At 39.0% G+C, this 288,358-nt stretch overlaps 3 protein-coding genes, 1 long non-coding RNA gene and 1 pseudogene across 5 annotated transcripts; 4 read left to right on the top strand and 1 right to left on the bottom strand.

Moving 5' to 3' along the window:
- Positions 1-62,362: 62,362 nt before the first annotated feature.
- APC (APC regulator of WNT signaling pathway) lies at positions 62,363-199,732 on the top strand. Its single transcript, XM_080803914.1, has 15 exons — positions 62,363-62,602; positions 123,429-123,513; positions 124,568-124,769; positions 135,951-136,059; positions 138,637-138,750; positions 151,301-151,384; positions 160,495-160,599; positions 173,313-173,411; positions 175,872-176,250; positions 178,178-178,273; positions 183,298-183,437; positions 184,391-184,468; positions 184,758-184,874; positions 189,615-189,829; positions 192,137-199,732. Exons 1-15 carry the CDS (start codon positions 62,444-62,446, stop codon positions 198,708-198,710), a joined length of 8,556 nt encoding a protein of 2,851 aa, XP_080660040.1. The 5' UTR covers positions 62,363-62,443; the 3' UTR covers positions 198,711-199,732.
- LOC308343060 (26S proteasome regulatory subunit 10B-like) lies at positions 146,540-147,776 on the top strand (annotated as a pseudogene). The gene has a single exon. The product of its transcript is annotated as a 26S proteasome regulatory subunit 10B-like (transcript).
- A 9,840-nt stretch (positions 199,733-209,572) lies between the features above and the next one.
- On the top strand, positions 209,573-216,775 carry SRP19 (signal recognition particle 19). Its single transcript, XM_080803669.1, has 5 exons — positions 209,573-209,761; positions 210,589-210,664; positions 214,023-214,094; positions 214,195-214,306; positions 216,280-216,775. The coding sequence occupies exons 1-5, from the start codon at positions 209,721-209,723 to the stop codon at positions 216,411-216,413; spliced, it is 435 nt and encodes a 144-aa protein (XP_080659795.1). The 5' UTR covers positions 209,573-209,720; the 3' UTR covers positions 216,414-216,775.
- Positions 216,776-224,597: 7,822 nt separating this feature from the next.
- Positions 224,598-261,326, bottom strand: REEP5 (receptor accessory protein 5). Its single transcript, XM_080804536.1, has 5 exons — positions 261,047-261,326; positions 260,255-260,348; positions 241,780-241,918; positions 230,386-230,554; positions 224,598-224,789 (listed from the first exon to the last, which is right to left on the bottom strand). Exons 1-5 carry the CDS (start codon positions 261,162-261,164, stop codon positions 224,740-224,742), a joined length of 570 nt encoding a protein of 189 aa, XP_080660662.1. The 5' UTR covers positions 261,165-261,326; the 3' UTR covers positions 224,598-224,739.
- Positions 261,327-261,352: 26 nt separating this feature from the next.
- Positions 261,353-268,752, top strand: LOC308343495. The gene is made up of 3 exons (XR_013966877.1): positions 261,353-261,483; positions 262,366-262,957; positions 268,561-268,752. It is a non-coding gene; the product is annotated as an uncharacterized lncRNA (long non-coding RNA).
- The last annotated feature ends 19,606 nt before the right edge of the window (positions 268,753-288,358 follow it).

Below are 288,358 nucleotides of genomic sequence, written 5' to 3'. Positions count from 1 at the left end.
CAAGAGTCTGATTCCCACTGTGGAATCAGTGTGGAGAAGTTTCCAGAGGGGATAGATCATATGTTCACAGGCCCTGGGTAGGGAGACATTTGAGATAAGAAATAAAGTATCTAGTGCTAATGGAGTAAGAGTCATTAAAACCCGGAATGAAGATCAGAGAAAGACACAAATCATAAAACACAGATATTCATACTTGTAAGAATGAAATGGAAAAAAAATGAAGATTGGAAGACAAGGGATGTAGGTTTCGGTTTAGATGGGTTCCAGAAATTTCGATACGAAAATACTTGCATTTCTAAAGATGGAGATTTTGGCCCTTGTAGGAGGAGGTCAGGTCACGGGATGAAATGGAACCTAAGACACTGAGCCACAGACAAAAGGCCTCACCTCTCCCAAAGACGCCAAGCCAGAGGTTAGCAATGCCACAACCAAGACTACTCCAGCCACTCCCCGAGCCTGCCATTCCAGACCCATCCTGACTTCCCCCTGCCCAGACCTTCACTCTTGTCTCATTCACACTGCAGTGCACCCAGACTGTTTCAGTCAGGTTTCCACTGAGACTGATAACAGATCTGAGTTTAGAACCTTGTTACTCAAAGTGTGGTCCCTGGACCAGCAGCACTAATGTCATCTGGAGGCTTGTTAGGAATGCAGAATCTCAGGTCCCACCCCAGACCTTCTGAATCAGAACCTGCATTTTAATAAGATCCTTAGCTATGTAATTAGCTTCTCTCAATGATGATTCCGGACTCAAGGCCCTGGCAGTCTTTGGAAAAACATCATTCAATTTCTTCAATCCAGACCTCGGGTCCCCCCTTTCCCCGGTGTCCTGTGACAATGTTCACCAAACCACTTTACAGAACACTCATGCTGGGGAAAAAGCAATGAACGAAACAGACAGCATCCCTTACCCTCACGGAGCTTACATTCTGGAGGCCAGAGATAGACTGATCAAAATATATAACTAAGAAATGAAAAACAAACAACAAACAAACAAAAAAACCTGGTTTTCTGTACTCACCTCTACTCAGACACCAAGGTCAGGGCTGGGGTGCTCTGTATAGACATCTACTATGTCTGGCCTGACATGCACCCCCACCCCCTCTCTGTCTGCCGATGAAGGAGAAGGGCCTTGTTGACCCCCATGCTGAGCGCTGGCATAAACAATCAGTGTCCAACAGTTCCCTGGGCAGATGGAAACAGTTTGACATTGCCCTGCAACTGGCCCTTCTCCAAATGTAGTTCCTCCTGGAGATAGTCATGGTTTTAAAGTTACCCACATGCACATCTGTCATCTCACCTGTAGTGCTTGTTATGTTATTTAATGAGTGGGGCGTAACAGATCAGAGTTTTATAGAGAGACCCAATAAAGCAGGCCTACTGATTTTTTCCAGTCATAAGACTGCTCCACAGGCTCCTTTGCTACTTTCCCTTAGGTCATTTCCACACTCACAAGAGCCACAAGTGCAGGAGACAGAGGGAGGCCTTCATTTCTTAGGAGCCAAAGTGACAGCAGGCTCAGCTCCTGGTCGGTCTGATTTTAAAATTGGGGCTGACCACAGTTCGTTTTGGAGAAGTTTTATCATCGTTATTTTTGTTTAGGCAAAACACTCAACCATAAATTAATTTGAAGATTTTTCTATCAAGAGAGAAGAAAAGCAGACTACCAGCAAAATGGGACCAAGCAGAAAAGCGAAAGAAGGGGAGGGAGTTATTTCTTCACCAGCACAAGGGAAGTCTTAACTCAGAAGCCTGCTTCAGCCAGAATCAAAGAACAGTCTCTTTTTCTCTCTCCTTCATAACCCTGGCCCAATTTGCTTTTAAAAATTCTGCAGCCGGTATGTTTACAGAAATCCACTCAGGCATACATAGTTCCATTTCTTTCTTCCAGAAAGATTTTGATTTTACGGTTTCAAAAAATACACCTATCATGTCAGGCCTGAATGAAATAACTATTTACATTCCTTTAGTTCTCCCAATCTTTACCCACACACACACATACTTTTTTTTTTTTAACATGTTTCTTATCATTGAATATGCACAGTTTTGCTTTCCACATTTTTGTGTTTCTACTGGCGATTTTTTTTTTTTTACAAGTCATCAAGTATGACTTGAGAGCCTGTTCTCTAATTCTTGTGCTTCAAATGGAAGAATTCTATCTTAAAGGGATTAAGTTGTAAAAACTGAGTTGCAAGAGTTGCTTCAAGTGAAATATCTGCTTTATTTAGTTTCTGGCTTAAGAGATGCTACTTAAGCTTCACGGAGTCATCTCCCTGGTCGTCTGACTCTGTCCTTTGCTCTATGTCCTTCACGTGGTATTCCTAAAAATGAAATGCCAATGTAAACTTTATAGGAGAAAAAGCTTTCCTAATAGATTTCAAACAGAGAAAGTTGAAACTATAACCCTGATGATACAGAAGAATCAGCTAGAACCAGAAGGAAAGACAGACGGTGGTGTTGGTGACTATGGGATTTAACAATCCAGAGAATCCGAGAAAATTTTAGAAGCACATGGAAAAAAAACAAAGGGGTTCCTCAAGACAGCCTCAAAGCCTTCTTTTGTCTAGAACTTGTTAAAGTACCTCTATCAATTCAAAGCATTAATCTCTCTACATTGTTCTCTTTATAGACAAAATGTGAAGGGAAAGGATATTACTGAACAAATTACTCTTCACTGTTGTCCAAGAAATTATGACAGATGATGCCCTAGGTCTCCCAGGGCTTATACATAATAGAAAGGAGTAAAGAGCAAAATTTTACATCTTAGGCCATGTTTAAGACAAGAAAATACCAAATTTGGTAAATTTGGTAATGGTAAATTAAATGGTAAATTAAAACTTTTTCTACTCCCCTACCAGTGCTTCCTGGGATCATTTAAAAAGGAGAGCAAAAATAGCATAAAAGCCAGCCCCAAATTTACCAAAAGAGGACTAAATTAGGAAGTGGAAAACACTAATGCTATTGTATTGCTGTCTACTGTGCTTAACAAGTTACGCCAAAACTCCGTGATTTAAAACAACATTGATGTCCATGGTTTTTCCGAGTCAAGAACCTGAGAGCAGTTTACCTGGGTAGTCTGGTTCAGGGCTTTCCATCTGAAGACTGGACTGGGCCTGGAGGATCCTCTTCCAAACTTGCTCATTAGACTCATGGCCATTGTCTAGTTCCTCATTGGCTGTTTGCAGAATCGTCAAGCGGATCTCTCTATCAGGCTACTCCGTCTCCTCATGATGAAGAGCTTGGCTTCCTTCAGAGTAAATGATTTGAGAGAGAGAGAGAGAGTAAGAAGAAAAATAGGATGCCTTTCACAACCTAGACAAATATCTTCACTTCCACCATATTGTATTTGTTAGAAGACAGTCACTGAGTCCAGGTCACACTCAAAGTGAGAGGAATTTGCCTCTACCTTTTAGGAGGAGGATGTTAAAGATTTTGTGGATATATTTTCAAACCACAGTACAATAAGCTTTTTTTTAAGCCACAAGGAGTTGGCGGTGTGGGGGGTTGAGGGAAGGGTACCATCTTCTAGAACAGTAGAGAAGTTAGATACACAAGAAAGCCCAGCCCCCAATGTCATTGCCACCCCCAGAAACTAGAGAAGGCCATCAACAAAACCCTGAGAGTTCTCACCAGTACTCCCAAATCTAGAGAGAGGTCTGTACATATGTATGTATCTCTCCTTCATCTTCCGAATGAAGAATAATAGGGATGGATATGGATAGAGAAAGAGACAGAATGGAGAAAAAAGCAACATTACTGACTCTCTCTGGAAAGTGTGAAAGACTCCAGGGTTCCAGGCTGAATTGGAGAAACAACCCAAAACCCAAGTGTACCTTGGGGCTGCACTCACACCCCCATCAGCATTCACAATTACTTTGTTTGCTTTTCAGACTTCCAATTCCAAGCACCTCCAACTCTCTGGGGACTTTTCTGACCAGCAACCTCCTGGAGGGCAGGCAGGAAGTACTGGGGCATTAATGCCTCCTCCTAGCAAAACTCAACCAGTGACTTGACAATAGCTGGGATAAATATCCCTTCCCTCCGCTCCTCATGATGCTCACTCTGACATCTGTTCTGTATGGTTACCAGAGTTCTCTGGTGGGATCAAGCTCCCGTTAGCCACACAAGTGCCCTACTCCATAGCATGCCCTCTCTGTTCTTCCTCCCTCTACTGGCTTCCTTCCCTTCCTCACTTTTCCACTCCCCAACCAGTGCTTCCTGGGATCATTTCCCAAAGAAACCACTTTTGCTCATTACCTTGCCTTGTTCTGAGCTTCTGTGGAAACCCAACCTACAAGCCCTGAGCCACTGAAGAGAGTAGAATAAACACCCGCCTGAGAAGTACAAGTTCTAGCACAATCCTGGAAGGGTGCGTAGAACCCAAGTAGTGTCAAAGAGAACATACTCATCATTATCATAATCATAGTATGATTTCATTTTTATAAAGATATTTTTCTCTTGCTCCCCATCCAGACAACCAGCCAGCTACCATCCATCTCTTGTTCACCTATGTATAGACACCAGAGAAAGGGGTCTAAAATCACGCTTTTCTAATGTTAGGTCTAAAGATCTCTAGATGGTGCAACCTAAGGTGTTTTAAACCCTTATACTCTCCTTTTCTACACCTGTACACATTCTTTATAATAAGCATGTGCCATTTTTATGAAAACAATAATGATTTTTTTCCTTAAAGAAACAAAGACTGCAGACAAATATGCCAAGAGGTGTACAAGAGTATTTCATTTTGTATACATTTTTTCTTATGACTTTTTATGTTTTTAGTGAGAAACAATTTTCTCCTTATTTCTACCAAATCACTAATGAGGTTTGCTTTTTTTTTTTTTTTTAAAGATTTTATTTATTTGACAGCATGAGAGGGAACACAAGCAGGGGGAGTGGGAGAGGGAAAAGCAGACTCCCCACTGAGCAGGGAGCCCGACACAGGGCTCGATCCCAGGACCCTGGGACCACGACCTGTGCCGAAGGCACACGCTTAACAACTGAGCCACCCAGATGCCCCAGTAATGAGTTTTTAACCTGAAAATACACAGTGCTGACAAAAGGCAGCAAAATAGGTAGTTTTATATATTACAAAACAGGGAGGAGGATTCTTGAAGGCTGTGAATTGGTAAGCTGGTAAAACCTTCCAGGAAGGTAAATTAACAATATAAACCAGAGGCTTTAAAAATATCTATGCTTTTGATCCAGTAATTCTGCTTCTGTGTATTTAGCCTAAGGCAGTGTTTCCCAAAGCTTGGTCCCACCATCAGAATCACATGGGCCCTTCCAGAGATATTTGAATCGATATCTTGGATTCAGACTGAGACCTAGGAATTTCGCTATAACAAGGTCTCCTGATAATTCTTATATACATTAAAGCTTGAGCCCTACTGGCCTGAGCAAATGAGATTCATTCATTAATGCTTCCTGAGTCCCTACTAAGAATCAGGCTCTATTCTGTGCACTGGGGACACAGCTATAAATCTGCAAATAACACAGAAAAAGTCCCTGTGCTCATGGAGCTTGTTTTTTTAACTCAAAAATTTTGTAACAATATATTCATTATAGTATTATTCATGACAAAATGTAGGAAGTACAGGAAATGGTCAATGATATTTCAAAGAATGGCACAGAACAGTGTTCACCATGTGTTGTCAGAGGAAAATATCTGTGATCCCTTTTTAAAAATATACAAATGCGTCGATAAAAAGAGTAAGATATATATACAAAATATAAGAGGGAGATATATATACAAAAATACTAACCTTTATGGGGCGCCTGCCTGGCTCAGTCCTGGAACATGAAACTTCTTAATCTCAGGGTCGTGAGTTCAAGCCCAATGCTGAGCAGGTACCTACTTAAAAGTATATAAACGTTAATCTTTATTATCTCTGAAAAACATGATTATAGATTATTATTATAATCTATATATTTTTCTTTATATTTTTTGGTAATTTCTAAATTTCTGGAATAAACATGAATTACTGACATAATCAGAAGAAAATACAATGTTTTGTAAAGTTGATTGTGGGGCACCTGGGTAACTCAGTGGGTTAGGCCTGTGCCTTCGGCTTAAGTCATGGATCTCAGTCCTGGGATCGAACCCCGAACCCCACATTGGGCTCTCTGCTCAGTGGGGAGCCTGCTTCCCCTTCTCTCTCTGCCTGCCTCTCTGCCTACTTGTGATCTCTCTGTGTCAAGTAAATAAATAAATAAAATCTTTTTTTTTTTTTAAGTTGATTGTAACACCAGGGGAAATGAGAAATATCCCTATGCTAAAATATGTTCTGATTTAACAATATCAATACAGTTACTTTCACTTATGAACTGAACCCTAGAACTTTTGATTCCATTTTGGGAGCTGTTCATTTTCAATTTCAGTTTTAAGGAGATGAGCTTTCAAGTGTTTTCTGTGTTTGGCTAACAGATGAACCCTAAGTACTTTCCAGCTCTAACAAATGGAGAGTTCAGGAAGATTCTTTTTTCTTAAATTTTAAATCTTTGTTGCTTTTTCTGGATTTCAAAAGTAATGCATAATTGTCATGTAAAAATATTAAGAGAAATGTAGAACACAGAAAGGGAAAATCAGCCACTCCCCCACCCCCAAGAAAACCATCTTAAAGGATTGGATTGGATTCTTTTGGATTATATTCCCATGCAAGAGATACGTGCTGTTTTGGATCTCGCGGTTTCCTGCTTCCAGATACCACAGTTATCTTTCCGTGTCCTCTTATAGAGACTCACTTCATCTTGGGAATGGCTGTATAAATTAGAATGGATGGACATATGTTGGTTTATTTAAAGAATTCTTCTCATTTAATCTTTCTTATATTTTATAACTGATTATTGCTGATTTTGTAAGAAACCTACTGATTTGGTATGCTCACAGTTATATCTGGCTTCCTTACTCCCACCTCTTATTAGACCTAATTGCTTTTCCTTTGATTCCCTTAACATTTCTAGGAAGGCAATCATATCATTTAGAGATCATGACACTTTTGTCTCTTCTCGATACTTCTCATCCTTTTTCTTTCTATTTTCTTATGCTTTGGATAAGACCTCCATAAGAATGATAAATCTTGGGGTGCCTGGGTGGCTCAGTGGGTTGGGGCCTCTGCCTTTGGCTTGGGTATGATCTCAGGGTCCTGGGATCAAGCCCCATGTCGGGCTTTCTGCTTGGCGGGGAGCCTGCTTCCTCCTCTCTCTCTCTCTCTCTCTGCCTACTTGTGATCTCTGTCTATCAAATAAATAAATAAAATCTTTTTAAAAAAACGGTAAATCTCATTGAGCAGGGCCAGCAATGTAAAAAAGTTGATCTTTTGGGTTCTAGAATGATTTAGAAAGCTAGTCATCTTTTTTTTTTTTTCCATAATACCCACCACCAGGCTCACTCAATACCCCACCCACCTCCCCTCCAAAACCCTCAGTTTGTTTCTCAGAGTCCACAGTCTCTCATGGTTTGTCTCCCCCTCCGATTTCCCCCACTCACATCTCTTCTCCATCTCCCAATGTCCTCCATGTTATTCCTTATGCTCCACAAGTAAGTGAAACCATATGGTAATTGACTCTCTCTGCTTGACTTATTTCACTCAGCATAATCTCTTCCAGTCCCATCCATGTTGATATTGATACAAAAGTTGGGTATTCATCCTTTCTGATGGAGGCATAATACTCCATTGTATATATGGACCATTAACCTATGTGGACCTGGCCTGAGTGGACTTGTTCTCAAACACCACCTTGCTTCCTCTTAACCTGATGATGTACCCTAGGGGTGGAGAGTTCAAGGTGGACGTTTTTCATTGCAGGCATCAGAGGCAGAATGAGGAGGTACTGGACCCATGGGGGTAGATGGTACTAATTTGCAGTTTCCATCTTTAGGCAGAATCTTGTTCTATTTCCAATTTCCTATTTCTTCCACCTTCTATCCCAAGAGAAGGAAAAGAAAGGACCCCCCCCCCTCCCAGTCTGCTTTCTTCACCTGTTTTATCCCCAGGCAACTCTGCTCCCAGCTGGACAGTGGTCATTTCAGAAGGTAGAGCTGCTACAGCAAGTAGTAAAGAACTTCCTGGGCTAGCCAGTGGCTCTCCAAGTCGTCATGGGAAGGATAACCGAACCTAAAGACTTCGGTAGAATTCCTGATGGGATTTAAGCTGATCTAGAAAGTTGCTCTAAACTGAGTGGGGGGTGGTTAATTTTTAAAAATTATTTCCACTTAACCTAAAAATCAGGCTAGAAAATGGGAATTATGATGGCTTCAGGGAGGAAAAAAAGCAAAGACTGTTTGAGGTCAGCACAATGCTGTCAATACCCAAGTTGGAAAAGTTGGAAAGCTATGCTGTTTTTACTTCGTCTCATCTTGTTCTCAGTAATTGCTTCCTTTCAACCATAAAGTTGTTTAGTGGAGGAGAGCTATTCCAAGGCTTCTCTTTATATTCACTGCTGCAAGATCCCATTTTAGCATAATTACAGTCTTGGAGTTGCAGAGACAGGCTCACTCTATCTAGCGATGCAGCTGGCTTTCTCCAATGACAATAGGACGCTCACCCGCTTAGCAACGTCCAAAGCTGTAAGCCAGGGGGAGGCCCTCATGCTGAAATTTTGCCCTTGCTTTGTCGTTACATCCTCTGTGAGAATGGGGAAATGGTTTAGAATATTAAAAAGCACAAAGTTCTTCTTTTATTCTTTTTTGGCTTTTAAAGAGACATGCTGAGCTTCAAATGTGGATTTTAGTATCCCAAATCAGAGATTATTCATCTTTTTTTTTTTTAGAATTTTTTTTAAGATTTTATTTATTTATTTGACAGACAGAGATCACAAGTAGGCTGAGAGGCAGGCAGAGAGAGAGAGGAAAGCTGGCTCCCCGCTGAGCAGAGAGCCCGATGTGGGGCTCGATCCCAGGACCCTGGGATCATGACCTGAGCCGAAGGCAGAGGCTTTAACCACGGAGCCATCCAGGCGCCCAGAGATTATCCATCTTTACATCTCCAACCAATATTACTGAGCAAAAACACCGCCAACAAAGGAAAACCAATTTTGCACTACTTTTCTGTCCTCCTTGACCTTCTTCTTACATTTCTCTTTTCTTTTTGTGAGAAGACTCAAGAAAGCCTAAATCTGCCTGCCTCCTTTACCTGCAGGGTAATTACGCATCAGCTTGACTCTTTGCTATAGAAATTCTTTTCATGATTTGAAATAATTAATAACTGTTCACACTCAATCTTCAGTTACTTGGAGGCTTCTGCTTATGTCTACACTGATTTCCCTGTGTCTCTATAAGACCAGGGCTGCACCTTTCTTCTACCCAACTCACCAAATGTATTATCCCCATCCCTGAGTTTTATTTATTCTTCCTTCACACAAATTTTTATATCTCTCCCCTTTCTATTCCACTAATCACAACCTTAGTTCAAGTCTTTATATCTCTTTCTCAAATTATTACAAAGATTTCCTAAATGGTCCATCTACTTCTGTAATTTCCCTAGCCAAACTCTTTCAAAAGTTTCAGATCAACTTTGTTACAGCAACATTCCGAAGGAATGAACAAGGGGCACCTGGGCAGCTCAGTGGGTTAAGCATCTGCCTTTACCTCAGGTCATGATCTCAGGGTCCTGGGATGGAGCCCCGTGTTGGGCTATCTGCTCAGTGGGGAGTCTGCTTCTCCCTCTCCCTCTATACTTCTCCCACCCTGTGCTTGTGCTCTTCCTCTCTCTCTCTCCAGTAGATAAATAAACTCTTAAAGGAAGGGTGGGTGGGGGATGAACAAAAAGACTTACAAACTATCCATTATGTGTCAGGTACCAACAGACATTGCAAAACTTGGATGAAAGATACTCTCATGACTGGACATTCTACTCTAGTCAAACTGGTGTCTTTCTTGGCTCAGGGACAAGTTCCATATATCAATGCTTCTCAAAGTGGGGACATGTGAAATTTTGGGAGATTTTTTTTTTTTTTTTTAAGATTTATTTGGAGGGGAGGGGCAGAGAGAGAGAGTCTCAAGCAGACTCCTCACTGAGCTTGGAACACAAGACAGGGCTTGATCTCACGACCCTAAGATCATGACCTGAGCCCAAATCAAGAGTCAGGTGCTTTAACCAACTGAGCCATCCAGGCACCCCGACTGTCCCAGCTGGGGAGGATAGGGAGTTACTAATCTAGTGTAGATAGGCCAGGTATGCTGCTAAACATCCTACAATGTACAGGACAGCTCTTGACAACAAAGATAGTATAGGACAAAATGTCAATGGTGCCAAGGGTGAGAAAAAATGCACATGTTCGTGGTTGACTCATGAGTTGCCCCATCAGTTCAGTGCCTCCCATCTACATTTTATCAGATCCTACCCATTCTCCAAAGCTTCTTCAACTCTACCTCTCCTACTTGAATTCTTAATGCACTTTGGGTCTGTACCACTCCCAGGAGGTGTATCAAGTGTCATTTTCCTTTGGAGATGGTGCTCTGTGTCCCCTGTGCCCTATCTTGTCAGGGTATTGCTGAAAGTCACTGGGCCCATATTCTGCTTTATTGTCCATAGCAACAAATACTGGGCCCTCCATGTGTTACCTAGTTAGTAAATACTAGTAACTCAAAAGATAAGCCCATTAGCAAAGAATTTGAGAGTTGAAGTGGTCAGAGGTTGTGAAGTTGATAGATGGGGCAATTTAGTTGCAACAATTTCATTAAAAACAAGGCTAAGAGAAATGGTAATATAGAAAAAGATGGGATGCCTGGGTGGCTTAGAGGGTTAAACCTCTGCCTTCAGCTCAGGTCATGGTCTCAGGGTTCTGGGATCAAGCCCCGCATGGGGCTCTCTGCTCAGCAGGGAGTCTGCTTCCCCCTCCCTCTCTCTGCCTGCCTCTCTGCCTACTTGTCATCTCTCTCTCTGTGTCAAATAAATAAATAAAATACTTTTAAAAAAAGAAAAGAAAAAGAAAGGGACAGGACCCCAGGAGGTACTGCCTAGGATGAGAGAGTTAGGATGTGCACTTAATCAGACTTTTTTTTATTGTGGTAAAGCATCCATAACAAAATTGATCATTTGAACTATTTTTTTTAAAGATTTTTTAAAGTAATCTCTACACCCAACATCACATATTCTAGAGGCTCATACTCTACTGAATGAACCAGCTAGGCACCCCTCATTTTAACTATTTTAAAGTATACTGCTCAGTGATATTAAGTACATTCAATTTGTTGAGCAACCATCACCACAATCCATCTCCAAAACTTCTCATCTTGTAAAACTGAAACTCTACACCCATTTAACAAGAACTCCCCATTTTCCCCTTTGCCAACTCCTGGAAAAAACCATTCTATTTTCCAGCTCTATAAACTTGACTATTCTAAGAACCTCATATAAGAAGAATCATACAGTGTGATGACTTTTGTGACTGGGTTATTTTACTTAGCATAATGTCTTCACCGTTCATCCATGTTGTAGCCTGTGTCATAATTTCCTTCCTTTTTAAGGCTGAATAATATTCCTTTGTATGTACGTACCAAATTTGGTTTATCCATTTATTGTCAGTGGACATTTGAGTTGCTCCTACCTTTGGTTATTTTGAACAATGCCTCTATGAACATAGGTGTGTAGATGACTGTTTGAATCCCTGCTTTTACTTCTTTTAGTTATGTACCCAGAAGTGGATTTGCTGGATCATTTGGTAATTCAATTTTCAATGTTTTTTAAAGATTTTATTTATTTATTTATTTATTTGAGAGAGAGAGAGCACAAGTGGGAAGAGGGGCAAAGGGAGAGGGAGAAACAGATTCCCTGCTGAGCAGGGAGCCCAATGCAGAGCACGATTGAGGACCCCAATATCATATCTTGAGCCAAAGGCAGACACTTAAGCTACTGAGCCACCCAGGCATCCCTAATTTTCAATTTTTTAAAAAAATTTTTAATAAACATATAATGTATTTTTATCCCCAGGGGTACAGGTCTATGAATCGCCAGGTTTACACACTTCACAGCACTCATCATAGCACATACCCTCCCCACTGTCCACAACCCCACCACCCTCTCCCATCCCCCCTCCCCCCAGTAACCCTCAGTCTGTTTTTTGAGATTGAGTCTTTTCTGGTTTGTCTCCCTCCTGATCCCATCTTCTTTCATTTTTTCTTTTCCTACCCCCCAAAGCCCCTCCATTGCATCTCCACTTCCTTATATCAGGGAGATCATATGATAGTTGTCTTTGTCCGATTGACTTATTTCACTAAGCATGATACCCTCTAGTTCCATCCACATTGTCACAAATGGCAAGATTTCATTTCTTTTGATGGCTGCATAGTATTCCATTGTATATATATACCACATCTTCTTTATCCATTCATCTGTTGATGGACATCTAGGTTCTTTCCATACTTTGGCTATTGTGGACATTGCTACGATAAACATTCGGGTGCACGTGCCCCTTCGGAGCACCACATTTGTATCTTTAGGATATATACGCAGTAGTGCAATCGCTGGATCATAGGGTAGCTCTATTTTCAGTTTTTTGAGGAACCTCTACACTGTTTTCCAGAGTGGTTGCACCAGCTTGCATTCCCACCAACAGTGTAGGAGGGTTCCCCTCTCTCCGCATCCTTGCCAGTATCTGTCATTTCTTGACTTAATTTTAGCCATTCTGACTGGTGTGAGGTGGTATCTCATTGTGGTTTTGATTTGTATTTCCCTGATGCCGAGTGATGTGGAGCATTTTTTCATATGTCTGTTGGCCATCTGGATGTCTTCTTTGCAGAAATGTCTGTTCATGTCCTCTGCCCATTTCTTGATTGGATTATTTGTTCTTTGGGTGTTGAGTTTGCTAAGCTCTTTATAGATTTTGGATACTAGCCCTTCATCTGATTTGTCATTTGCAAATATCTTCTCCCATTCTGTCAGTTGTCTTTTGGTTTTGTTAACTGTTTCCTTTGCTGTGCAAAAGCTTTTGATATTGATGAAATCCCAATAGTTCATTTTTGCCCTTGCTTCTGTTGCCTTTGGTGATGTTCCTAGAAGTTGCTGTGGTTGAGGTCAAAGAGGTTGCTGCTTGTGTTCTCCTCAAGGATTTTGATGGATTCCTTTCTCACATTGAGGTCCTTCATCCATTTTGAGTCTATTTTTGTGTGTGGTGTAAGGAAATAGTCCAATTTCATTTTTCTGCATGTGGCTGTCCAATTTTCCCAGCACCATTTATTGAAGAGGCTGTCTTTTTCCCATTGGACATTCCTTCCTCCTTTGTTGAAGATTAGTTGACCATAGAGTTGAGGGTCTATTTCTGGGCTCTCTATTCTGTTCCATTGATCTATGTGTCTGTTTTTGTGCCAGTACCATCCTGGCTTGATGATGACAGCTTTGCAATAGAGCTTGAAGTCTGGAATTGTGATGCCACCGACTTTGACTTTCTTTTTCAATATTCCTTTGGCTATTCGAGGTCTTTTCTGGTTCCATATAAATTTTAGGATTATTTGTTCTATTTCTTTGGAAAAGATGGATGGGATTTTGATAGGGATTGCATTAAATGTGTAGATTGCTTTAGGTAAAATAGACATTTTCACAATATTTATTCTTCCAATCCAGGAGCATGGAACAGTTTTCCATTTCTTTGTGTCTTCCTCAATTTCCTTCATGAGTACTTTATAGTTTTCTGAGTATAGATTCTTTGCCTCTTTGGTTAGGTTTATTCCTAGGTATCTTGTGGTTTTGGGTGCAATTGTAAATGGGATTGACTCCTTAATTTCTCTTTCTTCTGTCTTGTTGTTAGTGTAAAGAAATGCAACTGATTTCTGTGCATTGACTTTATATCCTGACACTTTACTGAATTCCTGTACAAGTTCTAGCAGTTTTGGAGTGGAGCCTTTTGGGTTTTCCACATATAGTATCATATCATCTGCAAAGAGTGATAGTTTGACTTCTTCTTTGCCCATTTAGATTCCTTTAATTTCTTTCTGTTGTCTGATTGCTGAGGCTTGGACTTCTGGTACTATGTTGAATAGCAGTGGTGATAACGGACATCCCTGCCATGTTCCTGACCTTAGCGGAAAAGCTTTCAGTTTTTCTCCATTGAGAATGATATTTGCAGTGGGTTTTTCATAGATGGCTTTGATAATATTGAGGTATGTGTACTCTATCCCTACACTTTGAAGAGTTTTAATCAGGAAGGGATGCTGCACTTTGTCAAATGCTTTTTCAGCATCTATTGAGAGTATCATATGGCTCTTATTCTTTCTTTTATTAATGTATTGTATCACATTGATGGATTTGCAGATGTTGAACCAACCTTGCAGCCCTGGAATAAATCCCACTTGGTTGTGGTGAATAATCCTTTTAATGTACTGCTGGATCCTATTGGCCAGTATTTTGGTGAGAATTTTCGTATCTGTGTTCATCAAGGATATTGGTCTGTAATTCTCTTTTTTGATGGGATCCTTGTCTGGTTTTGGGATCAAGGTGATGCTGGGCTCATAAAATGAGTTTGGAAGTTTTCCTTCCATTTCTATTTTTTGGAACAGTTTCAGGAGAGTAGAAATTAATTCTTCTTTAAATTTTTGGTAGAATTCCCCTGGGAAGCTGTCTGGCCCTGGATTTTTGTTTGTTTGGAGATTTTTAATGACTGTTTCAATCTCCTTACTGGTTATGGGCCTGTTCAGGTTTTCTATTTCTTCCTGGTTCAGTTGTGGTAGTTTATACGTCTCTAGAAATGTATCCATTTCTTCCAGATTGTCAAATTTGTTGGCGTAGAGTTGCTCATAGTATGTTCTTATAATTGTTTGTATTTCTTTGGTGTTGGTTGTGATCTCTCCTCTTTCATTCATGATTTTATTTATTTGGGTCCTTTCTCTTTTCTTTTTGATAAGTCTGGCCAGGGGTTTGTCAATCTTATTAATTCTCTCAAAGAACCAGCTCCTAGTTTTGTTGATTTGTTCTATTGTTTTTTTGGTTTCTATTTCATTGATTTCTGCTCTGATCTTTATGATTTCTCTCTCCTGCTGGGTTTAGGCTTTCTTTGTTGTTCTTTCTCCAGCTCCTTTAGGTGTAGGGTTAGGTTGTGTATTTGAGACCTTTCTTGTTTCCTGAGAAAGGCTTGTACCACTATATATTTTCCTCTCAGGACTGCCTTTGTTGTGTCCCACAGATTTTGAACCGTTGTGTTTTCATTATCATTTGTTTCCATGAATTTTTTCAATTCTTTAATTTCCTGGTTGACCCATTCATTTTTTAGAAGGATGCTGTTTAGTCTCCATGTATTTGCGTTCTTTCCAAATTTCCTCTTGTGACTGAGTTCTAGCTTCTGAGCATTGTGGTCTGAAAATATGCAGGGAATGATCCCAATCTTTTGATACCAGTTGAGACCTGATTTATGACCCAGGATGTGGTCTATTCTGGAGAATGTTCCATGTGCACTAGAGGAGAATGTGTATTCTGTTATTTTGGGATGGAATGTTCTGAATATATTTGTGATGTCTATCTGGTCCAGTGTGTCATTTAAGGCCTTTATTTCCTTGTTGACCTTTTGCTTAGATGATCTGTCCATTTCAGTGAGGAGAGTGTTAAAGTCCCCTACTATTATTGTATTATTGTCGATGTATTTCTTTGATTTTGTTATTAATTGGTTTATATAGTTGGCTGCTCACATGTTAGGGGCATAGATATTTAAAATTGTAAGGTCTTCTTGTTGGACAGACCCTTTGAGTATGATATAGTGTCCTTCCTCATCTCTTATAGTCTTTGGCTTAAAATCTAATTGATCTGATACAAGGATTGCCACCCCAGCTTTCTTCTGATGTCCATTAGCATGGTACATTGTTTTCCACCCCCTCACTTTAAATCTGGAGGTGTCTTCGGGTCTAAAATGAGTTTCTTGTAGGCAGCATATTGATGGGTTTGGGTTTTTTATCCATTCTGATACCCTGTGTCTTTTGATTGGGGCATTTAGCCCATTAACATTAAGGGTAACTATTGAGAGATATGAATTTAGTGCCATTGTATTGCCTGTAAGGTGACTGTTACTGTATATGGTCTCTGTTTCTTTCTGATCTATTACTTTTAGGGTCTCTCTTTGCTTAGAGGACCCCTTTCAATATTTCCTGTAGAGCTGGTTTGGTGTTTGCAAATTCTTTCAGTTTTTGTTTGTCCTGGAAGCTTTTTATCTCTCCTTCTATTTTCAATGATAGCCTAGCTGGATATAGTATTCATGGCTGCATGTTTTTCTCATTTAGTGCTCTGAATATATCATGCCAGTTCTTTCTGGCCTGCCAGGTCTCTGTGGATAAGTCCGCTGCCAAGCTAATGTTTTTACCCTTGTATGTTACAGACTTCTTTTCCCGGGCTGCTTTCAGGATTTTCTCTTTGTCGCTAAGACTTGTAAATTTTACTATCAGGTGACAGGGTGTGGACCTATTTTTATTGATTTTGAGGGGCGTTCTTTGCATCTCCTGGATTTTGATGTTTGTTCCCTTTGCCATATTAGGGAAATTCTCTACAATAATTCTCTCCAATATACCTTCTGCTCCCCTCTCTCTTTCTTCTTCTTCTGGAATCCCAATTATTCTAATGTTGTGTCATCTTATGGTGTTGCTTATCTCTTGAATTCTCTCCTCGTGGTCCACTCTTTGTTTGTCTCTCTTTTGCTCAGCTTCTTTATTCTCTGTCATTTGGTCTTCTATGTCACTAATTCCTTCTTCTGCCTCATTTATCCTAGCAGTAAGAGCTTCCATTTTTGATTGCACCTCATTAATAGCTTTTTTGATTTCAACTTGGTTAGATTTTAGTTCTTTTATTTCTCCAGAAAGGGCTTTTATCTCTCTGAAGAGGGTTTCTCTAATATCATCCATACCTTTTTCGAGCCCGGCTAGAACCTTGAGAATCGTCATTCTGAACTCTAGATCTGTCATATTACCAATGTCCGTATTGATTAGGTCCCCAGCCTTCGGTACTGCCTCTTGTTCTTTTTTTTTTGTGGTGAGTTTTTCCACCTTGTCATTTTGTCCAGATAAGATTTGCTTTCTCCTCCTCTGGAATTCCGCTGTTCTCCTTGGTGAGTAAAGTTGGTCTTGGCTGGGTTTCTTGTTGATCTTCTGGGGAAGGGGCCTGTTGTAGTGATTCTCAAGTGTCTTTGTTGGAGGCGGAATTGCACCGCCCTTACCAGGGGCCGGGCTAAGTAATCCACTCAGGTTTGCTTTTGGGAGCTTTTGTTCCCTGAGTGCTTTCCATAGAGTTCTGGAGGATGGGAATGATAATGGCGGCCTCCCAATCTCCGGCCCGGAGGAGCCAAGAGCTTAGAGTCCCGCTCCTCAGTGCGCCCTCAGAGAAAAGCGCCCAATCGCTCCCGTCTCCCTGGCCTCTGGTCACGCTTGGAGAAAAGAGCTCAATCACTCGTGCTTGGAGAAAAGCGCTTGGTCACTTCTGCCTCCCTGGCCTCTGGTCGCGCTCGGAGAAGCACTCAGTCACTTGCACTTGGAGAAAAGCTCTCAGTCGCTTCCGTCTCCCTGGCCTCCAGCCGCGCGCTTGGAGACAAGTGCTCAGTCACTCCATCTCCCTGGCCTCCATCTGCGCTCCGAGCTCACCCAGCCTGCGCCCGGTTCAACGTAACCCCGAGCTGAGAGCTCACTCCTTGGCTTTGTCACTGTAGCCGGCTTCTCCGCTCTAATACCTGCGAGCTCTGTGACACTCAGACACCCCCAGTCCTTCTGTGACCATGCAGGACCTGGGGTTACGCTGACCCCGCATGGGCTTCCCCCGGTTTAGCCTCTGGAGCGATGTCCCTCAGTGGAGCAGACTTTTAAAAGTCCTGATTTTGTGCTCCGTTGCTCCGCCACTTGCCGGGAGCTGGCCCCTCCCCCTGCGGTCTATCTTCCCATTGCTTTGGATTCACTTTTCCACATGTCCTACCTTTCAGAAAGGGATCGATTTTCTGTTTCTAGAATTGTTGCTCTTCTTCTCTTCGATTTCCTGTTGGATTTGTAGGTGTTTGCAATGGTTAGATAAGCTATCTAGCTGATCTCCTGCTACCTGATGTCATCTCAGCCTGCTACTTCTCTGCCATCTTGACTCCTCAAGTCCTAATTTTCAATTTCTTTAAAGATTTTTATTTGCTTATTTGAGAGAGAGAGCACAAGTAGAGAAAGGGCAGAGGGAGAGGGAGAAGACTCCCTGCTAAGCAGAGATCCCAATGCAGGGCTGGATCCCAGAACCCTGAGATCATGACCTAAGCCACAGGCAGATGCTTAACCCACTGACCCCCTCAGGCACCCCTCAATTTTCAATTTTTTTTAGAGATTGCCATCCTGTCAAATGGTTGTACCATTTGACATTCCTACCAACCATGAACAAGGGTTCTATTTTCTCCACATCCTTGATAACGTATTTTGTTTTCTGTTTTTTTTTTTGTTTGTTTGATTAACAGCTATCCTAATGATTGTGAACTGGTATCCTATTGTGCTTTGACTTGCCCTTCTCGAATGACTCATGATGTTGACCATCTTTGTATGTGCTTATTGGCCATTTGTGTTTCTTCTTTGGAGAAGTGTCTATTTAAGTCCTTTACCCATTTTTTTTAGTTAGGTTGTTTATTTTGTTGTTGTTGAGTTTAGGAGTTCTTTACACATTGTAGATATCAATCTTTTATCAGATACATGATTTGCAAATATTTTCTCACACTCCTTGGGTTACCACTTCACTCCGTTAATAGTGTCCTTTGGTGTACACATTTTAATTTTGATGTAGTACAACTGACATATTTTTTCTTTTATTGCTTGTGTTTTAGGGTCACATCCAAAAATTTTTTGCCAAATCCAACATCGTAAATATTTTCCTCTATATTTTCTTCCAGTAGTTTGTGGTTTTATCTCTCAGCTCTTAGATTTAGGTTTTTGATCCATACTGAGTGAATTTTTTGCATATGGAATAAAGTTAGGGCCTGAATTCATTCTTTTGCATATGAATATCCAGTTTTCTCAACAACATTAATTAAGACTGTCCTTCCTTCATTCATTGGTCTTAGCCTCCTTGCTGAAAATCATTTGGTCTTATATGAGAGGGTTTATTTCTGAGCTCCCTTTTCTATTCCATTGGTTTACATGTCTGTCTTTATGCCAGTGCCACACTGTTTTGATTACTGTCGTTTTGTAGTAAGTTTTGAAATCATAAAGTATGAGAAAGTATGAGACCTTCTTCTTTTCCAAGATTGTTTAGCTGTTTGGGGGTCCCTTGAGATTCCACATGATTTTTAGAATGGATTTTTCTATTTATGCAAATAACGTTGTTGGAATTTTGATAGCGGTTGCCTTGAATCTAAAGATTGCCTTGGATTGTACTGACATCTTAATAATATTTCATCTTTCCATCCACCAACACTGGATTTCTTTTCATTAATTTCTTTTTCTTTTATTTATTTGTTTATTTATTTGATAGAGACACAGCGAGAGTGGGAACACAAACAGGGGCAGTGGGAGAGGGAGAAGCAGGCTTCCTGCTGAGCAGGGAGCCCAATGCAGGGCTCGATCTCAGGACCCTGGGATCATGACCTGAGCTGAAAGCAGACACTTAACCACTGAGCCACACAGGTGCCCTTAATTTGTTTTTCTTTAATTTATTTCAACAAGGTTTTATAGTTTTCAGTCTACAAGTCAATCAGATTTTTTTAAGGAAGTTATTTTACAAACAATATAATAACAACAGTATTGCAAATTTGAAAATAGAAGTTATTAAAAAAAATAGAAGTTATTCATCCTAAACTTTGCTTCCCAACAGATCATTTGACCTCACTTTTCCTATGTCTTCTTCTAGTCTTACCTGCACTTATGTATAATTTCAACATAATTGCAACCATTGCATGAATCCAATTTTGAACCTTGATTTCTACACTTGCTATTATATTCTACTCATTTTCCATGTTGTCACATAGTCACTTCAACAGATGCTGAGGGCCCTGTACCAAAAGTTGATTCTCTCAGGAGGAGGAAGTGGCCTGAGCTTTGGGGTAGGAATAGAAATGGAAATCCTCTTTTTTTTTCCTTGTAATTTTCACAAAGTGCTCAAAATAAATACTTATAAAGCAGAACAAAAACAAGAGTTTTAAAGATTGCTCTAGAAACCCTGTTTCTGTGCTTGAATGAGAATAGTCACAATTCAAGAAAATACATTGGCTGACTTTCCTGGTGCCTCCTCTGAATATTTTCTAACCCTAATAATTCTAACATGTAGCATTTACATTTGGAATCCATCTTGAAAGACAAGAGTCTCAAAGCATCAGAAACATTTATTTGCTACACTTACCACGGCAGATGATTGAAATATATATGTCCATCTGTAACTTCTAGTTACTCAATTTTCAATAGCTATTCAAGGATTCCATGAAATGGGATAAAACGCAATTAAGTTTTTATATGAAGAACAATTTTAGTGATATTCGATTTTATCACCTTTCTTGGAATGAAAAATTAAGTTGATGGCGTTGAGTGTTGAACTGGGAGGTATGAATTGGTTAAGACAGGTATGGGAAGCTTTGCCATGCCAAAGTTTATAATCAGAGTATGAACATGCCCCTACAGTAAGAAGCCGTCTGTCTCCTAGAATTATCTCTCCTCAAGTAGTTAGAAGGAGTCTGTACATACTTGACTGTACCGATGAAAACCCACAACTTCACCTTTTCTTTTACAAGTTTATGCCATTTCTTGGATGAATTTGAGGACTGATGAAATGAATCCAAGCATAGGTCCTGGGTTCTTCCTTTTTCCAGCTGCCTACTGCCCACCCCCCCTTTTTTTCTTAATTTCTAGCCAAAAGATATTATGGACAAAAAATCCTACTAGGTATCATCCTCCTCCTCCTCCTCCTCCTCCTCCTCCTCCTCCATTTCTTCCTCCTCTTCTTTCTTTTTCTCCTCCTTCTTCTGAGATTATTATGCCAGTTTTAAAGCTCTTTATATTTATTAAGTTTAAAAATAAGAAGTCACACTTTTCTCCTGTGACCACTTTCTCCAGGTTCAGGAACCGAAACATTGGCAAAGCACTTATAGTGTTCTTTTTAATTAACTTCTAATGTTTGTTTCCTACTCAGTTTAAAATGAAGTACTTTTTAAAACCAGAATATATTTTTGCAGTCTTGGATTAAAACTTTTTTTTAAGTTTTTTTTGAAGACCAGCCCTGAAAGATCTAAGACCTTACTTAAGAGGTTAAAATAACAAATACCCTTGTGAATAGCTACTGGAGAACTGGTTAGTTTAACATCTTAGGCCAGGTGCCCAAGGTGGGCTGCTTCCATCTGTAGTGCACACACACCTTATTGTAGAGTGTAGAAAGCACACATTTTAGCCAGCCACTTTCAACATACACCAGAGAAGTAGATAGCTCCATTAGGCAACGTCAGAGAAGATAAATGTGTCCAAATTACTTGCCAAAAATGCTTAGTGAACATCAGAGAGATGGGTTCTGCTTTTCAAATTATTAAGCAGGCTATTCAGAAGTACTGAAACATTCATTTTTCATTGCAGATTGTTGACTAGAAGCCAGAGACAGCTGTCTTCCTGTGATGCCCATGGTGACGCCCACAGGAACTTTCTCCCTTTGGTATTCAACCCGCTAAAAGGTGTGAAAGGATATGCATCATTTAGCAGCCCTGACATCTAGGATTTGACTGAAGAATTTCATTCACAGAAACCTATGGATCCTGGAAGGTCAGTTGTCTACTTTTAGATGATTTTGTTTCAATAATATCAACTTGTCTGGTTTTCTCTGCACAAAAATCCTGAAATGGATTATCACAGTCTGTACATGTATGTATGCATATGTGTATCATAGTCTGTATGTAAACAGCTTTCTGGAAGGCATGGCCTGGATCTAAGCCATGATATACTTAAAATGTAGCATTTTGCTTTGATTCTATATGAAATAGAATGGAGACATCAACTATCTCTCATGAACTGTTTTGAAAATGAGGTCCTGGAACACCTGGGTGGCTCAGTCAGTTGGGCGGCTGCCTTCAGCTCAGGTCATGATCCTGGAGTCCTGGAATCGAGTCCCACATTGGGCTTCTTGCTCAGCAGAGAGCCTGCTTCTCCCTCTGCCTGCCTCTCCCCCTGCTTGTGTTCTCTATCTCTGTCTTTCTTTCTGACAAATAAATAAATAAAAAGAAAGAAAAGAAAAGAAAATGAGGTAGGTCCTAGGACTATCTGCATCAGAATCATCTAGCTTTTAAGAAAAATTCAGATTTCAGGGTCTCATTCCGTGTAGAGCCTGGGAACCTACATTTTGGCAAACACCCCAGGAGATTCTGATGCTGGTGACTCCATTATCTCTCAACTGAGGAACACTGCCTGGGAAGATAGCAGAGAAGCCCTCAGAGTCCTCCTTAGAAGATCTGAGCTCTCTTCTCCTCCTTGGTGTCCTTGGTGAAGGACAGAATTGAGCTCCAACACTGATGCAGTATTTTATGCAGAAGTACTCATAAAAAAAAGAATTAAGTGCAGTTAGTTGCATTATTTTGACCTCTGTCAACTTAGTCCTCTTCTTTTCTCATCCTGGTATTTCTTCAAATTTTTTCCACAATGAAATGAAGCCTTGTGCTCCAACCGTAGACATGTTACCCTCTTTTATTTTTCATTGAAGACTGGAGAACTCTCTACCATGGCCACTATGTTTAGGAAATGATTCAATTATCATCTGATTATTCCTTTATTAGTAACTAATAGTAAGGGACTAGGCCTAGAACTCCAGCCAGCTTTTGCCTTCTGACCACTGAAAACTTTGAAAAGAAAGCATACATACAATAGGAGATATAGGAGAATATAGGAGGTATAGGAGTGTTCTCTGTTTGAAAACACATCTTAGGAAACTTGGATAAATAGGTGGAGTTCCTCTTCAGTACTTTTCTTATTGCTTTGAAACTCCCCACCTTCTCATCGATTTCTTTGCTGGGCAAATGTTAAGTGTTGCCTCTGTTAGCTGTCACCCAGGTGCCCTTCATCTCCGCTAAGGAGCCTCCAGCTAAAATTTTTCTCCTCCCTCCTATACACCGGCATTTGTTCTCTTGTAAAGCTTTGCCTGTTCATGTATCAATATAAATGCAGAAATCATATATAAAATATTATCAAACAGAATCCAGCATAAATAAAAAAATAAGAAATCAAAGAAATAACACGCCAAGGCCAAGTAGTCTTCATTCCAGAGATGCAAAGGTGAATCAATTTTAGGAACTCTATTAACTTAGTTCATAATAGATCCAAAGGAAAAAGCCATCTAAGATCATCTCTACTGACGCTGAAAAAACTCTTGAAAAAAACATCTGTTCTTCAGAAAAACTCTCAATCCTTGACTTGATTCTGTAGATCTATCTTAGATGCAAAACCATTATCATATTTAATGGGGAGCCACCAGAAACATTTCCACCAAAGTCAGATAAACAAAGGATATTTATTTACTCTTATTTCTCTTAAGAGGCATTGTAGGAAAATGATAAACTTTATGGACTTTGGTATTCAACCACAAGTTTCAAATCCCAACTGCCACCTAGGACCCATGTGACTGTGGGCAATTTGCTTAGTATTTCTGTGCTGAGTTTCCCTTTCCATAAATGTAGATAATGGTGAGACTTACTTCTTAAGGCTGTTTGCTATGAAATGTAAATAGCTTTATAGGTATAAAGTACTTATATACTACAAGACATGTAAATACTCAATAACTTTCTACTATCATTACTATTATTTAACATTATTTTTTTGAGGTACAAGTCAAGGTGACAAACCAAACAGATAGGAGAAAGGAATTAATTTTTTTTAAAAGATTTTATTTATTTATTTGACAGACAGAGATCACAAGTAGGCAGAAAGGCAGGCAGAGAGAGAGGAGGAAGCAGGCTCCCCGCTGAGCAGAGAGCCCGATGTGGGGCTCGATCCCAAGACCCTGAGATCATGACCTGAGCTGAAGGCAGAGGTCTTAACCCACTGAGCCACCCAGGCGCCCCAAGGAATTAAAAGTTTTAAAGGGGGAGACAAAATTACCTACATTTTCCATTACTGTAATTATAAAACTGGGAAATCCAAGAGGATCTATTGGGAAAACTACCAAAAACTAAGAAGAAAATTCTATTAATAGTAAGTATAAAATTCACATTTAGAAATGAATAGATGTCATATATATGAAGATGCCTTGAATTTTTAAAAAGGCATAGCATGTTCTTAAATAAGACGATTCAGCATCATAAAGATGTTAATCCTCCCTGTGTTAATTTATAAGTCTGACACTACCATTAATAAAATGCAAGGGATTTTTTTAAATGAATAAGCTGATTCTAAATTTCACATGCAAATAATCATTCAGGAAGTTCCACAGAAATTCTGGAAAAGAAGAGAGTAAGTGACCATTTGTTCCATCAGATATTAAACATTATAAACCCTCAGTTTTTTATTTTTTTAAAAGATTTCATTTAGGGGCGCCTGGGTGGCTCAGTGGGTTGAGCCTCTGCCTTCGGCTCAGGTCATGATCCCGGCGTCCTGGGATCGAGCCCCACATCGGGCGCTCTGCTCGGCAGGGAGCCTGCTTCCCCCTCTCTCTCTGCCAGCCTCTCTGCCTACTTGGGATCTCTCTCTCTCTCTGTCAAACAAACAAACAAACAAAAAAGATTTCATTTATTTATTTGACAGAGAGACACAAAGAGAGGGAACACAAGCACGGGGACTAGGAAGGGGAAAGCAGGCTTCCCGCCGAGGAGGGAGCCCAATGCAGGGCTCAATCCCAGGACATTGGGATCATGACTGAGCCGAAGGCAGACACTTAACCAATGAGCCACCCAGGTGTCCCCGCCTCAGTTTTCTTAAAGTATATACTAGCTCCTCCCTCAGACCAGGATCCCTGAAGGCAGAACTGTGTCTCCTCCCTCAGATTGGGCTCCCTGAGGCAGGGCTGTGTCTCCCTCTCAGACTGGAGCTTCCTGAGGGCAGGACTGTGTCTCCCCATTCAGAATGGGGCTCCCTGAGGACAGGGCTATATTTCCCCCAAGACTGGGGCTGCCTGAGGGTAGAACTGTGTCTCCCCCCTCAGACTGGGGCTCCCTAAGGACAGGGCTATAACTCCACTCAGACTGGAGCCCCCTGAGAATCAGCTTTTTCCTCAGATTAGAGATCTTCTAAGGTATAGGGCTATTTCTCTCCCTTGGTCTGGTCTTCCCAAGGGCAGATGGTGAAGGGCTCCTATTTCATGACTCTGTTCCCTTTTCTCTCTTCCTTTACCACAATTCCCAGGGTGTATGGCCCCAGGGGGCTTTGGCCCAAATGTACACCCTCGGGTCAGCGCTGTCCATTAGAGCCACTAAACTGCCTTTACCTACCCTTACTGAGTGGCAGCACCAGCCAGTGGGACCACATGATGACTTTTCTGGGCCATAAGCACTTTTGCCATTGTGGGCCCCTTCCTCCACAAATACCAAAATTATGTTTTATAACTGTGTTGGAATAAAGATAAATGTATTCATATTATATATGAAAACATTTTATTGGACTTAAAAATTACTTTTTCCTTTCCATTTTAAAATAAATTAAAACATTAGGGTGCCTGGGTGGCTCAGTAGGTTAAGCATCTGACTTGGTTTCAGCTCATGATCTCAGGGTCATGATCTCAGGGTCAAGAGATTAAGCCCCATGTTGGGCTCTTGGCTCAGTATGGAGTCTGCTTGAAATTCTCTCTTTCCCTCTGCCCCTTTCCCTGCTCTAACTCACATGTGCTCTCTCTCTCTCTCAAGATAAATAAATAAAATCTTTAAAAAAAAAAAAAAGGACATTTTTATGGACCCCTAAAAAACTTTTTTTAATTGAAAAAATTAAAAGTATATACTAGCACACACATAGACAGATTAGTGAAGTAGAATATAAGCCTAGAAATGAGCCTACACACATACAAAAATTTAGTGTATAACAAAGTTGTCATCTAGAATCACTTGGGAAAGGTGGAACTGTTGATTTTTTTTTTTAAATGGTGATGTAGTTATAATGTAGCCATCTGGAAAAAAAAAGAAATAAATCCTGTCAAGAACTATAACAAGCCAGAGATTTTACCCTGCTTGCAAGCCAACAAGTTAGCCTGCTAGGGTTTCAGATGCTCTCAGAAGACAGGAGACTCCTGGGTCAAAGACAAAAGAAGCATGAGCTCCAAAACTGCATCAGTTCCCCTTGCTCCCTAAGTCCCTGAGAGTGATGCAGAGATTCATCCAGGGGCATGCTACACACCACAGTGTCCCAGCTAAGGAACTCTGAGCTGAGGAAACCCTCCATCTCATACGGGGACTGCTAGCAAACCTAACCTAGAGAGAAACATCTTTATTATCTGGGATAGCAAACAAATGTGCCATTTGACCTGTATGGAGATGCTATTCCCATCTCCTGAGGCCAATCACTAAAAAAAATTCCTAAAAAGAGAGTTCAGAAGAAAAGCTATCTGGCATAAGATGCACAGAAACATGAGAGCTCCATGAACAATTGACTCCCAACAGATATGCACCTTTCCCCAACTACCAAGATAAATTCCAAATGGATCAAAAAATTAAATGTTTACCAAAAAAGGAGGGTGCCTGGCTGACTCAGTCAATAGAGCATGTGATTCTTGATCTCAGGGTTGTGAGTTCAAGCCCCACATTGGGTGTAGAGATTACTTAAAAATTAAATCTTAAAAAAAAAAAAGGAAGCAATTGAAGAACCAGAAAAAGAATCAAAAAGAGAAAAAGAATTTAAAAAAAGAGAGAAAGAAAAAGAATCTTCAGAATGGCAGAGACCTTTCTAAACTATGACACACAAAAAATTTTAACATAATTTTAATGCATGCTAAAATCACAAAAGGAAGTCAAGAAACAAACTTGGAAAGAGAATTTACAGCTCATATCATGAACACGGAGCTAATTAAACTAATACAACTGTTATAAATAAAATGCTAACTGAAAAACCAAAACCTGGTAGAAAAATGGACAAAAGAGGAAAAACTGTTCACCAGAAAAGAAAATACAAAGTGTTCTTAAACATATGAAAAGATTTTCAATTTTACCCATAGTAAAAGGGAGAACAGCCAACTAAAATTACAACGACAATATTTTTCACCTATTTAATTGGAAAAAAATGTAAAAATATTATAATACACTACAGTGTTGGCATGGAGAAATAGACATTCTCAGACATTGCCGGGAGAAGTTGAATTGGGACAATCTCTCTGAAGAGAAATTTGGCAATACTATGAAAATTAGGAAGGTGCATATTCCTTGCAATTCCATTTCTAGAAATTTACTCTGTAGCTATACCAGTACACATGCAAGTGTATACAAATGATATTCATTGCAATGTTGTCAGTAATAGAAAACTATTGGAAGAAAAATCAAGACGGCAGAGGAGCAGGAGACCTAGTTCCTTAGTTCCCAGGAACTCAGCTAGATAGCTATCAAATCATTCTGAACACCTGTGAACTCAACCGGAGATCTAAGAAAAGAAGAGCTGCAACTCTACAAATAGAAAAGCGACCACTTTCTGCAAGGTAGAAGATGTGAGGAAGTGAATCCAAGGTGATATATGGGAAGATAAAACCGTAGGGGAAGGGAGCCTCTGTCAGTCGGCTACTGGAAAGTGGCAGAGCAGCAGACCACAAAATTGGAACTTTTAGAAGACTGTCCAGGTGAGGGACATCCCTGCATGAAAAGAGCTCAGGTGGTGAGGTGGGGTGAAATCCTAGGTGGGACAATGTGGTCACAGGACCCTCAGGGTCACAGGAAGACCAGGAGTGCCTGAGTGGGGCAGAGTTCCCAGGCATCAGAGTGGGGAAGCCAGATGCAATCAGCAAGCCCAGGAGTGGGCTCTCCGCTTGGGGTTGCCATGAACCAGGAACCATAGCAGGGTCAACCGACTGCTTTCTGAGCAAGGGCCTAAAAAGCAGCAGAACCAGCAAGTTTCCCGTTCCTCCCCGGGGAGAAGTGGCATAGCAGTGTGCCTCCATAGGAGTCTGCAGGATTTGGAGACCTGAGACAGCGTTGTCGTGTGCTTGAGATGGAAATGCCTTGGTCACAGGCCAGGTGGGCGTGAAGTACAGACGTGAGAGCAGGGAGACAGGAATGATTGACTGCTTTTCCCTGAGGGCTCACTACGGAGTGCAGCCCTGAGTTTTCAGCCCTGGGACCAGAGATTGGGATGCTGCCATTTTCATTCTCATTCTCTAAAGCTGCACGGAAAGCAGTCAGGGAACAAAAGCCACATGGAGCAATCCCCCCCGAGCAGATTACTTAGCTTGGCCCCTGGCAAGGGTGGTGCAATTCCACCTCGGGCAAAGACACTTGAGACTCAAAGCAACATGCCCCTCCCCTAAAAGACCAGCAAGAACGTCCAACTAAGACCAAGTTTGCCAATCAATGAGAACTGCAAAACTTCAGCACTAGGGGACTATAACACATAGAATTTATGGATTTTTTTCCCCATGATTCTCTAGTCTTTCAATTTTAATTTTTTTCTCTTTCCTTTTTCAACCAATATCTTATTTTATCAACTCTTTTTTAAGTCTTTTTAAATTTTCATTTTATAGTTACATTCTATTCCTTCATTATATTTAATTTTATTTTTGTATATATGTAAGTTTTTCTTTCTTTACAATTTTGGGATGCAGTTTCTTCTAACAGACCAAAAATACACCCAGAACCTAGTGTGTGGCACTCTTCTCTTCACCTGTCTGATCATATTCTCTTTTTGTTTTGTTTTTCTTCCTTTTTTTGTTTTGTTAAATTTTTTAAAAAATTTTTATCTTTAAAGTTAGAGTCTATCCTTTCAACTTATTTAATTTCATTTTTGTATATATATATAAATTCTTCTTTCTTTACAATTTTGAGATGTAGTTTCTTCAACAAACTGACCAAAATACACTCAGGATATACTGCATTGGTCTATTCTGTTCACCTGTCTGTTTATATTCCTTCCTTTTATTGTTGTTGTTGTTGGTTTCCTCTTTTGTTTTTCTTGTCTTTTAATTTTTATTTTTACAGTTACATTCGATCCTTTCATTATATTTAATTTTATTTTTGTGCATACACAAGTTTTCCTTTCTTTATAATTTTGGGATCTAGTTTTCTAGCAAATGGACCAAAATCCACACAGGATCCAGTGTATTACTCTATTCTGTACACCTGTCTGTTTATATTCTCTTTTTTTCTTCATATATATATATTTATATTCATATTTGGTTTCAGTCTCTTCTGATTTGTTTAGTGTATATTTCTCTGGGGTCTTGTTGCCATTTTAATATTCTGTTCTCTCATTCATCTATTCTCTGGACAGAATGACAAGAGGGAAAAACTCACTTTCAAAAAGAGAACAAGAGGCTGTGCTGACTGACAGGGACCTAATCAGTATGGACATGAGTATGTCAGAACTAGGGTTCGGAATTACAAGGATACTAGCTGTGCTTAAGAAAAGTATAGAAGACTCTAGAGAATCCCTTTCTGGAGAAATAAAAGAACTAAAGTCTAATCAAATCAAAATAAAAAATAAATAAAAAAAGAGATGCAATAAAAAAAATGGAGGCTCTAACTGCTAAGATAAATGAGGCCAAAGAGAGAATTAGTGATATAGAAGACAAAATGATGGAGAATAAGGAAGCTGAGAAAAAGACAGATAACTACTGGATCATAAGGGGAGAATTTGAAAGATAAACGATACCATAAGGCAAAACAATGTTAGAGTAATTGGGATCCAAAAAGAAGAGGAAAGAGAGAGGGAGCAGAAAGTTTACTATAAAAAAATTAAAGCTGAGAACTTCCCTAACATAGGGAAGGGAACAGGCATTCAAGTCCAGGAGGCACAAAGAACCCCCCTCAAAATCAAGAAAAATAAGTCAACACATATAATAGTGAAGCTTGCAAATCTCGAGAGACAATGAGAAAACCCTGAAAGCAGTGCAGGACAAGAGGTCTGTCTTTTCTACAAGGGTAGCAACATTAGATTGGCAGCGGACCTATGCACAAAGACCTGGCAGGCCAGAAAGGACTGGCATGATATATTCAGGGTGCTAAAAGAGAAAAACCTGCAGCCAAGAATATTTTATCCAGCTAGGATGTCATTCAATGTAGGAGTAGTAAAAATGCTTTCAGGACAAACAGAAACTAAAAGAATCTGTGATCACTAAACAAGCCCTGCAAGAAATATTAAAAGGGATCCTTTAAGTGAAATGAGAGCCCAAAAGTAAAATAGACTAGAAAGGACCAAAGACAATATACAGGAACAGTGACTTTACAGGTAATACAATGGCACTAAATTCATATCTTTCTATAGTTACTCTGAATGTAAAGGGGCTAATTGCCCCCAGTCAAAAGACACAGGACATCAGATTGGATAAAAAGGCAAAACCCATCAATATTCTGTCTTCAAGAGACTCATTTTAGATCAAAGGACACCTCCAAATTTAAAGTGAGGGAGTGGAAAACAATTTATCATGCTAATGGACATCAAAAGAAAGCTGGGCCTGTCATCCTTATTTCAGATAAATTAAATTTTAAACCAAAGACTGTAAAAAGAGATGAGGAAGGACACTATATTATAATTAAATGATCTGTCCAACAAGAAGATCTAACAATTGTAAATATGTATGCCCCAACATAGGAGCAGCCAGTTATATAAGCCAATTAAAAATAAAATTAAAGAAACACATCAACAATAATACAATAATAGTAGGGGACTTTAACACCCTCCTTGCTGCAATGGACAAATCATCTAACCACAAGATGAACAAGGAAAATAGGGCTTTGAATGACACACTGGACCAGATGGACTTCACAGATATATTCAGAACATTCTGTCCTAAAGCAACAGAATACAAATTCTTCTCTAGTGCACATGGAACATTCTCCAGAATAGATCACATCCTGGGTCACAAATCAGGTCTCAACTGGTACCAAAAGATTGGGATCATTCCCTGCATATTTTCAGACCACAATGCTTTGAAACTGGAACTCAATCACAAGAGGAAATTTGGAAAGAACTCAAATACATGGAGGCTAAAAAGCATCCTACTACAGAATGAATGGGTCAACCAGAAAATTAAAGAGGAATTCAAAAAACTCATGGAAATAAATGAAAATGAAAACACAACCATTCAAAATCTTTGGGATGCAGCAAAGGTGGTCCCAAGAGGGGAGTATATAAGCAATACAAGCCTTTCTCAAGAAACAAAGAAAGGTCTCAAATACACAGCCTAACCTTACACTTAAGGAGCTGGAGAAAGAACAGCAAATAAAGCCTAAACCCAGCAGGAGAAGAAAATTAATAAAAATTAGAGCAGAAATCAATGAAATAGAAACCAAAAGAACAGTAGAACAGATCAGCGAAACTGGGAGCTGATTCTTTGAAAGAATTAATAAGATTGATAAATCCTTGGCTAGACTTATCAAAAAAGAAAAGAGAAAGGACCCAAATAAATAAAAACATGAATGAAAGAGGAGAGATCATAACCAACACCAAAGAAATACAAATGATTATAAGAACATATTATGGGCAATCTATATGCCAACACATTAAGCAATATGGAAGAAATGGATGCATTCCTAGAGAGGTATAAGCTATGAAAACTGGAACTGGAAGAAATAGAAAAACTGAACAGACCCATAACCAGCAAGGAAATTGAAGCAGTCATCAAAAATCTCCCAAAAAACAAGACCCCAGGGCCAAACGGCTTCCCAGGGGAATTCTACCAAACATTTAAAGAAGAATTGATACCTATTTTTCTGAAGTTGTTTGAAAAAATAGAAATGAAAGGAAAACTTCCAAACTCTATCACATTACCTTGATCTGAAAACCAGACAAAAACCCCACCAAAAAGAAGAATTACAGACCGATATCCCTGATGAACATGAATGCAAAAATTCTCACCAAGATACTAGCCAATAGGATCCAACAGTACACTGAAAGGATTATTCACCACAACCAAGTGGGATTTATTCCTGGGACACAAGGTTGGTTCAACATCCGCAAATCAGTTAATGTGATACACTACATAAATAAAAGAAAGGACAAGAACTATATGATCCTCTCAGTAGATGCAGAAAAAGCATTGGACAAAATATAGCAAACTTTCTTGATCAAAACTCTTCACAGTGTAAGGATAGAGGGTACATACGTCAATATTATAAAAACCATATACAAAAAGCCCATAGCGCATATCATTCTCAATGGGGGAAAAACTGAGAGCTTTTCCCCTAAGGTCAGGAACATGGCAGGGACGCCCACTTTCACCATTGCTTTCCACATAATACTAGAAGTCCTAGCCTCAGCAATCAGACAGCAAAAATAAATAAAAGGCATCAGAATTGGCAAAGAAGTCAAACTTTCACTCTTTGCAGATGACATGATACTCTATGTCTAAAACCCAAAAGATTCCACTGCAAAATTGCTTGAACTAATACGGGAATTCAGCAAAGTGACAGGATATAAAATCAATGCACAGATCAGTTGCATTTCTATCCACTAACAATGAGACAGAAAAAAGAGAAATTAAGGAGTTGATCTCATTTACAATTGCAACCAAAACCATAAAATATCCAGGAATAAACCTAAACAAAGAGGCAAAGGATCTGTACTCAGGAAACTATAGACTACTCAAGAAAGAAATTGAGGAAGACACAAAGAAATGGAAAAATGTCCCATGCTCATGGATTAAAGAACAAATATTGTGAAAATATCTAGGCTACCTAGAAATCTACACATTCATTGCAATCCCTATCAAAATACCATCAACTTTTTTCAAAGAAATGGAACAAATAATCCTAAAATTTTTATGGAACCAGAAAAGACCCCAAATAGCCAAAGGAATATTGAAAAAGAAAACCACAGCAGGGGACATCACAATTCCAGACTTCAAGCTCTATTACAAAGTTGTGATCATCGGGGCGCCTGGGTGGCTCAGTGGGTTAAAGCCTCTGCCTTCGGCTCGGGTCATGATCCCAGGGTCCTGGGATCGAGCCCTGCATCGGGCTCTCTGCTCAGCGGGGAGCCTGCTTGCCTTCCTCTCTCTCTGCCTGCCTCTCTGCCTACCTCTCTGCCTACTTGTGATCTCTGTCTGTCAAATGAATAAATAAAATCTTTAAAAAAAAAAAAGTTGTGATCATCAAGACAGTATGGTACTGGCACAAAAACAAACACATAGATCAATGGAACAGAACAGAGAACCCAGAAATGCATCCCCAACTCCATGGTCAACTAATCTTTGACAAAGCAGGAAAGAACATCCAATGGAAAAAAGACAGTCTCTTCAACAAATGGTGTTGGGAAAATCGGACAGCCACATGCAGAAGAATGAAACTGGACCATTTCCTTACACTAAACACAAAAATAGACTCAAAATGGACAAAAGACATCAATGTGAGAAAGGAATCCATCATGATCTTGGCCACAGCAACTTTTTGCTAGACAGATCTTCAAAGGCAAGGGAAGCAAGGGCAAAAATGAACTACTGGCAATTCAAGATAAAAAACTTTTGCACCGCAAAGGAAATAGTCAACAAAACCAAACCGACAGAATGGGAAAAGATTGTTTGCAAATGAGATATCAGATAAAGTGCTAGTATCCAAAATCTATAAAGAACTTATCAAACTCAACACCCAAAGAACAAATATTCCAATCAAGAAATAGGCAAAAGACATGCACAGACATTTCTGCGAAGAAGACATCTGAATGGCCAAGAGACACATGAAAAAATGCTCCACATCACTCAGCATCAGAGAAATCCAAATCAAAACCACAATGAGATACCACCTCACACCAGTCAGAATGGCTAAATTTAACAAGTCAGGAAATGACAGATGGTAGCAAAAATGTGGAGAAAGGGGAACCCTCCTACACTGTTGGTGAGAATGCAGGCTGGTACAGCCACTCTGGAAAACAGAATGGAGGTTCCTCAAAAAAGTTGCAAATAGAGCTACTCTATGACCCAGCAATCGCACTTCTGGGTATTTACCCCAAATATACAAATGTAGTAATCGAAAGGGGCATGTGCACCCTAGTGTTTATAGCAGCAATGTCCACAATAGCCAAAGGATGGAAAGTGCCCAGATGTCCATTGACAGATGAATGGATAAAGAAAATGTGGTACATATACAATGGAATACTACACAGTCATTTAAAAAAATGAAATCTTGCTATTTACAATGATGTGGATGGAACTAAAGGATATTATGCTAAGTGAAAAGTCAGTCAGAGAAAGACAGCTATCATATGATTCACTGATATGTGGAATTTAAGAAACAAAACAGATGATGATAGGGGAAAAGAGGAAAAAAATAAAACAAGACTAAAGTCAGAGAGGGAGACAAACCTTAAGAGACTCTTAATCACAGGAAACAAACTGAGGGTTCTTGGAGGGGAGGAAAGTAGGGGGATGGTGTAAGTGGGTAACAGATGTTAAGGAGGGCATGTAATGTAATGAGCACTGGGAATTATATAAGACTGATGAATCACTGACCTCTACCTCTGAAACTAACAGTACAGTATATGTTAATTAATTGAATTTAAATTTTTAAAATGGAAATAAATAAATCTTGGGGCACCTGGGTGGCTCAGTTGTTACGTGTCTGCCTTTGGCTCAGGTCATGATCACAGGGTCCTGGGATCGAGCCCTGCATCAGGCTCCCTGCTCGGTGGGAATCCTGCTTCTCCCTCTCCCACCCACCCTGCTTGTGTTCTCTCTCTCACTGTGTCTTTCTCTGTCAAATAAATTTTAAAAATCCTTAAAAATAAATAAACTAATTATTAAAAACAAATAAATCTTTAAAATATTTAAAAAGAAGACTATTGGAATTTACAAATTTCCACCAATAAGGGATTTGTTAAATAAATTATGGTTCATCCATATACATAAGGCAATACTCTGCAAGTATAAAAGAGAATTAGGAAACTCTATGTGCAGATATGGGAAAGACTTCTGATATACAATTTTTTAAGTTCATGCAGAAGACTATGTGCTATATATTACAATTCCTGTTTTTTAAAAAGGGGAGGACAGGGACGCCTGGGTGGCTAAGTCAGTTAAGCTTCTGCCTTTGGCTCAGGTCATGATCCCAGCGTCCTGGAATCAAGTCCCACATCAGGCTCTCTGTTCAGTGGGGAGTCTGCTTGTCCCTCTGCTCCTCCCTCTGCTTCCCTGCCACTCCTCCTGCTTGTGTGCTTGCGCGCTCTCTCTCTCTCTCTCTCTCTGACAAATAAATGAATAAAATCTTTTAAAAAGGGGGGTAGGACAAATTTATATTTTATTATATTTATATAAAATATACCTAGAAAGATTCATGAGAAAATAACAGTGACTGCCTTTGGAAAGGGGAACAGGGTGGCTGGGAAAGGATGTCTTTCCACTGTGTATCTCAGTCTGTCAGTATTCAGTTGCAAGTAATAGAAACCCTCTGGCTAGTTTTTTTTCTTAAGATTTCATTTATTCATTTGAGAGACAGTGAGAGAGAGCATGAGCGAGGAGAAGGTCAGAGAGAGAAGCAGACTCCCCGTGGAGCTGGGAGCCCAGTGCGGGACTCGATCCCAGGACTCCGGGATCATGACCTGAGCCGAAGGCAGTCGTCCAACCAACTGAGCCACCCAGGCGTCCCGTCCTCTGGCTAGTTTTAACAGAAGTGCCTCTAAGACAAAAATTTATGTTCTTACAAAACCCACTGTTAGTGCTAGAAGAGCAGACTCTAGCATAGGCCCCCTGAAAAAGCTCCCAGATAAACACCAAATGCTCAAGGAAACTGCCAGCTCTCCCACTATCAGAAAACTGGGGTGAGGGCAGCGAGGGAGAGAAATTGATGGACTTGACTCCTGGTTCCAGGTTCATCCCGTTTAGTTTCATACCATAAATCAGAAGCCAGAGTCAGAGCCAGCACTGCTGGCCTGAGGAAAACTGGCTTAGCTGCAGTTGAGGAATCCACGGACGCCATCCTCATCAGTAAAATGGGTGACTTCCATGCCATTTCTTTCTGCACATAACTTATTTCCAAATTCAAAATTTAGAAAAGTCTATTTGATCGGTATATCTAATTCATATCTGCAACTCTAGTTTCAAGGATCCATTTAACTATAGTTTTCACTTTTCAGCCTCTAGCTCTAACAAGCCCATCTGTTGGACTGACTACAATACGACTTCTTATATCTTTAAGCCACAAAAATGTATTAGCTGTTTTTAAAAACTACATTAAAAATTAAAAGCTTACTAAGTCCGGCTAATAAAACGTATTCATAACCACAAAAATAAAAACAACCCAGATGTCCATGCATTCGTCTGCTCAGGCTGCTATAATATAACAAAATACCTCAGACGAGGTGGCTGAAACAACAGAAATTTATTTTTTCATAGTTTTGGTATCTAGAAAGTCCAAGGTCAATGTACCAGCCAATTCAGTTTCTGGTGAGGACTCTCTTCTTGTTTTGCAGGTGGCTGCCTGCTCTCTGTGCGCTCACATGGCTTTTCCTCAGTGCCTGTGCTCAGAGAGAGAGCGCGAGCTCTGCTGTCTCTTCCTCTTCTTATAAAGGCACCAGCCCTACCAGATTAGGGGCCCACCCTTATGACATTATGTAGTCTTAATGACCTCCTGAAGGCTCTAGGTCCAAATACTGTTACATTGGGGGTTAGGGTTTCAACATACAAATTTTGGAAAGAACAATTCAGTCCATAGCAGTCCTTTAACTAGGGAATAAGTACACAAAATCTGTTGTATCCATACAATGGGATACTACTCAACAATAAAAAGGGACGAATTACTGAAACATAAAACAACATGGATGAATTTTAAATGCATTATGCTAAGTGACGAAAGCCAGATTCGAAAGGTTATATGTACTATATGAGCCCATTTATACAATGTTCTCGAAAAGCCAACATATAGGAACAGAGAAGATATCAGTGATCGTTAAGGAATGGAGAAAGGTTTGACACAAAGGGTTATGAAGGAATTTTTTGGTGTGATGGAATTACTTTTATATCTTGATTGTTGTGGTAGTTACATGACTGCATTTGTCAACACAGAACTGTACACTAAAAGGGATGAAATTATAAATTATATTTGATTTTTAAGACAAAGAAAAAAACCCCTATTCTGTGTCCTATACCCTATCAACTCATCATCATATTATAAGGTAAGAATGTCTTATATTGATATAAAATAGTTCCTCCCTACCAAGTGTTTCTTATTTTTGCTTTTTGAATTTAACAGAATCTTCTAGAAGACAATGACAACTACAGAGTAAATCTCAATAAAAGTTTAGGGAAAGATGTTTTGTTTGTTTGTTAGGATGTCCTTTGTGACTGAATCCCATTAATAGAAAGTCACTTACATGGTGCTCAAGCCCATGAACTAATAATAAAGTAAGATTCTGTATAAACAGTCCTGAGCTTTGTTCTTCGGAGCCAGTTTTTAAAAGAATGAACAAAGGCATTGAAGGGTTTCAGAGAATATGAACCCAACGTCCTGTGTTCTATAGCAACACCTGCTCAGAAGGGAACTAGGTTTCCATTTCTCGGTTGATCTCCTCCCTTCCCTTCCCTCCATTTGCCCGCCATCTGCCCAGTGTCCACATGGCAACCAATTATCATTTCTACCATGTTTTACCACCAATAAAAAAAAAAAAAAACTGGTGAGCAAAACCTCTGTTATAGCAACATTAGAAAAATTTTTAAACCTCACCAAGCAGGAAATAACAGATGAAAACCATTGTCTCTAATGGAACTTCTCTTAGAGAAAATAAGTAGCGCAGCATTGATAGCCTATCAGCCTGACGATGGGGAAAACATGCAGGCAAATTTCCGGCACGTGATTCCCTAGAGAGTTTCTCCATTTATTTGATATGCAGTGAAATTTATTTAAAATATTTTGAGGGTATCATCAGACTAAAAATCATCCAACTAGAAAGGTCAACCTGTCCAGTTTGAAAACGAAACTGCTTTGCTCCCAAATAAAATCATCCACCCTGCTCCTGTCCACTTAGATTTCTCTCATTAATTCCCTGAGAGTCAGATTTGCACACTCTAGAAGGATTAGTATGAGTCTCTTATCCAAACTTTTGATGAGCTAGAGAATTAGTTTGAAAAGTAGGTGGGAGTGGGGCTGTGCAAATGGGCAGTTCCTAGAGAGACTGTGGACCTTTGTCCTTCCCCTCAAGGACTAAGCCTTGAGCCCTTACTGTGAGTCCAGGGGCTGTACGTACGTAGTGACCCACGTGGGTCCTGAGCTTTAGCGACTAGGACCCTTTTCTCTGGAACCTCAGAGTGACTTGGGTCACTGCCAGGAATAGCTCTGCAAGATGGCTGGGATTTAGACATGGCTGCCATGCTTGTTGTTTGATTTCTGTAGCTGCACAAAACAACTCTGCATTGCTTTGGTCAGGCCTGGGCTGCCCAGTGAGACCCATAGAAGCATTCACTCCTCCCCACTGCTCTCAGCTACTCACTCATCCCTTGTTGTAGGATTCCTTAGCTGCTAAGGAACCTGTTATTCCACAGTTCATATTTTGCACTCCTGTTTCCATCACCAGACTTAAGACCCCCTTCCCTCCTTTCCCGCGGATATACGCCGCAGTATTATGTCTGCACAGTCTTCCTCCAGGTGTATGCCCTATCATCCTGGTGAGTTCTCCAGGGACTGGAAAAGTGCATTCATCAGGATCTGCTCTGTGCTGCACAACTCTTGGATTCAAGAGGTTCTTCCTACTCTAAATCCCTTCTAATGAACTTGAACCCTATTCCTGGCCTTCTATTTACACCAGAGATGAGTACTAGCTCATCAACACTCTGTTTCATTTTACTTAATTAGAAACAAGAAATGCATGGCATATTTAAGAAATCAATTATCTGCTTTTGAAAAAGCCATAGGGCAAGAGAGCTGCTCCCCCCTCAACCTCCCCCCTCCATGGTCTGGTATGGGAGGAGAATTTATTTTTTAAGTTCCTGTGCCTAAGAAATTCTGCCATTTTTGTTGTAAATCACAGAAGCTGTGTGTGTTACTGTTGTAAATGTTATAATATAACCGAGTGGGGGAAATCTCTGCTTTTTTCAACTTAGGATCATTTTTAATCATGCAGTCTTGGCAGCTCCAGTTCTCAGCCATCCCTCCCTCTTACTAACAGCTTGTTCCTATTCCTAGCTTGGTGGGAATGTTGGTCTATGTGATGTATTTTGGGAAAATCAGCTAGAGTCATTGAATGTACAAATGAAGCCCATTTTATGGAAATTTAAATTAAGATAATGCTAACCTTAAAAAAACTACCCAATCTTCCATATGTATGGAATATATATTATTTCCAAAATAAAAACCATTTTTAGGCATACCCTATTTATTATGAACATCTTTCTCTGGTGAAAAGAGATTCTGTTTTTGTTTTACCATGAGAACTTGACAATAACCAGTTCTACGGTGAGCTTTCAACAAAGATCAAGGTACTTTCAAGCTAGACAGTGTGGGTTCTAGATTCACTGATACAGGCTCTGCTTGTGAGCTTCTGTGGCTGCTGGTATGTTCCACTGAAGAATTTGTCCTTGGTGGAGCCTGAAGCGGACATTCTTTGGGGGCAGGCACTTCATTTTCTTGCCGACTATTTGAGGCTTTCTCTGCTCAGTGCAAAGCTCCTATCACTCCAGTACTTAATGGTTTGACAAGGTGGGAATGTGGTTAATTGGCCTTAGCAAGGGCTCCAGAGGCCCATGAGTTCTAAACTCTTTTGAAACGGATTAGATTACACCTTGTTTGACGTTAGCTTTAAACCAAATAAACCAAGATAGGAAACTCAAGAAAAATATGATGTGATTCTGGATAGGATAGAGGCACCGACTGGCTCAAAGAGCCAACTTTTTATCCAGGATATTACATGCTTTCTAACAACCCAGTGGAGTAAGTCACTATTACGACTATTACCCTTGAGATTAAGGTATGTGCACATTTCACACTTCACTCTACAATTTTACCATCAGAAACTGTCTTTTGGGCATTGTCATTTGCTCTTAGTAAATGCTATGGTTAAATGTATTTCCAGCAGCTTCATCCATATGAATATCCTTTCCAAAGGAACTATTTTAACTCTCATCTGTACCTATAAAATGATGGAATGATGGTTATTGTTGTCAGAGATAAGCCAGAAAGACCACTTTTGCTTCAACCAGCTGTATGTCTGAGCAAAAAATACAATTTTGATAGAACTATTTAGACCGTTTCCCTCAATTTTCAGAAACACTTGGATCCAGCTGATGCTTTGGTAGTTTTAGCCAAATGTAGCGCTGGACGATCCCACCCACGTGGTTCTCCCCGCACCTGGAATCCGGAGGAAAAGCTTGCCGCCGAGGAGCTAGTAACAGAGATGAAATCCACGCCACGCTGCTGTCCTCCATGGCGCCCCATCTGAAGGCTGGCTCCTCTCCTTTGTTTCAGAAAGCACAGGGAAACTCTGTGCCTTTCCTAAATTCCTAGCGTCAGGATTTGGTGGTTCTACGGCACGTAGCCCTGACCCTATCTTTCGCTCCGCTGCTGCTTTTCTCCTTCCGCCAGCAGCAGGCAAATGGTGGGCATCGCATTTCTCCAAACTCAGCCCCAAATAAATTAAATTCTGGTACCCGAAGCAGCCATTTGGTCCCCTTGCTGAAGGCAAGTCCAGCATCTTCTTTACTTACCACCTGAAAAGACCATTTGTAATAGGGATCCGCGAGTAATAGAGAAACAGTACATGCGAATAGTTCCTTATCGGGAGATTTTTGCCAAAAAGTTCTACGTCATTCTTCTAATAACTTCTGTGAGCTAATTTGTGAAATAAGAGTTGGGTTCTAGGCACAATTCTTGGAAGTGAGGACAAAATTTAGGTAAATATTATGCAGTTTACTTTGAAGCTTACTACTTGGTATTCCCTTCACTATCAGTTTTAAAAACTGTTTTAAAAATATCGTGTTTTGAAGGGAGCTTTGTTTTTCTCAGCTCTTTCTCCCATCTGCTACATTTTGTAACAAAGCCATAATCGGGTGTTTATGATATTAGTTGCTGTGGAAATTAATTTAATGCTATGCTATTCCTGTCTTACAGAGACAGCATGGGTCAGCGAAGGAGTTTGAAACACAAGTATTCAACTACAGTAGGCATTTGAAAAAAGTAAAACATTTAATAAATAGAATCAATTTTAGAATTAATAGGCACTCACCTTTGTACTCACATTATTGCTTAGTTGCAGGGACAATTTTAAAGGATTAGACCAAAGCAAATTCTATTTGAAAAGACCCATTACTTGAAAAATGAAATTGCAGATGAAGAGATGAAGCTATTGTATTTTAAAGTGACCTCCATCTCATGTCCCAGCAGCAAGTATTTTTGCAAAGATAACCACCCTCTCCCTCAGAATAGTAGATTAGTCTCTCTAGGTTGGGGGGAGGGTGACTAAGCATTTAATGCAGGGGACATGACAGAGCCCTGTGATAGAAGACACTTCTACCTTAAAAAATCATTTTCTTAAAGCCTATTATTCCTTCCACTACAGTGAAAGGAAATAATGTCTGTCTTTCTTAGCACCTAGTAGTCTTCTCATTCACTCACCTAGCCCCTCCTCACCCCCACCCTCCCTTCAGGCCTTAGGCCACATTGACACGGCCCTACATCTGCAGTTTCCTCTCCTGGACAGCTTTTGACCAATTGGACTTTCCCACAGGTCGGACGAGACTAGAATCAGAGGAGACTTCTCATTGGCAACACTGTGAATTTGGCTCATGGTAAAGAAGGAGACCAGACTGAGAAGGAAAGTCAGACCTGCAGCTTGCGAGGGCGGATGTTTATACAGTCTTTCTCCATCTTGCAGTTATGACCTTTCAGCTTTGACGCCTCCAACTTCACTCATTGCCTCATTCCTGTCCCTGACTTGGCACCCTGCCCCTTGGCCACCCTTTGTCACTTTGTCCTCTTAGTGGCTGAAGGAGAGGGGAAAGCAATTTGCTATTTGAGAGGTTTGGCTTGGACTGTTTAGCAAATGTTTTTATTAGGATGTATTTGCAGGTCTGACGTCTTATCTCCTTGTTTTCCCCAGTGAGCTTCTCAAAATAAGTTCCTATCTTCCAACATATCATTTACAGGCTGGCACTTAGCATGCTATAAGTGCATAATAAATATTGTTTTTTTAATCCTATAAAGATAATTAGTGGGCTGTATAATGTGTCCTAGCCTCTGAAGAAGCTAGGTCATCATTGGGCTACTGTCAACTGGGACAAGTTGAAAAGTTCTGGAGCCTCTGAGCCAGATATTCAGATGGGTGAAATGTGCCCTAGGCCTCTAAGTGTGGACTGCAGGACCCACAGACACTGCTCATACTGTTCTAGTGAGCTCACATCTGAGTCATATACCTGTCCACACCAGGTACATGACTTAAGACTTCAAAGGGAGAATACAATAGTGTAATGGAGTTAAAATTCACAATCAACAAACAACTCAACTCAAGTTAGCTTATTTCTCTATAATTGAATTCATTTTAACTCTAAAACCCCCGTTTTCAATGATGGGGAGAGACTCGGTCTTGTCACTCTCATTGCAGTTTCAAAGTTAGTCTCTTGGAGTAAATATTTAGTCAAATTAAAGACTTAAGCTCAGTCCATTCGGAGCTCACATTCAACATTACGGCTGTTCTCCACTTGCAAAGATTCTCCTCTTCTCCTCCCCCTCTGGGTGCAGGGGAAGAACAGCGAGGAAGGGTCTGGTTGTGCCCCACATGCCTCCGTCCTCTCTCTAGGTGACAGTTTTGCTGCTGCATAATTTGTAGTCTGGTGTCTTAATAGAATAAAGTCTACCACCCGCACCCTCCTCAGCTCTTCCTGGCTCTAGTGAAGAAGCTTGGAGATGGGGCCTCACCTTGGTCCTTTGGGCTGCCCTCCCAAGATCCCAAGGGTGCTGTAGGGGCACCCTGCTCCAAGGCAAGATGACCCCTGTCTCGACTGCTGCTGGAAACCATAGGAGGGCTCCCTGTTCAGGCTCTGAGCATTGTCTCCAGCCTTCTCTCTGCTTCACTTACCACACTGCCGTCTCCACTCTGGGATCCAAAAAACCAAAGGTCAAGCCCTCTGCTCTAGGGTTTCCAAGCTTATCGAGAAGTCTACCTCTTACAGGGAAAAGGGAGAGGTGTCTGAAGCTTGGTGGGAGAAGGCAGAAAGAAAGCCTGGAGCAGTGTAAATAGTCTCAGCTAAACTCTCCTGCCCTCTTCTTTCCAGACTTCTTTTCTTGACTCTTTTCTATGACTTGGAGATTTTTAAAAGGCATCCCTTAGCCCAACCTGCTCTTTATTTCAAAATCAAGTAACTTTGTAACTACTCCTTTGAACACAGGCAGCAGATGGGTTGTAGAGCAACCTTATAAATAAAACAAATAATCTAATTGCTATTGGGTACCATATTTTAAAATACTATTATTATTCTTAGAAATAATAGCTAAGGGTGGCTCAGTTGGTTAAGCGTCTGCTTTCAGCTCTGGTCATGATCCCAGGGTCCTGGGATTGAGTCCCGTATCAGGCTTCCTGCTCAGTGGAGAGCCTGCTTCTCCCTCTGCCTGCTACTGTACCTACTTGTATTCTCTATCTCTCTGTCAAATAAATAAGTAAAATCTTAAAGAAAAGAAAAGAAATAATAGCTAAAATCTAAATTCTAAAATTATTCCTAGAGAAATCTAGTATTTTTTTCATTGAGCTTGCAGATTTCTTCAAAGATTCAAATTCTGTCGTTTTCACCGTATCTGATGACTCATGCAGCGATTGGTTCTTGCTGATCTCAGCTTCTTTTCTATGGGTGAAAGGGCAGCAATAGACATGTCTTTGATTATTAATAATTTCAGCACCTCTAACCCATCAGTTCCCAAGTAATTTCTTCCCAGGGTACTTCTGGAATAGAAAGCTATGATCTGGAAACTCGTCCTGAGTACTTCTGGTATGTGGGGATAGAGGCTAGTAGGGAGTATTTGAGGTCCGGAGGATACCCTTTGCTCAACAGTGAATAAGCTAGGTTGGCTGGGGAAATACACAGGCTGTGGTTTGGAAGACCCTCAAGTATCACCGGGAGCTTTGTTTCCTGGGAGTGGTATCCTGGGAGCCTACACCCACTCACTGGCAATTCTGTGGGGACCTCATGAAGTATCTTTGGTCTCCACAGCTGGAGGCACAGAACACTTGGGTCTTCTTCCCCCCTTCTCCACTGTCCACTCCCTCCCCCCAGCACTAGCAGCGTCATGCAGGTGACCGGTGATAGCAATGACACCAGCCTTACCACTGGTCTGCTTATCTGCACAGTATCCCAGGACTTCACTGTCAAATCTGTGGGGTTTGGTAACACTGGACATGCCCGAGAGAAAGAATTACTGCAAGGATAGGCAGGAACCACTACATGTGACCCCAGTGACTCTCACCTGAGTAGCTCAAGCGTGAAACTTTCAACATCCACCTGGCTGACTGGATTCATTGCATACAAAGAAGAACTAGACGTGGCCCCCTACCTCTATGCAGATATAAAGGCCTTTGTCTGCAAATGGCAACAGAATGCACACCAGCTCCCAAGCTCTGCCAAGAACACAGCATCTAGTGATGCTACTGCTGCTCCAGGAAAAACGACTGTAGATGAGAATGAACAGAAGGAAGCCTGAACTTTTCAGGCATGAGGTACCGTGCTAGTTATCATTTTTTTTTCTAAAGATTTTATTCATTTATTTGACAGACAGAGATCACAAGTAGGCAGAGAGGCAGGCAGAGAGAGGAGGGGAAGCAGGCTCTCCGCCGAGCAGAGAGCCCGATGCGGAGCTCGATCCCAGGACCCTGGGATCATGACCCAAGCTGAAGGCAGAGGCTTTAACCCACTGAGCCACTCAGGCACCCCTGTGCTAGTTATCATTTTATCCACTCTCAGCTCTGAATTCACCTTTCATTGACTGCTCTGTGGTATTAAAGATGGACTGTAAATATTTCTCTTCTGCCAGCTAGCATGATGTTTAGTTTGTCTGTGGAGGGGCTCATCATCTAAGAGCTTGTGATCTAGTGGGGAACTCACAGGCATACACGCACGCACATGCACACATACACACACATACAGACATGCTTCCTAGAAGACACAGGGGAGATGGGACAGGGCATGAATCTGGACAGGAGGCACTGGGCGGGGTGGGGTGGGGTGGGGAGCAATATCAGCCCAGCTGTACAAAAAAAGTGATTTTCCAAAGGGGAATAGGAAGGACTTCAGAAGGCATAGTGGATTGAGGCCGGGTGGCCGAGGGGGTGGGGGTGGCGGGGTAGCTTTTCTGGTTCTCTTCAGACACATGAACAGAGGTACTAAGTTGCCTTCTGTGGAGACATAAGCAAAGAGGTCCACACTCATTGCTTTCCATTTCATAAGGCTATCTGAAGGTCTCCAAGTCAGAGGACAGAAATTAAAGCTGCAGACTTACAAATAAGCCATCAAAATATAAGCCCCTGGACCAGTTCTACTGGTAGGCGATATCGGTGAGACTCTTAATTCTGAATCCAGCTTGCTTCATCAGGCAAGGGGCAAAGCCTCCAAGAACCCCAGGCTGTCCTTATCACCCTATAGCCAAGGATGCTTCACCTTCCTCCTAGAGCTCGTACTCGTGCCCCATGAGGATATTCCTGGGAGGTGACTCAACCCCATTTATCAATCTCTGTTCCTCAGTTCCCTATTTGCACAATCCCTACACTGTGAGTCTCAGGGGTTTTAGTGCCTTACTTTTCTGGCCTTTTGACCGCCTTCCTGCCTGAAAGAGGCACAATAAAATTCCTAGATATATTTTCTTAAAAAAGAAAGCCACTGTAAATAATTATGAGGTAGAACTCACAAATGCATGAGTGCAGAATGAATAAAAATGTCAACTACTGTAATGTTATGCAAATAGGTCCTTGTGGCTTGTGATAAAAATTGCTGAAGACAGCTTCATGCAGAGATGCAAATAGTACTGTATTTCAAACAACATAGAGGTGCCAGTGTGCTCTGAAGAAACTAGGTTAGATGACACAAGAAGTAGTTCTAGTATTGGCATAGGTTCTGATAAATAGACATGTGCAAAACTTAAGTAAAACTATGTCATGATAGGGGCGCCTGGGCGGCTCAGTGGGTTAAGCCTCTGCCTTCGGCTCAGGTCATGAACTCAGGGTCCTGGGATCGAGCCCCGCATCGGGCTCTCTGCTTGGCAGGGAGCCTGCTTCCTCCTCTCTCTTTCTCTCTCTGCCTTCTTCTCTGCCTACTTGTGATCTCTCTCTGTCAAATAAATAAATAAATTCTTTAAAAAAAAAAAAAACTATGTCATGATAAACAAAGGTAAAAAAATAAAGTAACATTCCTAAATGTATATATCATATTATATAATATGGAATTTTTATATATAATTGCTAATTATAACAAAGTTTTAAAAAGGAGATATTTGACTGTTTGTCTTTTTTCTGTATCCCTAGGAGTATATATTACTTTCAAGTTGACCTAAAAACACCTTTAAAATTATTTTATTGGAAAAAAAATGGAGGGTTTCCTTATATCCAGGATTGTCTTGTATTCAGACATAGAAGATATACAATTAGCAGGGTAGTTAGTAATCAGTCAAAAACTTGTCTCCTCTAGTTCATGGTAAAGCAAACCCAGACCTGAGCCTCCCTCCAACCTTCCTGCTTCAAGAATTTACTAAACCCTGAGAAGGTGAAGATAGTATCTGTGGCCCTCCGAGTTACCCCTTTTTTCCAGAAAACAGTCATTCATAGTCGCTGACAAAGAAGGTCTTATTTAAAAATTCTAGCATAACCTATAAACATACATGTAGTCAACTGATTTTTCAACAAAGAAGCAAAGACAATTCAATAGTCTTCAAAAAATGATGCTAGAGCAATTGGACATACATATGCAAAAAGAAAGAAAGAAAGAAAAAGAAAGAACCACTACTTTATTTTGTATCACATGCAAAAATAGATCATAGGCAGAAATATAAAACCTGAAACTGTAAAACTTCTAGAAGATATCGTAGAAGAATTGTGTGACCTTGGGTTAGGCAAGATTTCTTCAATACAACACTGAATGGAATTATTCATCATCACTCCAAACTAAGAGCAACCCAAATGTTCTTCAGCCCATGAATGAGAAACAAACTGGGGCATTGTACATTGCAGTCTGATACAACAATAAAAAGAAATGAATTACTGATACGCACAGCAAAAAGATGTGCTCCAGCAAACCATTATATAGTATCTCCACTATACAGATGAAATAGACGGAAACACACCAGGAACATACATAGGTAATAACAAAATGTACTAAAATGTTGAAAAAGTGATGAGTTTTGAGTGTTTATTACCTTTGTTTTCAATGTAATTTAATTGTAAGTTTATATCATTTAATTCTTAGTAATGACTGTGTTTAATAACCAGCTCAGGAAATTCCTGAAACTTAACATTTACACCTCTAGCACTTCTTTGAGCTGGCTCCAGCCCAAAAAGGATCTGGGTGCGTCTATGAACCCCTCCTCCACCACCAATTCCAGGGCAGCAGTAGCAACATGAAGGGAGAGTGGGTGCAAACATATGTTGTTTCCCTGAGCCCCACAACTCTCAAAATGCTGCCGGAACTGCTTCAACCATATGGGGTATTTCCCTGAGCTATTCAGATCAGTTGTCAGAGCTGAAATATCAAGGTCAACAGCTACACCATCAATCGTATGATGAAATGGATGTGGATTTCAGTAGAATAAACGTTTTGGTGTTCTTCAGTAAATTTCATCCATTAAAACACCCTGTAGGGTTTTTTTAAATGAGGATTTGTTGTGAGGGAGAAAAACTGTTTTTCCAAAATGCCTTTTATTTTTGTAGTCAAATCTGGAAAGATAGTCATCAAAATGTTCACAGTGATCTTGGATGATGATTTTTTTTTCTTCTTGTGATTTTCTGTAGTTTCCAAATTTTCTGCAACAAATATGTAACACTATGGTAACACAAAAAAATTTGAGACAAATCTTTGGTAACTTGATATTTAAAATTGCAGTGGTGCTCTCATTTTAAAGACAAGAAGAATAAATAGCATTTTCGGTAAAAGAATGCCCTGGGAAACAGACATTACTATGTTCAGTTTCATTTAAGAGCCAGATGTCCAGGAATTGGCTATGGCTAATTATCAATTTTCACCCAGATGGAGTGTTTTCTTTTCTTTTCTTTTCTTTTTTCTCTGTCATTAGACGGAAAAGCACAGCATCTCTGGCCACTTACTTCATTACATTCAGTTACTTTAGTTGGAAAGCTTTAAGGATAGGTGGAGCTTAGAAAAGGGGCATTTTATTCTATTATGAATGAAAAGTTGAAGCAGGTACAAGACACAGAAGAAGAAGAATGAAATTGTGTGATTGGTTATGCGATGAAAGATTTTCAAGCCTGCTCTTTGCCCAATTCCAGTAGTGTTAGAAATGGAATTCATACTGTCTTGTATCTGTCTTCTCATAGAAAGCAAATGCTGTATAACAGATCATCATAAGACGTAGCAGCTTGAAACAAAAAACAGCTCTTACTTCACAGTTTCCATAGGTCAAAGAGTTGAGCATGATTTATGTGGCTGCCTGTGGCCCGGGATCTCCCACGAAGCTGTTAGCTGCCAAGGCTGGGGTATTCTCTAAAGGCTTGACTCGGGAGGGTCTGTTTCTGGGCTGCCTCACGTGAGTGGTGGCAGAATTGCATTCCTGGAGAACCAGTGGAATGAGGACCTCAGTACCTGACTGGCTGTTGGCCTGAGACCTTCTCAGTTCCCTGCCACATGGGCTTCTCAAGAGAGCAATTCACAACCTGGAAACTGGCTGCTTCTGAGGGAACAAGCAAGAGAAACATCTAAGACATTCATTCCCTGCCTCTTGGAGCTCATGTTCTTTATTGCCAGGTGCCCAAGGCCTCAAAAACATTGCTTCACATAATTGTGTCCAGTTTGGGGGTTATTTAAAGCATGGGATGTATGTGGTACTTGTTACTCCATCTTAACCGGAAGTAAAAGCGTCGGAAAATCTCTTAATAATCTTATCATACTTCTCTGCTAGAAACAAATTTAGTCTATTGTATTTTTGTGACCAAAAGGCAATATATTAAAAAATTTATTCTCATTGATTAAAGAAAAATTATTAGCACGAAAAGTAAAATGTATTAGAAATCAGTGTCTTAATTTGCATAATGAGATGGACGAGGGGACATTTATAAGGCACTGGTTAATGTTAAACTATTCCTTTGCTTGGGATCCAGGGTGATAAATCACTGAAGAATGCTTTTCTTGGTGATGTGGTGGAAAGCTATTGGGACACGAGAGATGAGAAAGGAGAATCACTTTGACTCAGGAAAGCTGCTTTGGGCAATTCAGTTTTAGAGTCAGGCCATATGGAATTTGGGAGTCTGAAAGTCATTTCCTTAAAACAGTTCCTTGACACATATTCTTATTTTCCATGTGTGCCATGACATGAAAACGGTTAGGGAACCCCAGTGTTGACAACACTCCATATCCCATTCCTGTTTCCCTACCTGACTTGCTAACCCCAGTCTTTACTGGACTTCTCCAAGAAGCACTAGCAGCCACTTCTGCTGCGAAGATGGTCTTCCTCAATTTCCATTCTGGAGTGGAGTGTCTCCTCCACCTTATTTCTTCCATCACTTTCTGCCTTCTAGATATTTGTCAAAATCTCTCCTCAATTCATGGAACACTCTCCTATTCTCAATGTTCATGGATGTATTCCCTTCTATGAGCATTTTTTGGCATGGCAGAAGATGCAGGTTTTGTCATGAGTAGGTGTGGGGTTTGGGTCTTTTCAAATGCTTTTCTGCATCAGTTGATACGATCATATGATTTTGCTTCTTTAGACTATTGACATGTAAATTATAATATAGATTTATATGAATTGATTTTTGAATGTTGAACCCGCCATGCATACCTGGAACAAATCCTGCTTGGTCATGCATTATTTTTAATATAAAATTTATTTAAAAATCCAAATAAAAATGTAATTAAAAGGTATTTTTTAATTGTTGGATTTGATTTGCTAATATTTTGTTGATGATATTTGCATCTACATTTATGAGAGATGTTGATCTGTAGTTTTCTTTATTGTACCGTCTTTTTCTAGTTTTCGTATCAGAGTAATGCTGGCCTTACAGAGTTAACTAGAGAAATATTTCCTCCTCTTCTGTTCTCTGCAAGAGATTGTATAGAATTGGTGTTAATGCTTCTCAAATGATTTTATAGAATTCTCCATTTCTTTTTTCCAGGGAATTTTAATGACAAATTCAATTTCACTAATGGCTATAGAATGAGTCTATTTCCTCTTCTCTGAGCTTTGGTTGCTTGTAGTTTTTGAAGAGTTGGTCCATTCCTTCTAAGTTGTTGAATTCGTAAGTTTAAAGGTCTCTGTTTTCCCTTATTATTCCTTTAAAGGTTGTGGTACTGTGATGATATACCATTTCGTTACTGATATTGTTCATTTGTTTCTTTCTGTCAGTCTTGCTAGAAGCTATTAGCTAGCTTTTTGTGGTTTTTTAAAAAATGTTTTCCTTTCCAATTTCATTTATTTCTGCTCTTATCTGTATCATTTCCTTCATTCTACTTGCTTTGGGTTTCTTTTGCTCTTATTTTCTCTGGTTTCTTGACGTTACAGACTTGAGACTTTTTCTAACATGATCTTTCCCTCTTTCCTGAGGTAATCACATAATGCATAAATTTCCTTCCTGACACTACTTTAGCTACAAGCCACAAATTTTGGTATTTTAATTTTACTCGGTTCTGTATGTTTGTTTTTTTTTTTTTAAGATTTTATTTATGTATTTGAGAGAGAGAGCACAAGTTGGGGGAGGAGCAGAGGGACAAGCAAATTCTCCACTGAGCAGGGAGCCTGATGTGGGGTTCAATCCCAGAACCCTAAGACTGTGACCTGAGCCGAAGGCAGATACTTAATCAACTGAGCCACCCAGGCACCCAAGTTCTGTGTGTTTTTAAATTTCCTTTGAGACTTCCTCTTTGACCAGGTATGATTTTAAAGTGTGTTGTTTGTTTAATTTTCCTGTGGCCTTTCTCTCATTGATTTCTAACTTGATTTCATAATGGTCTATAAACCTACTTTGTATGATTTCAGTTCTTTTAAATTTGTTAACGTTTGCTTTCTGGCCCAGCATGTGGTCCATTTTTTTTAATAAGTTTTTTTTTTAAGATTTTATTTATTTATTTGACAGAGAGAGAGATCACAAGTAGGCAGAGAGGCAGGCAGAGAGAGAGGGGGAAGCAGGATTCCTGCTGAGCAGAGAGCCGATGCGGGGCTCAGTCCCAGGACCCTGAGATCATGACCTGAGCCGAAGGCAGAGGCTTAACCCACTGAGTCACCCAGGCACCCCTGCATGTGGTCTATTAACCAACACTCAAAAAAGAAATTCTGCCCTTGTGGATGGAGTGTTCTATAAATGTCAATTAGATCCCGTTGGTTGGTTGTGTTGGTTCAGGTCTTCTATATCTTCACTCATTTTCTAACTCTTAGTTAGAAAATGTAACAATGTAGCAATGTAACAATCTAACAATGTAACAAAAATCTAACAATGTCAAAGTGCATGATTATGATATCAGAGATCCATGTTTTATGAAAGATCCATTTTGGAGCCATGTTTAGGAGAAAAAATATAAAATTTGAAAACAGACTTAGGTAAGAAAAATGAATATTTATTAGAATGAGGAAATAAATCACAACAAATTACAAGTCTTGGAATGCTGATACAAAATCCATAAGCATTACAAAATCAAAGAACAATATAATGTATTTATTATTCTATTGCTCAACATACTTTTTTTTTTAAGTGGGTTCCATGCAGGACTTGAACTAACCACCCTGAGATCAAGACCTGAACTGAAATCAAGAGTCAGATGCTCAACAGACTGAGCTACCCAGGCTCCCCCTCCCCCACCTGACAATTTTTTTTTATTGTAGTTGATACACAATGTTATATTAGTTTCAGGTGTTCAGCATAGTGATTCAACAACTCTGTACACTGTGCTATGTTCCCTACAAGTGTAGCTACCATCTGTAACCATATAATGCTATTAAAATACTAATGTCTATACCATACACACACACATACATACACAGAGTTTATGCCTACTATACTAATATACTTTTCCTCTGCATTTTGGGTTTTTTTGGTCTGGCTTTTCATATGATAATGATTTTATTCTATCAAATTTATATAGATTGAACAGAAAGATAATTCAGTCTTTCTTCAAGCATCATTGATCAAAAAAATTGTTATTACTGATGGGTTGGTTTTTTTTTTCAGCTTGACAACTTGTCATTAGTAATAGCTTGTAATTCGAACAAATTGTATCTGAAATTCAACTTCTCCTTAGCTGGATCCCAAAAATGACTACAGCCACTCTAATGCTACCTGACACAAGGAAAACTGTGCCAGAGTGGAAATCAGAAGAGACAATGACCTTAACCAATACAATTGAAATATATTGCTTCTGCAGATTTTAGAAAAACTTACAAATATGTGAACATATTGCTAAGGCACCTTCTGGGACCTTGAAAAAGACCTGTGCAAGCGGGGGCCCTTGAAGTTTAACCTCCACTAGTTTCATAGAAAATTAAGCCCTACTGCGGGCATTTTAGTGGGATACAGAAAGAAATAAGCTTGTTCCACTGTCTTAAAGCAGAAATTTCTTGGATTTTTAAAAAACTTTTTATAATGAGAATTTCCAAACAAACCTAAAAGTAATGAGAATAGTAATAATGAGTATTCATAGTACCCATTATCCAATTTCTAAAATTATCAAATTTCTGTCTGGCTCAGTTGGTGGAATATGTGTGACTCTTGATCTCAAGGTTGTGGGTTCGAGCCCTATGTTGGGTGTAGAGATTACTTAAAAATAAAATCTTAAAGAAAAGTACCAAATTTTTCTGATCTTGTCTGTTTGGATGCTTCCAGGTCAAGAAAATATGGGGGGAGATATACAAAGATGAATGAGGGGCACCTGGGTGGCTCAGTCACTTAAGTATCAGGTTCTTGATTTCAGCTTAGGTCATGATCTCAGGGACGTAGGATCCAGCCCTACATCAGGCTCCATACTCAGCGGAGAATCTGCTTGAGATTCTATCTCTCCCTCTCCCTCTGCCACTCCCCCCACTCTCTCTCTCAAATAAGCAAATACACCTTAAAAAAAAAAAAAACAAAAACACAAAGATGAATGAGATGTGGCCTCTGCCCTCATGTATGTACCCTATGAAGAGGCTGAGGCATGAGTCCAACAATCTGTTTGTCATATTACCCAAAGGAGAACTCTGGACCATAGAAGGAGAGACTGCCCCTAGCCAGAAATGGCCAGTAATGGCTATAAGGAAGAAATGGGCTACTGAGGAAACAAGTACATATTTTTATTTAAGTTCTTAATTTTCATTCAGTATCGTTAACATATGGTGCTAAGTTACTTTAGGTGTCCAATGTAGTGATTCAGCAATTCTGTACATGACTCAGTGCTCATCATGGTTAAGTGTACTCTTAATCCCCTTAACCTATTTCACCCATCCCCCTACTGACCTCCCCTCTGATAACCATCAGTTTATTCTCCAGAGTTAAAAGTCTGTTTCTTAGTTTGTCTCTTTTTTTTCTTTTGTTCGTTGAAACAAGTACATATTTTAACTGGTCCAAACTGAGGCAGAATTGAAATATCTGAAATACATATTTCTAGCTTTTATTCTAGAGTATTCCTCTTGGCTTTGGGGAAATAGTTCAACCTCCTTACTGTTTATCTAAATCTCCAACTAGATATTCAGATTCATTCAGATTCAAGTAATATTTATTGAGTGCTTGCTAGCTGTTGTGCATTTCACATACATTATTTCACTGAATCCTCACAAGCCTGAGAGATAGATATCATCATCCCCATTTCTGAATGTGAGAAGATTCATAGAGGCAGCTTGCCTAAGACTTCACAGATAGAAAGTGTAACTAAGGGGCACCTGGGTGGCTCAGTGGGTTAAGGCCACTGCTTCGGCTCAGGTCATGATCTCAGGGGCCTGGGATCAAGACCCGCATCGGGCTCTCTGCTCAGCGGGGAGCCTGCTTCCTCCTCTCTCTCTCTCTCTCTCTCTCTCCCCACCTGCCTCTTTAAAAAAAAAAAAAAAAAAAGCGTAACTAAAATCTGGGACTCCTAATTCCAATTCTAGTGTCCTTTTTTTTTTTTAGATTTTATTTATTTATTTATTTGTCAGAGGGAGAGAGAGAGAGCGCACGCACACAAGCAGGCAGAGTGGCGGGCAGAGGGGCAGGCAGAGGCAGAAAGAGAAGCAGGCTCCCTGCCAAGCAAGGAGCCCCATGCGGGACTAGATTCCAGGACCCTGGGATCATGACCTGAGCCAAAGGCAGTGGCTTAACCGACTGAGCCACCCAGGCATCCCCAATTCTAGTGTTCTTAAAGTTACATCTACATCTGTGTGGTAACTTTCTTAAACTTTTCTTTCTTTTTTCTTTTTTAAAAGATTTTATTTATTCATTTGACAGACAGAGATCTCAAGTAGGGGGAGAGGCAAGCAGAGAGAGAGAGAGAGAGGAGGAAGCAGGCTCCCTGCTGAGCAGAGAGCCCGATGCGGGGCTCAGTTCCAGGACCCTGGAATCATGACCTGAGCTGAAGGCAGAGGCTTTAACCTACTGAGCCACCCAGGAGCCCCTCTTAAACTTTTCAAAGTACTTCCCCAGTTCAGAAACCATCAGTGGCTCCCAGTCACTACACATTAAAATTGAGTCCTTCATTTTTTCCCTATAATCCAGTCTTGGTTTTCATTCAAGTGTATCTTTCATCCACAAGATTGCCCCTGAACCCCCTTCCTGTGTTAGGGAAATGGCCTTCCTTCTGAAGCAGAACCCACGTCTCACTGTGGAAATCACAAGTCCGAACACTTATTTTGCTGGGCTCCCTATTAAAGCTATACTATCAAATATGATAGCCACTGGCCACATAGCTATTGAACCCTTGAAATGCAACTAGTGTCACATGTTGAAATGATAATATTTTAGATATATTGGGTTCAATAAAACATATTATTAAAATAATTTCATTTCTTTCTATGATTTTATTGATGCGGCTACTAGGAAATTTAGGATTATATATGAGGCTTGCATTACATTTCTATTTCTGTATTTCTACATTTCAACAGCATCGAGCTAGACTGTTAACATATGACTGGGCTGTGTCAATCATTTGCCCCTAGGCTTGGGACTGAAAGCAAGTGTGGTTAAGTCACAGTGACCCTTCTTGTTCTGTTGAGAGTAGTGGCAACAATAGAGACTATATCTAGTTTCCAGGTGGGAATGGCATCAGCCAGTGTCAAGGGCAAATGCTGTTGGTGGTTCTGTACCTCACAGTGGCTGCAGGGGTGGTTTCTTGGGACTACTTCTGGGCATAATGTCCAGTATTGTTCCGGAACACCCTGCAGATATCCAGTATTCTTCTAATCAATCCCTTTTTGGCTAAGGTCCTTTATGAAGGCTTTCTTCTCTACCCCAGTCCACAGCGATCCTTCCTCCTTTTGATATCAATAGGGAATCAGGTCCAAAGCACACACTTGGCCCTTGGCCTGTGCTGGTTATCTTATATAGGAAAGGATCTTTCAGCCAGAGTGTGAAATTCCCCATGGCAGTCGCACTGTCTCTTACATTGTTGGTTCTCCATAGCTGTCAGGCCAACTTTGTCATAGCATCTCTGGTGGAAGACTTGGTAGTTATCACTGCAGATCTCTGAGGTAGACTCAGCAGTTGTGATTATCCCTGTTCACACGGATGAGGAAGCTTGCTCAGTGGGGTGGAGTGACTAGCCTCAGGTCTTGCTGCTGGTCTGCTGCCAAATTGGGACAGTAGCCCAGACCTCACTGCCCCTCCCACCCCTTCCTTGTATTTGGGGCCCCCGCCATATACATAAGATAATGTATTCATTTCTAGCGCTGCTTTAACAAAGTGCCATGAACCCGGTGGCTTAAAACAGTGGAAGTTAATTGTCACAGGGCTGGAGGCCATTAGTCTGAAGTCAAGGCGCAGGGCCACCCTCCCTCTGAAACTTGTAGGGAAATTCTTTTTTTTTTTTTTTTCCTTGAAGATTTTTGTCATTTATTCCGGAGGAGAGAGCACAAGCAGGTAGAGTGACAAACAGAGGGAGAAGCAGGTTCCCCACTGAACAGGAAGCCTTACGTGGGGCTCGATCCCGGGACTCCGGGATCATGGCCTTAGCTGAAGGTAGATGTTTAACCGACTGAGCCACCCAGGCACCCCATCCTGTAGGGAAATTCTTGCTGGCCTTTTCCTAAATTCTGGTGGTTTGCCAGCTAGCTGTCCAGTTCCACCTTTGTCACCACACAACTTTCTCCCTGTGCGTCTCTTCCTTCATATGGCAATCTTCTTATGAGGACACTAGCTATTGGGTTTGGGGTCCATTCTATTCTATTATTACCTCATTTTAACTTAATTAATAACATATGCAATGACCCTATTCCCAAATAAGTTCATATTCTTTAATACTGGAGGTTAGGACTTCAACATATCCTTTTTTTTGTGGGGTTGGGGAGAGCATGTTCAACCCATAGCAGATGGTCACCATAAGAGGAGAGAATACCACAGAAACTGAAGACATCGTCTTGTTTCTGGGATTTACTCCAAGGAAGAACTACACTACAGCGAGGTGGATGGTGAGAGAGTCTTTTCAGGTATGTATTCCCACCTACTACTGGGCTTGCATATGGACCTGCTGGGTTCAGTTGACAAGTGTCTATTGTCATGAGTTATAGTCTATTACTTCCCTCATACGAGGACTGAATGGCCCCAGATGTAAGATAGCAACGCCATCCTTTCCTGTAGTTCTCCCCAGCTCTCCTGAGGCAGCTATCCTGTTTAGAGGAAAATGATGGTGTATAATTCTGATGAGTAAATGGGATAAGTGATTGTTGGGGTGAGCCTGTCATTCTTTGCCAGAGAACTGTCTTTGATGTCTAAAGTATTACTTGGGACCTAGAAGAGAGAGATAGCCGTACAGAAACAAGCCTAACCAAGGGGATGCAGCTAGCAGTTAGGATATGCACCCATTTTTCTGGTATCTCTCTCTCTCTCTTTTTCCTTTGATGAAACATATAGAGCTTATTAATAAAAAGAAAAATAAATCTCTAAAAAAACATGAAAAGGAAATGGTAAAATGAGCTCTGCTCCAGTCGAAAAGAAAATAATGACAGCAATTTCCAATCAGGCCCTTTGTGGAGAACCTACGAGAATAGCAATATTACCAGGATTTGTAAATGGCAGTAGCTGCCGTCTCTGAGGAAAGCATGCTAATGATAGAGGCAAATCACCAGATAGTTTCAGCTCCAAATCCAATTTCTCTAGATGGCCAGAGCATGGGCTTTAGGGTCAGTACTCTCTCTTAATATGTGACTTTGGGCAAGTGACTTAATCTCTGGGTTTTTCTATTTATCAAAATGAGGGTTGCTACCTAGCAGGGCTGTGGTGAGGATTAAGTACCCAGCATAGTGCACAGCACATAAAATAGGCACTCCATTAAATTGAAGCCTTCCTTTCCCCAGTCCTGCAAACATATGCAGTACAATCTGCCCACTGCCCCACCATCACTTACTCTTCTCCATCTTATTCTTTCTCCCCCACCCCTTAAAGTTCCTATCTGTAAATCTAGTCGAGGAGACATAGAAATAGGAAATGACTTGCGTTTCATTTTAAAAACCGCCAAGTGAAAAGCAATGTTGAATGCCACTGACTACCTAAGTGCTAACAAACTTTCATCAATTCAGCGGACATTTATTAATTTTTTAAAATATTTTATTTATTTATTTGACAGAGAGATAGAGATTACAAGTATGCAGACAGAGGGAGAGGGAGAAGCAGGCTCCCCGCTGAGCAAGGAGCCTGATGTGGGGCTCGATCCCAGGACCCCGAGAGCACGACCGGAGCAGAAGGCAGAGGCCCAACCCACTGAGCCACCCAGGTGCCCTACAGCGGACATTTATTGAGTGACCACCCATGCCAGGCGTGGTGCTAGGCCCAGGGAGTTCATGGGTAAACAGAACATTGTCACGCCTCATGGAGTTCACACTTTAGTGGGACAGTGAATATATAATTTAACAATATGTTGAATAGAAGTGGTGAGAGTGGACATCTTTGTCTTATTCCTGATTTTGGAGGAAAAGCTCTCAGCTTTTCACCATCGAGGAGATGTTAGCTGTGGGTTTTTCATATATGGCCTTTATTATATTGAGGTATGTTCCCTCTAGACCTACTCTAATGAGGATTTGTATCATGAATGAATCGTGTATTTTTTCAAATGCTTTTTTTTGCCTTTGTTGAGATGATCACATGGCTTTTAGCTTTTCTCTTGTAAATATGATATATCACACTGATTGATTTGTGAGTATTGAACCATCCTTACATCTTGGAATAAATCCCACTTGATCATGATGAATGATTTTTTCTTTTTAATGTATTGTTGGATTTGGTTTGCTAATATTTTGTTGAGGATTTTTTGCATCTATGTTCATCAGAGATATTGGTCTGTAGTTTTGTGGGTTTTTTTGTAGTGTCTATCTGATTTTGGTATCAGAGTAATGCTAGCCTTTTAGAATGAATTTGGAAGCTTTCCTTCCTTCTCTATTTTTCGGAATAGTTTGAGAAGAATAGGTATTAATTCTTCTTTAAATGTTTGATAGAATTTACCTGTGAAGCCATCTGGTCCTGGACTTTTGTTTTTTGGGAGATTTTTCATTATTGATTCAATTTCATTGCTGGTAATTGATCTGTTCAAGTTTTCTATTTCTTCCTGATTCAGTTCTGGAAGGCTGTATGTTTCAAGGAGTAAACTCTCACTACTTCTATTCAACACAGTCCTGGAAGTCCTAGCAATAGCACTCAGGAAACAACAACAAAAATAAAAGACATCCACATTGGTAGGGAAGAAGTAAAACTTTCACTATGTGCAGATGACATAATACTACATACAGAAAACCCTGAAGATTCCACCTAAAACCTCCTAGAGTTGATAAATGAATTCAGTAAAGTCACAGGATGCAAAATTAATATACAGGTATCTGTCACATTTCTATACACTATTAATGAAGTAGCAGAAAGAGAAATTAAGAACACAATCACTTTACAATTATACCCAAAATAATAGAATACTTAGGAATAAACTTATCAAGGAGGTAAAAGACTCATACTCCAAACACAATAAAAAACTGAGAAAAGAAACTGAAGATGATACAAACATATGGAAAGATTTTCCATGCTCATTGGTTGGAAGAACAAGTATTGTTAAAATGTCCATACTATCCAGAGCAATCTACATATTTCATGCAATCCTTATCAAAATACCAACAACATTCGTCACAGAACTAGAATAAATAATACTAAAATATGTATGGAACCACTAAAGACCCTGTATACCCAAAGCAATTTTGAGAAAGAACAACAAGTTGGAGGTATCACAATTCCAGATTTCAAGTTATACTACAAAGCTGTAGTAATCAAAACAGTAAGGTACTGGCACCAAAACAACGGACACATAGATCAATGAAACAGAAGTGAGAGAGAAATAAACCCAAAAATGGTCAATTAGTCTACATCAAAGGGGACAAGAATATACAACAGGGAAAAAAGATAGGCTCTTCAACAAATGGTGCTGGGAAAACTGGAGAGCTACATGCAAAAGAATGAAACTGGACCACCTTTTTACACTATCCACAAAAATAAACTCAAAACGGATTGAAGACTTAAATGTGAGACCTGAAACCATAAAAATCCTAGAAGGAAACCTAGACAGTGATTTCTTTAACATCAGCTGTAAAAACATTTTTCTAGATATGTCTTCTCAGGCAAGGGAAACAAAGACAAATTAAGCTATATCAAAAGAAAGGGCTTGTCACAGTGAAGGGAACCACCAACAAAATGAGAAAGCAACCTACTGAATGAGAGAAGATATTTGCAAATGATATATCCAATAAGGGGCTAATATTAAAAATATATAAAGAACTTAAGCACTTCAAAAGCAAAAACCCACAAATAATCCATATAAAAAATGAGGAGAGGACCTGAATACACATTTTTTCCCAACACAAACATACAGATGCCCAACAGACACATGAAAAGATGGTCAACATCACTAATCATCAGGGAAATGCAAATCCAAACCATAATGGTATAGCACTTCATACCTGTCAGAATGACTAAAATCAAAAGGACAAGAGATAAGAAGTGTTGTCAAGGATGTGGAGATATAGGAAACCCTTGCACTATTGGTGGTAATGCAAACTGGTGCAGCCACTGTGAAAATAGCATAGAGGTTCCTCAAAAAATTAAAAATAGAATTACCACCATGTGACCCAGTAATTCCACTACTGGGTATTTACCTCAAGAAAGCAAAAATGCTATTTTGAAAAAATATATGCACCCTTATGTTTATTGCAGCATTATTTACAATAGCCAAGATATGGAAGCAGCCCAAATGTTCCTCCATAGAGTGAATAGCTAAAGGTGTGAGATATATATAAAATGGAATATAATTCAGCTATTAAAAAAAAAAAGAATGAGATCTTGCCCTTTGCAACAACATGGATGGACCTGGTAAGGAAGTTAGAGACAAATACCACATGATTTCACTCATGTAGAATTTAAGAAACAAAACAGTTAAACAAAGAAAAAAAGAGACAAACTAAAAAAAAACAAAAACAAAAACAAAAACAAAAAAAAACAGATTTTTTTTTCTTTTAGAGAGAGAAAGATAGCGAGCCTGCTCATGAGCAGAGAAGGAGAGGAAGCAAGATAATTTTAAGCAGGCTCCACACTGAGCACAGAGCGTGATATGGGACTCAGTTGGGGCTTGATCCCACCACCCTGAGATCATGACCTGAGCCGAAATCAAGAGTTGGATGCTTAACGGATGAAGCCACCCAGGCACCTCCCAAACCCAGATTCTTAAATACAGAAAACAAACTAGGTTGCCAGAGAGGTGGGTGGGGATGGGTGAAATAGCAAAACAAAAATGTGGAGTGCCATGGAAGAAATGATCAGGTGCAATATTGGAAACTAATTGGAGAGCAGGAGTGAGAGGTAGTTTAGGAGGATATGGCCTTTCTGAGCTGACAGTTACACTGAAACCTGAAAGATGACAAGCTAGACGTTTAAAGAACAACAGTAAGGATCTTCAAGACTGTGGGATCAACACATGCAAAGCATAGGCAGTCAGGAAGTTATTAGTATTTGGAAAGCAGTTGTGACAGTGTCAACAAGGTAGACAGGGCCCTTGTGGTAAAATCCAACTCCTACCATGGCTTCAATGCCCTACCTAATTTGACCCCTGACCTCATCTCCTCCCACTGTCCATGCCACCTATTCTCTTTGTCCCTCTTACCTCCTGGTCTCATTCCCATCTCAGGACACTGCTTTTGCTCTTTCTTCTGCCTGGATGTCTCTGACCCAGATCTTCTCTTGGCTCCTGGCCCCTGTGGTCAGCCTCAGATCAGATGTCATCTCCAGAGAGAGACTGCCAATTACCGCCCTTCACTCTCCTTCATCTTTTGGTGGTTCGCTCTCTTCCCATCCCTTATCACTGTCAAACGTTAATTCTGTGATTTGTCTTCTATTGTCCATTCTTTCCCACTAGAATGTAAGTTCCATGAATTTATATTTCTTACTACTGGAGCCTAGGACAATAGAAACTCAAATATTATTTGTTGAATTAATGTAGAATGGAATTAAGCTAGAGAGGTAATTAAAGGTAAAGAACAGGTAAAACTGTGTGAGACAAACGAGGACTTCCCAGAATGGGTATGCTTTGAATTAAAATGGGGGTAGGTGAGAGAGAGGAGGTGGTACGTAGCTACAAAACAAGAATGAGAATTACTCGTTCATCTTCGTCTTTTTCGCTAGATTATGAGCTCCGTTAGGGCTGGAACCAGGTTTTATCAATCCATCATCAGCGCATAGCCTAGAACGCTTCACACTGTAGGCGCTAGATAGGTGTTTGCTGAATAACTGTGGGTGTGTAGAAGGGTTTTATTAATTGGGCCGCTAACCAGTCAAAGAAAGGCGAGTAGGTCTGGCGACCGAGATTCCGCATCCCAAGTACCAAGCCCGCAAGGGCCAGGACCACGAAGAACCTAGGGATCTGAGCGCTGCGGCAAAGCGACTGCGCATCCCAGCCCCTCCTTGCGGGGCTGGAGGACGCCGGCGATCCCCACGCACGCATGCGCGCTGCATTCTTCCCGCCTCCAACAAGATGGCGGAGGCCAAGTAGCAAGGGGGCGGAGTGTGGCCGCCGGAAACCCGGCCGCTGCTGGGGGGAGCTGCGGGCGAAGGCCCGGGAGCAGCGGGCCGAGGCTGGCACGATGCTGTTCCCGGGAGGCGTTGTTAGTTACTGCTGAGGAAGGTGGAGCACCGAGTTGCCTTCCCGGACCCCCGGCGCTCCCTATGTACGCCTCTCTGGGCTCGGGTCCGGTCGGCGCTTTGCCTGCTTCTGCACCACCCTCTACTCTCGGGTCCTGGAGCTCCGGCAGCGGCTGTGTCCCGCAGGAGAGGAAGCGCCCAGGCGGCGTCCGTACTTCTGGCCGCGGGGCGAGCGTCTGGCAGGTGAGTGAAGCGCAAGCTTTGGTGTCTTTGCCTCGCCGTTGCTCCAGACCCTAGTGGTGCTCGGCCGGATTCTGCAGCTCTCTTGTCTCCACGTCCCACCCTCTCCCCGCCCTGTGCCGCCTTTCAGGCCTCCAGTTGGACCCTGGCTTTGCAGGCTCTCCATTCTCACACAGTGGGTGGGGGTCGCGACGCCTGCTGCCCTCCACACCTTTCCTGGCTCCTGGTGAAGCTTCACCCCTCCAAGCGGTCTCTCCTTTGCTTTAGGTGGGTGGGTCGTTGCCCCTCCTATTTTAGTCGCCTCCCCATCTTCCTGGTTTTGACCCTCTTGCTTCCTTTAAAAGTTTGATTGGGAAGAATACCCGGTAGCCTCGTATGTAGACTTACAAAGAAAAAGCTTCACCTTGATGAGGGAATCAAGTCCCCAGGAAACGGGTGGTTTGAAGAGTTGGAGACTCCTTGGCCCATTGAACTCTTGCAAAGTAGAGAATGGTGCCTGTGATGCAAATGATTGTTCATGAAAATTAATCTCTAACTGTAGTAAATCTTTGGCCTCCAACCTTTAAAGGCGGGGGCTTACGTTTTCTAGATCTAGTGAAAGAATTGGGAAGTGTTCGTTTTAAAAAAGAAGGCTTTGTGATTGTAAGATATGTAATAGCACAGGAAAGGTTAAATGATTTATTCTTTTATTCAGTGTTCGCTTAAATTGCCCAGCGTAGCTTTAGAAACCCGTATTGCACAAGCTCTTTGTTTTATTTAGGAAGAACTAAAATGGAGAAAAGCTTTTTAAACTAAAAACTTCTCAAATTTCTTGGATTCTCGATTGTTTCTACTACTTAACAGTCGCTGTAGGACTTGGTGTTTTCTGCAAAATTTAGGCTGTGCCAGTCTCAGTTCTCCCTCCTTCATTACTGGGGCAAGGGTACTCAAAATTAATGGTGTAAGAAACTGTCCTAAATAACCGGGTATCTTGCCAGAGTTTATAAGGGCAAACTGCAGGATTGAAATGGTAGTGGAGGAAGTTGCCATGGCTGTTTTTCCCATATTTTCTGTCTTTCTGCAGTTACCTGAACTCTGTCCTTCTGTTTGGGCTTCATGCTAGGACTAGCTTCCCTCCTAGTAAAAAGATGGCTATCAGGAACGTTCATGTGATAGCCTTTGTCATTTACTTCCAAAGGGAGAGAGAAGTAGTTCGATAATTTCTCAAGAACCCCAAAATTGTAAAAATGAGATTATAGATATAATTGATAGCTTCTCCTTTGAGATTGCAAATGGGTGGACTATTTTATTAACATTAAATTGAGTAGTACCATTTTGTTGAAGCTATGCTAGGTGCCCTCCCAAGTTACTAAACACAGACTATCCTTGCCCTATTGGAATTCCGTACTAACAATCTTTAATATGTGGGTTGTATAATTGGCCTGACAGATTTGTTTACTTTTTATTCTGCCTCCTGACACATAATCTCTTTCCCTTTGCTGTAGACTTAGACCTCTTAATGAATTTCCTTCTTTAAAAATTTTTTTAATTTCTTAAATTTAGAGATAAAATTGTTTAGTTAAAAAAAATGGGAGATATTTTTATGTTTGATTCCTGTATGGGCTAGTTCATGCGTTTGTTTTTAGCCTTCATTTTTCTACAATCAAGGGCTGTACGTTTTTAGAGGGGGTTATCTCAGTTCTGTGCTTTTGGCTGAAGGGATAGTAGAACTGCTGAGCTCCAGTCAATGGCTCTCTACCTCTGGCAAAATAATTTGAAGGATTGTGTCAAAACACATCCCTGATTACAAACTGTTATTAAAATCTCTTACTCTTCCTCTCTTAGGGAACCTGTTTTCTCCTTCTCACACACTGTCTTTATGAATCCCTCTTTGTCTCTCTGTTCATCTAACCCATTAGCCTACTGCTGATTTCATTTGCCTCTCTAAACCAGGATCCCACAGTCATCAGTTTTTACTAATGATGCCCCAGCATGCTTTCTTTTCTGTAGATATACCTTTCTAGTCCCCAATCCAGAATGAGCCTCATCACTAGCTCTTTCATTTTGACCCCTGAGCCCCTGAAGGCTACAAGAGACAAGTTGTGTGTGGATATTGGTTGGTTTTCATACCAGTTGGTGCTCTGCTCTCTGCTGGGTCTTTAGTGCTGATTGTGTTCCTTACTGTCTCATTTCCTGAAGGTTTTTATAGCAAATAACTTGATCTCTTCCTTTCCTGAGAAAAATGTCAACTGTCTGAGGTATATTCTTTTCTATCCTCAGTATAATTTTCTTATTTACTCCTGTCTCAGAGGAAGAAATGTCCTTCCCCTTTTTCAAGAGTAGTCCCCTCCATGGATGTGAGGGCGATCTGGCTGTGACATCTGTCACCCCATTGATCGCCAGGGTTGATTCGGCTGATCTGGCTGGCTAGGCAGGTGTCCCCTTCTTCCCTCACCACTCCACGTGCCTCCCTCCCGAAGCTGCACGCTCGGTCGAAGAGGACGACCTTCCCGGATAGAGGAGAGGACTGTTCTTCGGTCAAGGGTATACGAGTAGCTGTGCTCCCCTGCTAGAACCTCCAAACAAGCTATCAAGAGTAGTCCCCTCCAGATGTGTCCACAATCATCCCTCCCTGTCTTTCTGTAGAACTGTCCTTTATCACTCCTTCAGTCTCTCCCTCTCTAGCCTATACATATGCTTCTGTGTCAAGGCTGCCAAATACAGTACTGTGTGCAACTCAGTGAAGCCAGTCTGAATTTTGAGCCTGCTGTGCCATTGTATTTTTATTCTTTAATTCCAGAAGCCTGGTGTAGTAGGAAAAACATTGACTTTTGAGCCAGATAAATCTGGGTTTGAAGTCTATTAAAACCACTTAGTGGCTATGTGGCTGTGGGCAAGTTACTACTCACTCTATTCTTTATCTATAAAACAGAATGTTAAACTTGCTTACAGAGTCATAATTGAAGGAGTTTAACACATGTTAAATGTCCACCCAAGTGTTTGGTACATTATGGAGTTCCTAATAAATATTAATTATTCTTTCTTTGCACTCTGTAGTCAGAGTACTACTTTAAAAGTCACCTATGACTTCCTAATCACCAAATCTAATGGTCTTTCCTCAGTTATCCTTGGTTTCCTAAGATCATTTGTGAAATATACTATACAGGAATAAGATTATCTGATTTCTTGGTTCTTCTACATTGTATCCTGATTCTCTTATGTCTCTGAAAATTTTTTCACATTTCCTGCACTACTTCCCTCAAAACATAGCAGTTCCTGCATTAGTTAAGATGCAAACTGAATTTATTTATTTATTTATTTATTTTTTTTTTTAAAGATTTTATTTATTCACTTGACAGAGATCACAAGTAGACAGAGAGGCAGGCAGAGAGAGAGGAGAAAGCAGGCTCTCCACGGAGCGGAGAGCCCGATGCGGGGCTCGATCCCAGGACCCCGGGATCATGACCCGAGCTGAAGGCAGAGGCTTTAACCCACTGAGCCACCCAGGTGCCCCGCAAACTGAATTTAAAAGCAAAAAGAATGTATTGACTTATATAATTGGCATGTGCACAGATAGAATTGGTTTCAAGAATAGGCTTATGTCATTGGGGCTGAAGTTCCATTTTTCTGCTACTATGTCAACTTTGTCCTCCTGGTTGTGTTTTATGCTCAGACTGTCTTCCCTCCTAGTAAGAAAAAAAAAATGGCTATCACCAATGTTCGTGTGATAGCCTTCTTTATTTCCAAAGGGAGAGAGAAGGATTCTCTTCTAGCCTTTTCCCAAAAGTCCTAACCTCTATTCTGATTGAACAAATGGAGAAGGTCTTGCTGCCAAGTTGGTCATAGTATCTTTGTCAAGAGGAGTGGAATTACTCTACTTGGCCTAACCAGTGGATGAACCTCATCTAAAATGATAGGAGGTAACCAGTGTACTCAAGGATCTCTGTGCTTTTCACTGTGTTCTCTTGGTGGTTGTATCCTGTTTTTAATGATATTAATCGTCATTTTTGTGTGGATGTTTCTCCATTCTGTAACTTGACTTCCCACATTGCTTGCTGTATATCTCTATCTTAGATGTGCTATCATAAGCTTACCTCATACCAAACAGAATCACATGGGATTTGATTTTAATGCACCTACCCTCACCTTGTGTGTTTACATGTGCATGTGTGTATATGTTTCTCTTCCTTCTAATTTCTCTTTTGTGAACACCTTTCTCCCAGCCAGCCACTCTAACCCTGCAGTCATCTTGGTTTTCCCACTTTCAGCAGCTGTCAGATCTTGAATATATCTTATATTTGTTTGGCCTCAGGTTACATAACACTGACCAACAGTAAACAGTATTTCACATAAAAAGAAGCCCAGAGTTGGGAGATTGCTGGTCAGTCAGTGACAATGACCTTATATCAAGGGTTGAGGTGCTCTTCATCCTTATCCTTAGTGTGCTGATCTTTGCGCTTAGGTTCATCCTCCTACTGCTGCACATTACTCTTTTTGCTCCAGACATCACAGTTTAACATAGCCACCAAAGATTGTAGGAAGTTTGCCCTCCAGTCTCTTGATTAGGCAAATAAACCTTTCATAGAAGCCCTATGTCAGATGTCATGCTGGCATGTTCATGTCCTACTATCAAGGGGGCTGGAAAAACCATTATCTGGCATTTCAGTGTAGGAGGAAGTTAGGTGAATGGCTCAGGGGAAGGTGACCAATAATATCAGTGACATGTCTCTACAGTATTTTGTGGAGAAGTAAGTTTAAATAAATAAGAATTTTCCAATAGTAGGAGCAAACTTACAGCACTGCTTACCCCAACAGTTGATAATAAGCTATGTATAGGATTTTGGCCAAACACTGAGGTAGTCGTAAATCACTGATTAAAATTGGATTATGTAAAATTAAGACATTTCAGTGATACATCCCTGTTCTTCTAAGGTTGATGTTTTTCTTTTCTTTTTTTAAAAAATAAATTCAGGGAGCGCCTGGGTGGCTCAGTGGGTTAAAGCCTCTGCCTTCGGCTCAGGTCATGATCCCAGGGTCCTGGGATCGAGCCCCTGATCTCTGCTCAGCAGAGAGCCTTCTCTCTCTGCCTGCCTCTCTGCCTGCTTGTGATCTCTATCTGTCAAATAAATAAATAAAAATCCTTTAAAAAAATTAAATTCAATTAATTAACATATATTATTAGTTTCAGAGGTAGAGTTCAATGATACATCAGTCTTTATTTATTTATCTATTTGACAGAGAGAGACGCATTGAGAGAGGGAACACAAGCAGGGGGAGTGGTAGAGGGAGTAGCAGGCTCCCCACTGAGCAGGGACCCTGATGTGGAGCTTGATCCCAGGACCCTGGGATCATGACTGAAGCTGAAGGCAGAAGCTTAACGACTGAGCCACCCAGGCGCCCTAATTCATCAGTCTTATGTAATACCCAGCACTCATTACATCACATGCCCTCCTTATTGTCCATCACCCAGTTACTCCTAAGGATGATGTTAAGTACATTTATGTGTACCTAGTGGAACCACTGAGAGAAATGGGCACATATAAAACCATTAGGAGATAGATTTGTTTTTTCCCTTAGGCACTTGGAAAATATATAGGGACATTTTTGGTTGTCACACTGGTTGTAAGGGCCTACTGAGAATTAGTGGGTCGAAATCCCATAAACTAAAAGTCCTGTGATGTCTCCCACAAAACAAGATTCATCCCTTCAGAAATGCCAGTGGTGGCCCTACATCTTGAAATAAGCAAATGCTTTGCTTTTTGAAAGAATTCCTAGACATTCATTTGTGTTCTTATTTTGCAAGTGACAGAAAACCAAATTCAGACTGCTTAAACAATAGAGGGAGTGATTAGATCTTGTAGCTGAACTTTATCTAAGGCTTTATCTAGCCTGAAATCATCAAGGACTTGGCTCAGTTTCTCTGTGATCTGTTCAGCTCTGTCATTCCCCTTGTTTTGGTTTCATTCTGAGGCTAGCTTATCTCATGGTAGCAAATTACTGTAGCACTTTAAGACTTAAAACCCTAATTTCACATGTAAAGTAAACTGAAGAATACCTTCTGTTACTTGATTTTGTGAGTATTTGTTGAGTATCATCACTACTAAAACTTTCCCTAAACCCTACCCCTAAAATGTCAGTTACTTCCCCTGTTGTGCTACAATTTTATAATCTATATTTTTATCTCTAGTATATGTCATATTCTGTAAGTATTATTTTTATATGTCTCAAGGCATTACCTTGTCTTAATTATTTTTGTATTCTTAATGTCTAGAATACTCTGGCTAAGAGGTACACAGTAACCATTTATGGAAAGAATTAATGAATGACATAGGAAGGATGTGGGAAGGGATAGAGAATTGTAAGAGGGCCCCATTCCTTAGTTGTTATTGAACCCTGAATTACATACATTGTACTCCTTCTACCACCAAAGCATATATAATGCTTTTGTGATTAATAGAGTGTAAACTCATTTGAAAGCCTTACTGAATTCTAGTATTGTATTTTTCATTATTTTCTCAACAAAATTAAAAGCAATTGCCATCATTCATCCAATAAATATTCTTGAGGGTCTCCTGTGTGCACATAATGTGGCAATAATGGTGAACAAAACCGAGCCTGTGCTCTCTCTGAGCGTAAATATTGGTTAGGGAATACGACAATAAACATCCATATGAACACACACACACATACACACACACACACACAGAGTAGTTAATAGGCTTTGACATAAATAAAAGAGATTCAATGGATAAGGAGTAACAGGACGCTACTTTATTTATTTATTTAAGATTTTATTTATTTACTTGACAGACAGGGATCACAAGTAGGCTGTGAGGCAGGCAGAGAGAAAGGAGGAAGCAGGTTCCCTGCTGAGCAGAGAGCCTGATGCGGGGCTGGATCCCAACACCCTGGGATCATGACCTGAGCCAAAGGCAGAGGCTTTAACCCACTGAGCCACCCAGGTGCCCCAGGATGCTACTTTAGATAGATTGGTGAGGAAAGGGCTTTTTGAGAGGCCCTTTGAACTGAGAGACCTGAAGGAAGTGATGGGAGTAAGCTAAGAGCTATCTGAGGGAAAATGTTCAGGTAGAGGGAGCAGCATCTTCTGAAATGGAAGTGTTTTGGCATGTTGGAAGAACAACAGGGAGGCTAGTGTGGCTGATGCAGAGTGAGTGAAGGGGAGAGTGTGGTAGGACAGTTGGTAGGATAGGCAGAGGCTAGATCAAATAGGGCCTTGAAGGTCATTTAAAGATTCCATTTTACTCTGAGTGAAATGGAAATCATTATAGTGTTTTAAGCATGGTAATATCCAGATTTGACCTGGTTTTTGGTTTGGTTTTGTTTTGGAGGATTACTCCGACTCATGTTGAAAATTAAAGGCAGGAATGGAAGCAGGAAAACCAGTTAGGAAAATCTTACAATAATCTGGGTTGGAAATGTGCTGCTTGGAGAAGGTAGTAGTGATCGGGGAGCAAAGAAGTTGTCAGATTTGTGATATACTTAGGAAGTAGAAAGGCACCTGACTGGCTCAGTCAGGTCATGATCTCAGTTTCATGAGATCAAACCCCATGTCGGGCTCCACACTCAGCCTGGAGTCTGCTTGAGATTCTCTCCCTATGCCCCTCCCTCACTTGCACTCGCACTCTCCCTCGCTCTCTCTCTCAAAATAAAAAAATAAAATCTTTAAAGACCTTGAATAGGCGTATCTATTAGGAGTTCAAGGGAGAGGTGAAGCTGGAGGTATATGTTTGGAAGTTATCAGTGTGTAGATGGAATTTAGGGCTATGGGACCAGATGAGATCATCTGAGGAGTGAGAATAAGATTCGTGAAACATCTTGATATTAAAAATGGTTTCTTACATTAAAGGTTGGAAGTCACCGTGTTAGATAGTAGTTACAGCATTCAGAATATGGCGAGGATAATGAGTAATTCTTTGAGAAAGAAGTGGGACTCAACCCGGGCTTCAAAAAATAGAAAAGTCCTTTCTAATTCCAAGCACAGTGCCTAGCATGTAGTGAGCGTTCTACAGGTGCTGGTGAATGAACAAAAAGCACTTAGGCTGGGGAGCAGCTTGAGCAGAGGTTTGGCAGGAGGGAAGGCTAGAATATTTTAAAAGAACATCAGAGAACTAGGGGGAAAAAGTTTGTGCTGACAAGTAGTGAAAAGTAGGATTGGGTTAGTCTATTAAAAGCTTTAAATTGTAAAATGACAGTTATGCTTAACCCTGTAACTAAATAATAGTTTTCAGTTCTGTTTCTGTTGTTTGCACAGTGCCTGGCCTCAAATAGATGCTCAGAAAGTATTGAATAAGTGAATGTGGAATTCCCAAGATGTAAGATTTACCTCTACTGTATTCTTTTCCTCTCATTAAAGTGTACTAGAATGCAAACTATCTTAAGTCCTATAGGGATGATCTTACGTTTGCTTCAGTTTATTATTATTTCTAATGATAAGCATTAAACACATCTATACTTTATGATTGATAACAGATTACTTAAGACATACCTCATAACTGGTCAGAAAATACCAGAATACTGGCAAAACTGAGGTTGAAAATGGTTGCACCAGAAAGTGAGGAGCCATAATAATCTTTTGTTGAGAGACTGACAGGTATTTTGCTTTTACAAATACAAAATTTATGTCATAAATAAATTTATGTCAAAGCAGAAATGATTGCTTGAAACCTGTTTATAGATCATTTTCTCTTTTAGCTGTTAAGGAGCAAACTGGTTTAGAATCTTAGCCAGAAAACTGGAGATGAAATATCTTTGGAGATTGAATTTTTACTATTTTTATGGTTATATGATTTAGAACACTAAGTATAATTAGAAATTATTATAAATAATTAGCAAATTATAGACTTATACAGTTTAACCATTAGAAAATAGTTTACCTGAATAAAATCATAGTGAGATAAAAATTGAGATTTTAGTTATATTTTGAAGTAATTAATATAAGATACCTAGGTTTGTGATTATTTTCTTCAGTTTTTTTTTTTTTTAAGATTTTATTTATTCATTTGACAGACAGAGATCACAAGTAGGCAGAGAAGCAGGCAGAGAGAAAAGAAAGCAGGCTCCCTGCTGAGCAGAGAGCCTGATGTGGGGCTCAATCCCAGGACCCTGGGATCATGACCTGAGCCGAAGGCAGAGGCCTTAACCCACTGAGCCACCCAGGCGCCCCTTCTTCAGTTCTTATATGCCCCATTATTAAAGCTTTATATAGTCATTATAGGAAATTCAAGAAATAATATAAGAAGTACAGATAATATGCAAAAGCTCATCATATAAGAAAACCAGTATAGCTTTTGTCTCCCCCAACCCCTCTCTCCCTCCGTCTCATTTTGTCTTTTTTCCGTGCCTAAGACATATCCCCCGTTAGTTGTAGTATGCATGTTTGTGTGTGTATATTTCCAATTTAAAAAAACATTAGGTTATGTACATTTCTTAGACTCCTTTGTAAATCTTACTTTTATTGACTGTATAATAATCCTATTGTAAGAATTATTTTTCTTTTCTTTTCTTTTAATTCATTAATTAATTTAAGATTTTATTTATTTGACAGACAGAGATAACAAGTAGGCAAAGAGGCAGGCAGAGAGAGAGGAGGAAGCAGGCTCCCTGGTGAGCAGAGAGCCCGATGCAGGGCTCAATCCCAGGACCCTGAGATCATGACCTGGGCTGAAGGCAGAGACTTTAACCCACTGAGCCACCCAGGCACCCCAAGAATTATTTTTCTTAACTACTCTCTGTAGTTGGTTATTTAGTTGTTTTCCATTTTATTTTCATGTGTGATGAACATCTTAGCACATTATGGATTTCTTTTTATCTTGGCCTTTTTCCTTAAGATGGGTTCACAGATAATGAAGTCACTGGATGATAGGCTGTAACATCTTTAAGGTTAATAATTCATGTTGCCAGGTAGGCCCAATAAATATTAATTGGTTTGAAATTAATCATAATGGGGGAAAAATTAGGACCTACAGACTTGCTGAGCTTTAGTGATAGTCTTAATCAGCCTTTTGTTCATTTCCAAGTATTTCTTTTTTTCTATAACACGTATTCTAGATTGTACATAAAATGAGGAAGTCAATATGTTATTGTAAAGTTAATATGTTACATATGTATTCATATGTAAACATATGAATTTATTACCCAGGTCAAGAAATAGAATGCTGCATCATCCCAGGGCTGCCCTCCCTGTCTTGTTCCTGATCTCAAAGAGAAAACTTTTAACATTTCACTCCCAAGTACGTTTGCTGAAGGTTTGTTTTCTGTTTTGTTTTTTGTTAAAAACTTTAATACATTAAAAAAGTTCCCTGCTCAAAATCAATCTACAGAAATCTGTTGCATTTCTTTGTACCATAATGTAGCAGCAGAAAGAGAAATTAAGAAAACCATCACATTTAAAATTGCACCAAAAATAGTAAGACACCTAGAAATAAACCTAACCAAAGAGGTCAAAGACCTGTTGAAGACAACACAAAGAAATGGAAGGACATTCCACGCTCATGGATTGGAAGAACAAATATTGTTAAAATGTCTCTACTACCCAAAGCAGTCTACACATTTAATGCAATCCCTATCCAAATACCAATGGCATTTTTCACAAAAATGGAACAAACAATCCTAAAATTTGTGTGGAACCACAAAAGACTTGAATAGCCAAAGCAGTCTTGAAAAGCAAAAGCAAAGCTGGAGGCGTCACAATTCCAGACATCAAGTTATATTACAAAGCTATAGCAATCAAAACAGTATGATATTGGCACAAAAATAGACATATGGATTTACGGAACACAGTAGAAAATCCAGAAATAAACCCACAATTGTATGGTCAATTAATCTTCAACAAAGCAGAAAAGACTATGCAACGGGAAAAAGACAATCTCTTCAACAAATGGTGTTGGGAAAATTGGACAGTCACATGCAGAAGAATGAAACTGGACCATTTCCTTACACCACACACAAAAATAGACTCAAAATGGATGAAAGATCTAAATATGAGACCAGAAACGATAAAAATCCTAGAAGACAGCACAGGCAGTAATTTCTCTGACACTGAGTGCAGCAACTTTTTTTCTAGATAGGTCCCCTTGCCTCAAAAGCAAAAGTAAACTATTGGGACTCCATCAAAATAAAAAGCTTCTGCACAGCAAAGGAAATAATCAACAAAACTAAAAAGCAGCCTACTGAATGGGAGAAGATACTTGCAAATGACATGTCCGATAGAGGGTTAGTATCTGAAATATATAAAGAACTTCCACAACTCAACACCCAAAACCCAATAATACAATGGAAAAAATGGGCAGAAGATATAAACAGACATTTCTTCAAAGAAGACATACAGATGAGTGACAGATACTTGAAAAAATGCTCATAATCACTTACCATCAGGGAAATGCAAATCAAAACTTAACATCTGTCAGAATGGCTAAACTCAAGAACACAAGAAACAACAGGTGTTGGTGAGGTTGTGGAGAAAAAGGAACCCTTGTGCACTGTTGGTAGGAATGCAGACTGATGCGGTCAGTGGAAAACAGTATGGAGTTTCCTCAAAAAGTTAAAAATAGAGAACTACCTTACAGTCCAGTCACCCGGTCACACTACTGGGTATTTACCCAAAGAATACTAAAATGAATTCAAAGGGATACATGCACACCTATGTTTATTGCAGCATTATTTACAGTAGCCAAGATATGGAAGCAGCCCAAGTGTCCCTCCATTGATGAAAGGTTAAAGGTTAAAGAAGTGGTGTATATATATACACACATATATATACATGTCATTACAAGTGGCAAGATTCAATTCTTTTTAATGGCTGAATAATAGTTCATCATATATATATATGATGAACTATTATATATAATATATATTATATATTGATGAACTATAATTCATCATATATAGTTCATATATATATGATGAACTATTATGTATAATATATATATTCATCATATATATGATCATCATATATATATGTTCATCACATATATATGTTCATGATATATATGATGAAATATTATGTATAATATATATATTATATATTGATGAACTATAATAATAGTTCATCATATATATATGATGAACTATTATTCAGCCATTAAAAAGAATTGAATCTTGCCACTTGTAATGACATGGATGGAGCTAGAGAGTATAATGCTAGCAAAATAAGACTGAGAAAGACAAGTACCGCATGATTTCACTCATATGTAGAATTTAAGAAACAAAACAAATGAGCAAAGGGAAAGAAGAGAGACAAACCAAGAAACAGACTCTTGACTATAGAGAACAAACTGAGGGGAGGTGTGTGGGAGGATGGGTGAAAAATTGATGGGGATTAAGGAGTGTGCTCATCATAATGAGCACCAGGTAATTAAAATAAAAACTAAAAAAGAAAGTTCCCTGCTGTATCTCATTTACTAACAATTTTGAGTTTTGTTCTGTTTGAATTTAATGCTTTCCTTTTTTTTTTTTTTGCAACTTTTCATTGCTGTATGAATTTTCTCTTACTGTGTTAATATATTGTATTTTATTTAACTGTTAAATCTAATCTGATTTCTGGGATACATCTAATTTGGTTTTACTGTATTATCTTCTAAAATTATTCCTGGGTTCAGTTTATTAATATTTTACCCAAGAGTTTGTTTTGCATCAGTGTTCATAAATGAGGTGGCCTATATTGTTCTTGTCAAGAAATCAATGTTATGCTAGTTTCATAAGGTAAACTGACACTTATTTTCTGTTCTGGAAAAGTTTGTGTATGATTAGAATTTCTGTTCCTCAAATTTTTGCTGCAGTCTGGCAGGGAAGCCGTCTGTGCTGGGAATTTTTTTTGTGGAAAGGCTTTTAATTAATTGAATTTCTCCTTTCTAAGCCTATTCAGGTTTTCTGTCTCTTAATTATTTTGGTAATTTTTCCTCGAAGAGGTTGTCTTTCTCATCCACACTTTTTAATTTACCTTTACCAAATTATATACTATTTGTTTCAGGAAAGAATTCTCTTCTTGTCTCTGATACAGGTTATTAGAACCTTCTCTTTTTCCTTTATTGGCCTCAGCAGAGATTTTATAGTCTTTCAAAAGAACTATATTTTTGAATCTTGCTGATCCTTTTTATTGCATGTTTGTGTTCTAGTGTGCTGATTTCTGCTTTATTTCTTTCCTTCTATTTTTTGGGGGGGTTAATTTCTTACAATTTTTTTGTTACTTTCTTACAGTTCTCTACTTTTCAGCATTTCTTCCTTTTAATTGCATGCATTTAAGGCCAAATATTTCCTCTTAAGCACTGTTTTAGCCAGCTATATTACTCAAATTATGATATATAGTATTTTTATAATTCGCTTAAAACATTTTCTAATTTTTATTTATATAAAATGTTGACTTTTAGATTAATTGGAAGTATTATATTTCTTTATTTCTAAACACATGGAGATATTCTAGTTATTTTTTAATTTGTTTTTGATTTCTAACAACTGTACAAGATAATTAGAGAATACATTCTGTTTCAAGGGTCTGTGATTTCACACTTTTGAAACTTGAGATCTGCATTATGGCCCAGTATATTGTCTTTTCCCTCTGCAGTTGAGTGCAGTGTTCCAGATGTTTTCATTGCGTCATGTTTGTTAATCTTGTATTTTATATCTTTAGCATCATTAATTATCTTTTTTTTTTTTTTTTTTGCTTGTCTCAATTATAAAGAAGGGTATGTTAAAATATCCCATTCCGATTGTGGAGTTGATTTTATTTCCTCTTGTAGTTCTCTCAGTTTTTGTTTAATGTATTTGACACTGTGCTCGTAGATGCATGGAATTGCATAGTAGTCATATCTCCTTAGTGACTTACTATTATGAAGTGTTCCTCATTTATTTGGGTAGTGGGTTTTTTTGTTTGTTTGTTTGTTTGTTTTTTGCATTAAAGTTTAGTTTGTCTGAGATTGCTATAACAACACCAGCTTTTTCTTCATTATTGCTTGTGTGGTATATTCGTTTTCTATTCTTTTACCTCCAACCTTTTTGCATTCTTCTTTTTGGTGTGTCTCTTATGTGACAAGGTTGGATTTAACTCTCCCATCTTACTGTGTACTTTACCTTTGCCCTATTTATTAGTTCCCTTTTCCTGTCTTTCTTGCCATTTAGACAAGTTGACTGTTTTTTCATTTCAGATTTTTTTTCTTACTATTTGGAAGTTACAATCTCTTTTTTGCCTCTTATACTAGTTACTAGAATTTTTATTTGATTCTTTTTCATATCTTCTGTGTTACTTTGTATAGTTTTCAGTTCCATGCAAAAATAGTTAAGCTTAACTTTTATCCCCTTGAATGTAGTATTTTTCAGTCTGTGTCTTGTAATTCCAACATGTCAACTCTCTGTGGGTCTGATTCTATTGTCTGTTGCAGAAATAATTTGATATATAAGATAAAGTTAATTTTTCTCTAGAGGTTTTCATTTGCCATTGCCAAGTGCCTTGGAGTGTGAGACTATTTTAATCCAATTTCAAATCTTTAACTTTTCTGCGCCACCTTCTGGTTCCTTCTTTCTTGTCTTAGGATGCCTCCCTGTGGAGTCCAAGCCCAAAGCCAGTGGTGTTTTTATTACAGTCTTTACCTTTGGTGGGTCCCAGATTCTGATCTTTGTTCCGCAGTCCTGGAAGTCAGACACAAATCAGAGTTTGGACTCTTAAATATTTTTGTTGACAAACCCACGGAAGACAAAAGTTGAGCTCACCTTTCTGGGTTTCAACTTTTGGTGGATTTGGGCTGGTTATTCATTCTTCACTATGTTGGTAGTTATTCGATGCTTTTAAGACGATAATTTTAATATTTCGTCTGGCTTTTTAAATTGACTTCAAAAGGATAACTGTTTACATTGCATAGTCTGCTATTCCCACAATCAGAAGTCCAAATATTTCTTTGACTAACTTGTTCAAGGAGGACTTGACATTTCTACAGTAGTCATTTCTTTGTGTTCAGGCCCTTTTTATGTTACAAATGAGATATCTGGAAAGGGTAAACATTAAAGTATGGTTGCCTTTTAATACTTTAGCATTGTTTATCATATTATTCCATTACTTTGCAAAGCCCCAAGGGAAGGAGGCAGAGGATATTTTCTTTGGCTGGAGAAGTCAGAAATGTGTAACAAGGTAGTACATTGGGATAAGTATTGTCCTTTCCATGAGCGAAGAGATAAAATGAGAATATTTTTTTGAAGTGGACCTATATGAAGAGGGAAGGAGAATGCACTGAGCTGAAGCAGGACTGCAAACGTTTGTCCTTTATTATTTTTGTTGGAAGTAGGGTTCATTTCCAGTAATTGTGACAGCTTTCTTTATGCCATATGGTTGTTGTGATTTCTATTTTTATTTTCCTAAATATTTTTGGTGTATCTCAGGGACTGAATGTGATTTTTGAACCTTTAAGCCCACATCTCTTAAAAGTATTATATGTATAATTTGCATTTGATTTCAGAAATTGAATCGATTAAATAGGCTAAACACACAAGTTAGAAATTTTACTAGGCAAACTAAACTGTAATAGTCTTTGGAAGTTGACATTCTGTGGTTGGAGGGGTGTTGAAAATTTTGTGTAACATACCAATATATTTTTATTTTAAAGACATTTAACCTGATATTAATCACAGCTGTTCCCATGAAATGCCGTCTGTCACTTTGTGATTACTTAATAACAAAATATAAAAGCAGTTCTTTTTTAAGGAAACCTAGAATTCTTGTATTTGTTTACTTGGTTCTTTTTTCTCTCTGCTAAAAGAAAATACTAAGTTTCTTGTTAATTATAGTTCCCTTCACTTCCCTGCTATGTCAGATTTAAACAGCTTCCTTGTTTTAGATTTGCTCACTTCCGTTCAGTGAACTGAAGAATGAAGTGACAGAGAGTTTTAGAACTGGAAGAGATTCTAGACAGCGAGTCTTTCATGTGCCCTTTGTTCCTGCCCCTCTCCCATTTTAAACATGTTAAAACAGAGGCCCAAGGAAGTCTGGGTGACTTGATTAGGGTTCCCTAAAGTTATACTGACCTAATGTCCATATCTCTTCCTGTTTATAGTTTCTTGAGGTTCTTTTCAACCATATGATACTATAGCTATACCAGACACAGCTATGATGATGATTTATCACCAACTATTAAGATCTGATAAAATATTAATGCATCTTGAATATCTATATACTTACTACAAATACAATTAATTTTATACTTTCTAAATTTAATTTGTGGAGTCTGGTGTTTAATGCCTTAGTTTACTGGCTATGACTAAATTCAGATATGAATTGGTCTCAGCCATTCAGTCTCAATATTTGTTAATGTCTGTGCTGTTCCTAAATTGGACTTTCATATATGTTTTCTCAAGATTTTTATTTCAATAATATAAAAAAGCAGCTCTTATGTTAGAATTAGTACCTCCAGACAATGATGAAAGATACCATTCTACCATAATAATATTTAACATACTTAGCAGTGTGCTTATTAACTCTTGTTTCCAAAATCTTGCAGTGCTTCCATGCGACTATAACACACATTTCCCCTGTTATATTCTTTTATGTTCATTAGAGTTGGATTTTATTGCATCTATTTAATTAGGCCTGTGACATTCTACTCTTCTTATTCTAGTCTTTCTTTAATTTGTTGTCTTTTTCTTTGTTATAGTTTCATTTCAGAGACTCTATCTTTTCTGATATTTCAGTAGTATTTCTTTGATAGCTCCTTAATTCTAACACCAAAGTTCTTCCCGTTTTCTCTAACATCAGTTTACACATTAGCATCACTGAAAGGTGATACTAGCTATCAGTTAAGATAATAAACTTGGGAAAAAAGGTCACACTGGACAAAACGTACAAATGTATTTCTTTTTTTTTTTAATTTTTTTTTTAAGATTTTATTTATTTATTTGACAGAGACAGAGATCACAAGTAGGCAGAGAGGCAGGCAGAGAGAGGAAGGGAAGCAGGCTCCCTGCTGAGCAGAGAGCCCAATGCGGGGCTCGATCCCAGGACCCTGCGATCATGACCTGAGCTGAAGGCAGAGGCTTAACCCACTGAGCCACCCAGGCGCCCCACAAATGTATTTCAATTATTGTGCTCATTTGGTTGAACACTCATATCACATATATCCTAATGAATTACAGAGTGGCCCGAGTTGAAACAAGTTACAAATTTTCACAGGAAGTTAATGCTTACTCAAAAAACACTGAGAAAAATCTGTTCTGTTATACCAATATAATGTATTATGCCAGCTTTAAAATCCAGTTATTGCTTCACTTTCATACAGAATTTATATACTGTCTTTTGGAGGTATGTGTTGGTAGGATTTTATATAATGCTATGATTTTATATAATGAGATTTTTGATTTAGTGTAGAATTAGGTCTTTGACAAAAGTTTAGTATCTAAATTCAGATGACTGCCTGCTAATTAAATATTATTATTAGCACCATGAAGTCGGACTTAAACCGTGACAGTTTTCTTGCCAAAATGTTAAATATAAAGAACTGAAAAGAGTAACTGAATGGGGAAAAAAAAAGTTCTCATTTTCTGTGACCACTGTTTGGTATACTGCTTTATACGCCTCAAAAAGCAGATTATTATATGGGGGAGGGGGTAATTCTATTCCTAATGTATCTCATATTACTGAGTTGCGAATTAAAATCTTTCATTTGTTTTTATTGGATGTTGATGAAGTTGTTGAAGGCCCTCTGTAAACCTAGTAGTGAAGGCTTCTGGTTTTATTGTGTTACCTATGTTCATCATTTAATTACCCTAATTTAAATAGGGTATTTTACATGATTTTTACCTAGCACTTATATCCTCATTATATTTGTCCAATTTTTATTGAAATTAAGGCCCAACCAGTGGTATAGGACAATATTTCTCTGTTAAAGATAAACAGATTTCTAAATCAGAAATAACTGACTTTGGTTCAGTGGAGAATGAAACCTGGAGTCAAATATTTGGCACTGTCTTTAGCTAGATCAGGACAAATCACTTAACCTTCTTGTAATTTAACTTATGTGTCTACAGAATGAGGGCATTCTATGTTTTAACTATGTTTTTGTTCCAAATATTTTTCCAAAGTGGTATAAGGAGCAACCATCTCAGGCAGCTTTTCTAAAGCTGATCTACATGTGAAATTTAAAAAATCATATGGTGTTTTTATGTTGTCAAAGCCAGATTGTTTCTTGTCATATCATTTTGGTTGTTTCCAGAGTCGTAAAAAGGCAACTTGTTTCTAGGTCTCAAACTTAAATGTAGGCATTAAGATACCCAGATAATGTCTTACTTAGCAGACTTTGAAAGAAAGGTAATGAGCATGGTTTTGAATAAATACTAAAGTTCTTTCAGGTGTCTCTCATTTTAAACAAAAAATATAGCTTCGTTAGGAAAAGAGACTTTTTATTATCTTTGAGCAGTATTATCTTGGAGTAGATATTACATGCATATAGCACACATTTTAAAAAGTGCAAGAGAGTATGTAGGAAATGAAAATAAATCTTGCCCTGTCCTTCAGCTACCTGCATCCTCTCTGCAGAGGCAAACACCGTTAACATTTTTTGTTTAGTCTTTCAGATTATAGTCCACAGAAACCCATAATTTCACAAACACTATCTGTGGATGTTCTTTAAGAAGACAAATATATATGCTAATATGGTAGAGTGATTTCTGTTTTCATCAAAAATTAACATTCTGGAACGTAATACACTTAAGAATTTTAAATCATAATAACTCTTACTGAGCGCCAGAAGGATTTTTTACTTTAAAAGGTACTTTAAAAGTACTTTTAAGGTACTTTAAAAAGGTACTTTAAAGCTACTTTTTTACTTTAAAAGCAGATACTTTAAGAGGATAAACAACTTTCTTTTAAAATCTGATTATCTGATATTTCAGTGTGAAAATCCTACTGGTTTGGAGTTTAACAAAAGTGGTCCCAAGATTAAAAGTTAATTTGGGAAAATCTGACTAGAATAGCTCATTTGCTAACCACACAGAAAGGTGGTTGTTGGGAATTTCCATTGTGGATTACAATTAGATGAGAGAATCTGTATATTCTGCTTATTCCCTCTCCACATGAGCAACATTTGTTGACTTCACTGGGGCTAGAGGATCTGCTTCCAAGGTCACGCACTCATTTGCCTGGCAAGTTGGTGCTGCTTTGGGCCCCAGGTTGGCCTTTCCATAGGGTTACCTGAGTATCCTCATAGCATGGTGGCTGGCTTCAAAGTGAGCAGTCCAGGAGATCAGGTGGAACCTGCAATGTCTTTTGTGACCTAGCCTCAGAAATCACTTCTACGGTATCTTATTCATGTATAGGTCAGATCTATTAAGCATGGGACAGCAGGTTCCAAAGGCTTGAAGACCAGCATTTTAAAGATTATTGGGGATAATTTTGGAACGGATCGAAGTACTTCCCAACCATAACACCTCACCCCCATTTAAATAAGGATTGGATCAGCACTCTTACATTTGATGTTTGTGGTAATCTCAAGGTGAATTTATACAAAAGAGCCTAAGGCTTTCAGAATGCCATACCCCTTTCTATTATTTATGTGTTGTTCAGGAAAATGCATGTTTGTTTGCCAAGCTTTTTGCAGTGATTTATTTTTTATTATGTTTGATGTTTGATGAGAAGGAAAATCACGTAAAATGGGACTATCTAAAGATACTAACACTAGCTTCCTCTTAGAAATTATAGGATATATCCTTTACCTTTAACATATTGCTGAAATCTTTGCTGCAACATCTGTAGATGTAAGTGCTTTCATCTAGCCTTTGAATCCAAGTGTTGTCTGAAAATTGGAGTGGATATAGGGCATCTTGCACTCATAAAATAATGAAGTCTGACTATAAAATGCAGAAATTTAAGGTTTTGGCATATTTATGCCACTGGAATGGTATGAAGAGTAAGGCTGCTACTATAAGATAAAACAGAAGAAAATTCGCCTGTGTGTAATGTTAGAGGAGTGAGAATTTGAAGATTTAAGTGTGGCGGGGTGGGGGCAGCAGGTGGGTGGCAGGGAGATTTGTGGATCAAGTGTCTGTTTAGTTTAAATATCTCGGATGGGCACCTGGGTGGCTCAGTTGGTTAATAAGCATCTGCCTTCGGCTCAGGTCACGATCCCACGGTCCTGGGATCAAGCCCCATATTGGGCTCCCTGCTCAGTGGGGAATCTGCCTCTTCCTTTCCTCTGCCCCTCCCCTGCTTGTGAGTTTGTGTGTGCTCTCTCTCTCTTTTATGAATAAATAAGTAAAATCTTTCTAAAAATTAAAAAAAAATGTCTCAGACATCCAAATGACATATGAGATAGTTGGATATTCAGAGGAGAGGATTAGGATAGAGTTATAAATTTGAGATTTAGCATCATATGGATGTTAGTTAAAACCTTGGGACTAGGTGAGAAAACAACAAAGAGAAGGTAGCCCTAAAATACTTGCTGAGGCATTCCATTTTTTAGAAGACTAGTGAAAAGCAGAACCATTAAAGGAAATTAGAGGAAGGAGAAGCAGGAGACTGTCATACAGACCAGAAGACATTATTTCAGGTAGAAGAGAGAGATCAAGTTTGTCTCCTGTTACTAAGAGATTGTACTAACAATGGAATTTGGCTATATGGTGGTCATTGGTGACCTTGACAGTTGAGCTTCAGGAAATTTTTTAAGATTAGGGAGGGTTAAAGAGTGAATTAGAGTGAGAAAATAGAGACAGGAAATGACGGTCACTACATCAGGAAGTTTCCTGTGAGTAGAAAAGAAAAAGGGGCCATATCCAGTGTATGTGTGGTGGGCTAAGGTCAAGAGAGAGGTTTTAAAGATAAGTGATACTAGAGCATGTTTGTGTGTTCATTAGAATGATCAAGTAGAAGAGGAGAAACTGGTTATGCAGGAGAGAGAGGGGTTACTCAAAGGCTACTTCTTGGAAACACAAGAGTAGTTGGAATCCATTGCCCAAGTGAGGGTATTGGTCTTTGATAGAAACAGGAGTGCTTTATCCATTTTAATAGGAGGGAAACAGTGTAGACTTGGTAAGGAAATATGAGAGAATTTCTCTCTAATGGAGTGAAGTAGGTCTTCAACTGAAAGTGGCCTGGGTTGGAAAATTTGTGTGTTACAGGTTTAAGAAGAGAAAAAAAGCTTTGAAGAGTTAACTCAGAGTGGGAAAGCAGGCTTTCTAGGAAACCCAGTAATCCTGCCAGGCAGTGTTGAGTATCTTAGCTTGTTTAGAGTTGTAAATGTATGTATCGCTTCTCGGCCTTTTGGCTAAGATCAAGTGTAGAGTTGTAAATGTAACGTGAAATGAGCCAGCTCCATTATCCCACCACCATCACCCCCAAACCACCACCACCCCCCCAGGCCCCACCACCCCACCACCTCAACCCACCCCCACCTAAGGGGATATAGAGAGGAAGGAATCTCCCCTTGAGAAAGTAGCAAAGAAAGTGGTGTCATCAGATTTAAACTAAGATAATAAACTAAAATAAATGGGTTAAGATGTGCACTGAAAGGCTTGAGGTTTAGGGAAGTTATTTGGTTAATTTGTTCATATATTTTCAACATAGTAGTATTAAAATATACTGTTAGATTATGTGAGTTAACAAATTTCTGTGCTGTTATTAAATATGTTAAACACTATATCAAACCTGCTCTGATGAGATTAAGATTTTCTTTTGTCAGAGGAGGGGTAGGGGGGAAAATATTAAGAGAAGAATATCTAGTATTCAAAAATCTAAACCTCCAGTATGGACCCACAGAAATAGTGTTGGTTGTTATGGTTATGTTCCAGCTCTGCACATCATGATTTTATTTTTATTTTTATTTTTTAAAGATTTTATTTACTTATTTGACAGAGAGAGATCACAAGTAGGCAGAGAGGCAGACAGAGAGAGAGGAAGGGAAGCAGGCTTCCCGCCGAGCAGAGAGCCCGATGTGGGGCTCAATCCCAGGATGCTGGAATCCTGACCTGAGCTGAAGGCCCACTGAGCCACCCAGGAGCCCCATGCACATGACTATTTAATCCATAAGCAGTGTTAACTAGCATAACTACCATGGATAACAGTGAATACCACTATTTCTATAGGAAAATGCCTTCAGCATTTCAATTTGGCATGCCAGCAACACCCTTACATTTTGTTGCCTTGGGGAAAGTTTCTCTCCTTCACTTACCATTCTCACCCCTTCCCCAAGTCTTTGCAAGGCATTTAAAGTGGGACTTTTAGTGGCTGCCTATCCCTAATCATAAGCAAGTGCAAAATGTTTTTAGAGCTTTGTGGTGTCTTATTATCATAAATATGGAGAAATAAATAAAAAATGAGCAGGTCGGGGCACCTGGCTGGCTTATTTGGTTAAGTGTCTGCCTTTGACTCAGGTCTTCTGAGTGGGGAGTCTGCTTCTCCCTTTGCCACTCATCCCGTTTGTACTCGCTCTCTCTCTCTCTCTCTCTCTCTCTCAAATAAATAATTTTTTTTTAAAAAATGAGCAAGCTATCCTATGCTTGTTATTTTTTCACTTGTACTTTTAAGGAATATTCATTTCATTCACTCAACACACATTTGATTTCTGCTAGATACCTGAGACAATGCTTGTATAGTTAGGAAAATGAAAACAGAGATTGTTGTTCAGAAGCTCATGGTCTAATGGGGGAAATAGATCTAATTTAAGTTGACAATTGATTTAAGTTCTACAGGAGTTTAGAGGGAAGAGCATCTGATTATTTGGAATAAAGATAGCTTCACAGAATTGGATCTTGACATATGAGAGGTAGTTTACTCATATTCCACAAACATTTGAGTAACTACTTTGGACCAGGCTACTGGATATTGAGAACACGTTTTGAAATACAAGATGAGAGTCTTTTCTTGAAGGAGTTAGATCAGTAAATAAATAATCCCAAGTGTATGGTAAATGAAATAGCTGGTAAACTCAAGAACCTCTGGAAGCATATTGGGGAAGAGGGAATTCGACTCTGACACGAGAAGTTAGAGAAGGCTTTTGAGAGGTGCCATCTACACTGAGTCCTAAAAATGGGTTAGCATTAGGTAGGTGAAAAAGTGGGGGTGAGAACCTTCCAGAAGATAAAAATTATGAGTTGGTCATAAGTGCCTAGGAGTATTGCTGGTTGGAGAGTAGTTGGGTGCCCTGGAGTGGTATGAAGGGCTCAGATGATAAGGGCCTTACACATATGTTGCTAATAAGCTTGAATTTTTATTTTGCCACCAGTTGAATGCTATAAAACGTGGAAAATAATAATCTTGAAAGGTCTTTACAGAAGCTAACAATTATGGATTTTTTTTGTTGTTAAGTGTAGCTTAATGCTTTTTTTGTTTGTTCATGTAGAAGTAGTACAGATCACTATTTTTTTTTATTTTTTATTTTTTAAAGATTTTATTTATTTATTTGACAGACAGAGATCACAAGTAGGCAGAGAGGCAGGCAGAGAGAGAGGAGGGAAGCAGGCTCCCTGCTGAGCAGAGAGCCCGATGTGGGGCTCTATCCCAGGACCCTGGGATCATGACCCTAGCCGAAGGCAGAGGCTTTAACCCACTGAGCCACCCAGACGCCCCAGTACAGATCACTATTAAAAATTTAAGCAGTAAAGAAGGTGCTAGGCCAGCTCAGTTGGTAGAGCATGTGAGTCTTGATCTTGGAGTTCAAGCCCCATATTAAGTGTAGAGCTTACTTAAAAGAAAAAAAAATTAATCTGTAAAAATGAAAGCACCACTCAGTTTGACTCCCCAGGGGAACCACTGTTAAGTTTCTTGAGTAGTTTTTAAAACATTTCAAGCAGGATAGTGTTCTTAATACTAGAGTAGTATTAGATGAAAAAAACCAAAAAACCAAAAAACCGTTTCAAAAGAAGTGTCCAGGGACTGTAGGAAGAGGGTGAGAATCAACTGTCGAAGCTTCCAGGCAAAGAATATTTTATGTAGACTGTTTGCATAAAATAAATGGTTGATAAATCCAGCCAAGATGTCTTATCACCGCGTAGGAAACTTTTTGTAAAGAATTTTGTATTCTTTTTGTAAAAGAGTGAATATCAGAAAGATCTCTTTTCTCTGAATGTCCGCAGTGTTTTATTGAGCAGATCTAACTGTTTGAATTAAATTGCAGACCTTCTTCCGGGAAAAGATAAAGAAAATGCCTTTTCCATATTGTATTAGGTACACACTGGTTTAGGGTCAAGATGCTTATTGATTAATGATGATGTCTACTGAGAGAGGTAGTGGAATGTGAAATGAAATTTGGTCCAGTTCTTAAGAAATCTTACTTTTTGCTTCCATAAAAGCTATATGACACTTCAAATAATTCTACTCAATCTTGGAGGACTTGGCAAAGAAAGTTTTAAAAGACTTAACAGAGTGAGTGCCTGGGTGGCTCAGTGGGTTAAAGCCTCTCTGCCTTCTGCTCAGGTCATGATCTCAGGGTCCTGGGATCAAGTCCCGCATTGGGCTCTCTGCTCAGCATGGAGCCTGCTTCCCTCTCTCTCTCTGCCTGCCTCTCTGCCTACTTGTGATCTCTCTCTGTGTGTCAAATAAATAAATAAATAAATCTTAAAAAAAAAAAAAAAAAGACTTCCAAAGTAAATGTGAAGTTCTAGTTTTAAAAACATCATATTGAAGGAGGGAATTACATTTATTCATTTGCCCTGGTTTTCTTTTCTCTCTTTCTTCTTTTTTTATTAGATTTTTTTTATTTGTTTATTTGACAGAGATCACCAGTAGACAGAAAGGCAGGCAGAGAGAGAGAGAGAAGAGGAAGCAGGCTCCCTACGGAGCACAGAGCCTGATGCGGGCTCTATCCCAGGACCCTGAGATCATGACCTGAGCTGAAGGCAGAGGCTTTAACCCACTGAGCCACCCAGGTGCCCATTTTCTCTCTTTCCTCTTAAAATGTAATATTAGGTATTTATTTTGAGTTCTTTTATTAGGTGATTCATTATCCTAAATCTTAAAATGAATCTATATGTTAGGTACTATTGGAGGTAGTTTAGGTGACCAGAGATTTCTGACTTGACTGACAGTCCAGTAATTCTTGGACAATTTTTTTTCCGCTTTACTTAATAATAATATGTTTGGGTTATTTAACCTATAATAGCAAATATTTATCCTCAGGTATCCAGAAGTAAAATAATTTTGTAGTCTATATTTGGCTTTACATGTTTAAAATTCAGCATAAAGCAAGAGGAAGGGAATATTTTCAAAAAGGAAGCAAATGATTTAAAACTAGGTGATACTAAATGCAGTTGGTATATAGGGTGTTGAAAAGTGATTATTTCTTTATCTAAGGTAAGGATTTGGGGATATTTGTATGAGAATAAAAATCTTGACTCAAGGATTTGGTTTAAGGTTGTAATAAAAGAAGTAAGTGCCATTATTAGGCTGTAATTTATTCTTTTATGTACATCAAATTTTCTTTTTAACATCAATAAAAATTGGGTTTTTCCTTATTGATTCTGATGTATTTCAAGGTCCACTGTGTATGTTACAAATTGATAAATGATCCATCAACTAATCTAGGTATTTTATGATAATTTAAATGTTAAAGCGATATTAATTTTTAATTATGTTACCCTTGGAGAAAGTCTATTTTATTTATTTATTTTAAAGATTTTTATTTATTCATTTGAAAGAGAGCAAGAGATCAGAGGAGAGGCAGAATCAGACTTGCCACTGAGCAGAGAGCCAGATGTGGTGCTGTATGCTGGGACGCTGAGATCATGACCTGAGCCAAAGGCAGACACTTAACTGACTGAACCACCCAGGTGCCCTGAGATTTTTTTTTTTTTTTTTTAAGATTTTATTTGATAGAGAAAGCATGAGCAGGGAGAGGGGCAAAGGGAGAGAAGCTCAAGCAGACTCCCCACTGAGTACAAAGCCTGCTGGAGGGATAATCTTACAACTTTGAGATCATGACCTGAGCCAAAATCAGGAGTCTGATGCTTAACTGATTGAGCCACACAGGCACCCTAAAGATTTTTTTTTTTTTTTTTTTTTAAGTAATCTCTGCATCCAACATGGGGCTTGAACTCATGACACCAAGATCAAAAGTCACATGCTTCACTGACTGATCCTGCAGGCACCTCATGAAAAGGACTATTTTAAAAAACTCATTCTGTGTGCTTCTTTTTCTTGAATTCACAGTGATAACCATAAACATTTGGTGCTGTTTTGGTAACTGAAGCCCCTGAGGTGTTAGTGTTAAAATGTTACCTTTCTGAATAGGGTTTATAAGTTTGTATTTTAAGTTGTATATTGGGGAGCAATCTTACAGTTATTTTTGGTTTTTGGTAAAGATCCAAGTTAACAACATTAAAGAAGACATACTTTTTTAAGGGGAAAAAAAAGAGAAAACATGAAGTCTTATTTTAAACAATCAGTCTTAAAAAATTGATCAGAATTTTTTTTCTAAGGGGATAGTTTAAAACATTGGATGCCCTAAACCTGGAACTTTACCTGATTAGGTCATGTTAAGAATTTAGAAAATGGGGTACCTGGGTGTCTCAGTCGGTTGAGTATCTGAACCTTGGGTTACAGCTCAGCTAGTGATCTCGGGGTTGTGGGATCGAGCTCCCTGTTGGGCTATGTTGGGTGAGGAGTCTGCTTGGGATTCTCTCTCTCCCTCTCTGTCCTACCCCCAACCCCAGCCCCACACATGCTGTCTCTCTCTCTAAAATAATAGATAAATAAATCTTACAAAGAATTTAGAAAACAAAATATCCCCCACTTATAGCAGATATTTCAGTTTGTATTAGTTGGATAAAATGGTTGCTAAAGATGACTTTGTGGTTTTTGTTGTTCTGTTAACAACATAAAATTAATAAATAACAGTGTTGTCAAAATTGCTAAAATAATACCAAAAAAGCAAAATTAAATTTCTTGTAGACTATAAAATTTAATGTTTTTCCCTGCCATTATATTTTCCAATTGAAAAAGTCTTCGGTCATTAAATTGAACTGTAAGTTAGTAGATATATACATATATACATATATATAAAATTTCTGATTATCCTCTTGAGTAAGAACTAAAAACTAGTCTTCTTAATTTTTGTGCCTCTTGCCTCTCATCATATATCGTAATTTATTTGAAACACCTATATTTTTAATTGCCCATAAAGTCAAGTCTAAATTTTTTAACCTAACAGACAAAATAAAAATCTTTGCCCTGAAGAATTCCTAAACACCATTCAAAGCTAGTTCTCTTGCTTTCTGTTTGAAATCTTTCTTGATCACCTAGCCAGAAATCATCTAATCTCTCATCCTTTGATACACTTTGCCTTGTATTAAAACTTTTGTTGTAGGGGCGCCTGGGTGGCTCAGTGGGTTAAGCCTCTGCCTTCTGTTCAGGTCATGATCTCAGGGTCCTGGGCGCGAGCCCCGCATCGGGCTCTCTGCTCAGCAGGGAGCCTGCTTCCCCCACCTCTTTCTCTGCCTGCCTCTCTGCCTACTTGTGATCTCTCTGTCAAATAAATAAATAAAATCTTTAAAAAAACACAAACTTTTGTTGTAAATGCTTCAGGTCCCCTACTTGATTCTAAATTGATGTCCCACTCATCTTCATATCATCTACATTAATACACTCAACAGTATGTATTGAATGTGTACTGTGCACCAAATACTGTTCTAGGTGTGAAGGAAACAGCAGTGCACAAGAATCTAGGTTCCTGTGCTCATGGAATTTATATTCCAGTTTGGCAAGCAATGAGGGAGATGGAAAAAATACATAGATACATGGATAGAACCTTTCAGATCTTAAATGATTTGAGGACAAAACAACATGCTGTGGTGGAAAATTTCAGTTCAGTACCAATGTTGATAAGGTAATCATGGAAGGTCTCTTTGAAGATAGGACATTTATGCTAAGATCTGAATGATATGATGGAGCAGTCATTTGAAGATTTGGGAACAGAGTTCTTGAGGTTGAAAGAAAGGCCACACAAAAGCATAAGACAAAACAACAAGAGGATGATGTAGGGGAGAAGAGTGGGAATGGAAGCAGAAGCTAAGTTACATGATTTTATAAACCAAGGTAAGGAATTTGAAATTTATTTGAATTTCATTGGGAAGTCATTAACTGCTTTGGGGCTTTTGAGGACCCATTTGATTACATTGGACCTACTCAGGATCATCTTTTTAAGTTTGTTTGTTTGTTTGTTTGTTTGTTTGTTTTTAAGATTTTATTTATTTATTTGACAGAGATCACAAGTAGGCAGAGAGGCAGGCAGAGAGAGAGGAGGAAGCCGGTTTCCGGTCGAGCAGAGAGCCCGATGCAGGGCCAGATCCTAGGACCCTGAGATTATGACCTGAGCTAAACGCACAGGCTCTAACCCACTGAGCCACCCAGGCACCCCATCTTTTAAGTTTTTATTTTAATTTTTTTAAAAGGGATCTCTATACCCAACGCGGGGCTCAAACTCACTAATCCCAAGATCAAGAGTTGCATACTGTACTGACAGCCAGCCAGGTGCCCCTATGTGTCTGTTTTTATGCCAATACCATACTGTTTTGATTACTATAGCTTTATAATGTTGTTTGAAATCAGGAAGTGTGGTGCCTCCAGCTTTGTTCTTTTTCAAGATCACTTTGGCTATTCAGGGTCTTTTGTGGATTCATACAAATATATTAGCATTGTTTATTCTATTTCTGTGTAAAATTATGTTGGAATTTTGATGGGGATTTCAATAAATCTATAGATTGCTTTGGGTTGATAGACATTTTAACAATATCCTTCCAGTCTGTAATCATGGAATGTCTTTGTATTTGTGTTCTTTAATTTCTTTCATCAGTGTCTTATAGTTTTCAGTGTACAGATCTTTCATCTGTTCAGTTAAATTTATTCCGAAGTATTTTATGCTTTTTAATGCAATTGTATATCTGACATAATTTTAATCCTCTTTAAGTGTACCACAAGTATAACTAACCTAGTTGTCATTATCAATCATTGAGGTTGTTTCTAACATTTCAGTAGTGTAAACAATACTAAGTATCTTTGAATATAACTCTTTGTGCATGTGTGTAATTCTATGTAGGATAATTTGTTTTAACTGGACTTTAGTATAAGCATTTTAAACATTTTAAGGACCTTTGAAATTACTGCCTATTTTCATGTATCCTCACTGACCCACAGTATTATTTTAATTTAAATTTCACCTTTAAAAAAAAGAAAAACTTTTTCTCCTGTAAGCAGATGTCTCAGGCTGTATAGCACTCTAAATTAAAAGGCATTTCAAAAATGGCCTCCCTCCCATCATGCAGTAAGAACTTTGGCAGCAAAAGCTAAAGTAGTGCTTGCTATTTCTCAGTCTTGGTGGCACATACTAATGCCTGGACCTCATTTTTTAGAGATTCTGACTTAATGGTGTTTTAAATTCTTCCAGCTCCTAAAGTGATTCTACTGTGCAGTCACCTAACCTTAGAAACTTAGTCCCAGGGCTACATCACATTTTTTCCACCAACAGCGCTCAGGGTTTTTTATTTAAAGTATTCTGTTTCCGCTGTAGAAAGTTATATTTTGCAGTAGTATTCATTATTCAACATTTGCTCTGCTTTTATTCCATGAGAATGGCTGTACTGATGCCTTTTGGAGATTAATTTAAATCTTTCCTTATACTAATATTTAGTGAATACCTATAATGCACAAAATATTGTGGTACACACCATGAGACATACAAGATAAAATCCAGTGTGACACTTCCCTCAAGATTGTTATAGTCAGGAATGGGAAAGGAGATGTGCACACAAAGGTACAAAATGTGCCACAAAAGAGATGGTATCAATGGAGGAAGAGGAGGTGAGCTGATTCTAGATGGGATGGTAGGTTACTTCATGGAAATATATATTTAAGCTGAACTTTGATTTGGACCATAGAACAATAATAATCCTTTACTTTAAAGTATTTTATAGTTTATAACATTTGTTCATAATTACACATTTGATCCTTAAACAGCTCTATATAATAAGCCAAACAGTTATTCTTCATTTTATAGATGAAAAAGTAGCCAAACTTTAGAATAGTTAAATGACTTATCCAAAGTCGTAGAGCTACAAAATGAAAGATTCAGGACTTTGAGCCTTAGTCTTCAGTCTCTATGTACTGGAACCTTCTACTGTATCAGATTAGAATAAAGGCAAAAGTCCTACATTTAAGGTGACAGTATTTAGTTTGATTGGACTATTATTAGGATGCAAGTTCTGAAATAGTTAAAGATTAAGCTGTAGTGTGGTAGACGGAATAATGGATCCCCAAAGATGTCCACCTCTTAATCCCCAGAATTTGTAAATATGTTAGATTATATAACAAAGAGGAATTAAGTTTGCAGATGGAATAGAGTCACTAAAGAGGTAACCAGAAAATAGGGAGATTGTCCTGGATTGTTGAGGTGGACCAGTGTAAGAGTCCTTGAAGTGAGTCTTTAAAAATGTAAGAGAGAAGTAGAATAAGAGCCAAAGAAAAAAATGACAGCAGCAAGATCAGAGTGCTACAAATTGAAGACTCGATCCACTGTTGCTAGCTTTGAAGATGGAGGAAGGAGGCCTTGAACCAAGGAATGTATTTGGTCTCTGAAAGCTGGAAAGGGCAAGAAAACAGATTCTGCCGCAGGCCTCCAGCAAGGAGGACAGCCCTGCAGATACCTTGATTTTAGTTTAGAGTGAGACCCATTTTGGACTTCTGAACTGCAAAAGTGTGAGATAACACATTTGGTTGTTTTAAGCCATGGACTTTGTGGTAATTTGTTATGGCAGCCATAAGAAACAATACAGGTAGGAAGCCTTTTAGTGTAGGAAGTATAGGAAGACTAATTAATTAATGTGCCATTCAGGGCACTCCACAATTAAACTCCAAGCTGTTTCAATGCCACTCTTAGCAGTGGAAAGCCATGAAATGTTTTTTGGGTGTAAAAAACTATTTTGGTATTTGCAGATTAGAAAGGAGAAAGATTAGAGGGAGAAAAACTTCTTAAGCTTTAAATATTGGTGCTAGGAAAATTTATTTTGAGAAATTTTTCTCTTGAGGTGACAGAATATACAGATAAGTAGAAGATTTACTCTTATCTCCCGCTTAGTTTATACATCACTAAAAATTCCATTGCCATTGTAACAGTTCAGCTTCTTCCCACATCCTGTGAAAAATATAGAAAAGATGGGAGAACTGGTCTTCATAACCTATTAGGCCTTTGAAATCTCATGTTATTCTCTTCTTTTTTTTTTTTTTTTTAAGATTTTATTTATTTGGGGCGCCTGGGTGGCTCAGTGTGTTAAAGCCTCTGCCTTTGGCTCGGGTCGTGGTCTCAGGGTCCTGGGATCGAGCTCCGCATCGGGCTCTCTGCTCAGCGGGGAGCCTGCTTCCCTTCCTCTCTCTCTCTGCCTGCCTCTCTGCCTACTTGTGATCTCTGTCAAATAAATAAAATCTTAAAAAAAAAAAAGATTTTATTTATTTATTTGACAGAGAGAGATCACAAGTAAGCAGAGAGGCAGGCAGAGAGAGCCCGGGAAGCAGGCTCCCTGATGAGCAGAGAGCCGGATGCAGGCCTGGATCCCAGGACTCTGGGATCATGACCTGAGCCGAAGCAGAGGCGTAACCCACTGAGCCACCCAGGCACCCTCATTTTATTCTCTTCTGCTTTTTCATTTTACTACAAACCAGTATAACTCTAAAGACCTGAGATTTCTAAATGAATCTGAGCTTTATCTGATTACTTAGTACCTGGAGAACTTAGATTTACACTTTTGTGTGCTTTTTCAATACATAGTTATTATTTTTAAAGGAAAAAAAAACTTGTATTGATATCTGCATAGGCATAAATCTGGTCTATTTCACTATACCTGAGGTCTCCAGTAAAGAGAAAGAGTTAAATATTGATAAAGCACAAGAGTGGATTAAGATAACAGGAAGGAGCACAAATTTTAAATCTTTTACACTAGTTAATAATGTTGCCCATATTATTCTTGTCAGTTTCTGAAATCACAAGTCTTAAAATTAGGCCAAATGTGTCTGTTAAAATGGAGTGCAAGATTTAAGACATTAAGAATCCTATTCATTTATTTAATCATTAATTTTTTTAAGCTGCAGAAGATTTTCTTTAAGATGAACCCATGTGTTCATATTTATAACATTTACAAAAACAGTCACATCTGATCATAAATGAACAGATATTTGAAATCAAAGACATGTTTATCAGTGCATTCTTGCCATAGCCTTCACATACATTTATTTCTGTAGTATTTCACTTTAATCGGTAAATATTTTTAGTGCATACATATATATGTAGTCTTAATGCTAACATTTTTATTTGAATAGGGATGGCAGGAGCTGTGTTCTGAGATACATACAAACAAACTTGGAACACCAATTAATGTTTTAACGATCTTCATTGTGTTCAGACTTGGCCCAATACCTTTTGATTGTATATGTTTTTAACTGATTGTTTTTAAAATAGCTAAATACAGTTTAAAAATAAAATTCAAATCAGGGGCATCTGGCTGTCACAGACGGTTAAGCATCTGTCTTCCACTCAGGTCATAATCCCAGGATCCTGGGATTGAGTCCCACATCTGGCTCCTTGCTCATCTGCTCATTGGGGAGCTTGCTTCTCCCTCTGCCTGCCACTCCCCCTGATTGTGCTTGCTTTCTTTCTCTCTCTTACAAATAAATAAATAAAATCTTAAAAAAATAAAATTCAAATCAAAGTTTTGTGGAATACTTAAAGAGAAAAGCTTACTGAATAATTCAGTTGGCAATAGTGTAAATGTGAAGTTTTTAGATTGGCTTGCTTTTAGATTTGAATTATCATGATTAATAGACATGTAATGGTCAGAGTTTTCTTTAAAATTTTGTCATTTGAATCACTGATTGACTTGAGCAATACGTAACAGTAAAAGTTTAGACAAATATTTTAGCTACAAACTGGTTTACTAAATAGCAGCTTGAATCATAGTCTGAGTCAAGAGTAATAGAATTGTTTCTTAGGATACTAAGAAGTTATTTTTAGGAGCTTCTAAAGTATATTCTTTGTTTTGAAGGGTACTTTTTCTTTCCAGAAGTTTAGGCCTTATGAGGAATTATCTATTCTGAATTTGTCACAAATGGTCAGTGACTATATAAATAATTAAGTCTTGTTCAGTGAATCATGCACTTTCAGTAAGAGACTCTTGAAAGCCTTTTGTAAAACTAAGTCATCCTGACGAAAGGGCCATTTGAGATAGAGTCAAACTGATTCACATTTCCTTTCTTTCAAATATGAGGGAAATTATTTCTAAATATATTTAAACTTTTAATATATAATTTTTTCTAATTACTAGTAATATGTGGTCAGTGTTTGCTCATGTGTTCAACAAATACTTGGAAGTTATTTGCTATATATACGATAGCAGGAAATCAAGATACACAATCAGGCATTATAAGATAGACACAAAGAAAAACTATTGAAAAGCACAAAGGAAAAAGAGAAAACTCGAAAATTCCAATTTCCAAGGATGACCACTGAGCACTGGTTATGCACACATCTATGAGCGTTTTGCTATGTCTATTACTAATTCATACATTTTTTAATAAAATGGAATTACTCCAAATAGGCTGTTTAATAGCTTGCTTCTTTTCATGCTATTAATTTTAATAAATGAGAAAAGGTTATCATAAATAACATTTCCTTTAAAAACCTGAAGTTAAATATAATTTTAAATTTGAAATAGACCATGGACACACTGGTCTTCCCCCATTTAAACCAAAATTGAAATCTACTTTAAATTCTTGGCAGTTTGAATTTGCCCTTCCAACTTACAAATATTAGTAATTTAAGCTTCACTTGGTTTTATTTAAATGAAATGTAGAATTTGCACTAAGAAGTTTCAAGTTGGCAGTAGCTGACAACACTTAACTGTGTCAGGGACTGCTCTGAATACTGCATCATTTATATTAACTCCTTTATTCCATATATCTCCCATTTTGTAGAGGAAATTGAAGCACTGAGCCTTTAAGTGACTAAAGTCTACACAACTACTAAGTGGCAGGAGCAAACTGTGTGACTCTATGATTCTGATCTTAGCCACTGTATGCTTTTGTGGTGACTGTATTTTTCAAACATAGTTCAAGTGATTTACCGAACAAATCAGTGACTTGTAATGTAGATTTATTTGTTATAATGCATTTAATAGAATTTTTTTCTCTCTGTGCTGCAAACATGTTAACCTCAACAAATGAGATATAATTTATTAGTCACCCACCGACCTCCAGCATCTCATGCTAAGCTTTCTGCCCTGTAGACCTCCCCCACCCCACCCTATTATACTAGTCAGCTTCCTTGGCTTCTGTGGGTTGCCTAGGGACCTGGGCAGTGAGGGCGCACCCACCAGCAGTAGATGCGGGCTAGGGTTCGACTGCTGTGCAGTGGGGCGGGGCTTGGTGCTCTATTGCGGAGTGCGGGTCGGGAAGCCGAGCGTGAAGCAGCTGTGTAATCCGCTGGATGCGGACCAGGGCGCTCCCCATTCCCGTCGGGGACCCGCCGATTGGCTGGACGCAGGCACACGTGACTGACATGTGGCTGTATTGGCGCAGCCCGCCTGGGTGTCACTGGAGACGGAATGGAGGTGCTGCTGGGCTCGGAAATGGGGTAGGTGCTGGAGCCACGATGGCCCGGCTTGCTGCCGGGAGGCCGGGGGGTGGGAGGCGATTTTCCCTCGCACCGTCTGAAACCGGTGGCCTTTCCTTGGCACAGGGTCTGTTGCCACAAGCCAAGCCAGGAGGCAGGGGCGTCTCCCCCCTCCCCGCCTAATGCAGCACAGGAGATGGATTTCCTGTGCTTCTGATCCAGGGTTTTTGACAGAAGAGGAAGAAGGGGGGAGGGGTAGGAGTGTTAAGGGGAGTCTGGTGAGAAAGAGCTGTTTTTGAAGCTAGAAGGAGGTTTTGTTTTTATAATGCCCGTTGACAGAGTGCAATAACAGTATCTAAGGAAACGGGTAGAGGACAACAAAGAATGGAGCATATTCATGGCGAGGAGCAAAAGCTGTAGCCCATTGAAAGGCTTTTTTTCCTCCCTGGCCACAAGGACATATGCATTGGTAGCCAAGAGAGGATACAAAGCTGCTGCTGATATCTTATGTGAACCTAGTGGACAGGGCTTCTTGGGAGAGGAGGAAGAGGAGGAGGCAGGTACTGCAGAGCTTGAGTGGTGGTTTTGGTTGATTGGAGAAATTTTGGTTACCAAAGTGCCTGCTTTTGCAGCACATCTAAATGAACTGTCTCTGAATAGGGTGGCAAAAAAATTTTACCAGTGTCTTTGTTAGTTACAAGTCGAAATGGTAGTGGCTTTTTGTAGATGACTGCAGCAGTGCTCTTCTCCCTCTGTGAGGCTGAAAAGACAACTGCAGAGGAATAAGAAACCTTGCAGCAATGCTGGTGGTAGAAGTCCATTTACAAGAAGCCATCGTGTATAACTGCAACCTAGTAGGAGAAAAAAAAAACATTTAATTTTTCAAAGTAGGAAAAATACCAGGCTGAAGTGTTTTGACAGTGGAATGTATGGGACACTTTGATTCTGCATCACTAAAGAGATGTTAAGATTCTTTGCTTTAACATAAATCCTATAGGAAATGTTAATAAATTATGTATGAAGCAGTGTGACTCTTTTCCTTTGTTAGTGTAGCTTTATGCCATTTATTAGGTTATTCAGGAGTAAATCACCATAATGTAAGTTACTTTATGAAAAATTAAAAATTATAGTGACAGATTTTTCGTAGGCCTAATATTTAAGATCTATATTAAGTAATTTTATATTGCTCTTTAGTTACTTTTAGATATTATTGAATAAACTCTAAAGGCAAATATTTTAAATTAAAGCACTAAGGTTTCTTTTTTTAGATACATTTCGGTTTAGTAAATACTCATAAGATATACTCTTGATACAGTGTTTTCATTGCATTTATTTTTTCTTTTTCTTAAATGTCTAAAGATGTATGTTTTCAGATTAAACATGGTTTTAAATACTTTATATTTATGCTTATTATGGTAGCCAGCCTGCCACACCTCCCTACTCCCTGAACAGGATGACAGTGGCTTTATAAAGCCCTCCAGGATCAGTGACAGTGTCTCTTAAATTGTGCTTATATAGTGGAAAGTCTTTAGAGAACCTGGAATTTTGTTTCAGTAATTTTTTTCAACATAATAAGGAATTGATCTTGAATAAGTTAGGCTGTATAGTGTTTCCACTGATAATTTTATTCTTTATTTAAACAATTATTTCTGCTTTAAGAATTACTTGATCATGGGTATCAGGGTTAATAGTCCTTAAGATCTTTTTTTAAAATCTGATAGAAACTGTAGCTAGAATTAAAGGTGTCACATTAAAATTGCAAATGAAGTTTAATAGCTAATACCATTTAGTTCTTTGAACCTCAAGTTAGGATAGTCTTTGAGAGTTTATGATTATCTTCTTTTACTGTCTAAATAGCTAAGTGTAGCATTATTTTCATTTTAAATGTTAAGAGTATTATTATGTTGTGACTTTATCCAAGGTCATGTATCGCATAAGGATGTAAAGAACATAGGTCTATAAAACTATTTCATAATATATCTCATTACATAATGTACAAAATAGCACATAATAGAAATTATTTGAAAAGCAGTATAAGTCATCAACAAATTATTAATTAAATGAAAAATAAATCTTACTTGGTATTGAGTTTTTAACCATGATATAAGAATGCTTTGTAAAATACCTGATAGCAAGCAATTGGAGAGACAGCAGTTTTCATAGTGACATTTATAACATACTTTTTTAAAGATCATCTTATTAATTATATGCACACTTCTAAATAGAATAACCCTAGATTGGGGTATTTTCTGGAATTAACTAAGAAATAACTAAAATAAGAAAAGTTGATTTCTTTCCCCTTGTGGTATGAAATACCTAAAAGGAGACTGAACTGTTGGCTCTTATGGTCTTGGAAATTGAACTATTAAGGAATTCAGAAGTTAAATATTCATAAGTGTGCCTATGAACTGAAAGCTATTTATTGATGCTCTGTGGATTTTTGACCATTTTTCTCTGTTTTTTTGCTGTCATTAATTACACATAATTTAGCCAGCCTTTTTATATTAAATGTTCTCCTTAATTTCTTAATTTTGACCTTCCCTCTCTCCTTTTTTTCCCTTTATTTCTCTCTCTCACTCTTTCTCTCTTTTTTGGTATTACGATCTGAGTGAAACATTACATAGTACACAAGATGATAAAGGGCATTTTGGTATAGTACCTGAGGCTGTACATTCACTGTGTATTTGAGTACTTACTAATGCCAGACCTGTAAAATGTTCTGGAGAGTCAAATAAGACATGGAAACTTACCTCTAAGAAACATAATAGAACTAAGTGAAATGTTATTGCTAGTTAAACACTGATTGCTTTGGCTACTCCTAGGATCTTTAAAGGTTTGTATCATATAAAATATCTTCTAATTTAGAGGAATGTAGTAGTTTGCTATCTGAAACATGGTGCTTTGTAAAAATCTGCTTAGAATCACAGATAATTCTGAAAAGCAAATTATCTTGAAGGGTCTCGAATGTAAAATGAGAAGATTAGGTGAAGTGGTTTCTAGATCTTCTAGTGCTCATAGTCAGTTACCTGTGGTTCTTGATTTCTGCAGGGTCAACTTCTAGAAGGAATGTTATACTAGCTCTTTTTTTGGTATTAGTGGCATCTCTCATATTATGTATTAGATATGTTCTTGAAGATTGTTTTTTGTAAATCAAATCATGACATCATCAGTTCATGTAGGGCAAGCCTTATCTCCTTTATTCTCACACCATACTCCCACTCCCTTTTTTGGCACTCATTCAAATGTATTCTTAAATATGAATCAGTTCTGGGGCATCTGGGTGGCTCAGTCAGTTAAGTGTCTGCCTTCAGCTCAGGTCATGATCCCAGGGTCCTGGGATCCAGGTCCATGTTGGGCTCCTTGCTCAGCGAGGAGTCTGCTTCTCCCTCTCCCCTCTGCTCATGCTTTCTCTCCCTATCTCTCTGTGTCTCTCTCAAATAAATAAAATCTTTAAAAAATGTATGCATCAGTTCTTATGAAATATTTAGCATCATTTTGTTTGCCTATTTTTTCTGTTAATGAGGATTTTTATTGTGGTAAAATACACAGACGTAAAATATACCATCTTAACCTTTTTTGAATATGTAATAGTTTTGTGGCATTAAGTACATTAATATTGTTGTGAGTGTACCACAATCAATCTCCAGAACTTTTTCATACTCCCCAGCTGAAACTGCAGTCATTAAACATCCGCTCCCCATTTTCCCCTGTCTACAACCCTGGCAACCACCATTTTTCTTCCACTTTCTATAAATTTGACTTCCTAGGAACTTCATATAAGGGGAATCATACAGTATTTGTCCCTCTGTGACTGGCTTATTTCACTTAGCATGTCTTCAGGGTTTATCCGTGTTGTAGCATGTGTCACAACACCCTTTTTAATGCTGAAAATGTATACCACATTTCATTTATCTGTTCATCTGTGCATGGAATCTTGGGTCACTTCCACCTTTGGCTGTTGTGAATAATGCTGCTGTGAATGTGGGTGTACAGATAATCTCTATAAGTCCCTGCTTTCATTTCTTTGGGAAATGTATCCAAATTTGGCTTTTCTTTTGGGGGGGGGCAGGGGGAGAGAGAGAATCTCAAGCAGGCACCACAACCCTGTGATCATGACCTGAACAGAAATCAAGAGACAGATGCCTAACTGAGTAAGCCACCCAGGTGCCCCATCCTAAGTTTTTAAAATTTACATAATTTTAGAACATTTATGACTCAATATTATTTTTAAGCTCCGTGTGTTTTACTTTATATCTGTCTAGTTTTTGGTACTAACTCTTCTGTATAGTATTATGTGATATCTGTGACTGTTCCTCTAGTGAAGGTCCTAGATTTTTTCCAGACCTCTTTTTACCACAAAGGATAAGGAATACATCCTTCTACGTGACTTTTTTTAGACTATGCTAGTTACAAATCCACGTAACAAATTACCTGAAGTCTTAGTGACTCAAAGAACAAATATCTATTATGTTAAAGTTTCTGTGGAGCAGAAATTCAAGAATGTTTTAGTCGTGTGGTCTGGCTCAGAATCTCTGATGAAGTCAACATGTCAGCCAGGGCCGCAGTCATCTAAAGGCTTGACTAAACTGGAGGATCCGCTTCCAAGATGGCTCACTCATGTAGTCTCTTTCCCTTGACTGTTGGCAAGAGGCCTCAGCGCTTTGCCATAGGCCTCTCTGTGGAGCTGCTTGAATATCTTCATGACAGGGCCGCTGGCTTCTTCCCCTGATCTCAGAAAGAACAAGAAGGAAGCCATCTATGACATAGTCTCAAAAGCCACACTGCTACCATATTTTCTTTATTAGAAGTGAGTCATTATTAAGTCCAGCCCACAAGAAAGGAGATAAATTAAGCTCTACCTTTTGAAGGAATAGAGTCAAAGAAATTGTGGGTATATTTTAAGATCACTACATGGCCAGTAAGAAGTTTCGGTGGAATTTTTTCCTAGGAAAGAATCACTGGATCATAGAGCATTTTTTCCCATTGCTGTTGTAACAAATTACTACAGATTTGGTGGTTTAACACAGCACAAGTTTATTTTCTTATAGCTCTAGAGGTCAGAAGTCTGAAATGGTTTTCAGTGGCCTGAAATCAAAATAGCAGCAGTGCTACACTTCCTCCAGAGGCTATAGGGGAGAACCTATTTCCTTTTTCTAGCTTCTAGAGGCCACCTGTACTGGCTTGTGGTCCCTTCCTCGGTCTTCAGTGCTAGCAGCATACTAGATCTCTCTCTGACCCTTTGCTTCTGGTTGTTACATATGCTTCTGTGACTCTGACCCTTCCATCTCCTTAGAAGAGCCCTTGTGATTACCTTAGGTCCAGCTATATAATTAAGGAGAATCTCCCCATGTTAAGACCCTTAACTTAATCACATCTGTGAAGTCTCTTTAACCAGGTAAAGTAACACATTTAGGGGCTTCAGGGATTAGGATGTGGACATCTTCATGGGGTCATTACTCTGTCTACTATAGGTGTATATATACACAGTTCTTTTTTTTTTAGGCTGAAGTTCTTGAGTTTTGGTTTTGGTTTGGTTTTTTGTTTTGGTTTTTGAGTTAGTTATACTGTGGTGAATAATGTTACTATTTTTTTTTTTTAAGATTTTATTTATCTACTTGACAGAGACCACAAGTAGGCAGAGAAGCAGACAGAGAGAGACGGGGAACAGGCTCCCCGCCGAGCAGAGAGCCCGATGCGGGGCTCGATCCCAGGACCCCGGGATCACGACCTGAGCCGAAGGCAGAGACCCTAACCCACTGAGCCACCTAGGTGCCCCGAATAGTGATACTTTTTTAGGAAAATTCACATTTTCATTTATCAGACTTTTTAAAATTATAGTATATAATGTCACTCACATGGTAAATAAATAGAACATTGAAGAATATTAAAATATATTTCCACTGGCTGTTTTTAGATTCTTGGTTTTATTATCACTTAATCTGTGTCAGTATATTAACTACTTCTGAGATAGTTTATAATAGAAAGTGAAAAACTTTAAAGCAACATGGCCTTATACCTTTTAGGCTTGTTATCATACTATTTCTCTAGCTACTCTATCCAGACCTCCTCTTCTTTACATTGTGAAATCACCTAGCCACAATATGGTTTCAGTCCATATTTATGCTCTTGCCCCTCCATATTTTCCCTGATTCCTCTGTACTGAATTTCAGCTAAATTAAACTGCCATCTATTCCCCCAAATGTCATTTTTCCAAACTCTGAACTTTGATTTTGCTGTTTCCTGAAATACTATCCTCACATTTATGTTTATTTGCATTTATGCCATCTTTCAAGTCCCTTCTTAAATGCTTTTACATTCTTAATGCTTTCGCTAATTTTCTCAGGAAGGTGTAACTCCCACAGCATTCTCTCAGATGTTTTTAAATACAGATTTGCCTTTGAGTTATAGGTAATTTGTATCTTAGCCTGTGTCCCCTGTAAGTCAGAATCTTGAGACAAGGCTTTGGGTGAAATACTGTCTTTGGAAAGTGATCTAGGAGTAGAGGACTGGAAGGAATTAAGCAGAGAAGAGGGACAGCCAGCATAAGCATATGTCCTCAAGTTGGTCATCACTTTGGACAGCTGTGGCTTCATCTGTCAGGACTTTTTTTTTTTTTTTTTTTTTTAAGATTTTTATTTATTTATTTGACAGAGAGAAAGATCACAAGTAGGCAGAGAGGCAGGCAGAGAGGGGGTGGGGAATCAGGCTCCCTGCCAAGCAGAGAGCCCGATGCGGGGCTCGATCCCAGGACCCTGAGATCATGACCTGAGCCGAAGGCAGAGGCTTAACCCACTGAGCCACCCAGGTGCCCCTGTCAGGACTTTTTGAGGAACCATATAGAATTGTCCAACTATAGGAAAGAATTAGATATACTAGCTTCCATTTCCTTTTAGTCAAGGATTGCCCCATCAAATGTTCATTCTTTTATAGGTTGTGCATGCATGAATGTTGAGGACCCATACTGGGGTATCTTTAGGACAAAATGCAAAAGATACTTGGTGCAGCTAATGTGCCGCTAGTTTACATCTGCAGTGAGCTGATTGATGCACCAATGACTAGCTAGAGTTAAAGGAAGCTGAGAGAATGTTAGGTGGGACACAAACATCTGATATATTTGTATACTGACCCAATGTACTCTTGCTACTGGAATATTACTCCTTTGCTAAATAATAAGATACTTGAGAATAAGGAATGTATCAACTTATCTTTCCCCCTAGTCTTGTAAGTCTCTTGTGGTAGAGTCCCTGGTGGCTTAAAGCTATGGAAATCTAGTTCTGAAGGCTAAAAGTTCTGGAGGCTAAAAGCCCAAAATCAAGATGTCCTTAAGGTTGGTTCCTTCTGGAAACACTGAGGGAGAATCTGTTCCATGCCTCTCTCCTGAGCTCTTGGAGGTTGCTGGCAATCTTTGGCATTCCTTTGCTTGCAGCTCTCACACTCCGGTCTTTGTCTCCATTGTCACATGGTGTTTTCCCTAGGTCTCTGTGTCCATTTCTTTACGTAGCCTTCCTTTAAGGATACCAGTCATTGGATTTAGGGCCCACCCTAATCCAGTAAGACCTTATCTTAACTTGATTACATGTATAAAGCTCCTGTTTGCAAATAAGGTCACTTTTCAGAGATACTAGCTACCTGTGACTCAACATACCTTTTGGGGGAACACAATTCATGCTATAGAGTCTCCTTATATGCGTATGATGTCTTGTGAATAGTAAGTTCTGAAATGTTTACTGATTTGAATTGTATAGCCACAGAGAGAAATCCATCATCTTACTATTTTAAGGGGAAAGTCATCTTAGACATTCTTTGAATTTGTACCCTCATTTTCTCTCCTTTGCCCCCTGTGGCTGATAAAGCACTGCTTCAGTTTATTCTTGCATGTATTTGTCATTTTGTGGCTGTCACAGAATAAAGCATTTTGGGAATTACAAAAGCTAAGAATTCAATAATAAACCTTGTCTTAAAGGTGGAGAAACAAAACTCACTAAAGTAAAATGGAATAATTAGAGAATAGGTTAGCCAAGTTTTGTAGTATTTACTGTATAGTCAGCAGGAAGGCTCATTATTGGCTGGAGGGGACAGAAAGGTTTTATGTAAGGCAACAGAACTGGGCCTTAAAGGATGGAGATACATTGGCAAAGCAAAGGGGAAAAGGATGGGGTATTAAAAAGGATGAATTGTGAACAAAAGTACAGAATAGTCTGTACAGAATAGTGATGAGGGACTTGAGGAGGTACTTTATATCGAGACCTAATAGAAATTAAGTTTGGAAGGTAGACTCTTATCAGGTATAACAGGTCATGAAAGCCACATAAAGGTAGTGTTATGTTATATGGTCTTTACAAGCAGGAGCATTAGAAACATATAGGAGTTTGAATTCTGGCTTAGTAATTTGATTCGTGTTTTGTTTTGTTTTTTTAAGATTTTATTTATTTATTTGACAGAGTGAGAGAGCACAAACAGGCAGAGAGCAGAGGGAGAGAGAGAAGCAGACTCCCCACTGAGCAGGGAGCCCGATGCAGGGCTCACCTGAGCCGAAGGCAGAGGCTTTAACCCACTGAGCCACCCAGGCGCCCCTTGATTCGTGTTCTCAGGAAAGTTATTTAGCATTTTGAAATCTCATCTTCCTTAACTTTAAAATGGTAAGTGATACCTGCCTCACACTTTTTTTTTTTTTTTTAAGATTTTATTTATTTGACAGACAGAGATCACAAGTAGGCAGAGAGGCAGGCAGAGAGAGAGAGGGAAGGAAGCAGGCTCCCCGCTGAGGAGAGAGCCTGACTCAGGGCTTGATCCTAGGACCCTAGGATCATGACTTGAGCCGATGGCAGAGGCTTTGACCCACTGAGCCACCCAGGTGTCCCACTGCCTCACACTTTTAAAGAATAAATAAGAGATATATATATATATATGACATATATGTGGGACACTTATACTACATAGCATATTGTAAGTATGCAATAAATGGTAGGCTTTCTAAGTTTCACATACCAAATACACAGAAAAGCACATGTATAGAGGATTTAAATGATAAAACTTTTTACACTTTTTCCTTTTTTTAAATTCCAGTGGGATATTTATTGAAAATTAATCATGTTCTTGGCTACAAGACAAACCTTAAAAAATTTTTCCAGATAATAGCAGTTTTGCAGGCAGCAGTTGCCAGCCTAATAAATAAGAAATTAGTAGCAATAAAAAAAATGACTCAGAAGTCATCTTATATACCTAATAATTAAGAAGGATCATCCATGTACCCCCAGACCAAAGAGGAAATCTATTGAAATTATAAATTATCAAGAAATAAAGAGAAAAATACTTCTATGTAAAATGTGAAAAATGAACAAACTAGTAAAATCCTAAAACGTGAACAAGTATGGTTTATTGCAAGAACAGAGGAGGATGGGTCAAAATGAGAAAATCTTATAATTGACAGCAACAAATTAAAAGAAAAAACTGCATAATTCTGTGTTATATCAAAAGGTGTTGTAAAAGCATTTAGAAACTACTCCTAATAAAAACTTAAAGGAAGGGGCCCTTGAATGGCTCAGGTAGTTAAGCCTCTGCCTTCAGCTTGGGTGTGATCCCAGAGTTCAGCTCCCTGCTCAGTGGGGAGTCTGTTTCCTCCTGTCCTTCTGCTCGTCCCCCTGCTCATGCTCTGTTTCTCAATCTTTCTCTCAAGTAAATAAAATCTTCAAAAAAAACCCCACAACTTTGGGGCGCCTGGGTGACTCAGTGGGTTGGGCCTCTCTGCCTTCAGCTCGGGTCATGATCTCAGGATCCTGGGATCAAGTCCTGCATCAGGCTTTCTGCTCCTCAGGGAGCCTGCTTTCCACAGCCGCCACCCCCCACCCGCCTGCCTCTCTGCCTCCTTGTGATTTCTCTCTGTCAAATAAATAAATAAATAAATAATAAATCTTAAAAAACAAAACGAAACCAAACCAAAACAAAACTTAAAGGAAAATACCTAAAAAATATTTACAGAAATCTTGAGTAAGACTATAAAATGGTGTAACACTAAGCCATTCCTATTAAAATCAGGGAGAAGATCACTACTCAACATTATTTTTGAAGTTTCCAGCAAACAATTAAGAAAAAGAAATGAGGTATAAATACTGGGAAAGAAAAGACAAAATATAATTTAATTATAAATTACATGATTGTACTCAGAAAATCCACAAGAAAAACTATTAGAATTCATGGGATAATTTGAAAAGGTGGGTACATAAGGAATATGTATTAAATAAAATCAGTAGCTTTTGTCTGTACTTATCAATATCTGGCATGAATGGTGGTATTTATTCACAATTTTAAAAACCCAGGAATAAATTTGATAAGAAAAGACATAGAACCTTCTCTTGAAAAAAAGCTGGAAAATTTGATTGAAGGACCTGAATTATTTATGACACAGCTAAGATTTAGTATCATAGAAATGTAATCTGTCTCAAATTAATATTAAATGTATACAGTGACAGTTTTAAGTATATATGAGAATATAGCATATAATAAGAATACATTTCTAGGGTGCCTGGGTGGCTCAGGCAGTTAAGCGTTTGCCTTTGGCTCTGGTCATGATCCCAGGGTCCTGGGATCGAGTCCCGCATCAGGCTCTGTGCTCCGCAGGGAGCCTGTTTCTCTATCTCTCTCTCTCTCATAAATAAATAAAATCTTCAAAAAAAAAAAAGATTTCTCTATCTCTCTCTCTCATAAATAAAATCTTCAAAAAAAAAGAATACATTTCTGTTCAATGGAAAAGAAATGTTTTGTTTAATAAATAGTGCTGGTGTAATTGGTTATCCATATGAGAGACAATAAAGTTAAAGTACTATACTCATACCATATATAAAAATAGAAATTCTATATGAATTAAAGATCTTAATGTAAAAATAGAATTTCTGATGCCAGCTAGTATACTAACCACTTGTATTTATCACCTCTTTCTCCTAAGACCCCGTTTAACTAGTGGTAAAAAAAAAAATTTTAAAGATACGTACTTATAATGTCATAGAGTGAGAGGGAGCCAAATAGAGATTTGCAACAAATTTCTGAAAGATGAAGAAATCATGGAAATTAAAAATGATTGCTGAAAATTAGTCAAAGACCTAAGACTTCCTAGTTCTCTGTTCTGTCAGCATAGCAGGTTACTTCCTGTTCTTTAAAAGTGAAATACTAATCTTGAAAAATTTTAATAGCCTTTGAAATTGTCTTACCTGTGGGGAGCCAGAATTGGGAATTCATGCTCTGGGCCAGGGGTCAGCAAACCATCGCTGTTTTTGGAAACTAAGTTTTGTTGGAACGTGGTCATGCCCATTTTTTAAAAAGATTTTATTTATTTATTGAGAGAATGAGAGAGCATGTACTTGAGTAAGGAGAGGGGCAGAGAGAGAGGGAGAAGCTTTCTCCCTGCTAAGCAGGGAGCCCAAGACAGGCCTCCATCCCAGGACCCCAGCATCATGACCTGAGCCCTTTTCTTTAGGATTTTAACGTAGTGAATGACACATAAATGATCTAATGTTAAACTATCCTTGCATTCATAGAATAAACTCAGCCTGCTTCTACTGTAGTTTTTTTACTGTATACTAATATATGCTGTTTCCTGATAGTTTGTTCATGATTTTTATGGCAATATTCATGATAATATTAGCCCTTAATTATTTTCACACTACCTTTAACTTTCACATCTTGATTACATTGGCCTCATTGAATGCATTAGGGAGTGTTTCCTATTTAATTCTGTTCTATTTAATTCTATTCTAATAATTTCCTATTTAATTCTAGGGAAAGTTTTTTAAGGTCGGAATGATTTGTTTCTTAAATGTATGCGTTTTTGTGTGTTGGGAGAAGGGAGAAAATATTTAACTATGTTCTAATTTTTCAACAGTTACAGAATTATTAAGATTTTCTATTTCTTTTTAAATTAGCCTCCCCACCCCCCACATTTTGTTCAAGTTCTTTGGTCTCTTCTCTCTGTGTGATCATATTTAGCCTTTTCCAAGAACCAACTTTTTGCTTTGATCTTCAAACTACTAAAGAGTAATCAATAAAAAGGAAGGCTGCTTCTCAACAGACCTCAAACCTTTTATTTCTAGAGGCAGTGACTATATTTTTGCATATCTTTTCAATGACATTTTTTATCCTTATATAGTTCTTTTATTTTAATATAACAGGATGGAGCATATGAGATGTAGTGACCTACACAGCATGCATGGTTGTATCCTACTTATTTAAAAGTTGTTATGCTTTTGGTTTTTTGTTGTTTTTTTTTTTAAAGATTTTACTTATTTATTTGACAGTGAGAGAGATCACAAGTTGGCAGAGAGGCAGGCAGAGGGGGTGGGGGAAGCAGGCTCCCTGTTGAGCAAAGAGCCCAATGTGAGTGCTCGATCCCATAACCTGAGCTGAAGGCGAGGCTTAACCCACTGAGCCACACAGGCACCCCAAAAGTTGCTATGCTTTTATACCAAGTGAAAACCTTCCCATTTGCTTCAAGTAACCTGTTATAGTAACAGACATTACTTCAGAGAACTCCTTGAAAGAGAGGGTATATTCCATTTAAATATCTTAAATTAAAAAACAAAACCGTTTTCATAATTTAAATGCCATGTAGTGTTCTTAAACATTTAACTCTCTTTTCCTTTTGCAATTTAACTTAGTATGTAGCGTGAGGAGTAGATGTAATTTTATCCTGTTTCTTATGGCTGCCCTTTTCCCTAATGCCGTTAATTTAAAGTCCATCTTTTCACATGTATTTGCGATGCTACCTTCATTATGATTAAATTTACATATATTTATTTCTGGATTTGTGTGTGTGCAAGTGTGTGTTCCTATGGTTGATCTATTTATATGACAATATCATAGGTTTTAAAAACTTTTGTATTTTTGAAATAACTTTGGACTTAAAAAAGAGTTAGAAAAATAGAACAGTAAGTTTCTTTATATCCTTCACTAAGCTTCCTGGCTTCCCCTAATATTAACTTCTTACATACCCACAGTGCAAGTATCAGGACTAAGAAATTAATTTATTGGTACAATGCAGTTAACTATATACTGTTCTATTTATAAAGGCTTTGTACAGTATTTTAGTAAGTGATAGGTCTGTTCCTTCTCTTTTCCTACTTTGCCTTTTTTGCTTATTTTTCCAAATGTCTAGCTGCAGAAAACAAATAAAAACAAATCTTACATATCACATTTATTGGGACCGCATAAGATTTATAAATTAACTTGGCGAAATGACATCTTCATGATACTAAATCTTTAGGTACACGAACAAGATATGTTTATAGTTTTCCTCATATATGTTTTGGACTCTTTTTGTTCAGTTTATGCCTAAGTGTTTTATACTTCTAAAAATTATAAATAGGACCCGTCCTTCCATTTCATCTTCTATCTGATATCTCCTTGCATATAAAGGAAAGATTTCTGTATATTTTGGACTTTGCTAAATTACTCAATTATCTTATTATAGTAATATTTAGTTAATTCTTTTGGATAGTCTAGGTATATAATTCCTTTCTAACTTCATTCTTTAATTGTGCTGATTAGTATAGAGTAATAGTGGTAAAAATGGACTTCCCTTGACCTTAGGAAAAGATCTACCGTTTTCACATGTATGGCACTTGCTTTCCAGCTGATATGGATCATATTAAAGAAGAGTCCTTTTAAATTCAGTATTCTCAATAAGAGTGGGCATTGACTCTGTAGAACGTCTTTTCACCATCTTTGGCATAATCATTTTTTTTTCTGTGTAGATCTATTAGCATGTTGAATGATGTCAATTTTCTAATAGTGATTTTTATTGGAAATTTTGGATTTCCTCTATCTGTGGGGTTTTGATAAATTACATTTTCTAGAAAATTTTTACATTTTCAAATTTATTTGCATGCAGTAGAACAAAGTAGTCTTGTGATTCTTTTGCTTCTCTTTCTGTTGATATTTTCCTCTTATTGCCGTCTAAAAGTGCTAGCAAATACATATTTTTTAATCAAAACAAAACAATAAAAGCAGTTACACTAAGTTAAAAAAAAAGATCCCAAACTTCTTACATTATTGATAATAATGATTACTTCCAAATTTAATTCTAACTGAATATTCTCTTGCCAGCCTAAAACTTTTTTTCCTACTTGCATTAATTTCTTAGGATACTTGTAAATTTGCTTTTCAGTGAACATTTGAATAAAGGTCTAAATAAGAGTCCCTTTGCTTTCTTCTCCCCTGCCCTACTCTTATGGGGTGAGGGTCTCTTTAGTGGACACCTTGACCCTACAGAAAAACAAATTGGGATGTTTCCATACTCTTATTAAAAAGTGAAAGATTCAGGATCGGCCAGTTAGCTCAGGTGGTTAGAGCGTGGTGCTAATAAAGTGAAAAGATTCATGTTTTCCCCATTTCATGAGTTAAATTTTGATTTTTTTAATGTTGAGTGACTTTCATGAAATTCTAATGATTGCATAAAAGGTTAACGTAAATTTATGATTTCTTGAATTTTGCATAAAGCAGTTTTGAGTTAGGGAAGGGTGGTTGCAGCATCTTTAAAGCATACAAGGAAGTATTACTCCATGAAACATCTTCATTTTCCCATCAAATTATATGAAATACCTTGCTTTCTAGAGCAGAAATGACTTAATGCTTGTGATTCTGGAGGCGGGGGGAGAAAAAATGTTCAAATGTTTTAATTGTCAATTTGAAGGGTTGGGGTTTTCCCCCTCAATAAAGAGTACTTTGTCTATGCTCATTTTGCCCATCTGTGATTGTGTAAGGTAATAACCTACATATCTTAACATACCTGCGTTTATCTCTTTCTCTGGTTATTACCTTTTATATTGTCTTACTGTTTTAGTGTAAAAATTGCCTGTTAAAATTTTACTTAAAGTAAAGAATTTCAGGGCTTGGGGCACCTGAGTGGCTTAGTCTTCAAGCCTAACCATCTGCCTTCGGCTCAGGTCGTCCTGGGATGGAGCCCTGAATCAGGCTCCCTGCTCGCCGGAAAGCCTGCTTCTCCTTCTCCCACTCCCCCTGCTTGTGTTCCCTCTCTCGCTCTGTCTCTTTCTGTCACATAAATAAATAAAATCTAAAATTAAAAAAAAATTCAGGACTTTTCATTATTAAATTCTGTCAGATTCCCCACTTCTGTTACATAGCTTATAATGTGCTGTGTATTTTCAGAACTGCTTGTTAATGGAATGACTTAAAGAGGATAAAAGATCATACTTATGAATTTCACCTTCATTTTTGAGATGTCTCTGTCCTTCTCAAGTAGCTGAATTACTACTTCTTTACCTCTTGTGCCTTGGTCAGAGGGCAGAAACTTCTAACAATAGATTGACATTAGGTCTTACTAAGGAAGATATGTTACATGTGTATTTTTATAACATAATTTATATTTACATAGCACTTTTCAGCCTGCCTTTTCTTCTTAGTTCTAACGGTATGAAATTCTGTAAATTATATTTGTGCAGGTAGCAGATAACCATTTTACAAAAGGTGAAATGAATTAAAATGAAGGGAGAAAGTAAACCATGACCAACCCTGATTTTAAGACCCAATCTAGTTTAAGTACAAATCTAGTTCTCATTGTTTTCAATCATAAAGACTTTTGTGAGTGATTGCCCACCTCCCAGGACTCACTTTCTTCCTCAGATGATAGTGGGTTGCATCAGATTTACCATTAACTCATTGGAGAAGTAGCTAGACCTGAGTCCTTTGGTTTTCCCCTGTTAAAAGTTCTTCCAGGGGCACCTGGGTGGCTCAGTGGGTTAAGCCTCTGCCTTCGGCTCAGGTCATGATCTCAGGGTCCTGGGATCGAACCCCGCATGGGGCTCTCTGCTCAGCAGAGAGCCTGCTTCCCCCTCTCTCTCTGCCTGCCTGTCTCCCTACTTGTGATCTCTCTTTCTCTGTCAAATAAATAAATAAAATATTTTCTTAAAAAAGTTCTTCCAGTTGCTAAGCTCCTATACTGCCAGTAGTGCTAGACCTGTCTGCCTTATTTTGTGTAGTGGATTTTATTACAGAAGCGTTTTCTTATGTCAAGATCTTTAAGTATTATTTATAAAAAAAACTTTTGTAATGCTTTTTAGTATTTATTCCAAGTTGAGTTTGGGATTAAACTAAAAAGAGAATCTGGGTCTTCTGAAATTGGTTAGTTTTAATCTAACTATTAGCATTCTCTAATTCATTCTAAGGACCTCTTACTACCTGGCTATCTTCTCTTTCTTTTCTCCCCTCTTCTTTCACAGTGATGTAATTAATTGCCAGACTCTGCCTCACATCTCTTTGATAATTTCTACTTCTAAACTCATCCATTTTCTTTAAGACTCTTCTGGCCTCAGTTCTGAGCACAGTGGGTCCCAAGACCACATATGCTATAGCATGGCCTATTATATTCATCTTTTTGAATAACTGTAATAGAACTTTATATTAGTAATTCTTATCATCTTCCTATCAAAAAGATTGAAGTCTCAAGTTAATGCTCTCCTTTGTATCCATTTTGTTAAAGGATGCATTTTTAATGAGGCCTTCTTGGAAGTTCAGAACTACTTTACCATGGGTGATATTTAAGACTAGCCTTCTAGCAAAGTGATAGAATGTAATACCCAATCTCATTAATTCATTCTGGCTTTAAAATTGAGCAAAATCCATAAGTAATATTACCAATATGAGCTTCTTATCAATGATTACATTTCATTACATAAGTTTTACCTATAAGACCAGTTAAAGTATCTTTAAAAACTTGAAAAAAATTCTAGCCTAACAGAAATCTCATGCACCTGTGAAGAAGCAAATGTAGTCAAGCATGACTGAGGTTCTCTTCTATTTTAGTTCTCCTTGTCTTCAGCTAAGACTCTAGTGTTTCATCCTCTTAGAAGGACAATGCTGCTTGAACAATGTTGTTATTAAATGTCTCCAGGGTTTTGTTTCTTTATCCCTTTCTTTGTAAACAAGCAGCCAGGATATTTTTAGTAGTGAATTTCAAAATCCTTTTTAACCTTATAGGTCCAAGGGTAGCCAAGGATGGCTGCAGCTTCATATGATCAGTTGTTAAAGCAAGTTGAGGCACTGAAGATGGAGAACTCAAATCTTCGACAAGAGCTAGAAGATAATTCCAATCATCTTACAAAACTGGAAACTGAGGCATCTAATATGAAGGTATCAAGACTGTGACTTTTAATTGTAGTTTTTCATTTTTATTCAGTATTCCCTCCTGTAAAGTTGGGATTAGATACTTTGCTTACTTAAAAGTGTATTTTAAGTTAAGCAGCAATATGTAAACTCTTGCAAAGTTAGCATGTATATTTTGAACAAAATGTATTAAATTAATCCAGTGAATCATAGAAAGAAAATAATTATAAAAACCCAATGGCTAGTTAATTTGTTCTTAGTTATTTTTAAGCTTAAAAATAAGAGACCAACTTTAGTATCACTGTACTGAGACTGGGTGTTCTGCATAGTTCATAGAAACTAGTTTCACAACTTTAGAATATATCTGTTATTAAATATAGCCTTCCTCCCAACTCTCCCAAATCTTGTCTCCACTTAAGTGCAGCAGTGATAAATGATCAAGAAAAACAGAATGCCCTACTGGGAATAGTCCAGAACTGAAAGTCAGTACCTGGTTCTATTCCTTGTTTTGCCACAAGCCGAGCTGTATCACCTCTGAGTACCCTTTTGGACTTAAGGTGCCTTATTTGGAAAATATAAGCGTCACACAAGCCTAGATGATTTCCGTGGCTCTGTCCTGAAATTAGTTTGCCAAATAGCATTGAAAAGTTGTGATAACCTCCAAGAAAAGTTACAAAATACTCAGTCTGCAGTGGGGAAGATATGTTCTAATTTCAGAATAATTGAGGTTAAAATTTTTGCTGTTTTAATTTCCAGTTAATTAGGCAGATTCCCTTCTCACTGAACTTAACAACTTTATAGATTTGGAGATCATCGACAAAACTGTTAACCTCTTAAAAATTCTTCCTGCTTTGTGTTGTTCTGCCCCTTGGCTGTTTAGCATCTGGGTGCCTGATGCTGTTTTTGCTGTCTGTTCACTACTCTTATTCCTTTTTCATTGCTATTTTCTTCTTGTTCTTTTTCTATGCATTTTGAGGTCTCTCTTATTCTTCAAGCTTCTGTACATCACTGAGCTATTTTTGCTCTCCTTTTACTCTTTGTTGTCAATATCATAACAGTTCAATCTTTTACTCATATGTACTATTCTTTCTTTCCATAAAGATTTCCATAAATCTTTTCTACTCTAATTGCCGACTTCTGTGGTTAAAAACTGTCCTCAGTGAGGACAGATCTCCAAGAGATACCTATCTCCAGTCCTTTCGGAAATAAGGTAGACTTTAAGCAAACATGTTTTCTCACCACAACTGTGGGTGACCTTAAAAACAGACAAATCAGTTATCTAATATTAAAAAAGAATAGTTTGCTATTTTAACAGTGACCAACACAGTATATCTAAAATTATTGTACATGGCATGTGGTTTTAAAAGTTTAAAGATACAAAATGTGTAATTCCCAACAGGACTACTCTTTCGTCAACTTTGAGAGGTATATTTTGCAAAGAATTCCTCTTGGTGGGCCTATCTGGATGTTTCATAGTGCATGATTTTGAGATCCCTTTTTAATTTTTGCTTAACTACTTGAGCAAATTCAAAATTTATTTTTGGGAGACATTTTTAACCTACCTTAGACCCATCTCCATGCTGGATAGGAATGTCTTGGAGTAAAAATACAAGTCAGACCCTAAAATTTCTACAGTGGAATGTCAGGTTGACCACTTATATGTGGTGTATCATATTGTACATCATGAATATTGGCACTTAAGATATGTCTGAATTCAACCATGAATTGATAATTACTCAGCAAGTGCTTCTGCAGACATCCTTGAAAAGCCATCCACTTATTTCTTTAGGATTGGACATACGGTATCATAGCAGTTACACCTTAATGAAATTTTTTGTGTATCTCTCCTAAGAGGATTTAAGCTGTTCAAAAGCGGGAACCAGACCATTTGTTTTGTCTTAGAATATTGATTTGGAAAAGATACTTGGAAACATTGGAAGTTCCCACGTTGGATTAAAGTTAATCCGAACCAGTGGTTATTTATGCAAAATCACTTATTATTCTTTGGAATACATTATATAATCTTAAATCCTATTTCCTGCTCATTAACCTGTTTACCCCAAAGAAAGGCAAGGAGGGTCCCCTTCCACTGGGTAATTTAAGGATTTCTGAAATTTATGCAGTAGTACCATCTAGTGGCAAAAAAGAATACTGTTTTGCTGTTGATTACAAGGCATTGATAAAAATAAACTATAAAATATTTTGTGTGTGTGACAGGGAAATATGTGTACAACTAATTAGGGAAATATGTACCCTGGCTATGTATTTGAAAACATAAAGGAAATGTTAATTTTTTAGGTATAGTGATGGCATTGCAGTTATGGTTAGAAAGAATCCCTGTTTAAATATATATCTGAATTCTTTATGGATGAAGTAATACGATGTCTGAGATTTATTCCCAAATGAATTTGAGTCAGGGAAGAGAATAGAGGAAGTGGGTATGAATATAGATGAAACAAGATCATGAGTTGATCATTACTATAGGATGTGAGAATACATGGAAGATTGCTATAATATTCTCTATACTTATGTTTATATTTGACATTTTCTGTGGTAAAACTGTAGTAAAATAAAATAGAGATTTAATGGGAATTAAATGACCCGGAATTAGATAAATGCAGAAACTGTAGCTAAATCTAAAAGGAATTACATACTGTACTTTCAATTCGGGGCTAAAACTCAACTTGATTTACTTTAAAATGCTGAGCATAGCAACAAGATAAATATGGTCATGTATAGATGTTAATCATTTAAACTGAAAGATTGTGGTATTTAAAAAAATTATCTGTAGATAAATTATTAATGAACCACTTATGCCTTTGTTGTATTTTTGACAGTGAAATTTTATAAATTGTTCCATAACTGCAAAATCATATACATATAGAATATCTTATTTTTAGAGTGTAAGAAGAAAATAGAAATAAAAACTCAGATTGACACATTTCATGATTTATTTTGAGGATTTAATTATCAAATATACTTGTATTTGGTAATGAAAAGAATCTATAACTGATGTAATGACAAAAACAGAAGTGGATCAAGTAGCAGCCTCCTTGAAATGAGACAGGTGCTCACTGATATTTTCTTTTCACTGATATCTCCACAGAACATTTCATCTCTAATAAATAATCCTTTAATATTTCTAGACTCTTAAAATATTTTAAGAAACAATGTGTAGTTATATAATATAAATAATTTCTAAAATCCAAACTTCCAGGTTGTATAAATACAAGTGAATATGTCTCCTTCAAAATTTCATATTAATGTTAAAAGCTGCTGTTTCTCTAAGCATTTTTAAAAATATTTTATTTGGAATTACTTTGCAGTTGTGTTGCATTTTTTTTTAAAAAATTCTTTGAAATTAAGATCTACTTCTTTTAGATTGTATGCAATACTCAGCCCCAGGCAATCATTCCTACTGCAGCAACTAAAAAACATTGGATAAAATACAAAAATCATACTGAAAAAGACCTTGGAGAACAGAACTGTGGAGTCATCAAGGACTGTATTAACTAAAATTCATAAGAGGAACGAGCCCTTTCTAGAATAACTGACACTGTGGGTGATTTTCTTCCCCAGGGATATTTATTAATTCTAAGCACAGGCTGCTGTTCATTGCTGGCACAAGCAGGACTCCACTGGAGGAAGGAAACCATTGCAGGTTTCAAACATGCAGGTTGACAAACATGTGGCCAGATGTGAAGTATTGACATTTAGAGAAGCTCCAAATGCATGGCTAGTTTTTCCATGGAACGTTGGTTGAGTCTTGTGAAGGATGCTAGCGACAGAACTGGGAAAGCTAAATGTTACAAGGCAAAGTCCTGCCATGGGAAAGACCCATTACTTTCACACAAGAGGTCTCCTCGAGATATTTGCCAAATTTTTAACCTTGTGGAGCAGGAAGTTAAAAACCCAAGCCCTCTACCTCCACAGGACAGAACTTTTAGCGTCTAAGGAGTCAGGCACCACCTGAGAATAAGGCCGAGTGAAAACATTCTATAGTCTTGCAGTGCTTGAGAGACATGGACCAGAGGGAAGGGGCCTGTTTTTCCTTTCAAGATAAATACCAGATTTGAGGGATGTATAGGGTAGTAGGTTAAGGGCTGAGGAGACAGAAACCTGTATTATTTTCAGTCTAAATTTAGAGGAGAGACACATTCATGGAACTTGGCAAGTCAAATCAAATGTGAATTTTGCTTGAACTACACCTGCAGGCCATTTTTAGTTCCTGATTGGTTGGAGGACGTTAAGACCCCAGTGGTGGAAAGGGCAAACTCTAAAGGAAAATATGTCTTTAAGTCTGTCTCGTTCTGTATACATAATGATTGGCATACAGCTGAAATTTTCAAGAAATGCAAGAAACAGGAAAATGAGCGATCATTAGGAAAACAGATAGTTAATAGAAGCAAATCCAAGGGCAATCCAGATATTGGAATTAGCAAAAATTTTAACATAGTTATTATAAATGTCTTGTAAAAAGAAAAGATATGAATAAAATGGATGAAAATCCAGAAAAGGTAGGCAAAGAATTATAGCCTATAATAGTCTAAAACTGATGAATAGTTTTACTAATAACTTATTAGATGGACTTGTAAACACAGAATTAATAAACTAGTGACAAGATAAAAATTAGTGAACATGTAAAAAAGTCTATAGAAAATATCCAAACTGAAGCAAAGAAAGATAAAAAATGGGAATGAAAACAGTATGGGGCACCTGAGTAGCTTAGTTAAGGGTCTGACTTTTGATTTCTTTTTGGCTCAGTCATGATCTCAGGGTCATGAGATGGAGCCTTGCACTCAGTGGAAAGTCTGCTTGACATTCTCCCTCTCCCTCTGCCCCTCCCCACTGCTTGTGTGGGGTGGGTGTGTGTGAGCATGTGTGCTTTCTCTCTCTGGCTCTAAAATAAGTATTATTTACAAACAGCATGTAAGAGTTATGGGGGACACAGGCAAATAGGGCAAATCTGAAGTGTCAGAAGGAACAGGGGAAGAAAATGGAGCAAAAGTAATATTTAAAGAGATAGTGGCTGTAATAATAGATTGGACTAGTCAACTAGCAGAAATAGAGTGGAGAAAAGCTGCACCTAGTTGGTTAGTTGATTTATGACCAAGGCATCCCTGCATTTCGGTGGGGAAAGGGTAGTCTTTTCAGTAAATGGTACAGGGGCAGTTAAATATTTGCATAAAGAAAAAGAAAAAAAGGAGCTCGGAGCCCTACCTCATAATATATGCAAAAATTAATTCAAGATGGATTATAGACATAAGTGTGAAAGACAAAATAGTGGCTTCCAGAAGGAAACAGGGAACAGCTTCATGTTTTTAGAGTAGGCAAAAATTTCTTAAACAGAATGACAAAGTACTAAACATAAAAGAAAAAATTGATACATTAAAACCAAGATCTTTTGTAATGCTTTTAAAAGAAGATACAAGATAACATCTTTGTGACCTTGGGGTAGGCAAGATTTCTTAGGACACAAATAGGACTAAACATAAAAGAAAAAAGATATAAAATGGGCTTCATCAAATTAAAAACTAAATTTAAATTAAAATCTTTTCAAAGGACTTCATTATGAAAATGAAAAAGCAAGTCATAGACTGGAAGAAAATATTTACAATACATATATCCAACAAAGAACTCAATACAGAATATATAAAGAATTTTTGTAAACCAATAACCAGAGAAGGTCCAGTTTTTAAAATATGGCCCAAAGCTTGTAAAGACAATTCAAAAAGGGAGACAAATGGCCAGTAAACACGTAAAAGGGATTCTACATCCTTCAACATCAGGGAAATACAAATGATATTTCTGTTTACTCAAATCACTAAAATTTAAAAGACTGATGATGTCAGCTGTGGAACATCAGGATGCTCATACATTGCTGGTAGGAGTGTAAAATAGTACAGTCATGCTGGAAAACAGGCAGTTTTCTTTTAGAGTTGAATCCTTGACTTAGCATTCGAACTCCCAGGTATGTACTCAAGAGAAGTGAATACATAGGTTTACTAAAAGATATGTGCAAGAACGTACATACTAGCATTCTTCATAATAGCCTCTAACATCTGACAACCAAAATGCCCATCAAGTGGATAAAGGATAAATCAGTTGAGGCATATTCATACAATGGACTACTACACAGCATTAAAAACAATTAACTAATAACATTTGGTAGCCTGGATGTATCTCATATTTGGTGAGCAAAAAACTTGGGACACAAAAGACTATATGTTATGTTTTCCCATTTATATGAAATTCACAAACATGCCAAACTAACGGAAAGTCTTAAAAATTTTTTTTAAACCTTAAATTTCAATAATTTTATTTGCCGTTATGGTTACAACTTTTATCAGTAGATTTCTAACAATATGTATAGAAACTTTTTTTAAAAACCCTTATTACAAGTTGTACATATTTAATATTTTTAAAAATTGGGAAATAGGGACAAATAAAAAGATACCAAATCACCCATTAAAAATTCTTTTTTTAAATTCTTTTTAAATCAGAGGTAACCTGTGACAATGTACATATTTTTCTCTCTGCCCATTCTGTGCAGGCATGCATTTGATGGGATTTAGAAATTTAATATATTGTCATAATCTTTTCATATCATTAAGTATTTGGTGATATTACAGCTGCATAGTATTCCATTGTATGGCCAATGCTATAAGTTTAATTGATTTTTATTATTGGGTGTCCAAGTTTACATGGCCTTTTAATTTGGTTTTGATGTTATTTTTTTTTAAATTATTTTTAGTTTTGAAAAATTAGGTATATGTCAAGGATATGCCAAGGATTTCCTTTTGTTGTTTTTGAACTTATACATCTTTGTACCTTTTCTAAAAACAGTATTTTTTGTAATACCCATTGTTGAAAAATTATAAAACAAAACAAAAAAAATTTCTTGTAACCTCACCTTCTTAGAATACTACTGTTAACATTTTGATGATTGTTTTCAGCATCAGTGCCATTTGGGAATTTGTTGAAAATGCAGTTTTTCAGTCTCCATCCCATACTTAGTGAATGAACAGTCTCCAGTGTAACTAGCACTTCAGGTGATTCTGATCCATACTGAAATTTCAAACCCACCCTTGTAGACTTTGGAGAAGAATCTTGTATGGAAACTTGATCAGAGCTATGCTTTAAAGGCTTTACTGTAAAAATAATAATAAAAATAAATAAAGTAAAATAAAATAAAAGTCTTACTCTGAACACAGAAGTCCAATGCAAGGTAGAAACATACAATAAGATTATTTTAGTAGTTTGGAAGATTAATAACCAGTATGGTGGCAGTAAGAATAGAAAAGAGATGGTTCTAAGAGAAACACTAGAGGTTGAATACAGAATTTGAAAACTGATTGGTGATAGGAAGGAGTTCATGCTAAGGATTTGCGTGTCTGGGGAAGAAAAGGCTTATTTATATTTAACTGACAAGATACAAGGCAAAGAACATATTGTAATGGCACAAAATGATAGTTCTGGACATTTACATAGGAAGTGCATATCATCCAGATGTAAAGCATGTATCAGTGAAATTGGGAAATTGAATCTGAAGTTTGCAAGTGAGGTTAGGATTAGAGACATATAATTTGAAGTTATCTGTGGAAGGGTTGTTGTTGAATTCAAGGCTGGAGAGTATAATTATAGAAATAGGGATAAGATTAAATGATCATTGAAGGACTATAAGTAGTAACAGTGGATGGATGGATGGAAGGAGAATTGGGATCCTGAAAAACAGATAGCTTAGAAGGATAGTTCTCGAACTTTACTGAAGCACTGGTGTCCTGAAGTTTGTAGTAGATGTCATTCAAAGATGGCATCCTGTATAAATTTGTTTCCTGTCCCAGGAAACAATGTGAAATGTGATACATTTCAGCCATAATAATCTGAATATGAGTATTAGTCACCTCCATGTTCCTGTATCTATTTACCGAAGCCTTTCAACCTCCAACACGGTCTATTATTTGAAGGTCAGATCTTAAGACCACAGGCTAACATAGGCATTTTTTTTTTTTTAAGATTTTTATCTATTTATTTGACAGAGATCACAAGTAGGCAGAGTGGCAGGCGGGGAGGGGGGGAGGAAGCAGACTCTCCGCTGAGCAGAGAACCTGATGCAGGGCTCGATCCCAGGACCCCTGGATCACGACCCAAGCTGAAGGCAGAGGCCCAGTCCACTGAGCCACCCAGGCGCACCAAGACATTCTTTTTTTTAATGCTGATCACGTCACTGTCAAGATAAACCAGTAAAGTTGTCTTTGCTGCATTCACTCACTTTTTGACAGATTTCCTTTTCAATCTGTTTTTGGTCATTTTTCATTTTGGAGAATACTGCCCATAGTTACAGGTCATAAATGTTCAAGAACATTGTTTTGCATTTGGAAACTTAATTGGCCAATAAGGACTTTGCTGGAAATTTGAATGGAATGCCCCAGGATATGAAAGCTATAACATAAATTATTATTAAGGAACATGCAAAAAAACTGTTAGAAAATGATATGAAAGCTATAACATAAATTATTATTAAGGAACATGCAAAAAAACTGTTAGAAAATGACAGTTTCTAGCACTCTTTGAGGAAAATTGATCAAGAGAAGGATTTCGATGGGAAAGGAAATAATGGCATCAGAAGTCAGGAGGCAGTGAGCATAATTATTTCAATATCTGCTGAATATAAATCAGTATGCTAATAGTATATACTTACATATGGTATATAAAAGCTTGAATATGTATTAGGGTGTTAAATAAAACAGCATATTATAATTGTTAATTTGGTTTTTTTCATGGTCATGGTGGTGCAAGCTTCAGAGACATGGATTCTAAACACATATCTAGCTTTTACAGCTTCTATAGGGCTTTGAGTCTTGATTGACCCATATGAAAAATGAGAATAATTCACCTTATTGTATGTTTTAAAAGTTAGGGATAATGTATCTTATGGAAACTCCCCATAATCTCTATTATCACAAAATATCACTGTTGTTGGGATGTAATTCATTACTCATAATTAATAATAGATAATATATATAAAGTGCTTTACAGATTCAGATATATTTTCAGATTGATCTGAAACTTTTTTCCCCAGCACACCTAAATATCAAGAAACTTAGAATCATTCTATCTAGAATAATTACGTAGAATTTTGTCACGGTAATATATTGTGTTCTTTTTTGCAGGAAGTACTTAAACAACTACAAGGAAGTATTGAAGATGAAGCTATGGCTTCCTCTGGACAGATTGATTTATTAGAGCGTCTCAAAGGTAGATTTTTAAAAGGTGTTTTAAAATAATTTTTAAGCTCCTGTTGTCAGCTTTAGGTGTGCATATCCAAGTACAGGTTCTCTTGATTTGAATGTTACTTTCAGTTTTCTTGGTATAACAGCCTTATCTCTTAGGATTTAGTTGTTAAAATACAGATATGTAAAATCTGTATTTACTTGTCATTCCTTCAGTTAAACATTTAACTGGCTTTAAATCAACTACTTTAAATTCCTTATTTGATCATTTTCAGCTCTTTTTAAAGCTCATTGCTATTCTGCCAGTCACTAAATAGGCCTTTAGGAAGCTGTATGCCATACACTGGGCCTCTTGCCTTTCTTGAAGGAATAGTGTCCTTCTCTGTTCCATCCAAGGTAGAATTACTTTTTCTTTCCAGTTACATAAGCTGATTATATGCAATTTTTGGTATAATTTTGAAAAAATAACTTTCTCACTTTATTGCTTAAAAATTCAAATACTGAAAAAACAGGGAAAGTGCTTGATTATTATAGTTGGAACTAGACTGAGAAATTATCTTTGAGTCCTCAAATATATTATTTTTTAGCAGGAATCTAAGGAAAGATATTTTGTCTGATTTTCCTTTAACATACTCATTTTCCCCCTGACTCAAGCTACATTGGAGGGAAAGTTTAGTCATTCTCTTCCTAAATAAGTGTTTGTTCAATCATGTGTATTTGTGGCTTCTTCTGTTAGAAATTCAAGTTGCGGTGAACATTTTTTTTTAATGATTAGATATTTGTATTTATTGCAATTCTACCTGGAACCAGGAGTCAGTGAAAATCTCACAGCCTTAGCATTTGTGATAAGGATTCTCTGTTCCCTACATAAATTTGCTGCTCTATAGCTGCCATAATTTAGTACTTCCACCAGCTTTATATAATATATATAATGTATATTAAATTATAAAATGAGTTCAAATTTAGAAGACTAAAATGTGAATCTGATATTTTATTTTTAAGACAATATAATTGCCTTAGCAATATTTTAGACCACATAAAGCAACTGTTATATAAAAACTTGTCTCTCTTTTATTTAGAACTTAACTTAGATAGCAGTAATTTCCCTGGAGTGAAACTGCGGTCAAAAATGTCCCTCCGTTCTTATGGGAGCCGTGAAGGATCTGTATCTAGTCGTTCAGGAGAGTGCAGTCCTGTTCCTATGGGTTCGTTTCCAAGAAGAGGGTTTGTAAACGGAAGCAGAGAAAATACCGGTTATTTAGAAGAACTTGAGAAAGAGAGGTAACTTTTCTTCATTAACTTGTAAACTCCCATGTTTACTATCATTTTGTCATTTTAAAGCATGTGTGGCAAATAATCAGTAAGAGCGAATTTTGTATTTATTTATTCAAAGATAGTAGGTTACTGATCATACTTATATTAAATCTAAACATGTAAAGAGGCAGTATTAAATATGCAAATGTAAAGTAGGATTTAGTTGTTAAAATACAGATATGTAAAATCTGTATTTACTTGTCATTCCTTCAGTTAAACATTTAACTGGCTTTAAATCAACTACTTTAAATTCCTTATTTGATCATTGATCAAAAAAAAATTCTTGGGCTTCTAAGAGACTTGTACTTTGTTACTTAAATACTTCAAATGCCCTGTACATTGAGTAAGTAAGCATGTGATCACAATAGTTATGTCACATTAAACACAAACTGATTTTTTTTTAAGATTTTATTTATTTATTTGTCAGAGAGAGAGAGAGAGCACACACAAGCAGGCAGAGTGGTAGGCAGAGGCAGCGAGAGAGGCAGGCTCCCCACAGAGCAAGAAGCCCGATGCAGGACTCGATGCCAGGACCCTGGGATCATGACCTGAGCTGAAGGCAGCGGCTTAACCAACTGAGCCACCCAGGTTTCCCCATGTAACTGATTTTTAATTGAGCTTCTTGTTACCTTTTGGAATAAATTCAGTAATTAGGGAGCCAGTATGAGGTAACTGTTTCCATTAGGGAAAGCCTATTACAAGTGGCCACAAATATAACATTTCTTAATTTATCACTTTCAGTATCTTAAAAAACATTGCTTAATATATATTATCTGGTTTCTCGCAGCTTATTTATTAATTCTTCTCTTACTGAAGTTAAAATGATCTCACTACAAATACCAGAATATGTATCATTTTCAAGAACTTTGTCAAGTGTTGTGTAAAAGATTATGAATTCCTTAATGCGTGAATAATGTTTTTTAATACTCCTAAAATTCTATTAAACATTCAAGAATATTAAAATGTACAAACATTACATATTCGCTTTGGGACCTTGGTCATGTCATTAAATTTTCTGTCATGTTCTTCTATAAAATAGGGATATGGCTCTACCTTGCCCAGTTGTACAAAGTGGTTATTAGTATAAAAATGTCCAGCATATCTAAGTAAAAGGCAAAAGACCTTTTACTGCTTTCTCTCTGGTTTTAGGTGTGTCCATCTGTAAAAATAGGGTAATCTTCTGGACCAGAAGTAATGTAAAGCTTTCTTTCATCTTGAGTTTACTGAGTCTCTGTATCATACCTTGAAGCAGGATTGTTTCTGTCTGACAATATAGGAAACACTATTGTGAATAATAAGAAGCTAACTGGGGTCTACAGTCCATCTCTGTCCTCTTTGAGCTCTATGAAGACACAAAGGATATGTGAGGGTACCCCCTTTCCTAGGAACTTGCTTTGCTTCGTGTAGATAAAGTCCCAAGTTTATTAGCAGAGAGAGAGAAGAGAGTGTGTGTGTGTATAGTTCTGATATATCTTGGTACCTCTTGGTTCTCACTGTGTTGGAGGGAGGTAAGTTGAGTCCTTGCATATACAACAGAATCGCTACTTTGCTCTCATGCTCAATTGATATTTTAGATAGGTCTAGGCTCAAACTCATTTTCCTTCTTCATTGTCAATGTCTTTGATGAGAAATTTAATACCAATCTGATTCTCATTCCTTTGAAGGTTGCCATTTCTCTTAGAAGCCTTTAGAATGCCTCAGTATATGAGTTTTCTTCATTTATTGTACTGGGTACTCACTGTGTCCTTTTAATCTGAAAGTTTATTTTCTTCAGCTTTTGAAAATTCTGTTAGTTATTTCTTTGACGATTTTCTCCTCTGTTTTTTCACTCTTTCTTTCCCTCTCTTAAGTCATAGATACACACTCTCTCTCTCTCTCTCTCTCTCTTTTTTTTTTCTTGTTATCTATATTGCCCGAGATAAGTGTTAGGAAGTAGTCAAGCCAGGGTTCAAACCCAGCTGCACAGCTTTATAACCATTTTGAACCTCAGTTTTCCAGTCCAAAGAGTGAGCCTAAGAATAACTACCTCAAAGGATGTAGTGAAGATTAAATTAGGTTTTTAAAAAATACTCAGCAGTATGTCTAGTACTTAGAACATTCAATAAATGTAAGCTATTATCATGTTAGCTATTTGCTCATTTAACAAGTATTTATTAAATGCTTAGTACATATGTGCCATGCTCTTTTAGGTGACCCTAAGTTAGCTAGAGGACTAAGACAACACAAAACTTACATTTTAAAGAAGACTCTGAACAATCACTAAAAAAGTCTAAACCCTAAAGACCTACCTGCCTCGTGATTTAGACCTGTTTTCATTTCTGAGCCTTAAACACTGTGATCAACCACTATCATTTAACCACTTGTTAACATTATGTCTCAAAACACTGTAACCTTGACTTCCCCAGAGCGTTTTACCATAGTTCCACTTTAAACGTGACAGTAACAGTTTGTCCCTGTTCTCAGCAGCCTCCCTATCACTCTACAACCACCACTAACATTGGCCTATCAGTTTAAGCACTTATGACACCCAGCTCTTACTTAATGAGCCTATTTATTGGAGAATAATCAGAGGAAATAGTAGCATCACCATTTGTTCCCCACCTAAGTCCTGGTAGGTCCTGCAGGTTCTTACCAGGGAGCGCTGAAAAATAGAATCAGAGCACATCTTTGTGCCAGCTTCTGAAAGGGTTTAGGCATTCTGCAGTGCTTTCTCCTGCTTCTGTTGTCAGAAATGGGAGAGAAGAGGCAGCTTCCCATTGGTCTGCACTCCCCCCAAGGTTGCTATATCATAAGCAGGGGCTTACTGTCTTCCCATGGATTCCCTCACTGCTGAAGTTGCCACAACAAAAATGAAGGCTTCTTTCTTTCTTTCTTTCTTTTTTTTTTTTTGTTGTTTCTCAGTAAAGGAAAGGGAATTTTAGCAAGACCATAACCTTCCACATACTCACATGCATGCATATTTTGCAAAACAGTAAGATCAAACAGAATTTTAAAGTAACAGTATTAGAGTGGGGATCATCTTTGTAAATGAGCAAGCTCCAGAAGCAGTAGTAGAAAATATCCACAAATTTGCCTACAAAAAAAAAATCAAAATTTTTTACATGACAGAAACATTATAAACAAAATTAAAAGACAAGTGATAAACAAAAAATATATTTGCAATGCATATAACCAACAAAGTAGAATCTTTTTTGTTTTTTTTTTTAAGTGAAAATTTAGGGCCTTGCTCTTTTTTTTTTTTTAAGTGTTTTATGTTATCTTAATCACCATAGAGTACATCATTAGTTTTTGATGTAGTGTTCCATGATTCATTGTTTGCATGTAACACCCAGTGCTCCATGCAATATGTGCCGTCCTTAATACCCTTCACCGGGCTCACCCATCCCTCCATCCCCCTCCCCTCTAAAACCTTCAGTTTGTTTCTCAGAGTCCACGGTCTCTCATGGTTTCTCTCCCCTTCTGATCCCCACTGGCTTCATTTTTCCCTTCCTTCTCCTAATTTTCTCCATGTTATTATGTTCTACAAATAAGTGAAACCATATGATAACTGGCTTTCACTTTTTGACTGATTTCACTTAGCATGATCTCCTCCAGTCCCATCCATGTTGATGCAAATGTTGGGTATTCATCCTTTCCGATGGCTGAGTAGTATTCCATTGTATATAGGGACCACATCTTCTTTATCCATTTGTCTATTGAGGGGCATCTTGGCTTCTTCCACAGTTTGGCTACTGTGGACATTGCTGCTATGAACACTGGGGTGCATATGGCCCTACATCTGTATCTTTGGGGTAAATACCCAGTAGTGCAATTGCTGGGTTATAGGGTAGCTCTATTTTTAACTTTTTGAGGAAACTTCACGTTGTTTTCCAAAGTGGCTGTACCAACCTGCTTTCTCACCAATAGTGTAAGAGGGTTCCCCTTCTGCACAACCTCTCCAACATTTGTTGTTTCTTGTCTTGTCAATTTTTGCCATTCTAACTGGTGTAAGGTGGTATCTCAGTGTGGTTTTGATTTTAATTTCCCTGATGGCTAATGATGTTCAACATTTTTTCATGTGTCTGTTAGCCATCTGTATGTCTTATATGGAGAAGTGTCTGTTCATGTGTTTTGCCCATTTTTGAGTTGATTATCTGTTTTGTGTGTGTTGAGTTTGAGAAGTTCTTTATAGATCTTGGATTCCAGCCCTTTATCTGTAGAGTCATTTGCAAATATCTTCTCCCATTCCATGGGTTGCCTCTTTGTTTCGTTGACTGTTTTCTTTGCTATGCAGAAGCTTTTTATCTTGAAGTCCCAAAAGTTCATTTTCGCTTTTGTTTCCCTTGCCTTTGGAGATATATATATATATATTTTTTTTTTTTAAGATTTTATTTATTTATTTATTTATTTTTTAAGATTTTATTTATTTATTTATTTATTTATTATTATTATAAGATTTTTTTTAAGATTTTATTTTTTTTTAAGATTTTATTTATTTATCCAACAGAGAGAGATCACAGGTAGGCAGAGAGGCAGGCAGAGAGAGAGAGAGAGGGAAGCAGGCTCCCTGCTGAGCAGAAAGCTCGATGCGGGACTCGATCCCAGGACCCTGAGACCATGACCCGAGCTGAAGGCAGCGGCTTAACCCACTGAGCCACCCAGGCGCCCTGGAGATATATTTTAAAAGAAGTTGCTGTTGCTGATGTCGAAGAGGTTACTCCCTATGTTTTTCTCTAGGATTTTGATGCTTTCCTGTCTCACATTGAAGTCTTTTATCTATTTAGAGTTTATCTTTGTGTGTGCTGTAAGAGAATGGTCATGTTTCATTCTTCTGTATACAGCTGTCCAATATTCCCAGCAGCATTGATTGAAGAGACTGTCTTTTTGCCATTGGATAATTTTTCCTGCTTTGTCGAAGATTAGTTGACCCTAGAGTTGAGAGTCCATATCTGGGCTCTCTGTTGTGTTCCATTGATCAATGAGTCTGTTTCTGTGCCAGTACCATGCTGTCTTGGTGATCACAGCTTTGTAATATAGCTTGAAATAAGGCAACCTGATGCCCCCAGCTTTGTTTTTCTTTTTCATCATTTCCTTGGTGATTTGGAGTCTTTTCTGGTTCCATACAAATTTTAGGATTGTTTGTTCCAGCACTTTGAAAAATGCCATTGGTATTTTGATCAGGATGGCATTGAAAGTGTAGATTGCTCTGGGAAGCATAGACATTGTAACAGTGTTTTCTCATCTTTTTGTGTCTTCAACTTCCTTCATAAGTGTTCTGTAGTTTGTAAAGTATGGATCCTTTACTTCTTCGGTTAGGTTTATTCTAAGGTGTCTTAAAGTTTTTGGTTCTATTTTAAATAGAACCCATTCTCTAATTTCTCTGTCTACAGTTACATTGTTAGTGTGTGTATAGGAAAGCAACTGATTTCTGTGCATTGATTTTGTATCCTGCCACATTACTGAATTGCTATATGAGTTCTAGTAATTTAGGGATGGAGTCTTTTGGGTTTTCCACATAAAGTATCATGTCATCTGTGAAGAGAGAGTTTACTTCTTCTTTGCCAATTTGAATACCTTTTATTTCTTTTTGTTGTCTGATTGCTGTTGCCAGGATTCCCAGTACTACGTTGAACAGTAGTGGCGAGAGGGGGCATCCTTGTCCTGTTTCTGATCTTAAGGGAAAGGCTCTCAGCTTTTCTTCATTGAGAATGATACTCATTGTGTGTGTTTGGGTTTTTTTTTTTTTTAAGATTTTATTTATTTATTTGACAGAGAGAGATCATAAGTAGGCAGAGAGGCAGACAGAGAGAGAGGAGGAAGCAGACTCCCCGCCGAGCAGAGAGCCTGATGTGGGGCTCGATCCCAGGACCCTGAGATCATGACCTGAGCCGAAGGCAGAGGCTTCAACCCACTGAGCCACCCAGGCGCCCCTCATTGTGTGTTTTTTATAGATGATTTTTATGAAATTGAAGAATCTTGCCTCTCTCCCTACACTCTGAAGAGTTTTAATCAGGAAAGGATGCTGTATTTTATCAGATGCTTTTTCTGCATCAATTGAGAGGACCATGTGGTTCTTTTCTTTTCTCTTATTTATGTGTTCTGTCACATTGATTTACAAATGTTGAACCACCCTTACATCCCAGGGATAAATCCCACCTGGTCCTGATGGATAATCCTTTTAATGTACTGTTGGATCCTATTAGCTAGGATCTTGTTGAGAATTTTGGCACCCGTATTCATCTGGGATATTGGTCTGTAATTCTCCTTTTTGATGGGGTCTTTGCCTGGTTTTGGGATCAAGGTAATGCTGGCCTCATAGAATGAGTTTGGAAGTTTTCCTTCTGTTTCTATTTTTTGAAACAACTTCAGGAGAATGGGTATTATTTCTTTGAATGTTTGGTAGAATTCCCCAGGGAATCCATCAGGCCGTGGGCTCTTGTTTTTTGGGAGGTTTTTGATCACTGCTTCAATCTCATTACTGGTTATTGGTCTATTTAGGTTGTCAGTTTCTTCCTTATTCAGTCTTGGTAGTTTATAGGTTTCCAGGAAGGCATCCATTTCTTCCAGGTTGCTTAATTTATTGGCATTAGTTGTTGATAATAATTTCTCATAATTGTTTCTGTTTCCTTGGTGTTAGTCATAATCTCTTCCCTTTCATTCATAATTTCACCAGTTTGGTCCTTTCTCTTCTTTTGGATAAGTCTGACTAGTGGTTTATCACTCTTACTAATTCTTTCAAAGAACCAGCTTCTGGTTTTGTTGATCTGCTCTACTGTATTTCTGGTTTCTAATTCATTGATCTCTGCTCTAATCTCAACTATTTCTCTTCTTATGCATGACTTGGGCTTTATTTGTTGTTCTTTCTCCAGTTCTTTAAGGTGTAAAGTTAATTTGTATATTTTGGATTTTTCTATTTTTTTGAACGAGGCTTGGATGGCTATGTATTTCCCCCTTAGGAGCTGCCTTTGCAGTCTTGGATCAGTGTGTTTTCATTCTCAGTGGTTTCCATGAATTGTTTAAGTTCTTTGATTTCCTGGTTGACCCAAACATTCTTTTTTTTTTTCTTTAAGACTAGTCAAGTGCAGTAGTGAGAAGTGGGGAAAGAGTAGAACAAGGAGTTCAATCTGTAACTGACTGTGAACAATCAATTGAGATAACTCACTACCTTCGGACCAGCCTGACCCAAACATTCTTAAGCAGGATGGTATTTAGCTTCCATGGGTTTGAATTTCTTTCAAATTTTCTTGTGATTGAGTTCTAGTTTCAAAGCGTTGTGGTCTGAGAATATGCAGGGAATAATCTCAGTCTTTTGGTATCAGTTGAGACCTGATTTGTGACCCAGTATGGGGTCTGTTCTGCAGAAAGTTCCATGTGCATTCGAGAAGAATGAGTATTCTGTTATTTAGGGTGGAATGTTCTGATATATCTATGACGTCCATCTGGTCCAGTTTGTCATTCAAAGCTCTTGTTTCTTTGTTGATTTTCTGCTTAGATGATCTGTCTGTTGCTGAGAGTGGAGTGTTGAGGTCTCCTACTATTAGCATATTTTTGTCATATGTCATATTAGCATATAATATGTCATATGTCATATTAGCATATTTTTGTAAATATGTCTTTATTTTGGTTGAGTTGGCTTATGTAGTTGGCTGCTCCCATGTTGGGGGCATAGATATTTACAATTGTTAGATCCTCCTGTTGGATAGACCCTTTAAGCATGATATAGTGTCCTTCTGTATCTCTAACTACAGTCTTTAGCTTAAAATCTAATTTGTCTGTTTGGGGATTGCTACCCCAGCTTTCTTTTGAGGTCCGTTGGCATGAAAGATGGTTCTCCATCCCTTCACTTTCAGTCTGGACATATCTTTGGGTTCAATATTCATCTCTTGTAGACAAATATGGATGGGTCATGTCTTTTTATCCATTCTGCAACCCTGTACCATTTCATGGGAGCATTTAGGCCATTCATGCTGAGAGTGATTCTTGAAAGATACGATTTTGTTGTCATCATGTTGCCTGTGACGTCCTTGTTTCTATAGGTTGTCTCAGTAAATTTCAGTTCTTTATCACTCTTGGGGTCTTTCTCCTTTTATAGAACTCCCCCTTAGTATTTCTTGCAGGGCCAGCTTGAGGGTCACATATTCCAAGATCAAATTTATCTTACGGAGGGAGGAGCATCAGAATAATGTCAACCTATCCTAATAATGCCAGAGACCTGGCAAGCCAGAAAGGTCTGGCAAGACATATTCAGGATACTAAATGAGAAGAGCATGCAGCCAGGGATACTTTATCCAGCAAGCCTGTCATTCAGAATGGATGGAGAGACCAGGAGCTTCCAAAACCAACAGAAACTGAAAGAATATGTGACCACCAAGCCAGCCCTGCAAGAAATATTAGGGGGGTTCTTCTAGTGTATCATTATCCATGGCATTTTACTCCCAATATAATAGTGCATCACCTTATATGCTCTTATTTTCAAATGACTTATATATTTATATACACTTGAGCTTTAAACCACATGAGGGTTAGGGACACCAATTCCCCCTGCCCCCTTCATACCTCAGGACCAACTGCTGGAGATACTCTCTCTGTAGAGATCCAGATATATCTTCTTACATCTCAGGCTGATTTTGTGGGTGTTCGGAATGGTCTCGTAGATATCCAGCTCAATTTAGGGGACTAGTTGAAATAGGGTCTCCTACTCCTCCACCATCTTTTCTCCTCCAGTACAGTCATTCTTAATATAGTTGAGGTTCTATAAATAAGTAAGAAAAAATTATAGACAAGGAACACAAATGACGTTTAAAGTTGAAAAAAAATGCTTAACCTTACACTAAAAGAAATAAAATTAAAACCATATGATATACTGTTTTAAAAAACTGGATATGCAAAAATAAATTGATGGAACATTTATATTGGTGAAAGTGGTAGGGGCATAAATTGGTACAATATCTAATAAGAGCAATAAGTTAAAAATGTACATACCCTAGGAGTTTATCTTACATACATGCTTGCACATTTGTGAAATGGGCTTATGTATAAGCAGATGCAGTGCAGCATTGTTGATAATAACAAAGGATTAGAAAGACCCTAAATGCCCTCTAAAATGAAACTAGTCATAGTGTATCCTATTATGGATTCATGCGCACTGTACAGGTATCAAAAATATGTAGGGGGGGTGCCTGGGTGGCTCAGTGGGTTAGGCCTCTGCCTTCGGCTCAGGTCATGATCCCAGGGTTCTGGGATCGAGGCCCACAACAGGCTCTCTGCTCAGCGGGAAGCCTGCTTTCCTTCCTCTCTCTCTGCCTGCCTCTCTGCCTACTTGTGATCTCTGTCTGTCAAATAAATAAATAAAATCTTAAAAAAAAAAATATGTAGGACCTTTTTATGTTCTGGCACAGAATAATCTCCCAAGATAGACTTTTTAAGTGAAAAACAAAATTTAATAGGATAATACATGGAGTAATAGGCTACTCTTCCTGTTTAAAAATGTACATGTAAGTATACACATAGATCTTTGCCATTTTAATAGAATCTCTCTGGAATATACCAATAAAATGATAATGGGGTCACTTTGGGAAAGAACCACATGATAGGAAATCATAGACTTTTTGTACCTACCGAGTCGTATCCCATGAACACCTTTATTTTGCATTTATGTTTAAAATGGTAAGATATAGAGTAACTTGATAAAGAATGTTATTGAGGACATTGACTGGGTTGTGTAGGAGTTACATAGCAAATCCATCTTCAAATTACAAACTAAGAAAAAATTTCTCTCTCTCAGAATAACTTCTTACTAGTACACAGTGACAATACATTTTTTAAAGTTTCTGCATCTAATCTTTTTTTAAAAATTCTAATATAGTTAACATACAGTGTTATGTTAGTTTCAGGTATACAATATATAGTGATTTGCCAATTCTGTACATTAGTCAGTGCTCATCAGGATAGATGTGCTCGTAATCTCCTTCACCTATTCCACCCATCCCCCTACCAGCTTTCCCTCTGGTAACCATCAGTTAATTCGCTACTATTTGTTTGATTTCTGTCTTTGTATGTTGTGTTCCTTAAATTCCACATGAGTGAAATCATATGGTATTTTTCTTTTTTGATCAACTTATTTCACTTAGCATTAGATCCAGCCATGTTGTTGCAAGTGGCAAAGTTTCATTCCTTTTTATAGCTGAGTAATATTCCATAATAGTCATATATATGTGTCTGTGTGTGTGTGTGTGTGTGTGTGTGTGTGTGTGTGTGTGTGTGTATTTGGGTATGCTTTTATGTATCTATAAAGAAGGTGTGGGTATACATACATATATATCTATTCTTCTTTATCCATTCATCTATTGATGGACACATGGATTGCTTCCATGATTTGGCTATCATAAATAATGCTGCAGTAAACATAGAAGTGCATATATCTTTTTAAATTAGTGTTTTCATATTCTTAACTTTTTGAGGAAACTCCATACTGTTTTCCACAATGGCTGTACGATTTTGCATTCCCCCCAGCAGTGTACAAGGATTTCTTTTTCTCCCCATCCTCACCAACACTTGTTTCTTGTGTTTTTGACTTTAGCCATTCTGACACATGTGAGGTGATATCTTACTGTAGTTTTGATTTGCATTCCCTTGATGATGAGTGATGTTGAGCATCTTTTCATGTGTCTCTTGGCCATCTGGATATCTTCTTTGAAGAAGTGCACAGTGACAAAGTATTTTTTATTATTTTGGCTCTGAGAAGTTGAAAGCCACATCTGTGTCCAGTGCAGTAATACCCTATACTCTAGGTTTATTTTTTGTGTAATTACTGCTTTTCCTTACTCCTCTATTACATTTTTTATTCTTGTATTAATTTTGTGTTTTGTTATGTCTGTACTTTTTTCTGTAAACCATCATCATATTTTTAGACTGCAAATACAGTGAAGAAAGCCTTTGGTTGAAATGTAAATATTCTAGTAAGGATATTGAATATCTTAGGTAAAAAAGTAAAAACTTTTTGATATTCAAATTTTATTGATTATAATATTCTAAGTAGTACCTTCAAAAATCAACTTATTTATTATTAATACTTTGGTTTAAATAGAGAACATGACAATTACAACTGTTAAGAATTATGTTATATACTCTATTAGCATTGCATATACTTACCTTTTTTTTAAAAAACAGATCATTACTTCTTGCTGATCTTGACAAAGAAGAAAAGGAAAAAGACTGGTATTATGCTCAACTTCAGAATCTCACCAAAAGAATAGATAGTCTCCCTTTAACCGAAAATGTAAGTAACTTAGCATTATGACCTATTTTAGGCTTTAATAACTTCAGTCTTTTAAAAGTATCTGTGTTACTCATTTAAAAAATTCAGGATAATTACATTTTTTACTTATTTGTAAACTCTAATATGCTTTATCTTTATCTTAACTTTAAACTCAAATATATAATAATTAATGAATTTTTGTTTGTAAAGGTGATAAAACTTCATTATGCTCAAGCAAATATTTATTTTAAGCCCCCAATTAAGAAAATCTGTTAAGATTGAATTCTGTAGGACTCAGGATTCAATGAGGCAACTGGTTTTTTATTCTGTCTGTTGAAGTACCAAACATACTCTGTAGAAATGTTTATTACCATCTATCTTTTTAACTGCATTATATGCCATATAGTTTTTGCAATAAAAGCATCTTTGAGGATAATTTGAGTGCTGTTCTAGTTATTATAAATGACAAGATCTTTTGGCAAGGGTCTTAGGACTTTTTGTAAGTACTAAAATGTGTTTGTTTTGCTAATATAACTATGTGAAAAAGAATTTAATCTTGGCAGCCTTTCCTTCCCCACCCAAACTCTCATGTCAGCCATTTTATTCGTGGGGTGACACATGTAAGAACATTTCTGAATGTTCTGGGATACATTAATAATTTTAAACACAATTGTATTTTAACTGTTGTTGATAAATATTTCTTAAAAATTTTAAAAAGAGAAAAAAATAGGGTAATTAAAATATATTGTCCTCTGTAAGATTTTTCATTTTCTAATAACACTTTTGAGAGGACATAATAAATGAAAAACAAAAGTAGAAAGAAGGAACACTTTGAAAACATGTACTTAGCCAGATTTCCTGAGTGGGCATTGTCTGGCAGAACTAGAACCAGAAGCTTATATGCATAGTCTCCTAGAACAATCAGACAAGGTTTTGAGAGGAAGAGAAAGGATCCCTTTTCCTGACAATGCCCTTGACATCTTCCTGGGAGTTAAAGAGACCCAGATAGTGAAAGAACAGTTAATGAAGAGTTCTTGGATTAGGAACATATAAAGATTAGTAACTCAAGAAGGTTTGGTGGGATTTATACTCTTAAATTTAAAAAATAGTTAAGCATAGTTTTGCTCCCATTCACATTGATAACTAGAATATACAAAATTTAGAGTTAATTGTCTGCATGCAATCAGGTTTAGAAAAGAGCTCAGATGTATGTGATAGCTTGAGAGCAGTTGGTTAATAATTTGAAACAAAGATCAGTTGTCAAATAAATTGTTCCCATATTTATTACATAATTACATTTCTTTAATAGGATATATAAGACATTATAGACCATTTGGCAACATTACCAAGTATAAACTGTTGTGTGTCATAAATATTTTTTAATTTCATGAATTTTGCATTTATATTGGGAAGCAAGTTTCCATATGGAGATATTATCAAGATATTAGACATTACTTTTAAAACATCAGATCTAAACCACATTATTACAATATACTTTGTCATGTTCAACTTTTTTTTTTGCAGGGGTTTTGGGAAGTGAAGGATAAGTAAGTGGAGTTAAAGCTGGCTCACTGGGAATTAGAAATAACATACAGACTATTTCATCTGTGTTGCAACCATAATTTGGGTATGCCTATAGAAATACATTATCTGCAGAATGTCATCTGCATTATTGCAAGGGGAAAGGGTTAGAGCCCCCCTGACTTAACTGACAGTGCAGTTTGGAATCCTTGGACCTACAGTGTTACTCTGAGTCAGACACATGTCTCACACAGCTGAGTATATAGAGCATAAAAAATCTATTGATTGCACTTTCTCATTTCCTTCATGGCCCATTATAATTTAATCAGACTTTTAGGTATTATTACCTCTTGGTGCATGTGTTTATAAGTTTCATTACCTTGTCCTTTTTATCCTTTTGTATGCCTAGTGGTTATCTCAGTGCCTGGAATTTTAATTAGAGGGTTAATTGATTTTTGAATGAATTAACACCCCCTGCAGGAAGAAGTACTTCTCTTTATTTCAGCTTTGTTTCACTTTTGGATTTTTACCAAAAAGTTTGTGTTGTTCTGCAATTTATGATTACCTGTATTAAATAAAAGCTTTTCCTTATCCCATTTTCGTCATCTTACAAATGGAGAGGTTTTCTCTGTTTAGTCTGCACGTTTATAACAACCCTTAAACTGAGTTATAAACTTAAGGATAATGGATTGTTTCTTCATTTTTCTATGTTGCCCACATTAATGTGCTAATTTTTAATAAAGTAGTACCTCTTCAGTGCAGAAGATGGGAACTGAAGAAGGCTTACCCTAACTGGACCAATTGTATATTTTAAGTGTATCAGTACAATTTAAATGTATTTGTGAGTATGGGGCAATAAAAGTGTTTCAGCTCAGCATTTCACATCAGGGACCCAGACTGAGCCCAACACCTATCATCAAATTTTAGGACTTCTTGAAGCAAAAAATAATCTTGTTATGCTCAATAACTTACATATTTGATATTCATTTTCTTTATTGGTATTTATATGGTTTTTTGCTTTTGCTGATAAATACATAACATGAGGTATTAACATTTCAATTTAATTTGTGGTTTTAGTTTTCCTTACAAACAGATATGACCAGAAGACAATTAGAATATGAAGCAAGGCAAATCAGAGTTGCAATGGAAGAACAACTAGGTACTTGCCAGGATATGGAAAAAAGAGCACAGGTAAATTATTTATCATTAAACTATAAAACAGCACAGGCTAGAGAAGATCTATTAAGAATGTAATGAATTATAGCTCTGTTAACATTGATTAAATTTTATTATTAAAGATAAAAGTCTACCTTCACTTTGGCACTATTTCAAAATAATGATTTATCCTGGCTTCTGGGCAACATAACCAATGTTCACATAATTCTGCCTCTACTGTATTTCATTTCCCTGATACTGTTCTGCTCTGCAATGGAATTGTAAGAGAGGAAAAGGGTTAGATACTGGTCATCTGGTAGCTGATAGCTAACTTCACTTCTCCTTGAGATTTTTACTTCTTAAAATTTAAGTATGTGTAGTAACATTCAGAATATTTCACTGCTCTTTAAGTTGTACACAAAAAAGGGAAGTCTTTATTTAAGGAAAGTAGAAAGGGAACATAGAGAATAGTGGGAAAGGTGAAATGAGTTGGATGGAGAACATTCCTGTATTTCTCCCCTCAGCTGATGTCAAGAAAGAATATTAAATAGCTTTGGTATTTGCTAAGCATTTTCATACATTATTGAATTTTACACTTTGTATTTACATAAGTATATTACTTGCTGATATTTTTAAGCCCTGAGGAGGCTTTGCTGTTTACCTTGTCTATTTCAGAGCAAGTGTAAGCATTAAAAAAAAAAAAAAAAAAAAAAAGGAAAACTTTAGGACAAATTGGTAAGAAAACATTATTTGGAAGATTTTATCTAAGGGAATGGTAAATAAAAGGGACTACATACATTTCATCTGTATGCTATAAATATATTTTTGTGTTATAAAAAGTTTTTCATAGTTTTAAAATTACTAATACAAGACATTTTTATCCCCAAAGTATAGTCTTCACCTTTTATATGGTAGCTTCCTAAACATCATGTATATTCATTTTATGCTATAGTATGTTGGTAGACTAAGGAGACACTTAAACACAGGTACCATGGTACCTTTTATAGTCCATATCTGTTAGTTTCATGGTGGAGCTAGAGTCTCAAATAATATATCAATGTTAGTTAGTTATGTTATAATTCGTATATATAGTATACATTTTGTTAATATCCTCTCACCCCCATTCCATTCATATTAATGTCTTAAATGCCAAAAGTAAAACTTTAAAAACAAACCTTTTGGGGGGCCTGGGCAGTTCAGTTGGTTAAGTGTCCTGCTCTTGGTTTCAGCTCAGGTCATGATCTCAGGGTCTTGGGATAGAACCACATCATGCTCCATGCTCAGCAGGGAGTTTGCTTGAGGTTCTTTCTCCCCATCTCCCTCTGCTCCTCTCCTACACCCACTCCTCTTTTTCTCTAAAATAAATAAATCTTCAAAAAAAATAAGCCTTTCAATAGAAGATATACATGAGTATCTTTCTAATATTAGGGTAAAAAGAGATTTCTTAAACAAGTCATAAAACACTTTTTTTAAAGAAAAGACTGATAAATTGCACTGTGTGAGAATTCAGGATTTATCTTTATCACGTACCTTAAAAATATGTGAATTTGGGGAAGAATGGTAAATAATTCAGTAAATACATAGGTACAACTAGCAACCTATTTGGGGGAAATTAAATTAGATCCCTAATTCATACCTTGTATAAGAAAAATTACAAATGGATTAAATATCTAAATGTGAAAAATAAACCTAAAATTAATGGAAGAAAATATAGGACAACAAATGTAAATTGTCATAAAATTTTAAAACATTCTGCAGAAGATAAACCAAGGGGAAAAAAATTTTAAGATTTTATTTATTTATTTGAGAGAGAAGATAAGGTGGGGGGAGGGGCAGAGACAAAGGGAGAAGCAGACTCTCCACTGAGCAGGGAGCCCAATGGGGAGCTCCATCCCTGGACCCTGGGATCATGACCTAAGCCAAAGGCAGACGCTTATCTGACTAAGCCACCCAGGTGTGCCTACGGAAAAAATTTTTAATGCATAGAAGGAAAAAGGTTACTATCCCTATAATGTAAGAATTCCTACAACTAATAAGAAAAACACAATTTTCTTTAATGGGTAGAGGTTGTAATCTATTGTAATCATTGAAAAAAAATACAGATGATTAATAAACACATACAAATGACTGGTAAACAATTTAGGGAAATTCAAAATAAAATCCTTTCTTACCCATCCCTGTGTGAGATTTTCCATCTCCAGCTACTTTTGCTAACAGTTTGTTTATTGATTTATTTTTTTATTTGTTCAGCACATATTTGGGCATCTAGTATGGTGGCCCCTAGTTTCCTGTATACATGCAAGCAAAGGCAGGAAAATGTACACCAAGTTGTTAATAGAGCTTACTTTTGGGGACTGGGGATTTGTAAGGTGAAATTTCCTTACACTTCCACTTTACCATAATTTTTTGTAATTATATGGATAATAGAGTTTATATGTTTCCTAGTTGATGGACTTTTAGGTTGTTGGTAATTTTTCACTGTTAAAACAACTGATAAACATACTTATTCATATCTTGTAAATATGTGTAAACAGCTTTTTCGGTTAAGAGTCACAATCTTTTTATTAAGGAGTTATAAAAAAATATATATATTATTCTTTGTGGGCCATATGGTCTCCGTCTCAGCCACTCAACTCTGCCTATGTAGCAAGAAAGCAACCGTAGATCATATGTAAGCAAATCGGCATGGTTGTGTTTCAATAAGACTTAATTCACAAAACAGATGGCTAATAGGCCCTAATCTGCCGACTTCAGCTCCAGGGTATATACCTAAAAGCATCATTGCTGGCCATAAGGTATGAGTGTTTTTAACTAGTGTTGGCCAAATTGCACTCAAAATGATTTTACCGATTTACATTTCTACTAGTAGTATGTGAGAATCCTATTTCTTCTGTATGTCTCCAGCCCTTGTGAGTCAGACTTCATAATTAACAGTTGGTGGGCAGTGAAACATTAGCTTGTGATTTAATTTATATTTTCTTGAATATTACTGAAGTTGAATATTCTTTCATGTATTTATTAGACTTTTGGACTTTCTGTTATTTGTTCATCTTTTTCCCGTTTTCTATTATGTTAAATGTCTTACTCTTAAATATTTGAGAAATGTATTAATATCCTCTTGATACCACTGTGTTATAGATAATACATATCACAACTCCTCCCTGCAAAATCCATTACCTATTTTAGCTTTGTGTTAACAAAAATTGAGTTTTTGTTATAAGGCTAAATTAAGTATATTGCCATAAGTTGTGCTTTCTATGAATTACTTATATATCTTTTCCTATGTTACAATGTTTTATTTTTACAATTAGGTCTTTCAGTCTTCTCTAACATGCCATTATGTATGTTTTGGAGGTAGGGATCTAATTTTACATAGACACACACAAGTGTATGTGATTTTTATATGTATGTATATGTAATTATTTAATATATGACATATTTTAAATAATATGTTGGTTTTTATTAATATATGATCAATTGTCTGTAATAACATATACACAGATATGTGCATATTTATGTTTTTAACTAAATTGCTTGTTATCTTTATTTGATACTCCACTATTTCCCCATTGATTAGTAATGCCATCTCTGGCATATGGGAAGTTCATATTTGCTGGATATTTATAGATTCTATTCCACTAGTTTTTTTAAGTTTCTCTGTGCCTACACTGATACCACACTTGTTTTATTTGCAGTAGTTTTCTAAATCTTGGTACCTGATAGAGTGTGTTCTCCTATTTTTATTTGTAAAATTGTGGTTATATTCTGTCTCATTACTCTTTAGTTTGTTTCTCTAATTCAAAGAAAAGCCTGATACATTTTTTATTAGAATCACATTGAATTTATAAATTAATTTGAAGAGAATTCCTATCTTTGCAATATAAAGATTGGTTCTTGGTTGAAGGATGGACTCTGGAGCCAGACCTCCTGAGTTCTAATTCCAGACCTGCTATTTATCAGCACTGGTTTTGGGGAAATTTTCTGCCTCAGTTTTCTCATTGGTAAAATATAATGCTAAACTGAAATGTGAGGATTAAATGAGTTAATACATGTAAAAGCACTTAGAATCTGACACATAGTAAACACTCAATATATATTAGGTGTTATTAATTTTATATCTCCATTCATTTAGGGGTAATATGATGTCCCTTAATAAACTTTTATAGTATCCTCTATAAAGATTTTATATATCTTTTTTTTATTAATCCTAGGTACATAATTTTTGTTACTATTATGAATAAGATTTACTATGATTACTAAATTACATTTAAGCAGTAAGTCTCTAGTGACCTTCCAGAACACTTTTATTAAATCATCTCAGTAGTTTTTTTCTTGCATTTTTCTTGCATTTTCCATATAAACTGTCAAATGGTAATTTTTTTGGCCTTTACAATTTTTCATTTTTCTCTTTATATTACATAAGAACTCAAATTTATCTTTGAATAAGAAGCAGTGATACTGGTCTTCTCTCTTACTATGACTAAAGGGATGACTCCTAAAATTTCACTGTTAAGTGTGTTGTTTACTCAGTTTTTGATAGATACTGTTCCTTAGTAACAACTGTTAAGCACTTGTTACTAAGCATAGTTTTGCCAATATTCAATGTTATCATGTAGAAAAAGGAAAGAAATGTTACTAGCTTCTTCCATTTTCTTTCTTTTTTTAATTTTTAATATTTTATTTATTTATTTGACAGATAGGCAGTGAGAAAGGGAACACAAGCAGGGGGAGTGGGAAAGGGAGAAGCAGGCTTCCTGCAGAGCAGGGAGCCCGATGCGGGGCTTGATCCCAGGATCCTGGGATCATGACCTGAGCCGAAGGCAGATACTTAACCAACTGAGCCACCCAGGCGCCCCAAGGCTTCTTCCATTTTCATTTTGAGAAACAGAAGCACAAAGGTAGTGTTGTTAGAAATCCTCTACCACAGTGGGTATCAAAACATAGAATGACTTCAAGATTTAGTGACATATTGGCAATACAGAAACCAAGAGGAATATTAAATACAGTTCCTATTTTCATATTTTTTTAAAGATTTTATTTATTTGTTTGGCAGAGAGATCACAAATAGGCAGAGAGACAGGCAGAGAGAGAGGGGGAAGCAGGCTTCCTGCTGAGCGGAGAGCCGAATGTGGGGCTCGATCCCAGGACCCTGAGATCATGACCTGAGTTGAAGGCAGAGGCTTAACCCACTGAGCCACCCAGGAACCCCCTTACTTTCATATTTTAAATATTAAAATTTTTAATGTAAGATTTTATTGGTGGACCCCCACCCCCAACCCCCGGCTCCTGGGCTGTGCTTCTAAGGAACCCATCAGGCAGCTTTAGTCCCAGCGCTCTAGGGCCCCTCCCATAGAAGACTAGGACACAAAAAGCTTGCTGGTGCTGCTCCCTAGTTCTGCGCTATGGGGACACCTGCCCTCTCCAGTACTCTCTTAGCCAGAGCCCATATGAGGCAGTGCCAGAGGACTGATTGTGTGCAGGCAGTCCCTACAGTGGCCAGCACTACTCCACAGTGACTCCTATCCCAGAGAAAGGGAAAGATAACCACACATAAAAGTCAGAGGAAGCCCCAGCAGTGGACTAGAAGCAGGCAGGTAGTTTAACTGCAGGTCCCGCCCACCAACAGAAGCTTCTCCAGACAACACAGAGGAAGGACACAGCAGTCTGGTGCTACTGCATCTCTAGCAAATACCTGGTCTGACAACTCAAGTCCAAGGCATCCCCAGACTGGCCCAGTACCACTACAGAAACCAGACTCTGCCTACAACAACCGGTAGAGAGCCATTGCAGATGGCTGGACTGAAGGAAAAAGCAGCTCAGCCACAACAGCAGGGTAAACGCATCTCACATAGGAGATACCCCTAAAGTACCAGGTTCTGGTGAACAGGGGACACAGTGGAGCACTGCAGGACCTCTTCTTCATAAGACCATTTAGTTTCAGGTGCAGGAAACAGGGCTGTCTTTCCTAACACAGAGAAACAGATACAGAGAGTAAGACAAAATTAGATAGAAGAATATGTCCTAAATGAAACAATAGGATAAAAATCACAGCTAGAGACCTAAGCAAAACAGAGATACATAATATGCCTGAGAATTCAAAGAAATTATCATTAATATACTCACCGTACTTGATGAGAAAAGAGTGGAGGACATCAGTGAGACCCTTAACAAGGAGATAAAAAAAGAACCAGTCAGAGATGAAGAACACATTAAATGAAATAAAAATACCCTAGATGGAATACATAGTAGAAGCAGAAGAATGAATCAGTGACTTGCAGGACAGAGTAGTGGAAAGTAATCAAGCTGAGCAGATGAGAGAAAAAATTACGCAAAATGAGAATAGACTTAGGGAACTGATTGATACCATCAAGTATAATAACATTTGCATTATGGAGATCCCAGAAGGAGAAGAGAGAGAAAAGGGGGGGGGGGGCAGAAAATTTATTTCAAGAAAAAATAGCTGAAAACTAACTGAGTCTGAGGAAGGAAACAAATCTACATCCAGCAGGCACAGAGATCCTCCAACTAAATCAGCCCAGCAAGGTCCACACCAAGACACATAGTAAGTAAGTTGGCAAAGAGTAGTGATGAAGAGAGACTTTTAAAAGCAGCAAGAGAGAAGAAACCAGTTACATACAAGAGAAACCCTATAAAGCTATCAGTGACTTTTTCAGCAGAATTTTTTAGGCCAGAGAGTAGCAGCATGATATATTCAAAGTAGCGGAAAAAAAAAAAAATCCTGCAACCAAGAATATCCAGCAAAGCTATCACTCAGAATAGAAGGAGAAATAATTTCCCAGACAAACAAAAGTAAAGAAATTCATTACCACTAAACCAGCTATACAAGAAAAGTTTAAAGGGGACTTTGCAAGTGGAATGGAAAGACCAAGCAGAAAGGAAAAAGTAAGGAAAGTAGGAAGCACAAAAGTAGTAAAAATAAGTATATCTGTCAGTCAAAAGGGGATGCCTGAGTGGCTTAGTTGGTTAAGCATCTGCCTTTGGCTTAGGTCTGGATCCCAGGGTCCTGGGGTGGAGTTCCGCATCGGGCTCCTTGATTCGCAGGGAGCCTTCTCCCTCTGCCTGCTGTTCCCCCTGCTTGTGTGTCTTCTCTCTCTCTCTCTCTCTCTCTCTCTGGTGAATAAATCTTTTTTAAAAAAATCAGTCAAAGGACTCACAAAATAAAAGGATATAAAGTATGATATCATATACCTAAAATATAGAAAAGAGAGGAGTAAAGAATGGGTCCAGCCTTAAGTGACCATCATCTTACTATAGACTTCTCTGTATATGAGATGATGCATACAAACCAAATGGTAACTACCAATCAAAAACCAATAATATACAAAAATAAAGAGAAAGGAATCCAAGTATATTACTCAAAAAAGTCAACTAGTTTTAAGAAGAGAACAAGACAAGAAAGGAATGGAGAAAAACTATACACACAACCATAAAACAAGTAACAAAATGGCAATAAATACATACCTATCAATAATTACTTGGAATGTAAATGGACTAAATGCTCCAAAAATAAGACAGGGTGACAGAATGGATTAAAAAAAAAAAAAAAAAAACAAGACCCATCTATATGCTGCCTACAAGAGACTCATTTCAGACCTAAAGACATAACGCAGATTGAAAGTGAAGGGCTAGAGAAGCATTCATCATGTAAATGGACGTGAAAGGGAAGCTGATGAGATAGCAATACTTCTATCTAACAAAATAGACTTTGAAATAAAGACTGTAACAAAAGACAGAGAAGGACACTATATAATCATTAAGTAGATAATCCAGCAGGGAAATCTAACAATTGTAAATATTTATGGATCCAATATGGGAGCACCCAAGTATTTAAAGGAGTTAAAAACAAACATAAAGAAAGTGATAGATAGGGCTTCTCATCATGGCGGACCCTAGAGATAAGGCGCTTCAGGACTACCGCAAGAAGCTACTGGAGCACAAGGAGATCAACGGCCGTCTCAAGGAGTATTGTGGGTGAAGTACTTAAGCAACTAACGGAGGAAAAATTCATTGTTAAAGCTACAAATGGACCAAGATATGTTGTGGGTTGTCGTCGACAGCTTGACAAAAGTAAGCTGAAGCCAGGAACAAGAGTTGCTTTGGATATGACTACACTAACAATCATGAGATATTTGCCAAGAGAGGTGGATCCATTGGTCTACAACATGTCTCATGAGGACCCTGGGAATGTTTCTTATTCTGAAATTGGAGGACTATCAGAACAGATTCGGGAATTAAGAGAGGTGATAGAATTGCCTCTTACAAACCCAGAATTATTCCAACGTGTAGGAATAATACCTCCAAAAGGCTGTTTGCTATATGGACCACCAGGCACAGGAAAAACACTCTTGGCACGAGCTGTTGCTAGCCAGCTGGACTGCAATTTCTTAAAGGTTGTATCTAGTTCTATTGTAGACAAGTACATTGGTGAAAGTGCACGTTTGATCAGAGAAATGTTTAATTATGCCAGGGAGCATCAACCATGCATTATTTTTATGGATGAAATAGATTCCATTGGTGGTCGTCGGTTTTCTGAGGGTACTTCAGCTGATAGAGAGATTCAGAGAACTTTGATGGAGTTACTGAATCAAATGGATGGATTTGATACTCTACATAGAGTTAAAATGATCATGGCTACAAACAGACCAGATACACTGGATCCTGCTTTGCTTCGTCTTGGAAGATTAGGTGGAAAAATACATATTGACTTACCAAACGAACAAGCAAGATTAGACATATTGAAAATCCATGCAGGTCCCATTACAAAGCATGGTGAAATAGATTATGAAGCAATTGTGAAGCTTTCAGATGGCTTTAATGGAGCAGACCTGAGAAATGTTTGTACTGAAGCAGGTATGTTTTGTAGTACAGGAAGACTTCATGAAAGCAGTCAGAAAAGTGGCTGATTCTAAGAAGCTAGAGTCTAAATTGGATTACAAACCTGTGTAATTTACTGGAAGGTTTTTGATGACTGCATGACAGATACTGGCTTAATGTAAAAATAAAGTTAAGGAAAATAATGTATGTATTGGCAATGATCTAATTAAAACATATGAATAAAAGTAAGTATGAATAACATTGTAAAAATTAGTAATTCAGTAATTCTACTTTTAAGATTGGTACAGAAGAAATTTGTATGTTTGTTAATGTTGCATTTATTGCAGCAAAAGTTATAAGACTATGTTAAAGCTTTTTGTATTTGCTATGTGAGCATTTTGTAAAACATTGAGAGTAGTTTGAAATAGTACGAGAACATCTCTTATGACTTATTTTATATCATTTGTTTTCCTCATCCTGAAAAGTTGAGTAAAATCTGTTTGATTCAGTTCTCCTACAAAAAAAAAAAAAAAAGTGATAGATAGTAATGCAGTAATAGTAAGGGATTTTGAAACCTCACTTATATTCAATGGGCAGATCATCCAAACAGAAAATCAAGAAGAAACAGAGGCTTTGAATGACACATTGGACTCGGAGGATTCAACAGATATATTCAGAACATTCCATCCTAAAACAGCAAAACATGCATTCTTCTCAAGTATAGATGGAACATTCTCCAGAATAGATCACATATTAGGCTACAAAAAAGTTTCAGCAAAGTCAAAAAGATCAAAGTCAATCCATGCAACATTTCTGACCACAACACTATGAACGTGGAAATGAACCACAAGAAAAAATCTGGAAGGACCACAAATACATAGAGGCTAAATAACATGCTACTAAACAATGAATGGGGTCCACTAAGAAATCAAAGAGAAAACCAAAAAATTCATGAAAACAAATAAAAATGAAAAAATGATGGTCCAAAATCTTTGGGATGCAGCAAAAACTATTCTAAAAGGGAAGTTTATAGCAATACAGGCCTACCTCAAGATGCATGAAAAATCTTTAAAAAACCTGACCTTACACTTAAGAAGATAAAACAGAAGAACAAACAAAACTCAGTGTCAGTAGAAGGAAGGAAACAACAAAAATTAGAGTAGAAATAAACAAAATAGAAACTTAAACAAGCAGTAGAACAGATTGATGAAACCAGGAGCTGGTTCTTTGAAAATATCAACAAAATGCATAAACCTTAAGCTAGACTCATTAAAGAAAGAGAGAGAGGTGATTCAAATAAAATCAGAAATGAAAGAGGAGAGATAACAGCTGACACCACAGAAATACAAAGGATTATAAGAATGTTATGAAAAATTATATGCCAACAAGTTGGACAACCTAAAAGAAATGGGTAAATTCCTAGAAATATAGTTTTCCAAAATGGAATCAGGAAGAAATAGAAAATTGGAACAGATTGGTTACCAGCAATGAAATTGAATTAGTAATCAAAAGACTCCCAGCAAACAAGTCCAGACGAGATGGCTTCATAGCAAAATTCTACCAAATATTTAAAGAAAATTTAATGCCTCTTCTCAAACTATTCCAAAAAACAGAAAAGGAAGGAAAACTTCTAAATTTATTCTACAAGGAATGCATTACCCTGATACCAAAACCAGATAGAGACACTAGAGAAAGAGAACTACAGGCCGGTAACTGTGGTGAACATAGATACAGAATTCCCCAACATAATATTAGCAAGTTGAATTCAAGTTTAAAAAAATTCACCACTATCAAGTGGGATTTATTTCCAGGATGCAAAGGTGGTTGGATATTCATAAATCAATCAATGTGATGCATCACATTAATAAGATTAAGGATAAAAACCATTTCAATAGATTTAAAAACAAAAAAAGCATTTGACAAAGTACAACATCCATTCATGATAAAAACCCTCCACAAAGTAGATCTAGGGGGAACATACCTCAACATAATAAAGGCCTTATATGAAAAATCCAGAGTTAACCTCATTCTCAATGGGGAAAAACTGAAGAGTTTTTCCCCTAAGATCAAGAACAAGACAAGGATATCCACTCGCACTTTTATTAACATAATACTGGAAGTCCTAGCCATAGCAATGGAACAAGAAAAAGGGATGAAAGGCATTTAGATTGTTAAGGAAGAAGTAAAACTTTCAGTGTTTGCAGGTGACATGATACTGAATATAGAAGACCCTAAAGACTCTACCAAAAAACTGCTAGAATTAATAAACGAATTCAGAAAGGTCCCAGGATACAAAATCACTGTATAGAAATTAGTTGCATTTCTATACACTAATAATGAAGCAACAGAAAGAGAAATTAAGAAAGCAATCCCATTACATTTGCAGCAAGGATAATAAAATACCTAGGAATAAACTTAACTTATAAACTCACCTTAAGGAGGTGAAAGACCTGTACTCTGAAAACTATAGAACATTGATGAAAGAAACTGAAGATGACACAAAAAATGGAAAGACATTCCATGCTTGTGGATTGAGAGGACAAATATTGTTAAGATATCCATACTACCCAAAGTGATGTACACATTTAATGCAATCCCTATCCAAATACCAATAGCATTTTTCACAGAACTAGAACAAACAGTCCTAAAATGTGTATGGAACTGCAAAAGACCTGAATAGCCAAAACGATCTTGGAAAAAAAAAAAAAACTGGAAGTATCACAATTCCAGATTTCAAGTTATACTACAAAGCTGTAGTAATCAGAACAGTAGGGCACTGGCACAAAAAAAGACATATAAATCGATGGAACAGGATAGAAAGCCCAGAAACAAATCCACAATTATATGGTCAATTAATTTTCAACAAAAGAGGCAAGAATATGCAATGGGAAAAAGACAGTCCCTTCAACAAATGGTATTGGGAAAACTGGACCACTTTTTTACACCATACACAAAACTGAATTCAAAATGGATTAAAGACTTAAATGTGAGACTCATAACCATAAAAATCCTAGAAAGAGAGCATAGGCAGTAATTTCTCTGACTGACTGTAGCAACTTTTTTTTAAAATTAAAGATACTATTTATTTATTTAACAGAGCAAGAGATACTTTCTCACTTCCACTTACCGTTCATGAAATTAAAGCAAAATCTTGGTTTTAACATCATTGTGATCCCAGGTTTGGGAATAAAAATAATGTTTAGCTGCAGAAGGTATTTGGGAGAGGTACAGCTGAAAGGTACTAATGTCTTGTAATAGGAATAATTCTTGAACAGGCTAATGCTACTGTTTAAACCCCAATATCTACTAAAACAAATCAGATGCTCCTCCCCTTTACGCATATGCTTCCATGTGTACATGTATCTACACATTACCATGCTTTCTATAAATCTGTTACATTATACTGGCATCTGGATTAGGATAAAGATCAAGTTTAGGTGTAATTTTCAATTTCTTGAACTGTTTTTTGAGAATAACTTAAATACGAATTTTTTTTACCATCTGCATCATACAATTTGATGTATGACTTATATGTTTACCATTTCCCTAAACAAATCTATCATATAAAATTAGACTTATTAAAAAATTGAACTGCCACAATATGTCACCAGTGTATGAATAAATGTACAAACTTCTTTTATAAGAATGATTTAGCATAACCCTGAGCTGTTAAATGATAGCCATAGTATGACTGTTTATACTAATGTTTTTAATAAAATTAGATCTGATTTGGTCACTTACTTTCTTTTAGCGAAGAGTAACCAGAATTCAACAAATAGAGAAGGATATACTTCGTATACGACAACTTTTACAGTCCCAAGCAACAGAAGCAGAGGTTAGTAAACTGGTTTTTGTTTGTTTGTTTGTTTGTTTATAGATATAAATATAGTTGTTCTAAGATAATAAAATGTCTAATTAATGTGGCATCATTGAAATATAGATGTTCTAGAGAATTGAGACACTTCATAAGGTTATTCATGAAATTAAGTGAATTATCAAAAACCTTGACTATGTTGATCTTTTAATAACTCCTACCCAGTTAAAATCTATAGAGCCATAAATACAAATGCTTTACTTAAGTCATCAGATTACATATAATCAGATAACTAACTAACTTTGGCTATTATCAACTAGTAAATAAGCTATTACCTCTCTGTAATTCATGATTAAAATTGATCATACAAATTTATTTATGCTTGCTCTACAATTCTCATTAAAATTACAATAAAAGGATAAAATGAAAAAGACATAAAGACAGGGAAGGTAACCATAAAGTTGGGGGAGCTGGAAAGCAGGTAAATAAATGCACAATTGTAGTATATGGTAGTAAATTAAACCCCTAAGTCAGCAGTAGGGGGTCTTGAAGCAACTTGTTTTATACTGTGGAGCCCTAAAAGGTTCCAAAATAGGTACCTCTGTATGTGAGGCTAAAATTTTAGTTAGAGGATGATTGAAAATTTGTTAAGAAGCAGGTGGAGCCTCCAGAGACTGTCTTGAACTCTCAGTAGTGGGTATTTCTTTCCAATCCCAGCAAAAGAAGAGGAACTTATTCTAGAAAGCCTGGAAGAAAGGGTCTTTATAGGGGTAACCCTAGTGTAACTGAAGTTGGGATATCATACTAAAAACTGAAATAAGTAAAATTTTTCTTGCTGAATGCTCAAACGCTCACTGGCATCCAGGCTTATAATATAGGCAAGTTCCTAGAAACTGCTTCTCTAAGAAATGTGACTAGCCCAAGAAAATAGACCTAAAGGTACTGATATTGGAAGATTCCCCAATAAAATAACCCAGCCAGACCACCCTATAGAGTAGCTGTCGTTGCCAGTCTTCGTCCCTCATGCATAGAATGTCACTTAACCTTTTCATAAGTAGCCCATTCTGAAGTAGGGATGGACAATTAAAGACTACCAGACTAATGGAAAAAGACAGTATGCAGAGAGAACACTTTAAAACCTAAAACTAACATTAATATTCTCATAAAAGGAAATGTATCCACAGTGAGTGGTAGGAAACAATGGTACATAAAAAGAATATTCAGAGAATTCCAAGAAGGAGTTCTTGGGAATTTAAAGTGTGATGTTAGCAGAAATGAAAGACAGACTTCTCAGAAAATAGACCAGGAAGGTATGAGATGGAAAACAGAAAAAGTGAGAAAATCAGAGAATCATTTCTGGAGGGTTCACTAGCCAAATAAAAAGGAGTACCAGAAAGAGAATGGGGGAGCTAGAGGGGGGAAATTATCACAGAAATAAAATACCCTAGAATTGAGGGGCATAGTGTTCCAAATAAAATGGTCTTTTCAGTATCCAATACCACAGATAAAAAGAATCCCACAGCAGGCACATGGCACAGTTTCATTTCACTAGGAATAAAAAGAAAGTCCTGAAACATTCTAGAAAAGGAGAGGAAAACAAACAAGAAAAAGAAAACAGGAATGTAAATGTCTTTAGTTATATAAACAGCAACACTGGAAGCTGGGACGTACATACCAATTTCTTAAAATTTCTGAAAGAAAATTATTTCCAGCTACATTCTAACACCTGTTCTCTGACACCGCTCAGTGTCCTGTAATTCTGTTCAGTTCTGACACTGACTACCCAGAGAGCAGAGTGCAGATCCCCCACTTAAGGATAAAGTCATTCACAAGACTGACGTTACTGCAGACACCAGCTGCAAGTGTCAGCTGTCCCCAAGCCACCTGTACTCTGCCCAGCTTGCTGTAAATTCTACTGTAAGTGGGTATATTCTAGTGCAATTCAATTCTGACACTTAACTACCTGGAGTTAACATAGCCTATACAGGTTAATGGCAGAGTGCTTCAGAAGACTACCCCCCCCACACAAGCTTCCCATACTTCTGCCCAACTGGCTACAAATTAGGGGTTTCCCACATCCCCCTAGGTTTATTAATTTACTAGAGTGACTCAGAACTCACTGGAACTACTACACGTACAATTACAGTTTTATTATAGAGGACACAGATCAGGAACAGCCAAATGATGAGACCATTGTAGGGTAAGATCTGGGGAAAGTGAGGAATAAAGAATGCAGAGCTTCTGTGCTCTCATAGACTCTCAACAGGTCATCCTCCCAGCACATCAGTATATTCATCAATCAGGAAGCTCCACTGAGCTTTAGCATCCAAAGTTTTATTGGGGTTTCATTGTATAGGCATGCTTGATTAAATAGGTTGCTATATGATTGACCTCAATTTCCAGCCCCCCTCTCTTACTCCTTTCTGGAAGTCAGTCTGGCCCAGAGTTCCAACCTTCTAGTCACCTGGTTGATTGTTTTCCTATATGCCTGACTCTTAATATCATAGGAACTTTTACTTTAGTACATCCGAATCTGAAATATGCAGAAACATGTATTTGCTAAGTAGGCAAATTAAAAGTTAAAATTAAAAGGCATTTTAAGTACAAGTACTATGGAGTCATATGCCTAAAAGCAGTTTAACTTGGCTCTCTTAAGCCAATAAAAACTAGATATTTGTAATATGAGGAATAAATGTCCATTTTGCAATGTTGACTCTTAAGGACTGGGGGCGGGGGAAGAACAGTATCTCTGCTCCTTTTTCAGTCTCACTGGTATCGTTGTTTGTCAGTATTCTGGTTGTTGCCACTCCTTTGACTTTTCAGTGTAGTTTATCTTTTTTTTCCCCCCTTGATTAAGTGTACTATGATCTATTTTTTAAATTATTTTTAAAGAGGCAGCCTTTTGTTTTTATTGAACAGCACTACATTTTAAATTTTCTCTTTTAAATTTTCTGCTTTGAGTTTTTGCTGCTATTGTTTTTCTCATTCCTTTAATTACAGTTTTTTCCTCTCTTTTATATCCTGATTATTATTGTTTGTCTGCATCAAACAGATTCTTTTATATTTTGGAATGAATATTCACATTAATTTTTTTCTAGTTGATTGAATCTTGTATGAAATAGCTCTGTATATTACATTTAATGCTTTTCACCTTGAATTTCATTTTGTCTGCTATTAATATTACTACCCTAGATTTTTGTTGTCATTTTCCCACTATAACTATTCCCTGCTGGTATTTCCAAAGTTTACCAACTTTCTGGCCTCCAGAAAGCCCCAAAAAATTGTCATTTGTTGATTGCCACCTTTATTTTCCAACATGGTTCTGAGTTTTTTGCAGGTTGAGACTTGTTTGCGTTTTTTGTATTTGTTCAACTTCTATTCATACCATTAGATCTGGGGCCAGCAGTCCACTGTTGTGATCCAATCTCTTCTTGCTTTCTTTTGTTATAAAAATGATTCTATCAGTCATAGCCTACAGTGGTTACATTTAGTCTACTAGTTCAGCGAATGTAGATTAAACAAAGGTACCATGTCACATTTAAAAAAGAACAAGAACTTTTTTTATTTGCTTTTTAGTTTCTTTATTCCATTGTTGTTGTTCAGCTAATCATAGATAAGTAGAAGGATCTGGAAAATGAAGAAAACCAGGATTTGTACACTCATAAATTAGTTCATACATAGTGTAGACAAGAAAAGAGAAGATAATAATATTATTATTATTAATATTAATTTCAAATTATTTTCTCAAACTAATTTCAAATAATTTCTCCACCATGAAGCATATTGCATATAGCATTGTCTTTGTCCTACCTGTTGACAACTCTGGTTTAGGGTCTAGATGCAGTATGTAATTCAAGTGATGTAACTATTGCACATGATTCAAATGTCAGAAATTACAAAAAGATACGTGAAACAACCAGTTCTACCCCTTTCTTGTGTATCTTTTCAGAAAAGCTGGATTACTTATCGACAAGCAAATACATTTGGGGAGATCAAAAGGATGGGCTCTGTGGGGAGAATTGTAGGGTGGTTGTAAAATCTTTAGAAAATAGCCAGTGAGAAAGCCAGGTGACTCAATCTGTTGAGCATCTGTCTTTGTTTCAGCTCAGGTCCTGAGATCAAGGCCCGTATCAGGCTCTGCTTTCTGCAGGGCATCTGCTTGAAGATTCTCTGTCTTGTTCTTGCTCTCAAATAAATAAGTAAATAACTCTTAAAAAAAAAAAAAAAGAAAGAAAGAAAAAGAAAATAACCAGTGAGAAATATTTATTAAAATCCTATACAAAGTATTTTTATGACTATTAGTAAGGAGACAGACAGCTGAATTTAAAAATGGGCAAAAGATTTTAATAGACATTTCACCAGAAAAGGTACAGCAATGGCTGGTAAGCATATGAAAATGTGCTTACCGTCATTAGTCATTCAGGAAATGCAAATCAAAACCACAGTGAGATACCAGTTTATACCCATTAGGATGGCTATAATCATAAAGACAGTTAATAAGCATTGGCAAGGATGTGAATAAATAGAAGCTGTCATACTTTGCTATTGGGAATGGAAAATGTACAGCCACTTGGAAAACAGTTTGACAGTTACTTAAAATATTAAACATAGAGTTATCATGTGATCCAGCAATTCCACTTCAAGGTACCTATCCAAGAGACATGAAAACATACGCTCACACACAGACTTTAACTTGAATGTTCACAGCAGTATTATTCATAGTAACCCCCAAAGTGGAAACACTGCAAACGGGGATCAGCTGGTGAATGATTAACACAATGTGGTATATCTTTGCAACTGAATACTGTTCTGCAATAAAAAGGAACAGATTGGTGATACATGCTGCAACATGGATCAAGCTCAAAAACATACGAAGTAAAAGAAACCAGACATATAAGTCTGCATATTTCATTTGTAAGAAATGTCCAGAAAAGTCAAATTTATAAAGACAGAAAGTAGTTAAGCCAGGGATATGGGTGGGAATGAGGATTAACTAAAACGAGCACCAGGGATTCTATTAGAATGATCAAAATGTTCTAAAGCTGGATTATGGTGATCCTTGGTACACTTACAAAAAATGGTACCCTTGGGGCACCTGGGTGGCTCAGTGGGTTAAGCCTCTGCCTTCAGCTTAGGTCATGATCTCAGAGTCCTGGGATTGAGCCCCGAGTTGGGCTCTCTGCTCAGCGGGGAGCCTGTTTCCCCCTCTCTCCCTGCCTGCCTCTCTGCCTACTTGTGATCTCTCTCTGTCAAGTAAATAAATACAATCTTTAAAAAAAAAGGTACCCTTAAAATGGGTGAATTTTATGGTATGCAAATATCTCAACAATTTTTTTTTTTTAACTTTTTTCAAGCCCCAGGGTAGAAAACTTTGGGGAAGTTGTCCAGCGACTCTGGAAATGAGGATGCTAGTTAGGATTATTCATTCATAGGAATCAGCAACAGTTTCTTTTCCTTCAATGTTCTCAGCAGCTTTGGGCAGTGGTAAAGAGTGTTCACTTCAATATACTGAAATTGGACCATGGTAAAGAGTGCAGGCAGGCCTAGGACCAGTAAAAGAATAAAGGGAAGTAAATAACAAATAAGGAAAGAAAATAAAGATAGTAAGTGTTAAATACTAGTTTGTGTCCTGGAGTGATCCAGGCTTGTGATCCCAGCTCTGACTCTGCCATTACTAGGTATGAGACCTAAAGCCAGATACTATCTTCTCTGTGCCTCAGTTTCTTTATCTGTAAACTGGGAATAATAATAATAATAATACCTAACTCACAGAGTTGGTATGAGGCTTAAATAAATCAATAGATGCCAAGTGATTAGTGCAGAGTAAACATTAGACTTTTTTTTTAACTTGATCATATTCATCATCCTATCATCAGATGGACCTCTTAATCCTTCAGGACTACTGTGTTTCTGTGGATCCCCCATTCTCCTTTTCTTGGAAGTGGCTTTACTAATATCCCTCCAATAATTCCATCTCCTCCTTTATAGGGAGAACATTACCTGTTGTCAGAACTGCCTGTTCTTCCTGTCGGGAGATATTCCGCCTTCTTCTTTTTTTTTTTTTAAGATTTTATTTATTTATTTGACAGAGAGAGTGAGATCGCAAGTAGGCAGAGAGGCAGGCAGAGAGAGGGGAGAAGAAGGCTCTCCGCTAAGCAGGGAGCCTAATGTGGGGCTCAATCCCAGGACCCTGGGATCATGACCTGAGCTGAAGGCAGAGGCTTAACCCACTGAGCCACCCAGGTGCCCCGACATTCCACCTTCTTGTGTGTGCTTTGGATTTTCAACTTCTGCCTTTTAAGAACTTCTTACTCTTATCCCTTTTCTCTCACATATTTATCTTTTCTCTTCTGTGACAGCTTTGTATTGACATTTAAACTTGCTCAAATCTTATCTTTCAAAATATAAATGAACCTTCCTCAATTCTGCCTTTTCCTGCAGCTACCTTCCTTTGTCCCCTTACCGCCCTGATTGTCTTTTCCCATTCCCCCACTGCACAGGTGTTTCTGGACTCCCAAGTCTGTATTTCCTCCCCACCGTTCACTCTTTTTTTTTTTTTTTTAAAGATTTTATTCATTTATTTGACACAGAGAGAGAGAGAGAGATCACAAGTAGGCAGAGCAGCAGGCAAGGAGAGAGAGGGAAGCAGGCTTCCTGCTGAGCAGAGAGCCCGACACGGGGCTTGATCCCAGGACCCTGAGATCATGACCTGAGCCGACGGCAGAGACTTAACCCACTGAACCACCCAGGTGCCCCCCCACCGTTCACTCTTAAAACACACCGATCTAGCTAGTCTCTACTCCCATCAGCGACTTCTATATTATTAACTAAACTGATATTTTTGGTCTTCATCTTGACATTTTCTACATTATTAAACATTTCCCATTGCTTGAAATATTCTTCTCTTGGCATTTATGGCAACACTGTTTTGTTTTTTTTTCTCCCACCTCTTTGGCTTTTTGTATGTATTCCTTAAGTCATTATTTCTTTTATCTGTATTATCTTTCCCTTAGATCATCTGTATGCTTATAGCTCTACTTAACCTTTTATACACTATTGGCTCTCAAATTCATTTTTCTAGCCCTGAGTTCCAGACTCCTAAATCTGTGTGCCTTCTTTGCATCTCCACTTAAATGTCTCAAGACACTTTAAATCCAACATACTCAAAATGTAATTAATGATCTTCTCCTCCTAAGTCCTTCTTACCATTCCACTTCCTCCAAAAAACCCTCACTCTGTTAGTATTAACTTCTGTGCATGTGACACCATCATTATCAGTTGTGTGAGCTAAGGAATATAGGAGTAATTCTTGACACAAGATCTCTTTTATTCCATATCCATTAGTATCGAGTCCTTCAGATTTACCCCTCTGTCCCTGCCTCTTTTATCCCTGTCACAGCTTGCCTGGTATCAGGTACCATCATCTCACACTTAAATTTAATACATTAGCTTCCAAACTGGTCTCCTCTATGTTTCCTACCTATTTAGACCATTTAAAATTAAAATTTGACCTTATAAAACCAATTTACATTAACTTTTCCCATTTATAGCCTAGTATCAGTTATTTGAGGGCAGAAGTGATATAGGAGACTCACACTAAAATTCAACAAAATGATTAAGATTTTGTTTTACCATCTTTTTTTCTACCTTCTGCACCATGATTTTTCTAATGTACTTGAACAAACCACCTCCGCTTCCCACCACAGGTCCTTTGCATATGATCTGTTTACCTAAAACCTTCCCCTAACTCTGTCCCTTTCCCCACAACTCCTTTAGATCTCAGTTCAAACAGCATTTTTTAAGATGGCTCCTTCCCAAACTGTTAGACCATATGATATCCCTCTGCTTATTTATTCTCACAGCGCCTTATACTCTCTTCAGTGTGCTTGTCAAAGTTTTAACTTTATTGTTAGTTCTCTCGTTATTATATCCCCGATGAGACTGTGAGCTTGAGGAGTATGTATAACAGTGTCTTGTTTTGCCAGCACTATATTCTGTGGCACCTCTTACAAGTAACTAACATAAGTAGATGCTCAGTAATTACTTCTACATTGACATCTTTAATTATGTTAGTATCAAATCTTTGTGTTTTTAATGGGTTTTTTATTCATTTTCTCTCTCGATTTGACTTTGTAATGTTTCTACTTTTATTGAATTTGTTGAATTTTATAGTGGGATTTTCATATGATACTATTTTTTCTTCTATTTCTAAATTATTGAGCTAGCTCATTTTTGCCTATATATAACTTGACTAGTTTATTGATGGAAATATTTCATGTAAATTAACTTTTAAGTCACATTTAAATGGTCTAGGAAAGCTTGATGTTTAAGGAAATTCCAGTGGAAGCCATTTTGTAATATAATTATCCGCTATTAAATACAGCAAGTTTTTAAAAGTGTAATTTTTATTTTTGAGTATCATTTTCTTAGAGCCAGCAAGGACATTTGTGCTTCTATAAAAGATAACGGAAAAATTATTTTACTTCTTTGATTCTGCAGTGGTATTTTCACAGAGTGATTGCTTTATCCTGGATATAACCTATCTTGAGATGACTGCTTTTACTGGATATAATCTGTCATTTTCATTTCATATAACAGATGGTGGTTACATTAGAAAATGTTTTTGGTTTTATTCATATCAGAATCTAAGAGCTTACTGATTTCATGACTTTTTTATTAGCAGAAGATATATGTGTGTGTGTGTGTGTGTGTGTGTGTATAAATATACAGAATGTATTTGTAAGCTTAGGTAATAGTTTAACTGTTATATTTGCAGCTCCATTAAATGCCAAAACCATGTGACCTTGAAGAAGAGACAATTATTTGTTCTAGTTGGGTAATATCCCTGATAGTGATGTGAGCACAGCTGGTGGAGGATGGTGTTTCTGTGAGTCTCAGAAAATCCTTTGTCTTGTGCGGCTCTAATGCTCAAGGGATACACTTCACTTTCCTCTTGCTGAAATAGTCATGAAACCATGCTGGAGGTTATGAAGTATAAAGTGCAGTTCCATGCTTTTGTAAACCTGTATAATTGATGCATTTAAAGCTCTAATAAAGGAAAGAAAAAAAGCTGTGGGGTAAGAGAGCATTCACCATTTTTGTATGTAATGTTGTTAACTCCATATTAACAGAGGTCATCTCAGAACAAGCATGAAGCCGGCTCACATGAAGCTGAGCGGCAGAATGAAGGTCAAGGAGTGGCAGAAATCAACATGGCAACTTCTGGTAGTGGTCAGGTAAATAAATTATTTTATTTTATTGTTTTTCTTTTTAATTAGCTATGTAAATATTTTTTAAAGGAATATGGAGTGAGAGTATCCTCAGAATGATCTGTAAATCTTACTGATACCTCCAGAAGAATTCAGTGCCAAAATGCTCTGTCATTTTTCTTTACTATATCTAACAATAATGCTTTCAAAATTTCTTGGTATATTTTATAGCTCTAAATTGTGAATTTCTGTTTTAGTCTAAAATGATTAGCATTGGGGGAGGAGGGTTTTTGTTTGAAAAATAAATGCTAAACTGCATTTTGGTTATATATGATTTGACCTAGTTATTATTGCTTGCATTGAACAGATTTGCTCTCTCTAAGGTGTTGTTTGCAAAGACATTTTTGTGTTTTTAAAAGTGATAAGGACTTTGTTATAATTCTTGTTTTCTGTTGTACTTCAAGTTTACATAAATCTAGAAATCCAAGTTTTATCATTGGAAAAAAATGATACTAATGCTGCTAAAAAGAGACGTAGCCTAGTCATGTTTAACCATTATCACATCATTTTTAGCAAAATTGTGGAAGTCAACTTGATTTTTTTTTTAAATGTAGCACTGTTATCTTGTTATTCTGCCATTAATTTTCTATTACAGTTTTAACAGAATGCATCATAATATGACAGGATTTTGTTTGGGGTATTTGGTCTTCTCCACATTTTTTTCAATGAATATATTTATGTTATAAATGAGTGTTGTTTTAAAATAGAATTTCACAAAGTTTTCAAAGATAATTTCCCCACTATTGATATAAAATATTCCTGTAGTATCTGTACATTATTTTTGATTAAAATTTGAAGTTTAAAATGTCTCATATTTCAGGGGCGCCTGGGTGGCTCGGTTGGTTAAGTGTTTGTCTTCGGCTCAGGTCATGATCCCAGGGTCCTGGAATCAAGTCCAGCTCAGCAGGGAGCCTGCTTCTCCCTCTCCCTCTGCCTACTTGTGCTCTTTCTCTCTCTCTCTGTTAAATAAATAAATAAAGTCTTTTAAAAAAAAGAAAAAAATAAGGATTGGGGCACCCAGGTGGCTTAGTCGGTTAAGCATCTGCCTTCAGCTTGGGTTGTGATATTAGGGTCCTGGGATCGAGTCCAGTATCAGGCTCTGCTGGGGAGCTTACTTCTCCCTCTGCCTACTGCTCCCCCTGCTTGTGCTCTTTCTCTCTCTCTGACAAATAAACAAAATCTTAAAAAATACATTAAAAAATTGTTTTAAAGATTTTGTAAATGTCTCATTTAAGTATTTAAATTCATTTTACAGAGGGGCGCCTGGGTGGCTCAGTGGGTTAAAGCTTCTGCCTTCGGCTCAGGTCATGATCCCAGGGTCCTGGGATCGAGCCCCGCATCGGGCTCTCTGCTCAGCTGGGAGCCTGCATCCTCCTCTCTTGACAGAAAAAACTGTTTGTTTAGGATTAGACCAACTATTGGTGCTTTGGGTCATAGTCCTGTTATTATGTGTTTTAAAGTCTCACCTATCCAGTAAGCTGGCTCTCCATTTAAAAAATAATAAGTGAATCCTTATCACATTTTTTACATCAGAATTAATTCTAAGATTGGATTTAATGTCAAAATGAAAGCTATTAAAAATATAAAAAGAGTGGGCGCTTGGGTGGCTCAGTTGGTTAAGTGACTGCCTTCGGCTCGGGTCATGATCCTGGAGTCCCTGGATCGAGTCCCATGTCTGACTCCCTGCTTAGCAGGGAGTCTACTTCTCCCACTGACCTTGCTCCTCTCAAGCTCTCTCTCTCTTTCTCTCTCTCTCTCTCTCTTTCAAATAAATAAAGAATATCTATTAAAAATACATATACAAAGAGGTGCTAGGTGGCTCAGTGGGTTAATAAACCTCTGCCTTCTGCTTGGGTCATGATCTCAGGGTCCTAGAATCGAGCCCCGCATCAGGCTCTCTGCTCTGTGGGGATCCTGCTTCCCCCTCTCTCTCTGCCTGCCTGTCTCCCTACTTGTGATCCCTCTCTCTCTGTCAAATAAACAAATAAAATCTTTTAAAAAAATACATACATAAAAAATTCTTAAAATGTGGGTAGAATTTTTATAATCATGAGGTGAATGGTAAAGCTTAAAAAAAAAAATCAGTAGCTCTCACATAAAAATGTAAAACTCAAGTACACCCTAAAATCATGGCAAGGTTGCAAAACAAACAAACATTAAGATCTCATTATTTGTAAATATAAATATTTACATATAAATATAAATATTTACAAATATTTATAATAAGGGAAAAGTTGCATTTCCAGATATATGAAGAGTATAAATTAACTAAAAATCATTAAAACATAAACAAATGACATGACAAGAACAGGAACTAAAAGGAAAAATAAAATGACTTTTAAACATATGTAAAGGTAATAGTTTTGTTAGTATTGATTTGTAAATATAAACTATAGCCAAAATGAGGTGTTTTGTTGGTTTTTTGTGGGTTTTTTGGTTTGTTTTTTTTTTTTTTTCCTGGAATGCCAAGGGGTAAGCAGAGATCAGTAACACTCAGTAATGGTAGGTTGACAGGCATTCTTATCTTCTGCTTTTAGTTGTATGAAATGGAACAACCTTTCTGCAGAGGAACTTTGTGATAAGTATCTAAATTTATAGCTGTACCTGCCCTGTGGCTCATCATGCAATATCTAAGATTTTATGCTATGAGGTAATAAATAGGTGAAGAGTGTTCAGACATGTTTGAAGAGATTCATTGTATTATTTGTAATAGCAAAAATTAGAAATAACTTGAATGAACATTAATCAATAATTGGTTAAATTATTAGTCATTTGAGTGGGATAAGTGGTTAAGTGGCTCTGGGGTCAGCAGACCCAGGATTAAACCTGGTCCCCTGCTAACTAGTTAAGAAACTAATCTTGGACGAGTTTAAGCTCTGAGCTTTCGTGTTTGTTCTTTAGCAAAATAAGATGGTATAGTTGTGATAACTAAATGCAATACGCACTTAGTACAGTTCTTGGTGTATAGTAGATGCTCATTAAACATAATAGCTTATTGTTATTACTAGCTAATAATAATTATTTCATAAGTTAATAAATATTATGTGCTCGATGCTGTATTTGACTCTGGAGATAGAGAACTGAAGAGGACAGATGGTCCCAGGCCTCACAGAACCTACATGGTACATTCATACAAATGTTAGAAATGATAAATTATATCTCTGCTTATATAGAGATCTAACTTTTATTTCAGCCTTGCCTTTTCTAGTATATTTTTCGTATTATAATCAGAGTGATCGTTCCAAAACACCATTATCACTTATTTGTTTAAACTTTTTAGTGACAACCCCACTTGCCCATAGAATACAATCTAGATTCTTTGTTGCCTGCTCTTTCAGCATTATCTCTGATGATTTGCCGCCATTTCTCCATACTCCCTCAACTTCAGTTTCTTCAGATGTTCACTGCCTGGAACTCTCCTTTGTTTCACTTCACTTGAATGTGTTCTACCCATCCTTCCCCTTCAGTTTAAATGGCACTTCTTCTAGGACATTCTCCTTGTTCCTACCTCCCTAGAACTGATAAAGTGCTCTCAGGTACTCTCTATTTCTGTTCTCATAGAATTTAGCACAATTTATTGTAGGTTTAATTGTCTCTCTTCCTTTTAAAATCCTTAAGCTGGGGCACCTGGGTGGCTCAGTTGGTTAAGCATCCGACTCTTGATCTCAGCTCACGTCTTGATCTTGGGATTGTGAATTCAAGCACCACATTGAACTCCACACTGGGTGTGGAGCCTACTTTTAAAAAAATCCTTTAAGCTGAACTATATTGCCATTGCTCACCATTGTACCCCAAACAACTAACATAGTAAGTATTTAAATGCTTGCTGAATATTAATAAATGCTATTGACTTAGAAAAATAATCATAACATTTTTTTCTTTAAAAAAGCAAATATTCTTTCATATTACACATATGTGTACATGCATAGAGAAATGTCTGGAGAATGTTGTTCAAAATGTTACCAATGATATTTCTAAATTTGGGGTTTTATGTTGTTTTACTTTCATATTTACATTTTTATGTATTGTTTGAATTTTTTATAATGAGTGAGATCTTTGAAAAATAGTGAATCAGAGGCAAATATTCATTCTGCAAATGGTCAATTTGGTAGTTCTGTAGATTCAGTAGTAAACATGACACACACATTCGTTTGGCAATATTAGCAATACACCTTTGCCACCAAATCCGTATTTGCATGGCACTAATACTACTAATGCCATTTATTTGGTTACTTTTAGTCACTGTTTAAAACAGTACTACAGCTGCTCCAAATTCTGATGTAGCCACTTGGTATATACCTGTGGGACTGTGATTCAATTAGCCAAGATTCCTTTAAACTATCTTAATAGGCTCTATGCACATGATAAACTCTTGGGATTTGTTCATTTGTTTTATTATATTATTTGCTCCAGAAATAAAAGCCATTGACAATAACTGAAAATGAAAATCAGTCTCTGACTTTCTTAGGATCTAAGTAACGTGATCCAGCAAATCTCCTATCCTGGTGCATTTACCATCACCACTGCATGCAAGTTCATTATAAATCCTTTCTCACCTGGTTTTCTCCCCCCACCCACTCTGCCAGAATGGTCTTTGCAAAGAGTAAGTCACCCTCTTTAAAACCCTTTATTGGCCTCCCTTGGTTCTTAGAATAAGATAACCCTGTATTATGACCTATATGACCTGGCTCCTGCCTAACTCGTCAGCTTTACATCATACTTCACGCTCACTGCTATAGCCACCTGGCCTTTCAGTACCTCATATTTATTGGGTCTCCTTTTTCCACAGCCTGTGTGTAATCTCTACCCCTCCTTTTTTGTTGGTTTTTTTTTAAAGATTTTATTTGTTTATTTGATAGAGACCACAAGTAGGCAGAGAGGCAGGCAGAGGGGGTGGGGTGGAGGGAGCAGACTCCCTGCTGAGCAGAGAGCCCGATGCGGGGCTCGATCCCAGGACCCTGGGATCATGACCTGAGTCGAAGGCAGAGGCTTTAACCCACTGAGCCACCCAGGCGCCCCTCTATACCCCTTCTTTTCAGTGCTCTTCTCATCCCATTTCACTCCATTAATATCAGTTCATGTGTCTTTGCACTAAGCATGACTTTCTCAAGGGGCTTGAACAGTTCAAATCCCATTGTTATAGGCTGTCCTATAACATTCCTCTCTTTTGAAGACTATCAGAATTGCAGTTTTACATTGATTTGTGTGATTATTTGATTAATACTGATTTCCCCCACTAGACTCTAAGCTACAGAAAGGCAGAGATTTTATCTAGTTTTGTCCATTTTTATATTCTCACAGTCCCTGGTAAATAGTGGATAATAGTAAATATATGTTGGTGGGAAGGAAGATCTGGCATCCCTTCTAGAAATATTGTTTTTCTTGATCTGTGATTAATCTCCCCTTGAAGTTAAATGGAAAGAGAAAGCCTGAAGTAAATTATACAGGTCAGATCCCTGCTTGCTTAGTATATAACTACGTGCGTAATTCATTTATTAATTGGTTCTCAGCTTTTCTATTTAAAGTTTAGAACCAGATCTCTAGTGATAGCCAGTAGTAGTGATGAAATTCAGCCAAGAGTGGGAAAGAAATGAAATGATGAGAGAATGCTTTGCTGCTAATAAGCATTTTAAGACTTTCTACTATGGAAAATTGCAAATACATACAAAGGCAAATAAAACAATATAGTAATCCACATGTACCCTATTCCACGTTGCCCTCCCATTTTATTTTTGAAGAAGATCCGACATCATTTCTTCCATAAATATTTCACTAACTATTTGGTGGGGTGGGTGTGGGAGTGCCTGGCTAGCTCAGCTGGCAGAACATCCAACTCTTGATCTCAGGATTGTAAGTTCAAGCCCCACATTGGGTTTCATGCTTACTTTAAAAAAAAGGACTGGGGCGCCTGGGTGGCTCAGTGGGTTAAAGCCTCTGACTTCGGCTCAGGTCATGATTCCGGGGTCCTGGGATCGAGCCCCACATCGGGCTCTCTGCTCAGCGGGGAGACTGCTTTCTCCTCTCTCTCTGCCTGCCTCTCTGCTTACTTGTGATCTCTGTCAAATAAATAAATAAAATCTTAAAAAAAAAAAAAAGGACTGAAGGTATATAACTACACTGTCATTATTACACCCCCAAAAGAATAAACAGTAATAGCATTGATATCTAGTTAATATTCAGATCTGCAGTTGTTTCATAAATGTCATAATTTTTCATAGTTTATTTGACTCTAGGTAAAGTTCATGTTTTGGGATTAGTTAATAAGTCTCCAGAATTTTTTTGTTTTGTTTTTTTAAAGATATCACCTATTTATTTGACACAAACACACATAGAAGGAGAGCAAGGAATCACAAGCAAGGGGAGGGAGAGAAAGAATCAGGCTCCCCACCGAGGAGGGAGCCTGATGCGGGACTTGATCCCAGGACCCTGGGATCATGACCTGAGCTGAGAGCAGACACCGAACCGACTGAGTCACCTAGGCACTCCTCCAAAATTTCGTTTAATCTTTTAATAAGTTCCTTTTTTGTCTCTTGTTTTTCTGGATGTTTATTTGTTGAAGAACCAAAGTTATTTGTTTTATACAGTTTTCCATAGTCTGGATTTTGCTAATAACATCTCCATAGTATGTCATTTGACATTCTTCTCTGTCCCCTATATTTCCTGTAACTTGGTATTTGGATCTAGAGATGTGATCAGCTTTGGATTTTCATTTCTTGTTTTTTTGTTTTATTGTTTTTGCAAGTCTTTTGAGAGTAGCATTGTGTTCTTCTGGTCTTCGGTCAGGAAGGACATAATGTTTGGTTGTCTTTTTCTGATATTAACAGTAACTGATACCTTATGCCCAGCTTCCTTAATTCATTAGGGGATACAAAATTAGCTGGGAAGCTTCTATAAGGAGGAATTCTTGTGTACTATTTGATTATATTTCCACGTACAGTTTGTGTAGTAGGAAAAGGGGGTAAATGCTTGCTTCTTCCTCCCCTCAGGCCAGGTTTCACAGTGACATAGAGACTCTTGCTACTTGTGAAATAGAAACCCTGGAGTCACTTTCTAAAGTGAGTAAAGTAGAAGAGAGAAGAGGGGTTCCGACCCAGGAGGAAACTGACTGTATCCCACTTCTGCTAAGTGCAGCCATCAGGCATATACCTTCTAGGCCCTCTCAATGAACTTTTGAGTGACTGTCTCTATTGGCAGTGGCTATTTAAGGATGAATAAAGGAAAAGCAGAAAATAAAGAGATGCTTGATTCTAAGACATAGTGATTAAAAGAAATTATAGTTACTTGAAAGGGTTCCCTCCAGCCATTCATCTCATCTCCACCTCTGTGCTTCCCATCCCATTTTTCGCTTTACTGTTCACCTTTTCCCCTACTCCTTTCCTCTGAAAGATAATATAAAATGCATTCATCAGTGTTCAGCATCTGTTTACTAAGCATCTGCATTATGCCAAGACTGTTCTCAACCCCAGGATATGGGAGTGAGCTAGGTACATGCTACCTTTTCCTTAAGAAACTTACAATCTAGAAGTAAGATGAGCAGTTTCCATAAAGTGTGTAAGTATTATGAGAGTATTATGAGAGGGCAAGTACATAGTGTTACAGGAACACATATTTGAAGCACTTAACTAGTGTTAGGATGATGTTGGTCCTAGAGAAGGTTATAAATTAATTTATTTGACACCTCACAAATGATTTGGTAAATTAGGTACCATATCTAGATGAAAGATGGTGGTGGCCTTAGGATTAGGGAACAGTTGATAGATTTGAGAGAGTCAGTTAGTCAGTAGATATCTCAGTATCTGAGAATATTTAGGAAATAGAAACCTTAGACATAAGGTTTGGTGTTGGATATGACAGATAAGGAGAAAGAAGTCAAGAATGACTTCCAGTTTTTTGTCATAGGGAGCTAGGAGGATGGTGATACAATTCAGTGTTAACTCTAAATGAGGGAGGAGGCTTGTGGAGGAAAATAATCTAGTTTCAAAAATGTTAAAATTAAGGTTAACTTTGAAGGTGTTAAATATAAGACATTGAAATAGAAATGTCAGGTAGGCTGTAGATATTTGAGTTTGGAATTGAAGGAAAGGGTGATGAATGGGATAACTCAAGGTATGGAAGATTTTTATATCCCCCATGATTATAGAGTGAGAAGATGCAGACCTGGGCTAACATCCTAAAGCAAGGGAATCACATTGTTCCAAAAAAGAGGAAACAGTTAACATTATTCACCATTGACCATAAGAACTAAAAAATCTGCATTGGGTTTTACCAAAAAAAATTCAGTGTTGATCTTAGCAAGAGCAATTTCATTGGCTTTCTTCCCTGCCATATTATATTGAAGTGAATTGAGGCTTAAATGCAAGGTTAAAAAGCAGAAAAGATAAGGGTGCCTGGTGAACTTAGTAGAGTGTATGACTCTTGGTCTCAGGGTTGTGAGTTTGAGCCCCACACGGGATGTAGAGATGACTTAAAAAATAAAGTAGAAGAGAGTAATTCTAGCTAACCCAAAAGCCATTAACCAATGCAGGATACAGATTCAAGAGAAAATTTGCAGATTGTTTTATTTTTTTAAGATAGAAGAAATGAGTATGCTTGAACAACAATGGGAAGGAATGAGTAGAGGGAAAGGATCCAGCACACACATGAAGGGATAGGCCATGGATAGAAGAGGTGTCTCTGATTCAGCAGCAGGAGATGGGTATGGTGGCAGGTTATTTTGTTGGTTTGGTAGCAAACCATGGAATAACCGTGGAGTAAAGCTGTTGAAAATTAGCAAGAGAATCAATGGAAGTGATATGCTGCAAGAAATTCAAGCTGGAATATGTAGAGAGATCCACACTTGCTATTCCAGTCATTTCGAAGCAGCTTTCTTGGGGAGGGTTAAAGAAGATTGCTGGAAGACTAGGCTATCAGGGTAACTAAATGTGTTATCAAGAGTTGGTGCATTTTGGGGTAATGAAATAGTCCAGGAGAGAATCATTGATGTCAGTGGCTAAAATGGAGTAGAGGAGAAAAATATCATTGAAGATGATATCAGAGAACTCAGGGGCCAAGGTTTTGAATGGTGTATGTGCATGGGTGTTGAAGTTACCGAGAATGGTGCAGTAAAGTGGAAGGAAGTCAGTGACCCTTGTACCAAAGTAACAGTTGGGTACAGTGATTGGGAGGTCAGGTATTATGATGGCACTGGGAAAGGGGGAAAAGGTGATTATAACACAAAGAGATTTGGATGTTACAGGGTTTCAAAACAATTTAAAGAGTGAGGAAAACATAGACTTACGCTGCCTCCTGACTCTGTGAAGTACATGGCTCATAGGAGACAAGGCAGCAGGGAGAAGGGATTTCCCGTGAGAGCCAGGTTTCGGGTAAGGCCACAGGAGTAACACGAGCAGTAAGTGAAAAGTTGAGGATTCATGAAGCATGGAATCTGGATTCCCCAAGGTAGGGTGGATAGGAAAGAAAACGGGAGGAAAATGAGCTCACACACTTTAGGACTGAGAGTTAAGAACACTCTCCCCACAACACATTTTCTTTCCTTGCCACCCTTCCTTGGGGAATCCAGATTCTATGCTCTTGTATCTTTGGAAAGTAAACAAGGCCAATTTCAGAGATATGCAACATGACTGCTTTAACAGGTCTTGAGTTTGTGAAAGAGTTAATCACACTCAGTGTCTTCAGAATTTGCTCATAAGTTAGGTAGAAAACACTTCTTAGGAAGTTACCATTTCTTGTGAGTTATCATTTCTCTAAGTCCCTCTAAAGGATGTTGGCACAGGTCTAGTCATAACAAAAGGGCCCAGGAAAGATTCTCAAAGCCCAAGTGCTATAGGTTGTGTGAGTACAGGAATGTTTTCTTGGTATCTCCTTACAATAAATGCATCTGAGTTTCTAGCTAGATAGATTGGGAGAAGAAGTGTTCCAAGATTAAGGAGCTGATTTCTTTCAGTACAGGAAGATAATAAGATTGAAGCTTAAAGATAATTTAATGTCTACACTAAAATGAATGTCAGGAACACGTTTTATTGTAGGAAATAGGTTTTCTCTTGCTTCATAATTTAGCCCCTGTTTCTCTTTTGTTTCAAAGAGTGTGTTAGTTATCTGTTGCTACTTAACAAGTGTAGCAGCTTAAAACACCAAACATTTATTATTGTTTCTATAGGTCAGGAATCTTTGCTGCAGCCTAGTTGAGTGCCTCTGATTCAGGGTCTCTCATAAGGCTATAGTCAAGTGTTGGCTGGGACCACAGTCATTTTAAGGCTTGACTAGGAGAAGGTGTGCTTCTAAGCTCATCCACATGGCTGTTGGCAGACCTCATGTCCTCGCTGACTGTTGGCCAGAGAAATCAGTTCCTTGCCACCTGGGCCAGCCTATAGAGCAGTTCACAACATAGCAGCTGGCTTCTCTCAGAGAAAACAAGAGAGGGTACCTATGGTGGAATCCACGGTCTTTGTAACCTTATCTTGGAAGTGACTTACCACCTCTGCAGCATTCTTTTCATTGGAATCCACTCCCTAAATCTAGCCCATATTCAACATGAGGGGATTACATTATATAAGGGCATGACAGCCAGGATCACCGGGGTTGCCTTACATCCTACGAATGTAGGCTCAAGGAAACCTCAAGGAAAGTATGTTTGCTTCACCTCCCGTAGACCAAGAAAGGCCCCTTGCCTGAATTTACTTAAAAAGAAAAGCCTGACTATCTTGTACCCTGAATCTTGGTTCCTCAAATCCATCCTCCTTATTACAACCGGAATAAGCTCTTTATGTCTAAATTTATTTTACCCACCACCACACACCATATTCTTTCTTACCTTTGCTTAATGCTTCTGCCTTGTTGGGTTGCCCTGTGGCTAATGCACAAAGGAAATTACAAGGTCTGCTGGTTCCACAATTTAGGGATATGGGGTACATTCAGAGACTGTGACTTATGTCAACTCATTGTACCCTCTGGAGTGGAGGTAAACAATTCACAATCCTCAAACTTGTTTTTCCCATCGTGGGAAAAGCACCCCTTTGCCACACCCCCTTCTCCAATTAGTAAGATCATCTATATGTAAAGGTGTCCTCTGCCCAGATAGTCTTTCAGATTTTACTACTAGCTCCTCTTTCATTCATAACAAATATTTTGTGGATGCCTGCTACACTTGGTACTGAGAATACAACAATGAACAGAATAAAGTTTCTGCCCTCAAAGAGTTTATATTATAGCTTTTCCTTTTGAAAGATTAAGAACTGTAACAGGATACCTGCCAATATTACTTTCTAATTGGATATTATTCTTATAATCATTATTTTTAACCCTTAATGAACGGCTTTAGCTGTAGCCAATATTTTGACAGGTCCCACGTATTTATCTGTAGCCTCTACTCCTGTTCAGAGTTGGATTGTGTGTTTTCAGATGCCCATTGAGCATTTTTACTATATGTTTAATATATAGAGAGAATGGTGATATCAGGTCCCACACTGAAACCCATTATTTCTTCCTGGGTTTCATGTATTAACACTGCCTGCACTGTCCACCCATTTATCCAAGCTCAGCACCTCCAGGTTGTCCTTGGTTCCCAGCATCTCTTTATTCACATCTAGTCAGTTAGCAAACCAATTGATTCTGTCCTCTAAATACAGGGTATCCTCAACTCCCTACGCTCACTTCCTTACTTTGTGCCCTCATGACCGCTCAACTATTGAAAGTACTCTTTTCCTGATTTCCCACCTGTGATCTCTCTATCCTGTCTTTTATACTCTTTTAAAGATGTAATTCTGGGGGTGCCTGGCTGGCTCAGTCAGAAGAGCATGCAGCTCTTGATCTCAGTTAGGGTCATGAGTTCAAGCCCCATGTTGGGTATAGAGATCACAAAATAAAACTTAAAAAATAAGTAAGGATATAATTCTCATTGTGCTGTCCTCCTGCTGAAAGTCTAGTGGCTCTGTAACATCCACAGCTTGACTCATGACTCCTGAGACACTTAATAATTTAACCCAACCTTTATCTCACACCATACACCTTGTGTTCTGTCCACATTAAACAAATACTCCTTATTTATACCTTTATACAGACTGGGATTTGTCTTCTACCCCAGAATTCAAGGCCTACCTTTAATGTTACTTATTTTATGCGGTCTTTAATAGTTCCTTACAGCAAGTAGTTGTTTTTCTTCCTGTTTTCCTTCAATATTTTATTATTTTTCCCCTTGGTATTTTATACATTTTTCTACTGTGGTGCTTATCATATCAGAGTGCAACTATTTATTTTTTCATGGCTTAATTAAGTTTTAATTAATTAATTAAATTAAGTTTTAAGCAGTCCTCTCTGTGCTGTGAGTTCCTGGAGAACATAGACTGTAACAAATTCTAAGTTAGTTTTGTGGTAATTTAGAGCATTTCATCAATTAATAAAGCTTTTTATCAGTAAATTTATCTTTAACTGAATGTGGTTTCATGTCTTTTGATCTGTGAAAAAATACCACTCTTAGAATTTCTTCAGTGTTTAGTTATTTCCACACTGTATTTAACTGTCTTTTGCAACAAATCTTTTATTCAGTTTTTTTCTAAAATCTAAAATCATCTTGAGCCATTAAAATGTCTGCACTTTTCATGCTGTATTTAGCTATTTACCCTAAAGACAGTTCATTTGGTATCTATAATCTAAATTATACTATCCATAATTTGCTTAATTTCTAGGGTTCAACTACACGAATGGATCATGAAACAGCCAGTGTTTTGAGTTCTAGTAGCACACACTCTGCTCCTCGAAGGTTGACAAGTCATCTGGGAACCAAGGTAACAGAAGATTGTAAACTCTGGCCACTAATACTGAGAATGCTTTGCTAAAACATTCTTCATTCATCCTTTAAATTCAACTAGAGAATTCTGGTTCCATCACCACAGTCTCTTAAAGAAAAATCTTTATACAAAAGAGCACAAAGTGAAAATGAGGATTATAAATTTAGCTGATTTTTTATTCTTTCTTAGCCTTATCATCCAGTTCTCTACAAGTATCCTAAGCTCCAGCCACTCTGGCTTACTTACTTGCTGCTTCCCAAGCACTCCCTGGGATTTTCTGCCTCCCTGCCTTGCCTGCTGTGGCACCACCTCCCCTTTCTACCCCACCACAAAATGGCTGTCAGAATCCGAATCAGCCCCTCAGCACTCTGCTTGGGCTTTACTTCTTTACAAAAACATTTTCTGATTCCCAGTGTCCTCTCATCTCTCCCATGAGGTCTGTCTGCCCCCTTTGAGTCACTGCAATTTGCATGAAATTCTCTTTGGGAATAGGGACTTTTTAAATCTTTTGCAGCATCTAGCACAAGAGCCTGCACATAATGAGTGTTTAATAAATTTATTTAAATAGATGAAAAAGTTACTGAAATGGAATGTTACCCAGTGCTGATAAGCGAGTTTTCTTAGTCTGTCAGATATTAGCAAATATTTTAGAACTTGAGAATGGTGTGTTTAAAAAGAAAATAATTATTTTATTATTGTTTTAAAGCCAGAGTCTTTAATACAATATTGACAAAGAGGACATTCTAATATTACTAAACAGTATATTTTTAGTTAAATCTTAAACAATTCTATTAACTGTTTTCACAGCATACCCTACCTATTCTTTCTTTACTTTAACAATATAATGGATCTTATGAAAAGCATTACTGAAATAACTAATGTGATTTAAGAAATGAATTTAGAATAATCAACGATATTGTTAATATGAGACTTAATCCTTTTAATAACTCAAAATAGCTGCTAATTAGGACCTCTGATACGCCAATAACTGTGCTAGAAAGTTGTGTGTACATTTTCTCTGATCATCTCAAAAACACTGTATTCTTGTCCCTCTTTTTTAAAAGAGAAAACTGAAGCAAAAAAAGTTTCAGGCAGCTGTTGCATATTTAAATTGGACTTCAACCCCAGGTCTGTCCAACATCAACGTGTAGTTCTTACTATAAAGAAAATCCAATATTCACCAGTACTGTTGCATGAAAACTGCCAGTTAGAATTCATTGCCTTTTGAAGTGACTTATGAATGATAACATTAAGACCTTACTATATTTTTGAATGCCAGCTACTATCCTATATGTGTATTATTTCATTTAATCTTCACAGAGAAAACCTTGTTAGGTAAATTTCTCCATTTTGCAACTGAGAAAACTGGGGCTTAGAGAAATCAAATAACGTGGTGATGTCACACAGTTCATTCATAAGTGGTGGAGCCAGAATTTGAAAGCCCAATTTACCCACAGTTCTATACTACCTTCCCAAAACATTAATATCTAGAAGTAGTGTGTATTTATTTAGAGTTTCTCAGCCTCAACATTGTTGACTGGATAATTCCTTATTGTACGACGTTTAGCAGTGTCCCTGGTCTTTACCTAGTAGATGCCCATAGCACTTCCTCTCACAGTTGTGGCCACCAAAAGTTGTCCTAGGAGGGCCAAAATCACCACTGACTAAGAACCACTGATTTATAGAGATGATACGTTCTTTATATAATAGCCTCCACTTTTATGTAATCGCTCTGGCTTTGAAATGAGGCTAATTACAGTCCATGATAACTGGGTACTGTTTCCAGTTTCTAATCTGCTTCTGAGTAAACCTTTAGAACTTATTGTCAGAGAGTTAACTGATGCTTACTGGATGCTTTAAAAAAAGGAAATTGATTAAGAGTCCTTGTACTTCCTATGTGATCATGGCATTCTTTTTATGACATTCTTCTTTTTACATGTTTAAGGGAGAAAATAATATTTTAACAATATTATAACCTGGTAAGGGTTAGTGATTGTCAAGAACTGGTACTCAGTACATAATAATTGTTGAAAAGTGTTTTCTATTTATTGATTATAGTTGTAAATTAGAAGAAGTAAAATTTTTAAATTGTGTAAAATATTTAAATACATCACATTCCTCATTGTGTGTGTGTGTGTGTTTGTGTGTGTGTGTGTGTGAAATCAGTTGCCATTCACTATAATCAGCTGATCCAGACAAACAACAATTTAAGTATGTGAGAACCTACCTTCTCTTTCAACACTGTATGCCACCACTACTTCTATTTACTCATATAAACAAATTGATGGTGATTATATGGATTTTGAAATAATGCTCATTACTTCATCCTAGAAAGGGGTTTTGAGTTTTGTTTTTCTTTTTAATGACTTACAATAAGTATCCCATCCATCACATCATTGGTGTTAGCGTTTGGATATTAAAGTCATAATTTTGTCTCTAAACTCATTTGGCCCACAGGTGGAAATGGTGTATTCATTGTTGTCAATGCTTGGTACTCATGATAAGGATGATATGTCACGAACTTTGCTAGCTATGTCTAGCTCCCAAGACAGCTGTATATCCATGCGACAGTCTGGATGTCTTCCTCTCCTCATCCAGCTTTTACATGGCAATGACAAAGACTCTGTGTTGTTGGGAAATTCCCGGGGCAGTAAAGAGGCTCGGGCCAGGGCCAGTGCAGCACTTCACAACATCATTCACTCACAGCCTGATGACAAGAGAGGCAGGCGTGAAATCCGAGTCCTTCATCTTTTGGAACAGATACGAGCTTACTGTGAAACCTGTTGGGAGTGGCAGGAAGCCCATGAACAAGGCATGGACCAGGACAAAAATCCAAGTATGTTCCCTATAGTGCATGTTACCAAAGCAAATGTAAGCCTTTCTTAAATGAAACTTTTTTATATGTTGTCTTTATGAGTAGGAATGGGAAATTTATAGTAGCCATCTACACCACTAACATAGTTTAAAACTTAAGTCTGTATTTTTCTAGAAAAAAAAATAGTAAAGGAAAACACTACATGCAGTACTATGCAACCAAAAAAGAACGAGGTCAAGAGAGATTTATAGTCATGGTATAGTAGATTTAGAAAGAACTTGAGCAATTATGTTTCCATCTCTTCCATTTTATAGATGAAGCTCAAGAAAGTGACTGGTTCCTTCAGCTGTTAGTGACCAAGCTATTATCTTAACATTTGCACAACACTCTAGTCAGTGGATACAGAGCTGTGTTGTATCTGTTATGTTATTTGAGCCTCACCTCACAACAAACTCCTGAAGTAGGAAAGGAAGGTATTATCATCTCCATTTTACATTTGAAGAAATTGAGGCTCAGAGACGCTAAAAGACTTGCCTGTTAGCCTCTTAGCTAGTAAGTGGTAGAGCCAGGAACAGAGGCCAGATCTTCTGTCAACCCAGTCCTCTTCCCGCTGCACCTTCCTGCTTCAGGCAATGGGTCCCAGTTGCTGGGGGTGATCAGCCATCCAGCTCTTTGCTGAGGGAGAAACCCTGGGCTACCAATCCCTCTCCATCAGGAGCAGGAAAGTTAAGAATTGGGACCCTTGGGGACATAACTTACTTCACTCCTGTAGCAAGAACCAAAAGCAGTAAGTATATAAGGTAAGACCTTCCTTTACCTGATAAGAAAACACACACACACACAGAGGAGAGGGGACAGTTGTATCAACCTGTTGATTCAAGGGGCAGTAGAAGGGCTGATGGTGACAACACCTTCTATAAAGCTTTAGCAGATTTTTTTTTTTTTTTAAGATTTTATTTATTTATTTATTTATTTGACACAAAGAGAGATCACAAATAGGCAGAGCCAGGCAAAGGGAGAAGCAGGCTCCCCGCTGAGCAGAGAGCCCGATGTGGGACTCTATCCTAAGACCTTGAGACCATGACTTGAGCTGAAGGCAGAGGCTTAACCCATTGAGCCACCCTGGCGCCCCTCTAGCAGATTTTTTTTGCTTAGGTATAAAGGTGAATTTATTTAAAATTTACAAATTCTCAAGAATAAGAAAATAGCAGAAATAGTCCTTTATATCTTTTTGTCCTAAGGGTGAAGAAAACTACTAAAATACTTTACTGAGAGAACAATGTCTTTCTGAATTTTTTTTCTGTGGTATCCACAATTACATAATAACTGGTATTTTTTTATCTTAATAACAGTTCTCAAAATGCTTAAATAAAATAAATGAATATTACTTATGAAGAATAGACTTTTAAAATTTTTATTTCAAATAATGAGCTTTGAAACTGTACATGGTATTAAATGTGGAGGTACATTTCCTTGGACACCTCTTCTTTAGATTCTTATTTACTGTCTGTCTCTATGGTAAGCTTTCTCCACAGGTTTGTGCTAGATTTCTTTACTCTATTTTACACAAATAAGTGCTTTTAACGCACACTCATGACAATAGTTTAAATAGAAATCATAACAAAATGGTTTTATACCAAAGTATTTTTATTCTTTTACATAGTCATTATAATTTTAAATTATTTGAGTTATAGTATAAACCTGCAAGGAATTTATTCTGACAGAGTTAGTTAAAAGCATGTAAGTAGTAAACATTTTTCTGGAACCAAGAAAAGTCCTTTTCTCATATTTTCTTTTCCATGTTGTTAGTATTTATTTGTTGATCTACTAAACTACTAAGCATTAGGGAAATATTAGTGACCCCTGCTTTTTTTTTTTTTAAGTATAATAAACATTGTTGCTTCTGAAAAAACAAAACATTATGGTTTATGTCAATTTTATTTTCCAGTGCCAGCTCCTGTTGAACATCAGATCTGTCCTGCTGTGTGTGTTTTAATGAAACTTTCATTTGATGAAGAACATAGACATGCAATGAATGAACTTGGTAAGACAAAAATGTTTCTTAATGCCATAGAAGAGTACTGAAGATTTTTCGTCATCGTTGAATTGGGCATAAGGCCACTAATTTCTGTTACCACCTGTTTCCTCCTTGTAGCAAATCATTATGCTCTGGTTTCCAGAGAAGAAAAGGTTCTTAATGATAGAAACTGCTACCTTGTGTAAAGTAACTTGGCTTTTCAAACTCTTAGCCAACAATTAGAAAAATTACTAAGTGGGCCACTCCTTGCCCCTGTTTCCACAGTATACGCTATGTGATAGTTGATGGGGAGGGTAATTTAAATTATTTTGAAATGCAGAGCTATGTGATTATTCTTGAACTCAGTCACTTCTGATGGACACCAGAAGAAATTATTATTAAGATTCTCATTTCTCTTCATGGTTATCAGTACCTACTGGATTTTCATGATAAGTGGCATGGTATCTTTGAAACTAGTTAATGAAGAAAAGAATTTGCTGTAACTTAAGTTAGAAATATTCCACTAATTTTTGGAAGTATTACTCTTTTATGTATGTGTTTTCACACACTCTAAACCTTTTATAACCTGCAATTTTGTGCACCCCATTTGTCGTGTAACGGTTTTTCTTTGATTTCTAGGTTCATTTTGCACATGTGGTATTTATAATTGCATCATGCTGAGCCATCTCATGTGAACTGGATCTGTTTAGTTGTACCACAAGCAAGAACCATACACTGAGTTCCCATCTTAGTGTGGCTGTGCCCTTGCTTTTTGTGCTGTTTATTTTACATTATATCCCAGCCCCTACTTTATATTCCTACCACCCTCATCATTGTCATTCATCATTTATCTGAAAAGTCACAAAATCATGAGACTCTTAAACACAGAGAACCTGCACGGCCAACAATGAGTGTTGTCTCCTTCAGAGTCATCACTTTGAGGGGCTGTGTACTTTGTGATCTCAGGCCTGACCTCCAGCCATGCTTTTCTTCCCACAGGCCCTTGCAGTTGGCCCATCTGATTCTCTTTTCTTCCCTCACCTCCCAGCCTCCAATGGAACTGAGTGTGATCTTATGTGTTCTCCCCTCCTCAGTAGTCTCAGCATTTGTGAAAATTTTATGTTTGGTTGTTTTTTAATGCTAGTAATAATGGGAAGCAGATAAAAATCTTGAATAAATGAGAAAACGAATCCAATTTTAAACAACTGCAAAGGTTTTTCTGTAAATATCCCTGTGTTCCAATGAACTGTAGACTAGGACTGACACATTAATCATCTGAATTTCAAAGTAAAACCTAGACTCAGTATTTGTTCCTCTTCCTTCTTCAGGTAGGAAGGCTACCCGGGGCATTTCATCACAGGAGCTAGGGCAGGGGCTTTCAGGTGAGGAGCAGGATGGGGTCTCTGGGGGTGTGACTGTTGGGAACAGAGCCACAGGGGATTCCTTTCTTCTCATTCCTAGCCTCTAAATTTGCACAAAGCAAAAGAAAAATCAAGGTTTGTGGATTATGGGGAGATGGAGTAAGGAAGCACAAAGTATCTGACAGTGAGGGATAAGGAGGAATAAAGTCCCAAACAGCTGAAGGGAAATTCCTAAACCTAGTCAGCTGGGACTGTCATTTGTACATACAAGAGGATTCTACAACTTTTCAAGGTCATTTAGGTGTACATGTTAGAACTGCAGGTTGTAGGCTGTGCTATCTGGCCTGTATACATTGATTAAGTCCCAGCTCTGTCCCAGAAACTGTGCCTTGAAAAATGGTGAAGATATGGTTCTGACTTTAAAGGAACTCATGATTTATTTGTATTAGTATTTCCAAACTAGATCATAATAATCACAGAGATACTTGTCAAACCATATAGATTGTCTGGCCTTGTAGCAGACAGGCTTAGTACAGCAGAATCTCCAGAGGGGTACCTAGGAATCATTTAATTAGTGGCCCAGGTGATTCTTATCAGTAAATTTTGTGAAATACCAATATATAGAATATTTACTTTGGGCCCCTAATGTTTATTTTAGAATGATAATGGTGACTATCTAACCCAAGTAAAAGGAAAATAATATACTCTTTAAAAAACTAAGTGTCATCTTTCTGTTATCTTTTTTATATACATAAGTTTAAATTAAGGGTTCTGTTAAAACCATTGGTCCTCTACTAGCTTTAAGGTTATGAGATCACACATTGGATAATATCTGGTCCATGTGGACCACTTTTTTTAAACATAGACACTGAGCAAAATGTGAAAGAATATCCTTATCATCTTTCCATTACCTTGAGACAGGCTAACTTTTCCAAGGGCAACCTATTTTTTAATTCCGTCAGTCATGAATTCACATCATATTTTTGTGAATCCATTTGTAGTGTTGACACAGATTTTATTTGTTGCCTTAAAATTTACAGAAAGTCTTCTTTATTTGTCTAAAGTCATTAAAAGCTCTCTTTTATCTGAATCCTAAATTTTATCGAATGTTCTTTTTTCTTCATGCTTTTGTTGGTATAGACCGTATCCTTCTTTAATCTTTGTTTTCAGAATCAAGTCCTGAGTGTTTTAGTTTTTCTGTTGGAAAAAAGGTCTTTCTTCTTTTAGTGCTTTCTTGAGACCTTCTTTATTAAATCATTTCACCTTTCTTAAGAAAGTATCACAGATATTACAACACCACGCAGGCACAAAGCATAGGATGTTTGTTTTGGTATCAATAGCCTGCTCTGTAATGCTCAACATCTTGGTGATCTCACCAGTACATAGGGCCATGGTCTTTAGGTCATCAGTCATTCCCAAGTCAATTTCCTGAGTCAGAACCTCAGTTCTTTTACTGGCTCCTTCTGTTCTACTCAAGTATTAAACGGTGGGAATTCCTCAAAGCTCTGTCCTAGGTTTTATTCATCTCTCTCTAAACAATATCCTCCAATCCATGGCTTCCATTACAGTGTTTTGCCGATTTACATCTTAATCCACTTTCCCACTCCTGAGTTTTAAAACACATTGTCAAACTCCTCATCTGACATCTTCACTTAGATGGTTTTTCAGACATTTTTAACTCAACTGCCCGAACTGAACTGGTTATCTCCTTCAGTCCCACATCCCTTTCTCTTCCAAGGTTCTTCTCAGAAAATAGCATGACAGTCAGCCCAGTTCCTCAGGCCAGAATCTCGGAAGACATCCCATAACTCTACCCTAATTAAAGTACCGTACTTTAATTCTGCTTCTTAAATTTATCTCTAATCACTGCTCTCCTTTCCATCCCCAGTTTGGGCCACTATCATCTCTCCTACTCTGCAGGGAGTAAAGTACTTACTTGGCTCCCCACTTCCAGTTATCCATTCTGCATCCTACTGATCACAGGAATCTATTTAGAATGTACATTAAATTATTCCTTCCCCTGTCGGAAAGCCTTAGTGTGACATATAAAGTCTTGCATGATATGGCCTCTACCCATTTCGTAGCCTCATCTTGAGACCTTCCCCTTATTGCTGTGTATTTCAGGCTCAGGGGCTCTTGCACATACTGTTTCATCTGCCTAAAATGTTTTTCTATTATTCCCGCCCCACCCGTTTTAGATACTCATCCTTTAAGTCTTTCTTAACCTAAACATTATTTCCTCAGCCTTTGTCTTGATACTCTCAATCTAGGTGAAGTCACCTGTTACCTCTCCCTGTGCTTCTACACAGTCTGTTATGCCTAAATTAGTTGTTCAGGGTCTGCTTTTGCTCTAATGTATAAGCTCCTTAAAGATAGTCACTGTATTGTGTTCACTGGCTATGTATTTTCCCATTATCCTGGGTAGATGGAAGAAAATACTCCTAAATATGGTTTGAGTTTTCCTTAACCAAATTAATTTTCACTTATCTACATTCAAACTCATCTCACTGCTGCTAGTCATAAAGATTTGCATCAGTCTTCGTACAGTTAATTCTCCTGGCTTGGAATTCTTTACCCAAGTTAGAACTTTGTTTTACATATTTGCAGTCTCCTCTACATACTGACCCTTCTAGATCATTTACAAAAATACCAAACATACAGGTCCTCTTCAAAAATTGATAACCTGACTGTTTAGACTAAGAATTTCCAAAAATCACCTGTTTATGTTCATCTTCCTTTTTTCTGTCTAAGCCACTTCTCTATGACAAAACAATATCCCCAGTCCCATGATGATTAATATTAATGATGAATATTTTGAATAGCTTCCATATGCATTTTTATTTTTATTCACTTGCTCACCATTTTGCTTTACCTTTTTTTGTTTTTTTGGTGTGGTTTTTTTTTTTTGTTTTGGATTTTTTGTTCTGTTTTGTTACTACCCTTTCCTTTCTGTCTTTCCCTTTCCTTTTCCTTCATTTTTCTCCTTGCCTTCTCAGTGTTGACCACTGTGGGCATTGTCAGGCATACCCAGTGGTGGGAATCAAGGGGAAGGAAAATACTAAATCCTAGCATAGTTGGTATTTGACACTTGTGAGTATTAAAGAAAAGTAAGAAATTTTTAAAAATATATACATAATAAGTGGTTTTATAGAACTTAGTAATAAATTGAACAGATAATTCTTTTTTATAAGAAAATAATCTTTGCTTCATGCACAGTTTCATTTAAAAGTCTCAGGATTCCTAAGGCTAATTATTTGGCAGATAAAAAAAAATTAAAGTAATTAGGCCACAGTGTATAACATTGAAGAATGTTTGTAAAGTTGTAATAATAAAAATAAGTTACCTTTTTCTGCCTTCATGCAGGAAGACCTAGTGTTAGAACATAGCCTTCTTCATCAATGACAAGATATAGGTATACATGCGGTAAATAAGACTATAATGCCCACTTCACTCGTAAGGCAAGGATCTGGAGGGTGGAGAAAACTGGCAGAAAATGAGTCATTATCAGTTGTACTTTGAGTATTACATAGAAGTTCTTTGTGACAATTTTTGTAGCTTGTGATCTAGAGATGTATTCAAGCCATATATTCTCCTTCTTTGAGATGTTTTCCTAATAAGTAATTTTTAAACTTGGTGCCACTTGTTTTATTTTAGATTATTGTCTTTTTCCTCTTGCCCTTTTTAAATTAGGGGGACTACAGGCCATTGCAGAATTATTGCAAGTGGACTGTGAAATGTATGGGCTAACTAATGACCACTACAGTATTACATTAAGACGTTATGCTGGAATGGCTTTGACAAACTTGACTTTTGGAGATGTGGCTAACAAGGTATGTTTTATAAAAAGATCCACTTCTTAAGATATCACTGGTATGAGTTAGTTTCATACAAACTACTGTTCACTGATTTCCTTTTTTCACTCTCCTCATTAAACACTGATTTAAAAAAAAAAAACAAAACTGAACTTCACACACCAGTGCATAGTTTTACTCGTTAGGTTGTCTTATGCCTAAACAAAGGCAAAAGATAGAACACAGTAGTGGGTTTATGTAATTGCATTTAAAATACTATTCCCAGGAATAAGAGTAAAGATTAAAAATTCTGATGACAGATGTGAGTGTTATACATATATCGCTTCTGTGCAAAGAAGAGACTTTACTTTAAAACCCTTTGCTTAGGGTGCCTGGGTGGCTCAGTGGGTTAAGCCTCAGCCTTCAGCTCAGGTCATGATCTGCGGGGTCCTGGAATAGAGCCCCAAGTCCGGCTCTCTGCTCAGCGGGGAGCCTCTCTCTCTGCCTGCCTCTCTGCCTATTTGTGATCTCTGTCTGTCAAATAAATAAATAAAATCTTTTTTAAATAAATAAAACCCGTTGCTTATCATTTCTTTTTTTTTTTTCAAGATTTTATTTATTTATTTGAGAGGGGAGAAGGTCAGAGGGAGAAGCAGACTCCCCATGGAGCTGGGAGCCCGATGTGGGACTCAATCCCGGGACCCTAGGATCATGACCTGAGCCGAAGACAATCGCCCAACCAACTGAGCCACCCAGGCACCCCTGCTTATCATTTCTTATTGCTTACTCTTTTTATTTTTCCAGTTTACTAGGAGAGGAACAGTTCACAAAAAACTTCCTTTCTGTAATCTGGCTCTGGGGCTTCTATGGTAAAATATTAGGATGATTAAAATGAGACAACTAAAACTGGATTTGAAATTTATTAGTCCAAAATAAAGCACAGCTTCAGGTTGCCTTGTTATTGACCCTCTGTTCCATTTCTAATTTTACAGGCTACACTCTGCTCTATGAAAGGCTGCATGAGAGCGCTTGTGGCCCAACTAAAATCTGAAAGTGAGGACTTACAGCAGGTACTAGTTAGAATTTCAAGTGTTTTTCTTGGATATTAGTGGGTTAATATCCTGATTTGGATTAATTTAAACTGTAGTTCAGTATTTAGTGTCTCATGTTTCAATTGTGGTTACATTAAAACCAGAATAAAGGAAACTAATTATATTGTAGGAATCCTTTTGGCACTGTATTAGCATTTAGGAGGAATTTCTTTACTAGTAGATTTCTACTCTTACCACTAGCATTAAAAACAAAATAACTATAAATTCTTTTATATTCAAGTTATTCTAAAATTAATTTCATTTGCAGGTTATTGCAAGTGTTTTGAGGAATTTGTCTTGGCGAGCAGATGTAAATAGTAAAAAGACATTGCGTGAAGTTGGAAGTGTGAAAGCATTGATGGAATGTGCTCTAGAAGTTAAAAAGGTACCTTTGAAAACATTTAATATTCTAATTTGGATTTCATTTTTGGTTACTTTTTTGCTACCTTTTCCCACCCTTGAGATTCCCTAATTTTTTTTTTTTAAGGCAGCATGCTTAATTTTGTATTTGATTGGACGGATTTCACCATTTGAGATATAAAGCTAGCATAGGACTAAAAATGTAGAACAGCAAAAGGGGAGAGAAGCCACCCAAATTTGGGTCAGCTAGAAAGGCACATCTTTGGAATGGAGGGAAAAAATTGTTCAGAGCTGAAGGAAGGTCCTGGGTTTTAACAAAAATCTCCTAAAAGCTAATGCCAGAATCAGTTTACGGAAAAACTCCAAAATTGCACATGAGGCAGGAGAAATGGGCAAGACAGAAGGACATGGGCTGTGGGAACAGCTGGCTGGGCTGGAGGCCACGGCTCAGGCCCCGGACCTGGAAGTAGGAGGCTGGAGGAAGTGTAGAAGCCAAGTTGAGTGCATTCACCCAAAACCTTGCTTCCCAGTCGGTCCCAAGGATGTGGCTGCTTTCCTCAGACAAAGGATTTTATTACTTAATTTCTGACCTGCTTATCTCACCAGTTCTTAGTCTTAGACTACTCCAAAGTCGGAAACTATTAAGATGGAAAAAATTGTACAACGCCGGCTAGGTTAAGTCAGGTTTTTTCAGATTTGACACTATTGGCATCTCAGACCAGATAATTGTTTCAAGGGACTGACCTGTGCTTTGTAGGATGTTTAGCAGCATCTTTGGCCTTGGCCCACTAGATACCAATATACTTCCCCTCCATCATGACCATCAAAAATGTCTCCAGTATTACCAGAGGTGCCCCAAAGGGGCGAAGGGAGAAAATCACCCCCAGTGGAGAATCACTGTGTTTGTGGGGTCATTGTTACATCTGTGTTCTCCAGAGTCCTCAGTGTTGATAGTCACCGTATCAAGAGGTGATCAGATCCAAGGGTAAGGAATGCCTCAAATAATAATTTGTTTACAAAAGGAAATAGCACCAGGTAGCATATCTACTTCAGAAACTAAGCTAATTTAAAAAGAAAAACATTAAGCTTGAAGTTTGGGAGGGACTAAGCAGGTCTTCTTAGCTAATCTGGGCTTCCTTTCACCCAGCAAGTCCCACCAGACCTACAGCCTACATTTTTTCCTTCAAAATTTCCTTTTTAGAGAAGGCAAAGAATTTTTGGTTTTTATTTGTTTGTTCATGTATTTTTGTGAAATTGTTTTATACCTGGAAACCCCAAGAAAATCCACTGAAAAATAATGAGAAACAAGAAAAGTATTCAACTAAAAAAATGGTTATAATTGTAATATTCAGATATACTTAGGATCTGCACAAAAATACCTTTAAAACATTCATGAATCGGCAGAACACTTGTATTTGTTGCAGGTAAGAAGATAGATAAAAGGCTCATAAGCACTTGAAAAGATACTCAGCATCATTAGTCATGAGAGAAATACAAATTAAAACTACAGTGAGATACCATTACATATACTGGTTAAAATGTAAAAGATTAACCAAGTGCTGTCAAGGATGTTAAGCAACTGGAATTCTCATGCACTGCTGGTGGGAATGTAAGATGGTATATCACCTTGAAGAACATTTGGCAGTGTTTTAAAGTTAAATATATACCAACCACACGATCCAGCCATTCCAATCCTAAGTATTTACCTAAGAGAAAAATTCCTGTTTGCGCAAAGTCTTAAACACAGATGTTCACAGCAATACTGTTTGATAGCCAAAAACTCGAAGTAATTCTAATGTCCATCGACAGGTGAATGGGTAAACAAATTATGGGATGTCCACACTGCAATACTATTTGGGTATTTGAAAAATGAACTATTGGTACAAACAATTATCTATAATGACAGAAAACATGAGAGTGGATTACAAGAGGGTACTAGAAAACTTGGGGAGATGATATAAATGTTTTTTTTTTTTTAATGTAGTGATGGTTTCATGGGTATGCTCATACATGGAAAGTGATCATATTGCACATTTGAAAGATGTGCAGTTTATTGTTCTTCAGTTATACCTCAATAAAATTATACCAAAAAATTAGACTCCTCATCAAGTGTGTATATTTTCAAAAAGATTTAGTATGTTTGTGTGTGTTATGGGAACTTGTATTGTTGCTAAGAGTTCATAACTTTGTCTTTCAAGGACCGCAAAGATCTTTATACAAATAGTTGCTACAAACTGAGAAAGCTAAATAAAAAGACTCCTCCTACTGAGAAATGCAAAAGAAGACCATAATAAATGGAAAGGCATACCCTGTTCTTACAAAGGAAGAGTGATATTTTATAGATCATCATCCATAAATTCACCTATAAATTTTTTTTTCCTCTATAAATTTTTAATGTAATCCCAGTCTTGGAAAAATTGGCTCAGCAGAAATTTATAGTGTCCAGTTCTGGTTTGGGTCTACTTCTGGCTAGCAGTGTTAGAATTTACTTTTTTCCTCTTTTTCTACATTCAATGGAATAGTCATTCTGAACATTGTTTTTTAATTCATCATCTCTTCCTTTTCAGCTTTACTGCTAATGACCAGGAGAGTCAGAACTACCTTCCGTATTCCCATGCATTGCCTCATTTTACCTTCATTGAGCACGCTCCTACTTTTCTACAGAGAACCTTTCCATCCTCCCACTCTGTGCCCCAAGTATTGGTGTTTACTCAAAGTTGTTAGTCCCTGGGTTCCTCCGTGGCTCTGTTGGTTAAGTATCTGCTTTGGTCAGGTCATGATCCTAGGGTTCTGGGATGGAGTCCCACATCAGGGGCTCTCTACTTAGCAGGGAGTCTGCTTCTCCCTCAACCTCTCCCCACTATTTGTGATCTCTCTCTCTCTCTCATTCTCTCGCTCTCAAATAAAGAAAATCTTAAGGGGAAAAAAAAAAGCTATCAGTACGTTACTCCTATCTTCTGTATCTTCTCTACTGAGTATAGAGATGACTTTTTTGTTTCAACTATCTTTATAAGAAGCCCAATGTTTTGAAAATTAAGAAAACAAACAAAAAAACCTTTTCTTTTGCTTCTTGTAACTCCTGCAGTGTTGCTCTTTTTCCTCTAGCAACCAAAACACAGAACAAATCACTGGCTCCATTTCTTCACTGACCATACCTTCTTCCGTTCCTTTTAATTTTGCTTCTAACAAAATCTAGGTTTATAGTTTAACTGGGGTTTCTTTTCTACCTGCACCTATATTTAATACTTTTGGATCACACACCTTTTTGAAATTCCTTTGTTTTTACCATCTGTACCTACAACTTCTAATCATTTCTCCTCTAACTGTAAAGCTTCTTTGAATCAAAACCCTTTCCTCTACATGTAATCTCGTAGAGAACAACTTCTGTTTTCCTACCTTTACCTCTCACCTCTGACCTCTGGGCCATCTGTAGTTGAACTCACTTATACATCTAAACTGTTGCTGTTTTCTCTATTCCTGGGATACTATGAATATCCCACCTTTACCTCAGTCACAGTGTAATTAAAATTGAGCTCTTAACCTTCTCACATCTCCCTGCCTCCTGATAAATAGTATTTGCTCCTAGATTCTCTTAATTTCCTGATGAAGAGAACATGGTGGCTAGCTGTTTATTGGGTCAGGCCCAGAGTGTTTGCCCTGACTTTCAAGTTTGTTTGTTTGTTTTACCATCTCACCTGACCTAACACTGCTCCCCAGCATGGACTTGGATCTCCTCTGTGTCTTCTTTCTATTCCTCAGTCCTCCCTTGCTGATTCCCTCTTCTATGCCAGGAGCACCTGTCTTCTTTCTGAAGGTACAGGTCTTATCTTCTACAGAGCTGCTGTCCTCCATGAAATACTTCATTTATTTGATTAAAGTCAGGTAGCAGTAATCTTTCCTTTGTTCATGTATGGTTTTGCTTCTTTTTTTCCCCTAAGTAAACTATTAGCAGTTATCAGCTTACCATATTGGTATCCTCTGGAGTGCCTCTAACTGTGATAGGCACAGAGTAGATTTTTAATGAATGTTTGTTTCTTAGTTGATTTTAGTAGGAAGAAAAACTGACATCAGGATTATGGCAAGTTTTAACCAAATATCCTGAATTATTTACTCAGTGTTTTGTTCTTGCAGCAATTACAGTTTGCTATGATGTTATATACCAAGGAAGTTCTAGTTTTTGGAATTACCTTGTTTCTTTGGGAGTTTTAAGAAATTGGAGTTTTTTCAGTATGCTTACTTTTTAACAAATTATATTGTTACCTTTGAATCAACCACATATAAGTATATATGTGTGCTTTTTATACAAACAGAATATCCGTACATCCTGCTCTGCAACTTGCTCTTTTTATTTAATAATATGTCTTAGATATCCTTCATATCAGCATATAGAGGGGTTTGGTGTTCTTGTTTTTTTCTGGTTTCTATTACCATGCAAGTGTTCTTTTCAGAATGCACATCAGTTCTGTTTCATATTCTTATACGAGCTCTTGATACGTGTGTAATTCTAAGCACTTAGAATAAAGCTCAAAAAGGTCATTAGTTAAGTATTGTGTTCTGCTTGTGCTATGGGGATATCATTACTTAAGTTCCAGTTGGTATTTTATCAGTTTTCTAAATGGAGAGTGCCCATACTTTGCCCTTGAGGGGTGAGAAGCAGGGGAGATAAGTAATGACAGTAACAACTTACTCAAAAGAAGTAAACATAGAAATTCTAAGAGGCATATTCCAACTCTAATTAGATGATACATGTTCTGTTTCTTAATAGGAATCAACCCTCAAAAGCGTATTGAGTGCCTTATGGAACTTGTCCGCACACTGCACTGAGAATAAAGCTGACATATGTGCTGTAGATGGTGCGCTAGCATTTCTGGTCGGCACTCTCACTTACCGAAGCCAGGCAAATACGTTAGCCATTATTGAAAGTGGAGGTGGGATACTACGGAACGTGTCCAGCTTGATAGCTACAAATGAGGACCACAGGTAAATGCAGTATTTTTATATTACTTTTAAATGAATTCGTGTAGAATTCATACCCTCAAAAAGAATCTGTTGTAAGCAGTGTTTTGTGTAATTGTGCAAGTGCTAAACTAAATTAGATTACAGTGAAAAGATAACTATTAATTCCTAACTTGTTAGTATATTTATTCTAATAAAAGTTTATAGTATGAAGATGTGTAGAGGCAAACAAATGATGATCAAGAGGTATAACCCATATGAAGGGGAAAAAATTAAAGACACAAATACTACAGAGAACAAAATCCCATTGTGTGTTAGTGTGGCATAAGGGAACGAAACATTTATAAAAAAACAAAATCTATGGATATGTTCCAGAGAATCCAGTAGTTCATTTTTTTTTTAAGATTTATTTATTTATTTGAGAGAGTGAGCTGGGGAGGGATGGGTGAGAAGAAGAGACTCTCAAGCAGACTTCCTGCCAAGTGTGGCGCCGAGGGCAGGCTTTGCTCCCAGGACCCTGAGATCATGCCCTGAGTTGAAATCAAGAGTCAGACATTTACCTGAACCGAGACACCCACACACCCCCAATGGTTCACATTTTTTTAATGGTATCTTATTATCAATAATCTTAATATTATTTAGCCAACAGCCATTCATCTAGGGCTATTAAACCTAAGAAAGCATCTCATTTACAAGGCACAAATTTTCATAACTTAGGCTCTGTATTTTGTCAGCAAAAATAGGGATATCTTGGGGTGCCTGGGTGGCTCATTTGGTTAAGCATCTGACTTGATTGTGGCTCAGTTCATCATGTCAGGGTCACGAGGTTGAACCCCTCATTGGACTCCATGATGGGTGTGGAGCCTGCTTAGGATTCTTTCTCTCTCCCTTCCCTCCCCCCACTCTCAAAAAATATATACATATGCGTCCTTTCACAGCATATTTTTTTATTTTTTATCCAGTATTGCTTCTCGTTTTCAGAAACCCCATAAGGCACTTCTAGTAACAGAACTTGTAAAGAATGTGAACATCTTCTCTTTAGGTTTTTGATGCACAAACAAGCCTTAGATCCCTCTCTGCTATGCAAAGACCTCTTAAACTCAGTAAGCACTCAGGTGTCTGCTGGACAGCTCAGAGAAGATTGTCACGTTAAATCTCATTGTACACCCTTGCCAATCAGTTTTAAAGACCTCTAAAGTTGAATGTGCTATCATTAAAATTAAGTTTACCATGAATTAAACAAGCTATTACTCTTTCAAGTCCCAAAGTTCATTATGCTAACTCTCAATCCTTATTTTTATAGTTAACCTTTAAATTTTCGAAACCTTTCACTAGAAATAATAACTCCACACACAGTTTGACAGAGCATACTTCTAAGGGGGATAGCATTATCACAAAATCAATCCAGGAGGATAGAGGTTATTCTAAAAAGTCACTTTGCCAGTCTAGGCGCTTACAGTGTGCTCCCTGTAAAGACTGATTGATCAATTTTTCTACCTCTTCCAAGATTTCTTGTAGTTAACATTGTGGAACCCATCTATAGATTAAGTTACCACAAAGTCCCTGTTTAAGATAAGATTTTATAATACATTCATTGAGGAACTCTGTCACCATGTAGATAAAGCAAGTGTTTCTGCTCAGGAATTAAAGAGAGCATGTGAGTGGAGGGGAGGGGAAAGGGAGAGAGGAGGAGAATCCTCAAGCAGACTCCCCACTGAGTGGGGAGCCTGACACAGGCTCTATCCCAAGACCTTGAGATCATGACCTGAGCTGAAATTAAGAGTTGGATGCTCAACTTACTGGGCCACCCAGGTACCCCAGGAAAAATTTTTAAAGCTATGGGGTCAGGGGCACCTGGGTGGTTCAGTCCATTAAGCGTCTGCTTTTGCCTCAGGTCATGATCCCAGAGTCCAGGGATCAATCCCCACATCTTCTCTGCAGAGCAGAGAGCCTGCTGCTCCCCCTGCTTGTCCTTTCTCTCTGCCAAATAAATAAATAAAATCTTAAAAAAAAACAAAACAAAACAAAAGGAAGCAGCAGCAGCAGCAGCTATTGGGTCAGAATAGGAAATGTAGAACAGATTAAAGTCAACACTTTTACTTCTTTTAGTCTGACAGATGAGTATTTTTAAACAGTAAACATTAAATGAAATAGGAACAAAAGGAGATGTGAAATTCTTGAAATTTATAGTATAATTTGGGGCAGTTTTATTATGCCTATTAATAAGTTTTAGTAGTTATCTTTAGATTTAAATTTGTTTTCTAAGCTTTTATTTGTTGTTACAATAAGGAGATTGTTACTTTAACTTTGGGATCTCTTATTTTATTTCAGGCAAATCCTAAGAGAGAACAACTGCCTGCAAACCTTATTACAACACTTGAAATCTCACAGTTTGACAATAGTCAGTAATGCATGTGGAACCTTGTGGAATCTCTCAGCAAGAAATCCTAAAGACCAAGAAGCATTATGGGACATGGGGGCAGTCAGCATGCTCAAAAACCTCATACATTCAAAGCACAAAATGATTGCTATGGGAAGTGCTGCAGCTTTAAGGAATCTCATGGCAAATAGACCTGCAAAGTATAAGGATGCCAATATTATGTCTCCTGGTTCAAGCTTGCCATCTCTTCATGTCAGAAAACAAAAAGCCCTAGAAGCAGAATTAGATGCTCAGCATCTATCAGAAACTTTTGACAATATTGACAATTTAAGTCCCAAGGCATCTCATCGTAATAAGCAACGACACAAGCAAAGTCTCTATAGTGACTATGTTTTTGACACCAATCGACATGATGAAAATAGGTCAGACAATTTTAATACGGGAAATATGACTGTCCTTTCACCATATTTAAATACCACAGTGTTGCCCAGCTCTTCTTCCTCAAGAGGAAGTTTAGACAGTTCTCGTTCTGAAAAAGATAGAAGTTTGGAGAGAGAACGAGGAATCAGCCTAGGCAACTACCACCCAGCAACAGAAAATTCAGGTACTTCTTCAAAGCGAGGTTTGCAGATTTCCACCACTGCAGCCCAGATTGCCAAAGTCATGGAAGAAGTATCAGCCATTCACACCTCCCAGGAAGACAGAAGTTCTGGGTCTACCACCGAGTTACATTGTGGGACAGATGAGAGGAATGCACTAAGAAGAAGCTCTACTGCCCACACACATGCAAACACTTACAACTTCAGTAAGTCGGAAGGTTCAAATAGGACATGTCCTATGGCTTATGGTAACTTGGAATATAAGAGATCTTCAAATGATAGTTTAAACAGCGTCAGTAGTAGTGATGGTTATGGTAAAAGAGGTCAGATGAAGCCTTCCATTGAATCCTATTCTGAAGACGATGAAAGTAAATTTTGCAGCTATGATCAATATCCAGCTGACCTGGCCCATAAAATACATAGCGCAAATCACATGGATGACAATGAGGGAGAACTAGATACACCAATAAATTATAGTCTTAAATATTCAGATGAGCAGTTGAACTCCGGAAGGCAAAGCCCTTCACAGAATGAAAGATGGGCAAGACCCAAACATATAATAGAAGATGAAATAAAACAAAGTGAGCAGAGACAATCAAGAAGTCAAAGCACAACTTACCCTGTATATACCGAGAGCACTGATGATAAACACCTCAAGTTCCAACCACATTTTGGACAGCAGGAATGTGTTTCCCCATATAGGTCAAGAGGAGCCAGTGGTTCAGAAACAAATCGAGTAGGTTCTAATCATGGAATTAATCAAAATGTAAACCAGTCTTTGTGTCAGGAAGATGACTATGAAGATGACAAGCCAACCAACTATAGTGAACGTTACTCCGAGGAAGAGCAGCATGAGGAAGAAGAAAGACCAACAAATTATAGCATAAAATACAACGAAGAAAAACATCATGTGGATCAGCCTATTGATTATAGTTTAAAATATGCCACAGACATTCCTTCTTCACAGAAACCACCATTTTCATTCTCAAAGAATTCATCTGGACAGAGCACTAAAACTGAACACATCTCTTCAAGCAGTGAGAATACATCCACACCTTCATCTAATGCCAAGAGGCAGAATCAGCACCACCCAAGTTCAGCACAAAGCAGAAATGGTCAGACCCCCAAAGCCACCTCCTGCAAAGTTCCCTCCATCAACCAAGAAACAATACAGACTTACTGTGTAGAGGACACCCCAATTTGTTTTTCACGCTGCAGTTCATTATCATCTTTGTCATCAGCTGAGGATGAAATAGGATGTGATCGGGCAACCCAGGAAACAGATTCTGCTAATACTCTACAAATAGCAGAAATCAAAGAAAACAGTGGGACTAGAACAACAGAAGATTCTGTGAGTGAAGTTCCAACAGTGTCACAGCATATTCGAACCAAATCCAGCAGACTTCAGGCTTCTGGTTTATCTGCAGAAACAACCAGGCACAAAGCTGTTGAATTTTCTTCAGGGGCCAAATCCCCATCAAAAAGTGGTGCTCAGACACCTAAAAGTCCACCAGAGCACTATGTTCAGGAGACTCCACTCATGTTTAGCCGATGTACCTCAGTCAGTTCGCTCGATAGCTTTGAGAGTCGTTCGATTGCCAGCTCTGTTCAGAGTGAACCCTGCAGTGGAATGGTAAGTGGCATCATAAGCCCCAGTGACCTTCCAGATAGCCCTGGACAAACCATGCCACCAAGCAGAAGTAAGACCCCTCCCCCTCCGCCTCAGACAGTTCAGACCAAGCGAGAGGTGCCTAAAAACAAAGCCCCTGCTGTGGAAAAGAGGGAGAGTGGACCTAAGCAAGCTGCTGTAAACGCTGCCGTGCAGAGAGTCCAGGTTCTTCCAGATGCTGACACTCTGTTACATTTTGCCACAGAAAGTACTCCAGATGGATTTTCTTGTTCCTCTAGCCTGAGTGCTCTGAGCCTCGACGAGCCATTTATACAGAAAGATGTGGAATTAAGAATAATGCCTCCAGTTCAGGAAAATGACAATGGGAATGAAACTGAATCTGAGCAGCCTGAAGAAGCAAATGAAAACCAGGAAAAAGAGACGGAAAAACCTACCGACTCCGAAAAAGACCTGTTAGATGACTCAGATGATGACGATATTGAAATACTAGAAGAATGTATTATTTCTGCCATGCCAACAAAATCTTCACGCAAAGCCAAAAAACCAGCCCAGACTGCTTCAAAATTACCTCCCCCTGTGGCAAGGAAACCAAGTCAACTTCCTGTGTACAAACTTCTTCCATCACAAAACAGGTTACAAGCACAAAAGCATGTTAGTTTTACACCAGGAGATGATATGCCGCGGGTATATTGTGTAGAAGGGACACCTATAAACTTTTCTACAGCTACATCTTTAAGTGATCTAACGATAGAATCTCCTCCGAATGAGTTAGCTGTTGGGGAAGGGGTTAGAACAGGGGCACAGTCAAGTGAATTCGAAAAACGAGATACCATTCCTACAGAAGGCAGAAGTACAGATGAGGCTCAAAGAGGAAAAACCCCATCTGTAACAATACCTGAACTGGATGATAGTAAAACAGAAGAAGGTGATATTCTTGCAGAATGCATTAATTCTGCTATGCCCAAAGGAAAAAGTCACAAGCCTTTCCGTGTGAAAAAGATAATGGACCAAGTCCAGCAAGCATCTATGTCTTCATCTGGAGCTAACAAAAATCAATTAGATGGTAAGAAAAAGAAACCTACTTCACCAGTAAAACCTATACCACAAAATACTGAGTATAGGACACGTGTAAGAAAAAATGCAGACTCAAAAAATAATTTAAATGCTGAAAGAACTTTCTCAGACAAAGATCCGAAGAAACAGAACTTGAAAAATAATTCCAAGGACTTCAATGATAAGCTACCAAATAATGAAGATCGAGTCAGAGGAAGTTTTACTTTTGATTCACCTCATCACTACACACCTATTGAAGGAACTCCATACTGTTTTTCACGAAATGATTCTTTGAGTTCTCTAGATTTTGATGATGATGATGTTGACCTTTCCAGAGAAAAGGCTGAATTAAGAAAGGGGAAAGAAAATAAGGAATCAGAAGCTAAAGTTACCAGCCACGCAGAACTAACCACTAACCACCAGTCAGCTAATAAGACACAGGCTGTTACAAAACATCCAATAAATCGAGGTCAGTCTAAACCCTTGCTGCAGAAGCAGTCCACTTTTCCACAGTCATCCAAAGACATACCAGACAGAGGGGCAGCAACTGACGAAAAATTACAAAACTTTGCTATTGAAAATACACCAGTGTGCTTTTCTCGAAACTCCTCTCTAAGTTCCCTTAGTGACATTGATCAAGAAAACAACAATAACAAAGAAAATGAACCTATCAAAGAGACAGAGCCCCCTAACTCACAGGGAGAACCAAGTAAACCTCAGGCATCAGGTTACGCTCCTAAATCATTTCACGTTGAAGATACCCCCGTTTGTTTCTCGAGAAACAGTTCTCTCAGTTCTCTTAGTATTGATTCTGAAGACGACCTGTTGCAAGAATGTATAAGTTCTGCAATGCCAAAAAAGAAAAAGCCTTCAAGACTCAAGGGTGATAATGAAAAGCATAGCCCCAGAAATATGAGTGGCATATTAGCAGAAGATTTGACACTTGATTTGAAAGATATACAGAGACCAGATTCAGAACATGGTTTATCCCCAGACTCAGAAAATTTTGATTGGAAAGCTATTCAGGAAGGTGCAAATTCCATAGTAAGTAGTTTACATCAGGCTGCTGCTGCTGCCTGTTTATCTAGACAAGCTTCATCTGACTCAGATTCCATCCTTTCACTGAAATCGGGAATCTCTCTGGGATCACCATTTCATCTTACACCTGATCAAGAGGAAAAACCCTTTACAAGTAATAAGGGCCCACGAATTCTAAAACCTGGGGAGAAGAGCACATTGGAAACTAAAAAGATAGAATCTGAAAATAAAGGAATCAAAGGAGGGAAGAAAGTTTACAAAAGTTTACTTACTGGAAAAGTTCGATCTAATTCAGAGATTTCAAACCAAATGAAACAGTCCCTTCAAGCAAACATGCCTTCCATCTCTCGAGGCAGGACAATGATTCATATTCCAGGAGTTCGAAATAGCTCTTCAAGTACAAGTCCAGTTTCTAAGAAAGGCCCACCTCTTAAGACTCCAGCCTCCAAAAGCCCTAGCGAAGGTCAGACAGCCACCACCTCTCCTAGAGGAGCCAAGCCATCAGTGAAGTCAGAATTAAGCCCTGTAACCAGGCCGACATCCCAACCAGCTGTGGCAAATAAAGGGCCTTCTAGATCAGGATCTAGAGATTCCACTCCTTCAAGACCTGCCCAACAACCGTTAAGTAGACCTATGCAGTCTCCAGGGCGAAACTCAATTTCTCCTGGTAGAAATGGAATAAGTCCTCCCAACAAATTATCTCAGTTGCCAAGGACTTCATCCCCTAGTACTGCCTCGACTAAGTCCTCAGGTTCTGGGAAGATGTCTTATACATCTCCAGGCAGACAGATGAGCCAACAGAACCTTACCAAACAAACGGGTTTATCCAAGAATGGCAGTAGTATCCCAAGAAGTGAGTCTGCCTCCAAAGGACTAAATCAGATGAATAATAGCAATGGTTCCAATAAAAAGGTGGAACTTTCTAGAATGTCTTCAACGAAGTCAAGTGGAAGTGAATCTGATAGGTCAGAGAGACCGGTATTAGTACGCCAGTCAACTTTCATCAAAGAAGCTCCAAGCCCAACCCTAAGGAGAAAACTGGAGGAGTCTGCTTCATTTGAATCTCTTTCTCCATCTTCTAGACCAGATTCTCCCACTAGGTCCCAGGCACAGACTCCGGTTTTAAGTCCTTCCCTTCCTGATATGTCTCTGTCCACACATTCGTCTGTTCAGTCTGGTGGATGGCGAAAACTCCCTCCTAATCTCAGTCCCACCATAGAGTATAATGATGGAAGACCAGCAAAGCGCCATGATATAGCACGCTCCCATTCTGAAAGTCCTTCTAGACTTCCAATTAATAGATCAGGAACCTGGAAACGTGAGCACAGCAAGCATTCATCATCCCTTCCTCGAGTAAGCACTTGGAGAAGAACTGGAAGTTCATCCTCAATTCTTTCTGCTTCATCAGAGTCCAGTGAAAAAGCAAAAAGTGAGGATGAAAAACATGTGAACTCAATTTCAGGAACCAAACAAACTAAAGAAAACCAAGTATCCACAAAAGGAACATGGAGAAAAATAAAAGAAAGTGAGATTTCTCCCACAAATAGTACCTCTCAGACCACTTCCTCAGGTGCTGCAAATGGTGCTGAATCAAAGACTCTAATTTATCAAATGGCACCTGCTGTTTCTAAAACAGAGGATGTTTGGGTGAGAATTGAGGACTGTCCCATTAACAACCCTAGATCTGGAAGATCTCCAACAGGAAATACTCCCCCTGTGATTGACACTGTTTCAGAAAAGGGAAATCCAAACGCTAAAGATGCAAAAGATAATCAGGGAAAGCAAAATGTGGGTAATGGCAGTGCTCCCGTACGCACCATGGGTTTGGAAAACCGCCTGAACTCCTTTATTCAGGTAGATGCCCCAGACCAAAAAGGAACTGAGGCAAAACCGGGACAAAGTAATCCTGTCCCTGCATCAGAGACAAATGAGAGCTCTGTTGCTGAGCGTACACCATTCAGTTCTAGCAGCTCGAGCAAGCACAGTTCACCTAGTGGGACTGTGGCTGCCAGAGTGACTCCTTTCAATTACAATCCGAGCCCTAGGAAAAGCAGCGCAGATAGCACTTCAGCCCGGCCGTCTCAGATCCCGACGCCAGTGAATAACAACACGAAGAAACGAGATTCAAAAACTGACAGCACAGAATCCAGTGGAACTCAAAGTCCTAAGCGCCATTCTGGGTCTTACCTTGTGACATCTGTGTAAAAGAGCTGGAATGATGAAACTCAGAAAATTATGTGTTAATTACAACTGCTATGTAGAAATTTTGTTTCAAATGAAACTTTAAGACTGAAAAATTGTGTAAATAGGTTTGATTGTTAGAGAGTTTTTGTTCTGGAAGCCATATTTGATAGTATACTTTGTCTTCACTGGTCATATTTTGGGAGGCACTCTTGATAGTTAGGAAGAAAATGGTAAAGCCAAGTATATTTGTACAGTATGTTTTACATGTATTTAAGTAGCATCCCATCCCATCATCCTTTAATTATTGCTTGTCTTAAAATAATGAACACTACAGATAGAGGATATGATATATTGCTGTTCTCAATCATTTCTAGATTATAAACTGACTAAACTTACATCAGGGAGAAATTGGTATTTATGCAAAAAACCATTCTGTTTTAGTCCTTGTGAGTCCATCTAACATCATAATTAATCATGTGGCTGTGAAATTCACAGTAATATGGTTCCCGATGAACAAGTTTACCCAGCCTGCTTTGCTTTACTGCATGAATGAAACTGATGGTTCAATTTCAGAAGTAATGATTAACAGTACTGTGGTCACATTATGTGCATATAGATAGCTATGGTGTAACAACTTACACTATTTTGTGCTCAAAACAAAAAAAAAAAACAAAAACAAAAACAAAAAATCTGTGTAACCGTAAAACATTGAATGAAACTATTTTACCTGAACTAGATTTTATCTGAAAGTAGATAGAATTTTGCTATGCTGTAACTTGTTGTATATTCTGGTATTTGAGGTGAGATGGCTGCTCTTTTATTAATGAGACATGAATCGTGTCTCAACAGAAACTAAATGAACATTTCAGAATAAATTATTGCTGTATGTAAACTATTACTGAAATTGGTATTTGTTTGAAGGGTCTTATTTCACGTTTGTATTAATAATTTTCAAAAAGGCTTCTTTTAAAAGCTTATATAAATTTTTTCTTCAAATTCTATGCATTAAGAGTAAAATTCCTCTTACTGTAATAAAAACAATTGAAGCTAACTGTTGGCATTTAACCATTCCATGCATTGGCACTTAACCATTCCTGAAACTTACATTTCTTAAATGAGATTAGCTTAGAAACTCCCGATGTTTAATATTTTTTCTTACTCCACTGGAGTTGATTTAAAACAAATTCATGTAATAGCAATGTGAACTACCTAGCACAGGACTGGATGTTGAACAAAAAAGGCCCACATAGAATATTTCCTTTTTCTTAATAGAATGCTCTACTTGAAAAATTGATTATTGTTAGGTGTAAGTAGTCTCTTCCAAGCCTGTCTTGGAATGTTCCTCTGTTGCTACTGGATCCGGAGTGAACAGATTTTATCACCCTGTAGATTAGGGCAAAATTCCAGCAGCCAGTTGTAATCAGCATTTTGCCATGCTCAGAAAATGCAAATCACGTGGAACTTCAAAGGTAGATTTAATACTATTGAGATATTCAAAAGACTATTTAAAGCCCCTGCCCGTTAAGGAAAACTTTGTTTTTGGTGAGTAGAGTTGAGAGGTACATGTTCAAGTGCCCCCTTCCTCTCAGAGCAGGGAGCTCCTCCTTGAAGGAAGGAAAGAAAGATAAACCGATACACATATTAACAGGTAGTTTAATGTATCTTCCCAGAATTTGTCCTAAATGATGAGAGGGTGAGAATGATAAATGCTCACGTATTTATTGAATAAAGGAAACTACTTTTTTTTTTTAAAGGAAACTACTTTTATTGATAAAATTCATGTGCTCTGCATTTAGGGAAGGGAAAAGATACTTAGATACAATGGGGCTCTGGGAAAAAGGATTGAGAAGGAGTAAGCATATCTATGTGATGCCCTTGAAATCACACGTGGCTATCTACCCCTTACCTGTGTTTATCAATGTCAGTAAATATTCCAAAGCCCATATTCTTTCCACTGTACCACTTTGCAAACACCTCAATTTATTGATCTTCGGAATATATCAACATGTTTTTCTTTTTTATTAATTATTTTTATTAACCTATAATGTATTATTTGCCCCAGGGGTTCAGGTCTGTGAATTGTCAAGCTTACACATTTCACAGCACTCACCATATCCCATACCCTCCCCAATGCCCATAACCCAGCCACCCTCTTCCTTCCCCACCAATCCTCAGTTTGTTTTGTGAGATTAAGAGTCTCATAGTTTGTCTCCTCCCGATCCCATCTTGTTTCATTTTTTCCTTCCCTACCCCTCAAACTCCCCGCCCAGCCTCTCAAATTCCTCTTATCAGAGATGGAATATATCAACACTTAAATTTTTGTCCTTTTATCTGAATGAAATCATTTGTGAATAATAATAGTTTATCTTTTTCTCAAAGGCTGCTTTCTCTAACAGTAATACGTGGGCATATAGGTTGTATTTCTTTCCTCTTTTGGTCCTGATTTTCTGTTTTTCTGAATTACTGCTTGCCTGTTATTATGAGCACTTCCAGGTACTTTTATGGAAAGAGATGGGATGTTAGTCAACTAGAATAAAACTGCCTTTTTCCAAGGAAGGAAAAAAAAAACCCACTATCAAGGCTGGAAATGAAAAGAGGGTGCCTTCCACACACCAGAAAACTCAGGAATAGTAATACTGTAGGCAGTGCCTCCTATGAGAATGTCAAGTCAGTCTACATTGCCCATTGAGGAAAAAGTTGTTGTATGAGACTCTTCTGTTAAAATAGCTCTTAATTAGGAAGGGGGCAAATTTCATTTCTACTTTCAGAAGTTCACAGGGTGCTGTCATAACTGATAGGCTAAATATTCCCAGTTTATGCTTGTTGAAAATGGTATACTGAGCCCAGTGTTGGGAATTAGTTATGATATCTGTTAAGAGAGACAGTGCTCTATCTAGCTTTAGACTGCAGCAAAGCAGTGGTTTCCAAACTAGATTGCATTTGGGTCACCAGAAGTGCTTATTAAGATGTAGCTGGGCCAATCCCCAAAGTTTCTGATTCTGAGTAGGGCCCAAGAATTCGCAGTTCTAACAAGTTCTCAGGTGATGCTTGATGCTGCTGGTCTGAGAAGCACACTTGGAGATTGATTGCCCTAAGTTATAATGAAGCTCCTTGAGTGATTGTCTTAGATTGTAGCTCTTCCTCTCAACCAGGCCTTTTAATCTGACAAAGTATTCCAACAAAGAAACTGTCCCCTACTTTAGGCACAAATATGAAGCTATACAATCTGAATAAGAGCCATCCATCTCAACTCCCAACAGTGGACAAATTTAGCAGACATGAAATCTAAAGACAATGACTTTTGAGAGATTGGCTCGTGTTACCTTTGGAACAGTTTTTGAAAAGGCAAAGTTCAGCAAATCCCTAATCTGGATCTGCAGTAAGATCAGAAGAGACCATCAGAAGATATCAGAAAGACTAATAATTCTGTCCTCAGAATTATTTCAGAGGAAAATGTGCCCGATTTGCTAATATACAGTAGGAGCGATTAACAAACAACTGGCAGATTGGTATTTGAGAACAAACTTTCCAAACTACGTGGGTAGTAAAAGGAAGGTCAATAAGAGGGGAATAATAAAATGAAAGATTAAGCCCAACTGGAACAAATAGCACTATAAGTCAAGATTTTTTTCCATAAAATAAAGATCCTATTACCACAAGTTTAAGTGAAGATGAAGCTTTTGCTGAGGATGAGAGCCAGTTGCACTGTATCTGAATTCATGTTATCACATAGTTGCTTTGTATCTAAAATAGGAAAAAGCAGTGCTAGAAATGCAAAAAGGAAATTACCAAGAGGTGAAGAACATGTGTGTAGTCAGATCATCAAAATTTACCAAATAATTTTTGGAAAGTCATGGTGGCTGAAATAGAGTATATAAATTATTTTTTAACTTCTAATTCCCTCATACTATGCTGACCTTAAAATACTATGTAGTGTTAAAAACTATGGACTTTACCTCCTGTAACATCAGGTCATTTTCCTGCCATTCTCTTAACTGTTCTGTGGTCTATAAAACTATATCCTGGTTTTTGTTAGGCCATTGATGCTTCTTTCAACCTGTATGTTCTATGTGTATTATATTGTTCTTGGTGCTAAATACACTTTCTTTTCTCTGATATTCAGGATAATTCTTTCTCTCCATTTGTGACTATTCAATTACTATTCAATTACTTTCCTAAATTATGTGATTGTTACTTCTTCGTAATTAAAAATATTCAACATAGTGTAAACTGGTGAAGGTAACCATTGAATATAAAGCAGCATTAGTTAAAAATAACTCTTGCCAAGCATTACCTGGCCCATCTACACTACCTATTGGATTCTAAACCCTTAGGCCCACTGCTGGTCGCTGAACCATGTACCCAGTCTTTTCCCCTGACCATGGCTGTTTGCACCAACAGTGGATACTCGACCGAAGAGAGACTCATCATCAACTAGCTAGTGACCAAAGACTTTCCTTGCTTTAAAAAAAAAAAAAAAAAAAAAAAAGAGCCAATCAACTTGATATAGAAGTCACAAAGGAAATTTCTTGTTGGTGATTGAGTGCTGGAACTGAAACATCTTGTACCATTAGGCTGAGTTAACTTGAAATAACAGAAAACCACATTTAGACCCACCTTAGTTTTTTAATTTCAAAAACTTTCTTAAACTTTTAATTTCAAAAACTTTCTTAAAACATCTATGGGGAGGGAGGAATAGGCTGCCTATCAAAAAAAAAAATAGGTTGGTATCAGATTTCTCTGCAATACTAAATGCCAAAAAAGAAAAAAAAATAACAACAATAGAACAATGTGTGCAGTATTTGGAAGGGAATGGAAATATTACCTAAGAATTTTGAAACCAGCTAAACTAACATTTAATTTATCTGAAATAGTTGTATGATGCAGGATTCTTACAGCTGTTAACAAGACCTCTAAAAGATAAGATAATCATTTAAAGAATATTAGGTAGCTCTCGGGATCTGTATGAGGGCTAGAAAAATCATTCTTGGAAGCCAAACAGCAGAAAGGATACCCAACCATCTGCGAGACTGCTTCAATAAAGATTTTCCCCTTGTTTCCCCGAAAGGCCAGAACCATCTGACACCATCCTCAGCATAAAGTAAGATTACTTGCAGCACTTGCTTCCTTACGCTGTTCACGTTTGGATTGAAGTCTTGCTTGAGTGGACATGATTGGCAGAAGCTGTCACATGCCTATAGAGTCCGGGAAATTTCAAATTTTGGTCTCCCCATGGAGGAAGCTGGATTCATAAAACATGAACTCTCCAAATCCATGAGGGGCATTTTGGAAGCTCTGGGCAACCAGAAACCATGATACGTTTTACCATAGTATTCCTGCTGCCCAAACAATTAAAATACATGGAAAAGTATTAAGGAAACAAAATTGAGCAATAAAACATGTAAAGCTGAATAAATGTTAATAATTGTGGTTAATCTGGTAATCTCAGTATAAATGTCTACATAACTCAAAACTGAAAAGATGAAATGTTTAATAATTTTCATAATCTTAAACTCCAGATTATTCTAACCCAAATTGGGAAATGAGTTACAAGGGGAGAGAAGATGTAAAAGCATGCTAAATTTCTAGTTTTATGGAAACAGTATCAATAGATATTATTTTACTTTTAACTTAGAAAAATACAAATTCAATTTTTCAGTTTAATGGTAACCCCAATGTTAATAAAATGTTCACCTAAATCACTAACCAAAGAGAACAATTCAGAATACTTGATCAAGATATCAAAGAAAGGGAGAGATGGAGAATTGGCCACAAAGAAGCATAAAATGACTGTGTAATACCACAGCAATAAATGGATTAAACATATATAATAAACTAATGACTCTCAGGTTGGAGTCAAGTAAAAAAAAGTCCTCCAACTTAATACCATTAATAAAAGACACTAAAATGATCAAGAATGGGTAAAATTAAAAGTACAACCACACTTGCACAGGCAAATGCAAAGAAAGCAGTTAAGGCAAATTTATGTCAGACAGTATAATTCTGGATAGAAGGCATCAAACATAATGAAAAAAGGGATGCGTAGGTGGCTCAGTCGGTTAAGCATCTGCCTTTGGCTCAGGTCATGATCCCAGAGTCCTGGGATTGAGCCCCACATTGGGCTCCTTGCTCAGCTGGTAGCCTGCTTCTCCCTCTGCCTGCTGCTCCCCCTGCTTGTGCTCTCTCCCTCTGAAAAATAAATAAGTAAATAAAATCTTTTTTAAAAAATAATGAAAAAGGATTAACATCATTTATGACTTTCTTTAAATTTCAAATGATTTAACATCAATGGATGAATCAAAGTTACAAAATATTAGCAAAAACCATAGAACAAGTAAGACTCAGTGTTTGACAGATGACTTGGTATTTACAGAACAAAAGGAACTGTTTTTATTCAAAATTACAACTTCCAGGCGCCTGGGTGGCTCAGTGGGTTAAAGCCTCTGCCTTCAGCTCAGGTCATGATCCCAGGGTCCTGGGATCGAGTCCCACATCAGGCTCTCTGCTCAGCAGCGAGCCTGCTTCCCTTCCTCTCTCTCTGCCTGCCTCTCTGCCTACCTGTGATCTCTGTCTGTCAAATTAAATAAAAAAATCTTAAAATAAAATAAAATTACAACTTCCTTCCAGACAGGGTGCATTTTGTTAAAGGAAGGTTCTGAGAGGTCCCTTTCCTGAGCTGAGGACCTTGATGGTTTGGGGATCGGTAAAGCCAAGCCTGGAATTTAGGTGGGAGGAGGGTTAGAGAAAATTTAACAGATTTGCCTAAGAGGTAAGAACTTGGGATTCTCGGGGTACCCAGGCAATGGGGGGCTGAGGAGTAGAGATAGGGGAGCACAAAAAGAATGAGGAGGCAGTAGAATGAGAAGTTGGGGTCCTATGAAAGCCCTGGTGGTGCAGCAGCTAAAATGATTTTAGAAACTCACTATTTCAGTTGGAACCCTAAGTTCTTTGCAAATTCTCTGTTCCAATATTAACAAGTACTGACTTGTTATTAATTTTCAGAATTTTTTTTAACAATTGCAGTTGGCTTCACCATCACATTATCGATAATTATCTGAATTTAAATATAAATTAGATGTAAGTGTTCACCACTGTTTCCTCTATGTTACATGCCTTTCACTTTCTTCACTTCAATTATGTTAATATAATTTGGCTTGACTGGACTATGTCCTTAGTTACTGTTTTCTAGAAAAGCCAAATTGGGGATATACTTTCTAAATCCTAGCTTGTTTAAAACTGTTTTCTTGGGGTGCCTGGGTGGCTCAGTCAGTTAAGGATCTGTCTTGAGCTCAGGTCATGATCTCAGGGTCCTGGGATCTAGGCAGACTTGGGCTTCCTGCTCATTGGGGAGCCTGCTTGTCCTTCTACCTCTCTGCCTGCTTATGTACGTGAGCTCTCTCTCTCATAAATAAAATCTTTTAGAACTTTTGTTTTCTTTTACCATCACATAAAGGATAATCTGGGTCACAACTTTGGTCACAATTCTTTTTCCTCAGAAAACTTCTATTGTTTACTAAGAAGTTCAACTATCAGTCTAGTTTTGTTTCCATTATATATAACTTTAATTTCCTATCTTGGTGTCTGTAGGGTTTTGTTTTTATCCTTGAAATAAAGAAATTGTACTGGCACAAGTCCAGCTGTGTGTCTTTTTTCCACAACTCTGTCTTTTGATATTGAATCTTTTTTTAAATTTTTATTTATTTATTTATTTATTTATTTTTAAAATATTTTATTTATTTATTCGACATGCGGGGCTCGATCCGAGGACCCTAGGATCATGACCTGAGCCGAAAGCGGAGGCTTTAACCCACTGAGCAATCCAGGTGCCCCGATATTGAATCTTTTTTATATTGAGTCTTCAGTAAACGTTCTCAGTAAATGTTATCTGTTCTTACTCCTGCTCCTGAATCACTTCCTTTCTCTCACTTTGCAGGAGCAGAAACCAAGCCATAATACTGTTAGAACACCAACTTCAGATCAACCGTATCTACCAAAATGCCCCTCTCCAACAGAGACCAGTCAGAATCTTGGTGGTGCCTACATGAGGACTGTACTGTCAGTTTCTGGTGTCTAGACATTGCATTATGATCCTCTAGAAATGGAAAGAGCATCTATCTTCCACTTTGGTATCAACATTTTCCCATAAGAGTGCCAAAGCAGTACTGCTTGTGTTCAAATGCCTTAGAGGATTTTTAATGAAACAGTTTCATTAAAACAGATTTTACTTATAGTCTACTCTCCCATCCCAAGATACAGATACAAATCCAACAGAGACCGGATATGGCATGTAGACAAATCTTACTCATAAACACCACGCTGTGCTCTGTATTTTCCCCTGGACAGTGAAAGCTCTGTCATGAGGTCAAGTTGGTGTACTTAACTTTTAGTTTTCCTAAATTCTGTCTTCTATAGAAACTGACTTTTGGGGGTGTGTGGTGGCTCAACTGGTTAAGGGTCTGACTCTTGATTTCAGCTCAGGTCTTGATTTCAGGGTTGTGAGTTCAAGCCCTTCACTGGGCTCAGTGCTGGGCATGGAGAGAGAGAGGAAGAGGAAAGAAATAAAGGAAAGAAAGAAAAGAGGGAAAGAGAGAAGAAGGAAGGAAGGAGAAAAGAAAGAAAGGGAGAAAAAGGGAAAGAAAGAAAGGAAAGAAGAAAAGAAAGAGGGATGGAGGGAGGAAGGAAGGAAGCAGGGAAGGAAAAAAGGAAAAGAAAAATTGACTTCTGACATTACGGTAGATAATATTTTCAAAGATGGCATGGTATCTGCCATTCCACATGCTTTTTCCCCAATATGAGTCCCTTACTGAGCTGGCCCTGTGACTGCTTTGACCAACAAAATATAGAGGAAGTTTCAAGACCAGGAATTAAAAAGGCCTGGTAGCTTCTACTGTGTGGTCTGCAGGAAGCCAACCAACATGTTAGAAGTCCTGAAACCACCATGCTTTGAAGAAGTGCTAAAGAAAGAGTTATTCTGACACTTGGTTGAATGGTAAGAGGGACTTTATTCAAGACTGTTGCAATACAGATACTGCAGCAGAGGAGAGGGATCAGCTCAACTCCAAATGTAGCAAAGACAGTTGGAGATTTATAACCAAAGAACAGAATGAGGGCATCAGGAGACAGAAAATTACTTAGGGTAAATTCTTGTTGAAGACAGCCAAGGACTTAACATATGAGAGACAGGGAATGAGGAATTTGATCAGATATTTGATCAGGGTGATCAGATAAGGGTAAGGGGGACATTCACCACACTTACTGTGATGGTTAATTTTCTGTGTAAAATTAACTGGGCTAAAGGACGTTAAAACATTTCAGGGTGTGTCTGTGAATGTGTTTCTGAAAGAGATTAGCATTTAATCAGAAGACTGAGTAAAGAATATCTGCCTTCACCAATATGGTCAGGCATCATCTAATCTGTTCAAAGTTCAAATAGAACCAAAAGGTGAAGGAAGGGCAAATTTTTCTCTCTTTTCTTGAACTGGGACCTCCATCTCCTAGACTCCAATATCTGATCTCCTGGTTCTCAGATATGTTAACTCTGGGACTTACACCATCAGCTCTCCTGGTTCTCAGGCTTTTGGACTCTGATTTATACCATCAACTTCCCTGGTTCTCCAGTTTTCAGATAGCATGTTGTGGTATATCACAGCCTTCATTATGGTGTGAGCCAGTTCCTATAATAATCTCATATAGCTATATAAATCTTTTAGTTGTGCCCCTCTGGAGAACCCTAACAAATATACTTAACATAGCAGGATTCTTGTTAAAATTGGGCTAGCAGGAAGAAGACAGAACAGGGGCTACTGCATATATTAAACCTCAGACTACGTTGTTCACGTCCCACTGTTTCCATATGTATATGTAAAATGCTGATTTTCTGAAAAGAAGTATTTGAGTTTTTATGATGAAGCTAAGGTATAAAAGCAAAATCCTAAAGAAGGCAAACTAGGTATTCTAAAGCTTGGTTTTATTTCATCCCTGTTCTGTTTTGTTGGTCACTGCATGAAGCTCTTTTTACAGGAATCATGTATACTTTAAGGAAGAAGTTAAGACTTAGTATTTATGGGGCACCTGGGTGGCTCAGTGGGTTAAAGCCTCTGCCTTCGGTTCAGGTCAAGATCCCAGAGTCCTGGGATCAAGCCCCACATTGGGCTCTCTGCTCAGCAGGGAGCCTGCTTCCTCCTCTCTCTGCCTGCCTCTCTGCCTACTTGTGATCTCTGTCAAATAAATAAAAATCTTAAAAAAAAAAGAAAAAGAAAAAGAAAACAATTACCTTACCTTGCCCGGTTTTATGAAAAGTGCCTTTGCTGGTGTGGAATAAGCAGCCGCTACTAAAAGAGGAATGAAGGTGTGTTCTGTTGAAGAACGGAAATGCTGAAATAGTGCTTTGCAATTAAGCTAAGGTATGCAAAAAATAATGAATTGTAGAGTAGAAGGTGTTCTTCTGAAGTTTAAAAAGGTGTATGGCCACATTTCTAACATTTATACAACACACTGAAACAGTGAGGTTGTTTTGCTTGTTTCACCACTATAAAAATCCGTATTTGCCAAGTTGAAAGCAAGCTGTGGGGTCCAGGAGCGGATAAAGATTAAACATAAAATAATGTCCTTGCCTGCTCGGATCTGTGTAGACAGATCACTCATTAGTGGTACAGAGCCTTCACCTAAGGTGAGCGTAGCTAACACCATTCAATCTCAGTGTGACCCTGGACGTGAAGGATCGTAAAAACTTTACTTCGGCGACAGCAAAAGCTCTTAAAACCCCGTTTTGACAAGAGTTAAGAAGAAATTTGACGCTTTCGCGGATCCTCTCGCGAGAGGAGAGATTCTAATGCCACGTCAGAAACTAGAGACGCTGGCGCCGAGCTGCAGATGCCGGAACAACGCTCGGTGAAAACCAGGGACGCGAAGGCTGGTCGGTGGGCGGGACTTCCGCCGGAAGCCGGCGTGGTCCGGAAAATCTCAGAACCGAGTTCCGGCGCGTCTTTCCCCTGGAGGCCCTCGGTGGGCGCTTTGTGGGTCTGGGTGAAGATGGCCTGTGCAGCCGCACGGTCCCCGGCCGACCAAGACAGGTGGGTCCTGAGAAAGGGTGCTGCACCGCCCTCCCCATCTGAGAAAGTCTGGCGGGTGGGGCTTGTCTCCGGCCCCAGGCTCCGGGCCTCTTCCCAAGTGTTGGTTCCTCCGGGAAGCCAGCAGCGCCGGGCTCTTCGTAGTATCCCCGAAATTCCGACCCTAGTTCAATGTCTGCCTGCGCCGGAGACAAAGGACTTTGGGTGCTACGTGGACAGCACATTAAGTAACAGACTCACAGAGTGAGAAATGTGTTCTTTTGTTACGTTCAGAAAGGCACGTTTGGGTTTTTCAAAGTCTACTAATACCTCTGCTGGTGTGGTTTCTGTTTGAGAGCAGGCCCCACCCTCAGGAAGTTCTTTTTTAAGATTTTTATTTTATTTATTTGACAGACAGAGATCACAAGGAGGCAGAGAGGCAGACAGAGAGAGAGGAAGGGAAGCAGGCTCCCTGCTGAGCAGAGAACCGGATGCGGGGCTCGATTCCAGGACCCTGGGATCATGACCTGAGCCTTAGGCAGAGGTTTTAACCCACTGAGCCACCCAGGCGCCCCCCTCAAGAAGTTTTGATAGCCGGCTGTATGTTAACTGACCGGTGAAGGCATTGTTTTGGTTTGGTTTTAAACCTTCTCTAACAGCTGATTTTTTTTCCAGCTGAGGTGGTAAACTAACGTTAGCTTTTTAAGTAAGATAAGTAAAAGGGAGGCAATTTCAAGAAAAAAAAATACTAAGCAAGTAATTGGCATGCTGGCAATCTTGATGATGAAAGAATGAATGAAATTTTGGAAATACTGCTCTAGTGATACTAGCTGTGCTTCCTTCTATGGCAGGTTCATTTGTATCTATCCTGCTTATTTAAATAACAAGAAGACCATCGCTGAGGGGAGGCGAATCCCCATAAGTAAGGTAAATGGGCTGGCACCTCTGTCCTTGAGGGGTTGGGGGAGGTTGTACTGTTAGGGCTTCAAGGGCTTCTTTTACTATACTGTATTGTTTGGGGCCTGAGGTGAACAGCTTCCAGGAATTGGGGTGCTTTTCTTAACAGTGGTGAAACCAGAAAGGCACTAATACCTGGCTGGGGGAGTTTTTTTAAATGGTTCTTCATGAGCTTGTGCTTTAAAGAAGTTGGGTGGTGGTAGGGTTTGCATGTTGTTGTTTTTTAAGCCAAGGTTATGATACTCTTGTCCTTAATTTGTCAGAGAGAGAGTAAGCACAAGCAGGGGGAGTCTCAGAGGCAGAGGGAGAAGCAGGCTTCCCACTGAGCAGAGAGCCCCATGCAGGACTCTATCCCAGGACCCTGGGATCAAGACCAGAGCTGAAGGCAGAGGCTTTAACCCACTGAGCCACCTAGGTGCTCCTACTCTTGCCCTTAATAAAGGAAATCAAACTATGGCATTATATGACGTCCGGAATGCAGTTGAGTTATTAAACAAGACTTGCAGAAAAAAAAATTTTTTTTAAGATTTATTTATTTGAGAGTAAGAAGGGAGTTGGTATGGGGGAGGGGGAAAGAGAATCCCAAGCACTCCCCAAACTGAGCAGCTGGATCCCACCACCAAGAGTCTGACGCATGGGCACCTGAGTGGCAGTTAAGCGTCTGCCTTTGGCTCAGGTCATGATTGCAGGGTCCTGGGATCCAGTCCCACATCGGGCTCCCTGCCTCGCAGGCAGTCTGCTTCTCCCTCTGCCTCCGCCCTACCCCCTCCCAATGAATAAATAAATAAAATCTTAAAAAAAAAGAAAGAGGGGGCACCTGGGTGGCTCAGTGGTTTAAAGCCTCTGCCTTCAGCTCAGGTCATGATCTCAGGGTCCTGGGATCGAGCCCCACATCAGGCGCTCTGCTCGGCGGGGAGCCTGCTTCCTCCTCTCTCTCTGCCTGCCTCTCTGCCTACTTGTGCTCTCTGTCTGTCAAATAAATAAATAACATCTTTAAAAAAAAAAAAAAAGAAAAGAAAGAGGCCAACATGTAAGAGACTGAATCACCCAGTGCCCCAGGTGTTACAGAGAATTTAGATGTGTTGAGTTTTTTAGTATTATGTCCGTTATCTTTTTGGGGGGGGGGAGTAAAGTTTAAAATTAATACTTCTAAAAAGGGTGTTAAGAGTTTTAAAAAATACGATTTTTCCCTTGTGCTGTTTGAATGGGAAACTTCAACTTCTCAGTTGGCCTGGTGGCATGTTTGGAAAGTGCCTAATCCCAAGTGAAGGGTCTTTGTAGCTTTCTTTTTTTTTCTTTTTTTTTTTTTTAAGATTTTATTTATTTGTTTATTTGACAGAGAGAGACAGCGAGAGCGGGAATACAAGTTAGGGAGAGGGAGAAGCAGGCTTCCCGTTGAGCAGGGAGCCTGATGCAGGGCTCGATCCCAGGACCCTGGGATCATGACCTGAGCTGAAGGCAGACGCTTAACGACTAAGCCATCCAGGCGCCTCTCTTTGTAACTTTTTATTTTGAAAATAGATGTCATATTCTGTTTTTCTTAAGAGTTATTTATATTTTGTAATCTAACAACAGATTCAAGATAACTTGGTCTGAAGCAGTGCATTATATTTGTGTTATTTAATGTCTCCCATTTTGCTGTTTAAATATGTCTAAAGGAAAAGTCTGCTCTGCTGCCCCAGGGTAAAAGAGACTACCAAAGCACTGATTCAGGAAAATGCCTGCCATCAAGCCACTGTGACAGAGGCCTCTGGTAGCAGCTCTCACATAATTTGGAGAATAATTGTTTTTAACTTTATTTGTGTACAACATACACACAAAAATATACATAAGTCTTAAGTGTATATCTTGATTCACTTTTACAAACAGAATACACATGGGTAACCAAGCACCCGAATTAAAAAAAGAAGGTGTGGGCACCTGCGTGGCTCAGTGGGTTAAGCCTCTGCCTTTGGCTCCGTCATGATCTCAGGGTCTTGGGATCAAGTCCCACATCGGGCTCTCTGCTTGGCAGGGAGCCTGCTTCCTCCTCTCTCTCTCTGCCTGCCTCTCTGCCTACTTGTGATCTCTGTCTGTCACATAAATAAATAAAATCTTAAAAAAAAGAAGGTGTGATCAGCACCCAGGAAGATTCCTTTGTCTCCTCACAGTCACTTCCCCCGCCACATATACTCACATACAAGGGTAACCATATCCTGACTTCCGACACAATAGATTACTTTTGCTTGTTCTTAAACTTTATTTAAAAGGTGTTTTAGGAGCACCTGGGTGGCTCAGTGGGTTAGAGCCTCTGCCTTCGGCTCAGGTCATGATCTCAGGGTCTTGGGATCAAGCCCCACATCCGGCTCTCTGCTCAGCAGGGAGCCTGCTTCCCCCTCTCTCTCTTCCTACTTGTGATCTCTGTCTGTCAAATAAATAAATAAAATTTTTTTAAAAAAGGCGTTTTACACTATGTACTTTTGTATCTTTCTTTTTTTCACTGAACTTTAAGCTTAAATTTATTCACATTTTTTAGTGTAGTTTGTTAATTCTCATTGCTCTGTAGCAGGGTTTCTCAACAGCAGCACCATTGACATTTTGAGCTAGATCATTTTGAGCCAGATAATTCTGTTATCAGGGCTGGTCTGTGCTTTTTAGTTGTTTAGCAGCATCTTTGGCCTCTACCCACGAGATGCCAGCGCCTGACCTGACTCCTCTGACAATTAGAAATGTCTCCTAGCATTGCTAAATGTCAGGGTGCAGAATTGCCTTGCTGAAGACCACTGCTCTATAGTATTGAATTGTATAAATAAATCACAGGCCATCCAACATTGATGGATAATTGGTTTCTAGTTTAAGGCTATTTTACATGCTACTGCTGTCAACGTTCTTGAGTTTGTGTTCTAGGAAACATTTTTGCATTGTTCTTGGATATGTACTTAGAAGTGGAATTGCAGAGCCATGAAGAATGCATGTGTTTAGCTTTAGTAGATACTACCAGACAATTTTCTAAAGTGGCTGTATCTATAATAGTTGTTTAACCAGTATTCATTGAGTACCTACTATGTTCCAAGCATCATTCCAGATAGTTGGGAATTTACGGATAAACAGAACAGTCCCTGGCTTTGTGAAGTGTATGCTCTGTTGGAAGGGAGATGGACACACAGGTATAAATTAGTGTTATTCCTGTACTTTTAAAAATTACAGTGGAAACAACCATACCTAGTGAAAAAGAAAATCTAAGGTTTTGATAACTGTTGTGATCCTCATATTTGAAATGATTTACACAACGATGTAGCGGTATCTGCTTAAGGTAAGCTATTTAGTGTTTTTGTTTTTAACTGTTCAGGCTGTTGAAAATCCTACAGCTACTGAAATTCAAGATGTGTGCTCAGCAGTTGGACTTAATGTATTCCTTGAGGTAAGAGGTGGTTCTTTCTTCACTATTTTTCCTACTCAATCTCATTGATGTGACAACTTTTTAAAGCCTGTTTTATGTGTTGGTTTTTTTTTTATGTTAGAAAAATAAAATGTACTCTAGAGAGTGGAATCGTGATGTTCAGTACAGGGGCAGAGTCCGGGTCCAGCTGAAACAGGAAGACGGCAGCCTCTGTCTTGTACAGTTCCCATCACGTAAGCTTTTTTTTTTTTTTTTTTTTTTTTTTTTAATGAACAAATGAACAAAGTTTGGCAACAGGTCGTTCCTCTACAAAAAAGGTTCTAAAACTGACCCCTTTGAAGGGTAAAATTCATAATTTGCATGTTTCAGATGAATTTAAGAAAGGCTACTGCTGAGGAAGGGAGGAAAACAGTGGTTCTTACTTCTTTTAAGTTAAGGACCTCTAGGAATGTGATGAAACCTAATCATTTATTTAAAAAATTTGTTTTGTGAACTTTTTATAAACCTCTGGAAATCCGTCATTATTCCCAGGTTAAGAGTGTAGAATTATTGAGTGGTCAGATGTTAATTGGCATTTCAGATCCTAGAGGCCTGTGAGGTCTGTTAATAATTTCTGTCATTAATTTAAAAGCCATACTGAGTGAAAACTGCAAAAGGAACGCGTAGTGTGATACCACTTTGGTACATTTAAATACAAAATGTTACTGTTTATTGGTGTATGTGTAATATTGTTTATTGACATTTATGTATGTAAATTTTTTTAATGGACTGGAGGAAAACCCCAGTCTTAAAATAGTAGGTAACCTAATGATGAACAGGGCATGGGAAGTAGGGACACGGGAATGGTGCTCACAGAAGACCAGCATTATCTCTAGTGTTTTATTTCTTAAAAAAACAACAGTAACCAATTATCAGTATTCCAAAATAATTAATTCTGGCTTTGGGGAAGATGAATTTTTTTTTGTACGTGATTCTTTTGTACATGATTCTTTATTTCTAAAAACTATAATTTTTTTAAATCAAGCTGTTATTTTTTTCTCTTGTCACAGTAACCCCAAGCTGACAACTAAATGGTATTTATGTATTTGTTTGTCAGAAAGAGAGAGAGCACAAGCAGGGGGAATGGCAGGCAGAGGGAGAAGCAGGCTCCCTGCTGAGCAAGGAGCCCAGTGTGGAACTCTGTCCCACTACCCTAGGATCATGACCCAAGCCGGAGGCAGATGCTTAACCGACTGAGCCACCCAGGTGTCCCTAAATTGGTTTCTCTATGCTAAAACCTTTCCAAATTGGTAGATAATTCTAGAAACAAGATTTTTACTCTGGATTAACATGTAGTATATTAGTGTATTTATTCTTCTCTTTGACATCTTCTTTTACTATCTCTTAAAAGTCAAAAGACAGGGAAGCCTGGGTGGCTCAGTTGGCTAAGCATCTTCCTTCCACCCAGGTCTTGATCCCAGGATCCTGTGATTGAGCCCTGTCTCGGGCTTCCTGTTTAGGGGGGAGTCTTTTTCTCTCTCTCTCTCTCCCCATGTCCCCTACATGTGTTCACTCTTGCTCTCTCACACTCTCTCTCAAATAAGTAAATAAAATCTCAAAAAAAAGTCAAAAGACAAAAAATAATAATAATAAAATCAAGAGACAAGAAACTTTTGACTTGACCAGTAAATAAAATGTAAGTAAAAATTAGAGTTGAAAAATGTTGCTCCCAGTTTCCAATAAGAAAAAAGAAAGTAAGGGAAAAACTGAGGGGCTCCATGTGTTGGAAGTAGCTACTAGATCTGGAGGGAGGTAGTTGGTGTACAGATCAGGGTACCTGTACACATGAAATCATCTGGGCATCTGTGTAACATCTTTCGTAGCTTGATAACATTGGGTTTTTGTTACAAGACTAAGTGGCCCTCCGTTTCTTAAGCTTAAGGTACAGTGATATCCTGACTCTCTTTCCAGATTGTTGTATTTCGACTTACTCCCCTTTGATCTTCAAGTCAGTTACTAGAACCAGGACCAAAATATGTGTTTCAAATAAATATTACAGTATCGTTCTTAGTACATTTTCTCCAGGAAAGCTCCCGCTTGAGCAAGTCATGTCTTTATAGTCACTTTTTTTAAAAATCTTTGTCATTTTCCTGATGTGATCTCAAGTTAATGAGCTTGTATGTCTTATTCCTTAGATTATACACTAAGCCTAACTTCTTGTTCCTAGGTAAGTCAGTAATGTTGTATGTAGCAGAAATGATACCTAAGCTAAAAACAAGGACACAAAAAACAGGAGGTGGTGACCAAAGTCTTCAGCAAGGAGAGGGAAGTAAAAAAGGGAAAGGAAAGAAGAAGAAGTAACCAGATTTGAGAGTCAAGTCTGTGGTGCCACTGTGAGAGATAGTGAATGAAGGCTTCTAACTTATATCTTAGAGAAATGGAAGCTTTTTATTTGCATCATTTAACCGAACTGTGGACATCTCTGCCTCCCAGCTTCAGCATCAGAGTTGACAATGAAATAAACTTACATCAGAAGTTTGCATCTAGCTCTTATGCAGTATAAAAGAATTTTTTTTTTTGCTTTTCAACACAGTTTTTGTGGAAGAAAGAAGCATATTTTTAAATGGACAGTGGACTCTGCCATAAGTTACATGAAATCCTGTATCTGTCCTGTGTGTAAACATGTTTCAGATAAATGAGTTTAAATAAAGATTTGAAATACACATTTTCTTCAGCTTTTAAGTTAATGAAATAAAATTTGAAACTATTTTAGCTTTTGCTCTTTTGCTTATGAACTAAATGCTAGTAGAGGAGATAATTGAAATCAATAAAATGGGTAGTGGAGGCTTAGTGTGAGCTTAAAACTAGAAGAAAATGGTTAAATCCTCTTGGACGTCTATAGATGATATTATTTCAGTTATTGTAACTGAATGTTCAATTACTGGTTTTTTGATGTATGGAAAGTCTTGGACTTTAAGCTTTAGATTTGCTTATTTTGTTGGCTTAAGAACATCATTTTAATTGGAGTTTTAAAATTACCCATGCTTTAACACCTTGAGATGTACTTTTTTTCAAGAAACTAAACTGGATTGAAGATTCTGACTTTATTTCAAAGCACTGTTCTGAAAGTGGCAATTCTGTGTAAGATTTAAGAGAACCCCTATCCAGCCATTTGTTTTTGTCCACTGAGCATCATTTGGGGAGCTGCCTTCTCTGACTCCATATGCTTCTGGAAGGGCTTTTAATTACAGGACTGCCTCTTGACCATAGGGTATGACCCAAGCCAGGCCAATGGTTTATTTCTCAGGAATTCCAATCTGGAACAGAAACACAGACATACAGATGATGGGAGCTAAGATATATAATGGTCTACAAATTTGAGTTATCCGAATCCTGTTTTTTTGCGGCCGGGTTTGGCTCTTCCTGTGAGTTCTGTCAACTGTGCTTTATATCCTTCTAGTAAATCCCATTTTCTCTAAATTTGTATTGCTTGAAAGAAGAAATTCCACTTGATTACAAAATAAGTGAACCCAGCATTTCAGAGTGTTAGGTGGACTTAGACACCCAAGCTGTATGAAGATGATTCATGGATGTACAGGAAGAAGTATTAGAATCTTTACTTTTTTCTCCAATAATTTCTGTTGTTAACATGTCTTATAGTGAATGTAACAGTATAGCAGTTTATATATTTGACTTATAAGTAAATATTGGGGCAGTATATACAAAACAAAATTTAGAGCAAAATTTAAAACAAAAATTAACCTTCTGGGGAATTGTATCACTTAGGAATGTGTGTAACAAAACAATGAGGAACTTAAGCAGGAATTTTTCTTTTTTTCAAGTAACATCAAATCCAAAATTTATTATAGGTGTAAGTTCAGCTGCTCAGTGACACCCTCTTTTACCTTTCCATTCCACTATCCATGGTTTCTAACACCCCTAGGATTGTTGTCTCAAGCTTACAAAAGGGCTGATAGAATATCAAATGTCACATCAGAGTTTAAGGTAGAATGAAGAGATACCTGTGCCAGCCACTTCTGTCCACCCTTAAAAAGAAAGCTAAAGATTTCTCAAAATCGCTCCCAGCCAACTTTCATTTAAGTCTCCTTGCTGAACACTGTGGCTCATGTCCATGTTCAGCTATATGACAGGCTAGGAAAGTGACTGTATAGCTTTCTCAGTAATGAAAATAGAGTCAGCCAAAGAAGAAAGTTGACACTGGATATTGGGGCAGTCAAATAATTTGCCACAGAAAGATGACCAGAGTCTAAAATTACTTTGGTTATGGAGCAATAAAGATTGTTGGAAATCTTACTGTAACATTGTACTGCTGTTTCTCCACATTGTTGCAATCAGTGCATAATTGAACCTTTCTTTGCCAATCAAGTAGAAAATAGAATTTTTCTAGTGAGCAAGACTGATCACTTATTCATATATTGAAAATGCCATTTGTATTTATCTCAGTGATTTCTGTTCACATCCTTTGCCCCTTTTTAAGGACTCTATTACCATCAGTGTTACACATAATTCAAAGAGCCAGCTAGTTTTAATAGTTTGAGTTTTAGGCATTAACTTTCATCTGTAGAAGAGGATGATTTAGTTTTCCTTCCTTCACCCCCAAAGTATGCTTCCCATCCTCACTTCTACCAGTGTATTTCTTGATTTTAATCACTATTCTTAGTTTACGTTACTATCCTGTATTTCATTCATAGCTGAATCATGTAGTACTTTGCTACTCAAAAGTGTGGTCCGGGGTCTAGCAGCACTACTCTTCCCTGGGAACTTGTGAAAAATGCAGAAACTCTGACCCAGCCCAGAATGTTAAAGATCTCTAAAGTATTCTTTAGCACATGAAAGTCAGAAACACTGGAGTATGCTGTTGTTACTTTTGTTTTCTGGATTTGTGTGTTCTTCAGTTAATACTTTTTCTTTTATTTGCTTAGGTTTTTGAATATTCATCATTAACTCAACCAGAAATTATCAGTTGTCAAAATGTCCTTTCAAAAAGTTTGTTCGGGGGCGCCTGGGTGGCTCAGTGGGTTAAAGCCGCTGCCTTCGGCTCAGGTCATGATCCCGGCGTCCTGGGATCGAGCCCCGCATCGGGCTCTCTGCTCAGCGGGGAGCCTGCTTCCTCCCTTCTCTCTCTGCCTGCCTCTCTGCCTACTTGTGATCTGTCTGTCAAATAAATAAATAAAATCTTTAAAAAAAAAAAAAAGTTTGTTCGGGGCAAGCATCTGACTCTTTCTTTCTTTCTTTTTTTTTTTTTTTTAAAGATTTTATTTATTTATTTGACAGATCACAGGTAGGCAGAGAGGCAGGCAGAGAGAGGGGGGGAGGCAGGCTCCCCACTGAGCAGAGAGCCCGATGTGGGGCTCGATCCCAGGACCCTGGGATCATGACCTGAGCCGAAGGCAGAGGCTTTAACCCACTGAGCCACCCAGGCGCCCCTCTAGCATTTTTAAAAAGATTTTTATTTATGTATTTGAGAGAGAGAGAGCACAAGGTTGGGGCAGGGGGAGCCAAGGTGGAGGGTGACACAGAGACTCTCTCAAGCCGACTCCACACACTGAGCACAGAGCCAACTCCGGGCTTAATCCCACAACCCTGAGATCATGACCTGAGCTGAAACCAAGAGTCAGATCCTCAACCGACAGAGTTACCTAGGCACCCTGCATTCTCTTCTTAATTCATAGGTGTCATTCTTATTTCTCAGGGGGTATGGTTTATATTTTTTTGTTTCCAATTTCCTTTTTTGTTTGTTTCTATTTTGATCCCTTATATGTTAAGTGATCCCTTATATGTTAAGAGTTACCTAGGCGCCCTGCATTCTGTTCTTAATTCATAGGTGTCATTCTTATTTTCAGGGGGTATGGTTTATATTTTTTTGTTTCCAATTTCCTTTTTTGTTTGTTTTTATTTTGATCCCTTATATGTTAAGTGGACTTCCTTAGATTGACGGCTTTTTAAGATTAAAAAACCCATTAAGTTGATTGGAAGTTCTGGGTACATAGGAAGGGCTTGCAGACTGTTTCACTAAAAAGGGATATCTGGCTCAAATATCCTTTTAGGGGAAATTTCCAACATCAGAAATGTTTTAGGCTGAGGCGCCTGGGTGGCTCAGTGGGTTAAGGCCTCTGTCTTCAGCTCAGGTCATGGTCCCGGAGTTCTGGGATCGAGACCCAAGTCGGGCTCTCTGCTCGGTGGGGAGCCTGCTTCCCTTCCTCTCTCTCTGCCTGCCTCTCTGCCTACTTGTGATGTCTGTCTGTCAAATAAATAAAATCTTGAAAAAAAAAAAAAGTTTTAGGCGGATCTGTTCCCTAGAGAGGAGTCCAACAAGCTTCCAGGAGGATAAAGGTCTGGGAGCCCAGTGGGAGAAGGTGGAGTGAGAGAAATGGGTCTCAGTGTTGAGTTACTCAATCCTGTTTTGTTTGCTTGTTTTTAAAGATTTTATTTATTTGAGAGAGACAGACAGTGATAGCCAGAGAGTGCATGAGCAGAGAGGAGAGGGAGAAGCAGGCTCTCCGCTGAGCAAGGAGCCTGATGGGGAACTAAATCCCAGGACCCTGGAATTATGACCTGAGCCGAAGGCAGCCACTTAACTGACTGAGACACCCAGGCACCCCCCAATCCTGTTTTTAATAAAACTTCCGTCCCTCAACTCTGCCTGTATCCTCCCCACTCCAAAGATCCTCTTACTATCTCTGGAGGACAGATTGCCAGTCTTTCACTTGGAATAGGTAAAGTATTCCTTTACCATTCCTTTTTTTTTTTTTTTTTTTAAGTTTCTTCCCAACATTGAGATTGCTCTTTGCAGTTATTTTGATATTGGGGGTGACTTTATAATGAAATTTATATACCAAAGAGATGAGGTATGGTAGACAGAATAATGTGCACCCCCCTCCCCCACAAAAAACCCTTGTGAATATTACCTTACATGGCAAAAGGCTTTGCAGGTGTGATTAAGTATCTTCAGCTGGAGAAAGTGGCCTGTATCATCCAGGTGGACCCAATGTCATCAAAAGGAGCCTTCTAAAAGGGAAGCGGAAGTAGGAATACTAAGGGGCCACAGGCCAATGAATTCTCTCAGCTGGAAGCTGCTTGCATTAAGGAAAAGGATTCTCCCCTACAGTCTCCAGGAGAAATGCAGCCTGCAGACCCATTTTGAATGACTGATCTCCAGAATTGTAAGCTACTAAAATTTATACTGTTTTGGGCCACTACATTTGTGGCAATGTGTTACAGCAGCATTAGGAAACACACACGTAGTGAGCTAATGAGCTGAGACAAATCTCCAGACTTTGGGATTCTTGATGCCGCTAGTAGTTTCTATGAGTTCTCAACCCCAGCTACATATTAGAACCACCCTAGAATTTTAAAAGCATACTGGTGCCTGTAGATTAATGTCAGAATTTCTGGTAGTGGAGGCAGATAACCAGCATTTTTGGCAAGCGTCTCAGGTAATTGTAATATGCAGCCAGATCTAAAATCCAATGTATACTAAGTGTAAGGATAGCACTTACCTAACCCGATGATTTTACCTCAAGGTGTGGTTCCTGGACCATCAGCATCACCTACGAATTTACTGGAAATGCAGTTTTTTCAGTCCCACCCCAGGCCTACTGAATCAGACACTCTGGGGGATGGGAGTGGCAATCGATTTTAACAGTCCCCTCCCCCAACAGAGAAAAATCCAATACACTGAAGTCTGAAAATCAGCAATCTAACCAAAGAACCTCCTTATTGCTCTTAATCCTCTATGACGCTTGTGTTACACAGGGATTTTATAAGCTAATATTGTAGTAAAGAGCCAGAAAAACGTTTAATTGAGGTCATTCTCAAATATATTTACTTTCCTACTGCACTACATAGAACTTAGTACCTGATGGCTAAGGATGTGAACTCTTACTCCAGACACCGTGATTCTAGGTAAACAGACATGTAAAAGCAGATGTAGAAGATACAGCTGACCAAAACACACCCTCCAGAAGCAGGTATTTTTAATAAAATTCTCACATTCTCCTTCCTTGGTCTCTTAAGTACAGAGTAATTTGGAGGCACATACAAATACACTTAGAGGCAATCAACTTCTCTGAGACTATGTGTAACATGATATGCAGTAGAAAGCAGTTTAGGTTTCCTTTAAACCTAATTACTGCTAGAAACTTTGCATGATTGGTATGTTCTCCTTCTGGAGTCCTTCCTCTGACAGGTGATGGCCGCCAGGGTAAAACCTCAGGCCAGGTGAGGAATGGGGTTATAAGCAAACATGTTTCAGGTTCATTTATCTGGATTTACTTCAGACTTCGCTTAAATGATCCTAGATTTGTTTAAAGCCCCAGAAAATAAAATGAAACAACAGTTTAATGAGATAATGGAATTTTATTTACATCCATTTCCATTTAATATATCACATCTTCAGGATGGGTGGCAACCTATTTGAAAGCTATGCTCATTCTCTTCAGGCTGTGGGTAGAAGCTTCTCCCCAGAGCAGCAGTAACTGTTGGTCTGAAAGCTTTCAAGTAGGGGAAGAATTGTGGAGATTCTCAGACTTTACTTTCCCCAAAACACCATCTACCAATAAATGCTTATCTTCTAGCTAGACACAGGCTCAATCAGTTTTCCAAACACTCTAGCCATGGCAGTGTGTTCTTTGGGAAATCTAAACTGGGACAGGATTGCTCAACTCATTCATTAACTTCTCCTGTCATTAATATGTACATCCTGACTGCCAAAAATAGAAACTTAAATTTCTTACAGAATGCACTATAGGGAAAAGCCAGAAAGACAAAGAAAAATTGCATTCAGAATATATTTTCTTACTATAGTAGTTTTTACACTGGTATCAGACTGTAAGAAGTTAGGAGCAAGAGTAACATTTGTATTTCCCCAACTTGCATGATAAATGTTTTGTATACTGAAAGTTACATATTCTGTATGATAGAAGTTGCTGATTTTCATTCTTCTGCCACCAAGAGAAGTGTAATTTCTTATGGGAAAAGGATTTGAATACTCCTAGAGGAATTTTTTTTTTTAATCTAAGGCTTGATTTTTCTCCCAATAACCATTAGTTTCTTGTTTTTCTAAAAGTTTTTCTTTTCTTTAAGGTAACTTTAATAAAATGCCTTATGATTACCATGGTTTTGCCAGAAAGAATACCCTAATCTATATTATAATATTTAGGTGATAGTGTCTCTAATTTTTGATGTCTTTGAAATATTTTCCATCAAGAGATTTCATTACGGTCTTACCTGTTATCCAAAAGAGAACTAATCCTCTCTTTTTGCCTTAAAGGGTATTTTACAGGCTGGATGTTTAAACTTGATCATTTTGTGACACTCAGTTTTGTTTTAGTCAGTGTAATCTAATTCAGAAGGATCCTAGCAGTATTGTTGGTGTGAAGCTCGGGTTTTCTCATCCAGACAAGTTGTCCAGGTTCCTATAAGCTGGCTGATGAAGCTGGAAATCTTAGTTTTAACCTTTTGTTCTATACTTAAACTATATAGTTATCTGCAGTTTATCAAAACGAAGTGTAAAGATGAAAGCATTCAAATGGACCACAAATGATTCTCACTTGTAAACTGGGGAGGCCTCTAGTGTTGGACTTAAAGGCCAGAGAAAGAAGGTGAAGGCAGTTTGACGTCACTGCTAACTGGACAACAGGCTCTATCATCCTTCATTCTCCCAGAATTGCTCTCAGAGCCTGGTGTCATTAGCACGTAACTGCTCATGATACAAACAGGAACATACATGTAATCAAAGGTGGGCAAGTCTAGGGATTCTTTAAACTGGTTAAAAAAAAAAGACGAGGTAAAAAAAGACTAAACCAACATGTTACTCAGCTCTGAAGGAGAAACCAGGGATGGTTTCCATTATAGCATCTTAAAAACAGACAAATCTAAAGCCCATAAGCAAATTTTTTGAAAGGCCATAAGACACTATTACTAGTTCTACAGGGAGTTGGGAGCTGTGTATTCTGGTGTGTGGGTCCCTTTCCCCCATTTATCACTAAAGTGACTGCTAAACACAGCTCTTCTGGTATTCAGCTGCTGCAGTGTTCGAACAACCTGGTCAGCTCCCAGTCAACTTCACTGATCACTTAACTATTCATTGGAAATATCGGTCATTTGCCTTAATTTTCTGAAGACTTACTTAACAGATCACACCAGCACACCGGAGCCTTTAGCTTGTGGCAGGTGCTCCCCGTGAGCATTATACCTGCCACAGTCAGACAGTAACATTTCCCTACATATATGTATGCACAAATACATTAAAAACATTTAATACAAAATTGTACATTACATGAAGTAGAACCTTAAAGATTATCTTAAAATGGAAGTACAGAGAAAATGCATGCAGAGAGGGCCTGTTGAAGCACAAAGCCAATGGGATATATAACTTCAAGTTTGTATTTCCTGCAGAATGGTAACCTATCTTTTTCTACCCAGAGGCAAAATATATTTTCCAAAAATGTGGATACTGCCCATTGCATTAAATTTAAGTGCTCCCTATGTATGTAGACAACAAAAGCAAAAAAAAAAAAAAAATACAACACATTCCTTTTTTTAATATATCAAAAATGTTTCCAAGGCAACATTATTAAAATGATTATACCACAGTCCCTAATATAACACCAAGCGCTAACAGGAAGATACAGCGAGGGCAGAAACGTTTCATCCAGTCAGTGGTTTAGGTGCTCTTCTTTTCTTCACCTAGTAAATTCACCGCTGCCTTCTTGGCTATGAGGAGGAAAGAAAATTGTGTCAAGGCAACTTATAATACAGGTTCTGTGCCAACTGTAGTGACTAGTTGGCCACTTGCATGACTCCTACACAGACAACAGCACACTGAGGTTTGCAGCCGGGCTGAGTTTCCAGGAGATGGACGCGAGACCTGTTCAGAGCATAGACCCTGAGTGCTCCAGCAAAGTTCTTCAGGGTCCTCTGGCCCAGCCCCCTTATAGTAGCAGTGTCATCCAAGCCATCTGCCCCCCTTGAAGGAGCACAAGAAGCAGAGATTCCTGACGCATCAGGCCTTCCCCTGTACAACCACAAAATTCTCATTTGCGTCTGGATGCTCACCTGTATAACTGGACTATGTCCCACTCTAACGACAACTAGGTCGTCTATCCCAAGGTGACAAAAAAATCAGAGAAAGTCCTCCCTCCCACAACCCAGAAGTAACGGAATATTTATACACATTTATATTCTCTTCACTGTGCCACCATTTCCCCCTATGATAGGAAGAGTTTGCTCTAAGTGTTCGAGTTGGTGGCAAGATGCCACATTCATCAAGAAAATATTCTTATATCTGTGGGAGACTAAACTCTCCTCTTCCTAATTACCATGTGACTTGGAACAAGCTAAGAATTAGTGTGGTGTGTGCGATGGGGGCAGGGGGTGTTCTGGAAGCCTCCAGAGCCTCCTGGGAGGATCTACAAATCTGTCTTTGACGGGGCCTGGAGTTCAGTGATGCCAGTCCCGCCTTGTTCACCAGCAGGCTGAGGGCTGTTCTCACTTCCTTGATTAAAGTTGCTGGACAGAGTTAACAAGAAATTGCAACCTTTCTCTTAAGTAGCCCATTGTAAAAATTTACTAACTTGAGAATCCAGAAGTTCTGAGAAAAGTCTGGAATGTGTCAGCATGTTAAGTCCATCCTAATTTATTTTCATTCTTACACTCCTGTTTAGGAATGGATCCTATCAAAGTAAAATTGGATTTTAGAGTATTGAGTTCTAAGAGGGCCAAGGGACTAAGAAATGTGAGTGAACTAGACAGAAATGAGGCTGCTGGTTAGGCTGAGGGGAGGAACAGAAAGGAAATCTCTTAAAAAGAAACTGGCAGTCCCCACGTGGGAAGACATGAAGGCTACAGGTCAGAAAACACTTAAAATTGTAGGAAAATGAATGCAAGTAGACTGGAGCGGTGGGCCCAGGAGTCTGGCAGAGAGCAAGGCGTGTGAGGGGGAAGAGCGAGAACATATCCGTGCCGCTGGAGAGCTGTCCTGGGGAACTCACTTGCCCTGGGGTCAGGCCAATTCTCAACCCCCACTTTCTAATTACTATAGAGCTCTCAAAACAAAACAGTAATTCTATGTCCCTTGCCACTTTTCTCCAACTTCTAAAACCCTTCTTGTGCCCTCTGGAATTTAAGACCCAATGAAGCATCAGCAAAACCTCCTCTATCTCCTAACATGCTAACTGCCTGTAAGCTCCACCATCACATAAACTCACCTGCCAGCATCTCTACTCCAGTTAGAAACCGATGTGCCCCTGGGAACGCCAACTCTCCGAATAATGTTTCTTTTACCTTCTTGCTTTTACAGAAATCTGGCTGTCCCCTGAGGACACTGCTTTTCTCAAGTGGGGGCTTGTTTGTTGTTTTGTTTTTAGTGCAATTTAATTAACATATAGTGTATTGTTAGTTTCAGAGGTAGAATTTAGAGATTTCCTCAGTTGCCTACGATACCCGCTGCTCATTCCATCACGTGCCCTCCTTAATGCCCATCACCCAGTTACCCCACCGGCGGTGGTGACTTGTTTTTTTCTTCCTTCCTTGATCCTAGTACAAGTGGTTTTGGAGGGCTGGGTAGCCAGTCTCAGTTCTTCATCACCACGTTCAGAATCTCATGTCATCAGATTGTATCTGCCACCAGGCTTTCTCTTCCCAATCCCCTCTGACCCTTGGGCTATGCTGCCTCATTTATTGAAGATTTTAGCTCCAAAGTAGTATCACTCTCTCACACTACTCATATTTTAATTATTGGTGATTTCCGTATTCCAGTATCGTGGCCTCCCAGCTACCCTCTCCAATAATCTTTCATTCTATCCTACGGACCCCAGTCTCTCTACCTACCCTGGCACTCACTCCATGATCCTCATCACTTCCGGTGACCACAGTCCCTCTGCAGTCTCAGTGTCAAGCATCCCACTGTCCCCCACCACCTCCGCCCTTTGCAGCTCACGCCCTCTGCTATCCAGATCCAGAGTTCTCCCCACCACCTGCTTTTATAACCCATCAGTCCTACCCCCTCTTCTCCACTGTTCCACACTCCCTTTGTGTCCTCCTGTCCCTCCTCGGCAGTTTAAGTGCAACTGTCAGACACTAACCACTCCCTGGTCCCACTCGCACTTCACAGTTCTTGATGCAGCCCTCCACTGAGTTCTGCAGCTGCACCCGTGTGGCCGAATGTGGCTGAAGGAACACCTCGACGAGCCGGCCTCACTGTAAATTCCTAAACACAAATCTCCAGTGAGCTGCTAATCCTCCTGGCAGCCCCGTGACACTGCCCTCGTCTGCCCACACTCCTACCGCCTGGGCCGTCCCGCTCATGCTCACGTGGTCCTTGTCGCCGCCGGCAGCTGTCACACTCCCGTGGCAGAGGGACACTCCCGTGGCAGAGGGGAACAGCTGCAAAACAGAGCTGACGGCCCACAGAAACGAACCGGTGTTACCTGACCCCATCCTAGGCAATGATTTCATATGGTCTCCGCTGACCTTTCCTGCTACTTTCCTGAGAAAGGCGGAGCGGTCAGGGGGTGACTTCTGTAAGCTCCCACCATCACATAAACTCCCCTGTCAGCATCTCTACTACAGTTAGAAACCGATGTGGGAATGCCAACTGCCGCGGCCACTCTGGAGAGCAGGAAGGAGGTTTCTCAAAAAGTTAGCAATAGGGGCGCCTGGGTGGCTCAGTGGGTTAAGCCTCTGCCTTCGGCTCAGGTCATGATCTCTGGGCCCTGGGATCAAGCCCCGCATCGGGCTCTCTGCTTGGCAGGGAGCCTGCTTCCCCCTCTCTCTCTCTGCCTGCCTCTCTGCCTACTTGTGATTTCTGTCAAATTAAAAAAAAAAAAGTTAGCAATAGAGCGAGCCAGCAAGTGCACTAGTAGGTGTTTACCCAAAGGATACAAAAACACAGATTCGAAGGGGCATGTGCACCCCAATGTTTACAGCAGCACTATCAATGACAGCCAAAGTATGGAGAGAGCCCGAATGTCCATCAAGAGATGAATGAACAAAGAAGATCGGTGTGTGTCTGTGTGTGCCTATATATATCTAAGTGAAATAAATCAGAGAAAGACAAGCACCATATGGTCTCACTCATACACGGAATTGAAGAAAAACAGATAAATATATGGGAAGGGGGAAAAGTAAAAAAAGAGAGAGGAAAACAAACCATAAGAGACTCTTAACGATAGAAAACAAACTAAGGATTCCGGGAAGGAGGTGGGGGGCTGGGTAGGTGGGCGATGGTTATTCAGGAGGGTATTCAGGAGTGTGATGAGCTCTGGGTTTTGTGAGTATTTGTATGTATGTGTGTATTTGTATGTATTTGTGAGTACTGTATGTAAGTGAGGAATTCTACCCCAGAAACCAACATTGCACTGTATGTTAACTATCCAAAGTTTGAATAAAATAAGTAAATAAATCATAAACTGTTGTGCCCCTGTGACCAATCCTGTTTGGAACCTAGATCCTACTAGTTCCTCTGGGCTAATTGAGGTCGGAGCTTCAATAGTTCTCCCCTCACTTGTATCAGTTTTTTTGTTCTCTACTGGATCATTCCCACTAATCTTCAAACATATGTTGTTCCTTCTACTCTAAGAAGAAGAAGAAAAATACACCCTCAGGACCCTAGTTCCTCCCCCCAGCTGGCAGTCCCATGCTTCTCCTTTTTCAGGAAATTTCCCAAAAGACTCGCCTATCTTTTCTCAGCTTTGCCTCCCATCTCTCACATCCATTCCGATCAGGATTTCAGTCTCACCACTCCACCAACTCTTCTGTCAGAACCACTAGCGCCTTCCTCCCCGCGGAGTGTGACAGCCTGTTTTCAGTCGCACCTTACTTGACCTGTCTGCAGCATGTGACACAACGGACCCCTCCCTCGTCTTTGAAACACCGTCTTCACTTGGCCCCAAAGACAGTCACATGGCTTTCCTGCTGCCACAACTGGCCACTCACTACCAATGTGCCGTGTCCACCGCTTCTCATTTCCCCAATCTCCAAACGTTGGGGACCCCTGGCTCAGTCTTGAACCTCATCTTTTCTAACTATATTCACTCCCCTTGTGATCTCATCTGGTCTCCTGTCCAGAACTGACTTCCTTGTTTTCCCCTCCAAACCGGTTCCATCTAGTCTTCCCCAGCTCAGCAGCAATTCTATCCTTCCATCTCTTCTGGCTAAAAGGCTTGGCTTCGTGCATGACTCCTCTCTCCTACTCCATGCCTGATCCCTAAGCAAATCCTAGTGGTTCCCCCTTCAGAATACACCAAGATTCCAATGACTTCCGGCCTCTTACTGCTACTACTACGACCCAAGCCACTGTCGTCCTCTCCACGTGGATCACTGTAAGCCCCTTATGACTGGTCTCCTGATTTCCTCCCTGTCCCCCTTCAGTCTCTTCTTAATACAGTGGCCAAAGAGATCCCGGGAAAGCACAGGAGGGATCATGTTCTCCTCTGCTCAAAGTTCCCCAATAGCACCTGTCTCACGCAGTTAAAGCCAAAGCCTCTACAGAAGCCTATGAGGCCGTCCGTGATCTGTCTTCCTCCAGCCTCTGCTCTCCAACCTCTCTGACCTTGTCTCCTTCTTCTCTTGCCTGGTTCACTCCCTTCCAACCACACTGCTCCTGCCTCCGCTTTGCGCATGCAGTTTTCTTTGTCCGGCGAATCCTCCCCCACGGTTTCCTTCAAGTCTGATCCAGGATGGCCTTCTGGTGAGGATTCCTTAAATCATTCTATTTAAAATTAGTAACTTCCCTTCAGCCCCCAGAACTCCCTATTGATCTATCCATCCGCTTTATTTTCTCTAGATCATCAGCTGACTGTATCCTGTAACTTTAAAATTTTACTGTATCTCTCAACAAGAGTGTCGGCTTTACAAGTTCAAGGAGTGTGGTCTATGTGGTTCACTGGCTCCTCCCCAGAGCTACGAGCACGCTTGGCACATACTAAGCACCTCAATAAATAAATGTTGAATAAATGAATCCGGAGATGTGAAAGGGCATTCTCTGGACCTATAATAAAAGCATATTAAACAGTTCAACCTGAAATGAATTAAAGAGATTATACCTGTATATAAATACAGATGATTCTCTAAAATCTCTGCCCAGCACAGGAAAGTCATTTTTTCCTAATATGCTGACCGAACAGTGCCTTAAATGCAGCAGGGTGGAAGAATCTTGGGAAAAGCAAAGGGCAACAGGCAAAGTGTTGGTCAAGAGATCACAGAGCTGCTTTGGCATTTAGCTGAGAAAAGCTGACAGGAGAGGAGGAGAAGCAGCTTGTTATTTGGGCCCAGGACCCCCTAGGTCCTCCCACCTGCCCCTGAGTCTTACCTTCTTTAGTGATGGTATCTACAGTCTCTTTGGCTTTGTCCTTCAAATCATTCACCATAGTGTCCACCTGGGACTCATGCTTCAGGAAGATAGGTTGAATGATGCGCTTGTAGAGCAGTTCAGCCCCGTTGGAAGGGCTCGGGGCCATGCACCACAACAGGAAGCCACACTGCACAGGAAGACAGACAGCATGGTAACCATGGTAACGGGACAGGCAGCAGGCATCCTGACCACACACACTGCCACCGTTGCTCTGCGGATGGCCCTGCCTCGGCTATGTTCTCCAACAGCATTTCCAGTATTTTCTTTCTTTCTTCTTTTTTTTTTTTTTTGTTTAAGATTTTATTTATTTATTTGACAGAGAGAGAGATCACAAGTAGGCAGAGAGGCAGGTAGAGAGAGAGAGGGGGGAAGCAGGCTCCCCACTGAGCAGAGAGCTCGATTCGGGGCTCGATTCCAGGACCCTGAGATCATGACCTGAGCAGAAGGCAGAGGCTTAACCCACTGAAGCACCCAGGCGCCCCTCCGGTATTTTCTGTAGGCTAAAAGTGTGTTTTCTTAGATGGAAAAAACACCTGACAAATGACCTAGTAAGGAAAAGTTGAGACTGAAAAAAGGGAAAAACACACCACGTCCTAAAGCTTAACTTCTATCCTAACTTGAATCACTTTTTAGTTTATAGCTGCAAGAAGTTTTATTAATCATAACTCTTAAAAATCTGTTGAAGAACACAGTATTTACCTGCATGAGTAAAGAAAGCTCTGTCTAGATAAGCCTCATATCTACAAAGCTTGTTCTCACTGGCTTACCCCAGTAGGTCTGTCACATTTATTCATCTGTTATGGACAAAATACCCTGGCCGTGTTTTGAATTCTTCCCTTAGCAGAATCTCAGTTTTTGGTAGTTTTTGCCTTCCGGGAATCTTTACAGTCAGCTCTCCATCATCTTCCCCTTTGAATGTAGGTATCATTCCTAACTCTTTCTTTTGGCATTGGAATAAAGTAAATTAATTATCTTTCCTAACTCTACTTTGCCATTGGGATAAAAAATGGACAAGAATTATGCCCAAACACACACACACACACACACACACACACACACACACACACGAATTATGCCCTAAAAACTTAAAAAGCAAAAACTGTCAAACTATATTTATATCCAAAAAAGTTTTACTGTTTGTTCAAATGACAACTACTCAGCACTTTAAGTTGTCCCAGAACTTTATTCTTGTCAAGATACCAAGCAAAAGAGGGGACCTGCACAGTGACATGCTCATTTCCCTAGAAAGTTATATAAACAACCTACTGGATTCTCTCAATTTAAAAGGTTCTAACCGTATTGTGTTCCACACAGCCCAGGTGATATAAAAAAACGGAAGGCACTTCTTGAGATTCCCAATCTGTGCATTTTACAACTTCCTAAAGAAACCTCCCACTTCTTATGCTATTAAATTAAACTCCATACCCTTACTCCCTCTTATTCCAATCCAAAGAATGTATTCAAATAATCAAGAAGCTACAATGCTTTTCTAAGATAGTCCTTTAAGTCTGCTCTGGAGATGCAAAGCTGGTAAGGGGCTAATACCAATAACAGACCTTGAGCTTAAAATGCACATATTCGTGCCCAAAAGCTCGCTCCACCCAAGAACCATGTTGGCTCTGAGAAATGTGTATTGGATTTTGGGCTTCTACTATGCTCAAAATACAAAACAAAACACAAGTTCTCAACAGATGACTCTCTAGATTATCTGAACTACAGAACTCTGGAAAAACAGTATTCATGAATTAGAATTTGTTACAGGCACAGGTGAGTAGGGGTCCAAGCTTTCAAAAGACAGGGGCTCTCAGACTGGATTACAAACAAATTACAGTACAGCTATATGCTTCTTATAAGAAACACACTTAAGACAAAGCCAACTAGGAACACTAAATAAAAGAGTGAAAAGAGGTATATCAAATACCAACTCTCAAAACAGCTCATTTAGTAATATTAACAGTAACTAAACATCTAAACATTATTTAAGGCAAAATAAGTAAACCATGATAAAGAAGGAAAACAATTTGCCAAGAAGATTCACACAAACCTACATATCTTTGAAAATACATATTATATACAGTTTTGTATCTATGTGTGTAATTTATAATTATCTAGTTATATAATTTTTGTTTTTATAATTACATAATTATAGATAGCTTCCAAATATAGTTTTGAATTATGTGAATTAAAAAGTCAGAATTATGGGGCGCCTGGGTGGCTCCGTGGGTTGAGCCTCTGCCTTCAGCTAAGGTCATGATCTCAGGGTCCTGGGATCAAGTCCCGCATTGGGCTCTCTGTTCAGTGGGGAACCTGCTTCCCCCTCTCTCTCTGCCTGCCTCTCTGCCTACTTGTGATCTCTCTCTCTGTATCAAATAAATAAATAAAATCTTTTTTTTTTAAAGTCAGAATTATATAGATAAATGGAGAAAATCCATAATCATGGATTTTTAACACTTCCCCCAGAAATTGATGTATCAAACAAACTAGAAAGTAATTAAGAACAAGGAACACAAAATTAAAAATCTTGATCTAAAAATATACAGACCTCTCCAAACAACAAATTGATTTTAAGGCAATTATATATTACAGATGTAGAGATTAAACAAGCGGGCTCAGAGAAACTGGACTCTAATCCTGGTTCTGCCACTTACTAGTAAGTAACTCACTTTGCCTCAATTGCTTAAGTCTGTACAGACTTTATAATATAAATAGGTGTTAACTGAAATTAAAGAAAAAATGTACCTCATATAGATTTTGTAAGAAAGTAAGAAACATCTGGACCATCCAGGATAGCTGGGGCTTTGTCTCTGTCCCAAGAAAACTGTCTTCTACCAACAGCCATGGAACAGTAACAGCCTAAGTGATTAGCTTTAAATGGGGTAATTACAATAAAATCCCCAAACCAACATATACCTTTTTTAAAAGAGGATTTTATTTATTTATTTGAGAGAGAAAGGGAGGGAGAGGGAGACAAGCAGGGGGAGAGGCAGACTCCCCACCAAGCAGGGCCCTCTGCAATGAGGCTGAATCGCAGACCCCTGGGAACATGACCTGAGCTGAAGGCAGATGACTGAGCTACTCAGGTGCCCCCAACATATACCCTTTTTAAACAACTATGTAACTCTTTTACTACCCGAGATAAAACTTAATGATATACCTATACATATAATTTACAAAAAAAAAAAAAAAAAGACATTCACTAGCTACAAAATAAAGGAAAAATAAGTGAAAGTAATTTATCACAAAGAGTATGTATTTTTCAACGTGTAAGTGTTCGAGCCAAACTATACCAGACAACACCATGAAATACTCCGAAACAAAATCAGTGACTATTAACAGCTACAAACAAAATTTCCTCCACACATTTCCAAAAGGTTGAGAATTTCTGAACTGGATGGTCCAGGCAGGCGGCTTCCCATATCTGAGCGCTCAACCAAATGCCATTCCCTGTCCTAATCCAAGTTAGGATTTTAAGGCGTCCTCCCTCAACCTTCCGCCCCCTGATATGTGACAGACTCCGCAGCTCATTTATTGAGCTTAACAGCAGGAAAACAGAATGCTCAGAGTGAGAAAAGCAATGAGGGGAAAGCATGGCAGTAGGAAGGGGAAAGGCAAACATTCAGACCAGGCGCCCCCTAGTCTCACTACACACGTGTGCGCAACCAACCCAAGCTCCGTAGAGCCCTCACACACACACAAAGTGCACCTTCTGCTACAGGTCCAAGCCCTTAAATGGAGCCAATTCCTTGAGATACCGTCAGCACTTCACAGTTTATGTGGGTCGTTCCTTGTTTCCTGTTAGTATTCCCAGCAACTCTGCGTGCGCACCTACTGGGCTTGGCAGGCTCTCCTACTGAATTATAAAAAGGTGTTGCCAGAGAAACCTTGGTTTTCTTAACCCCACATTTGTATTAACCCAAAATGCAGAACGGACTGACTGCACCTCTCACCAGCTGTCGCTTCCATTGCCTCTGCTTAGAGCCAGGTTAATTAGAGGCAGACCCTGTAGACCATCTCTCTAACATTCCCCTCTGGTAGATGTCGGGTTTTTACTTATTTATTTACTTTTTAAAAGATTTATTTATTTGAGAGAGAGAGTGTGTGTGTGCACGCATGGGGGAGGCGAAGAGCGAGAGAATCCCAGCCAACTCCCCACTGAGCGCAGAGCCCAATGAGGGAGGGGCTCAATCTTGCAACCCCAAAATCCTGACTGAAGCTGATGCTTAGCCAACTGAGCCACGCAGGTGCCCCAAGATATCTGGGGTTTTTTGTTTGTTTTTTTTGTGTGTGTGTGTGTTTTAAGATTTTATTCATTCATTTGACAGGGATCAGAGGCAGGCAGAGAGAGAGGGAGCTCAGCAGGGAGCAGAGAGCCTGATGTGGGGCTCGATCCCAGGCCCCTGGGATCATGACCTGAGCTGAAGGCAGAGGCTTTAACTCACTGAGCCACCCAGGTGCCCCAAGATATCTGGTTTTTAATATCCAAACATCATACGGTGTTTTCTAGTGGTTTCTTATATAGGTTTAACACTAATACATACATACCCCAAACTCAAGACAACAGTTTAAACAAAAGAATGTGCAGGAAAAAGGAGAAACTACATTCTTGACATTGAATTAGAATTTCACGTGGACATTTTAAAGAGTATGTGGAGTAGGGGCGCCTGGGTGGCTCAGTGGGCTAAGCCTCTGCCTTCAGCTTAGGTCATGATCTCAGGGTCCTGGGATAGAATCCTACATGGGGCTCTTTGCTCAACAGGGAGCCTGCTTCCCCCTCTCTCTCTCTGCCTGCCTCTCTGCCTACTTGTGATCTTCTCTCTTTGTCAAATAAATAAAATCTTAAAAAAAAAAAAAAGAGTATGCAGAGCATTCAAGGAGATGTGCCACGGACCACTGCATATGAAGCAATAATTTCTTACCAACTATGTTAACTGGAGAGCTAGAAGTGTTGAGTATTTGTTACTTACATGGGGTATTTTGCTGTGTTTTACTAATATTTGGGAAACCGGTATGGAATTTTAGATTTATACTTCTTAATTTTTACCATTTAAAAGTGCAGTAAATAGTCTCCTGGCTGGTATTCCTACGTAGAAGATCTAATTTTCAGGAATGGATTACTGATGTAGGGATAGATGCTCGTATTACAAGCATCGGGGTCAAGGTGAAGTGGAAATGACTCACTGGATCAGTTGGTATCTATTTTATTTTACTTTATGACTTGAGGTAAAGTCATAAACAACCTAAGAGTCAGTTTTCTCTTCTGTAGGATTTCAGGAAAGTCACAAATTAATGTCCTTAAAGAAAGTACACAAGATAGCAATAGTATTCCCAAGTCCTAGAGTCCTTATTGGTGTTGAAAATCTCTGCGGTATTCTCTGCCCATGTAGACATCAACCCCTCAGCAATCCAGAAACACTAATTCAATTCATCTTTTCTGGATGGATTAAGGCAAGACTACCAGACAGAACCAGAGCTTAAGCATCTACATTTTTGTACCTCTCCACCGTGATGAGGCATTCCCTGGCCTGCTCAGGTCTTTCCTGTACCCTTCAGCTACTATCTTGGGACAGTAAAATAATTACTGCTCTCTTCCTACATCATTAGCATTTTCCAGTTTTCAAATGAAAGAGCTTTCTTGTATTAAAAAATAAAGTTAATTACTGTTCAACTCTCATGGTGATATTCAGGCACCAGCTTTTCTAACTCCCTTTTCTTAGTCTACATAATTATTCTAGAGCCCAGGAGTACCCTGAACTACACAGATACGACCATCCTTTTGTTAATTTTTTAAAGATATGATTGATTGATTGATTGATTGATTGGAGAGAGACAGAGAGGAGCAGAGGGAGAGGAACAAGCAGACTCCCTGCTGAGCGCAGAGCCTGACATGTCTCTCCATCCCATGACCCTGAGATCATGACCTGAAGCTGAAATCAAGAGTCAGATGCCCCTCCCCCACCATCTTTTTATTTTTTGTTTATTTATTTTTTTAAATCAAGCTGCCCTCAAAGTGCCGACAGACCAGGTGATGCTCCCACTCCCGAGAGCCAACCAAAGCGCACTCTTACTGCAGTTCAAACAGCCTGTGCTACTTTAACCGATGCTTGGCAAGATGAGCACTAACAGACTAACTCCTTAAGTTCGGATTACAGCCGACCAGATAATTCTGTCCCCGGTTCTAACGCTGTCACCATCCAGTTTTCTCCTAGAAGCTGCATCTCTAAGACAGGGATCTGCTTTATATACATTTGGGACCAGGCTGGCCAGAACTAAGTGCATGTCAAAAGCCACAAAAAAAATAAAAGCAATATTTTTGTTTTGTTTTGTTTTGAAGTCATTGATTTCTGCTATCTTTATATTCCTTTCTTCTGCTTGCTTTGGATTTATTTTTGTTTTTCTTTGTTTTTGAGCTGGAAGTTTAGATTATTACTTTGAGACTTTTTTTCTGATGTCTGTATTTAGTACTATAAAATTTCCCCTTCACATCGCTTTAGTTATGTCCTATAAATTTTGATACATTGCATTTTTGTTTTTATTTAGTGCAATGTATTTTTTTTAAAAGATTTTATTTATTTATTTGTCAGAGAGAGAGAGAGAGAGAGAGTGAGTAAGTGAGCACAGGCAGCCAGAGTGGCAGAGGGAGAAGCAGGCTCCCTGTGGAGCAAGGAGCCCGATGTGGGACTCGATTCCAGGACGCTGGGATCATGACCTGAGCCGAAGGCAGCTGCTTAACCAACTGAGCCACCCAGGCGTCCCAATAAAAGCAATATTAAATGTGTCCTTACTTAGGCCTCTTTTCTCATCCATACATCACCATGTGATTGTAGCAACAGCATATGGTCTATGCTAGTCCTTAAAAGGGAATATTTTGGGGGCACCTGGGTGGCTCAGTGAGTTAAGCATCTGCCTTCGGCTCAGGTCATGATCCCAGGGTCCTAGGATCGAGCCTCATTTCGGGCTCTCTGCTCAGTGGGAAGTCTGCTTCTCCCTCTCCCTCTCCCTCTGCCCCATTCCTCTGCTTGTGTGCTCTCCTTCTCTCAAATAAATAAATAAAATCTCTAAATTTAAAAAAAGGGGGGTATTTTCCTACCCACTCTACAATTCGGAGGCTTTTTCTCAGTCTGTTCTCTGAAGTCACTCAGAATATGCACTGCTTTGGGGAGAATGCATTTTGATTGACAGCGTAATCAATTTTTAATCATCTCAAGTATATTATCGATTTGGAACATGCAGTAAATTCTCTCACTTTCACTGATGACTACTAATGGAGGCACATTTGTTTTACCATTAGGGAAGAAATTTTGCTGCAAAGCCATTTTTGTAATGGACTTCAAAACCAAATATAAATGATTTAGTGATTATGTCTTATTTGGGACCCTCTTTACTTCATGTGACCTCCATTAGCAGAGGTGACCAGGAGCAGGGTGGAGTCAGGCTTGCTCGCGTTCTGGAAGTCTGAGGTCAGCTCCCGGTACGAGTGGTTCTGCTGACAGGACACTGTTCACTGCAGCAACCAGGTGGACCCAAGGCAAAAGCCAAGTTTTTTTCCTTAGAGCTTGCACTGTGATGGCACTACCATTAGACGGATCTTATGAAGGACTTCAAAACTGTTTGTAGTTTAAAATATGTGATATCCAAATAACATCATAAAAATATTGCTATAAATGCTACATGTCTTTGAATAACATAAACACACAGAAAATCCAGCAGTCTTTGAAATCTTAAACCTTACCACAGACTTAAAAAGAATTTGTCTTGAAAGGAAAATTCTTCAGCTGTCTCACAAGGCATTCGGTGGTCCCATCACTCAAAATTAAGAAATTACAGGTGCCTAGGTGACTCAGTTGCTTAAGCATTTGCCTTTGGCTCAGGTCACGATACTGGGGTCCTGGGTTCGAGCCCTGTCAGGTTCCCTGCTTAGTGGGCGGTCTGCTTCTCCCTGTCCCTCTGCCCCTCCCCCTCCCCCTGCTCATGCTCTCTCTCTTGCTCACTCTCTCTCTCAAATAAATAAAATCTTTAAGAAAAATAAAAATAAAAATGAAAAGTTTTAACTATTTAGCTTTTTGTTTTTACCATAAATGGTGCCCCCGTTATATGTAATGTTCCGTAATTTTTTATAATTAATGAATTATGCAAATTTCTATAGCTATGGATCATTTCATCCCATTTAACTGTAGGAGTGTACTGGTTTTTTCCCACTTTTTTTTTTTTAAGTCTCTTTTGTGTAACGGAATATAGTTGACAGACAATGTTATCTTAGTTACAGGTGTACAACATAGTGATCCAACACTTACACAGAATACATAAGGCTCACTACAAGTATAATTACATTTGTCACCACAGTTATCAGTGTTACTGACTATATTCCCTATCTTGCAGTTGTTTTTTTTTTTAAAGATTTTATTTATTTATTTGACAGACAGAGATCACAAGCAGGCAGAGAGGCAGGCAGAGAGAGAGAGGAGGAAGCAGGCTCCCCACTGAGCAGAGAGCCCGATGTGGGGCTCGATCCCAGGACCCTGGGATCATGACCTGAGCTGAAGGCAGACGCTTTAACCCACTGAGCCACCCAGGTGCCCCGCTATCTTGCAGTTTTCATCCCTGTAACTTATTTACTTTATAACTGCAATTTTGTACCTCTTAAGCTCCTCCACCTTCCTCCCCTGACACCACCAGTTTGTTCTCTGTATTTATGTCTGTTTCTGGTTTTTGTTTATTTTATTTGGCTGAGAAATATTCCATCGAGAGAGAGTGTGTGTGTGTGTACACATCTTTATCAATTCATTTATTGACAACACTTATGTTGCTTCCACACTTTGGTTATTGTAAATAATGCTGCAAAAAGATAGAATTTTTTTGAATATATATTTTTTTGAATTAGTGTTTTCATTTTCTTTGGGGAAATACCCAGTACTAGGATTACTGGGTCATATGGTATAGAATTTTAGTTTTGAGGGACCTCCTACTGTTTTCCATAATGGCTGCACCATTTAATATTCTCACTGACAAAACACAAAGGTTGCCTTATCTCCACATCCTCACCAACACCTGTCATTCCTTATCTTTTTGATACTAGGCATTCTGGCTGGTGTGAGGTGACATCTCACTGTGGTTTTGATCTGCATTTACTTGATGATTAATAATGTTGAAAAGACACATATTTTCATGTGTCTCTTGGCCATCTGTATGTCTTCTTTGGAAAAATGTCTTTTCAGGTTTTCTGCCCATTTTCTAATCAGATTGTTTGGGTTTTTGGTTTGCTTATTTGCTTAGGGGTGTTGAGCTGTATGAATTCTTTATATATTTTGGATATTAACCCCTTTGTAGGTATGTCATTTGCAAATATCTCCTCCCATTTATCAGGTTGCCTTTTTGTTTTGTTAATGGTTTCCTTTACTGTGCAAAAGCTTTTCTTTTGATATAGTCCCAATAGCTTATTTTTGGTTTTGTTTCCCTTGCCTTAGGAGACATCTAGAAATAGTGCCTAAGTTCAATGTCAAAGACATTACTACCTCTATTTTCTTTCAAGGAGTTTTATGGTTTCAGGTCTCACGTTTAGGTCTTTAACCCCTTTTGAGTTTATTTTTGTATATGGTGTAAGAAAGTGGTCCAGTTTCATTCTTTTGACGTGGCTGTCCAGTTTTCCCAGAACCATTTATGGAAGAGACTATCTTTTTTCCATTGTATATTCTCACCTCCTTTGTCATAGTCAATTAATCATACAAGCATGGGTTTATTTCTGAGGATTCTATTCTGTTCCTTTGATCTGTATGTCTATTGTTGTGCTAGTGACCTACTGTTTTGGTTACTATACCTTTGTAGTATAGTTTGGGATCTGGGACTGTGATACCTCCAGCTCTGTTCTTCTTTCTCAAAACTACCTTGGCTATTCTGGGGCTTTTGTGGTTTCATACAAATTTTAGGATTATTTATTCTAGTTCTACGTAAAACGCTATCAGTATTTGATAGGGAATGCACTGAATCTGTAGATTACTTTGAAATACATGTGTATGTGTATATATATATATTTTTCAATCTTTCAGTTTTCAAGTTTGTTCCATTCTGTCATTGATGCCACATAGTGTGTTGTTTATTTCAACTCTTTTTCATCTCATATTTTCCCTTGGCTCTTTCCTGCGTTTTCCGGTTCCTATTTCATATTGCTGTATTTCTTCTGCTAGCAATCTATCTTAGAAGTCTCGGTTAGTCAGTTCTATTATTTCTACTGCTGACGGGATTTTGTACTGATCATGCAGTCTTTCTTTTGAAATGGTTATACTTTTCAAATATCTTATCAAATATTTTGGCCTATAAGCTCATCTTCCTCTAGGAGTATCAGCTGCTCTGCTAGGCACTGGGATGGAGGAAAACCACATGCCAATGCATGCTGGTCCCAGTAAGCTGTGGGTAGGAAGCCCCAGGCAGCAGAGGAACCACAGTTCATCACTCTTCTCCCACTCAACAGCCCCACAGGCCAAGGGAGCACCCTCTGCTCCCCCAGCAGCCTGAGGAGATGCTCATAAGCTGTAATACGCCGCTCAAGGGGGCAGAGCAGGAGTGGATGGGGAAGAACCGCCCTGGCCACTTAGTTCCACTCATTTTCCTCAGCACCTCCATAGGGATAGGACTTCTATGCCCAAACCTCTGTTTTAGAAAAAAGTACAGGACAATGTTTTTTAACTTGGAGGTACAGAAGCAAGACAAAATGTAAAAGTGACAAAGAAAAAGACTAGATGACAGTATTTAAGGCTTCCAATAAAATGAATACCCTATCTATTAGAAGATGTTAACTTTCTCACTCAGAATCGATACAGTTTCAACTTCCTCATCCTCTTCCTCACATGGTGGTGACCGAGGTTGGTTCTCTACCAAACACGAGGTGTGGCAGGGCGGACCCCGGACTATGGCACCTGCCAACGTTCTCAAAATGACTTCCTCCAAGAGCCCGTTTCACATCTTCCTCCAAACCTTCCCCCAAAGTAAGAAGTAAGAACTTTTTTCTTCTAGAAACAATGACTCCTGCACGCCAGTTTGACTACCCAGTGTGAAGAGAGGATCTTGGTAAACTACCAGCAATGCCTGGGCTATGACACCATATTTCCATCTTTTATTATCAAGCCCCTCTTGAATACACAATTGCTTTGGCTGTTTCCAAGACAGTATACAAAGTAACTGAGCTGGGCCGAACAGGTCTTCCTGTTTCTAAGGGGAGGCCAGACCACAGATGTTCAACATTCAAGCCTTTGTTCCTATGCCTCTGTATGGGTCCTGGGATGGAAGTGTATTTTAGTGGTAGGGCACAAAGCAAATCCATAGGTAGAAGGAAAAAGAGCAGTTCAGGGAAAGCCAACATACCTTCAGCATGTAGTAGAAGGGGACCCATGACAGGAAGAGGTCAGAGAAGAATTCAGCAATGCTGAACACACCATACACTACCCAGTAGGTCAGCCACTGGGTATCATCTTCTTTGTTGGGACTCTCTATGGCTTTAATTCTGAAAGGCAATAAAAAGCACATGTGTCATCTAGGGAGACCTCAATGAAACACTTTCAAACAGCAGACTCTTACAGCCGGCCCTCTAACACCAGGTAGGGAACTCAGGCAAATGCATGTGCCATGCTACTGAGGTAAGAACACAACATAAGGATAGGAAGCAGTAAGGAAACAGTAAGACAAGCCATCGTAACTACTGGTCACCAGTCTCCTAGTCACCAGAAAAACCAACACTAGCTTTCCCCCAGATTTCCACCCTGCCTGTGCCTCCACCCAGGCACCAGGAGATACCACCAATGACTGGGAACCCCCAAGTGGTGTCCTGATGCCAGAGATACATCAAGAATTCTCTCATGGTGGGGCACCTGGCTGGCTCAGTCAGTAGAGCATGTGACTCTTGATCTTGGGGTTGTGAGTCTGGGCCCCATGTCGGGTACAGAGATTACTTAAATAAGTAAAATTGTAAAAAAAAAAAAAAAGAAGAAGAAGAAGAAGAAGAGAGAATTCTCTCATGGTAACTTAGTTCTTATGTGCTTTTAATAACTGAGGTATATCATGGGTAAATAGAAACTTCTGTAAAGGAACTTCGGGAACACAGTTCAGATACAGCCGGAAGTCTATAATATACTTTGTAACAGACCGGTGAAAGCAAACATCATGGCTTCCGCTTGGTTCCGACTATCATATGTGAGCCTTGGACTGTGATCTCTCCTCCTCTCATCTTAATATCCTGACCTTCTCAGTACCAACTACTGCTTAAACAAACTTCATTCTGTAAATGAATGGAAATAAATTTAAAATCATCTTTTACTTCTGAATCACAGAAATCTCTTCCAGGCCTGGGAATCTCGTCATTCTAAGTCTGAATGCCACAATTTTTTTTATCCTATCCTGACGTACGTCTGGTTACTTATCATAACTGAGTTGAACTAAAATAGTAAAATAGTAATCTATTGTTAGCCTATGGGATGGGGTAACTATTGAAAATACTTGGTGAACAGGTTCCCGAAAGAGACTGTTAGGTTGCTAAATCATGCTGAGTTATTCACTAAGAGAGCCTCTGAACTGGTGAGAGGCAGCTGTGGGTATTATGTTTGTTTGTCTGCATGATTGTTTTAAGAAAACAATTAAAGGGGGAAAGGTACAGCTGACTGAGATGAGCGCCAATGGCGTGAGGGAGAGAGAGGGAGAAGTGATGGCCACTCTGAAAGTCAAGAGCGTTTCAGTTTACACAAAAGAATCACAAAATGAATTTAAGAAAGCTGCCTATAAAATAATAGCTTCTAACATGTGGACTATGTCCGTGTTTTAGCTTTCCTCAGACAGAAGCTGGCAAATGTAATCGAGGGCCATAGACAGGGGTAGGCAAGCACATTAGCCCAAGAACTAACAACGGTATCCCCTTGACATGTAAGGTCATTTTCCTCCCCATTTCTATTTAAGTGGATCTTTTAAGTTATTATTTTGATAAAGATTTTTTTCTTATACATCACACCTGGGCAGAGGGGATGCGGAGGTATAATTCACTTCTGGTCCCGGTCTGAGGAACAAAAGCGATCCATGACTAAGTAACCAAACATGAGCCCGTCAACAAACATATCCACACATACACATAAACTGAAATAAACATTCCACGGAAACATTCTGGTATTTTCAGTTCCATTCTGTGTCATTATTTTTAAGAGGTTAGTCAAGATCCACAGATTCAAACACAGAAAAGCCACCCAAACAGTTCAAGTTCAGTGCTTCAAGGAATAAAAAAAAAATGGTTAGTCCTCTAACTTAAGGACACTATGGATTCAGAAGCTTCCTTGTTAATACACTTGGAACACTACGTAGTAACACTGGAAAGTAGGAAGAAAAGAGCTCAAAACTGAACACGCAGGCTGACCAGGACTTTGTGGAAAACCAAGGTGGATGAAAGAAGACAGGACCACAGAGTCTTATTAAGCTAAAGATTTTTTTAAAAGATTTTATTTATTTATTTATTTATTTGAGAAAGAGAGAGTATGCGTGAGTGGGAGGAGGGGCAGAGGGAGAGGGAGAGGAAGAGGGAGAAGCAGACTCCAGGCTGAGCAGGGAGCCCAATCTATCAATGCATTGGGGCTTGACCCCAGAACCATGAGATCATTACCCAAACTGAAGGCAGATGCTTAACCCACTGAGCCACCCAGGCGCCACCAGGAAATGGCAGTTTGAAGCTCTTCTCTCCCCATAACTAGACTGGGGAGCTTCATCTTTTTGAGTCTTGGGTTCCACACCTATAGACAATTTCTTGTTCTTTCTTTCTTGTTGTGACTAACTGATGATGTTATGACATGTAGACATTTTTAGAAATGAACCTTGTGCTATTTTAAATTAAAACAATAATTAAATGCTTCATTCATATGAGAAATTCTATTAAAAACCTCTTCAGCTTAAGGGTTCCTGGGTAGCTCAGTTCAGTGTCTGCCTTCAGCTGAGGTCCCGATCCCAAGGTCCTGGGATCAAGCCCCACGTCGGGCTCCCCACTCAGCAGGGAATCTGCTTCTCCCTCTCCATCTGCAGCTCTCCCTGTTAGTGCTCTGTCTCTATCTCAAATAAAAAACAAAACAAAACAAAACAACTGCCATTTCCTGAATGCTATTTACTTACGGACTTCCTCGTCCAGGTGAGTGGACTCAGGTGATTGATTACTCAGCAATGCACTCTCCTGCCTCATACACACACTATCACATTTCAACTCAGAGTATCAGAATAACGATGTAGCAGCTTCTCAGGCAGCACAGGGACTCAAGAGATCTTAAGCAGCGCTCTATGCCTTTAAGTTATTTCCATTTTGGTCAACATGGCACAGCTGAAGACTGGGAGAGGTAGGAACCTAATAATGTTTTTCCCCAACATCATTTATCTGTAAGACTCTCTTTTCCCCACTTCATATTCTTGCCTCCTTTGTCGTAGATGAATTGACCATATAAGTATGAGTTTATTTCTGGGCTTTCTATGCTCTTTCATTGATCTATGTCTGTCTTTGCAGCAGCACCATACTGTTCTACTACAGCTTTGTAACAGACCTTGAATCTGGGACTGTGATACCTGCAGCTTTGTTCTTTCTCGAGATTGCATTTGCTATTCAGGGTCTTTTGTGACTCCGTACAAATGTTAGGGTTATTTGTTCTAGTCCTGTGAAAAGTGCTGTTGGTATTCTGATAGGGATTATACTGAATCTGTAGACTGCTTTGAGTAGTTTGGACATTTTAACAATATTAATTCTTCCAATCCATGAACATGGTATGTCTTTCCATTTGTGTCCTCTTCATCAATGCCTCATAGTTTTCAGAGTACAGGTTTTTCACATCCTTGGTTAAATTTTACCTAATAATTATTTAACTTTATAAGAGCCCTATGAAATAAGTATTTTTTAAAAAGACTTTATTTATTTATTTGAGAGAGAGGGAGAGAGCAAGCATGAGAGGGGAGAGGGTTAGAGGGAGAACCAGACTCCCCACCAAGCAGGGAGCCCGATGCGGAACTCGATCCTGAGACTCCCAAGATCATGACCTGAGTCGAGGGCAGTTGCTTAACTGACTGAGCCACCCAGGTTCCCCCTATGAAACAGGTATTGTTACTTTCACTTTTGAGGGAAAGACTGAGGCTCAGGGAAGAAAAATAACATGTGCAGGGCTCGAAGCTGCAAAGTAGCAGAGATTGGGGTGCCTGAGTGGCTCAGGGAAAGCCAGCAACTCTTGATCTCCAGGTCATGAGTTCAAGACCTATGCTGGGTGGACAGCTTACCTGAAAAGGAAGGAAGGAAGGAAGAAAAGAAGGAAGGAAGGAAGGAAGGAAGGAAAAAACAAGTAGCAGAGATTGGATTTATACCCAAAATTAACTCCGACAAAGCTTGTGCCTATTTCACACTATTCCAGGCTGTTTTCCTAGTTTGAACAACTCACCACCAGGCTGTATAACACTAAGCAAATGTCTGGTACCAAGTAGTTACTTAATCATATTTGCTGCATTAATATAAATACAAAAAGAGTTCACAGTCTTCCTTTTGGAAGGGACCACAATGATCTAGTCTTCTGCTGAAGAAAACCAAGGCTCAGAAAGGGTAGACTGGGTCACAGAAGACAAACAGAAGGAAACATCAGTCTCAAGGTCCAGATCCTTGGAGAACCATTCCACTGTCCATCTTGCTTACCTGGGCAGAAACCAGGCAGAGGTGGGAGGGGCAGGGAGGGCAGTTAGAAGTGAACAGGACAGCATTCTGAGTTGGTGCCCCAGTCCACTGTGTCTCAAACTTAGATGATGATCCACCTCCACCTAGAGAACTAATCAAACACATACAGGCCTGGGTCCTTTGCAGACCTAGCGTTCAGGTGCTGGCGGGTAGGACACAGCTATAAACTTGAAGAAAGTTGTGGAGTGGATCCTAAGGCTGAGCCAAGTTTCAGAACGGCCAGCTCAAAGTTCAGTCTTGACACCACCTCCCCATCCTTTCTAGGAAAGAAAATCTAAGTGATGGACTTGGATCCAATTGACTGTAGCCAAAGGGTAGGCTACCCCTTTTGGGCAATGAATGGGAGGCCGAAAGAGGAGAAAAGTTAGACAGGAAAGGCAGACTGAATCATGTCTCTGCTACAATTAGGATGAGTCACTCTAAGACGATCTAGAATGCTCACCTGAACATTCTCAAATATGTAAAGGAATTCAAAATAGAAACATCTCCTAACCAAAACTCTTGCTAAAATTTCAAGAACCAATCTAAAAGTCCTGTATTTGTTTGGCTAGAATACTGACCTCCCCCAGGGCTTTTCAATCCCTGGCTAAATCCTAGAGGAGCTTTGGAACTATCTCAAAAGAAGCTGGCAGCAATTCCAACCACTCCCCCCAACGGGCCTGGGTCACTGGCTCAGATACTCTCTAATTTCCCTTGCCCACAGTGAGGTATATTAGCTGCACCACGGACACTGAACCTGGTTTCAGAATGACTCCTTGGGGGACACATTCACCAAGGACAGACAGTCTGGTCTTAGATTGCTCTCTATGGACTTTTACTGCCATATTCTCACTACTGATCCAATGCCCGGCCACTTGGGCTCAGTGCTGTGGACTCTCTGTTCTCTCTCTCATCCGCCACTACCCTGTTCCAGGAGCAGGGTGTGGCCTACTTGGAGCAGGTGGCAAAAATGAAATGAGGCCTGGGTAAGCAGCAGAGACACAGCTAGGGTGCTGAAGGTGACCGTCAATACCACCTATGGGAGTGGCTTGCAGTTCTAAAAATTCACAGAGCAGAATTAGAAACTGTTGAATGTTGAGTTGGTAGCTGTCTTACAGATAAACTGTTCCTATTCTATATTTTATAGACCAAAATATGAAGTTCAAATGAATTTTAACTGAAAATAAAATGCTATAGGGGTGCCAGGGTGACTCAGTCAGTTGAGTGTCTGCCTTGAGCTCAAATCATGATCCTGAAGTCCTGGGATCAAGTCCCACATCGGGCTCCCTGCTCAGTGGGGAGCCTGCTTCACCTTCTCCCCCTGCTTGCACCTCTCTCTCTGTCAAATAAATAAATAAATCTATAAAAAGAAAAGATTATAGAAGCATGTGTCTACACAGTTTTTAAGGACAGCATGAAACTGTCCTTATGTCCTTATGAAACTACATAAATACATGTTGTTATATCCACACAATGAAATATTCTGAAGCCTTTAAAAAGGATATTAACAGAGAAAGATGTACAAGATACAGGGCTGAATGTAGATTATTAACTTTGTGTTTGAAAAAAAAAAAAAAGAAAGGCAGATATATATCTGTGTGTGTTTACAGACCAAGAATGGTGTCCAGAAATATATACTTCAAATTGGGTAAAGTTAATCCTGGGCATTAGGATTGCAGAATTTCATTTTGAGGTCTTTTTGTAATGAGCCTGTACTATTTTTTATAACAAGAGGGAGGAAAAAGATTTCCATGTGGGGAAAAAAAAAATGAGCACCAGACTTTCTACAACTACTTCCTCCTATGAGACTAACTCTCTCTCTAGGGCTTTGTTAAACACTGAAGTGAACATCAGGCACACTCATTTAATGTCTCTCCTGAGGAAACAGCTCCTGGGTCTCTTACAAACAAACTTCTCTAACAATGATCGGACACATACTGCTGTGTTTCAGAGCATTAAAAGGCTTTCAATACACACGTAAACACAGAAAGAGAAAGAAGAGTCTGACAGCCCATCACACGGAATGGACTCATTCGAATTTTCTATTTAAACAAAGCAACTATCAAAAAAAATATTAATTACTATGGAACAGCCAGGCTTTTTCCTTCCTTTCTTCCCAATGCTCATCTGGCTTTGCATCATTTCACCACCCTCGGCTTTCACCTTATAATCTGGTTCTACCACTTACTAGGCACATGACCTTGAGCAAGTTATTCTGGGCCTTAGTGTCCTCATTTCTCAAGCAGGAATGATAAACTTTCTCATGTTGTCGTGAAGATTAAATTAATACATGTAAAGCACTTAGAATCAATGGCCTGAATCGAGCAAGCTCTCGTTAAATATTACCTTAACAGATAAGTACTTACAATGTGATAATAATTTATTATCATTATGGGGAGGCAAAAGACTAAAAGGAAAAGCGAGTGATAAGAACAGTCCAGTCCTTCTGGCTAAGTACAGCTGGTAGAGGGTTAACAGCATTGTTAATAGGGCTAAGACGAGATTAAAGAATTACAGTGGATTTTAATTATACCTCACTCTCCAAATCCCAAATGCTACAGAGAGTAAAGAGCTGAAATCCCCAAATCCCATTTGCAGGTCAATGGGAACAAATTCCGACACTGCTGAGAACATTTTTCGGGCCTAAATTCTTTAGTACTGGATGGGTATGGATAAGTATAGAACCCACTGGCCAGACCACTGGGCTCCACGGACAGGTACTGGCTGCCTCCACCCACGGGGCCCATCTGTTTGTTTATACCTTTACTGGTGTTTTCTAAAAGCAAGGGCAGGAGGGAACGTGGCTGAAGGACAGCATGTGGAGAGAAAACGAAGGTTGTGCAGAGATGGTCTTGAGCTACTAGTATTCTCTCCCTCACAAACCGAGTCATTCCTCAGAGAACGTAGGGTATTCCCTGCCCGTGTAGTAACCCACCACAGCAAATCCGTGCCAGACGCCTTCAGATACGAGCATATACCGAGCACTGACATTGCTTTCTCTGACACTGTAAGGAAGCCCTCAGGCCAAAATAGTGGTTCTCAAGGACCAAAAGTCCACAGTCAAAAACAGTTCCACTCCTAATTAAGGAGCACATGTGTGCTTCAGGAAGGGTCCTATGAAGGAGGGCTGTGGAGGCAGAGTTATGGGAAACTGGAAATCTTAATAGAAACAAAACAAAGTAAAAAAAATGGGATTTAGTATTTACAAATTGTTAAAATTATACTCAGTGCTTAGGAACATGTCTATACCACACCATAACAGAAGAAAACCATTAGAACCACATCCTCATGACCTGGAAGAACAAAATTCTACTGTCCTCTAATGCTCTTGGAATAATAATGTCTTAAGCTGCTAATACAGGTATAAGAAAAAATAAGACAAGGAACCAAAAAAAGCTAAGTGGAAGAAATTAATAAAAGAAAACACTGAGCCTGGGTGGCTCAGTGGATTAAGCCGCTGCCTTCAGCTCAGGTCATGGTCTCAGGGTCCTGGAATCGAGCCCCGCATCGGGCTCTCTGCTCAGCGGGGAGCCTGCTTCCTCCTCTCTTTCTGCCTGCCTCTCTGCCTACTTGTGATCTCTGTCTGTCAAATAAATAAATAAAATCTTAAAAAAAAAAAAAAACAAACACTAAGGAAGTTTCCCCTGAATCATTTAAAAGCGCAATGACCTAGAGATAATCACAACTATGACCAAGTCAGTGTTCTTCTCTGCAGGTTAATAAAAGTAACCACCCTTAATTAAGCACGTACTGATTGCTAGATTCTGTGCTAAGTGGTTGACATACACTATCCACCCCTATTACGTATAGAAAATTGGGTTTTATCAAAGTTAAGGTATCTGCCCAAGGGTTAATAGAGCTAGGAACTAGCAGATCCATACACACATACATTTCTCATCACTCACACCAAAGAAAGTCAGGTACCAACCACCTGTAGTGTTCGTGGTTCATGCAGAACTTGGTCACTACAATTCAAATTAGGCAAGTAACATAAAATTAAGTAATACATTTCTTCAAAGCACTGGCTTTACTACTAAAACCGGCTGTAACCACCCACAGAATTTTAATTTTAATGAGTCAATTCTATTACCAGACAGTGAATCAAGGAAAAAAAAACAATTAATAAAAAACCCTATAACAATAAACAGCTTTGAGACACTCCGTTGGTAAAGAACAGAAAGAAATCTGCCGGGGATCCATTTGCTTTGTTTTATTTTGAATGTGGTAAATCTTATTTAATAGCAAATATTCCAGAATTCAAGGTAGACTGTCTGAAGCTTGAATCTCAAGACTACAGACCACAATGTTTATAATCCTTTCTCTGATAGAGCAGACACATAGCATGACCACCCCCAGCACCCACTACACACACGGGACTACTTCCGCCGTATGTATCAAAGAGCGAGACGTAGGGATTCCTGGGACTCCAAAATGGTTTTCCTATACTTTACTAAACCTTTATGGGTTTAGGAGAATGCCATCGTGAGTCTTATTTGACTCATACAGTGCGTCGAATTAGAAGGGGGGGAAAATGACATATTTTAAGACATAAACATTAGTTTGTTTCCATGTTGATAAAGAAAAGATTTTTCTTCTTCATGAAAAAAAGAAGGTAAGAACCTATGGGCACGCAGAGTTCCCCTTGTTTTCCACTGCAGAGCAGCTGTCTTCTCAAAGCAAGAGAGAGGATCCTGCACAGTAAAAGCCATTTGCTTACTTACCATTTATATCGTGCCCAGCGCTTCTACCCATTCAAAAAAAAAAAAAGAAGAAGAAGAAGAAAAGAAAGGAGAAAAGATATGAGATAACTAGCTGGATATGCCTCCTAAATACATAGAAAACACTTAGAAAGATACATAGTGTATCTTCTAAGGTGACTATACAAGAACAGTGAAAAAAATACCATGCTCCTTTACTCTTTAATATGCTGTTCTCCTACATAAAACGCCTGACTTGGTGAAATACATAAGCTAAATTCACAAGCAAATACATTTTAAGATGAGTCTATAAAACATCTCTAATGGAGACCAAAATTTTTTTTAATGGAGACCAAATATTAAGACAAAAGCCAACATTTTGTAGTCAAACATTTTGATGTTTAATTATGATGATCTTTTTTTTCTTTTTACCAACTGTCCACCATTTGGTTTTATTAATGCAAAATGGAAAACTCAGTCACAGTCAAATATAAAACATGAGGAATGTTGAAGTGTGCAGGCCAGAGAATTCAGGCGTCCCTCCACCTACACTTGGCTTTGCCCCAACAGACCCATGATCCAGGTCCAGTAGTTCCCAAATCTATAAAAGGCAGCACTCACCCCAGCAGCTTGATCTCTAGGACCTAAACTAGCTGAAAAAAAAATTTTTTTAAGGGGCTTCACACCCAGAGTGGAGCCCGACATGGGGCTCAAACCCATGGTCCCGAGATTAGTACCTGAGCTGAGATCAAGAGTCACGTGCTTAACCGACAGAGTCACCCAGGTACCCGTAACAGCTTATAAATCAAAACTGAATGCCTTAAACTCTTTGATAGTTTAAAAAAAAATGTCTGAAGCAGTAACACAGCAGATGAGGAGTCCACCAGAATAACGTCTGTCGATAAAACTGATGGTTGTGTAAATACAGTATCCGTGTCAGATACAGTATGATCAAGTTGAACATCAGCTCAAGTACCCTCCCAACCTGGACAAGAACAATCTAAACCGACGTTTCCCAGACAGGAGGAGGCCACATCAAGATAGGCACATGGCAGCCTGGAGCTACCTCTGACGTGTAAGTGATCCCTTCCCCAGATCACCTGGTCCGACTAGCAGAAGCTGCAGGCTATATATAGTGGCTGTGTGACTGAGACCGGCCGATAAGCTCTGCTCCCAGGAACCAGAAGAGTGTGCGAGCGACAGACGAACAACAGAAGAGGTTTCTACAGGCCCCCACTCCTACTTCAGCTGCTACAAAAAGCCACAGAATGACAATCTTTGAAACTGTTTCTCAACTTTTGTATTAACTCATTGTTTCTCAAAACTAATTCACTGGTAATGCTTTCAACAGCCACAAGATACCTTAAATTGTCCCATATGTATCTCTAGTTGTTGGAAATACTGTAAGAGATGAGGATTACTCATTTAAAGTCAGTCCTGAAGAAGAGAAGAACTCCAAGATGGGGCAGAAAGACAGATAAACTACATCTCCAGGGCTCTCATACACAGGAAAGAAAAAAAAAATCATTAAATTCATAGGGAACATTCTAGAACAGAGTATTAAGAATGGGATCTCTCGGGGCACCTGGTTAAGAGACTGCCTACGGCTCAGGTCATGATCCCAGAGTCCTGGGATCGAGTCCCACATCAGGCTCCCTGCTCCTTGGAGAGTCTGCTTCTCCCTCTGACCTTCTCCCCTCTCATGCTCTCTCTCACTGTCTCTCTCTCAAATAAATAAATCAAATCTTTAAAAAAAAAAAAAAAAAAGAATGGGATCTCTCCCCACAACTGCTTTAGAGCCCAGAAAGTAGATCACGAGTAAGTCATTTAAATCCTTCATCTTACTTGCTCCTTAAGACTTTCTTTTCTCTATGGCACAGGCAAGGGCCGGAGGAGAAAAAACTAACCCAAATGCTGGCTCTAATTACCTACAAAAATAGTGACATGCTGTTACAAGGACATTTTATCACTTTTTCTAGTTTTCTCTACAACTCCATCTTAAAAAAGTTCAGCAATATTAGCAGTGATACTAAGTGAAAACGCACGCAATAAAAAGCCGACAAAAGTAAAATGGTTAAATGTCTAAGATTTCACGATGCTCGAGGCAAAATTTATAGGATGCCCCTTCCTGACCCAAACGCAGAGTTACCCAGAACACTACACACGCTGCCCACCACCCAGAGACGTCAGTGTGAGCTGTGCCCCTGGGCGCCTAAGCAGGCCAGCCCAAGGCTCCCAGCGGCAGTTTGGAAAAGCTAGTGTAACAGGAATACAAGCAGCTTGGTAGAAAATGTATCCACTTCCAAATTCTCATCCATTAAAAAAAGGATAAAAAAACATAATTACAAGTTCTGGAAACACACACACACACACACACACACACACCTGTGCAGGCACAAACAAACACGCCCCTTCCTAATGAGTCTGAGAGCCACAAATCCACACCCTCCAGCCCCATTTGGGAAACCGGACTTTGCTTCAGATGACCTGCTTTTCCAAAACAAAGTGGTGCTTAAATGCCGGTCACACCAGGGCCATGTTCTCCAAAGTCTTCTTTGGGTCCCAAACCTCCATTTAGGAGTCTGCCACTACAGATCTTAAAAGAGGAGATTCCAGTCCTTTGTAACCTAGGCTCCCGCACTTTGCTGTGAATCATTAACTAAGAAAAGGCTGGCGCTTTTACTTGGGGATAGTTGTAGTACAGTTCTTGTGGTCACCTGACAGTGTCTCTTCCCAATTTTCCCCCTCGCTGTCCCCTTTCTGATCTGACCTCACAGGCTCATCCCCAAACATCCTCTCCTTGAGATTCTTTACCTCCTGCTACAAAACTAAAAGCAAGGCTGCATTGCCCCAGGAAATCCAGTTCTGGTGCCCTCCTGGGAAGGGCTTGCACTAGGGAAACAGCAAGTCCCTGCAAACAGCCGGTCAGGTCGGTGCTCTTGTAAATCAATGCTACGTAACAAGGGACAGAACCTGTTAGTAATACGTTCTAACTCACGTTCACAAAACACTGCAAATTACCTCTGTGTGTGTATGTGTACAGGTATATGATTTGGGAGGGCAGTGCCCTACTTGAGAGGAAAAAATAAACCGCATGAAGACAATGTATTGACAGGGTCAGATCGAGAAACGAAAAAGTTCACAACAACAGTTCACCCTTCATCTCTGCCTGGGTATGGCTTGTATCCGAGACAGCCCAAGAGCCACACGGAGAGAAGTGTAGCAGTCCAGTTAGAAACACGGACTTTGGAACCAGAGCCCCTGGATTGTTTGGTTGGTTTATTTATTTATTTTATTTTAATTTTTATTTATTTGAGAGAGAGAGAGAGAGAGAGAGAACAGAGGGAGGGGAAGAGGGAGAGAAAAATTCCGACTCCATGCTGAGCAGGGAGCCTGGGGCAGGGCTCGATCCCAGGACCTGACTGAGCCACCCAGGTGTTCCTATTTATTTGTTTTTAAAAGTAAGCTCTAATACCAGTCTGGTGCTTGAACTCATAACTCCCAAGGTGAAGAGTCTTATGCTCTACCAAGCAAGGCAGCCAGGCTCCCTGGGTTGAAATACATTTTCCCATCTACTAGTTGTGAGAACCCGATCAAGTTACTCCTTCCTCTGTTTCCTCATCTGTAAAATGGGAGCAATCATAGTGCTTATGTCATCGGGGTGCCATGAGGATTACACGAGCCACATTTGTAAAGCACTGAACTAGGGTATGTAAGTGTCTATTAACTGCAGGGCCACGCAGGTATTCAGCCATGCAAACTGCTAAAAGCAATAACCAACTCTGTCTCGGTGGCACAGTTTAAAATGGGTTGGCAAGGAAGGACCCAAAGATAAAATGACACATCACTCGAGTGGGCATGAGATTGCAAAAGTGCTGCCAAACATTAGACTGAATCTAGTCACCAAAACGCTGGACTCCTAGTTAATCTTTTAGAGCCTGGTACTAAAATATGCCTAACTGCACTGTCACGTTCCTGTGTAGTAACTGAGGGTTCCAGACCATGTCTGGCCTCTCTGGGTGACCTTGGGACACACACTCTACCTCTCTGTGCCTGGACCATTTGAAAACTAAAGGAATTAGATTATATGCTTGATCTCTATGGCCCAGCTCTGACAGTCCCAGGAAGGTGGTAGCCTGATCTTTATGAAAGTTTTGAAATAAGAAGAAAAACTAATAGACATTTTTGTAGAATTTTTAAAAAGTCACTAATGGGATAAAAAGCAAATCTCCTCCTTTTCTTTCTCTGTGGGGCAAAAATAAAATTAGAAAATAAAGTCATCAGACTTGCCCTCATACTTCCATTTGACCAAAGAAGCAGGGCCAAGACTGGCACCCACTCGAGGACCCCGGTGGGGGCTGCCTTAGGTCTCTGGCAATGGACTCTGTATAGAAGGGCACACACAGCACGTGCTCCAGGGGCGTCTCTTGGAAAGACTCTGATTTGTGCAATGCCCCCGGAAGCAGGGCTGCACCAGGAAAAAAAGGCCCCATGTCATAGGATCCCAAGGTTACGAAATGTCCAGAATAGGCCAATCCATAGAGACAGAAAGTAGTAAGTGGTTTCTGGAGACTGGGGCATAGGACAAATAGGGAGTGACTACTAATGGATCCAGTTTCTTTTGGGAGGTGATGGAAATGTGCTGGAATTAGATAGTAGTGATGCACGCACAACTTTACGAACATTCCAAACACTGAATTGGACACTTTACAGAGGCTGAATTACACCTTGGCAAAACAATGGGGTGGCATGGGGGTAGGTCTACTTCAATAACAGAGGCTCACACAAAGCAGCGGCCTGCCTTCTCCTCCCAGAAACAAAGCGAAGAAGTCAAGAGATGACAGCAATTCTGTCAACAGCTCTTGACAATGAGAAGGCTGGAATTTGATTTCAAATTGCCTGTGAACGGTGGCCCAAAAGCCTGGAATCGTAGAAGAGAAGATTAAAGGCCCTGCTCCCGAAGAGAAATGGTGCACCAGAAAACAAGAGTAACCAGGAGGAACGGGGGCCTCTTAAGGCCCTAACTGCCCCTCCATGAGTGGAGGCCAGGCCTCCAGCTGTCTGGGTTCCACCACCCCACCCCTGACCCGAAGCCAGGTACTCTGGGGTCCCACCCACAGTTTTCCCAGGGGTGAGTCCTAAGACAAGCCAGGAAGCCATGGGAGCTTTTCCAAACTTGACTTCTGTGCCCTGCGGCCTCTAAGCCCCGTGCTGACCATTAGGTGGTGTGGGCCTCCCTGTGACGGACGAAGAGGAGAGGAACCAGCAGGAACCCGAGCAGATGCTGAGAAAGGCCGAGACTGGCAAGAGTTGGGCAGGATGGCCACTCCCTTCCAGGGTCACTGCAGCCACAATGACCTTAAGATGTACATCATATCACGTCATTCCCTATTTAAAACCCATCCAAGACAATCAGAAAACCTGCAAACTCCCTTCAACCACCTGGAATCAATGCGCCCTGACCCTCTGGCCACAGGCCCTGGGTCGTGGCACCTGCACCACTCTCGGGCTCCCTCATCCCTCTCCAGGTTTCCAACGCCCAGCTCCTGGCACCCATGCACCTCTGCCCAGCTCTGCTCTTGGCTCACCTGGCTCCTTCTCAAGCCTTAAGTCAAGCAGACTCTCAGAGAAGTATGTGTGTGTGTGGGGGGGGTCCTTCCTGCTATTCCCTACCCCAGCTCCCTGTCCGTTTTCTTCACTGCTTACCTCCCACCCTCGGTCAGCACGGGACTACTCACCGCGGTCTACCTCGGCAGACTGCTCCCTCACAGAGAACGGACAGCGAGTCCACTCAGTCCCCAGAGCAGCTACTGGGCTGCTACCACTGGGCCTGGAGTGCGGCTGCATTCGATTCTTGCTAAACAGAGGAACCCACACTCTTTAGAAGAACTCTGGCTGGGGAGCACAGGGAGAATTATAAGACGCAAGAGAACAAGTAAAAACACGGGGATCTAAAAAAAAATTTTTTAAATAATAATAAAAATAAGTAAAAAATTAAATTAAATTAAAATTAAAAAAATAAAAAGAAGATGGGGATCACAGGTCACATTTTAAGTAAAATGGACTCAGGTGCCACTAACAATACCATTTTCAATGATTTTCTGACAATCACACAATGACACTGGTTAAGCAACGAACAAACTTGATCAGATGAACGTCTAACGCTGATTGCCTCAACGTTACTCACTGGGGGTCTGTTTGCTTTATACTGTGCTCACAATCCCATGTCACCTTGAAACAGCAGAGGTCAGGTAGGGTCCCAGGGTCAGCAGGCCACTTTCCCCTCCCTTGCAGCCCATCGAGTGTAACAAGCACTGGTTCCTGCTGCCGCTCCACATCGGGGGCTCAAAACATGGGTTGACAACTGGACTCCTTTACAGGCTGTAAAAGATCAAGGAGCCTAGGACCCCCCAAGCCCAGGCTGCACCCCATACCAGTTACACTAGAATCTCTGGAGGTAGGGCCCAAGCGTTAGGATTTTTGAAAGCTCCTTCAAGATGGGCATCCAAGGCTGAGAACCATTGTTTTAGGGAGAAGTCCAAATACCACAAAGAGCAACCTTCACTTGATTCCCTTATGGTCACAGAATGTTCTCTTTAATTTAAAGGTGAAAGAGTTGGGCCTATCAAAAGGAAGCATCCTGTGAATAAATGCCACTCTAGAGATACTCATCATTTCCTGAATTTTTGCTGCAATCATTAAATTCCCTTTATTAGATTTTTAGCACTTTTCCGGCTGCTAGTATGGCATACTACAAATATCCCTTTGCCTCAAAATATTCAACTAGAAAAAAAAGCATATATACTTGGTGAATGGATTAATTCTAAAACGGGTAAAACCCACATACCTGACCCACTTAGAAATATGAACGTCTCTATCATTTCACAGAATTCTGAGCAATAGACAGGAGCATTTAGCTTCCTGGAAGTAAAAAGAGCCAAAACTATTCAGTTGACTATGCAGAGAATGAAAGAATGACTACAAAAAAGTGATTAAAAAGAAAAAAAACTGAAATTGACTTGCTTTAAAACTGGACTTAAAAAGGGCGCCTGGGTGCTCACTTCGGCAGCACATATACTAAAAAAAAAAAAAAAAAAAAAAAAAAAGGGCGCCTGGGTGGCTCAGTGGGTTAAAGCCGCTGCCCCGCATCGCATCGGGCTCTCTGCTCAGCAGGGAGCCTGCTTCCTCCCTTCTCTCTCTGCCTACTTGTGATCTGTCTGTCAAATAAATAAATAAAATCTTTAAAAAAAAATTGGACTAAAAAAGAGATTCCTGCTAGAATTAACCCACTTCAGGTCAAGGAGAAACATACCGGAGTTCTGTCTGTAGTCACATCAGCTTCCGCCCACACCTGGATCTATGTATACCCCACCTAGGAACAGACTTTTACTTTATGAAAGCCCACACCAATGACTTCATCACACTAACAGAGAAGGTTATGTTTCTCACAGGGTTATGTGCCAAACGGTACTGACGTGGAAAAGGGTTTTATGCTGCTCAGTATTTCCAAATACCCATATTCCTTTTGGTTCCAAATTACTCAAGCAGCAAGGCAGTTACTCAAGTGCTACCCCGGATTTGTTCAAAATGGGATCAATAACCTCTAAACCACAAACCTGAATAATGCTTCAAACTCTTTTTTCCTAAACTTTTATTAAAGGAACTCTTGCAAGCGGACTACACAATCAGAAGAAAAGTAATGTACTTTTATGTTATTTTGTCTGAGAGCACAGACACGTCGCCCAAGCCACTTTGAATTTGTGTTGCCTCCAAAATTTCCATACACACCATATTATCAGTTGATTACATTTTATGAAAAACCATTCTTCCTGCCCCTTTTGCAGTGACCTGAAAGCCAAACCAGTTTTCCTGGTCTGCCCTTCTTTAGTATACACATGTAACCTCGATGGTACTTAAACAAGTAATGCTGGAAGAGGGTAAATGCTTTTCTCAACATGAAGACAAGAACTCCAAACTCATAAGCAAGTAGGATCCTAATGTAGTCAGACTTTATGGAGTGATTCCAAGTGATTCTGCACCAGAAGAATACAGTAACTTCAATTTAACCGCTCAAATCAGAACTCACGTCTAGATGTTTCCTCCTTTCTAGCCAAATACTAAATTCTAGTTTGTCCTATAACAGACACAGGATGTAATACATGGGTTATCTGTGTGTCAGCCTCCCAGCCGAAAAGTTCTTCCTCCTTTGTCTCCATGGGTGAGAAAAGTTGCAGAGACCAATTCAATGAAAGTAAGACCCACCAGCTTTCTTGGGTAGAGCTACAGACTAAAACAATTGATGTGTGGCAAAAAATTCTGATTTGAATGAATGAAAACATGAAATTGTAGAATATTTTCAAAATAAATACTGTAGAGTGAAAACCTCAAATATGAAAAAATTCATATCCTAATCTGCTAAGGTTCATTTTTAAGTTTAATTACATAAATGAGTCATTTATATAACCAAGGAGCTATATTAGGGATGCATCCTTTTTTTTTTTTTTTGAAGATTTTATTTATTTGTCAGAGAGAGCACAAGCAGGGGGAGCAGCAGGCAGAGGTAGAGGCAAACAGAGGGAGAAGCAGGCTCCTCGCTGAGCAAGGAGGCTGATCCAGGACTCCATCCCAAGACCCTGGGATCATGACCTGAGCCCAAGGCAGATGTTTAACCAACTGAGCCTCCCCGGTGTCCCATCAGGGATGCATCTTACAAGGTTCTTTTTGGGGGCGCCAGGTGGCTCCGTCAGTTAAGCATCTGCCTTGGGCTCAGGTCATGATCCTGGGTCCTTGGATGGAGCCTCTAGTCCATTGGGCTCCCTGTAGGGAGCCTTCTTCCCCCTCTCCTCCCCACTCACGCTTTCTGGTGCTATCTCTACCTTTCTTTCTCTCAAATAAATAAAATCTTTTTTTTAAAAAAGGTTGTTTTTGTTTATATACTAGGGTAAGTGTTCTCCATTTGCCTTTAGTAAGTGGCTAGTCTTTTCAAAATCAAGAAGGCAAAATTCTCCCCAGGGTCTGAATTAACGGTAATTCTGAATTAGGGAAGTCTCATTTGATGGGGTTTTACTTTCTGACATTTAAGTATAAAGTAAAATACACATTAAAATAATTATTAAGGAAAAGGGATCAGCTCTCTGTACCCAGCTGAGATCTCCCCAGCAGTAAAGGCAGGACGACTTCGTTGTAGCACTTTCCATCGGCGCGCATGCATTACAAGGTACCCGCCCAGCCAGCATAATCCGATGAAATAAACATTTCAGCTACTCATCAGAAGATCGGGCATCAAGTTAAGGCTCTAAAATGTGTGACCTTCAGCACTTTCTACCTTCTGTGCACTGACCGCTCTCCCAGGAAAATGGGGATGTGTACTAACTAGGACAGCCCTGGTTGGGGGATGGGGAGGGAAGGGGAGGTAGGGAGGGTTGCAGGGGGAGCCACTTACGAGACGTAGGCTGGGTAGCCAAATCCTATCAAGTTGCAGAGGAGAGAGGCTCCATAACCGAACACCAGGTACAAAGCCACCAGCCCGATGACACCTGGAGACACGAGGAGAGAAATGGGTCCCCTGGCACAGGAGGCGTTAAGCCTGACAGCCCCCGCCCACACCGCGAGGCTTGGCCTAGTGCGGGCGATCGAGAGAAACAAACCGCCGTAAGGCTGGGCCCCGGCCTTTCCCCGGCTTCGCAGTCCGCCCGGGGACAGCCCCTACCTTCGCGCTGTTCCCACTCTCTCCCTCCCGCAGGGGTCCCCCGCCGTGCAGCTCACCGGCCTAGGGAACCGCGATCCACAGAGGATCTGGAGAGGCCCCGACTCCCCCGCCCGCCCGCGACCCCTCCCGTCCCGGGGGACACCCTGCTCGGCGCAGAGCTCCGCCGAGAGCCTGGCGGGACCATGTCCGCGCGCCCGCCCGCAGGACGCCCCCACCACTCGGCGCCAAGCCCGCGCGCGGCCACTGGGACTCGGCGCTCCGCCGCGGGGACAGACACGTCAGCGCCGGCCCTCCCCGCGCCCCGAACACCGGCCATCGCCGCCCCCCCCGGCCCCGGTCCGGGCGCCCCCGCGGAGTCTCCGGCCCCCCAGGCCTGCCGGGACGGCCAGATCGGTCCCGAGGATGCCCTCGCCCCCATCTGTCACACACACCCTCTCCTCCGAACCCCCTTCCCGCTCGCTTCCCCAGCAGCTGGTGCCGCGGCTGCTCCCGGGGCCCGGCCACCCGCGGCGACCGCGCACCCACCGAGCGCGATGTATCTCCGGTTCACGCCGGTCTTGGCCTCGAGCTTGGCCAAAAGGTCGGTCATGCAGTTCTTCTCCTGCAGAAACCGGTCGAACCTCTGTCTCATGGCCGCAGACATGGCGAAAACCTTCGCGCCGCCGCCCGGGCTGCTCCTAGTGCGGGGTGGCCGCCGAGCCGGGTGACTGGGGCGGGGGCGGGAGACGGGCGGGGCGGCAGGCGGGAGGCGGGAGGCGGGCCGGACCCGCGCTTGTTGACGCGTCCCCCTCCCCGCGCGGCCCCCCTCCCCGCCCCGCCCCGCCCCGCCCCGCCCCACCGCGGGCGCCACGCCCGGCCCCTGCGGGTTCTGCGCCTCCCCCGCGGCGGAGAGGGCCCCAAGCTGCAGCGGCTCCCGGCGGGGGGGACCGTACCCCGCGTCTAGCAGCGTAATTCTGCCGTAGGTAAAGATGAGCGATGACTCCTGTGAGCGCCTCGCGCAAATCGCACGAGGGCGAAAGCAGGTGGTAAGGGGGAGGCCGGCGCCCCTTTTGCTCACACCCACCGCGTAGTGAGACTGGTTTGAACGTATCTGTACCGCTGTGCTGACCCCGCCAAGGCATTTAAATTTAGCAACGGAAATGTACGACCAACCCCGAAAGAACTCTTGGTGGGAGACCTGCTTTCCCCCTCGTTGCTGGAACTCAGCATAGCTTTTCCCAATAGTCTTGGTGCAAAGACCCTTGAAGAGACTTCCCAGACCTCCGCTGGGGGACACGGGTTCCGGGAAAGTGCTGCACTACTGCAACCTTTCTGTGGTGGAGTTGAATTTGATTGATATCGGATATCCTGGAAACGTTTCCACCCACCCTGGCGGAGACTAGTTTGTCCTTGCCTACAGCAAAATTACCCGGAAGGAGGAAATCCAACACTCCGGGCAGGGCCTCCCTTTACCGCCATCAGGACGTCTTCCTCTACTTAAACCTTGGCTCTGGTTATCTCTCACCACACTATTTAAGGAAACTCCTTTTGAAATCATTATCTTCGTGACTCCTATGATCTACACAACGGGGGTAGAGTTTTCCTCATTGCTTAAGCTTCAAAGCTTCGGGTTCCTTACAGACTAGGGCTCCGGTTGCTCAGTTAAAGCCGTCACTGGCCCCGCACACCAGCTGGGCCCCAGCGTTTCCTCTTTGTCCCTCACAAGCCCTCTGCTCTTTCAAACCGGCCTGGCTACAGCACTGCCTTCCACTTCGGCCAAAAAGAAAAGAAAAAAAAAAAATCTACCTTGCCCACTCCTAACTTTTCCCTTTTATGCTAATTCTCCTTTCTCTTTTCTTCCCTAGAAAGTCTTGGCTCCGTTTTCTCAGCAGTCCCACCACCATCCAGCCACATCAGTGAACAAATTAAACCAAATAAAAAATTAATGAGGTTATTGTGATAGCCTCCCAGTCCATTTCTGTCTTTCCACCTACAGTCAATTCTCAATGTGTCAGCCAGTTGGATCTTTAATGTGGGTCAAACTGTGGATTTCGCTCTGAACCATTTGCTCTGCACGGTCCAGTAGCTTTCCATTGGCCAGAGGTGATGTGGTTTATCCCTCTGTCTTCCAATTTCATCTACAGCCTGCCTCCTTGCTGTGCCCCAAACAAGCTGAATGCATTCCTGCCTCTGGCCTTTCATCCTCCTTCTATCTCCACAGTTCTCAACTAGGAGGGATTTTGACCCACACAGGACATGCGGCAATGTCTGGAGACATCTTTGGTTGTCAAACAGATGGTGACAATGAGAAGCAGTTGCTACTAGCCTCCAGCAGGTAGTGGTGGGGAAGCTGCTGAAATCCTGCAATGTACAGGACAGCCCTCCCACAAGGTTGTCCAGCCCTCAATGTCAGTAGTACTGCTATGGCGGAACCCTCCTGTATCTGAAAAGCTCCAGGTAACTGCTTAACTCTCTCCTCACACTTTTCAGGTCTTTGCCCAAATGGCATCTCAGTGGGGCCTTCTCCGATTCTGAATTGTAATCCCCAATGTTCTCTGGCCCGTCTTGCTTTGATTTGCTCTGTAGAACTTATTATGTGTGACATTCTATATGTTCTGCTTTTTAAAAAAATATGTTTTTAAAAATGATGTTGTTTTATTCATTTATTGTAATTCCAGTATAGTTAACATACAGTGTTATATTAGTTTCAGGTGTACAATGTAGTGATTCAACAGTTGGATGACTCAGTGCTCGTCGAGGTACGGGCACTCTTGGGGTGCATTGTTGGATTAGTTAAGCGTCTGTCTCCAGTTCAGATCATGATCTCTGGAGCCTGGGATCCACCTGCATTGGGCTCCCTGGTCAGCGGGAGTCTTCTTCTCCCTCTTCCTCTGCCCCTGCCTCTGCGGCCCCCACCCTGCTCATGCTCTCTCTCTCTCTTTCAAATCAATCAATCAATCTTAAAAGAAAGAAGAAGAAGAAGAAAATAAATGCACTCTTCAATCCTCATTGCCTGTTCTGCACCCACCTCCCCTCTGGTAACCATCAGCTTGTTCCCTATAGTTAGGAGTCTGGTTTTTTCCTTTGTTCATTTGTTTTATTTCTTAAATTCCACATACGAGTGAATTCATACAATATTTGTCTTTCTCTGACTGGCTTACTTCACTTAGCATTATGCTCTCTAGGTCCATTCATGTTGTTGCAAATGGCAAGTGTAGAGGCCACTTTGGGGCAACAGGCTTGAGCAGTGGTAGCTTGAACAAGGCCGAAGGTTCCACAGTGACCAAAGGGCTCACAGACCACAGTGAGCTGATGCAAACAGGCTCATTAAAACATAGGCCCTAACCAGGCATAGTTCCTAAGATTACCAAAAAAGGGAAAATTCCGTAGGTTCCCATATTCCCTTACCCTGCCCTATAACTATAGTCCCTCACCACCACCTCATAGTAGACAGTCTCTCCTTTGCTCTCTTGCCCACAGCACCTTTGCAGTGTATTCAGTAAACTTTCCTCTCCTTTGTTCTGCCTGGGGTGAAATCTTCCACGGCCTGAGCCATAGGCCCCCACCCAATCTGGTTGCCCCACAGCAAGATTTCATTCATTTTTATGGCTGAATGATATTCCTGTGTGTGTGTGTGTGTGTGTATAAAACCTCTGGTTTATCCATTTACCTATCAGTGGACACTCAGGCCCCTTCCAGAGTTTGGTTATTGTAAATAATGCTGCAGTAAACACAGGGATATTGAACTAGTGTTTTTGTGTTTTTTTGGATAAATGCCCAGTGATGTGATTACTGGATCAAATGGTCATTCGTTTGTTTGTTTTTTTTAAGATTGATTTATTTATTTGAGAGAGAGAGAGCGCGCAAAGAGGGGTAGGGTCAAAAGGAGAAGGAGAGAATGAATCCTTAAACAGACTCCCTGCTGAGCGCGGAGCCAGGCATGGGCCTCCATCCAAGGACCCTGAGATCATGACCTTAGAGGAAATCAAGAGTCAGTCCTTAAGGGACTGAGCCGCCAAGGCACCCCATGGCAATTGTATTTTAAATCTTTTTTGAGGAATCTCCATACTGTTTCCTGCAGTGGCTATACCAGTTTGCATTCCCACCAACAAGGCGAGAGGGGTCCTTTTTTTCCCCAACTTAGCCAACACCTGTTGTTTCTGTGGTTTTTATTTTAGCCATTCTCTGACAGGATGAGGTGGTATTTCATTGTGGTTTGATTTGCATTTCCCTGATGATGAGTGATGTTGAGCACCTTTTCATGTGTCTGTTGGTCATCTGGATGTCTTCTTTGGAGAAATGTCTGTCTTCTGCCCATTTTAAAATTGGATTATTTGGATTTTTTTTTGATGTTGGGTTGTATAAGTTCTTTGTATATTTTGGATACTAGCCCTTTATTGGATATGTCATTTGCAAATATCTTCTCCCATTTAGTCTTTTAGTTTTGTTGTTTCCTTTGCTGTGCAGAAGCTTTTTATCTTAATGTAGGCTTAATAGTTTATTCTTTCTTTTGTTTCCCTTGCCTCAGGAGACAATTGAAAAATATTGCTATGGCCAATGTCAGAGAAATTACTGCCTGTACTCTCTTCTGTGATTTTTTTAAAAAGATTTTATTTATTTATTTGACAGACAGAGATCCCAAATAGGCAGAGAGGCAGGCAGAGAGAGAAGAGGAAGCAGGCTCCCCACTGAGCAGAGAGCCCAATGTGAGGGTCGATCCCAGGACCCTGAGATCATGACCTGGGCCGAAGGCAGAGGCTTAACCCACTGAGCCACCCAGGGGCCCCTCTTCTATGATTTTTATAGTTTCAGGTCTCATATTTAGGTCTTTAATCCATTTTGAATTCATTCTTGCGTGTGGTGTAAGGAAGTAGTTTCATTCTTTTGCATGTAGCTGACCAGTTTTCCCAGCACCATTTGCTGAAGAGACTGTCTTTTTCCCGTTGGCTATTCTTCCCTCCTTTGTCAAAGATTAATTGACCATATAAGTATGGGTTTATTTCTGGGCTTCCTATTCTGTTCCATTGATCTGTGTATCTATTTTTGTGCCAGAACCATACTGTTTGACTACTACAGCTTTGTAGTATTACTTAAAATCTGGAATTGTGGTACTTCTGGCTTTGTTTTTCTTTTTTGAAACTGCTTTGGTTGGGGCACCTGGGTGGCTCAGTTGTTGAGCATCTGCCTTCGGCTCAGGTCATGATCCCAGAGTCCTGGGATCAAGCCCTGCATCGGGCTCCCTGCTCTGTGGGAAGCCCGCTTCTCCCTCTCCCACTTCCCTGCTTGTGTTCCCTCTCGCTGTGTCTTTCTCTGTCAAATAAATGAAATAAAATAAAAGACTGCTTTGGCTATTAGGGGTTGTTGATGGTTCCATACAAATTTTGGGATTATTTGTTCTAGTTCTGTGAAAAATGCAGTTGGTATTTTGATAGGGATTGCATTAAATCTGTAGATTGCTTTGGGTAGTATGCACATTTTAACAATATTTTTTCATCCCATCATGAGCATGGGATGTCTTTCCATTTCTTTGTGTCATCTTCAACTTCATTCATCAGTGGTTTATTGTTTTCAGAGTACAGGTCTTTGATCTCCTTGGTTAGGTTTATTCCTAGGTATATTATTATTTTTGGTGCAATTAGCAATGGGATTGTTTTCTTAATTTCTCTTTCTACTGCTTCATTGTTAGTGTGTAGAAATGCAAAAGATTTCTGTACATTGAAGGAAACAACAGATGTTGGCAAGGATGTGGAGAAAGGGGAACCCTCTTATACTGCTGGTGGGAATGCAAGCTGGTATAGCCTCTCTGGGAAACAGTATGGAGGTTGCTCAAAAAGTTAAAAAATAGAGCTACCTTATTATCCAGCAATTGCACTACTAGGTATTTACCCAAAGGATACAAACCTAGTGATCTAAAGGGGTACCTGCACCCAATGTTTATAGTAGTAATGTCCATAATAACCAAAATATGGAAATAGAAAGAGCCCAGGTGCCATTGGCTGATCAATGGATAAAGAAGATGTGGTGTACATATATATACATATATACATATATATATAATGTGTATATATGTGTGTGTGTGTATATATCAGTATGTATATATACATACACACATACATACATACATTGGAATATTACTCAGCCAACAAAAATGAAATCTTATCATTTGCAATGATGTGGATGAAGCTAGAGTATATTATGCTTAGTGAAATAACTTAATCGGAGAAGATAATTATCATATGATTTCACTCCTGTGGAATTTAAGAAACAAAACAGGATCATAGGGGAAGGGAGGGAAAAATAAAATAAGATGAAATCAGAGTGGGAGACAAACCATAAGAGACTCTTAGCTCTAGGAAACAAACTGAGGGTTGCTGGAGGGGAGGTGGGTGGGAGGATGAGGTAACTGGTGATGGGCAGTAAGGAGGGCACTTGATGTAATCAGCACTGGGTGTTATATGCAACTGGTGAATGACTAAACTCTACCTCTGAGACTAATAATACACTATACATTAATTAATTAAATTTAAAAAAAAGAAATGCAACAGATTTCTGTACATTGATTTTCTATCCTGCGACCTTACTGAATTCATTTATCAGTTCTAGTAGGTTTTTTGGTAGAGTCTTTAGGGTTTCCTATATATAGTGCCATGTCTTCTGCAAACAGTGAGAAATTTACTTCTTCATTAATAATCTGGATGCCTTTTATTCCTTTTTCTTGTCTGATTGCTGTGGCTAGGACTTCCAGTACTGTGTTGAATAAAAGTAGTCAGAGTGGACATCCTTCTCTTATTCCTGATCTTAGGGGGAAAGCTCTCAGTTTTTCACCATTGAGGGTGATGTTTACTGTGGGTTTTTCATATATGGCTTTTATTATGTTGAGGTGTGTTTCTTCTAAACCTACTTTATTGAGAGTTTTTATCATGAGTAGATGTCGTACTTTGTCAGATGCTTTTCCTGCAGCTATTGAAAGGATCATATGGTTTTTATTTTTTCTCACAAACATGATGAATCATTTTGTTTTGTGAATATTGAACTATCCTTGCATCTTGGGAATAAATCCCACTTAATCGTGGTGAATGATTTTTTAAAATGTATTCAGTTTGCTAAAACCTTGTGAGGATTTTTTGCATCAGAGATACTGGCTCGTGGTTCTCTGTATGTTCTAATTTTTAAATTGTTTCTCTTTCCCCATTACATTATAAGTTCCACCAATATAGATATTTTTGCCTAATCTGTTTACTTCTGTATCTCAAACACCTGGAATAGTGCCTGGCACTTAATAGGTCTTCAGAAACTATTTTTTGAATGAACGGATATGTAACATGCATTGTACTACCCAGTACTCTAAGTGCTACATGTACTAAATCATTTAATCCTCATGAAAGCATAAGGCAGTTACTATCTGTTTTATCCTCATTTAAGGGAAGAAAATCAGGTATAACAAACTCTGATGATTAATAAGTGTCAAAGCTAGAATTCAGACCCTGACTCTTACCCCTTTATTGCCAATATGGGTTGAATTGTTTCTTTCCCAAAAACAATATATTGGAATCCTAACCCTCCATATCTCAGAATGTGACCTTTTTGGAGAAAGGGTGTTTACAAAGGCAATCAAGTTAAAATGAGGTGATTATATGGGCTCTAATCCAATATGACTGGTGTCCTTATGAAAAGGAGGCTCCTTGGTGGCTCAGTCAGTTAAGCATCTGACTCTTGATTTTGGCCCAGGTCATGACTGTGAGATTGAGCCCTGCATCAGGCTGGGTGTGGAACCTGCTTAAGATTCTCTCTCTCTTTAGGGGCACCTGGGTGGTGGCGCAGTTGGTTAAGCATCTGAATCTTGGTTTAGGCTCAGGTCATGATCTCAGGGTTGTGGGATTGAGCCCTGCGTTGGGCTCCATGCTCAGTGAAAAGTCTGCCTGAGTTTCTCTCTCCCTTGCCCTTCCCCCTCTCAAATAGATAAATCTTTAAAAAACTATTTTTTAAAAAAAGATTTTCTCTCTCTTTCTCCCTCTGCCCCTTCCCCCCTTGCTCGCATGTTCTCTTTCTCTCAAAAAAAGAAAAAAAAAAAAGGAGGAATTTGGACAGACACACAGAAGAAGAGATGTGAGACACAAAGGGAGAAGTCTGTTGTCTATATGCCAAGGAGAGAAGGCCTCACAGCCCTCAGAAGAAAGCAACCCTGCAGACACCTTGATCTTGCTCTTCTGACATCCAGAACTGTGAGACAGTAAATTTCTATTATTTAAACCAATTGTTTTGTGGTATTTTGTTACAGCAGCCCTAGCAAACTCTTTTTTTTTTTTTTAAGATTTTATTTATTTATTTGACAGACGGAGATCACAAGTAGGTAGAGAAGCAGGCAGAGAGAGGAAGGGAAGCAGGCTCCCTGCTGGGCAGAGAGTCCGATGCAGGGCTCGATCCCAGCACCCTGGGATCATGACCTGAGCCGAAGGCAGAGGTTTTAACCCACTGAGCCATCCAGGCACCCCATCCCCTAGCAAACTCTTATAACTGCTTACAAGAACAGCTGAGTTTAGAACTTTTTAGCCAATTATAAGTTTGTATAATTACCTGCTAAGTGAATACAGTAATTATTACTTAACTGGAAGTTGGGGTCATATTTTTGAGTACTTCAGATGATTCACAACTTGATATTTTTAGGGTTTTTTAGCCAATGAGCAAAATTCTTTTAAGTTATGTATTCAGATCAACCTAGATTTTTATCACTGTGCTTCATATAGTGTTAACATTGGTATTCTATCAACTATCCCTGAAGTATCTGGAAAGGTACTATTGATTTGGATTTTTTAAATATAAATACTGCTCCTTTCTCAATTTTCTCCCGACTTAGGTTCCAAATTTTTTCTTCTTTCACCATTCTACCTAATACTAGTAAGACAAAGCATCCCAGTAAGGCATAGGCGGTGGAGCCCTGTCTCTGGACCCAGCCTGGATGGTGATATTTCAGCTACACCATTAGCTGTGTGACTTTGGGCAAGTTACATAAGCTCTCTGTGCTTCTGTTGCCTCATCCATTAAATAGGGATAATAATAGTACCTACTTCACAGGGTTGTCATGATGACAAAATAAAGTATAATTTGCAAAGTTTTCAGAAGAATTCCTAATGCAAAATAAGTATTAAATACATCACGAAAGAAAAAAAAAGCACAGCTAGATATTAAAATCGAAATGAAGAATATTACATAAGTCCTATCTTTAAGAAATTACAATCAATCTGGAGAGCGTGAGACCCCTAGGTCATCCAGTCATCTCTGCAAAGTTTAGGCCCTTCTGTAGATGAGAAGGAGATGCAGAGGACAAGAAGTTGGCCATAGGTCCCAGACTATTCGGTCTCTCATATCTATAGTGCGTAGCCTCTGTGCCAGATGCTGTCAGACCTGGGAACCAGATAGACCAGGTCTCTGTCTGGCAGGCCATGGAGAAGGCTGGCCTGAAGCCAGTTGACTTTGGCAATTCCCAAGAAGGAAGTCAGACTAACCTGGGATGGTGCAAAGGCTATTACTATATCTTTCATGGGTTACAGAAGACAACTCTGCCAAAGATCTGAGATCGGGTCACTTTTTTCTCTCCATAAGCTGTCTCTTCAGGTTAAGAAAATTTCTCAACTATTTGAAGTCATGAACGCACTTCTGTTCTGTCATATATGTTAGGAAGAAGTTGTGCATAATTTCCCAGGCGGTCTCTTTATTATCCTCCCCCCGACCCACACATTTGGAAGGGACCCTGGCTTTTGTTGAAGCCTGGCACCAGGGAGGCAGCCAGCTGCCCCTCCAGGAGGCCCCCAGGCCCTGCAGACAGAGCTCTGTTGGCACATCTCTCTCCAGTTGCTGGAGGAGGCTAATGGCAGGCAATGTGACGGAAATAAGGAGGGGAAAGACAAAGTGAACAAAACTTGAGATACAGATTATTAGGCAGCAAGAGGAAAATGCAAAGGCTGGCTGTAACTTAAGAGAGTATTCAAAGGAATGAAACATGAACACTAACGGACTGCATCGAATATATTTAAGTTATGTTTTGATTTTTCATTTGTCTTATTCTTCAACCTTTTCTACTAAAAATATAGACAAAGCATTTTTTTTATAGGTCTCCATTATGACTGCTCACAATCGAGAGTAAATCAACCTGGGAATATCCTTTTCTTTAGCAAAGTATTTTTATTTTATTTTAGTATTTTATTTTGAAATCAAATGCCATATGTCATGGCTATTGCACAGAAATCTAGAGATTTTCACCAGATATGAAAGTGCGCTCTAATTCACCCTTTCATGTGTCAAATGGCCCCTGCACAGGAGACAGATAGAAAAGAAGTCACTGAGAGGTTGTTTCTCTAGGTTCGAGACCAGTTAATCCAGTTCTGGACAAACCATGGCATTTAGACCCATACTAGAATGGTACTGTGTCCACTGACCCTGGAATATGGGTCAGAGAACTGTTCTCTGACCACAGAGGACAATCCAGATTTGCCTCATGAATTTTCGCTTTTCTTTCCATGCAAGAGAAGGACCAGAGTGAGACAATTTTGTGCATTTCCCTTCCTGACTAGGCCTTACGGGAATTTAGTTAACTTGAATAAAGGAACTGGACCAATTATTAGTTTCCTGTTGCTGCTGCAACAAATTGCTACGAGCTTGGTGGCTTAAAACAGCAACAATTTATTATCTTACAGTTCTCTACATCAGACCCCTGACACAAGTCTAACTGGACTCAGTCAAGTTATCATCAGCAGGTTGCATTCCTTCTTAGAGGCTCAGGAAGATGAGGGTTTTTTGGTTCATTTGGGGTTGTTGGCAGAATTCAGGTCCCTGTGGTTATAGGACTGAGCTCCCCATTTCCTTCCTCATTTTCAAAGCCTGCAGCAGTGGGTTGAATCTCTCTCATACTTGAAATTTCTGTTCCTTTTTATTTGGTCTCATCTCTCTGATCCATCTGTCTTCCACTTCCATTTTTAAGGTCTCATGTGATTAAATTGAACCCACCCAGATAATCCAAAATAATCTGATTTTAAGGTTCACAACAGTCCTCATCTGCAAAGTTCCTTTTGCCATGGAAAGGGACCAACTTACAAGTTCTGAACACTAGGGTATGGCCATCTTTGGGAGGTCATTATTTTGCAGATTATACCAGCCTTGGATGGGGAATCCGTAACCAGCCTCAGGGTCCCTGAAAAGAATGAACATGCTGAGATTAACCAGCTGGTGTAGTCCTTTCCCTCACCTGGAGAGCCCACCAAGGACATGGCACAGGCATAAGGCATGGGCCCCACAGCAGATGCCCTGGCTCCATTTCTTTTTTGCTGTGTGATTTCAGGAATGTTCTCACCCTCCAAAGGCTCACTTTCGTCAGCCTATATCATGAAGCTAACGTCAGTATCTATCTGCTCTAGGCTGAATGTTTGTGTCCTCCCAAAATTCGTACGTTGAACCTAAACCCGAATCGGATGATAACTGGAGGTGGGGCCATTGCGGGGTGACTAAGTCATGGAGGGGAGCCCTCATGATGAGATGAGTGCCCTTATAAAAGAGACCCCATGGGGCGCCTGGGTGGCTCAGTGGGTTGAAGCCTCTGCCTTCGGCTCGGGTCCTGATCCCAGGGTCCTGGGATCGAGCCCCACATCGGGCTCTCTGCTCCGCAGGGAGCCTGTTTCCTCTACTCTCTCTGCCTGCCTCTCTGCCTGCTTATGATCTCTGTCCGTCAAATAAATAAATAAAATCTTTAAAAATAAATAAATAAATAAAAAATAAAAGAGACCCCAGAGAGCTCCCTCAGCCCTCCCACCTGTCAGGACACAGAGAGAAGATGGCTACCTGTAAACCGGGACATGAGCTCTCACCAGACACAGAACCTGCTGGTACCAGCCTCCAGAACCGTGAGAAATAAATGTTTAAGTCACCCAGTCTGTTTTTGTCATAGCAGCCCAAATGGGCTCATATATCACCTCACAGCATTGTTGGGGGAAATGACATATTCTGTGTAAAGCACTATGAAAATTCCTCCCTCGCGGAGTGTGCCAAAGTTTTAGCAAATCCAAAAGATTCATATGCAAATGAAGCAGACAGTGGCAAGTGTTGACGCTTAAAATTCCTCCCTCTTGTCTCATTCGGTTGATTCCGGGATTTGGTATCTGTGAAAACAAAAATACTCTAGAAGAAATAAAAGCACATTTTCGTCAGTAATTTGACTATGACAAAGCAGGAGGAAAATGAAGATGTACACTGAGCGTCTATTTTGTCAGTAGCAGTTTTTGTGCCCAGGGCCTCTGAGGGTATATTCTAATGAGGTGGGGCACCAGGTGCTTGAGAAGGAAAGGCACCTAGGCTTTGCCAAGGCACAAAGTGGTAAAGCTAAATTGCTAACTTCCCAGTCTTATCTCGGACCCTTAGACTAATCGGTGACCAAGGGAAATGGACTCTCCAGGCCCGCACAGACGGGAGCAAGGAACTGACCTAACAACGTGTGTCAGGGCAAGTCCAGCTGTTCTCTGACAGGCGGCAAGCTGATTTATGCAGCCCATTATCACTTAGTAGTCTCCAAATGCTTCCTCCCTCTCCTTGGTGTCTGTCTTTCAGCCTTGTTTGGATGAGTTTTGGCTCAATTCCCTCCAGCTCTTGGACATCGATCATGCTATGACCACACTGGCTGTCTCAAGGACGTGCCTCTTCCTTTGAATACATAAATAAATAACTTTTGTTTTATTATGAGCAGGGCAGCGCAGTTAGGTGAGAATGACTTGACCATGTGGCCTTTTGCTTATTATCTAGAATGTTCTGTCTAAAATCAGTGCTGATGTAGATTAATAATAAGAAGGTAGTGTTGGGGGATTTGGAACATGATTGGAGGGGGCGCAGCCCGCCTTTTTTCCCCCTCACACCTTTGTTTGTAACAACTCTGTCTATTGGCCATCATAACCAAAACTGTTGGAAGCGAGAATTTCTTGGTTTAAGAAATCATGATGTTGGGGCGCCTGGGTGGCTCAGTGGGTTGAGGCCTCTGCCTTCGGCTCAGGTCATGGTCCCGGTGTTATGGGATCGAGCCCTGCATCGGGCTCTCTGCTCAGCGGGGAGCCTGTTTCCCCCTCTCTCTCTGCCTGCCTCTCTGCCTACTTGTGATCTCCGTCTGTCAAATAAATAAATAAAATCTTTAAAAAAAAAAAAAGAAATCATGATGTATACTGGCTCCAGATAGCACCAACTGTTGTGTGTGTAATCATAACCAGCTTTATCAAATTTACTGAAAATGTTGATACTTCTATTTATTTTCTTTTATTTTAAAGATTTTCTTTATTTGTTTGAGAGAGAGCTTGCACAGAGTGCGGGAGAGGGAGATGCAGACTCCCCACTGAGCAGGGAGCCCGATGCGGGACTCAATCCCAGGACCTCGTGATCATGACCTGAGCCAAAGGTAGATGCTTAATTGACTGAGCCACCTAGGCACCCCAAGTGTTGATACTTTTAATGATCATTCTTATGCAAACAGTTTGAACTTGGACACATCAATCATTAGAACTGTAACTTCTGATTTTGTAAATAGTAACTGAATTTATGTTTAACACATACCAAAATCTGTATCATATGTATATTTGGTACATTTATAGCTCCACACAATGGCATATGAAATGGATTAAAGGAGGCATTTCTATTTCTGGATTCTCTGGGTATGTGATTACTCACAACTTGTGTGTTTAACGTGCAGAAGGACCTTTATACTTAGGTTGCTTGGTGTCAGGTTTACAGCTTCTGTTTAATGTGAAACAATGCCATGATTTGGACTAGATGCAAATGTCTTAAATAAACTACAAAGATACTTGAGTGCAAAATTCAGTGGAGGATAGGCCGTTATCTTAATTGAGAGAAAAATAACATTGGCTCAATTTCAGAGTAATCTATTAAAAACAAATTATTTTGTAGAGTTACCTGAAATCACTTTCTCAAATTCGTATTAATTCACAGGAGAATAATCGGAGGGAAAATCAGCTTAGACAGAGAACCTGCATCAGTTTATAGAATGTGGCTTCTTTTCACTTGCCTTAGATCACATCCACACTGACAGAACAAAGTGGAGAGTGAAGCACCTATCTTAGAATTTTACCATAAAAATTTTATGAATAATTACTTGGAGTAGACAGTCCCAGGCTAAGACCTTTCAGTAGAGAACAATTGGACATAGGTAGATTTTTCAGGGTGACTTAGTTTGAGACCAAGGAATGGTCAGTGCTGTTTTTGTCAGGCATGGAACAGATCCCAGAATACACTCCTCTACCCTTGAAGTCCCTTCCCAGTTATTTAGATTTAATTTGGTTTTTTTTTTAAGGTTTTATTTATTTGACAGAGAGAGAGAGATCACAAGTAGGCAGAGAGGCAGGCAGAGAGGGGGAAACAGGCTCCCCGCTGAGCAGAGAGCCCGACTCGGGGCTCGATCCCAGGACCCTGAGATCACGACCTGACCCGAAGGCAGAGGCTTAATCCACTGAGCCACCCAGGCGCCCCTAGATTTAATTTGTTAAAGGTTTTCTCCTCATTCTCAGCAGGATAATGAATCCCCAGTATTAAATATTCACTCATCTGCCCAACAGTTATTTATGGAGTACCCGCTATCTGGAGGCACCCTGGGAACCGAGATAGACAAGGTCCAAGCTTTACGAATCTCATAGGAGATAATTGCCATGGCAACATTTGGTATCCATCATTGAGGATTTGAAATAAACTTTAGGATCTTAACACAATATTATTTTTTCATCACCAGAGAGCAAATTGTTATCAATAAAAGTCTCAATTTGGCTCTCACATGATACCGTTTGTCCTTCTCTACCTGGCATCCTGACAGCAGCAAACACTCTTGTCCCATGAGCTTTCCTCCCTTTTCCTTAGATCCAACAGGAGTTGGGGGAGTGGTGACTCCTTGCTTGAGTCATCATTTTGCTACATTATATAATAAGTTCATAAACACCAACAGTGGAAAAAAACTAGGCAGCGGGGAAAGATCCATTGTTTATCCCTTGTCTCCCGGTCTCCCCATACCTCCCCAGCGGGGTCAGTTTTGAAGTGATCAGACCCATGACGAGTGGGAAGGAGAACTCCTTGTTGACTTGACCAAACATCTGATGATAATAATCTCTCTTTCTTCTATAGGGAGACATTCACCCTGTATAAATAGACATCTTACTGTTTTACCTCAATGCAAAAATGTGTTAGCAGTTAGCAGTGGTTTGTTACAGCCGTGAACTGACATCTGTTAGCAATGAGGTTCTGGCATACTCTCCTATGTGAGTAATTCTGAGGAAAGGAAGTCAGAAGAGCAGACCAGTGGTCACCCCAAAATAGCCCTGAGCCTGCAGCTTTGGGCAGAACAACTCATTGGCAAAGCTGTGAGGAGAGCAGAGCTGTTTACCCACTGACTCATCTGTTTTACACATATCTGCAGAGTGGCTGTCATGGGCGAAGCATGATGCTTAAGGATGAATGAGAGGTACTTCTGCCCAAAGAAATGTATAAATGTTAGATTCCTTTTCTCGACTTTTTTTTTTTTTTAAGATTTTTATTTAATTATTTTGACAGGCAGAGATCACAAGTAGGCAGAGAGGCAGGCAGAGAGAGAGAGGGAGAAGCAGGCTCCCCGCTGAGCAGAGAGCCCAACATGGGGCTCGATCCCAGAACCCTGGGATCACGACGAAGGCAGAGGCCTTAACCCACTGAGCCACCCAGGTGCCCCTCGACTTTTTTTTTTTTTTTTAATCTTCTATATACCCCATATGTCCAGTATCCCAGTACTCTTGTTCTTTCCTCTTTTAATTCTTTTATCAGTAAACTCTTCTTGGGGTATCTGGGTGGCTCAGTCCGTTAAGTGTCTTCCTTCGGCTCAGGTCATGATCTCAAGGTCCTGGGATTGAGCCCCACATCCCTCAGCAGGGAGCCCGCTTCACCCTCTCCCTCTGCCTGCTGCTCCCCCTGCTTGTGCTCATGCTCTCAAATAAATAAATAAAATCTTAAAAGTAAAAATAAAATAAAAATGTAATGTTCCTTCTATTTACCTTTTCATCCCATTTCCTGATGTTAAAAATTCAGTTTCTACCCTGCCAGATCCCTTCCTTTGCAAACAAAATCACACATCAGTGTATCTGGACTTATATCTAGATATGAACTTACTGAAGTCCTTTTTTTTCTTTAGATTTTATTTTTAAGTAATCTCTGCAGCCAACGTGGGGCTCAAACTCACAACCCTGAGATCAAGAGTCACGTGCTCTACCAGGAGTGAGCAAGTCAGACATTCCTAAACATACAGAATTCTTAAAATATGAGTCATACTTGAATGTAACTTCCTTTTTCATTCTACAACATACCAGGAGTATCTATGATATATTAAGTAAGAAAATAAGATTATAAAACAACATGTTTAGAGTGATCCTGCTTTTGTAAACTGTGTGTGTGCATGTATTTATAGGCCAAGAGAAAAGTCTGGGTATGTAGATTTCTTGGTTGAGAGAGTACAGGTGACTTCTGGTTTTTTGCTGCTACTTCTTTTTTTTTTTTTTTTTTTTGCTACTTCTTCTACTGTTCAAGTTTTTAAAAGATTTATTTATTTATTTCAGAGAGAAAGAGAGAGAGCACAAGTGGGAGGGGTAGAGGGAGAGAGAGAATCTCAAGCAGATCCCGAGCTGAGCACCCAGCCCACTGGGGGGCTCGATCTTAAAACGGTGAGATCAGGACCTGAGCTGAAACCACGAGTAGGACGCTAACCCACTGCGCCCCACCCCCAGGCACCCTTCTAGTGTTTAAGTTTTAAAATGAGGAGTTTGCATTACTTTTTTTCTGAAGTATCTTTTTTTTTTTCCTGAAAGATTTTATTTTTAAGTAATCTCTACACCCAGTGTGGGGCTCAGCTCATAACCCAGAGTTCAAGAGTTGCACACCCCACTGACTGAGCCTTTTTTTTTTTTTAAGTTAATTGGTCCGTTACTTTAAGGTGTTACTTTTCTATGTTACTTTTACAACCAAGATAAAATCTGTTTTTGTTACAATGAGAAAGAATTAGTGTTACTGGAAAACTTATGAGACAGCATTTGGCTGAGGTTGTACTGCTAAATGGTGGCTTATTGCTCTGAGGACCTTCTGTCCTCTCAGTCTGCCAATTAATGTTAATATTCCCTATCTTTGTAAGTCAAAATATAGCTATAATATTATTATAATTATTACATAATATTTAAGTGTGTGTATAATATAATATGCATAAACTATATATATTTAAAGTGAATTATGGCTGCATTTAGGATCCTTCTTTCTGGATGAGATGAGGCTTATAACCTTTTGTGGTTTTATTGACTTGGATAGTTATTTCTAATAAACCCAGTAATAACAGGACAAACTGAAGCTGCCACAAGGGGAAGAAATTAAAAGCCACAGTCATTTTGTTGCCATTTTTGTTCCCATTGTCGGTGGGGAGATTGACTTCCTTTTTGCATCCAGAGAAATGAGTTATAAATGAACCTTCCAAGGTGAACAGAGGGAGAACATTCTGTATTCTCTGCATCCATTTTGTGAGGCTGCCTGGCCATAAGGAAGGGGGACTGCAGATGTGTCCTGTCCATCCTGGTTAAGTTGGGGGTTTGCTCAGGCACTTCTGCAGCAGACAGAAGCAGACAAAGCATCTGAGGCAGATGCTCACCTTTCACCTTTATTTTCCCTACAAAACCCATTCTCAGAAATGTGGTCATAAAGGGTGACTTCAGCCCAGGGTGTCTGGATCCGAATAGGGGCCAAACTTTACAGCCAGCCTGGGGTCTCCGGACGTTGACGGATTGTCATCCGAAAGGGAAGCTCCAAGGGAACACACCCCTGTCCCTACACAGTGTCGTGAATTTGTGGCAGTAGTGAAGGGTTTTACTCCCTAAAATCCTAGCCCTGGGCTGCGCAGATTCCTTTATGCCTTTGTGGGGGTCTCTCTCCCCGTGTATCATCTTTGGCCTTGCGTTTTGTGACTCTATTTCTTTTTCTCTCATTTCCTTCTGTTTCTCGTTATCTCTCTCTCTTAATTGGCCATATGTTAGAAAAATGTTACTTACTGACTTCATCAAATAATTACATTTTCCATGTATTTTATGTTAGGAGTGAAACACAGTTGTCACTTATTCAGAAGTTTGAGATCAATCATACTTTATATTTTTCTGAGTATTCATCACTAATATCACCGACTGTCATGGTATCATACATTTATTCGTTTACTTCTCTCAATACGACGCAGATTCCCTGAGGGCTAGGGACTTGGTCTTGTTCTGTGCTATATCCCAAGTGGGTCCACTCCCCAGGTGACCCAGATGTCCTTCATGTATTTGTCCCAGTCCCAATGGTTTCCCTTTCACCTAAAAGCAACCACATCTTCACTTTTATGGTCATCATTTTCTTGTTTTCCTTCTAGTCTGTAACCCAAGACATCTCTAAACCCTATAATTTAACTTGCTTTGCAAAGAGTACACATCTTTTTTTTTTTTTAAGATTTTATTTATTTACTTATTTGACAGAAAGAGATCACAAGGAGGCAGAGAGGCAGGCAGAGAGAGGGAGGAAGTAGGCTCCGTGCCAGCTCGATCCCAGGACCCTGGGATCATGACCTGAGCCAAAGGCAGAGGCTTTAACCCACTGAGCCACCCAGGTGCCCCAAGACTATACATCTTTTTAAGTTTCCTCCTATTCTCCAAGCACCCCTCTATTCTACCTTTGCCCGCCCCCTATCTTTTTCTTTACAGTTTAGTTCTGGAAGAAACCGGGTTGTTTCATTTGTCTTGGAGGGTTTCTTACATCTGGATTTTGCAGATCGCATTTCCATGTAATTTACCCAGTTCTTCTGTATTTTCTAACTGGTAATGGGATTATGGACTTGATCAGATTCAGGTATAATTTGGGGTCCAGCTTCTTCGTAGGTGGCATGTAGGAGACATGTAATAGCTGATTATCTCTCTGTGTGATGCAGGCAGCCATAATCCATTATAAAGTTCAAAATGCTGATATTCAAATTTAATTTTTACTTCTTTATTTAGTTGGCAAAATACTTCTGTAATGAAAAACTTCTCCTCGACTTATTATCTTACACTGCATAGGAAAGGTAGCATAAATGCTTGATGAAAATACAGATTTAGGGGTGCCTGGATGGCTCAGTGGGTTAAAGCCTCTGACTTCGGCTCGGGTCGTGGTCTCAGGGTCCTGGGATCGAGTCGCATCGGGCTCTCTGCTCAGCAGGGAGCCTACTTCTCCCCCCATTCCCCCGCCTGCCTCCCTGCCTACTTGGAATCTCTCTCTGTCAAATAAATAAATAAAATCTTTTTTTTAAAAAAGAAAAGAAAAAGAAAATACGTATTTAGAAAGACAAAATATGCAAAAGAAATATACCAAAAAAAAAGAGAAATTAGTAACTATAGACCTATTAAAAGGTATACTGCAGTATAGGAAGAATAACTAACCTAGGGGGAAGAAATGAGATGGAAGAAAAAATAGTGAGCACAGATAATGATAATTTAAGTAGGGGCACTTGGGTGGCTTAGTGGGTTAAGCATCCAACTCTTGGTTTCAGCTCAGGTTGTGATCTCAGAGTCCTGGGATCAAGTCCCATGTTGGGCTCTGCACTCAACATGGAGTCTGCTTGAGATTCTCTCCCTTTCCTTCTCTTTCTGTCTGTCTGTCTCTCAAATAAAAAAGAAATCTTTAAAAATGATAATTTAAGTAGGTTAATATAATTAACTTTCGTAAAAATAATTTGAGGTTTAAAAAACAATATGGGAGTGCTTAACAGGTAGTTAAAACATACTTAACTTTGTGTCTTATTTAGGAGAAAGAAAAGAATATCAAGTAACTTAAGACTTTGTAGGACAAATGGAGAGCTAAATATGTACGTTGAAAAATAGAAATATAATGCATAGCTTCGAAATCAACAAAGGAGGAAAAAGAATATAGAAGACTGTCAGTCCCAAAGAAGAGAGGAAAAAAAAAGAATAAAAGGAAAAAAAGGAAAAGGGCCATAGAGAGAAGACCCAAATTAGATGGTAGAATAAATCCAAATACACCAGGATCACTCTTTGAGTTCACTGGTTAGAACTCATTTACTAAAAGGGCATCCCATGTGGTTAATAAGCAAGCAAGCAAGTAAACAAAACTATATATCGTCCAAGAAACACACTTAAAGGGTCCCTGGCTGGCTCAGTCATTAGAGCATGTGACATGCAACTCTTGGTCTCAGGGTTGTGAGTTTGAGACCCACATTGGGTGTAGAGATTGCTAAATATGTATATACCTACCTACCTACCTACATACAGACATAAGAAACACACTTAAAACCATCCAGAAATTTGAAAATAAAAGAGAGGGAAAATGTAATGATCAAACACAAATGAAAAATAAAAACATGCAGAAGAATAATAGTATTTAATGGAATTAATAGAAAACAAAGGGGATTTAAGATAAAAAACATCATTTGGGGTAACAAGTAAAACTCTTTGATTAAAAAAGAATAATTTACCGGAAGATAGAGCAATCAAGAACCATAGATGGATGTTCAACCAAATCATAATCAAGGGAAGAGATCGTAACACCCCTTTAATTAATAGATCAAGCTGGCCAAAAGAAAATTAATAAGCTTGATTGAATTGATATATAACAAAGGAATGAGGGCTTCCCCCCTGGTGGATCACAAGATATTGATCCCCAAAAGCCATACAGAGGTCAGGGCAGGACTTGGCTTATTAAATTCTGTTCATTGTGGCAGACCAAATGAACACGAATCACGGGAGGATGTTGGGGAAATGGCACTTTCAGGTATTACTGGTGGGAGTTGAAATGTTACAGTCATTTTGGAAAGCTATTTATCAAATGGAGGCATTACCAAAATCAATAAGCATATGTAGCAATTCCATTTGTCAGGCATATACCACAGACAAAGTCTTGTGTATGTGCATAAGTAGATATGTACCAGAACATTTCTTGCAGCGTTTTTTTGAAACTGGGAAAAACTCGAAGTAATTTGAATGTGTATCAACAGGAAAATGGGTTTGTGAAGATAGTTAAGTGCTCTAGAGTTACCATATTTACCATATTAACATGAGATACATTATATGTTATGAAAAGGAAAAAGGGAGGTTGCAGAATAATAAGGGTATGACAACATTTACAACTTAAGACATGCATGTATGACAATGGTATAAAGTAAGCTCTATGCCTAGTGTGGGGCTTGAACCCATGACCCCAAGATCAAGAGAAACATGCTCTACCAACTGAACCAGCCAGGCACCCCAAACAATGGTATATAATTATGTGTATATATATTATATAACATTATTGTATTATGTATTATATATTTTTATATTTTATATTTTTATATATCTTTATTTATTTTGTATGTAAATATATATATATTTTAAAGATTTTATTTATTTATTTGACACAGAGAGAGAGATCACAAGAAGGCAGAGAGGGGACGCCTGGGTGGCTCAGTGGGTTAAAGCCTCTGCCTTCAGCTCAGGTCATGATTCCAGGGTCCTGGGATCAAGCCCCACATCGGGCTCTCTGCTCAGCGGGGAGCCTGCTTCCCCCTCTCTCTCTGCCTGCCTCTCTGCCTACTTGTGATCTCTGTCTGACTTGTGATCTCTGTCTGTGAAATAAATAAATAAAATCTTAAAAAAAAAAAAAAAAGAAGGCAGAGAGGCAGGCAGAGAGAGAGGGGGAAGTAGGCTCCCTGCTGAACAGAAAGCCCGATTCGGGGCTTAATCCCAGGACCCTGAGATCATGACCTGAGCTGAAGGCAGAGGCTTAAGCCACTGAGCCACCCAGGAGCCCCTGTAAATATATATTTATATATAAATTTAAATATACACTTATATATAAGTTTATATATATGTATATATTTATATATAATATGTAATTATATACATAACCATACATATAATTATGCATATATATAATTATACACATATAATTATAATACATATAATTATATATTATATACATATATAGTCTATAATTATATGTGTGTATATAAATATATAAATATATATTTATATACATATATAAAATAATATTATATATAATTTATATATTATTTATGGATACATAGTAGTATGGTAAAAATATGAAAAAATGCAGGGGAATGATATACACCAACATTTATGGAATGATGGTCCAAGAAAGGGGGAAAGAGGCTTCTAATATTTAAAAATAAATAAATCTACAGAGTGATTGGTGACAATATCATATTCTATAAATATGCATATAGAATGTAGGTAGGCTTACTTAAGTTGATACAAGTCTGAGAAGAAGGTCTGTAGTCACTAGAATGGTACACATAGCTTTCTGCTGTCTGTTTTCAGAATTGCTGCAGTTATATCACCAAAGCAATAATCTGTAATCCTGGGGAAATGTGACAGATGGGAACCACATGTTGGTTTTAGCTGAGCTGTCCTTCATTTTATTTATGGTTTATAAATACACTCAACTTAAGTCAGGTTCATATAAATCAGGTAGAAGCAACCAGTCAATAGTTGTACCTTTATTAAGTGTTTATCCACTTCTCAGGAAATTCAAAATAGATATAAAATATTTTTTTCCACACCCAAAGAACTTAAAAACTCATTCTAGCAATAAGACAAACAGAGAACAATATCAAACCAAATGTGGGCTAATTGGATGTCTTGTGTTTTAAGGGCTTAGAAAAATTGGAGATCAGGATGAGCTCTGGTAGCAACTGGCAACCCTTCATGAAGTAGAATCTGAGCTGGGTTTTTAAAAATGAGAAGAATTTATCCTGAGATGATTTATTTTTTGTTTTTTTAAAGATTTTATTTATTTATTTGATAGAGAATGAGTGAGAGAGAGCATGAGAGAGGAGAAGGTCAGAGGGAGAAGCAGACTCCCCAAGGAGCTGGGAGCCCGATGCGGGACTTGATCCTGGAAGTCCGGGATCATGACCTGAGCCAAGGGCGGTTGCTCAACCAACTGAGCCACCCAGCGCCCTGAGATGATATTTAATAAGAGCACCTTGGTTGGTGCTCTCATTCCAGATCTAGGTAAGCTTCACTTTTACCAACCATCAGTACTGGATTTAAAAGCAGCGCAGCTTACAAAACACTGGTCCAGTGGGGGGACTTCAGTATGATCACTGAGTGCTCGGCTCCTTCCATGTCCCAGCTGTTTACTGGGTTGAAAACTGAAATGAAAGGAGCAATCATGCCATCCTTCTTTCTGTCCCCTCTAGCTATGGTGCAATTTAAGACAAGTAGCAGAAACCCACTCAAACATGCAAAAGTGAGAACAAGAGCTTATTGAACACATACTGTGCTTTAATAGGCATAAACAGTCAAGATTCCAAGGGCTTGTAAATTGGAAAGTCAGTCTCGAAATCTCCTTTCTCTGTCTCTCCCATCTCTTTCTTTTGTTTTTCTGTCTCTGTTGTCAGGCTCCTTCTGTTCACTCGTCTTGCACAAAGCTCAAAATGGCAGCCTAAACTTTAGATGGACATTCTCTTTGCTTTTGCAGTTCCATTTCTTAGAATTTATACTGTAGATATACAAGTGTGCAAAATAAATTTATAAGGGTTTTGGGGGGGGGGGAAAAACGGAAGGAATCTGAATGCCCATAAATAAGGGACTACTTAAATAAGTTATGGTTTGCCCATTCAATGATACATGTGGTGGATAGTACTAGTCCTTACCAGTATTTCTTGATTCCTTCTCCTTCTGGGTGGGTGGGAGAAATACATTTCTGCCCTTTTAAGGGTGAGCATGCTGATGTGATTTGCTTTGTTCTCTGGAATTTTAAAAGGATTTTAAGAGTGCACGTGAGGTTCTCCATGCTCTTCTGGTACAACATTTGTAGAAACACACACTGGGAGGAAGAGTTATGAGACAGAAGCAGCCAGAGCACTGAGCCTTCACAGGGAAGACAACAGATGTCACATGCACAAGAAATAAGTGTTTGCAGTATTAAGCCACTGAAAATCTAGTGGTGTTTGTTATCTTAACAGAAACTAGATCACCCTGACTGATATAGTATACTGTGTAGTCAATGAAGTGAATGAGATAATGCATATGTACTGAAATGGAAAATTAGACTAGTAAGGGAAAAAGATAAGAGACATAAGTGTGAATAGAATTATTCTATTGTGATTGTATAAAAATGTTACTTATAGAAAAACAAAGACTGAGGAACGCTTCCAGTTTAAAGGAGACTAAAAAGGCATAACATCTAAATGCAATGTGTGATCTTGGATTGGATCCTGGAGCAGAAAAAATTCCTTTTCTTCTGCTATAAAAGACATTGGTATGGGGTGCCTGGGTGGCTCAGTGGGTTAAAGCCTCTGCCTTCGGCTCGGGTCATGATCCCGGGGTTCTGGGATCAAGCCGGGCATCGAGCTCTCTATTTAGCGGGGAGCCTGCTTCCTCCTCTCTCTGCCTGCCTCTCTGCCTGCTTGTGATCTCTCTCTCTGTCAAATAAATAAATAAATAAATAAAATCTTAAAAAAAAATAAAAGACTTTGGTAATTAGTAAAATTTGAATAAGGTCTATAGATTAAATAATATTATCAAATTGATGCTACCATCTTGATTTTTATAATTATACCTATGTTTATAAGGGGAAATGGTCTTATTTTTAGGAAGCACACACTGATGTAATCATATTTGCAATCCAGTCTCAATTTGCTCAGAAAAAAGTGTGTATGTGATATATAGGGGTGTGTGTGTGTGTATACGAGAGAGAAAGAGACTATATATAGAGAGAAAAAATTATATATATGAGAGAGAAGAAAAAATAAAACAAACGTGGCAAAATGCTAGTATTTGAGAAGTCGAGGTGAAGAATATGTGGGCTTTTTTGGACTATTTTTGTAAGCCTGAAATTATCAAAACAAAAAAGGCAAAAATATTTCTTTGTATACACTTAGGAAAATTTTTAGCTGTAAAATATAGTTATCTCTGGGTAGGCAGATGGGTAGATGGAACTGGATCTCTGGGGCAGAAAGGCGACTTTTACTTTTTTGGGTACACTTTCATTCCATTTGAATTCTCTAGAGATGATCAATGCTTATTACTATTTTCAGAAACAAAATTTTGAGGTAATTTGTTTTGCAGCAATAGATACCTAATGCATCAGATGACTCCTCCCAAAATGCAAACTAGTAGGAGAAAGATGACAGTTTGAGCCACCTCCAAAAAAGTAAGAGACTTTTTAAAAATTATTTTATTCCTTTATTTTGAGAGAGAGAGAGAGAGAGAGAGAGAGCGCGTGCGCGCGCGCATGCACAAGGGAGGGGGAGGGGCAAAGGGAGAGGGAGAAGCAGGTTCCCTGCTGAGCAGGACCCTGAGATCATGACCTGAGCTGAAGGCAGACACCTAACCAACTAGCTACCCAGTCACCCGCAAAAAGTAAGAGACTTTAACAAGTTTCAGTTACAGCATGAAAGAGAATGTCTGAAAGCATTAAGCATAATTTTTTCATTTTACAGGTTAGTAGATAAATTTAAAGAATGGACTGTGTAGTTAGCTCAGTCAGAAGTACGTGTGACTCTTGATCTCAGGGTCGTGAGTTTAAGTCCCACATTTGGTGCAGAGAGTACTTAAATAAATGTTTAAAAAATAAAGGAAAGATGGTAATGTTGGAACCTGAATTAGTGGTCTGGAGAGTGGAAGAAAGAGCTCAAAATACAGAGGGAAGGAAAAAAAACCCAATAGAAATGGTGAAAAAATCAAGATATGCAAGACATGCAAAAAAGCAAGGAGATGAAGATTACCAGAAGAAAAAAAAGGAACAAATGGAGGAGAGGCAATAATGGAACAAAAAACGAAGAAAATTTCTCCAAGCTAAAGAACAATTCAAATCTCAAGATTGAAAGGCCTTACTGAATTCCAGTCAGATTGATTTAAAACAACAGATGTACCTACTCACACACAAGCATGTTCTAGTAAAATTCCTGATCTCCAAGAATCGAAGTACTGATTTTATTTTATTTTATGTTATATTCTTGTTTGCAAAGTACTAATTTTAGAGTCTATTGGATAGAAAGAAGAATTTACTTAAAAAAGGAAAAAATATCAGGGTGCCTGGTGGCTCAGTGGGTTAAGCCTCTGCCTTTGGCTCAGGTCATGATCTCAGGGTCCTGGGATCGAGCCCCACATCGGATTCTCTGCTCAGCAGGGAGCCTGCTTCCTCCTCTCTCTGCCTGCCTCTCTGCCTACTTGTGATCTCTCTCTCTCTCTGTCAAATAAATAAATAAAATCTTTTAAAAAAATTGGAAACAAAGAGTATGACTATCACTAAGGAAATGACTGACTAAACGGTGGAATATTCACATCCAAGAAGACTAAGCAAGGCAAACTATTATATAGGTAAAGGGGTGAGTGAGCTTTCTATCAAAGGACTTAGAGAGATTTCCACAATGTATGTTTACTGAGAAAGGAGATGCAAAGAATCTTATACCCCTCCCTTTATTTGATAGAACGGTGAGGAGGAAGTCCTCACGTATATGAGTCTGTCTGGCTAAAAGAGCAGGTAGAATGTGTGCGAGGGCACACAGAGGTTATTAACTTGCTCAGAGCAGGGGGATGGAGTTAGCCAGGAGAGGGCAAGAGAAAGGAGATAAGCAGGACTAGGAACATAAGCTTCAGCAGTAATTCCTGATAGGCGTAGCACCTGTCTAGAGTGGGCTGATGCTTTTCAAATACAGCTTTAAATTTGTGAAAACTAACATATGTTTTTGTATAGCTTTTCTGGTTGTTTTCTAAGTATGGAGCTCTGGCCGGGTGGGTGTTTTACCCTAATTAGGGATGCGTGCTATATATTCCAAGTTAAGCAATGCAAATTCTCTTCTGCAGAAAATTAAACAAACAGTCTTTAATGTAAGCACTGAAACAAGGCCAAACCAGCAGTTCTTTTGAAACCTGGCATTCTGCCTACTGATCATTATTTGCTGTTCTTTCCCCAACAAATACCTCTGAAGAAATGACACTCCAAAGCCAGATGTAGGTAATCTTTAAGATTTATATAATTTTGGAAACTATAAATTTATGGTTTACGTACTCCGTTGTTATGAAAACAATAATATATATAGGCAAATTATGGAAATTAACAATCCATTTTTGCGTATTAATAATTTCATGGCTTGGGCTTTTTAAGCATAAAAATTACATACCTTATTTATTTCCAGCATGATTCCCTTATTGATTTGCATGAATTTTTCATTTTCAAAGTTAGGAAAATTAACTTTCAGAAAATCATTTACTAGCAGAAACAATGAAGCTCTTATAAGTAGTAAAATAGAGGGCATTTAATTTTTTCTTAAAAAAAGTTTCTCAGGGCGCCTGGGTGGCTCAGTGGGTTAAGCCTCTGCCTTTGGCTCAGGTCATGATCCCAGGATCCTGGGATCGAGCCCCGCATCAGGCTCTCTGCTCAGCGGGGAGCCTGCTTCCCCCTGTCTCTCTCTCTCTCTGCCTGCCTCTCTGCCTACTTGTGATCTCTGTCTGTCAAATAAATAAATAAAATCTTTAAAAAAAAAAGAAAAAGTTTCTCAGGGCACCTGGGTGGCTCAGTGGGTTAAGCCTCTGCCTTTGGCTCAGGTCATGATCTCAGGGTCCTGGGATCAAGCCCCACATCTGGCTCTCTGCTCAGCGGGGAGCCTGCTTCCCCCTGTCTCTCTCTCTCTCTGCCTGCCTCTCTGCCTACTTGTGATCTCTGTCTGTCAAATAAATAAATAAAATCTTAAAAAAAAAAATAAGGATTTATTTATTTATTTGGGGGTGGGGAGGGGCAGAGGGAGAAGGAGAGTCTCAAACAGGCTCCATGCTAAGCACAGAGCCGGATATGGGGCTTGAT

The sequence above is a fragment of the Martes martes genome, assembly GCF_963455335.1.
Source record: "Martes martes genome assembly, chromosome: 5".
In the NCBI taxonomy this organism is placed as follows: Eukaryota; Metazoa; Chordata; class Mammalia; order Carnivora; family Mustelidae; genus Martes; species Martes martes.
Note: the sequence above shows the minus strand (reverse complement) of the source record. Positions and strands in the feature narration are given on the sequence as shown.

Excerpts from the sequence above, each read along its gene's own strand:
- REEP5 (XM_080804536.1), bottom strand. The coding sequence starts at position 261,164 with ATGTCTGCGGCCATGAGACAGAGGTTCGACCGGTTTCTGCAGGAGAAG. Across the intron at positions 241,919-260,254 it reads GGCTACCCAGCCTACGTCTC|AATTAAAGCCATAGAGAGTC; the intron begins GTAAGTGGCTCC and ends ATTGCCTTTCAG. Across the intron at positions 224,790-230,385 it reads AGATACCATCACTAAAGAAG|CCAAGAAGGCAGCGGTGAAT; the intron begins GTAAGACTCAGG and ends TCCTCCTCATAG.
- APC (XM_080803914.1), top strand. The coding sequence starts at position 62,444 with ATGTACGCCTCTCTGGGCTCGGGTCCGGTCGGCGCTTTGCCTGCTTCT. Across the intron at positions 173,412-175,871 it reads CAAGTCATCTGGGAACCAAG|GTGGAAATGGTGTATTCATT; the intron begins GTAACAGAAGAT and ends TTTGGCCCACAG. Across the intron at positions 183,438-184,390 it reads TTGGAGATGTGGCTAACAAG|GCTACACTCTGCTCTATGAA; the intron begins GTATGTTTTATA and ends CTAATTTTACAG.
- SRP19 (XM_080803669.1), top strand. The coding sequence starts at position 209,721 with ATGGCCTGTGCAGCCGCACGGTCCCCGGCCGACCAAGACAG. Across the intron at positions 209,762-210,588 it reads TCCCCGGCCGACCAAGACAG|GTTCATTTGTATCTATCCTG; the intron begins GTGGGTCCTGAG and ends CTTCTATGGCAG. Across the intron at positions 214,307-216,279 it reads TCTTGTACAGTTCCCATCAC|GTAAGTCAGTAATGTTGTAT; the intron begins GTAAGCTTTTTT and ends TCTTGTTCCTAG.